The sequence below is a fragment of the Crinia signifera genome, chromosome 5, assembly GCF_055691185.1.
Source record: "Crinia signifera chromosome 5, ASM5569118v1, whole genome shotgun sequence".
Lineage (NCBI taxonomy): Eukaryota > Metazoa > Chordata > Amphibia > Anura > Myobatrachidae > Crinia > Crinia signifera.
This window is the reverse complement of record NC_139221.1, coordinates 298,068,744-298,357,101: the sequence shown is the minus strand read 5'-3', so window position 1 is coordinate 298,357,101 and position 288,358 is coordinate 298,068,744. Positions and strand designations below refer to the sequence as shown.

At 45.7% G+C, this 288,358-nt stretch overlaps 2 protein-coding genes and 2 long non-coding RNA genes across 14 annotated transcripts in view; 1 reads left to right on the top strand and 3 right to left on the bottom strand.

The window, feature by feature from the left end:
- ADAM22 (ADAM metallopeptidase domain 22) overlaps positions 1-49,293 on the bottom strand; it is a 187,295-nt gene extending 138,002 nt beyond the window's left edge. For 2 of the 9 annotated variants that reach the window (XM_083189345.1, XM_083189344.1), the window contains exons 1-3: positions 48,919-49,291; positions 46,364-46,521; positions 5,272-5,348 (exon numbers count right to left, since the gene is read on the bottom strand). In XM_083189345.1, coding sequence (XP_083045471.1) covers positions 5,272-5,348; positions 46,364-46,521; positions 48,919-49,000 — 317 coding nt within the window. In that variant the 5' untranslated portion in view covers positions 49,001-49,291. Of the gene's footprint in view, positions 1-5,271; positions 5,349-46,363; positions 46,522-48,918 lie in introns of all 9 variants that reach the window. The other 7 variants (XM_083189352.1, XM_083189351.1, XM_083189349.1 and 4 more) reach the window with 7 other exon arrangements.
- Positions 49,294-73,255: 23,962 nt separating this feature from the next.
- On the bottom strand, positions 73,256-79,288 carry LOC146081237 (uncharacterized). The gene is made up of 7 exons (XR_014475096.1): positions 79,104-79,288; positions 78,636-78,796; positions 77,861-77,900; positions 76,352-76,390; positions 75,770-75,803; positions 75,410-75,490; positions 73,256-73,417 (listed from the first exon to the last, which is right to left on the bottom strand). It is a non-coding gene; the product is annotated as an uncharacterized LOC146081237 (long non-coding RNA).
- A 4,122-nt stretch (positions 79,289-83,410) lies between these two features.
- On the bottom strand, positions 83,411-282,066 carry CUBN (cubilin). Of its 3 annotated transcripts, none has more exons than XM_083189341.1 (67): positions 279,880-282,066; positions 279,066-279,195; positions 275,884-275,979; positions 274,693-274,731; positions 271,766-271,867; positions 268,535-268,638; positions 267,351-267,477; positions 262,037-262,205; positions 260,233-260,364; positions 260,052-260,147; positions 258,932-259,056; positions 252,105-252,291; positions 248,247-248,365; positions 247,332-247,566; positions 246,351-246,532; positions 244,786-244,948; positions 243,864-244,054; positions 241,243-241,399; positions 239,189-239,367; positions 232,886-233,051; positions 232,127-232,352; positions 227,765-227,895; positions 216,127-216,313; positions 214,788-214,948; positions 212,278-212,459; positions 211,007-211,163; positions 209,230-209,414; positions 197,873-198,032; positions 187,616-187,797; positions 173,365-173,539; positions 171,763-171,944; positions 165,029-165,185; positions 163,820-163,936; positions 163,390-163,500; positions 160,738-160,866; positions 149,286-149,418; positions 146,394-146,599; positions 145,646-145,827; positions 144,031-144,226; positions 142,124-142,321; positions 141,382-141,528; positions 138,893-139,083; positions 137,490-137,673; positions 135,934-136,108; positions 133,453-133,631; positions 131,748-131,957; positions 131,038-131,178; positions 129,551-129,732; positions 128,645-128,816; positions 126,085-126,285; positions 125,635-125,784; positions 123,548-123,669; positions 122,677-122,902; positions 121,609-121,796; positions 119,468-119,624; positions 118,720-118,869; positions 116,001-116,183; positions 113,399-113,528; positions 109,619-109,836; positions 96,198-96,403; positions 95,688-95,850; positions 94,585-94,793; positions 93,024-93,171; positions 91,098-91,279; positions 89,197-89,362; positions 86,091-86,326; positions 83,411-84,330 (listed from the first exon to the last, which is right to left on the bottom strand). In XM_083189341.1, exons 1-67 carry the CDS (start codon positions 279,999-280,001, stop codon positions 84,223-84,225), a joined length of 10,902 nt encoding a protein of 3,633 aa, XP_083045467.1. In that variant the 5' UTR covers positions 280,002-282,066; the 3' UTR covers positions 83,411-84,222. The 3 variants fall into 3 exon arrangements, with proteins under 3 accessions (XP_083045467.1, XP_083045468.1, XP_083045469.1); XM_083189342.1 differs by having other exon boundaries at positions 94,585-94,679; XM_083189343.1 differs by lacking the exons at positions 83,411-84,330; positions 86,091-86,326; positions 89,197-89,362; positions 91,098-91,279; positions 94,585-94,793 and having other exon boundaries at positions 93,044-93,171.
- On the top strand, positions 200,831-212,638 carry LOC146081236 (uncharacterized). The gene is made up of 3 exons (XR_014475095.1): positions 200,831-200,868; positions 210,489-210,606; positions 212,178-212,638. It is a non-coding gene; the product is annotated as an uncharacterized LOC146081236 (long non-coding RNA).
- Positions 282,067-288,358: the final 6,292 nt, after the last annotated feature.

Genomic DNA, 288,358 nt, shown 5'->3' with positions numbered 1-288,358 from the left:
GTAGGACGCGTACCGCCGCCGCTCGCCACGCTTCGGGTTGGCGTTGATCGTGGGGTGGCGTTAACAATTGGGGGGGCCATTTCACACTTGAGGGTGGCTATTTGGCCTCTGTGGGCCATTTAACATTGTTCCCTATGTAAAATCGGGTCAATTGGGCCATTTAACATTGTTCCCTATGTGAAATCGCGGTAATCGCGTCGGTCGCATCGCATGCAATTTTTTTGGTCGCATGCGATGCGACCGACGCGATTTTTTACCTTGCGATGCCCAAGATCAAAATCGTGGGCGCCGTTCTAGGTAAAGAGTACCAAATATTTTTATCTGGCTTTAAACTGGAATGTAGAACAAGGCTGGTGTCGTGGTTAGCGTTACTGCCCGACAGGACTGAGGTCCCACCACGGTCCAAACTGTGCGGAGTTTGTATATTCTCCCCGTACTTGAGTGGGTTTCCTTCGGGTACTCCGGTTCCCTCACGCATTCCAAATAAATACTGTTAGGTTAATTGGATCCTGACAATGATTAATTATATCGTGCAAGAGTGCGTGTGTATCCCCTCGGTACACTACAAGCGGATGTGCATGCTTACACATCCCCTTGCATGCACCCACACCGAGGAAAAATCACGCCCATGAAATGGTCGGCGGATCCCAAGGACCGCTCCCTGTCTGTCCCACAATTTGCTAACGCTAAGGCAAGGGAAAAGCTTGATCCGTGGGGTTTACACATGCGCAAGTATATGCATGCGCACACCTCCACGATCGGAGACGGGGGTCGAATTCTGACCTGTTTGAACAGATCTGAATCGGGCTCCATAGATTGTAAAGACCCCCCATACACTTGTGCGACTCGATCCCCCTTGAACCGCTCGGGAAGGTCCGCAGGTGATATATATGTGCAGGTTATTAGGAGAATGTATTCCTGCTCTCTGCTTACGTAGAGCTACATCCACTCGTGAATTGATCCAGTGCTTAAAGCCACTCAAAAAAGCTGACACTACCCTCATCGTTTCCAAAGGATCATAGGTCTTGCATTAAAGTATCCCCCTACCACTGTCCCTGTATCGCTGTGCAGTGACATGCCTGAAGCCACACTGCATTCATTCAATCTCAACATTTGATTTTCTTATCAAACTATTAAAGAGCTTGTTGTGTGGGTGACAACAGACCAAACCAATCAATATATGACCCACACGGATTACTGAACACGGAATACCGAGCATCGTAAATTTAAGGGCAGATTCAATTATCTGCGGGGTTCAGCCCATAGCTATACCGTTAGGTTTCTCTGCCCTGTGCGGTAAATGCAGAATTTCCTTTGCAGTTTCAGTAGCTGTAAGGAAAAGTCGGAGTGGAATGCACCCTCCTGGGCTTATCGAACGGTGTAAACCATAGATCCCGGGCACGTATCCTAGAATCTATGGTTTAGTGGGTGTTGACCGCACAGTCACCACACAGGGAAATGACAGAATAACTGAATTGCTTTGGATGTTACGTAACCCAGAGCTTTAGCGGAGGCCGACTGAATGGGATACGGTCGCTAGGTCTACAGTATGAAGATCGATATATACATTAGGTTGACCACTAAAGGTCAACACATGAACTGGGTCGTCAGGGTCTGGAGGTCGACAAAAGCCTTAAGTCAACAATGGGAAGGTCGACAGTCAAAAGCTCAACATGAGTTTTCACGTTTAAAAAAAGTAGCTGACTTTTTGGGCCTGTTGACCTGATTAAGCCCTGTCGACCCTTAGTGGTCAACCTAAATATGTCGGCCTTCATACTGTTGACCCCATGACCCATACCCGTTTGAATCTGCCCCTTAACCCTATCAATTCCAACGTCTAGTCAGGCTCAACAGCCCTAGCGCTAGTAGCAGATCCAGCGGGGAGCCACTTTAAAATAAGAACATTAACATCATTCAACATTCAATGTAGACCGTTTTTTTATTAAATAAAAAAAAAAAAGACAATTAATTTAAACATTTAAACCAGACTGTTTGAAATGCAAACAAAAACATTTGGTACTGTTAAAGGTTAAACCTGCATCCAGTATGGAGATTATACTGACAGGTGTCTCAAAGATGGAAGAGCCGGGCGCATAGATACATACAACCCGTGTATAGCGGCATTAGCATTCCGCTCAGAGCGTTTTCCCGGACATGCGTCGACGTAACGGGGGAATCAGGACCATTACCTTTATTACAGATATTATTTAGAAATACAATTATCCATACAAACATGAGAAAATGAGGTATAAACTGAACCTCACCAGCTCCTGTTCAACTAAAAGTTCTAGCACACCTTGCCAATCAAAGGTTGGACAGTGTATGCTGGGACTGGTAGCGCCATAGCTTGCTTGTGCTTATTTCATATCTTTATTTATGACGTAAAACTGATTTAAAAAAAGTTACCAATAGCCTAAAGCTTGAAACGTTACACAACTGCAAATCAATCCCGTCTGGAAGATGCGATGCTCTGCGTAATGGAAATGTCAGACAGACCGTCATCAGATAAGAGACCTTGTATAAATAGATGCTGAGCAAGCCGCTGATTAGTGCAAAGAGAATGGATTTATCCCATCCCGATTTCCCTAATACGACTTATGGTTTTCATGGTAAACACCTGGGATCACAATCAATAACCTATTTCGGGTCAGACGAAATGTCATCTGATCTCACAATCTACCGTTCACTCCTCTGCTTAAAATGCTGAAAATGATATCACGCCAGTGTTTGTAATTCACCAGCTTATGTAAACACCACCAGCTCCTTAATTACCACTGGCATTCAGAACATTAGGACAAACCAAATCTATGTGCTCATATGGCCTGCGGCTGATTCACTGAAAGGCAATGTTCTTCCACTGAAAGCATCACGGTATTCTCTAACTCGGTTTATATGCTAACTATATTTTGCAATGTTTTAAATTGCTCTTGTTTAAACCGTTATTTTGAATTAGCCGACCATATGAATAACTGATTCAAAGGTGGAGATTGGAGGCGGCGTGGGACTTGGACGCATTGCTAGTGACTGGGCACATTTGTGATAGCTACCGGATGTGGCGGAAGGCAACTCAAATGCAGGAGTGTTTGAACCTTTTAGGGGACCCATCTGCGCCTGCATCTCTGTGTAGCTGTATACACATGGTGCGATTTGGGCTATCGATTGAGTTAGACCACACCTCCCATGATTAGACCACGCCCCCTGAAAAGTACTTGGGCCTGGCAGGCTCTCAACTGCCCTGGATTTGCTAAAAATTATCTCTCCAACTTAGATGGGAATGATACTGTATACGGGGCCAGTGGGCACCCCGCTGCTCACCTGCTCACCGGGGGAAGGGGGGGGGGGGTGAGAGGGTGCCGAGTCCGGGGGTGGGGGTGTGGAGGTTTGCTAAAAATTATCTCTCCAACTTAGATCAGAATGATACTGTATACAGGGCCAGTAGGCACCCCACTGCTCACCTGCTCACTGGGGAGGGGTGAGAGGGCGCCAAGTCCGGGGGTGGGGGGTGAGTCGGGGAGGTGGGGGCGGTGGGAGCTTGATGCGTCCGCCACCAAGTCACTGCATCTGGGGGAGGGGGGCATGTGGCCGCCGCCGAGTAGGACCTTGATTGGGGGGGGTTGTTGGTGCGGGGCGCCCCAGGCAAATGTCTAAAGCTGCCTAGTGGTGTGCGAATTTAAAGGGCCTTTTTAAATTTCCTGGGCCCAGCAATCCAGCATTCCGATCCGGTCTAAAAGAAGGGTTGCAGTGTGAACGGATAACCCGGACCCGGGTCAAGTGACCCAAGTCCCGTTCACACTATGGATGAGGCAATGTTTGAAGATAGCCTCAGCTCCAAGGAGCTGCACCACCCCCCCCCCCCCCACCCCCACCCCCTTGATGATGCTCTGCCGCTCCGCCTCGCCCCGCTGGCTTATTGCTGGGTCGCTGTGGAGAGCTAAACACTGCAAATGATGGGACGCCCCTGAGACGCACCCGTGTCAAAATCCCAATTGCGACCCTGTATTTGTGATTTGAAAGGGGTATAAGATACATAATAATGCCAATGCAGATATACAACGATAAATTACATGATTAACAGACTTTTAATTTAAATATTCATTTCTGCTATATTCCGTGCAGCAATATGTTAGGCTGTGCCAGGAGAGGATTTGCAGCAGGAAACCCCGCTCCCCTCAGCCAGTGTAGGCATTAAAGCATCACATGACTTGCTCTGTAGCAGCATTTCCTGCAGCAGCATGTTAATAATAAATGAACACTTATCAGTAATTGCATTTTCTTAGTCTGCAAGTTATCGTGTGATGTTAAGCTGTCATAAACTGCAAACCAGGCTCAAGTGTGGACTGAAGCAACCAAAAGCAGATATACAGTAATCTAATGCAGGGTGAGAATACTGGCACAAGGACTGAGCCGGGAGGGAGGTAGGAATATAAGGCTAGGTACACCAGGATCATGAAGAGACACTCTTTGGTATCTTGGATCTGTGTGCTCCCTTTACAAGAACATTACGGGCAGCTAACATCCGCTAATGCCAGCTGCCGGCCCCCGGCACCCGCGTCACTGCCTAGCTTCCATGGGAATACCCATGAAACGATGGGCGCAGCCCGTCGCCACCTCCCCACTGCCCCCCACACAATCTCCAGTTTTTTTTAAAGCAGCAATCATTTACACTGCAAAATCAAACCCTCTGGGTGGCTATAGCCTATAGAAGCCTATAGGCTTTTTTTCGCCGCCCGCCGCGTCGCCGCAACCCCGCCACCTCGCCAACCCCCCCTTTCCCCCTTCCCTTGGGCTTACCTTCTTGCAGGTCCTCCAGGACCCCGGAAGGTAAGCCCTTCCTCCCCCTATCAACGCAGCCGGACGTCCTTCCGGCTGCAGGGGGGAGGAGGAGGCGCCGGGGACAGCCTACTTAGCTGTCCCCGGCGTGTAGGCATCAGGAGCCGGCAGGGAGGAGATGGAGACCCCCCGCACATCACAGTACAGGTATCGCGGGGGGTCTCTGTTACCGAAACCGCGATGCCAGCCGCATATGTAATTACATATGCGGCAGCATCGCGGCGGACACCCGGCGAAGGGCGGCGATGTATATTAATACATTCCGCCCTTTCTGAACCATTCATCCTATTACATTTCACCCTTATTTACTACTGATATCAGAATATTGGTTTGGCATGTACTGACAAGCACAGAGGTAAGATAATATGGTGCCGTAAACCCTTGTTAGTTTACCATTAAACAATGAAACTCCCCATTTATAACAAAAAAAAAAAAACTTACTGGTTCAGTTCAACATCCAAGATGAAGGAAGAGCCAAATGCATCTACCTGGAAGCTGGCCTGGGCGACATGGGTGGACTGCAAGAGAGGACAGTGCATGGTATTACAATGTTTCATCACACACAACACAATCACATTGAAGTAGTGGTCTGCTGCATAGTAAAATACTATGCAATTTATAATGTTTGCGTAAAACATAGGACAATCCCGCCGGTACCATAAAGTAGTCATATAAAAAGTTATGTATAAAGTAACAAATACATTTTAGCCATCCTGCAATTAAATCCTAGTACTTCTTCTGTACGCACGCTGTATGCAAAGAGATTCACCGGAAGTAGGCGTCTGGTGGTGGAAACCGACCATTTAGTGGGAGAAAAATGCAGGCGTGCCTAGGAAAACGCTGGTGTGCCTGAGCATTTAAGGGGAGGGTCTGAGACATCAGTTTGAGCCTGTACTCATTGCAGTCTTTATTTTGTAGTAGGTAAACAGAGTACCAGGTAATCAGCATAAGCAAGAACGGTTACAGCAATGCAGCATAAAGGTGTCACAGCATAGTACAAATTATTCAGGAAGCTCCAGTGTTACCTACCATAGCCCACACCCTGGCCTATCACTTGGACAGCGATTTCACCATCAGGAGCAATGACCCTCTGCCCTGGAAACCCTTATATCAGAAGAGCACATGTGCTGCTAATCAGCCCACACCTGATCACATCCGTTTCCTTGCTGCTGCTCTAAAACTTGGACCAGATCCTCCACATTATCTTCATGTAGATGTATGCTCTCCCCGCCACAGTCTAAGTGAAAACAGGACACAACGATGTGTAGTCCCCAATTCCTGAACACACACCCTCTGAAGCTAGCCTACGTGAGTACACCATATACTCACCATATATATATATATATTATAACCCAGTTACGTCCTTTAAGTAGCAAGTAGTGAGGTGTTTGCTTTTCCTGTGATTCTTCCTACCCGTATCAAATTCACGCAGGATACGTTCCGTAAATGGAGTTCAACTTTGGATCAGCCCAACATATAGTAGTCCATGTTCTCCATATTAATAAAAGTTTCACATAATTGATCACAGGTAAGGAGGCCCCAGGAGATTACACTAGTCCCTGGTCATTCAGGAACCATTGCTGCAAACTTTGGGGCTTGTTACAAGTCAACTACAATAACAATAATTAATAACGTATAATTCTATCATTATAAATGAGTTATATTCTGATTTTTTGGGGGGGGGGGGGGGGGTTAGAACAATGGTTCTCAACTTCAGCTCTGAAGAATTCCCAAAATGCCATGTTTTCAGGATTTATGTTTTACGAAGCAGGTGGGATAACTACTGACCCAGCAAAATAGACAAAATAGACTACTTGAATGATAAAATATATTCACAAAACAGGACATGTTGATGGTACTTGAGGACTGGAATTGAGAACCCCTTGTTGAACTTGAAGCCCAGAGGACAGATGCAGCTGACTAAAGATAGTGACCAGCAGTATGCACCCCAATGCCCCGCCCACTCGTGGGCAATGCCACTAATCATGGGTCACTCAGGAGGGGGCGGGTCTAGATGGTGTTGTTCAAAGAAATATGTTGTATTAACTCCATCCTCTCCCCATTTTTCCACGATAAGGAGCATTTTTCAGTCCACATTGTTCCCACTTCCGGGATGCGGGTGGTCATAGGGGGGCATTCAATCCGCTGCCGCTATTTTTTTGATGGGGGAAAGAGCGGTGGCCGCCTATTCAATGCTGTCTTTCCCGACAGAATTGAGCAGGCATCTCGGCAAAATGAATTGTCGAGCTCACAGCCGGATCTCGACGATCCACGGCCGTTTCTCACAGCCACGCCCCTTTTCCGGTGCTCGACAGGCGGGATATTGAATCGAGCCTAACGAGATGCAGTCGAGCGGACTGAGGACGGGATAGGGGCATGACTGTCGGACCGGCCCGACAGTCGTGACCCGGGATTGAATGACCCGGGATAATGACCAACTTTTTTATACTGGCTCTGGGAGATCCAGAGGCAGGGCTATTTTTGTGCAGGCTCCAGCAGGAACTGTGGCCCTTATTCTAGTTCACTCTTTCTGACAAAATATTTCTTAGATGGACAAAACCATGTGCACTGCAGGTGTGGCAGGTGCAAAACCCCACCCTAATCTAATTATCTCTGCACAAGTAACACCTGCCTCACCTGCAGTGCACATGGTTTTGTCCATCTGAGGAATATTTTGTCAGAAAGAGTGAACTAGAATAAGGGCCACAGTTCCTGCTGGAGCCTGCACAAAAATAGCCCTGTCCAGAGGGTATATTTCCAGGCAGGGGGAAAGGGGCATGCAAAAAGTGAGGGTGTTATTAAGGGATTGGTAGCGAATCACTGCATAGTGGCTCATTCCAGCCCAATTCTGAGAAGTGACCCAGAAGGTTTATCTATTTAGGACCCTTCTGGAAATGTTGGAGTAGACAAGTATGATTAGAGGGGAACTGGCCTAGGTTACCATCAATATTCATCTACATATTTTACTGTAAGTGACTGACCGCTCAGAGGCCCTTATTCTGGTTCACTCGCAAAGGCAAATTCCTTCTCAAATGGACAAAACCATGTGCACTGCAGGGGGGGGGATGTAACATGTGCAGAGAATTAGATTTGGGTAGGGTTTTACTTCAAAGTGAGATCTATATTGCAGTGAAAAAATAAAGCAGTCAGTATTTTCCCTGCACCGAAACAAAATAACTCACCCAAATCTAACTCTCTCTGCACATGTTACATCTACGGGGCGGGTCTAGATGGTGTTGTTCAAAGAAATATGGCAGTGCACATGGTTTTGTCCATTTGAGAAGGAATTTGGCTTTGCGAGTGAACCAGAATAAGGGACAGACTGTAGGTGCTGACAATTATTTAAGTTTAAATTCTATTTAGACTTTCATTTATTTCTAGTAAGTCACTCACCTTGCTCCACGCCACTGACCAGCTCCCAAGTGCCGCCCTCTAGTGGCCGGCACCCCAGGGAAATGCCTAAAGCTGCCTAGTGGCGGTTCTGGCGCTAACTGTATATCTAGACCAGGGGTGGGGAACCTCAGGCCCGGGGGCCGTATGTGGCCCCTGTAGTAGGTATGAGTGGCCCTCCCACCCGCCCGGCGGCTTTGCCGGGAGTCAAGTACAGGGGAATTCTCACGAGAGGTCGGTAGTTCTCGCGAGATTCCTCTTAACAGCAGCCGGAGTCTGTCAGTCCTATTCAGCGGCAGCCACTGGAGCATGGGACGGCTACAGCAGGACAATTTGTAAGAGAAATATTTACATATGGCCCTCGAATGATTTTTTTCCCCATAAAAACGGCCCTTGGCACAAAAAAGCTTCCCCACCCCTGATCTAGACTGTATTCACAATGTTATTTTGCTGTAAACAGTACAGACTATGCACATTGCACAATTGCTTTTTACAGTTTCATATTTATTTTTAGTTTTGCGTAAGCACCAATAAACTCACATGTTTATATAATACAATACATAACTGATATCTAAACCAGATTATTTTGCATCGCTATTGAAACAATACCCAGTATTTCAGTAGAGCGCAGCATATTTGTTTGTTATAATCTGTTGTTCTGTGTCATCTGCGACCTTTACAGCGTCCAGAAATATATGGGAAGGCTCAATAGCAATCAATGTGGTAAGCCGCAGCTTGGTGGTTAATGGCAACATTACATGTGGCCACTCCTACATAAGATTGGCAGCAACTAGCTCCATATGTAATAATATGAAAACATTGAAGAGACTTCTTAAGCATTATATTGGTCAGGGTGTACAAGTAATTGTATGCATCCTGCCCCTTTTTTTGGCGACATACCGGTATTAATAACCCCGGTATGTAAATATAATGTGATTAAAATCACGAAGGACAGCGCATCCTATAAGACCTGTCCAATGCAATAGAAGGACTTCCGGGTTTAGGACCTGGGAGTCCTGTGAGTTTATAGAAAAATGCCACATGGAGATGGCGTTATCCAATAGGGCCAAGCATTAGTGTATCAAATTCCAGAATTTGGTACATATGGTAATGGGCCCAGTACATCCCGTCCACTGTGTCTAAATGAATACATAAAAAACATTGCAGCAAATTGTAAAAACTGACATTAGACATGGAGTCCCCGTCCCCGGTGATGTGGGCCTACGCATCGGCGTTAGTGCACATGTGCAAACCCCCACAGAAAGCGCCCTCTGCAAAATTTTAATTTGCGCTCCCCACGTTTCGTTGGCGTGACGACAAAACAGTGGGCGCGCCCATAGAGACACTTGGCGAACGACGCATCTCATAGGACCTGATGCCAACAATATGCAATTTGGATGCTTTTTATATGATTTATCACCGTAATCACATAAAAAGTGATGTGAAACGCCCTAATGTATGGCCACCTTAAGCGCCTGATTCGGAGTTGGACAAAATATCAAGATCTCCTGAAGCTGAGTCAGGGGTGGAACTACCGCCGATGAAAATGGTGCAGTGCACCAGGGCCCAAGGAGTGATTGGAGCCCAAGGAGTTAATGGAACCCACTGCGCTGCCATCCACACAGCAATTTATGTTTTTTTTTCTCATATCTATGTGTACATCCGCCAGCCCACCTTCCTCGCTGAGCGTGACTAGGGCCACCCGGCAGTTTAATAGAGCTCTAGCATCCAAGGCAAGAAAGGCGCAGCTTAGCCAGAGGGAAATCTTAGAGAGCACTGACAGTGACAGCATTTGTGGCTCTGACTGATAGCTAATTGGAGCTCGCGGATCGGCAGCCTATCAGGAGCAGCCACAGCGCTGACAGTCACACATATGGGGGAACAGAGCCGGATTAAAGAGGGACACACTGGGTCATTGTTCTCGGGCGCCTCAATCCTCTGCCACTCTATGCCTTTTGATAGGATGCCAGTGAGCTGCTGTGATTGCTACACCTCTGCACCCACCCTTTCCCCCGCACTGCAATAAATCCAGTCTGTGCAGACCGGAGTAGGGATGGCCATCGACCATCGATGATTAGAAATCATCGATGGTTTATGGCCAATGTTGAATAGTTTTACCATCGATGGGGGAGAACCAGATGGTTTCCCACCATCGTTCCCAAGCTTAAACGAATAGTTCCGTATTTGCTTTTTCCCCAAGGTGCCGGGACATGGAGCACAGCTATACACAGACACACCTAGTGTCTGCAGCTATTTAAATCTAAATTCAATTGCTATAAGTTGAAATTTTATATATATTACACAGCGACCCGCTATTTATGGTGTGTAGTATAATGTGTAATGTGTACTGTGGTGTGCGGCATAATGTGTAATGGGCACTGTGTTGAGTCCAAGGGGCTCTTTCCGATCGATATCCCAGGTCGGAACTAGGATATTGAAATGTGAAGTAAACATAAAGACACAATGGTTTTGTATGTGTGTGTGTGTGTGTGTGTGTTTGGGGGGGAACGCATATATTTGCTCCTGGGCCCACAAATTGCTAGTTCTGCCTCTGAGCTGAGTGATTGTTTTTCTACTGCACGAGCTACAAATGCATCAAATTAATTTTAAATACAAAAAGTATAAATCATTTCCAATATTAACATACTGGCTTTTTATATTGTACAATTAAAATCCATTCAGACAGGAGAAATCCTCCGGACACTTCCTATACGTAATTCGATGGATGTTTCCTACTTAGGGCAGATAGTAGATAAAACGGGACTGAGATCCTTCTCGGACCTGCGATCGGAAGCTGGTCTTCCGGCAAACCTGTTCTGGCTTTATCTCCAGATTCGACATTATGTTTCCTCCCTCCCCGCCAGGGTCCAGGGATGGGACCCTACTCCTTTTGAATCATTGATCCTCTCACAAGAGCCCCCAAGGCACTTAATATCTAAACTATATCAGATATGCCTGAGTAACCGGGCAGATGACATGCCTGCATACTCTGTAGCTTGGAATAAGGAGTTGAATTGGGCCTTGTCGGGAGACCAGTGGTCCAAAATTTTTAAATATATTTTTGCCTCCTCATCCTCAATACAGACACTAGAAACCCAATATAAGATTGTCTCGCGTTGGTACAGATGTCCGCTGACACTGCACCAAATGAATAGGGCATTACCCAATCTCTGCTGGCGGTGCAGTCAATCTCAGGGCTCACATATACACATTTGGTGGTCGTGTCCATATATCCAAATGTACTGGCGCCAGATTCACAACCTGACAGAAAAAATAACTGGCACTTCTTTACCTTTTTGTCCGGAGCTCTGGTTTAACCTCATAGACCTACCAACATAGGCGAATCTAGAATTATGGTAATGGGTGGTCCCAGATCTAGACACACCAGCAGGGGGACCTTTGTGCGGCGTAGCTGCACAGTAAAAAGGGGGTGTGGCCTTATGGGAAGGAGGCGTGGTATCACAAAAGGTACATACACAGTAATGCCCATTACTCATTTTAGCAAACTCCGTAATACCCATTACACATGAAGCCACACGGCATATTGCCAATTACACAAAAGGCCATTACAAATTGTGCCACACATCATGATGCCCATTACATACTATATAACAAACCATAATGCACATTACATATTTGCCACATAAGTGCTGCTTACCTACGTGCTCATTGCTAGGGGGTTCTTGGCACCATAGTACCCATTACACATAATGCCGCACACCATAGTACCCATTACACATGATGCAGCACACCATAGTACCCATTACACATGATGCCGCGCACCATAATACCCATTACACATGATGCTGCACACATAATGTCCCTTACACATGATGCTGCACACATAATGTCCCTTACACATGATGCTGCACACCTTAATGCCCCTTACACATTAAGCCACACATTATGCGTAATGCCCCCACATACCGCCACTTGTAGCGTCCCTTAAGCAATGCCCCCAAAAGTGGCACTTGCTGTAAATTTTTATATGAGCCTTCGCTCATGGAGATGGAGAGCGGTGCAGCTGCTTCTATGGGGAGTGGAGCAGAGCGCAGCGCAGAGCACGCTCCCACTCCCCTCCTGGTGTCTCCTCTAGCCGAGTGGACATTTGAAATATTGCTGTTGTTGTGCGTGATGTTAAGGGAGCACGCCGGGCGCCTTTACCACATGATTAAAGGGGGGGTGGGCTGAGGTGAAAGTGGGGAGAAGAATTGGAGCGGAAGCTGCTGGGGTGACAGTCATTGACAGCTGGGCAGAGAGCAGCGGGCTGCCCGGCTGTATTCAGAGCACTGCAGGTCACGGCTGTTTGAAATAATACCCCTTTCACAACAGAAAATGCAGGGATTTACCTGGGAATATGGTCCCAGGATCATGCAGGGTCATTCCCAGGCTGACCCCTTATACACCAGCCTAGTCCCTGTATTTTCTGGTGTGAGGGAGAGAGACAACCACTCCCCTCTCCCTACCCCCCTTTAACCAACCAGCTATATCTTCGGAACCAACTGACCCATTTACATGAAACCAGTATCATATTAAAGATCTTTTGAGTTGCCTTGGAATGATTTTGGTCCCGTGAAACTGGGCTGTTTGGTTCCAGAGAAATCTGCCCTCAAAGAACATAAACAATCATGAAATTACATTTAGGAAATTAAAAAAACCTCAATATCCCTGGAACCAATTAACCCATATGGATCCAGCCTGGTATCAGATTGAAGGCCCAGCGATTTGGGTTTGACTGAGATTAACCTCGAGCTTCAGTGATGCCGAAGGGGGAACTGGCAGCCGTTGAACTGGGTGGGGGTCGGAATTAGCGGGTCCCATGTTATCCTATAGGGAAAACGTTCCAGGTTTGCCTGGCAGTATCTCTGGTTCCCAGGGGGCTAAAGACATGGGGCTGGGCTCGCTGGAAAGCCCCATTCCTCAGCTACAAAATGGGCTAATGGGTGGTCCTGTGCACCCCCGGACCACCCCCTAGATTCGCCTATGCCTACCAATATCCACGTTCAAAAAGTCACTGATTAGGCATCTACTGAATGCAGCAAGGGCGGTTATTCCGTGCTATTGGAGGTCCCCAGATCCCCCCCCGTCTCCCGCTGGCTCCGCAGAGTTGATCTATATATGGCAATGGAGGACCTGACCTCCTTCCTGAGGGATAATGCACAGACCTTTGCCGCCACATGGATGAGCTGGCTTACCTTCAAAGAATCCCCAGAGTACTCCAATATAATTTCAACAGAACAAGCCTCGGCCCCAATGTGAACCTGAGACAGAGCCCACACACCCACCCCAATATCCTCTCACTGTCCCCCTCTCTCATCTTGGTACTCTTTACCTAGAACGGCGCCCACGATGTCCATCGCGGTCATCGGGGGTAAAAAATCGTGGGCATCGCATGCACTAAAAAAACGGGTGCGACGCGATGCCCGCGATTTCCCATAGGGATCAATGTTAAAAGTGTCAATGGACACGATTTTTGTGTTCAATGCCCGCGATTTTTCCATAGGAAACAATGTTAAATGGGCCACAGAGCCCTAATAGTCCCCCTGAAGCCAGAAATGGCCCCCACAATTGTTAACGCCACCCCACGATCAACGTGAACCCGAAGCGTGGCCAGCGCAGCGAGCCCTCGAGGGGCGGCGGTACGCGTCCTCCGACCTTTTCATACCCCCACTATCCACATCGGCATGGAGTTGAGAATAGAATAGTGTGGCGAGCGCAGCGAGCCACCGAGCCCGAAGCGTGGCGAGCGCAGCGAGCCCCGCGAGGGGACGCGGATACCTTCACAGGTACCTTCGCAACAGGGTAGACACACCAGGAGGGGTAAAACAAATGATTGAGCATCTAGGCAGATTAGAGAAATGGTCAAGAGAATGGCAACTACAGTTTAATGCCAAAAAATGCAAAATCATGCACTTGGGTCTCAGAAATCCAAAGACTCAATATAGTATAAATGGCACTATAATGGAAACTACTGAGGAAGAGAGGGATCTAGGTGTCACTATTTCAGGGGACTTAAAAGCAGGTAGGCAATGTAACAAAGCAATGAAGAAGGCAAGTCAGATGCTTGGTTGCATAGGGAGAGGTATCAGCAGTAGAAAGAAAGAAGTAATAATGCCACTGTATAGGTCATTGGTACGACCTCACCTAGAGTATTGTGTTCAGTTCTGGAGGCCATATCTCCAGAAGGATATAAATACATTAGAGACTGTACAAAGAAGAGCAACTAAAATGGTTCATGGCCTACATCACAAAACGTACCAGGAAAGACTAAAAGATCTTAATATGTATACTTTAGAGCAGAGAAGGGAAAGGGGGGACATGATAGAAACTTTCAAATATATCAAGGGCTTTAACAAGGTACAGGTGGGAGACATTCTTCACAGGAAGAGGAGCAACAGAACACGAGGACATGCACTGAAAATAGAGGGAGGAAGATTCAGGGGAAATGCAAGGAAGAATTTTTTCACAGAAAGAGTAGTAGATAAGTGGAATAGCCTCCCAACAGAGGTGGTAGACGCAAATACAGTAGTACAATTTAAACATGCTTGGGATAAGCATATTGATATCCTTACAAAAAAATAAGGATCAAATATGGTTTGAGGTAACATGTTTAAAAAAAGGGGCAGACTAGATGGGCCAAGTGGTTCTTATCTGCCGTCAAATTCTATGTTTCGGGGGCTTCACAGGTATCCGCGTCCCCTCGCGGGGCTCGCTGCGCTCGCCACACTATTCTATTCTCAACTCCACGCCGACGTGGATAGTGGGGGTATGAAAAGGTTCGGAGGACGCGTACCGCCGATTCACGTTGATCGTGGGGTGGCGTTAACAATTGTGGGGGCCATTTCAGACTTCAGGGGGACTATTTGGGCTCTGTGGCCCATTTAACATTGTTTCCTATGGAAAAATTGCGGGCATTGAGGCATTGAACACTAAAATCGCGTCCATTGACACTTTTAACATTGTTCCCTATGGGAAATCGCGGGCATCGCGTCGCACCCGTTTTTTAGTGCATGCGATGGCCGCGATGCCCGCGATGGGCGCCGTGCTAGGTAAAGAGTACCCTCATCTTTACTCTGTCCCTTTCACTTTATAAATATTCTATTTTTTCTTTGTTCCTTGTATGTTATAATATTTACTCAGTCTTTAGTGGCCTGGTTGGCCGTAAGGTCTTTGCTCGGAATGATTTATAGTACGGCATTTTGGGAATGTAAACGATTGTGCACTATAATTGAATTCCACATGGGAACATTCTGCTGTTTCACACTGTACCCGATTGCAAAATTTTGTTACATACTGAAGACTGTTTGTATGACCCTTTGTCTTTTCTTAATAAAAATTGATTGCGCAAAAAAAAAAATCCATTTAGACATTCCATTAAGTAACGCTAGATCTTACTGTAGGAATAGATTGTCTAATTTAGAACATACAGGCAATTATATATCCGGTTGGCCTATAGACAATGGGCCTTAAAGTGGCCATACACTGCTGCGATGTCTTGCAGCAGTGTACAGCCAGACGGTACCCCGCAAGCCTTCCCAGACGGCAGGGATGCATGCGACCCATCGCAATTTGTTGTGATGAATCACATGCTACCATTCTCCCCGCCCAGCCTGCCCCTGAGAGGGAGGTCCCAGATCGGGTGGTCGGACGGCCATCAGGTCTGACCATGACTACGATCTGATACACACATGACCCTGCATCGGACCTGAGGGGGCATCAAACTGACCCGATTTGACGTTCCGATTTTTCGCAATCAGCCCAAATCAGCCTAGTGTATGGGGGCCCTCATTCAGACCTGATCGCATGACTGCTGAACTGCAGAGCCATCCAATCGAGTATACACCACCCTGCCAACATCAGCAAAAGCCGGCGACGGCTATAGCTGGCACATGAAAGGGTTGACATGATTTTTTGGCGATTTTTTTTTTTTGGGGACTTTTTCATCCACGTGGACTCTGATTGAGAGCGGGAAAGTGTGCTGAGCCCGAAGCCACAAGGCATTCGAGGGGACGTTTTCCAGTGTCGACCTTGTGCATGTTGACCTACCTAGACACTGTCGGCCTACCAAACTGTTTTCCTGTGTGAAAGGGGTAGAATAGACCAGAGCTTTATAGGGCAACACTTGGTTCCAAGGTACTGGCCAGCGGTGGGTTTATGGATGGCGATGTTACCCCAAGCAGTATCCTCCAACATGTAAATGCTCTGATTCAGACGTGTTCGCTAGGCTGCATATGTTCTCAGCCTAACAAACAGGTGAACGCCTCCCGCCCCCTACTGCGCAAATCCTCTCTCTAACGTGCAAGGGGATGTGTACCGCATGCCGCACCGTTGGCAAAGCATTCGATGGTCACTCGTCATCAAATGATTTTTCAACTGTTCGCTAATAAAAGTCATTCTTAACTGACTTATTATTGCCGCAGATCACAGAAAAGGGGGCGGATGCTGACATCATGTGAATGTTCATATATTCTCTGTACAGCGCTGCGGAATATGTATGCGCTATATAAGAAACTGTTAATACAAAAAAAAATCATCATGTGACGTCATCCACTCGCCACGAGCAGGCATTGCCGCGCCTGCAGGGGAATGCTGGGCAATCACCTCTGCCCCCCCCCCCTCCCAGAGTGAACGGCCCAGCGAGTGGGAAACTCCCCGAAGCCGTTCGCTCCCGAGTTTTTCGCAAACTCATATTCGAGCATGCACAAACCCCGACCATCGGGAAGGGGCCGAATACAGACCTTAACACACCGGTCTGAATCAGACCCAAAATCCCCTATATAGCTAAGAAAGCCAGTGACTACTGCCCCATATCATACAACATACAAACTGTCAAAATAATTTACCCTGCAATCTATATAATGAACAATATGGGAATATGCAGATGTAGCAGACACCCACCGGTTGTAAATACCGGCTGTACCTCCTGGCACTGTAAGCGTATAGCAGTACGGCTTACTACTGAGCACTGCTAGCTGCTTACATGTCCTCCATGTCTTCAAAAATCATTCCAATTTTTTTATTTAGCATTTTAGAATGATACACAGTTAAAAACAGTTAAGAGTAAAAACAATAAAACGGCAATAAGCCAATTCTAAAGCTAACTTGTGGCTTAGAATATCAAACCTCAATGAGCACATAAATGGCAGATGTCAATAACAGGTTACACCAGTGGTTCCCAAACTGTGTGCCGTGGCTCCCTGGGGTGCCTCGGGACACATGCAGGGGTGCCGCGGCTTGGTGGTCTAGGACCAACTCAAATTATTAATGGTTAATTATTTATGAGCAAAACCAGTGCTGGTAGCTGGCAATCATAGAATGTGTACCAACAGAAGCAAATCCTGCCCTTTACCAAATAACTGCCACTAAGAATCGCATATAAACCCAATCTAAATGAAAAAAAAATTGACCTAGGGGTGCCGTGAAAAAAAGTCTGATTCTCTAGGGTGCCGTGAATCAAAAAAGATTGGGAACCCCTGGGTTACACACACTAAGAGAAAGGGGGGGGGGAGGGGGGAAGAATGTAAAATTAAATACAAATATCAAAATATTCAAGTAAAACAGGGTTGTCAACCCTCCCAGAATGGCCGGGAGGCTCCTGAAAATCGGGTCCCCCTCTGCGGCTTTTCGGCGGAAGGGGTGGGGCTTAATATGCAAATCGCACATACTTAGCCCCGTCTCTCGTCAGAGACCCGCATATTGCGAGATTTGCATTACTGGGGGATGATGTCTCCATCAGGCCCCGCCCCCAGAAGTGATGCTGACAGTCTCCTCTCCGGGGTTCTCTGGAGACTGTAAAAGTCGGCAACCTTGAAGTAAAATTAGGTCCAATCTTGCTTCCTGATCAGCACAGCTAGGTCTCCACTGTCCAGAGTCCCGGCATCTGTACAAATATTACAGGAAGCCAGCTCCTTCTGGGACTGCCTTATTGCAGGTGACTGGCAGGTAGGACTTCCAATAGGAAGTCACTGCCAGTCCCAATGAGGCCAGTGTGGTCCCACGGACTGTATCCGGGTGGGTGGTACATTTACTGGGGGGGGGGGATTTCATAGGTAGTCCAGGACTGTTCCTGATCATATCTTGGGGAAAGATGCACATAAAGGAACCAATCAGGTCGCAGCCTGGACTGGCAGTAGGAACACCTCCCTCTGCGACTGCCTTACTGCAGGTGACTGGCAGGTAGGACTTTGCAAATGCTAGTTTCAGCCTTCCCCTTGTACACTTTTGTGTTCACTTTCAATGACCATGGATGGTATAAAAATACACCTTTGGAGTATCATCACACTACCACTGTTATAGACTAGTTATAGCGCTAGATAAATGACAGTAAAAATGGCCATACACAAGTGCAATTTTGGCCAATTTAATCCGATTTGATGCATAGGGCCGATAAATCGGATCGAAAGTGTCAAATAGCATATGCTTTACCTCCGGATTTGATGCAATGCGCGGGCCCGTGCGCACTGAATCGGAGCTGGAGATCGTATGGCCTGTACTATAGATTTATCGTGTTTCAACACCTTGAAAAAGCTCTGCTACAGAGTGAAATGCGTTGGTGGACCGTGTTAGTGACTGATCACCTACATACTGTGCCAGCACCATCTCCTGTTACCCTGAGAGACGGAACCAGCCTCTGAACAACTACCTGCTCCTGTACCTGAGACTCCTCCCACTAAGGGAACTACATCTCCACTTTCTGGCTCCGAAAACCACAGGAGGTCAGCATCCTCCGTTAAGCCTTTAAAGTGGGAAAAGATGAAATTTACCATCACTGCGACATACGAAAAAGTGAGGCATAATAGGAATTTTTGTATTGTACCTTGTGTTGGGGAGTGACACCCCATATTTTTGTATTGTTCCTTGTGTTGGGGAGTGACACCCCATATTTTTGTACTGTACCTTGTGTTGGGGAGTGACACCCCATATTTTTGTATTGTCCCTTGTGTTGGGGAGTGACTCCCCATATTTTTGTATTGTACCTTGTGTTGGGGAGTGACTCCCCATATTTTTGTATTGTACCTTGTGTTGGGGAGTGACACTCCATATTTTTGTATTGTACCTTGTGTTGGGGAGGGACACCCCATATTTTTGTATTGTACCTTGTGTTGGGGAGTGACACCCCATATTTTTGTATTGTACCTTGTGTTGGGGAGTGACACTCCATATTTTTGTATTGTACCTTGTGTTGGGGAGGGACACCCCATATTTTTGTATTGTACCTTGTGTTGGGGAGTGACTCCCCATATTTTTGTATTGTACCTTGTGTTGGGGAGTGACACCCCATATTTTTGTATTGTACCTTGTGTTGGGGAGTGACACCCCATATTTTTGTATTGTCCCTTGTGTTGGGGAGTGACACCCCATATTTTTGTATTGTCCCTTGTGTTGGGGAGTGACACCCCATATTTTTGTATTGTACCTTGTGTTGGGGAGGGACACCCCATATTTTTGTATTGTACCTTGTGTTGGGGAGTGACACTCCCTATTTTTGTATTGTACCTTGTGTTGGGGAGTGACTCCCCATATTTTTGTATTGTACCTTGTGTTGGGGAGTGACACTCCATATTTTTGTATTGTACCTTGTGTTGGGGAGGTACACCCCATATTTTTGTACTGCAGCTCGGCAATCCAGTCTCATATTCTGCGCCCCTACCTGACAACTTATCAGTTTTTGTTTGTCAGGCACAGATTACTTGGGCCTGATTCTGGTTAACTTTGCTGTTTAGCGAGCCATGTAACGCCACCCACAGGGTGTGCGAATGTGTGTTTCAATCAAATTGGTCAAACAAAATTGTACAGTGTGTATGCACCTTTAGACTTGCGGCGTCTGGGTCCGAGAACAGTGCGGGCAGGTGCCTGCCTGCGTTCGTATGGTCGTATTGGTCCCTGTGTGAATACGCCGGGGACCAAAGTGATCAGAATCAGGCCCTTAATTTGAACCTCAGTCAGCTTGTTTATACCATCTGTGAATAGGCAGGGATAGCCATAAATCCTGGACTATTGGTGTGCTTTGACGACCACGGTTGAGGACTATTGGCGTAAATCATGGACTGTTGGCAAATCTATACATACAAGATATCAGCAGCTGCCGATGACTAATAAAAACTTCAGAAGTCACCAACTTCTACGAATCGCCCACTATAGACAATTAACGTGGATTTAAGAACGCCCCCTGCCTTCTCTTTCTGTACCATTTCCCAAACTTGGCATCGAGCAACCCCAAACAGCTCATTAAATCGGATCTCTCTAGGTTTCTTTGTTCACGTTGCAGTCCTCGAAATCCTAAGGCTTTAAACCAGCAGAAGAATTATACTACGGAATTATGATAATCATTTCTCTGAAACACATTTGGTAATAACTAATTAGAAGAAACACTGGCCGTGATTTACGAAGCGCATTGGTCTGAATCAGTGAGTTATTTACAAAAAGTACAAATGTGTGGTAACCCACGGCAATCTGCTGTTTACGTTGGTCCGTCACGCACAAGCTACAGTACACAATTGTGCTCATTTGGTAAAATTACATTTAGGCTCAACATGTGCACTTTGCACCAGGAATTGCTTTCTCTGGACCCCAACTAGACAGTGTAATTGATTTGCGCACCTAGGTTTGCATGATGATCCCCTCACAGCGCACATACTGTACTCCCTGCTGTTTGGAGACCTCTGCAAACAAGACGTGCACTAAAGGTTATAACTAACTAAACTAAAGGTTGGGAGATTATGCCCAAAGTGTATGGACAGCGATGATCGCTATCATCACTGGGGGGAAAGCCGCTAAGTGCATAGACACTGAGCGGCTTTCCCTCTGCCCGACGCCATCAGCGGGGGTAGGATGGCTTAGCATAGCGCAGCGCTATACAAAGCGGTCCTCAAAGCCGCTCATCTGCTGGTAATACCAGCAGAACGGCTTTCCCAGCGATGATGTGGGAGCGTGCAGCATCGCTCTCCGGTCATCGCCGGGCCATACACACTGGGCCGCTTTGACCTGAAAGCCGCTCAAACCTGCTGTTTTGAGCGACTTTCAGCTCAAAGTCACCCAGTGTGAGATGTGACATCATACCCAACGGTTAATGAAATACCACATTTTCAGGAGTTTTTACAAAAATATTGGAGGGTATATCCCACCACACATTGCAGGGAGCCCTTAGCACATAGAAACCACCCGTAGACTTCCATTGGTAAATGTCACAGGAGTCTGGCTTAGAAGTAGAGTGAACCGTAATACCAAGTCCCAGGTGCTGAACGGTCGGTGCCTGCAATACCCACAGCGCTGTCAATCCCGGGGATATCCAGCCAGCACATATATTACATACAGCATAACATATATGACTGTATGTATGTGATAAACAGTCCTCCTCCTGCATGGCGTGGTCGGTGCTGCAGCCACAGCTAGTATAACCTTATACATGACTTATATGAATTAGAAAGTGAGGGGAATGCTTATATTACACAGCACTTTACAGAGAATAGTAGTTCAGTCATTCACATCAGGCCCTGTCCCAATACCATACAACCTTCCTGGAATAGCCAGGAGGCTCCTAAAAATCAGTCCCACTCCCAGCTCCCTGGAAGGGTGGGCAAGCCTCATGCATGCCCGTTGATCCCCTGCATTCCCCTCTAATATGAAGCAAATTGCATAATTTTAGCCCAGCCCCCTCCACGTACACCCACAAACCCCTGTATTTTCTGTAATGGGGGTGGGGCTTGTTGATGCCGCACTCTGTCCCCACCCCCTGATCGCAGCTGAAAGTCTCCTCTCCAGCCTTCTCCTCTTTGGAGAAATCAAATGCCGGCAAGTGTGCCCAACACTATGTTTCCTATTACATGGAGAAACACACACTAAGCCCTATGAATATTTTTGTCAGATCCCAGTATGTATGTGTTTTTAGAGCTGGAGCACCCAAAGGATACCCACAGGGAGAACATATAAACCCCAAACATATAGCGCACTGGCAGTAACTGAACTCATGAACACAGGATTATGAGGCTGTACTACACTATATTTAAAAGCAACGACCTTCGAACCATTGTCAGTCTGTCAGCAACCAATCAGGTCCTGACTATAATTTATCAGCTACATTCTAGAAAGGATAGGTCATATTTGATTGGTTGCTACGGACAACACCTTCACTAATGTAATCCCGCACTTGAGAACATTTACTCCTGTGTGTTTTTTCTGTCCATTATTACATTTCTCGGGGGAATCTTCCTCTCTTTCCAGCCTGCTCTCCGTCCTTCATCCACCTTCCTGCAGATATGAATAATGCAATCCCAGCTATATCTGAATCCACAACCAACATTCTGTCTCCTTGATTCCTCCCCTGAACACTGACTCAGTATTCAGATCCATGAAAAACACACACTCCTGACTCTCTTCTATGCAGATACAAAGTCTGTCACTACACACATGGAGTAGGGATACTCCCAATTGGAGAATACTGAATTAATGTAAAAGACGACTCACACCATTAGCATCATCAACATCCAAAGCTGACAGGAAATGTATAACCTGCGCCGGCTTACACCAAAGTCATTTGAAGGTGCAAATGTAAAGGAATCCTCTAGTTTAATGTACTGGCTTGTATACTGTATTTCCCATCGCAACTTTTGTTGAATATATAGTTTTATACACCAAACTTGTTATGTGCTTTTTCAGCCATGTATTAAGGTGGTCATACACAGGTCCAACTTGTTCCTCAGACAAGTCGGACCCGATTTCCCTTTAACCTCCCCGGTAGCTCCCCGTGAGGGCTACATGCGACTTCTGCCACTCTCCCAACGGGTGTGACCAGCCCCTATGAGCCCGGATAACTGCGCGTGAAGCCAGCCAGTCTGTGTGCCCCATGTCCTGCTTAGCCGCTATATGCGTGAGGGCAGGCACATGACAGACCGCAGCCGGCGTCCTACCAGCTCTTAATGGAAGATCGAATGCGATATGCCCTTGATGGTCCGATTCCGATTTATCTTAAGGGTACTCTTTACCTAGAAGGGCGCCCATCGCGGCCATGGCGGGCATTGAATGCACTAAAAAATCGGGTGCGATGCGACCGACGCGATGCCCGCGATTTCCCATAGGGAACAATGTTAAATGTCCCATTTGACCCGATTTTCCTGTTCAATGTCTCAATTGACCCGATTTTTCCATAGGAAACAATGTTAAATGGGCCACAGAGGCCAAATAGGCACCCTGAAGTGTGAAATAGCCCCCACAATTGTTAACGCCACCCCACGATCAACGTCAACCCGAAGTGTGGCTAGCGCAGCGAGCCCGCGAGGGGCGGCGGTACGCGTCCTACGACCTTTTCATACCCCCACTATCCACGTCGGCGTGGAGTTGAGAATAGAAAGTGTGGCAAGCGCAGCGAGCCACCGAGCCCGAAGCGTGGCGAGCGGAGCGAGCCCCGCGAGGGGACGCAGATACCCTCACAGGTATCCGCGTCCCCTCGCGGGCTTCACAGCTGTTCGCGTGCGCTCGCCACGCTTCGGGCTCGGTGGCTCGCTGCGCTCGCCACACTTTCTATTCTCAACTCCACACCGACGTGGATAGTGGGGGTATGAAAAGGTCTTAGGAGGCGTACCGCGGCCCCTCGCGGGCTCGCTGCGCTCACCACGCTTCAGGTTCACGTTGATCGTGGGGTGGCGTTAACAATTGTGGGGGCCATTTCACACTTCAGGGTGCCTATTTGGCCTCTGTGGGCCATTTAACATTGTTTCCTATGGAAAAATCGGGTCAATTGAGACATTAAACAGGAAAATCGGGTCAATTGGGACATTTAACATTGTTCCCTATGGGAAATCGCGGGCATCGCGTCGGTCGCATCGCACCCAATTTTTTAGTGCATTCAATGCCCGCGATGGCCCCGATTTTTTACTAACGATGCCCACAATCAAAATCGTGGGTGCCCTTCTAGGTAAAGAGTACCATCTTAAGTGCTGCACATAAGATATTCAAGCTTCGATTCAATGCGCATGGGAACGAGCATCGGATCGGATCTGATCTCCGATTTGGCCAGTTTCCATCCGATATATCAGGCCGATCCATCGGAAATCATTAGGCAGAGCGGGATATTTTTATTAACCTTAGCTACGACACAGCTTTGGTAAGTTTTGCAAAACTTTTTATGCTGAGTGTAGCTTTGTATTGTATCCCCCCAGTATTTACAATAGTCTGCCTGACTGGCATTCGCGGTTGTACATGGAGGGGGAGGGGCTAATATGATGCATAATTTTAGCCCTGCCCCCTCCACATTCACCCACAATCTCCGTATTTTCTGTAATGGGACGGGGCTTCATGTTGGGCTCCGCCCCCTAATTGCAGCTGGCCACCCCAGATATTTTTCATCTGACCGTGATCACTGGGCAAGTATGACTTAATCGGAAAGCAAACATGTGCATTATTCTTAGCAGATATGTCCAAGTTCAGACAACATTACTTGCAGTACGACTGTAAAGGCCTATACACACTAGACGGTATTGTCGGTGAAATATAGTGTCAACGATATCGGCAGAACTCCCAGGCGAAACAATTTAGTGCATACACACTATATCGTTAACGATATCGTTCACTGACGTTACCCGGCCCCCGCTTGAACATGCATTCTTTGACAATATAGTCGACATTGACCTGCATGTACCGACGACAGTAGATATCATTAACAACCCATAGGAGCGCACATGGTTAATACTGAGTGTACACACTGGACGTTATGAACGATATATCATTGATGTTTATATCGTTAACATTATATCGTCTAGTGTGCATGGACTGTCCAAAACATGCTAGTCCACCCCCCCCCCCCCCCCCCCAAAAAAAAATGCTAGCCCACCCCAAAAAATGAGCTTCAGAAGTCTAAGCACGTGCTTATGTAATGCACAATGATATTTATACAGGGACATAATGAAAGTTGCACAATGAGAAAGAAGAGGTGTACACGGACTCTCCTTACATGCCTGGCACAGAACCTGAGGTTCCAGCAAATACTTCTATTCTAGTCATTTAGCACAAGCTAAATACATACACAATACATGCACACAACGCCACTCCCTGTATTGTGTTGCCATTAATCCTAGTTACAATGAGCTGGAGGTAATAAACGGTCACATCTACTGATAATTGTAAAGGAAAATCTGCGACAGAAAAGATGAAGGACTGTAAATTGCGTTTTAACCATATACTGCAGAACAAAATCGCCACCTTTTATTAACAATAAAGATATGGACGCCAAGTCAAATAAAACTAAGCCACAGTCACACAAGGACGAGAGCACCGAGGAAAGGACAGACATCCTTGTGCATTAATATCTGTCTACTCATATGGGGGGAATCGTACAAAGGGCCAAACAGCAGGAGAGGAGAGAACATTATGACCCTTGTGCGTCAACAAACTAAATGTTTGGAACAGTTGTGTAAACTAACTCTCCGGTTACATATCAAAGACAAAGTACATGATATTGTGTTATAAGAAAAGCTAAAGGGGCCTACACACGGGGAGATATTGCTGAGCAATGTAGATCTCTCAGCAAGATCACTCAGCACACAGCGCTGCACAGCGATGTGTCAGCGCTGAGCGATCTGTCAGGGACAGCGTTCGCCGGTAAGAACATTGGCCCTTACCAGCATTTAACTAGATTTATCCAGCATGCTGTTGCTATGGCCTCCATACACATAGGCCCTTATTCAGATCTGATCGCAGTACAAATTTGTTCTCAAAATGGGCAAAACCATGTGCACTGCAGGTGGGGCAGATGTAACATGTGCAGAGAGAGTTAGATTTGTGTGAATTATTTTGTTTCTGTGCAGGGTAAATATTGGCTGCATTATTTTTACACTGCAATTTAGATTTCAGTTTCAACACACCCCACCCAAATTTAACTCTCTCTGCACATGTTACATCTGCCCCACCTGCAGTGGACATGGTCTTACCCATTTTAAGAACAAATTTTTACTGCGATCAGATCTGAATAAGGGCCTATGTGTATGGAGGCCTTAGCAACAGCATGCTGGATAAATATAGTTAAATGCTGGTAAGGGCCAGTGTTCTTACCGGCGAACACTGTCCCTGACAGATCGCTCAGCGCTGACACATCGCTGCGAATGCACGGAGGACCGAAGGAATATGAATAACCCCCAAAATGTATACATTCACCCATATATGCAGAATTGTACGCATCTATGTGACTAATGGTCCCCCTATCCATGCGCGTAGTTTGATATCTGTCCACATTATACGTACACGATTGCATCAGCCCTATCCCTGGCATAAAAGATTCGCCTGAATACAGACTCCACACAGCTCTCACTAAACTTAGTTTGCGTGAGAAAACACCCCGTCTCCATCCAGTTCTGCCCTTATGGTCCTGCACTCCACAGGTTCCGAGCTTTTGGATTGTAGCGCAGAAGTTTATCACATATACCCTACAGCAGTGATTTTCAACCTTTTTACCTTGCGGCACACTAAATATGATTTTTCAAATTGCCATGGCACAGCATGAGATCCCCGCAGGGCAAAACACATTGGCCCCCACAGGAAAAAACAAACCTATTGGCCCCCATATAAAAAAACAATCACACTGGTCCCCACAGGTAACAAAATAAAATACATTGGCCCTTTAAATGAAAAGAAGAGACCAGTAAATAACAGTTGAACTGCTGGTGGCTGTAAACTGGTTTGGGCACCTCTAGATCTGGGGGCACACTTGAGAACTGCTCAAGGCACACTAGTGTGCCACGGCACAGTGGTTGAAAAACACTGCCCTACAGGGCTATTTTTCTCTTGTATTTAGAAACTTGGTCATAGAACTTGTGTTTGATGCTAAATAAAATCACAGCCATGACAAAGAACATTCTCTGTCAGCGGATCTCTAGTACCGCCATCTCTAATATCACCTTAATGTTCCCAAGGGTCTATTTTGGGTTCTCTATAATTTAGACCAGGGGTAGCCAACTCCAGTCCTCGAGAGCTACCAACAGTGAACATATTCCAGGTCTCCTCACTGATCACAAGTTAACTGTGGATCTTTTGTAATTTTCCAGTGAGTAATGAGTGCACCTGTGCACCTGCTAGGTGGTCTGGAAAACATGAACTGTTGATAGCTCTTGAGGACAGGAGTTGGCTGCCCCTGATTTAGAGGGAGACAATGATCAAGAGGGAGGTTGGGCAGAATGGTTCCACATAGACGCACTCTCTCCAAGCATAAGAGACTCTGGGGGAGACTTATCAAGCACTGGATCAACATCTGTCATTTCATAGACTGTGCTAGATAAATCATAGTAAGAAGTTGATTGGTTGCTTTGGGCACCTTCTCTTACTCTTCAAGACTTGATACATATCCCCCTTTGTTTGTTTTGCCTTAATATACTGGTACAATTTAAAGGTCATACAAAACTATGAATAAGTATTTAGATCTCTGTAAGGGATTCTTTGGCAGAGAGGAGGAACTTGGAAGGAGTGCAGGAGAGTAAGGAACAACACAAGGAAAAGGAAGCCAGTGTGGTTTGCGAAAGAAGTAGCAAGTATTGTGAAAGCAAAATAGTTGGCCTTTAAGAAATATAAGCAGACGCAGAATAATGAAGACAAAGAGGTGTATTTTGTTAGACAGAAGGAGGCTAAGAAGGTAATTAGATGTCCAAAAGCACAGACAGGAGATAATGGCCCAGTCCATTTTAAAAGGGGGGGAAACATGCCTTATGGGTAATCCACCACTAGGTCTAGTTTATATCTGAAAGGCACCAACCTAAAACATGTATGTAAAAAATCACTGAACTGGATGAGCATGGCGGAGGGGAGCTGAAGGAGGAGGATACTGTGACGAGCGCCTGGTACATGGTGACACCCGGCCAGAGGAAGAGGGAGGCTGCTGAGGCGAGAGCTGGGCGCCGGACGAATGAAGGGGGGAGACTGCAGAGACGAGCGTCGAGCTGGGCAACAGAGATGCGGCGACACCTGTGACCCGGTAAAGGAAGGAAGGAGGCTGCAGAGACGAGCCAGGAGCCGGCAACACCCGGCCACCTGGAGACAGGGCCAGCCGGAGGAAAGAGAGCACTGCAGCCCCGGGCTGCACCATCAACCTTGGGATCCCCCCGGAGAAGGTAGATCACCTCTGGCACAAGCAGGACCGAGCACACTCAGCGACCCATCTCCCTCGGCTGGGACAGGAGGGGGACAGGAGGCGCATCAGCCACGGAGACACAGCCACAAATGGCTGCCTAAGAACTGTGCACTCAGCCATATGTAACCCTGTGTCTCCTGTGTGGTAACTGTTCTGTCTCTGCTATAGCTTTACTGTCTCTGCTTTAGTATTACCCACCTGGCTGCTGCAACGATCAGTGGCACCGCTTATGGCTGCCTAGGCGCTGTGCAGCTCGGCGGGTATGTGTTCCCTGTGTGATAACTGTACTGTCCCTGCTTGATTGTTGCCTGCCTGGCTTTTGCGACAACCAGTGGCGCCGCTGATAGCTGCGTAGGCGCTGGTGAGATCCCAACTGGTGAAAATAACTTTAGAATTTGAAAAAAGATGAAACTTTCTTATATGTCAGCTGCCAGAATGTAGGTGACTTTAGGACTATGCTCAATTGTTGCACAGTTATGACTGATATCATGCAGCTACTTACACAGTTTGCGCTCACATCTTGTGATATCGCTAGTTTTTTTTTATTTCCTCTGAGAGCCCTATTATTGCCTTTAGGCATAACATGGGACCTGCTAGGTAAAGAAACCAAAGGAAAAAGCATGGAGATATAAAGGAAATAAAATACAAAAGAGAAGGAAAGAGAGCAGGAAATTAAAGAAGGCAGTGAGAGAGGTGAGAAGAAATGCATTGGTTGCAGGTGTACAGAGTTGGGACAGTTTGGGACAGATTGCCAGGATTTATGAAAATGAAAATAGATCTGTTTCTAAAATAATCTAGCAGATGTCCCAGATTACAGTAAGTGGGAAACAGGAGAAACATTGCTAAAGATCCAGGGGAAGGATGCAACCATTGGGCATGCCGGACCAACTTGTCAGAGAAGAAGATGTGTGAAACGAAGTTACACAATGCAGCCATACAGAGATACTAGGATAGATTTGCTGATTTTATTAAAGAGAACAACAACCAATTTATAACAGCAGTTGGCAGAAGACAACTAGACATCCCAAAAGTTCAGCAAATTGCAGTAGAGAGCTTCACTGTCCCCTTAACAGTTAAAACTTTTCCTTTCCACACGCACCCCAAAGATGTGGTTCATAAGGAAAGAGTTGCAGTTAAGATCGTAAAGAAAAGAGCACTAATTGAAAATGCAAAGATGAGAGCATTACTAAGACGTGAGCAGGTTTTGGCTGAATGTCGGGTACTTAATTTGGCATATGAGAGTTCTTTCCCGACTCTTATCCTGATGGATATCCAGCCTTTCATACAAACAGCTACCTATACTATGTAATGGAACTGGCTAGCTAAGGGGACCTGTTACATTTTAGGTTAAAGAACATGCTGGAGCCAACAACAATAACATTTATTGCAGCAGAACTGGTCTGTGGATCCACAGAGACCTAAAACCAGGGAATGTTTTTCTGACCACACGTGGACATGTAACACCAGCCGCCTGCTTAGCATTTTCATGGGGACACCCATAAAAAGCTAGGCGTCCCCCTGGATGAGCCCCATTCCCGGCGGCGCCCGCCCCGATGCTTGCGTACAGCTCGGTGACTAAGCAAGTCACCAAAGCCATTCGCACAGGGGGCTGCACATGTGCAGCGGTGCATACTCATGCGTTATCCCCAAAACATCAGGACGGGGCCAAACTCGCACAATTGCGAGTCAACCAGAATCACCCCCCTGATCTCACGGCTGTGAATTTGCACAGCAGCTGATTCTCGATACACTGCCCATGCGTATGGATCAGCCTATGCATGGGCGATGCCGTCCTGCGAGGAAAGCCTGCTATTTTTATGATCGCTGGCCAAACGCAAGGTGGAAGTAGGTGCCTGGAGCTGGTAACCATTCATTTACTGGGAGGCCTAAGAAAAATGCAGACATGCTGGAACAAATGCTGGCAGTGTCCGGGGAAACAGTAGGCGTGCCTGAGAGTTTTAGGGGAGGGTGTGTGACGTCAGCTCTAGGCCGGATATACCTGTATTCATTGCACCTCTGAGTAAGTCTTTGGCTATTCTGAGCCTGCGATGACTTGTGCCCAGTGTAAAAGTGATTCAAAGTGAGCCTGTTATAAATGGGTTGTGGACATATTTGTACAGCTGCGAATAGATCTGTAGTTATACACATCCATTCATAGAATGAGCACATTCATTCGCAAGGCCACTCTAGAGGGGCGGTGGCATAGCTGAAACCTGGATGTGTGAATTCACAGCCGTGCCATCAGGTCTGAATGACCCCCATTGTCTTCTGATAGCAACTAATTTCGGGTGCCGGATGTTGGCCCGACAGTTGGGATTCTGACGATCACTGTACCGACATCGGAATCCAGACTGTTAGAATCCTGACTTTCGTGCATTTAGACTGACAGGTGCTATTCTCCCTGGTGGGGGTCCATGACCCTCATAGAGGGAGAATAGAACCTGTTGCAAGCGTAGCGAGCCACCGAGCCTGCAGGGGCTTCTTAGTGCTTGCCCCCTGTTGAAGTACAGGCGGTCTACATTCCGATGTTGGTATACTAACTGCCAACTTTTGTGTGATATCTCCGTGCTGGGTAACACGTGGTAATGCTTTCTGAATGTTTTTGTTGCCAGGCATACAAATAAAATATGAATAAAAAACTAACATTGTCCCTACCTTGGACTTCCTCTTTAACAAAATTATGAGCATAAAATTGTTCCAAGTAGACAGTACGAGGGGGATTCAATAGTTTTTTTTGCCGCCTTATCACGGAGAAAATTTAATTGATCTTTTTTAACAAACTGGTTGCAGTAATTAGTGTCTGATTAAGCCAGGTAAAGCAGCTAAAGCCGAGAAAACTAACTGGCACGATAAGAAAAGTGTGTGCGTAGGGGGGCTATGATAAGAGCTAAAATGGCGGTGCCGGCAACTGATCGCGGATCAACTGAGCTACAATGGAATACAGTAGCTCCGCTGGAAACTATCTGTGGCTGCCGCGGGGAAAACAATTAAATTACCCCCTATGTGCGCTATAATTACAGTAACATACAATTTAGATAGACACCAAAAATGACACACCAATTTCTCATCGAGCTACCCACCTCAAGCTTTTTGCAATAACCTTTGTGAACTTTGAACTAACAATAATAATCTAGGGAACGTAACTAGACCGTACACAAAGTTTAATCTATCATTCAAATAACATAAAGCTCCCACTGCAGCTCCAGCATTGTATGCCGAAAAGCTTTTAACACAATTTCCTGTCCGTTCATGTTATCAGCTCTAAGGGGATTTGGTTTTAATGGAGAATTCCTTCAGGCTATCAAGATGTTGTATTCCACCCCCTACTTCTATGACAAATTAAACCACCTCCGATATGTTTAAAGCGTTTCTGTGCCGGTTAAATACTGGCTGCTTTTGCATGTAGCCCAGATGTTAGACAATTTGGGCCTTATTCTGGTTCACTCTTAGGGGAGTATTCAATCAGGCTGATTCGCCATGTTCTATGGTGAATGTGTGCTATTTTCGTGCTCTAAGGTGAATCTTTTTACTGAAAAACTGATTCGCCCTATTCCGACGGTGAACAGTGAATGACGGACAATTTGCCATCTGATACAGTAGTCGCCGTAATTTGCTGTGGTTTTTCAATGTGATTCGCCGTAAGTGTATTCGGTACTCTTTACTTAGCACGGCGCCCATCGCGGCCATCACGGGCATTGAATGCACTAAAAAATCGGGTGCGACGCGACCGACGCGATGCCCGCGATTTCCCAAAGGGAACAATGTTAAATGTCTCAATTGACCCGATTTTCCTGTTCAATGCCTCAATTGACCCGATTTTTCCATAGGAAACAATGTTAAATGGCCCACAGAGGCCAAATAGGCACCCTGAAGTGTGAAATGGCCCCCACAATTGTTAACGCCACCCCACGATCAACGTGAACCTGAAGCGTGGCGAGCGCAGCGAGCCTTCAAGGGGCGGCGGTACGCGTCCTACGACCTTTTCATACCCCAACTATCCACGTCGGCGTGGAGTTGAGAATAGAATAGTGTGGCGAGCGCAGCGAGCCACCGAGCCCGAAGCGTGACGAGCGCAGCGAGCCCCGCAAGGGGACGCGGATACCTGTGAAGCCCGCAAAGGGACGCGTTTACCTGTGAAGGTATCTGCGTCCCCTCGCCACACTATTCTATTCTCAACTCCACGCCGACGGGGGTATGAAAAGGTCGTAGGACGCGTACCGCTGCGCTCGCCACGCTTCGGGTTCTCGTTGATCGTGGGGTGGCGTTTACAATTGTGGGGGCTATTTCACACTTCAGGGTGGCTATTTGGCCTCTGTGGGCCATTTAACATTGTTTCCTATGGAAAAATCGGGTCAATTGAGGCATTGAACAGAAAAATCGGGTCAATTGAGGCATTGAACAGAAAAATCGGGTCAATTGAGACATTTAACATTGTTCCCTATGGGAAATCGCGGGCATCACGTCGGTCGCGTCGCACCCGATTTTTAGTGCATTCAATGCCCACGATTTTTTTACCTGCGATGCCCACGATCAAAATCGTGGGCGCCGTGCTAGGTAAAGAGTACCGTGTATTCAATTGCTTTCTAACTGATTTTCGCCGTGTGTCACCGTCTAGCAATCACCATCTTTTTATGGTGAACTGAACTGTGATCTTTTAAAATAGTTAAAAAAGTTTGGAGGCTTCCGGTTCCGGGTTTGATGGGTGAGGACGCGGCGTGCTGAGCTCCCCAGCCGCCCCAGCCAGCTAGCCACCCGCCAGCGCTCCACTCCCCGCACGGAACCCGGGCACCCGCCGGCAGATGCTCCCAGGAACTCCCTGCAGCCGATGAAGAGATTCCTCTCTCCCTCGCCCGCTGGAAAGCCCAGACGCCAGCCTTCTCTCCCACCGCGAGTTCAGCCCAAGATGGCCGCCGGCTCACATTCACAAGCGCAGCCAGCGCAGTCAGCGTTACAGCTTCAGCCACAATTGCTGCCACAGCCTCAGCGCACACAAGTAAGTGGGGATGAGACACTTATACCCCAAACGCAGCCTGACTTGTTCACCTCCTCTCCTCCCTTATCCCAGGCTGCAGCCCTTACATACACAGACATGGTGCGGGCAATACAAGATACTATTAACCCCATCCTGGACGGATAAGCTGCACCAGTCCGTCCAGGACATTAAATCACAGCTAAAGCAGATTACCAAAAAGGTCAACACAAATGAGGCACATTTGGGAGAAGCCTTCCAGGACATTCACACACTAAAGGCTACCACTGAGTCCCTTCAGAAGTCTGCTTATGCAGTGCAAAACAAGCTCGACGATTTGGAAAATCGCTCAAGAAGGAACAATTTGCGTATCATTGGCCTCCCTGAAACGATCAAAGGTCCAGAATTAAACTCCTTTGTTTCACACACCCTGCCAGAATTGCTACAGGTGGCAGACTCATGTGCGGGCATGATAGTAGAAAGAGCCCACAGGCTGGGGCCGATCCGGGAAGATCATTCCAACAGACCTCGGGCAGTAATATTTAAGTGTCTCAATTGCCAACACAAGGAGGCGCTATGGTCAGCCTTTAAACAAAATAGGACCCTGCAATGGAATGGAAACAAGTTGCCAAGATTTCTCGGCAGAGGTGACAAGAGCGAGAAAAGAGTTTTCACCATTATGCACCAGACTGGTAAAAAGCCATACTAAGTTTGCCCTGCTTTACCCCGCCAAACTGCGAGTCTTTTCTGGCTCCTCTTACAAAGAATTCAGTACTGTGCAGGACGCGGAGGACTTCTTAATGGAACAAGCACAGGCCTCCTTTTCCCCAGCACCCCCAGATGAGTAGTTCAGAAAGCATACCCCAGGTCCCCGACAGGACTTTGTTGAACCTACATTACTACAGCTTAATTATCTCAATTGCCACTTGCGGGGAGAGAACTCGCGCACATCTTTACCTGAACTAACAGGAACTGATCCTCATGCTGTCGGACTTTTCCCCAACCCCCCCCCCCCCCCCACCCCCCCCACCCCCCACCCTGGATACCAGGATATATCATACCCCATTGCGGGGAAAGCAAGGCTCAATATTCCTTCCAGTTGTGTCTCCTATGTGATATGAAAACCTGACCAAGCGAAGTGGTTAACTGGGTTGGAGGCGTGGGACCCCCCAGCGGGACTTAATGACTCCAAAGCTACTGCGGTCTGATTGCCACAATTGTTTCCCCACTCTGGAATATCTGAGATATATTTTGGGGAGGTGAAACTGAGACATTGCAAATTGTGGGGAAAAGCTCACAACCTTCTCTGTCTAAACTGACAGGATCCAGCCCTCGTACTGGATAACTCCTGAACCGGCACCCTGCCCCCCCCCCCCCCCCCCCCCCCTCCCCTGCTATTGAAATTATCCATACCCCTTTGAGGGAAATCGAGATTAATATTGTTTATATTACTGTCGTGTTTCTTTTACGAGAAGCTAAGCCAATGTTGTTGTTAACTATGTTCAACAGAATGTAGGTAGTTTAATAAGTTATTTAACGAGTTGTGGAGCATTGCCACATTAAGAGGTTGCAGACGGCGCTTCATATTTTTTCACAGGCTGGGGCGAGCCTGAAAGCTTTAGCGCGCTTTATGCCCTGATCTTGAAAGCACGGAACCCAGTGGCCAGTTCTGCCCCTGGGCTCCCGGAGGTCCTTGTGTAACTCTGTTGCACAGTACATTTTTGGAGGACCAGAGGGGCCAGGAAAATATACCTATGCAATATCATTTCATACTCTTGATCCACGCGGCTTTAACCGCGGGACTCCTGGCCCACTGGTTCCCCATGTCCACCCCCTCCCTTCCCTTTCTTTCCTTCATGTTTTACCCTTATATGTACTTTACTAATGTAGCCAAAGATTATTTACTGGATATCATAGCGCTAGATCTGTCGATGACCGTATGCTGTGATAATGATCCGCCGGGCTGCTATGCTCGTCTAATTAGAAATGATTGATATAAAAATTGTCACGTTGAATGTCGGTGGCTTCCACATCCCCTCTAAATGTAAATAAATCCTGCTATATCTTCATAAATTAAAAGCAGACATCGCATTCTTGCAAGAGACGCACTTAACCCCCTCTGAAACCCTGAAATTGAACACCCTGGGGTGGTCGCTGATGGCGGCCTCACCATACAACTCAAAATCCAGAGGGGTTGCTATTCTAGTAAAGAAGCAGGCAATCACACAGATTCATTCTACACTTACAGATCCTGATGGGAGATGGGTGTTAGTGGACGCCGCTGTACAGTCAACAAGATATACTCTCTGTAATGTCTACGCCCCCAATGCATTTTCTAGGCCCTTTTTTCGTAATCTAGTTACGGTATTAACCCCCTATATTGATACATCAATTGTGCTAGCTGGTGATTTTAACACTGTGGTATCTAATGTGCTTGACAGAGAATCTTCTGCCCCCTCCAGGAGACCCCCCTCGAAGCAAGGGCTACAATACCTAATGTCTAGCCTCCACCTGACTGATGTGTGGAGGGCTTGCAACCCAATGGAGAGGGAGTTTACCTGTCTGTCAGCCGCACACAACACTTTGTCACGTATTGACTATGTCCTCCTATCTACCAGAGCCTTTCCCTTGGTATGCGGCGCAGAGATTGAGACGATTTCGGTCTCCGACCACGCTGCAAGCTGGATTACCCTACACACTACCCTAGATAGAGGCCCATACATCAACTGGCGATTTCCCAGCCATTTGGCAAACTCCTCTAAATTTCAGTCTCTCCTAGAGTCCACATGGATGGACTATAAGCATAACAACCTCACCACAGAGGAAGACTCACCCCACCTGTTTTGGCAGGCATCTAAACCTGTCCTTAGGGGAGCCATTATATCGTACTATTCACATTTCCGTAAAGACCGAGCCAAATTGTATCTTGATGCCCAAGCCACACTGACAGCCACATACCAGACATACAAGTCTTCCCCCACCTCGATTCACAGAGAGGCTTACAACCAAGCTAAGACTGTCTTTGATACCCTTTTGTCCAAAATAGAAACCAAGATGTCATTCCAATCCCAGAGTAAATACCACAGATTTGGAGGAAAATCCAATAGATTAATGACTAATCTGCTTAATGGCCAGCACCCCTCTGCTATAGTCACCTCTTTGGCGGACGACAGTGGTACTCTCTAACACCGGGGCCAAGAGATAGCATCCACCTTTCATAAATTTTACACAAAACTATACACCTTAGTCCCACCAGACCAACAACGTAAGGACACATTCTGGTCCACACTCTCGCTCCCAGCCTTAGACCCAGAACATACAGATGCATTACTAGCAGATATTACAGAAGAAGACATAACTAGAGCCATTGGCCAACTTAAGCCAGGTAAAGCTCCAGGACCAGATGGACTGACCAGTGAATATTATAAATTATTAGGCCCAAAACTTGCCCCCCCCTTAGTCGCCCTGTTTAACTCTTTACTAAAAGGTGCCCCTCCCCCTCCCTATTTTAACTCAGCTCTCCTAAAAGTTGTCCCAAAATTAGGACGTGACCTCACACAACCCGCTTCTTACCGCCCCATTTCTCTTTTGAATACCGATTATAAACTTTACACTAAGATCATTGCCGAAAGATTGAAACTACTCCTCCCATCCATAATCCACAAAGATCAGATGGGTTTTATCTGGGGCCGCCACTCAGTGTTAAATGTCAGGAAGCTGCTCACGACAATGCAGTGGATACATTCTACAAAATCTCCCAACCCTCACGCCATTCTATCCCTAGATGCTGAAAAGGCCTTCGATATGATCTCTTGGGACCACCTGTTTACCACCTTGCAGAAATTTAATTTTCCAAAGCCATTCATAGACGCTATTAGTAACCTATACACAAATTCCAAAACCCACATACTCACAAACAATTACCTATCCTCACCCTTCCAGATCCAGCGAGGCACTCGCCAAGGTTGCCCTCTCTCTCCCCGCTCCTTTTTGCTCTAGCATTGGAACCCATGGCGGTTCAACTTAGATCCTCTTCCTCATTCACGGGTATTAAAATACGTCATCTAGAAGTCAAATTAAGTATGTTCGCAGACGACATGCTTCTTTTTATCTCGAACCCACCCAAATCTATACCAGCAGCGATGACAATTATAGAGCACTTTGGCTCATTTTCAGGATTTAAAATAAACCAAGATAAATCGCACCTCCTTCCTCTGGCCTCCCCTATATGCCAAAACACAACCCAGCATGCAACAATTTACAATATGCACTACTCCAATGAAATACTTGGGAATTATGATTCCGCTACACTTGGACTCACTGTATGTTGCCAATTTTAAGACAATTTTACAGAGTATCGAGAAACTTTTGGACAGGTGGATAACCCTACCCCTCTCATTATATGGGAGGATAACGATTGTTAAGAGTGTCATTTTCCCAAAGATTTCATATATTGTCCAAATGATCCCCTTGACTCTTTCTAAAACAGACCTCACACGCTATAATAAAATGGTCACAAGGTTTATTTGGGCAGCAAAAAAGCCCAGGATGCCTATGTCCAGACTGGTTCTCCCAAAACAAGACAGAGGATTTGCACTCCCCCATGCCCAAGCTTTCTCCCAAGTAGCCATCTTTCGCTACACGACTGACTGGCTTCTTAATAGATCCATATACACAAATGATAACCTGGAAAGGGCACTCTTCCACCCATTCTCACCAGCCGCACTGCTTCATGTACCAAGTAAGGCCATCCCCAATGACATCAAAAATAACCTATTGTTCAAAGAAACATATAAAATGTGGATATCAATTCATAAAGGTTTTGGTAGAATCCCAGGTAGCACCCCACATATTACCTTCTGGGGTAATCCCAATTTTGCTCCGGGCCTAGAGAACCCGCTGTACCTGGAATGGCACCAGAAGGGAATATCAGCCACTTGCAACGTCTTCGACCCAGGAGGCACAATCATATCGTTTGCGGATCTAGCAACTAAATATCATCTCCCAAATACACAATTTTTCATGTACCTACAGGCACGACATTATGCGCAATCTATTCCCAAGGCTTATGTGACACCAGTTCACCCTGACCCAGTGCTATCACTCATAGCCCAACATAATATTTTGGGATACAGGATTAGAAACTTATACCAAGCCCTGATAGTAATCCCGAAAGATAAACTGCACCAAAACTTGGAAAATAGATGGAAGGTAGACATCCCCACCATCCCACCCCTATCAACGATAATTAAAAAACTCCCCACCTCCCTCAAATACCTACAATCAGCCTCCCTTCAAGAGATGCACCTCAAATTTCTTAACAGGGCCTATATTTCACAACAACAACGAAGCCACTTTATCCCAGGAGATTTAGGATTATGCCCAAAGTGCAAAATGAGGGGAGCAGACTATTTTCACAATTTTTGGGGATGCGGACATATAAGAATATTTTGGAGGAAACTAGTTACCTTCTTAAACATAACGTTCACACTGCAGCTAACATACGACCCACTACCATTGCTCTTTCTTTATTTTAGCAATTGGAACTTGGGACCCAATAAAAAAAAGATTATCTCTCTTATTACCCTAATCCTTGTGTTAGCTAAAAGACTAATCCTGGCTCATTGGATAGGAAGAACTTCCCCTTCTTTAGCGGAGTTGAAGAACTCCATTCTCAAGACTCTATTCTTTGAGCGTCAAGCAACGTTAACCGATATAGAAAAGGGTGTCAAGCGCTTCTATGCCAAATGGGAAATCTATATCCTGACCCTCAGTGCCGAGGTCCAAACGTCCATACAGAAAGTCTTTGAGAACACTACATGGTTTTTGTTACGGCAGATCACCTAGGATCTTGAATGATAGGCTAGTATAGTAAATTTCTGTTGTCTTGTCTCCCCCTGTCTTGTTTACCTACCCTTCCCCCTCCTTCCCACCCACCTTAAATCCTGATAAGATTAGTATTGTAAGTTGTTTTATACCATGAGGCTTGAACAAGTATAAACCTATGCTTTTGCAAAATTTTTGACTGACTTGAAGGTATCTCTGCGCTGGTCGCAGATACCTTCTCCAACTGAACTTTCAATGATGAGTGGCTCGGGAGAATTATATAGAAATCACCCGTCTTGTTGCTAACTCCCAGGACCACACAACCCAACTTTGACGTACTTTAAAGTTTATGCGATAGTATAATGTATAGATTAAAACTGAAAAGAAGGAAAAAAAAAAAAAAAAAAACGGAAAGAAAACACCAAGTCAGCCATATGTGATATTCAATGTTTCTTGCCTTTATTGGATTTGTTGTAACATGCATTGTTTTGAAATACTTTCAAATAAAATGTGTTTTAAATAAAAAAAAAAAAAGTTTTTTGGTACTTATGTAATATCTGGGCTCCCGTTTTTCTTATGAGACCGCGTCCGCTCGCCACGCTTCGGGCACGGTGGCTCGCTGCGCTCGCCACACTATATAAAATCAACTCCATGCTTAGTTGGATAGTAGGGGTATCAAAAAATGGGGTGCATTTAACATGGGAGCCCAGATAATACATAAGTACCAGTTTTTTATTATTTGGTGTCAAAAAATCTGTATTTTTTTTTCTGTGAAGGGGCATGCTATTTTTTTTTATGTGCTTACTGCACGTGCATATATATTTAATTATTTTTTTTTATTTATTTTTTTTACACATAACAGCCAGCAGGGGGATGAGAGCCGCTCATTAAATATTCATATATTCACTTCACACTGCTTCCGCTCATTAAATATGCACGAGCGGGACCAGTGCAGCGGCTCCCTACCCAAGTCCACTGCCAGCTCTCCCGGGGGGCAGCTTCTGCTGCCTGTGTCCCCGGGAGCCCTGCTTCTGCCCCACAGTGTCCGGCGCAGGCAGGGAGGCTTCCATCGCCGCATTGAGTACGGCAACATGGAGGACTGGTAGCGAATGCTCCAGCCCTCCGGAATACGGCGACTGTGCAGTGAATCCTAAACAGGATTCGCTGCACATTGCGATTATTGTCTTATGCTGGGTACACACCTGGACGACAAGGGTCCGATCCATCAATCTAGATTCAATTCCGACGACTGGATGTAGATTGTGTGGTGATTGGACCCTTTTCTGTCCTGGTGTGGACCAATACCGATCCGATGCGCAGTCCCGCGGGTCGGTCGTTATTCAGATCCTACCTGCAACAGGTAGGATCTGGAAACGACCATACTCCCGGGTGTAGGCCTCCATCGGATCGGACCCCGCGTCATCGTGAGCGGGTCGGAAGAAACACTGACGACCCGCTCACATCATGCATCGTGAGCACGTCGTCCTGGTGTGTACCCCACATTAGAGGCAAATTCTTTCTCAAATGGACAAAACCATGTGACCTGCAGGTGGGGCAGATATAACATGTGCAGAGAGAATTAGATTTGGGTGGGGTTTTCTTCAAAGTGAGATCTATATTGCAGTGTAGACATAAAGCAGCCAGTATTTACCGTGCACGGAAACAAAATAACTCACCCAATTCTAATTCTCTCTGCACATGTTACATCTTCCCCCCTGCAGTGCACATGGTTTTGTCCATTTGAGAAGGAATTTGCCTCTGTGAGTGAACCAGAATATGGCCCTTTATACACTGCAATTTAGATTTCAGTTTGAACAAACACCCCACCCAAATCTAACTCTCTCTGCACGTTACATCTGCCCCACCTGCAGTGCAACATGTTTTTGCCCATTTGCATGATTTTTTGCTTTGCTAACAAAGCTGAATCAGGCCCGATAAAAAAAGTGTCTGGTTTTTATCAACGGCCAATCAGCTCCTACCTGTCATTTTTCAAACCAAGCCTGTAACTTCACAGTCTATCTACCCGTCATTCTACTAATGCTCAAACTTCTACGGATGCAAAGTCAATATCCAGACGTTCTCCGGCCAAAACACCTTAATTATAAGACACAAAGGGGGATATTCAATCTGGGATCACGGCTGTCGATCCCCACCGACAGCCGTGATCCGGGCCCGTTTGCGGTCAGACCGCAAAACGACAGACGGGATTCAATGTCCCGCCTGCCGATGGGCGCAAAGGGGGAAAAGGGGGAAAGCGAAAACGGCCATGGATTGTCGATCTGTGGCCTGGATAATGACAATCCACGGCCGTTATCGGCAGAACGGGCCAGACAGCTTCTGAAGTCGGGCCCGTTCTGCCGTGATCACGCATCAATGCTGTCGCTAATGACAGCATTGAATAGGGAGCTGCCGCTATTTCCCATGTCGGAAAAACGGCAGCAGATTGCATACCCCCCAAAAGCTTAAGGATTTGAGAATCTTCATTACACTGAAATAGGACAAGCTTTATGTAGCCAATTACCCCACTCTGATCAGTAATGGGAAGCAATCCCCCCTCAAGAGAGATAAAGTAGGGCAGTTGACCAAAGCAACCAATCAGCTTCTGTTATTTCAAAGATTTTGGGCCTGATTCATAAATAAACAAAATAAATAAAACAGGCAAATTCCGCCGATGCCTGGATAAGTCTACTCCTGCTAATCCTAGTGGCTGCATACAGGACAAAGTTCTGGGAGTGTGGGACCAGCGCCGGGTGACAAGACAGGGGTCGGAGCAATCTCCTGCACTCCTCCCTCCCTCCAGCCGGCAGGAGATTGCTCTGACCCCTGTCTTGTCACCCGGCACCGGTTCCACACTCCCTACCACTCGCGGCATGCCGCCTCACTACCCGCTCAGGCTCCCGGCAGCAGTCCTGCACTTCTCCCCCCTCCAGCCGGCAGGAGATTGCTCTGACCCCTGTCTTGTCACCCAGCGCCGGTCCCACACTCCCTACCACTCGCAGCATGCTGCCTCACTAACCGCTCAGGCTCCCGGCAGCAATCCTGCACTTCTCCCTCCAGCCGGCAGGAGATTGCTCCGACCCCTGTCTTGTCACCCAGCGCCGGTCCCACACTCCCTACCACTCGCAGCATGCCGCCTCACTACCCGCTCAGGCTCCCGGCAGCAATCCTGCACTTCTCCCTCCCTCCAGCCGGCAGGAGATTGCTCCGACCCCTGTCACCCAGCGCCGGTCCCACACTCCCTACCTCTCGCAGCATGCTGCCTCACTACCCGCTCAGGCTCCCGGCAGCAGAGGTCTTGCATCCTGACCTCCTTCCCCTGGTCAGACACCCACATGTCAAAGTAGCTGTCCCTTGGCTCAGGCACCCGGGGGATGTGTTTTCCCCTCCGCACCCCCAACTTACACCCAGGTCCCGCCTCCTCTCCAGACCAATACCGCTAGTCAAACTTGGCGAAACAACAAAGGGCATCACGAATATTAATACATATCACAGGACGACAGCTTACATTCAGACCAATGTAAGTATACTTCGCTGCGGGACCACTGTGAGACTTTATGCGGAAATGTAAAATGTGAAACATTATTGATACATCAGGAAGAAGGACAAAAGCCTTGAAAACGGGATGTCAGCGCAGCGGTAAGCTTTGATACATCCCGGCCTACAGGCTTCTCTCTGCAGTGCTGTGTGAGGAATCCGTCACAGATCCTTCCCAGCATGCCCCACGGCCGGGCCATCACTCTCAGACCCGGAAATCCAGTGATGGAGCCGCATTGCAAATAGAATGCTATGGGCGACATGCCATCTTCAATAGAGCTCCAAATGTAGTGCCACCCTTTATAATGCCTACCAGCCCAGCGCTCTAAAGCACTGGGGACCTTATCTGATTGTCCTAAGAAGGGCAGGAACCTCGTACCCTCCAACAGCATCCGGACTGATCATAGACTGACTCATGATAGACAGTCATATAGTCGACCACTTATGGACGACAGTCAAAAGGTCAACAGGGAAAAAGGTCGACATGCATTATTTTTCAAAATTTTCGAGCCGACATGTGCCGACAGGCGGGATTTCATGCCCTACCATCCACTAGGGCGTGGAGGGAGAATAAAATAGTGTGCTGAGGCACCGAGCCCGAAGCATGGCGAGCGGCACACTTAGACAGTGTCCATGTGTCGACCTAGACACCCTAAAAACATTATAAACGCATGTCGACCTTTTTCCATGTCGACCTTTTACCTGTCGACTTTTGACATATGACTGTCTATCACGAGTCAGTCTATGTTTTATACCATAACCCCCTCCAACATGACCCATTCCATTAGGTACAAAATGCTCTGTTCCTGGACTTCCCTGCCAGTGGCAGTTACAGAGGTGGGGCTCCAGCACAGTCCAAAATTCAAAGAGGGGGGTCACATCAACTGCCAGTGAATCCAGGACAGTGATGTTTGGGGTGGCAGTAGGTGTGGCTCCCCTTTTTGAATATTGGACTGTGCCGCAGCCCAACCTCTGTAAGGGTGGGATGTATTAATATACATCGCCGCCCTTCGCTGCCCGCCCGCCGCAATGCCAACACATATGCAGCTGGCATCACAGTGCGGTAACGGAGACCCTCCGCGATACCTGTACTGTGGTGTGCGGGGGGTCTCCGTTTCCTCCCTGCCGCCTGAGCTGCCTTCACGCCGGGGACAGCTAAGCAGGCTGTCCCTGGCGCCTCCTCCTCCCCCTGCAGCCGAAAGGACGTCCGGCTGCGTTGCTATGGCGAGGAAGGGGTTAGCTTCCGGGGTCCAGGAGGACCTGCAAGAAGGAAAGCCCAAGGGAGGGGGAAAGGGAGGGTTGGCGAGGTGGCGGGGTCGCGGCGAGGCGGCGAAAAGAAGCCCATAGGCTTCTATAGGGTATCGCCACCCAAAGGTGGCAATACCCTGCCCGCCGAAATCTGTGCGGCCAGGTAATAGGAAACTGGGGTTTTACTGCACTTTCCCTTTAGTACATCCCGTCCTAACTGTCACTGGCAGGGAAGTCCAGAAACCGAGCATTTTGTACCTAATGCAATGGGCCATGTTGGAGGGTATGGAACCTTGCAGGGCCAACAGTATGTAAAGTAAAAGAAGGGGGTTTGCTACGCCGCACAAGCTATGACCAATCTATTTAACCAGAATTCAAAAAGGAAAACATACGTGTGATGCTATGGTTACCCCATCCATGCTTATTATATAAATAGGACGTGGGATAATGTGTTCTGGTGGTGCTCCCTTAGAGTTTTAATCATTAATGAAAAACAAAGGACAGAAAGAAACTCTCAGAGTGTGTACACACGGTTCGATGTTCTGTGCGATCCGATGTACGATTCGATGTTTTGTCCGATTGTTACTTTTCCCCTTTTTTTTTTTTTTTTCTCTACTCCTTAAGATATGCCTTAAGATATGCTTAAGATTTTGACTTTTTACCATACAATTTGCTATGCGATTTCCTATTTGATTTACTATGCGATTTCCTATGTGCCTTAAGATTTGCTTAAGATTTTGACTAAGCGATTTTGACTTAACAACAGGATGACTGACAGGGCCCTGGAAATCGTATAGCACATCGCATCTTAAGCATATCGCAAGGCATACGATGCATGCGATATGCTTGCGATTTGTGCTAGATAGAGTGTGCTGCCCACTCTATCTCCCCTCCGATCTCTCCTTAAACGGGAGCGCGCATCGGGCTAGGAAGCCCTTACAATGCATACAATCAGTATGCGATATGTATGCGATATGGCTTCCGATGTTGATGATATCGTCAACATCGGAAGCCATATCGAACCGTGTGTACACACTATCATTGTTGTTGTTGATCATGTCCGTTTTACTAAATTTAATTAAAAGATTTTAATATTTGTTGATATAGATACTTATATCTTGTAAATAACAATCAGTGCCCCAACAAAGAGAGTTTCTTTCTGTCCTTTGTTTTTCAGGGCCAACAGTATCACAGATCTACAAGACCACTATAACCTATACCCTGTTCTCATGCTGTGCAGCACTGGGTGAGGATTCTCGGACATTGAACTCTTTCAGAGCCAACATCTCTGCGAGCAAAGTTCAAAATATCCTCTGAAAATGCCGGCGTCTCTCACATTCGTTATAAACATTCAAATAAAAAATGTTGTGTAGAAAAAAAAAAATTACATTTCCTATATGAGGTAACATTACAGGTCATACAGATGAATACAAATGTTTGTGTGGCAATTTTCACACCTATTTTGACAAATTCACTTGTCACTCAAAGGGTTAAACATGGAGGCAGTTTTCTCACGAATAGTACACGACAAGCCCTGATCTCCTCCAGCTCTGAGCGGGGACAGACCGACACACTGCAAACTGTTTATATGAAGTTGTACAGCTGAAAGCCACAGCAGCTGCACAACTGTACTTGGGTTGCAGAACATCTGCGGGTCTGAATGGCCCCTGTAATACAAAGTTACCCTGCTCTGACACTGCGGAGGGCAAACCTTATGCTTATCCGATGTTTGCTCACTTTTCATACTTTGTTGAAACATTTTTAGAAGCTTTTATGCTTTAGAACTGGGAAAACACTGGTGAGCAGGAAATGAAAAGGACAAGGCCGGGTCCAGCCCAGAATATTTAAACTACACATCCCAGCATGCCTTGCCATAGTTTTAGCATTACATTGGTTCCCCCGGCACACTGAATAGTTTTAGCAAGCAATCTTGAACACTACATAGTTTTAGCATTCCCTAATATCAAAAATGTCGCAAGGCATGATGGGACATGTAGTTTCACCACAGCTGGAGGGCCATAGTTTGGACATGCCTGCCCTTAGGGGTACATTTACTGAAGTGAGAAGAGGCTGACAGCAGTAACTCTGCCCCCCACATAGTGCAATTGGCACTTCCAGAAAAGTTTGGCAGTTCCCTTTCATTAAACCCAAAGACTTCACATTGATGAGGCTGCTGCTGCTGCTGCAGGCCGTACTTCCTAGCAATACGCCGTACAATCCAGTCTATATTGTGTATGTCACACTGGAAGAGAAATCACATGACCAGCAGGAGCGGAATACAGCGCAGCTTTCAGCGCGTGCCAGTGAGGATGTGATGCTCAGAATCCAGGACACATCTTATTAATGCAGCCTACATATTTCTGCTGCGTACTGTAATTCAGCTTATTGACGGTAATCTCCTGGCAACAACACAGGTGTATCAATAGGATGTCCAGCTCATAGGTGCATATAAATATTACCTGATCCTGTTCGCTGTCCACTCTGACCCGAGTGCTGAGCAACCCGGGTACGGTCTGGTTATCCCTCTCGCTGCTGAAGATCAGACGCATGGGGACGATGTCTTGTCGCCCCAAGAAACTGTTTTCTTTCTTCCTATGCATCTCTGTCATCCAGGTGTCTGCAGAGGAGCAAAGATAATATCACATAAAATACAGTTACACAACCAGGTAAGCTTCCATCACAAGTGCTCCGGTGGCCTGCAGTATGGAAACAAGACACGTGGTCATCTAACTAACCACCACAAAGCAACCTGCTCACTTTTGGGAGAGATCTATCACTAATAGGAGAGAAAGGGCCTGATTCAGTTCTGCTTGCTAGGTTGCGTATATTCGCTGCGTAGAGAGCAGGTACACGCCACACCTCCGAACGCACGCCGAGCTAATCCCCCTACTAGCATGCGAGCGCAGATGTGTATGCTTACACATCCACTTGCATGCAGCTGCACGGAGGAAAAATCATTCAATGGTCTGAATTACCCCCAAAGTGCGAGAAATGAAGAGAGAAAAAGTATCAATGTGTGATTCTGCACAGTTACTCATAGTAAATGTTATATGCCCCTAATAATAGAAGTCACCAAAGTCTAACGTGACCTGCAAAATAGTAAAACCGTTTTCGAGTCTACATGACCCCTTCAGCCAAGAAATATACAAGTTTCCACTAAGTTTACACCTGGTTGAACTTATCCACCGATAAGAAAGATGTTTGTAAAGATGAAATAATTCAGCCCAGGTAACCGCAGGAAGAACTAGGTAGTACAGGTGTGGAGCATGACGAAACGCGTCCGGTTTGGAATAGTTGGCAAAACGCACCTCCTATTAATTAGCAAACAGGCGCAGATGTGGCCAGATTAGGACGGGAGGTGTTGGCGGCTTCATGGTGATGGTAAAAAATGCTTCTATAAAGTCGCAGAGAGCATGTCATAGGAAGAGCGAACAAAAAGCAAATACTGTACAAACTTTATAACTTTCGAAGTACAACAATCATAAAGTATCATTCCCTTGTAAGGCCTACTGGGTACCATGTTTTATTAGTGCTGCTCACAGAGTTTGCGGAAATCCGGCAAATAGATTGCAGCAACATTGTTTTGAAAATAATTATGAGGAATCGAGATGCATTTGGCCAATCAGATGTGGCCTCCGGTCATCATCATTGGTTCACACCTTGCAACATAAGTCTATTTCTGTTGCAAGTCTCCCCCCTCCAGACACATGTGCGTCTTCTTACTACTTAATATGGCACGCAGTTTGCGTGAACACGGCTTTGCTGTGCTCAGACCGCATCAACATAACCCGTCCAAACGCTCTCTTGGCCTCCTTCGCACAAGGGGCCATAACTGACAAATGCCACTTTGGGCCAGATGTACTAAGCCATGAAAAGTGACCAAATGGAGAGTAATAAACCACCAGCCAATCAGCTCCTACCTGTCATATTTCAAGCACAGCCTGTGACATGGCAGGTAGGAGCTGATTGGCTGGTGGTTTACCACTCTCCATTTTGTCACTTTTTCAAGCTTAGTACATCTGGCCTTAATATCTGCAAACCGCTGCTGTGCTAAACTCTGTGCATGCACCTCAAATGTTCAGGATGTTTGACACTGCTGTAATTCATCCTGTTATGTGCGTTGGCTACACACAGGAACTGTATATTATATGGCTGTTGTAACCAAATTTCCCAGGCATCAGTCCACATGCGGTGCTGAAACAACACGTCCCACCATAGTCAGCAGCCTAAGGGAATCAAACACATTCTTACTGGGAACGCTGTGTGCATGGTTATCACCACTAAAAACTAACTGGGCCTCACTAGAACCAATTTCCTGGCCCATGTACCCTCTATAAAGCAGGTACAACACGCTGCAGTGACTTAAAGCACAATAAAAGTGTAATTTAGCCACATGCAGACCCACAGATGGGATGATCAGGCCCAGCAAACAGAAGGGTATATGTGTGGTCAGCATGAAGTACTCTGATTGGAGAGTAGTTGAGAGATGCAGATTTGTTATGCTAGAAAGATCATTACGGCCATATCAATATATGCACCCGTATTGGGGAAATAAAAATAAAATGATCTCCATATGTATCAAATACGATGACCCAGCACAAAAGCATATCATGCATAATTCTACTTTGAAAGTGATAGATACAGTGAATCGCCTGCCAGCAGAGGTGGTTGTGGGGGGGCGGGCTAACACCAGTGATACAGGGACAATATTATACATAGGGACCAAATATAGGGGAACCACACAACCAGGTGCTATTTCCCCATCGTGGCAATGCAATGCAGAAAGTGATGGAACCAGGAGCACACATGCACAGTGGTAGGTATAGCACATTGCTGAGGCGTGATGGAGGGGAGATTAGGCCACTGCATCAGAGAAGATACATCACATGCAGGTAGCAGCCACTACAGCCCAGTTACACACATGCACTGATACTGTGTGTGTACAGGAGAGGGATGAGCTGCTATACATGCAGCAAATGCCTGCAATGGGCTTACCCCAGGTGATGGGACTCACCTGCCTGGGAGCTGGCGTGGACCAGATACAGGGATGCGATCATGCAGCATATCCTTGGAGCCCAGCAATCTGCAGTATGCATGGTTGTGTATCAGAGCGATGTCCTCATGGTACCAGGGGCTTGTGCTGGGTCTCCCTGCCTGCTGCTGCTGCTGCTGTCACACGCTCTCCTGGTGGTGCTGCTGCTGCTGCTGCTGCTGCTGCAGCATTATTGTGCTTCCCTGGCTTCCATATAGTGCTGCTCGTCTCTTGTGCTTTTACTGCATTGGGTGGTTTGATGGAGATGCGAGGCACCAAGCACCTCCCAGCTCAGGTTTCCTCATCCACATGCACAGCCACATCCTTAGATCCTGCAGAGACAGCCTCCTTCCAGAGACCTCCTCACAGCACACTGGGAAATGTAGTCTTACTGGTGCTGCATTATTACACACCGAGACCCCTTACCCTGCTGGTCACCTGCCCAGATTACCACCAGTGTTATTATATGTCACTGGCAGGTGGATGATTACACTGGTACTGCCGGGGATAACACATGCAGCAGCAGCAGCAATCACTGACAGGACAATGCAGAGTACAACATCATAGGAGGGGACCAGCATCCAAACACAAAGGCATAATAGCATCAGTATAACGCTCTGGGTCCCATATATACAGTAGGATATATCAATAACGGGCAGAAGGGAGGGCAACACACTGCACATTGGGAGTAATCGGGATCACCACCAGGTGGCTGGAATTCCTACACTATTATTGGGACAAATGTTTTGCTGTTTTATCACTGACAATTCAATTTGCACATTATTATATTATGTCTATCATTTTCTAGAATGCAATAGAGAAATGAGAGATTCTGATTGGTTTCTATGAGCAACACCACAACCTACTTTCACTTTAATACCCCTTTCACATCGGAAATGCTGAGTTGCACCCAGGACTTGGACACAGGTCCGGCCCAGGAGCGACCTAACATTTGCAATGATGATCCCCCACATCGACCTGGAAATAAGCCAGTTCGCTGATGTCATCCGGTGGCGGGGCAGAGCGGCGGAGCATCATCAGGGGAGGAGGCAGTGCTTGGAGCTAATGTTGCTTCCTCTCTATAGTGCAAATGGGGCCCAGGGCCCTCAACCCGGGTTACTCATTCACACTGCACAGCAACCTGGGTCCGACCCGTGATTAACCCTCCTTTTAATTCGGGTTGGAATGCCAGGTTTCTGGACCTGGGTATTTTCAGAAGGCCGTTTCACACCGACTCAAGACCCAGGTTATTTGTGCAATGTGAAAGGGGTATTTAGAATCTTTAGTAAATTTACCACTGAGCATGAGTCACACAGTCAGACAGTTATTAGGTCAATGGTGTCTATGGCGACAGACAAAATAATGACAAAGGAACAGGTCAACCCAAAAATAATCGACATATAAAAAGACCAACTTTTTTTGTTTTGTTTTTTTAGCTGTAACTACACATCCCAGCATGCCCTGCTTCACATCTGTTCTTGAGCTGTGTTCTTAAGCACACAGACTCACCATGTGCACCCATGTAGTGGTCTGCCCTACTCAGAATAAGGTCCAGTGTGCTTAAAACATTCAGATCTACAAATGTGATATACAGTATGGGGGTATATTCAGTGGCGGAACTTGTGCAAAACTATAATTTGGGCTCCCCTCCTCCACCCCAACCCAAGCTAACAATATGAAAAACAGCAGTGGGCATACCTCCCAACAGTCCCGATTTTATCGGGACAGTCCCGATTGTCAGGGCCTGTCCCGCTGTCCCACCCGCGGGCGGCAGTGTCCCGCGGTGTGGGGGGGCTGTTGGGAGTCCCCCCTGTCAGCTGCTAAGCAGCGGGGAATAAACGCTGTGCGCATGCGCACAGCGTCTATTGCCGCAGCCAGGGGGCTGGGGGCATGGCTAGAGGCTCACAGAGCCTCTGGGTCATGCCCCCATAGCGGCAAAATGGGGGCGTGGCCTCGCGGAAGAGCCGCGAGTATAGACCACGCCCCAAATTAGGCCACGCCCCGGCAATTCCGGCGCGCCTCCGGCGCACAGCGGCAGCGTCCCGCTTCCTAAAATGACAAAGTTGGGAGGTATGAGTGGGTGACATGGAGAGGTAGAGGTTGACAGGGAGAGGCAGAGGTTGACAGGGGGAGGCAGAGTGTGACAGGGGGAGGCAGAGTGTGTCAGGGGGAGGCAGAGTGTGACAGGGGGAGGCAGAGTGTGACAGGGGGAGGCAGAGTGTATCAGGGGGAGGCAGAGTGTGACAGGGAAAAACAGTGGGTGACAGGGGGAGTGTGGCAGGGAAAGGCAGGAGGAGGCAGAGTGTGACAGGGAAAAACAGTGGATAACAGTAAGATGGTGACAGGAGCAGCAGTGGGCACCTTAGTGCTCCACCATGGTAATTTCAGTTGTCTCTGATTCTTCTTCTAGGAGTTTCTTGGAAGACATATATGGAAAGAGAAGAAAAGTACAACAGTGCTTGTGTAATAATACTGACACGATATTTCGATCTTATATATGTTATAACTAAAACTCCATATGTGGCGGGGTGTCCCCTTCTGGTCACACTCACAGTATATGAAATATATGTGTGCATGTAGCAAGATATTTAGTAATAAATTTGGGGATTCCCCCCTCGCAGGTTACTCACAACAGTAGAATTAAAGATGGCATATCAGTATATGCTCAAAGATCCCGCTTCCATACAATGTAATTGAACAGGGTTACAGATGTTCGCTAGAATAAACAAATAACTTTATTGGTCAATTATACAATGCAATAAAAAAGGTGAAGTGGGTTACTCCTTTTAGGATTTTCAGAGTTCAGTGGTTGAGATAGAAAAAAATGGGGCCCTGTTTTTTGGTAACTGGTACTGAAGTTACAGTCCGGAAGATGAGGTTCCTCACTTCCTGTAGAACAGTCAGCACCAATGCGTTTCGATCGATTCAGATCTTTCTCAAGGTGGAACTGACTTTAATTGAATTTCCCTCAGGTGTGTTCTAATCCCTCCCAATGTATTAAATAACTTGCTCATAGAATACTATGAAATAATAATTCAATGATGGTAATTTCGCCTCTGGGTATATTCACAAAGCGGAGGCTGTTTCTCGGTAGGTTTGAATTCCAAATTTGAAGCAGCCCTAATAAAAGCGTAAATTCCGCAATCCACTCATAATATTGATATTTAGAAGGTCAACACCCAAGTATCAACATTTAGAATGTCGGCCTTGTATCGAAAAATGTTGGATATGGTCATTGGGTCTACAACAAGTTGGTCGACAAGCGTTGGGTCGACACCGTTAGGTTGACATGGATATATGTCGACATGGTTCTAGGTCGACATGGGTCAAGGTCGCCATGGGTCTAGATCGACATGGGTTTAGGTCGACAGGTCATTAGTTCGACACAAGCACTAGGTCGACAGGGTCTAGGTCGACAGTCAAAAGGTCGACATGTGCCGACAGGTGGTATTTCATGCCCTACCATCCACTAGGGACTGGTGGGAGAATAAAATTGTGTGCCCGAAGCATCGAGAGCGAAGCAAGTGATGCACCGGAAACTGTGTCCGTGTCGACTGTGTCGACATTCGGGTAAAAAAAATGTCAACCTTTTGACTGCCAACCTAGACCCTGTCAACCTATTGTGTGTGTTGACCTGTCGATCTAAACCCATGTTGACCTAGACCCATGTCGACCTAGAACCATGTTGACCTTTTCCCCATGTTGACCTAACGGTGTCAACCTAACGCTTGTCGACCAATTTGCTGTAGACCAAACGATCCCAACCCCAAAAATGTCGGGGTAAATTTACTAAAGCTTCTAAAAATGAATAGAGGTGATGTTGCCCATAGCAACCAATCAGATTATGTCTATCATTTTCTAGGATGCAATAGAGAGATGATAGACCAAATCTGATTGGTTGCTATGGGCAAAATAACCTCTTTTTCATTTTAGAAGCTTTTGTAAATTTACCCTGTCGACTTGTTCATACTGTCAAAAATCAGAAATGTAGACATAGATTTGACTATTTTTTGCTTATTTTTAGGATAAGGTTTAGGGTTAGGATAAAATAATAATAAAACGTGTGTGAAATTTGAGATGCCAACAATTTAAATATTGACATTATTAACAGAATTACATTTTAACTGTGTCGACATGAGTGAATGTCGATATATTGATCGTCGAACTTATTTAGACTGTTGACATCCAGAACCTGCTAGCTTTTTCAATGTCAACTTTTTATACCATACCCCAAAAGCCAGAGGGGGGAATTTACTAAGAATACTAATACGACTGTCAACGGGCGTATTTTTGCTGAAATACGATTTGTAAACAGGGCAGATTTACTAATCTGCTGTATTTACGGATTCGTATTTGGCTGATGGCGTAGCCAGTCATATTCTGGCTGATTCGTATTTGTATTTAGCGGCCAAATATTCGTATTTAGCGGTCTGTTTACATCCTGCAGCGCCTCCCCCAAATAGCGCTATTGGCCGCCTAGCGGCTCCTGATTGGCCTCTAGGCCAATAGCGCTATTCGGGGGAGGAGCTGCAGGATGAAAACAGACTGCAGCTTCTCCTCAGTCAGTGTAGGGATCCCCGTACTGGCATTTTTTGTTTTGCAAAGTATGAGGATGCCTACTTGGACCGAAGAGGACGCGATCTACAACGAAAGACCCTTGTAAGTATGGTTTTCCTCTACAGGTACTCCAATATGGGTTTCTACAGGACAAGGGGACTGATCTACTATCAAGATAGGTAAGTATGTATGAATGTAATTAAGTTTTATTGTTCTGGTATCAGTGGGTATTTATTTAACTATTGGTTCTGCTGTGGAACTAAGCGTCCCAGCAAGACCAGTAATGGGCCAAATGCTGGGACTTGTGGTTCTCCAAGGCCCAGTATGCAGACCAGGTTTGCTGGGACTTGTAGTTCCACAGCAGAACCCAATAGTTTATTTCTAAACTATCAGCCCGGAGGCCACCGCCACTGGGTCACCGGGAACAGCCCCGGGCTTCAGCCCGGACAAGGTTTAACCTGGAGGGGGGGACCCCTTCATTCATTGGGAGGGTCCCCACTTCCCCAGGGATGCCCAAGCCCGGGCTGACCAGTCAGTAGGGTTTAATGCTTTGGCCACGGGACCTTATATAATAAGTGTACCCCTGCTGGCTGGCTTGGCCTGGTGCTGGTTCTTTAAATACGGGGACCCCAACTCTTTTAGCCCCCGTATTTGGTGAACCAGGCCTGGGCCTGGTGCTGGTTTTAAAAAAATATGGGGAACCCTAACAACTTTTGTTCCCTGATTTTTTTAAACCAGGACCAGGTCTTTGAGCCCAGGGCTGATTATGGCCTTCTGGGGGGACCCTACGCCGGTTTTTGTGGCCTATTGGAAAAGGGGGTATGGCCTGTACTCATGACGCTCCTGCGAGTCCATGCCCCATGCTGTGGGGCATGAATATACTATGTGCGAATGCACACAGCATCTATTCACAGGCAACAGGGGGGACTCCAAACTACCCCCCCTGCCACGGGACACTGCCGGCCCGGGGGGGGGGGGACACGGGAACATCCCCTCCAGGAGAGGGCAGCCAGTTCCTTCAGGCGGGGGGGGGGGGGGGGGGGGGGGGGGGGGGGCGCTGAAGCTGGGGAAAAAGGGGCAGGCCACAATGGTACATCATGTTTTGGGGGCGTGGACAGCACGCAAGCGTCATTGTAGCCAGCCCCCTCCCCCCCCCCCTCACGTGCAATGCTGGCAATTTCAGGCATTGTCCGGCAGGGCTATAATGATGCGATATGCGTCATTCGTTCCCATGGACAGGGCTGGAAACAGAATTCTTGGGGCCCCATACACTGATATCTCTGGGGCCCCCACCCCCTATGCTGGAACACATACTGGAAGCCCATTACCGGATTGCTGCGGAGCAGATATGGAGGGTTAGATTGGGATGGAAAACTAGCCTGGGAGAAATTTCTGGAAGCAGCCCTATTTCTGCAGCCTGCTCCCTCACCTTGTAATCCCTCACCTTGCATTCTATCACACTGATGCAATACCTCATCCTGCGGCCTGCGTTCTACCACACTGACGCAATCCCTCCCCCTGTGGCCTGCTTTCTATCACACTGACACAATCCCTCCCCCTGTGGCCTGCGTTCTATCACACTGACGCAATCCCTCCCCCTGTGGCCTGCGTTCTATCACACTGACGCAATCCCTCCCCCTGTGGCCTGCGTTCTATCACACTGACACAATCCCTCCCCCTGTGGCCTGCGTTCTATCACACTGACGCAATCCCTCCCCCTGTGGCCTGCGTTCTATCACACTGACACAATCCCTCCCCCTGTGGCCTGCGTTCTATCACACTGACATGCTTCCTAACCCCCTGCAGTCTAATCCTGACCCTCGTCGCTAGTGCCTAACGCTCGTAACCTGTGGCTTAACCCATCCCCCTCTCCCCTCAGCTCAGGGACAAACTTGGATTTCCGGCGCCTGGCGCAAACAAGTAAATTAATGCACCCCCCCCCCAAAAAAAAATTATAATAATAATAATTATATATATATATATATATATATATATATATATATATATATATACTAAGAGGAGGGCAGTGCACAGCATAGGTAGCACACAGCAGCCAACTTTTACCCTAGTACATTGGGGTTTATTCTAGTTCATTCTTTCTGACAAAATCCTTCTTAGATGGACAAAATCATGTGCACTGCAGGGGGGCAGATGTAACATGTGCAGATAGAATTAGATTTGGGTGAGTTATTTTGTTTCTGTGCAGGGAAAATACTGACTGCTTTATTTTACACTGCAATATAGATCTCACTTTGAAGAAAAACCCCACCCAAATCTAATTCTCTCTGCACAAGTTACATCTGCCCCACCCGCAGTGCACATGGGCCCTTATTCTGATCTAAGCGGTAACGGCCGCTTGCGGCCGTTCCGCCGATGTTTTCGCTCTGCGCATGTGCAGAGGGCACTCTGCGCATGTGCAGGCGAAATCGCCGCACATTTTATTTTACCGCCGCAAAGGGGGTGGATAGGGGCGTGAGGGGCTACCTAGCTTAATTTCCCTATGCATACGCCCCGCGTTTCATGGGCGTTCCCATGCAAACGCGGGGCGTACGCATGGAAATGAGGCTGTGACGCATGTGTTGGGGGCGGGCATCTGACATCGCCGGATGTCAGCTGCCCGCCCCCATACATGCTTTCACACGGACAAGTGTCCGTGAGGTCTATGGGTGCGGGAGCTGGTGGAGCGTGCGGCCCTGCCTTCGATGGTCGGCGACCATCAAATGCAGGGGGCTGCTCCAAGATGGTGGAGGCGTATCCCCCGCCATTTTCATGCGGACCGCCACATGTCCGCGTACGGACGGCCGTGGCGATCCGTATGGAAGGCGGGGATTCGCCTGCACGGTCGGAGCCGCATATGCGGCTCCGGCCGCACCAACCAGAATAAGGGCCATGGTTTTGTCCATCTAAGAAGGATTTTGTCAGAAAGAATGAACTAGAATAACCCCCATAGTGTCATTGCCACTTCCTCCCCCTGCATGCTGCATCCTGCACCCTCTTCTCCTGTCCCTCACACACACCAGAGAGCCATCATAAAATTCAGTTTAAAAAGCTTCAGCATACTGCCAGGCCCGGCGACAGGGGGGGTCAAGGGGGACAGCCGTCTCAGGCCCCGCCGCTCTGAGGGGCCCCAAGCATGCCCAGTACCTCAGCTTGCACATTGATTCCCCTCCCTAGTCCCCAAACCTCTCAGCTGCGGCGCCGCCCGGCCAGAACACCATTCATGACAGATTAGAAAGAAGCTGCACGGGGTTGCATGGGGGCGGGGCTTTGCGGGACGTGGCGGGAGCTACACGGGGCTCGGGAGGCGGAGCACTGGAGCAAAGGGCTGCTGCTGTCCTGTGGTGGAGGATAGGCAGGGGAAGGATATCCATGGCTGAGAGGGGACTCGGGGACTAGGGAGGGGAATCAATGTGCAAGCTAAGGTACTGGGCATGCTTGGGGCCCCTCAGAGCGGCGGGGCCCGAGACGGCTGTCCCCCTTGACCCCCCCTGTTGCCGGGCCTGCATAAGGCGTCTGCACAATTGCACTTTCCAAAAATCAACTCAGAATTAGCCACGATAAGAGTAAGGTATTTCAAATTCGGATGTCATTTCTAAAGCTGGGTACACATTAGCTGATTTTCGTTAACGATATGTTCAATATCGATATAATTAACAATATCGTTAATAATATCACATACCTCCCTACTGTCCTGATTACAATGGGACAGTCACTCTAATTGAAGACTGTCCCGCTGTCCCTCCTTGAGTCACAGTGCTCGGGTGGTCCTGAGCAGGCCCCCGAAAGGATGTACACGCCAGGTCACTTTGGTCGGGAACGCCCCATTTTGCTGAGGCACCACCTCTTTTGTTGTGGACCAGCCCTCTTTTCATCACCTTAGCATACCTCCCAACTTCTGGCAGCTCTAGAGAGGCCAAAAAGGGGTTGTGGTCTATGAAAAGGGGGCGTGGCCTCGCAGGGATGCCGCAGCCTCACGCTCCCCGGTTTGGCCCTCTGCATCGCTGTTGTCTCCTCAGCCAGAAGGGAATAGACGTTGTGCCTTCAGGCTGGGGGGACTCCCAGTCCCAACTGCCCCCGCCGTGGGACCGGCCCCCAAAAAAGGGACGGTCCCGTGAAGAACGGGACAGTTGGGAGGTATGCCTTAGACGCGGCATGTCCCGCTCCCAGACCCAGTAAAGTTGGGAGGTCTGACATCAGCTAGTGTGTACACACTATATTGGTAACGATGTGCGCTCTCTTGGGTCCAACCCCCTCTGCCATCTGTACATGCAGATTCTGCTTGTGTCATCAACACCCAGTGTGTATACACCTTTATGGACAATAGTGACCCAGCTCATTCCAGGTGAGAAGATCTAGTTGCAGAGGTTCCCCTTTGGGGATTTGTAATTACCATTTTATATCTTGTTTTTATGGAATAACTTTGGGTTCTCTTTGGAATATTGTTTTTTTTATCCAGAATAAAATAATTTTTTGGGCAGAATATTCATTTTGATGCTACCATTTGTGATCATGCATCCATATTTGATGACAAGATAATGGGATATATGTTGGCCTTTCTGTAAATAAACCTTTTGAGGAACATCTAAACCTATTCCCAGGCGAGTTATTGCCAAAAGGGGTCTCCATTGGTTTAATATGCAGTCAGGGGTGTAACTAGACATTTGCAGGCCCCATAGCATAAGTTTGTAAGGCCCCTTTATACCACACAATCATGAAAATGTATATACAGTAACGCATGTCACTTTGACAGGGAAGTTGGGCCCCATAGCAGCTGCACCCCCTGCACCTATGGTAGTTCTTGAACATAGTTAGGTCTGAAGGTGCCCATACACGTACCAATTACCCGGTACTTTTTGTGCTAAAATAGCATCGTTGTGCATGCGATGCAATGCTATTTTAGCACAAAAAGTACCGGGTAATTGGTACGTGTATGGGCACCTTGAAGGCACATCCGATTTGCATCCTATCTTGACTATATAGTGCAGATCTGCACTATATAGACAAGGCAGCCAAGACTTTCTGGCTTCCGATACGTGAACGCGCATCGGGATCGGATCGGGATCGCAAGGGTTAAAACCCTTGCGATCTGCATACGATGCCGATCCGATGTTGACTATATCGTCAACATCGGAAAGGAAATCGGACCGTGTGTACACAGCATAACAATTGTAAGATATTACTATAAAAGCACAAATATACCTTTACGTGTATATCTCACGGTTCTTAGGTGAGTGTAGAAAGGACTTTGTGCTTGATCATATCATATATTCCTGATTGTTTGTCATAGAGTTGACAGTAGTTAGGTCCAGTGGCGGCTTCTGCTATTAGGATGCAGGACTGCAGCCCCTCCAGTTAAAATCACAACACCAGAGACACAGGGGGAGATTCTCTATCACAGAAATGTGGTAAAAACGCCGTTATCGGGGTTTTTACCGCATTTCTGTATGCTGTACTGTATCTCCGCAGAGACAGCGCTGCGGAGGAAATTGCCAGCAAAAGCTGGCGATTCCCTGCAGAAGCCTATGGGCTTCTTACCGCAGCGCTGTTTGAGGGATCCGTCACGGATCCCTCCCAGCGTGCCCTGCGGCCGGCGCCGGGGTCTGCGCATGCGCAGATGGACTCCCGGGCACCGCATCGCAAGGGACAGCTCTTATCGCTAGAGCTGTCCCTTGCGTTAATAACAGCATATGTTACAACATATGCCGTTATTAATAATGCGATGTTCGGCGAAGGGGGGCGGCGAGTTTTACAACATCCCGCCCACAGACAGACATCACCAGAGCTCCGGTGCTTCCTTTGCGGCCATTCTGTGCAATTGACCAGAGCTACAATGTTTCTATGATCTGCTGTCCGTGCAGCCCAGAAGCAATTCCTCTGCAGGGAGCATAACCAGACTTCAGTGAGTCACTCAGTGTGATGCAGCTGAAGCAGGGGTAAACGCAGCATTTTCAGAAGGGGGTTTCCAGAGGGGCGGAGCAAAGCACGGAGATGGACACCAGTATATGCCGGGTCAGTTAAAGTATTATAGATAGACCAAATGTATAAAAAATAATAATAATAATAATAAAATATATATATTGGGCTGAATGAAGGGGCCCTAATACATAACTTACAGGGTGGTAGAGGATGTTTAATATGCAGAGGAGGGGTGTATAGTGGAGTGGGCTTATTATTTATAATTTTCTGGTGGGAGGACAGCTTGCTTGACTGCAGATTTCTCCAGTTCCCGGAAATAGATTTCTTAGATTTTAATGGAATTAAAAACTAGAGAATCCCACCTACCAAATAGTATTGGGGACTAGGGGATCAGAGTTCAGTAGGCAGAGCAATCCGCCAACAAGTATATTAAGGCGTCTAATGCATTATTGAGATTAACCTTTTCTTTCAACTTAAACCTTGATTACCCTTAGAAGTAAATCACACAGACACATGACCTGAAATAACTCACACGGACACGTGACCTGAAATAACGACACGGACAACCACTGCATAAGTTTAAAAGGTCAAGGGTATTTATTGTGGTATGACCCTATTGAAAAGGGATGGCCTGGAGAGCGCTTGGAGACCAGCCAGTCATAAAACGTTAACAATGGCGGCGACTAAAACGTCCCAACTTGTAACCAGGGCGATGAACCGCCCCCATTGAATTCAAAGCCAGCCTGCACTGTGACTGTCTTGCCGCCCCTCCTAGGGCATGGTGAGGACAGTTCTAAAAGTGTCCTGCGTCCCCCCTCGGGGGCGGGACTCACCAGCCTTCCTGGCAGAGGGTGGCAATACCTCACAGTGACCTCCTGTACTTCAAACTGGACTGCTGATCAAGAGCGCCCTCCCGCCAATTAAGATAAAATTTATGAGAGCCAAATTTGGGTGAAGGCCGAAAGGCCAGGTGGTAGATTAGCACAAGGGAGGGAGGGTGGGAATCCAGACTCAAGAGGAAGATGGATCACCTGACAACCTCTTATATACCTCCACCTAAGCTACCACCCCTTCTACACCTGATTGGCTACCCCATCTACACTGCACCTCTATGGGTAAGTGACACTCTGATTTCTAGCTTTTGTCATACCATCCCAAACTGCACAGACTCTTATATTCCCTCATGCCTAGGCAGCCCTCGCTCTCTCAAAACTACATACCAGGTGTGTGGAGCTGGAGCAGTAACCAGCTGCTGGAAGGCTGATATCTCTGGTTCTGGGAACAGTAGAGACAAGCTTCTAGTGTCCATCAAAGGGGGAGAGTCCCAGCTTTTGGAATATACCCTCAGAAAAACTCTAAGTCAGACAAAACCTGAAATATCTGACTGGGAAAAGCAATTAACAGGCTTGGATGGGGACCACTGCTTTGAAGTCAGATATCTCCGGTTCCCCAGGGCCGATTCTTTAAATTCTTATACCCATGGAAAGAGGGGACCCTCAGCTTTTAGACTCCTGGTGGGGTTTCTGGGTGCGCAACTGAGCTGACGGAAGGTATGCAATGCTCCAGAGAGGTGCATGGAAGTTTTTTTTTAATTTTAATAATATTTGTGTGTAGATCTTAAGAGTAATATTAAAGTACACAAAATTCTATAGTTATTAAAAGTGTGTATTTTGCTCTTTACCTGTGTTTGTGTGCATATGAAACGAGTACATCATTTATTTACAGTAATTGCATACAAACACATGTACAGCGCAAATCAAACTAAATACCTGCAAATCATTAATGACCGTTTCCAACGAGCAGTACCCAGGAAATTGCAGCCAATCTTAAGTCTAAAATCAGGAGCCGCCATTGGTTAGGTCGACCCCAAAAGGTCAACATGCACAAGGTGAACCTGAAAAAAAAAAGGAGTTTTTCACATATTTGTGACAATTTGCACATTTACTCATGCCAGTTGACGCCATAGTATTATACCATATCCCCATAATCTGGATTCTGGGGTGCAGCTGGGGAGAGGGCTTGGACCATGGATTATAATGAACCAGCCAGGGCCGGTGTAACCGTGTAAGGCTTCTCAGCAGCCTAGTAATACTTCAACCCAACACCCCTCATCCCACGATGCCACCAATATCCATTTTTCAGACCCTTCAGCAAAAGGGTGGAGTTGGCATCCATAGCCGCCACCACCAGCATTAAGTCCATCCTTAATGATGTCATCGGCAGACTTAGTGGCGACCCCCCCAGCATGAATGAATGAATTAACCCTGCACAGTGGCTTGGACCACAGGTTCGTGGCCTGCACTGCCAGATTACTGCTCATTTTATAAATAAATCTAACTATTGTATACTCCTGCTCATAGCAGCAACTTGCAAACAGTGAAAAGAAATAAAAACAAATAGAAAATATGTCAGTCTGAATGAGAATAGGCATTAAGGGAGGAAAATGCCCCTGACTTCCTGCACATTACATTGATTAAGTACCTAATGCAGCTTTCAATCAATGGCAAGGTAAGCTTAGCAATGCATCATTATAACTGAAGTCCCCCTTACTCAGCAACTCCCAGCAAAACTGCCCTGTTTACAGATCATTTTCCACATCTGTAAGTGGCCGCAGCCTGTTCTCTGTACTCCCCAGAGGCTCCGAGCTAAAGGCATTGACTCCAAGGTCCCAGAACGACTCAGGAAGTGTTTACGCAGAAGTTATATGATGCTTCACAGAAGAGCAGCTTATGAGCCAAGACCCCGATTTACTATCATGTAACAACACACGAAATGCTGGTGTGCCTTCTCACACCTATTATTGATCATTACCAGTCACTTATATAGTGCACACCTATTCTGCACTACTTTACACAGAACATTCACATCAGTCCTTCTAAGCCAGGGCTGGGCAATTGCGGCCCTCCAGATGTTGATGAACTATACATACCAGCATGCCTTGCATCAGTTTCAGTATGGCCACATAGCAAAACTAATGCAAAGCATCCTGGGATGCAGGGCCGTCTTAACATTAGGAAGGGCCCCAAATTAGTTTGCCCAGGAGCCCACAGTCACCTCCCCAACCCTCACCTCTCTGGCTCTGTGCGGCAGCCAGTCAGCTTCCGGCGGCCGGGGATCCGATCATCTTCGCTGGGGGATCCAGGCAGCGGGATCAGGGCAGCGGCGGTAGCTAGGAGCCTGCCCTGAAGTGGCAAAGCGCTATTAACTGGCGGGGCGGGAAGCGCTGTTGCATTTGAAAAGACTGGCCAGACGCTGATTGGCTGAATTCAGCCAATCAGCGTTCGGCCAGTCTTTTCAAATGCAGCAGCGCTTCCCGCCCCACCGGCAAATAGCGCTAATGGGAAAGATGGTGGCCGGGTGGCGGGGATCCGACCATCCTCGCTGGGGAAGGGGTTCAGGGCGGCGGTGGCGGTAGCTAGGAGCCCGAAGCGGCGACGCACTATTTGTCGGCGGGGGCGGGAAGCGCTGTTGAATTTGAAAAGACTGGCCGGATGCTGATTGGCTGATTTCAGCCAATCAGCATTCAGCCAGTCATTTTAAATGCAGCAGCGCTTCTCGCCCCCCCTGCCGGCAAATAGCGCTTCGGGCTCCTAGCTACCGCCACCGATGCCCTGATCCCCCTGCCGGATCACCCAGTGAGGGTGATCAGAACCCCGGCACACGGACCCCCGAAATTAAATTCACTGCTAGCTAGGAGGTGAAGCGCTATTTGCCGGCGGGGTGGGAAGCGCTGTTGCCTTTTCAAAGACTGGCCGGATGCTGATTTTCTGAATTCAGCCAATCAGCGTCCGGCCAGTCTATTCAAATGCAACAGCGCTTCCCGCCCCGCCGGCAAAAAGAGCTTCGCCGAATCAGGCTTCTAGCTACCGCCACCTCCCTGATCCCCCTGCCCGGATCCCCCAGCGAGGGTGAGCGGATTCCCGGACCCCGGCCACCATCTTTCCCATTGGGCCGGGGGCCCCTAGGTCCTAGGGCCCCCGGGCAACTGCCCATCGTGCCCAATGGGAAAGACGGCACTGCTGGGATGTGTAGTTCATAAACATCTGGAGGGCCGCAATTGCCCAGTCCTGTTCTAAGCTCTACTGCCCAGCAGAGCTTACAATCTATATTCACTACCATATGTACACACTTACACGCTAGGGTTAATTTTAGTTGGGAGCCAATTAGTCAACCAGAAAATGTTTGGACTGTGAGAGGAAACTGGAGTACCCAGGGAAAACCCATGCAAGCACAAGGAGAACATACAAACTCCAGACAATTTGAAAATCAAACCCATGACCTCCATACTGGTAAGATAACATTACACTATCTGTGCTGCCTATTCTTCATTGCTGCTTCCTTACATTACATGAGATCAAAGGTGAATGGTTTAGGGCCATTTCAATTCTCGGCGTAGTTCGAATAACTGATGCAGGAGAAAAATATGGTGTGCAGTCCAGTCCCCCCTCTTTCCCCAATATTTGTGTATATATTGTACAGGTCATAAGGTAAGGCTCCATCATTCTGGTACTGGCACACCTCCCATACACCCTCAGGTGTTTTAATCACCACAGGTTAATATGGGCTCTATTTGAAGACCTAGATAAATTGATATGATGGTTGAAATGTAATAGGATAAGAGATTCAGAAAGTGAGAGATTTAGTAAGAAATCTCCAGTTGTTTTTTGTAAAAGCGGCAATCATTTACACTTCAAAATCAAACTGGTTTCGCTGTGTATATGATTGCCGCTTTAAATAAACTGGAGATTTCTTGCCAAATCTCTCACTTTCTGAATCTCTCATCCTATAAAATTTCCCCCAATGTGTTAGTATTAGATATATTAGGGACTCATCTAATGAAGTTCACTTTGCGCAAATTTGTGCTAAGAAATTCAATTACACTCAATGTTAATTGTAGGAGTTTATCAAAATAATTGTTACTATCAGTGTGCATCAGTATTTTTCTTTATTCCCGGTTGCATGCAGAAGATATCAGCAAATTTATGCTGCAGACTACAGTCCCCGATTTTGCTCAATATGTAAAGTAGCAGTTCTCCTGCACTCGCGATTGATATAACAGGTGAATGTGTGTCCTGGTCCACAATTCCTGTACTCAGTCCATCCCCTACCTTTCCAATCACAAGCAGGCTCTGGTCTATGGGGCCAATTCAGACCTGATCGTAGAGCTGCAAATTTTTGCACACCAGCGATAAGTTAGCCCCATCCCCGTCAGAGTGAAATCCCGCCCCTGTACACGGCTGCGAATTACATTGCAGGCATGCGAATTGTGGAAATCCATTTACAACACTCACCATCTACTGACTCCCTCATCCCCGCGTGCAGCGCTGCTTAAGTCTAGAATTACTCATTGCGGCAGTGGCTGTGGGGAGGCTTGTTGTGGGTGCCACACAATAGACGATGCGGCTGTACCTACTACTGGAAGCCATGGCAAGAGGGAGCCTGGTCTCTGCATATTTCATGCGGTTGGCATGGACTCTGCAAAAATGGCCGCCTTTTAGGAGACTGACACTAGAGGTCCTACTAGACCTCTAGCATCTGTCAGGGGAAGGCAGCATGCCCAGAGATACCAAGAAGTTAGGATTCTGGGACCGCTGCGCTCAAAGCAGTAACCCACTGGCAATGAGCATGTAACCCAAGGCAATAAGTATGTAACCCCTAGCAATAAGCAAGAAACCCCCTGGCAACGAGTATTTAACCCCAGGCTATGAGCCTGTACCCCCTGGCAAAGAGCATGTAACACCTGGTAATGAGCACGTAGGTAAGAAAACTTGGTACTTATGTAGTATCTGGGCTGCCGATTTTTTGATTGTATGCCTTAAGTTAAGGCATACAATCAGATGCGATGCGATGCGATATCGCATCGCATCGCATACGACCATGCGATGCGATGCGATGCGATGACCCGATTTTTCCATAGGATTCAATGTTAAAATGGACTGAGTCCATTTTAACATGGAATTCAATGGGAAAAGGGGTCCTTTTCATACCCCTACTATCCAAGTGGGCATGGAGTTGGATATAAACCTGTGGCGAGCGTAGCGAGCCACCGAGCCCGAAGCGTGGCGAGCGAAGCGAGCCCCGCGAGGGGACGGTATTCTGTGTCCCCTCGCGGGGCTCGCTACGCTCGCCACGCTTCGGGCTCGGTGGCTCGCTACGCTCGCCACAGGTTTATATCCAACTCCATGCCCACTTGGATAGTAGGGGTATGAAAAGGACCCCTTTTCCCATTGAATTCTATGTTAAAATGGACTCAGTCCATTTTAACATTGAATCCTATGGAAAAATCGGGTCCATCGCATCGCATCGCATGCGATATGGTCGGGTTCGATGCGATGCGATGGACCCGATTTCAAAATCGGCAGCCCAGTTACTACATAAGTACCGAAAACTTTTTAATTGATGTATGGTGAGGGCAGCCATTTCTTTATTACCCTTTGACTACTGGAACCCTTAATCCAGCCCAGTGTCTAGATCGTCAATCACCTGGTTGACCACTAATGGTCAAACGCATCTAGTTACAACACCTAAAAATCGTCAGCATCTAGATCAACATTAACAAAAGGTTGAAGGGAAAGTAGTCGACAGTGAAGGTCGACACAATTTTTTTTTTTTTTAACCGACTTGTTCATACATTCCCGGTGGACATAGAGGGAGAATAAAATAGTGTGCTGAAGCATTGCGAGCATAGTGAGCCATGTGAGGGGACGCGGTACATTTATAACCTAGGCACCAAAAAATGTGAAAAACTCATGTCGACAATTTTGCTTGCGTCGAGCTTCTCTTACTGTCGATCTAGACGCTGCCGACCATTTTTAGGCATCTAACTAGATGCGTTCAATCATTTGTGGCCGTCCACGTGATTGTGGATCTATAAATCGTCAATCCGCTATATCATAACTGAAAGGAGCCGGGTCTCTGGAGATTTCATATGGATGGCCTGTAATTTGTAATTATTGCCTCCAACAAAAATGTCTGCCTTCCAGGAGTCCTCTAGCGACTGTTAAGGGAAGGCAGTGCACCCAGCGCTACCCAAACATGCGGATTCCGGAAGCACTGGTGCGCTCTCTGTGCAGTAGCCCTCTGGCAACAATCAAGAAACCCCCTGGCAATGATCTTGTAATCCCCTGGCAATGAGCATATAACCCCCAGGCAATGAGCAAGAAACCCCTGGCAAAGAGCATATAACCCGAGGCAATGAGCAAGAAACCCACAGGCAACGAGCAACAAACCTCAGGCAATAAGCATGTAACCCCAGGCAACAAGCATGTAGGCGAGACAAAATTGATGTATGGGGAAGGTGGCCACTAGTTTTGGTTATATTTTTTTAACCGACTTGTTCTTATATCACGATCCCAGTGGGCATAAAGAGAGAATATTATATTGTGCCGAATGCAGTGAGGCACCGTGCCCAAAGCCATGGGAGGGGATACGCTTGCAATACCAGCAGTATTATGTATGGGCGATGCCGCGGCAGGGGGGGTAGAAAGAGTTACGCCACTCACCTCCATCCCATCCAGCGGGGTCCCTGCTCCAACTTCCGCCCTCCAGTGGCCGGTGCCCTAGGCAAATGCCTAAAGCTGCCTAGTGGTGGCGCCAGCCCTGCACATAGAATCGCAGGTGAAATCATTAGCTCCACCTGTGATCTTTTAAAATGTTTTAGTGAATAATGAGTGCACCTGTGCAACTGTAAAACATGCACTGTTGGGGGTCCTTGAGGACCGAGGTTGAGAAACACTGTAGTAAAAGATCTCTCAGAAATCCCTCCCTAAGCGGTATCTTACACTATTTATTACCAGTTTCTTATATAGCGCACACATATTCCGCAGCGCTTTACAGAAAAAATTTCGACACTCACATCAGTCCCTGCCCCAGTGGAGCTTACAATCTATATTCCCTACCACATGTACATGCGCACACAGAAATTCTAGGGTTAATTTTGTTAGGAGCCAATTAGCCTACCAGTATATTTTTGGAGTGTGGGAGGAAACCGGAGTACCCGGAAGAAACCCAAGCAAGCACGGGGAGAATATACAAACTGATATCTATATTGCAGTGTAAAAATAAAGCAGCCAGTATTTACCCTGCACAGAAACAATAAAACACCCAAATCTAACGCTCTCTGCACATGTTACATCAGCCCCACATGGTTTTGTCCATTAGAGAGTGATTGTGCCTTTGCGAGTGAACTAGAATAACCCCCTATATCCTCTTATGTGTATGGGGCTTAAGACTGTGTAATGCTTGGACAGCACTGGTCAACCAGATAGTTGGGCATGAAAAATTCACTTATATGTCCAGGAATGCAGAGGCCAAATATCTCAAAGTCTGGGTTAGATGGCTACAATCCCAGCATTACAAGCGTATGGGTAGCTAAGAGTCCTGCCGCATAAAATAAAGGGTCATTGGACCTACTACAGTGGTTCCCAAACTTTTTTGAATTACGGCGCCCATGGAATATCAGAATTTTTTTCGCGGCACCCCCAGACCAAAAGTTTCTTCTTATTGGGAAATTTAGAAAAACAAATGAAATAGACTGCATTTATATGTCATCCTTAGGTTTAATTATATGGGGAGGGACATAATTGACTTCTGTTCATACACATACAGTATGATTGGCAGCTACCAGCACTGGTTTTGCCTAATACAACAGAAATAATTTACATTGATCCTGGACCACAAACCCAGGGCACCCCTGCAAGTATCCCGAGGCACCCTAGGGTGCCACGGCACAGTTTGGGAACCACTGACCTACTACATTTACCGTGCAGCAAGCTTCTTTGAGGAATCTACCTGCTATATATACACATATATATTGTGTACATCATTATATGTTTTGATTGTTCTTCTACTTGACTGTGTAGTTCTTTTCCTGAGTGGTAACTTTTGAATATTGTTCTCGCTCTTGCCCAAGACCTATTATCATTTATATATATTTCTAGTGTCCATGAGTCCCAGAAACACTGCCATCTGCTGGCAGAGAGTGGAATTACCTCTCTCTTTCTCTCTCTCTCTCATGCACAAAACACAGACGGTAGCAGACTAGCTTCGAAGCTTTTGCTTCGAGCGGGCTTAAGTATATTATAATGTATTATGACCAAATAGGTTTTATATTTTCTGTTGAACAAGTAATGCCAAATTGACACACTGTTGGCAGGCTTTGTTTGTACAATGCTCATGTTAAAACCAAATAGCTACTGAATTAAAAAAAACAAACAAAAAAAAACATAATGCTTAATTTTAGGCTGTAACTCCTAAAGTAAGATGAAAACATCTATTGCACCATATTCTATTACCTATAAATCTATTGCACCAACTGAATAAACAAATGCATTATATGGAGGCAGCCATTCTCTTTTCACAGATACAGGAACATTATTTTGCCAGGAGCTCCCTCTGCTGGCAGTTTATGATTACACATGCCAATAGAGTGCAAATTACTCCAGGATCAGTATTATCTTTAGTATATTTGGGGGGATGGGTCATTGGATCGACACATATTGGGTTCACATACATTGGGTCGACCACAGAAGGTTGACATGGCGGAGGTCGACAGGGTTGAAAGGACAACACAAGCAATAGGTCGACAACGCCTAGGTCAACAGGTTGACATGTTTTTCACATTTTCTTGTACCAAATGTCAACATGGTTGACCTGGACAGCATCAACGTGTCCCACTGCGCTCAGAATGATTCAGTCACAGTGCAGCGCTATGCTTGGCACACTATCCTATTCTCCATCCACACTTTAGGGGATGGTAGGGGCAGGAAATACTGTACGTCAGCAAAAATAAAAATTATGACCTGTTGTGGTGACCTTTCAACCTTAGCCATGTCAACCTTTCATTTGTCAACCCAATGTGTTGACCTAAAGACCGTATATCATATTTGGCACCTCAAAGTCTTACAACACAGGGAATGTACAACAGGCAGTATGTACGAACCTTGCGGTGTATATCCGGCCAGACAAGCAATCCGGTAAGAAACAGATAAGCTTCTATAGGGTAACACCAGCCCTCCGCATCAGAGCCCCAATGTCAGGGATTTAGTACATTTGGAAATGCCGTAAAACACCTGAAAACTGAGTTTTTACTGCATTTCTGCTCAATAACAGACAAAACCATACTAAAGTACAAACCAATCATGTACACATGGATAAAATCAGGGGCATTTCTGCACAACTGAATGACAGAACTAAATAATCGCAGTCAGTGAGCCTCAGGAGGGCAGACCGCATAATCGCAGCTGCTAAATAAGTGGGGTGTACTGGGGACTAGGAGAATGCAGGGTAAGAAACAACTAGGTGGAGGGCCCTGCCTGTTAGAGATTATCGTCAAAGCGATCTAGTCAGTGTGCGGGCCCCATAACAGAGGTGATTGGTGGTGTCTAAGTAACCTCGTTACATTACTGTTGGGGAATACTTTAGTCAATACCAGAAGATGAACCATTGTTTCCAGTCTCTGTTATCTCCTATATATTTGGCTACATCTGTCACTCAAAGTGGGTGTCTGTGTCTATAACGCTCTGTTCCTGGACTTTCCTCTTAATGTGTGATTGCCTTCATCTGTGCTGAACACCTTTCTGAGAAATTAACCTGTTTAAAACAGGTGATGGCAATCATTCATTAAGGGGAAGTCTAGAAACAGAGCATTGTGTCCCTCCTGGAGAGGGTCATGTTGGGAGGTATGTGACCGAGAACCAGCCCAGTGAGCCCACAGACAGTGCCAGACACCCACTGCCTTCCCATGTTGCCCAGCACTGCTACTCCACAGCCACCAGGTGAGCGCCCCCCTCCCGCGATTTGCGGCAAAACCTCCCCCCCGCGCGCCCCCCCCTCCCGCGATTCGCGGCAAAAACACCCACGACCCCCCCTACCGTGATTCGCAGCAAAAACACCCCCGCGACCCCCCCTCCCGCGATTCGCTGCAAAAAGAACCCCCCCCACGACCCCTCCCGCAATTCGCGGCATAACCACCACCCCGTGACCCCCCCCTCCCACGAATCGCGGCAAACCCTCCCCCGTGACACACCCCCCCCCCCCCCCGATTCGCGGAAAAAACACCCCCCCCCACGACCTCCCTCCCGCGATTCGCGGCAAAAAGAACCCCCCCTTGCACGATTGGCGGCACCCCCCCTGCGACCCCCCTCCCGCGATTCGCGGCACCCCCGCAATTCGCAGCAGCCCCAGGATTAAATAGCACATGCAAAACACTGACATGGCTATGGTCGACAATGAAAAAGGTTGACATGAGTTTTTGAAGATTTATTTTTAATTTTTTCATATTCATTGTCATGTGTCGACATGGACACCAATGAAGTGGCACACTTATGTCAACATTTACATGTGTTGACCTTTCTGTGTTGATTTTTTCTTGTGGCGATTCGCGTCACACCCCCCCCGCAACCCCCCCCTCCCGCGATTCGCGGCACCCCCCGTGACCCCCCACCTCCCGCAATTTGCGGCAACCCCCCACCGGAACCCCTGTGAACCCCGCCCTCCCGCGATTCGCGGCACCCCCCCCGTCATTCGCGGCAGCTCCAGAATTAAATTGCACATGGAAAACACTGACATGGCTATGGTCGACAATGAAAAAGGTTGACATGAGTTTTTGAAGTTTTTTTTGTAATTTTTTGAATATTTTCATATTCATTCTCATGTGTCGACATGGACACCAATGAAGTGCCACACTTATGTCAACATTTACATGTGTTGACCTTTCTGTGTTGATTGTTTTTCTTGTGGCGATTCGCGTCACACCCCCCGCGACCCCCCCCCTCCCGCAATTCGCGGCAACCCCCCACCGGAACCCCCATGAACCCCGCTCTCCCGCGATTCGCGGCACCCACCCCCCGCAACCCCCCCCTCCCGCAAATCGCGGCACCCCCCCGCGATTCGCTGCAGCCCCAGGATTAAATGGCACATGCAAAACACTGGCACGGCTATGGTCGACAATGAAAAAGGTTGACATGAGTTTTTGAAGATTTATTTCATTTTTTGAATGTTTTCATATTCATTGTCATGTGTCAACATGGACACCAATGAAGTGGCACACTTATGTCAACATTTACATGTGTTGACCCTTTCTGTGTTGATTTTTTCTTGTGGCGATTCACGGCACACACGCACCCCACCCCGTGCCCCCCCCTCCCGTGATTCACGGCACACCCCCCGCGACCCCTTCTACCATGATTCGCCGCAACCCCCGCCCCCGTAACCCCCCTCCCGCGATTTGCGGCAACCCACCCCGCGACCCCCCTCCCGCGATTCTCTGCAATCCCTCCCCTCCCGCGATTCGCAGCATCCACCCCCCCACAACCCCCCCTCCTGCAATTCGCGGCACCCCCCGCAACCCCCCCCCCTCCTGCAATTCGCGGCACCCTCCGCGACCCCCCCTCCTGCGATTCGCGGACACCTAAGTTGCAATACAGGGCATCTTTCATACAATTCTAACCATATTTCTCATATACAAACGTTCACAAATTAAGGGGGCGCAGCCCCTTACGACGGTGTGAAGAGCGCCCGTAGGGCGCGATGAATCACCTAGTAGTATATAAAAAGTTAACCAAAAGCACAGAAATAACATCACAGATTAAATGGAATAAAACAAGTTATATTTTAAGTATTAGTTTGGATTTTTTTTTTTTTTTTTTATAGTTTTATGGCATTAGAGCAAGGACTTGCTCTGGCCCACTAAGGAGACCTGGCGAAGCAGCACTGCTTGCCCACTAGGCCCAGTGCCAGAGGCAAAGGGGGAAACAATTGGACACTGATCTTATTATTGATGATCTACAGTGCCGATAGAGGGATGGTTGTAATGGCCCTCATTCACTGGGTGATGTATCTGCAATTGTAGCAATCAATCACAGGAAAAGAGCCCGAATAGCAGGTGACAGCCGATCTGCTGAATGGCACCGGACCCTCAGAGTCACCCTTGCTGCAGGAGCAATCCAGGATTCAGGCTCGGCTGGGATTGCATGCGATACATCGCATGCAAAAGGACCAAATGCAATCCTGTTGGAGCACTGTGTGGAAGAGAAGTCGCCACAGTGTATGGGGACATTAAGTCTTCACCCTTCTCTTGACATACACATTTCCTCAGACTGGGGCATGAAGGTCTCACAGAGAAACACAAAGGTAGGGTGCCGAGATTAGAAGTTCTGGTCAGCCACCACATTGGATGCAGCCAGCCAATGGAGAGGCTTGCCTAACCAAGCACCCAAGTTCATCTTTTAACCTGCTCCTTCAAGTTACTGTGCCCTAGCGGAGGGGGATGTGCCCAGCGCTACATCTCCTCCTACCAGGTAACCACTGCATCCAGGACATCACCCAGGTTACTCTGCACCTGTGGAACACCCTAAGCCACCTGAGTCGGATCACCTTTATACCTTTCAGTGTCACTGAAAACCTACCTCTTATAATCTATCGCACCCTCCTATCTTGCCCTCCCCTTAGACTAAGATTTCTTGAACAGGGCCTTCTGAATCTCATGCATCTACCCAGCATTTTGCTAGTGTTACCCTATAGAAGCCACATCATTTAGCACCCCCTACTCTTACTGCGCAGAGGGACTCCTGTGTGCCGAGGCAGCCCTGTGGGTGACCAGACACACCGTTTGGGAAAGGCTTTATTTAGATATGTGTGTGTGTGTGTGTGTGTGTGTGTGTGTGTGTGTGTGTGTGTGTGTGTGTGTGTGTGTGTGTGTGTGTGTGTGTGTGTGTGTGTGTGTGTGTGTGTGTGTGTGTGTGTGTGTGTGTGTGTCTATACACACACACACACACACACACACACGATTCTACTGTATATGTAGATATATGTATTGTCACCACAAGACTACACAAGATTTTAAAAACAAAGATCAGTCTTTATTTTCTATAAATTACTAAAGGAATAATCAGAGGATAAAACCGGATTGGTTTAGAAATTTGGACTTCGTTGTCAGGGTGTTCCTTTTGCTGGCCTTTGGGCTGATGTTTGAGGCTTGGTTGCTATCACTGGTATAATTCACAATATTCTGAAACAGAGTCAGAGAAATGAATAGCAGGCATGGAATATAACAGACTACGTTACAGAGAATCTGAAGAGACGGATATGGTTTCATTATGTTTAACAAAAGCCACTATACTAAGGTTATATTGCACAGTATAAATTACATACACACAAATATACACATGTGAAACACTTTAGTGTCCTGTTACTGTCGTTTTTGCTGTGTGTAAGCCTGTAAAACTAAGTGGAGGGGACATATCCCATCAGCGGTGGTAAATTACCGCTGCCAATACAGTAACTTTGCCGGGAGCAATCTATTAGCCCCACAGCTGTGCGATTCTGCCCCTGATGCAGGCACTTACCGGGGGATTATGCTTCCGCTGCCTCCGGGACCCAATCCGCAATAAGCAGCAGGAGCTGCGATAACATGGGATCTGGATCTTATTATGATGAAAAGGCCCCTAATTGGATATCGTGATGACCATCGGACTTAAATAGCGGCATCAGGCCATTATTTAATTGACCGAAAATGGATGACATCTGATTGGATGCCCTTCAAAGTTGTACACAAACTGCAGGACACACATACGCATGTAGCCAGCCAGGTGCGACTTTTGCAGTCCCAATCATTCCAACGGCCGCGGACACACTAGTTACCCCATCCAGGCATTGTGGGATGTATGAGCGTGGCTACACCTGTAGGTGTCTATATGAGACTTATGGTGTGTACACACGGGGGAAATATGGCTTCCTATGTTGCCGATATAGTGCACATCAGAAGCCATATCGCAAGCAGAGTGAGCGCAAATCGGCAGCGACATAATGAGGGCAACCAAGACTATATAGTCTTTGTGCCTTAATACTTACATAGCTCCGGCGGCCAGAGGGGCTTCTCCTGGGGCTGCAGGGCTGATGCGCAGTGACCTGGAAGTCCGCTGTAGAGACTTCCGGGTCACTGCGGAGGTGCTGGTGTGGCCACTGATGTATGGGGCGGGAGGAAGCTGTTCCTGTGCCGCGGCCCCTGCCATCTGTGCCCCTGTCTCAGGTATCGGTACTGCCCTCTTCACTCCTTCATGCCGTGCGATGCGATCAGATCTCATCGGGACTCGCATCGCACGGCATGTCGACCGTGTGTACACACCATTACACAAAGCTGTACTATAGTATATAATAAAGGCCACAAATAGGAATCTCAAGCCATGGAATGGCTTCTTTGTGGAGACCTGCCTTTTTGCTACATTCTCACCCTTCCCATCACCAACTTACCTGATAAGAGTAATTTACTATGGAGAACTTCTATCTATAGGGGCTGCCATACTGTGTAAATGCTCAGGGTGGGGTCTTACAGTGTATTTACAATTCCACATTCCCAGAGTCACCCTGCAGTCACCCCGTCCTGCTTTACACTAACAAAGCTGTGGGATCTCTGGCCCAGCGGCTTAAAACCAGAGCGGTTCAGGCTCCGTTCTATGAGAGAACACAGAACCAGGGAGAATATACAGTGGTGTGTGTTTTCGGGAACGAAAGACATTTGATATGGTGCATGTCACGACAAGGAGCGCATGGTTGCAACATTGTGGGCTGTGTAGTTATGTCTTCCCTGTACTATGGTACCGACCATCCACCCCACTTCATGTGCCCGTTACCAGACATCCACCCTGGGTTATTATTCCATATAGCAGTTCCCTAAGCCAAAGTATCAGTTCTGTAGCCTCAGGTAAATCCTTAGTAAGCATCAACTGGAGAGTGTCTCCTGTCAGCTGTACGATCATCATCACCGGCCACTCCCGATATAGGGCTAGATGCACTTAACTTCAAAAGTGATAAAATGGAGAGTGATAAACCACCAACCAATCAGCTCTTGCCTGACATTTTTCAAACCCAGTCTGTGACATGGCAGGTAGGAGCTGATTGGCTGGCTGTTTATCACTCTCCATTTTATCACTTTTGAAGCTTAGTGCATCTGGCCCTTAATCTGGTGAGAAGGTCCCAGACAGCTTCCATAGTGTGCACTTACCGTTATGTATAAGTACGGGCCGTTTCATAGAGTCAGAGCCCCAACGCTCAGCCACTGCCAGACACCACAGCCCCGGATGTACTGCAAAGACAACAGCAGAGTAATCAGACATCACAGACTGTACACCATGAGGACATGACACAGGCCGCATTGCTGTGTACAGCCTGGTGACACGCAGGCCCACCATGTCCTACAGGGGAGAGCGTTAGATCACCAGGATACGTAGCCTCAGGTAAATCCTTTACATGCATCAGTTACAGAACAGAGTCTCCGTTCAGGTGTACAAATGTCTCATCACTGGCTACATACATATAAGCCCACATAGCTGCATATATCCAGGTGGGATGTAAGGAGACTGACCTTTCCATGCGTAGCACTGACTCCGACAAGTGATCTGTGAAAAAAAAAAAAGAAAAAAAAAAAAAAAAAGAGGTTTTAGCTGTCAGTTATACTGACATACGACAGTTACTGGTAGCCGATGTCTTCAATGAGCCAATCCAAAGTACCAACCAATCAGCTTCAGTTCTCAAACCCAGCCAGTAAAATAACCTAAACTGATTGGTTCATACTTTCTCAGGGCGGAACGCACCAACAAATCTGGTCAATAACACCGGTTTCTGAGGTTATACCGCTTACCACATATGCGCCAAACCTGCAATAGAACCGTGGGTCTGGATGCGGTGGGCAGTGCTATCTGTAGATTGTGATGCCCCTATAGATTGTGATGCCCCTATAGAAGCCTATGGGCTTCTTCCACCTTCTCTTGCGCCAAGCTTTGATCGGTCTCCCCCAAACTTTTTTTTTTCTAAATGCAAAACTACTGTATGTAGCCTCAGATAAATCCTTTGAGTACATCAGCTGTTATACATGAGTACGGGTGTCATCATTGACTACATACAGGTTATATATTCACGGGATATTACACATTTATAAACCATTTACCTTTTCCTCGGCGGTGACCAGCGGCCTTGTCCTATGGACCTTAAATAAAGAACAATGACAAATCATCAGCAATTAAGCAGCCTGTATTTTGCCTAATATATTGGTGCATGTTGCATTTCTATAGCGATTTCATTTTCTTAGCAGTGCATTAAACATTACCCCCCCACATACTGTGAGTAGTAGACACACTGCCCCCCCCCACATACTGTTAGTAGATACATTGCCCCCACACAAACTGTTAGTAGATACTTTGCCCCCCCCCCCCCCACACTGTAAGTAGTAAATACACTGCCCCCCCCCCCCACACACACACACACACACACACACACACAAACTAAGTAGGAGATACACTGCCCCCACACAAGCTGTAAGTAGTAGATACAATGCAGATGCTGTGGGCTAGACCAGAAGGAATTAATGGTGCAGATAGGAGTAGACCAATTGGTGTGTAAAGGCCCCCATACATTAGGCCGACTTGTCCTTAAGACAAGTCGGACCCAATTCTCCTGTGAGCCGCCCGGGAGCTCCCCAGGAGGTTCTCACACAATTTGGCACTTGATGAGCCAAATTTGACATGTGATAAATCGACGGGACGCACAGTGGCGGGTATTAGATTTTAAAATACCTGTCAAATGACTAGCCGTTCTCTGATTGGCTGAGCTCTCAGGGACCCGCTGCCCGCCCCACTGCTCCCCCGGGGTCTGCATGCATATGCTTACAGGGAGGTCGGACGTGATCGTACATGCTGACCGTCCGACCTCCCTGATCCGGTCCGATGCGCACGGGACCGCGCATCGGATCAGATATCACACCTGCGATTTTGGGCCGATTTCACCCGATTAACGGCACAAAGTGCCGAAATCGGATGAAATCTTCCCAAAATCGTATAGTGTATGGGGGCCTTAACAGAACATACATAAATCCCTGGGTAGTAATCCTTCAAAAACTTTACAGAATTATCTTGTCACCCCCTTACAATCAGGGACCCACTAGCGCAGTGATGGCTAACCTTGACACTCAAGCTTTTGTTGAACTACACATCCCAGCATGCCCTGCATAGCAGAACATAGACAAATAGTAAAACTGTAGCAGGGCATGCTTGGATGTGTAGTTCAACAACAGCTGGAGTGTCAAGGTTAGCCATCACTGCGCTAGTGTCTGCTTTGCATTTAAAAAAAAAAAAGTTCCAATAACACCAGAAAGTTGACCTATCAGTAGCCAATTACCCTACCTTGGCTTTGGATGCGGTGGGCCGTGCCATCTGTAGATTGTGATGCCCCTATAGAAGCCTATGTGCTTCTTCCACCTTCCCTCGCGCCAAGCTTTGTTCGGTCTCCCCCATAGTTCTCTATGTCAAACTGTTTTTCTAAATGCAAAACTACCGTATGTAGCCTCAGATAAATCCTTTGAGTACATCAGCTGTTATACATGAGTACGGGTGTCATCATTGACTACATACAGGTTATATATCATGGGATATTACACATTTATAAACCATTGACCATTTACCTTTTCCTCGGCGGTGACCAGCGGCCTTGGTCCTATGGACCTTAAATAAAGAACAATGACAAATCATCAGCAATTACGCAGCCTGTATTTTGCCTAATATATTGGTGCATGTTGCATTTCTATATCGATTTCATTTTCTTAGCAGTGCGTTATTACCCCCCACACATACTGTGAGTAGTAGACACACTGCCCCCCCACATACTGTGAGTAGTAGATGCACTGCCCCCCCCCCACATACTGTGAGTAGTAGATACATTGCCCCCCCACACACACACACAAACTGTAAGTAGTAGATACACTGCCCCCACACAAACTGTAAGTAGTAGATACAATGCAGATGCTGTGGGCTAGACCAGAAGGAATTAATGGTGCAGATATGAGTAGACCATATTGCTTCAATATTTTTTATAAAGTATGCTTTTTTTTTTTACAATACTATGCAAATCTGTGCATCTATTTAAGTTTTTAAAACAAAAATACTTGAGCAGAATAGGAGCTTCCATGCTGCCTGTTCCCCTTGGGAGAGGGGGCAGGCTGTGCTGCAGGAGCTACCAGGAGGGGGGTGGGGGTGTACTGGATGCAGGACTCACTGCACCAGGGGGCCAGGGACTGGGAGGACAAACTAGAATACAGCAGAGGGGGAGGGGGTGTCTGTGTGCTGCAGAAACCCCAGAGCACTTCATACACATGCACAGAACATTATTTTGAAATCAAGACAGATCATTAATAGGGCTTGCTGTTATATATTGCAACAGTTGACACAGAAGGAAAGTACCTCTCATTGTAGGCTTATTACACACGTCATGCAGCACTTGGGGCAACGTCCCACAGCAGTGCACAATGGCATTACATCTGCATCACGTATGATCAGTAGGCAGCTGCAGAACACCAGGCCCTAGAATTCTGATTGCGAGTGGCAAGAGCATCATCACAGTCCTGGAAGTCAAATAAAAGTGAAAATGCTAAAAAATACTTCACTGCAATCTATCATACACAGTATATAATACTATATAGCAGCAGCAGCAAGCACCGATTGCACCTTATGGGCACCGAGCAGGAAGAGGCTGGAAACGCAACACGTGGCTGCTGCTAAGTCATGCAGCACTCACTCACTATAACCCACATGCATGCAGCACTACGCCACAGCCTCTATACATTCCTGGACTCAGCCTGACACATGCATTCAGTTATATATGGCAGGTCAGTGTTCCCATAAGTAACAGGAGAACCACGCATTACCAACCTCTGTGCGCAGCCAGCTCGAGTCCAAAAGGAAGGAAGGACTGAATGAGGGTGGGGTGTCTTCCGTGCCCCTGGGGCCAGCCTCCATGACCTTTAAACCCACCCACCCACTCACAGGCACATGTCGGGAGACCTATATAACACACTCACTTTCCCCACTTCCAGGCCCAGGAATGGATGTCAGTAGGCTGACACCACATTACAGCCCAGCGCCTATTACAATGGGAATAAGTACAGATTTGTACAAGTTTGGACTTTACTGAAAAGTTTTTGGTCACGTGATTCAGATGTTCTCTTTATGCCCAGCAGGTGTCGCTGGTGATCAGGGCACGGTGGAGTACTGGGATTCTTGCTCCTTCATGTTGCGAAGTTCCTACAGTGCACATACAGCTTATGCTGCCTGGACAACATGTTTCCAATCCATTTAACTCTGAATTTTACATGTCCCTAATTTTAACATGAACCCTTGTTACAAGGAGTAATCCAATCCCAGAGTTCCCATCTTATTTATGGTAGCAGTAACTTGTGCTGAAACACCCTTTGCATAATCATGATAATAATAATAATAATAGTATTGTTATTATTAACACCCTTCTTATCAATTATCTAGTACAACAATCATAACTGAGGTGGAAAGTCCAGTGTCAGCAGCTTGCACCATGTGTATGGGGTCATTTATTTATTATTAACAGTTTGTTATATAGTGCAGCATATTCCGTTGCGCTTTACATCTTGGCCATTGTTCATTCGCAGCGGCCGTGAATTCACAAGGGGGACCAATGTTTGGCGTATGCGCAGCAGCATTTCTGCGCATGTCTACGCTGGGTGCTTGCGAACTCAGTGAAAAGTCTGTTCGCCGGGTGCACGAATTCGCATCTGAGCGAGTCAACCAGAATAAGGGCCCTTGTACATTCTGATTTTTTTAAAGGGAAAGTATCATTTTGGAATTTATTTTTAGAAAATACTTCAGCGCGAGGCTCTACCTATCTAGTAGTAGATAGAGTTATACAATGGGTGGGCACGGTGTAGAGAGCCCGAGCTCCAGGAGCCAAGGGGGTTAGAGGACATGCCGCAGGCCCCCTCTACTCCCTCCGGCACAAAGAAAAAGACTGCGTGAGGAGATGAACAGGGGGTTACTGGCTGCGGTGCGGGATAAAATGCTGGAAGGAGGACAGGACCCATGCACTTCAATCTCCTTCCCTCAGTGATGGACAGGCCAGGTCAGCCCTGGGGGTGAGTCCTACTAGGGGCATTATGTTTAATCGACACTAGTCGGAGCATTATGTAATTGCCACTAGTAGGGGCATTATGGGCCAGATGTACTAAGCTGAAAAGTGCTAAAATAGAAAGTGATAATCAGCCAAGCGAAGGTACGCTGCTTAGCAAGTCAACCAGAATCACCCCATAATGTTTTTGGTTTTTTTAAATGCTGCTCAGAAGGGCCCTTCTGAGCGGTATTTTTAAAAACTCATCTAGTTGTGTACGGGGCGTAAAAGTAGCTGCTGCTGCTACATCATCAAACTGTTTCTTTTTTATTGTGGCTGAGATGGGATGTTGCCCATAGCAACCAATTTGATTCTACTTCTTATTTATGTAGCACCTTCTAGAAGATAATGGATATAATCTGAATGGCAATGGGCAGCATTCCATCTTCATTAGTACTCCTATCTTTTTTTTAATTTTCCAGGCTGTCCAATTATAGCCACCCAAAAAAAAAAATATTCCCAAAAACACACAGGTTCAGTGAAACCGGGACTGCTTTCTGGGATTTGGTTTTGCCTGCTTAAGGCAGTTGAGACACAATCCCAGATAAACATGGTTGATCAGCTTATCGAGGCTAATTGGATAGCCCCCAGTGGGACAATTAACCACAGTAATTGTATCATCGGTTTCGTATAGACCTTTTACTTACAGATGGAGCCGGGCATGTCTTTGCAGGGGATGGCGATGGCGATGCCAGCCGCCATCCCCGCCACCTGTATCTGCAAAAGGGGAAGCGCGCTCGTCCCCTTTCTAACGGTTCCCCCGGGTCCCCGCCAGTTTGTCGGCGGTCACCCGGGGTCCCCACCGCCTCCCCGCACCCCCCCCCCCCTAACCCTGTCCGTCTCCCTGAAGCGGAGACGGACAGGGTCCCGTCGCCCCGCCGCACGGAAACTGTCAGATGGAGAGCCGGGCTGCTGGCGGATCGCCAGCGGTGACAGTCTGGTGATTCGCCAGCAAGAGGGAGCCTGGCTCCATCTGTATGTCAACCTTATGCATGTGCACCATTTGGTGTTGACTTATTGGCCACCTGACTGTCGGCCTAGACATTGTTGACCTTTTATACCGAAACCCATGCGCACAAAGTACCTACAGAACCTCACATCAGCAGGAGCGAAACGGGAGTGGGATCCGATCAGATCCCTCTTTTCAAGCTTCACCTTCTTCCCATAGGAAGTTCTGGGGTTGTGGGAACAAAGGTTCCTGTTGAGCTCTGAAAATGTAGGTTTTTCAGAGTTTGATGAATTTAAGACCCTATACTACGTTTAAGATGGACAGCGTGCCAAGTCAGGACTGTTTGCGGGTATTGGGTGGATGTGAGGCTATAGGGGCATTAGGTGTATTTGTGACTATGGGGGAAATGTGTGTGCCTACGGCCAAGGGTGTAACTACCATACGTGCAGGGGGTGCAGCTGCTATGGGGCCCGGAGCTGAAAGGGGCCCACTTTGTCTGTCAAAGTATCATGTGCTGTATACATTATTCAGCATTAGCTGATAAATAGAGGCCCTTACAAACTTTTACTATGGGCCCACATGTATCTTGTTATTCCACTGCCTATGGCTATTGATGCTGTGTGTGTGTGTGTGTGTGTGTGTGTATGTGTGTCTGTGTGTGCATGCCGCTATGGGGGCATTGGGTGTGTGTTCATGTAGCTATGTGGACATTGTGTGTGTGGCTATGGGGGTTAAGAGAGGGGGGCGCCAAACTGACATATTTCTCTGCACATACAGTACATTACTCTGGAGGAATAGTTTTTCATTTTATAGAATACTTACATTTCTAAAACTGAAAGCAAAATACATTACCTTCTTAACCCTTTCAGGTCAACAGCTCCATTTTTACACTTATCCCTATAAATTCTCCAGGCGTAAATAGGTGTGTCCTCCAGACATTGGAACCTCTGATGAAATTGGATTTTCAAGGTAGAGCAGCGAGTTTGATAAGAGGCTGTTCCACCAAACTTGAGGTGTTACACTTATCTAATGCTTGATCCCCCAATCCTTCAGCATGCACTATAATAAGGTTAGTGAATGTTCTGGAGGTGCCCCTTGGCAACCCCCAACTCGCCCATCTCTGCTGAACACAAGCAACCCCGCTGCTTTTTTTAACTTGGTATAGGCTCTCCCCTGTGGAAGTGTAGGGTTTGGCTATGACATTGTAACCAAGACTCACCCTCCCAGCTATTTTCAGACATGGAAGAGCAGCAGCTTTTTGTGCGCAGTATGAAGCTGCAACATCTTCACGCCAGCGGCCATTTTCAGGAAGAATCATTGCTCTGAGGACTATGATGCGCTGCCCCCGCTCACAACACAAAGTCACTTATCTGGTCAATGTCTAAGTTGCTGCAGTGGGTTAAGGCCCATACACACTGGGCAACTTTGAGCTGAAAGCAGCTCAGTGTATTCTTTTGATTGGTTTTCAGCTCGAAAGCAGCCCAGTGTGTACGGGGCAGCGCTGAGCGCTGATGTGTGATCCCTTATCATCGCTGGCCCGGCCGCTCATCTGCTGGTATTACCAGCGTCTTGCTATGGAAAGCCGTCCACCCCTGGGAAAATCGCTAAAACGGGTTAAAATCGCCCCGTGTGTATGGACCTTTAGAGTAGGGAAAGTCTTGCCTCTCTTCTGTGGATGAATCCGCAGCAATACAAAAGACAAGCTAGTACATTCAATCACACTACTTCCATATGTTTTACAATTTTTCTTACAACATACTGTATACATTACTGCTACTTTAATTATATAGGAAAATCATTACCCTCCAACATGACCCATTCCATTAGGAACAAAATGCTCTGCTCCTGGACTTCCTGTTAATGTATGATTGTCGTCACCTGTGTTGAAACACTTTTCTCATCAATTAACCTGTTCAACACAGGTGATGGCAATCATACGTTAAGAGTGAAGTCCAGGAGCAGAGCATTGTGTGCCTAATGGCATGGGACATGTTGGAGGATATGCAATCAGTTGTTTGCCAGCATGATACATTTCTTAGTATACAGTGTTAAATAAAGATAATTGAACGTCATCTTATTATTTAGTGACTTTTATAGTGATATTTGGCAAAGGACAAATAGTACAATACATAATAAGGTATTTCAGCCATGGAAAAGCAGATTTATGTTGTTTATTGTGTCTCTTGTTGTCAATGTGTTTTATACAGACAGCTGTTATATTCTTTTGATCAATAGGTAAAACAACGGTAATATGTACAAAATGCAAGAAGTGACCACATTACATATAACAAGAGAGGGGGATCACTATTACACAGCTACAGTATATGTTTGTGTCATTCTGCAGAACAGACCACTGTCCGTGCTGCAATTAAGCTGATGAATGTTCTTCTCCGACAAGGAATAACAACAATTTGCAAAGCATTTTACTCAGGGTTTACAGCTAGAAATGAAGTGTAATTATATTGAACATAAGGTACTTGTGTAGTTTCACTGCGCCAGCATGGCGCCGTGCGTCTGAGTCCCCTTGCGGGGCTCGCTTCGCTCGCCCACTCTGCGGGCTCGGTGGCTCGCCACGCTATTTAAAATCAACTCCATGCCAACATGGATAGTGGAGGTATGAACTATCCATGTTGGCATGGAGTTAAGTTACTTTTTTTAACATAGTTTGTGGCGAGCGTAGAACCCGGAAGTAGCACGGCGCCATGCTGGCACCATGAAACTACACAAGTACCGAACATAAAAATGTTAAGTTGCGATAATAGTTCTGGTTTAACAGAAGAGAACGAATAGCTGTGCAGTACATATACTTCCACAGACATGCTGAAGTATAGAATGTCCATCCGGGATTTTCATTTAAATGCTGGCAGAAAAGTGTTCTAGATTATTACATATAGTATGTTCCTGTTTCAGGAGCTCCAGGTCACTCTGACATAGGATGGGATTACAGCGTAGTCTGCATGGAGCCGGACAAGCACCCGATGAGAGGGGACAGTGACTGGAGCCAAGTTTTCCTCCTAGAAAACAGAAGTAGAATAGAATGTAAGTCATTCTGCTATTTCTGTAACATTAATGCAGGGTTGCCGACCCTCCCGGAATTTGCGGGAGTCTCCCGAAAATCGGGTCCTTCCTCCCGGCCCCCGGAAGGGTGGGCAACTCTCCCGGAATCAGGCTGACCCCCACTGAGCCCCCGATCGCGGCATTTATATGCCGCAATCTGCGGGTCTCAGGGGAGGGGGCGGAGCTAAAACGGCACAATCGTGACGTTTTAGCCCCGCCCCCTCCATGGATAACTGTTATTTCGGCTATTTGTTGTAATGGGGGCGGGGCTTAATGACGTCACAGTTAGGCCCCACCCCTAAAACGCGTAATGCAAGATTCCTCTCCGGGCTTCTCCCGGAGAGGATTTTTTGAAAGTCGGCAACCCTGCATTAACGATGAGTTAAGCATAAAAGCACATTCAGTCCTACCAGCAACTCTCACCCAATGTTCTGTGGTGACAGGATATGTTTTATACGCAGCGGACCTAGCAGGACGGTTTGGTACAGAGCAGTAGGCAGAGATGGGGGCAGGATGGAGTAAGGAGCCGACAGGTGACCTGCATCCCTTTACTGGTACAATTAATAAAAGCAGACATCTAGGCTAGCTGTGATAACATATCAGAATCCTTCAAATGTTATGGTAAACATATCGATGAATAAAACACAAAGGAGCTGTGGGCGTAAACGGGGCCCAGAAGCTTGGGGGGGGGGGGGGGGGCACACCAATTTCTAGATTCACCTGCTAAAAATTGGGACCATACTTGCCTAATTTTGATAACTAGTTTCAGGGAGATTATAGTTGGTAGTAGAGTTTTGCACAGTGCCCCAAAGGGTGTGTCTAGTTCCATATATAGAGCGATTGTGAAAAGAGATTGTGAACGTGGCACCTAGAAGCGTGGGTGTGTACTGCTACATCTGAGAGGAATCTTGTAAAATGACTTATATCCAAATGTAGATGATCCCCAAAGCAGTTAGTAAGAGCTACTATACTTGGTAAAGTGCTGGGAAATGGTTCTGATGATTCGATGTAAATGTATCTATCTCTCATTCCTTTTTCCCCCAACAATGTAACAGTGTAATGTGGGCTAGGTGACATGAGGGAGATTGCTAGACTAATGAGGGAGATAGGGAGATTACGGTTATTTCAGGGAGTCTCCTGCAGAATGCAATATGAACTGGAGGGCACTGTTATGTGTCATAATCTGATCTGCTCATTGAAATGTGGAGGGCACTGTAATGTTACCTAATGTGGGGAACTATAATGTGGCACAATATGGGCAATATACAGTAGTGTGGCATAATATGAACTAGGGCCCTAAAATGTGACATAATTTGATATGCAAGGCACTGTAGTGTGGCACAGCATGAACAGGGGCACTGTAATGTGGCATAATATGAACTGGGATACTGTATGACATAATGTGTATTGGGATACTGTATGGCATAATGTGTATTGGGATACTGTATGGCATAATGGTTATGGGTTATTGAGGTCGGCTTTAGCAGAAAGTGTATTTTTCCTACAGACTCCTCTTGCTGCATTAGCATATTGGTTGTTTGGTATTGCACAGTTGCTTCGGCTTTATAATACCCTACAACTAGGAATTACGCCCTATATACAGTAAAACTGAAACATTCATTCTATAATACACTTATTGGCCACAAGGGGGCAGTCATGCTTATAGTACAATTTATGGATGCAAATAAGACAGGTGTGAGAGAAAGAGGAATCTTACCAATCCGCAGATCTTTCTAATGACGGGTGAATCTGGGAGAGTCCCATTGTGTATGCTGAGATAGTTACTCTGGCAATCTCCTGGATCATCAATGCTAAAGGCAGTAAGGTGTATTATAACTGCCCTTCCCAGAGGGGCAACTATTGTCCATTCACAGTCTGTGTTGTTGCTGTAGCTGCCGGGATACCCCGGACTGGTAAATGATCCATGGTCTCCAAACAGCGTGCCCCCACACCCTGCAACAGACAGGGGGAGAGATGTGGTAGTGACATAATGAGCTGACCATAAGTATATGAGAGAACACTACATACACTGGCTCTGGTATTCTGCAGACAGAACGACCAGTGCATATTCTGCTATATGCAGTACTGTGCGATAGAAGTTATATGCTGGTTCTAGCTGGTAACTATTCAGCCACTTGGAACTGTTCTGCATGTTGCACTTGACAGGCATACTAACTGCATGTACGGAGAGGCGCTGCCTTGCTGGGATTTGTAGTACCATACACAAAGAGAAAGAATGCGGGTGCACTATTCAAACATTACTAATCATAATACATTTTGCAATTAAATAGAGATTCCTTACATAATTCTTGCCAATTTTGCAAATAAAACTCTTTAATGGCCACATTTATTGCAAAATGTATTATAATTTCTAATGTCTGAATAGTGCACCTGCATTATTTCGCTGTGTGTATTAAAGTCCATATACCCTGGGCGATTTTGCCCAACGCGTATGGTGCCCGGTGATGGGGAAAATCGCTGGGCTGAAAAACGGTCAGTGCATACAGTGAGTGCTTTTCGCCATTCTGAGCGATTTACCCGGTGGTGGGCGGCTTTCATAGCAAGACACTACGGAAAGCCATCCATCCCGTCGCTCATCTGCTGGTAATACCCGCAGATGAGCGGTGGTCGTCGGCAATGATGTGTGAGCGCCCACTGCTGGCCTGTACACACTGGGCGGCTTTCAAGCTGAAAGTCAACCAATGTGTACGGGGCTTAAGACTCCCACATATTCTGACCATCTGCAGGTTCCCTGGGACACCCTGCCCTCTCTATCTGCCTGAATTGCAGAGTCCCATTGTTGTGGCAGTGTGTATGATTGGTCTATCAACCAGTGGCGTAAGTTCGTTCTAGTTGCCCGGAGGCAAGATATATATATTGGTGCCCCCCCCCCCCACACACACACACACATACGTACACACACAACCCTATATAACTTATATAAAATAGATATATTATGTTCATAAGATAGATAGATAGATAGAACATATATATATTTCAGAACTCAGCCACAGAAGCAATATCGTTGGCTTTTAAATAACGGATTTAAACTCCGAGGGAGAGGTGCCCCTTTGGGAGCAGGAGCCCGGTGGCAGATGACTCCATTGCCTCCTAGAGTTCTGCCTCTGCTATCAACAATGAGCAGGCAGTTGCATGAAGCCATATCCTAGGTATCAAATATGAAAGCCCCAAAAATGTATAAGATGATAATTAATAATGACTACAAATATATCAAATATCAAGTAAAAATAAATTGGGTAATGATATAAAGACCAAAATTAGACCACGGAAGGATGGACGTATCAGGAAGGTACAGTAGCAGGTAGGAGTGGATGTGAGACACCTGCAGAGAAATCATTAGTGTATCTTTTTTAGTTCATATTGCACCAGGTTTATTTTGCGATGTGATCCGCGCTCCTGTATAGTCCATATCGCAAGGCAAATAAGTATGTGCAGGCTGGGATATTTTAATCATATCGCATGTTCCCTGTAATTTACTATTTTAGTGTAGTAAAAAATTGGGTGTAGTTCAAAGGGATACGGTCATTGGCCACCAGCATGTTGGCCGACAAGCATAAGGTCAACACCATTAGGTGGACATGACTTAGGTGACATGCAGAAAGGTCGACATGACTTTAGGTCAACATGGGTTAGGTCGACAGGGTCATTAGGACGACACCGTGCCCGAAGCATGGGCGAGCATAGCGAGCCATGTGAGGGAACGCGGTGCTACGTATCGTCCATGTCGACACGACATGTGCCGACAGGTGGTATTTCATGCCCTATTATCCACTAGGGCGTTGTGGGAGAATAACATAGGCCCTTATTCTGGTTGGTGCGTTGTTTGCCGCATGCGGTCGTACCGCCGATGTTTTTCGTCTGCGCATGTGCAGAGGTCACTCTGCGCATGTGCAAGCGGTTTCGCCGTACGTTTTTTTTAGACGCCGCACAGGGGGCGGAGAGGGGCGTGAAGGGCTACTTAGCCTCATTACCCTATGCATACGCCCCGCGTTTCATGGGCGTTCCCATGCAAACGCTGGGCGTATGCATGGTAATAAAGCCGTGACGCATGTGTAGGGGGCGGGCATCTGACATCGCCGGATGTCAGCTGCCCGCCCCCATACATGATTTCATACGGACAAGTGTCCGTGTGGTCTAGGGTGGCGGGCGCTGGTGGAGCGTGCGGCCCTGCATTCGATGGTCGGCGACCATCGAATGCAAGGCTGCTCCCAAGATGGAGGAGGCGTATCCCCATCCACTTTCATGCGGACCGCCACATATCCGCGTACGGACGGAGGTGGCGATCCGTATGGAAGGCGGGGATTCGCCTGCACGGTCCTGGCCGCATATTCTGATCTTGCCGCACAGATCAGAATAAGGGCCATAGTGTGCTCGAAGCCATGCGAGGGGACACATTGCTACGTTTTAGTGTTAAAACACTCTGGTGTCAACCTAACCCATGTCCACCTAATGACCCTGTCGACCTAAAGTCATGTCGACCTAAATGCATGTCGACCACAATGCTGGTGACCTAATGATCCATACCCAGTTCAAATCGCACCCAGTGTACAGTCCGAATTGTATGGCTCAACTCACACCTAGCACACATCTAACCGGGTGTGGGCACCATAAGATCTATTGGCAGACAGGACTGGAATACACTGTATATTTGTCTGTCATCCACTCTTGTCCCTGTCACTTCAATTAGTTTTATATTTATTTTACATTATTATTTTATTTTTATTTCATTGTGCATCTGTCGGACATCCTAGGGCCAGACGTGATGCACTTCTCAGTGTATGTGATGTTCTTCGGTTCCTTACCAGATGAAGATGAAGTCCATGTAATGTCATAGCCCTGTTCATTCGATATGATGTCAGATTTGAAAAACAGCCGGAGTATATTATTCTTTGGAAATACTGGATTTGGAAGATTATTTCCGCAGTGTGTGCCAAGAAGTGGGGAATCCGGGGCGCTACCATTCCTCACCTGCAAATACAAAACATGGCATCACTACTAGACCATTCTTACATCATCTAACTAATATGGCATTTCAGCTTGGATGTATCAGTTTCTTCCAATCATCATTTCTAAAAACACTTTTCCAACTTGGTCGTAGCTATTGCGGGTGCCATTACCATGGAGCCCAGAGGCTAAGGAGTCCCTCTGGGGTCTGACCCAACTGAACCCAGACCAGAGAGGGTCTCCGGCTGTTGGTGCTTCCGAATGACGCAGCCTTATCTAAGATCTCCTCTCTACATCTCAGTCCAGCCAATAATGCAAACGATGGTACCATTTACGCGTTTCTCCGTCTATGTACGTTCAGGGGCTTCCTCAGAAGCCACGCCTTCTAGATAAGGCTGTGTAATTTGGAAGAGACCCTCTCATGGATGCCTAAGTGAGGACTGAGCCTTATGCCTGTATCTGCCCACGGAACTCCATAATGTGGATAGACAATTTTTTTATTTACACAGATCTATTAACTAGAATTAATCCATTCTAACAAAGGGGTTGATTTTCTGCAATAATGAAAATTTAGCTCTGTCCCGATCTTTTGGGGACTGCGCATGTGGGTGGTCTATTATGCGCTTGTGCAGCTCCCCTTTGCAAGAATTGTGGCGGAACGGTGGCGGGGATGGGAATCGCCCATGGGAACACCCAGCTTTTTATGGGTCGTGGGTGGGCCGATGCCTACCGGGGCAGCTGCCCCCCCTTCTTCATCCTGGTGCTCACAAATAAAGGTCAGTTCCTACTGACTTTTTTTTGGCAGCCAGGAGAAATAAGTTGATGGTCGGCGACCAATAAATGATTTCTCCTGCAGAGGAGGCATGCGAGGGGGTGTGTCTTCGGTAGACATGCCCTCGCATGTTAACAAGGGGAATCGGTGGCAGCGGCCGAGCGTTCAGAGGGGTGGCGTAGCTGGCGCTTGGTAAGCTGTGATCTTTGCAGCTTGTCGAGGCAACCTGAATCGGCCCGCAAAGTTACGCGGCAATGAACTATACATCTTTATAGCGATTTGGAGATCCTTGCTGTTTCCGATGCATGTACTGTAGAAAGACTTCGCTAACAATGGCTGAATGTAATATGGCTGACTAATAACGCATAAAGCAACAGTACAATACAAAAGTATAATAATATATGAGAGCTTTGTTGGACAAATATTATTTGAAGACCGGATATACAGTAGCCTTAAAAGGCCGTTGCAGCATAAAGGATTTATTTAATTGTACAGTCCTCTATGATGTGGTGGGATATATTATCTGTATTAATATTAACTACATATTCTGTATATTAAGTAAAGTATATAAAGTGTTTTAATATTTCAAAAGTGCGGTCTCTTTTTGTTTCTGTTTTTTTCTATTGAATAAGGGTTGGGTATTCCCTGAGAAAGAGCAGTATAATGGGATATAGGCAAATAGATCAGAGACTAATCACACTGTAAAGTCTCCTAATAGAATAGAGGGATGCCCGAGTCTGCACCTATCGCAGCCCCTACTCCCAACACAGATCTATGGGCTCAGGGCCACTGGGCATGGGCAAGTGGAGACTATCAGAGCAGGATATGGTGCTGATAGCCTAATAAGCTCCGCAGCGATTAGTAATGCCCAAGTATTACTTATGTCCACAGTTTAAATGGCCCAATATCCACCCAAGTACAGATTCAGGTTGGTGTCCTGGCTATTGCAACAAGGGGATAATGAGTATACAGTATTACAGATCTTACCTCCAGGAAGTCGTGACAGCTTGAGGTCATGGATTCCAGGTGGAATGAATTGAAGAAAAGTGCTAATGAGCTGTTCTCCGGAGCTCGAAGGATTACGGTACATTCCGTATTGTGTGTATATTTCCCGGGCCAGCCTGGACTTTGCAAGTAACCAAATGACTGGTTATATTCCCGGCTGCAGTCTATAGTGGAGGGACAGAGAACCTATTTATATCATACCAGCAAACATTGGTCTGAATATTGTGACTGTGTTGGGGCACATGAGATCTTACCGGGATCACGTTATACATTTCAATGCACATGTTAATTATCTTCCTGATACCACATATACTGCACATTGTATACAGAAACAGTTACAAATGGACCCAAAAGGAATATGTGGGCAGGAGCAGCTGGGAAAAGCCAGGAACCTGAGGAATGGACAGCAGGACGGGTGTAATGGTGGGTGGGAGGTTTGATGGGTAAAGGAGAAAGGAGAATTTATTACTGCCAACTTATAGAGGATATAATAGTATTATTATTTATTATCATCCTTTATTTAAAAAGCATCAACATATTATGCAGTGCTGTATATAATGTAGTGTTCTACGTTATATAGTGCTGTATATTATGCAGTGCTGCACATTATGCAGTGCTGTACATTATGCAGTGCTGTACATTATGCAGTGCTGTACATTATGCAGTGCTGTACATAATGCAGTGCTGTACATAATGTAGTGCTGTACATAATGTAGTGCTGTACATAATGTAGTGCTATTTATTATGCAGTGCTGTGTATTAGGTAGTGCTGCACATTATGCAATGCTGTACATTATGCAATGCTGTACATTATGCAGTGCTGTACATTATGCAGTGCTGTACATTATGCAGTGCTGTACATTATGCAGTGCTGTACATTGGACCTTTTTCTGATTGACTTACGAGTCCATCAGATGCCGCCTCCGCCCGCAAACGCACAGAAGATCAAATGGATCTGAATGAGGGCCATTATGTAGTGCTGTACATTATGTAGTGCTGTACATTATGCAGTGCTGCACATTGGCCCTCATTCTGGTTGGCTCGCAAAGCAGCGTGATTTTGAGATACAAATGATTGACAAACAATGACATGGAGCAGAAATGAAAGATTGTCCAGTCCAGCCCTGATGTAATCAGCACGAGGAACAATTGATAGTGAATGGGAATGGCTAATTTTGAATTGTTAAACACCTTAGTAATTGAGGTGGTGCAATAGTGAGGATGCTGCAACATTTACTATAGGACTCACTATCCTTCCTTAGCCAGAAGACTCCTGGTATCTTTAGCCATGGCAGGATAATGTAACTTATTCTAATGCCACTGGCCGCCTTCTAGAGACCACCCAATCTCTACAGGCTCCACCCACTGCGCATCCAGTCACTAAATAATGTGGAATCTGTGATTTGCATCTGTAAAATAAGGGTTTGGTAACATATAGGCGGTTAGGATCCAGACAGACAGAATCCTAATGATACACATTTCAACGGATTGCATAAGTATTTTAACTATAACCCACCCTTCTCACAGCCTAACCCCTAACCCACAGCCTAACACAGCAGGAGCTAGTACCTAACCCAAATACTTACCTTGGACATCTGCCGGTGTCAGGATTCTATCTCCCAAGGCAACACAAAACAATGGCACTGTGATGAGTAATCTCCGTCACTCGGACACAATACTAACTAGGCTTGGGTTGGCTTATGCAAAGCATAACTTTGGAAGCGGAACAAGTGAAAGTAAGCAGTGAGAGGGAAGGAGAGACTTATATCTAGGATTTAATTACTTCATGAAACAAACAAGGCAGAGTAATACTTTTTTAATCATGGTCATTGTAATTTAAAGCTTTGTTTGCTAATACCAAAGAGGTTCCGTGCGGTAAAATAGTAGAAGAATGTAGACGGATGCTTACTTGTGATTTGATATGTAAAGCTGAGCCCATTGCCGCTCGCGTATTCTTGGGATCTAAAGGTTACGACAGCCGTGCGGCCATGAGAGTAAAACTCTGGTATTTTATAGTTTTCACCACCACAAAATCTATGGACCTGCCCAAGGTCACCCTAAGGACAAACACAAAGAGAAGATGGCACATATTCGAGTCAATGAGCAGCATGGAGTGTAGAGATAATATCTGCATTAATCATTTTCCATGAAGTGCGTTCCTCTGAGTCTGTCAGGAGAACACTACAAATGGGGTTGAGTTGAGGATGCAGGAACGCTGACACATAAAACTAATTTCTTTGGGGGCTGAAACTACTCCCCTCACCAACCCTTCCACGGTTTCATATTACAAAACCCTAAAGGATAAGTGCAATAAAGAAAAGCAGAATATATAAACAATTCAACAGCAAACAATCTCCGCAATGACAGCAAGGGTGAGAATGCAGAGTCCACCAGATTTTTTGGTGAGAACTAAGAAACCGCTTTTCTCCGTCGTCCAATCTAGGGGACACTGCTATCATGGGGACTATCCAATGGATTGGGCGAAAGCAGTGCTGTAAAAGTGCTCTTCCCTTTGCACTGTGTAACATTGCTTGTAAAGTGCTTTCTACAACTGTACACCCAAGTGGGCAGGTTGGCTGCAATGAAGAGACTAAATTTATTGATAATATAAAATTATTTAAATGTATTCAATTAGTAATGTAATATTTTCATTGTGACCACTTTAACTGACGCAAACAATTGTGTCCATAATAAATCATATTCGGAGAGGATGCACGTAGTTTTCAAACACAATTGTGCCGGCTTCATGCACATATCGGCTGAACTATAAATCTAACGTCAGTTTCAAGACAGACTCTCTAGAGGAGGTTAGAACACTATGGGTGAGATTTCATAGGATGAGATATTCAGAAAGTGAGAGATTTGGGAAGAAATCTCCAGTTTTTTTAAAGCGGCAATCATATACACTGCAAAACCAGTTTGATTTTGCAGTGTAAATGATTGCCACTTTAAAAAAACTGGAGATTTCTTCCCAAATCTCTCACTTTCTGAATATCTCATCCTATTAAATCTCACCCCCTGTTTGTTCTTACAGCGCTTACTGTAATACCCCCCCCCTCCCAATATGGAAATGCCTCAATTCGCCCATGACCACTAATGTCCACCCGGTATGTTATACAAAGATAGGCTTTTACCACAATTGCTGTTAATGGATAGTGATCTAAACATTTGTCATTATATACTCAGATAATATAGACATTATTATTAACCTAATTTAGGTTGGTTCGCAAAAGAAAATCTTTCTCTAATGGGCAAAACCATGCACATGTTACATCTGCCCCACCTGCAGTGCACATGGTTTTGTCCATTAAAGAAGGAGTTTGCTTTTGCAAACCAACCTGAATGACCCCGTATATGTATATTATATAATCACATCTACACAGCAGCTAGGATTTGTCATTAGAAGTTGCTATTAGCAGAACATTATTTATTGCTTGGAAGGGATTGATGCAGATATAACGTGTCCTTACCACAGGTGAGTCTTTCAGCTCCAGGTAATTCTCGGAGCAGTCTACGCCAGCCTGGAGGTGGAAGCTCTGAATACTCAACTTAATGTTCTCTTGTTCTGGAGAATCAATAACCCAGATGCATGTTGTGAATGAGGGGTAGGAATCAGGGAAATGTGGGGATGTTGTAGTTGTCAATGTGGATGTTGCATTATAGGTCCCACCGCATAACACTGTTATAAAGACACAGGATCAAATCCTCTGGACCATTACATTATCAATAAAACAAGTAAAAAGAAATGGTTGCAGCTTTGTATAAGTGACAAACAATAAGTATATTACGCATAATAACACTGTATAAATATATAGCAATAAAACAGGATTAACAGGACCGTTAAATCCATTTCTCCAAATCCACAGGGGACACTGGAAAGTAGACTATATAGAGGGGGGGCTAGACTGCATCAGCACTCTCCGCTCATCGCTGGCCGTACAAACTGGGCGGATTTTGAGCTGAAAGCAGCTCAAACGACAAAACTGCGCTGCTTTCAGCTCAAAATTGCCCAGTGTGTACGGGCTTTAATACTGAGTTGGAGAGGAATATAGAGGGGAGGAGCTGACACACTACTCAAATTATTTAAGGTGCCAGTTACTACACTTCTATACCCACTGTAAAGTCTACACTCCAGTGTACCCTGCTGGATGAAGAAAAGTGGATTGTCACATTTGCACAAACATAGTGTTCCCAGCTTGGCTGTTTTAGTGGGGAGCTGCGCCTGCCTGCTTTTTAAAGGGCAAAATGCGCCCTGCCCCTCTGGTAGCACCCCCCTAAAACATCCTGCCTCAGACCCCTCTGGTGTGACCCGGCGCCGCTGTAGATAGCGATGCGCGATGCTTCCCCGGCAGTCTAGAGCCTTCGGGGTGGCCGGGCCTTCAGTTACGCTGGCACCCGTCATTCACTTGGTGTCACTAATGGCCTTACCACACCATACCCCACTCTCAATATAATGGACGTAATGTATGAAAGTATGTATGCATGCATGACAATCATATGAACATGACATCATAGAGGAAGTCAAATACCCCACTCATTTACCCTGGGAAGCAGAAGATAGTATAATACTCACGGTCAGTAGTCACATAAGTAGCATTGAAACCTGATCGCTCTACTGTAGAATCGCTGATAAACCAGACGGTCAGAGCGTTGCTCGTAGAGACAATATTTGCAGGTAAGTTGTTGCCACAATATGCCCCCTGTAAGCTACTATTTGTATTGCTACCATCAAAAATCTGAAATGCAAAATTGATTAAACATTTATCAAAAAGTAGCTCATTAGTAACATCCACATTCAATATCACTGACATGTTGATGGAAATAGGGGTTTTATTCAGCATTTTATTAGCCTATGTTGGTATTTGAAGGCCCTAAAAGACCTGCAGTCATGAACGTAGCTATAATGTTTGAATGGGGGTATTGCCATTGCTATGGGGCCCAGAAGCTTAGGGGGCCCAGCTGTCTACCAAGTTCTAGAAATTGCTTGCTAAGAAATTGGGTCTGTCCTGTTGCCCATCTCTGCAGAGGAATAATTGGCTTCGGCAGCAATATACAGGTAGAATAGACCATTCTGTGTTCTTACTTTGACATAATCATATCTGCATGTTCCCGCAAACTCGTTTTCCAGTAAGAACCCAGTGAACGTCAGGTTTATCTGTTTATTTATAGGGGCAACAATGTTCCAAACACAATCCAGGTTCTTGTCATACTTCCCATCCTGATTTGAATCTGGGGACCTGATATAGCCGGTTGCATTAGTCAGGTAACCACCACAGCCTTGCAGGGGCCCTAGGATAAAACAGAAATAAGTATAGTCCAACCATGCTAAAGGCGGAGAAAGGATACCATTCTGAATATATCTAGAGCAGTGGTCTGATATCTCCTGGGGCTGCCCTACATGGTAAGCCCTCTCTCCCCACCAACATTAGTGTAGGGATCAATGTAAACCACAGATAACCATTAAATGGATCCGACCAGGCCATGAAACTGCAGCAGCTACTTATCTCAAGCAATTTTATTAATAGGATTAAACTTTGAATATTTTATTTTAGCACTGTAGCCGATATAGATAGTAAAATAATGGTGGAAATATACTAAGATGGGAGTTCTATTTGACATGGGATGTTGCTATCGGCAACCAATCAAAATCTACTTCTCATTTAATTTAGCAGCTTCTAGAAGATAATAGATAGTATCTGATTGGTTGCCCACAGCAACATCCCATCTGAAATAGAATGCCCATCATAGTAAATGTATTGCAAAGATTTATGGAACATTATGTACTTAACAAAATGACTAGAAATTTGGAAACATACTCTATTCACCTGCTCTTGAATAGAACACTAGACACTATTTAAAGCTCATCTTGTACGTTGTAAAAAATTATCAAAATTGCAGATGAGCAGATCTATGTAGTGTGTGATGGGAGGGGACTGAATGTCTGACTGCACACTACATAAATCTGCTCATTTGCAATGCTTATTATTTATTTTACAATGTACAAGTAGCTTCATGTAGTTATCTATAGAAATCTATCGGGTTTTGTTATGCAGGATTAAATAAGTTCAATGACTAGGGTGTTTGACTGAAAAGCAACAGGTTATGGGTTTGAATCCTGGATACGGCAGTATATTGAAATGTGTTATTCAAAGGAGCATTTTAGCATGGGCTTTCTCTGGGATCAGTTTTGTCATGAAAAATGATCGGGTATGTGACAATTCTCTTTTTGGCACAAGGCACCAAAACGTCTACTTACAGTTCTGGTTTCTAGGAAGCACCCTTGTAAAGCTAGTTAAAGGAACAAGATTCAGGAAGGGGAGGCAATGAAATATGTGGTAATAAATAAATATGGATGGGGGAAGGAAAATAGGGTAGCAGAATGTGTTAAGAATGATAGGGCGTTGGCAGTGCCGGGGTGGGGGAGAATAAAGGGAGTGTGTTTAGGGAAAACCTTATTCTGTATGTAAAAACAAGCTTATGTGGAAAATTGTTTTGGGGTTAAATGTGTGAATTTTAGTAGCTATTATAACGGGATGCCAGCGGTCGGGATGCCGGCGGTCGGAATGCCGGCGGTCGGAATACCGACTCAGTACAAAATAAGTATTTGTGAAACAATTGTGCCTTCAAATCTTATTAGTTGGGTTCAAAAAGAAAAAAGTTATGAACTGAAAAATTAAATGAACATATTAAAATGTATTTACAGGCGAACCATTGTACGTCTGAATAAAATCTAGTCTGGCAGCCATTAATGTATTTTTTACTAAGGATCAAATAGGGTTGAGGTCACCTAAAGGTTAAAAAAGGGGCAGACTAGATGGGCCAAGTGGTTCTTCTCTGCCATCCAATTTGATGGGCCTGATTCAGACCTGATTGCACAGCCGCATATTTGCACGGTTCAGTTAAGACGCCACCTGCAAATGTGATCAATGTAATCATATAAAACCTTTTATACATTCTGCATGTCGTATATAGTAATACAAATACAATACCACAAGTTGTAAATAAATAACTACATGATAATCATGGTAATTATTCCAGAAGAGGGCACTGTTGTACAGCATTTTAACTATAGAAAAGCAGAATAATGGTTCCTGCAAATATAAAGTGAATATTATTTTAAGCCTAAAAATGTGGAGTCAGGGACAAAAAAGCAACGGGAAAAATAGGATTTATGGTCTTACCTTGATAAATCCCTTTCTTTGAGTCCATAGGGGGCACAGGAGTTCACGCTGGGTATGAGAGGTGAGGTAGCAGAGCGTGCACCAAAGGGTTACAAAAATGTACCCAGCATGCTCCCTGCCTCCCTTCTCCCTCATAACCCGCCCCCTGACCCTGGGTCACCAGTTTCGTTAGCAAGCCCAAGGTAGGAGCAGAGCCAGAGAAGAAGGAAGAGCAAACGCACACCCACATAGCATACAGGCCCTAAAGCCATGGAACTTTCCTACATAGGAAGCCCCGCTACCAGGTGCGTCTGGGAGGGCGTCCTGTGCCCCCTATGGACTCAAAGAAAGGGATTTATCAAGGTAAGACCATAAATCCTATTTTCTTTTTCGTCCACTAGGGGGCACAGGAGTTCACGCTGGGACGTCCTAAAGCTGTCCCCTCACGGGTGGGGGACGCTCCTGGACTGCGGAAAGCACATGTCTACCAAACTGTGCATTAGCCGATGCAAAGGTATCAAATGCATAAAACTTGATAAAGGTCTGGGAAGAGGACCAAGTAGCCGCCTTACAGAGCTGTTCAGCCGAGGCGCCTCGATTAGCGGCCCAGGATGTACCCACAGACCTGGTAGAATGTGCAGTAATCCCCTCCGGGGGAGTAATCAGTGCGGAAAGATACGCTTGGCGAACCACTGATCTGAGCCATCTCGCCAAGGACTGTTTGGAAGCGGGCCAGCCCCTCTTATTGGCCCCATAAAACACAAACAGTGAACCCGACTTACAAGTTGACTTAGTCCTGCGAAGATAAATCTGCAACGCACGGACTACATCAAGAGAAGCTTCAGCTTCAGAAGAACCTGGAAAAGAAGGCACCACTATTTCCTGGTTAAGGTGAAACTCAGACACCACCTTTGGATGAAAATCCAGTTTGGTACAAAGAACCGCCCTGTCCGGGTGAAATACCAGAAAAGACGGTTTCCATGATAATGCACTCATGTCAGACCCCCTCCGTGCTGAGGAAATAGCCAACAAGAAGCCACCTTCCAGGATTTCAGATCCACCTCCTCCAGAGGCTCAAAAGGAGACGATTGAAGTGCCCGGAAAACTTCTAAAGAGGGACACCTCAACAGCCAGCCCGTCAAAGCCAGGCGACTCAAGTCCGGGTGTCGGAATGGCCCCTGTGAAATTAGGTCTGGACGCAGAGGTAGACTCAGAGGAGAGGCTACCAACAGGTTCCATAGATCCGCGTACCAACCTCGACGGGGCCAATCTGGGGCCACTAGGATCATCATTCCTCCCTCCTTCCTGAACTTCCACAGAAGGCGAAGTAGGAGTTGAAACAGGGGGAATGCGTACACTATCTTGCCGACTTAAAAAGTCTGCCTCAAAATTGAGAACCCCTGGGATGAAGACTGCAGAGATTGCAGAAATCTGCTTCTCCGCCCACCTGAATATCTTGGAGACGTCTTTTATCGCTCCTTTGCTGCATGTCCCGCCCTGCCTGTTGATAAAGGCCACAGGCGTGGTGCTGTCGGACCGGATCTTTACAGGGCACCCTCGGATGAGGGACCCCAACCTCTGAAGAGCCAGAAGGATTGCTCTCAATTCCAGGAGATTGATTGGAAGGCGACTCTCCTGAGCCGTCCAGAGACCCTGAAAAGATTGAGAATTGCAAAGCGCTCCCCAGCCCCGTAGGCTGGCATCCGTGGTAAGCAAGACTCAGGTTGGAATCCAAAACGGGCGGCCCTGAGACAAGTTGTCTGTCTTTAACCACCATGTGAGAGACAGGCGAACCTTCGGGGGCAGTGTGATCAATTGACTCCTTAGACGAGTATGATCTCCTGTCCACTGGCTGAGAGTGTAAAGCCGAAGTGGGCGCGAGTGAAACTGTGTATACTCTACCATGTCGAAGACACCACCATACACTTGTGTACTGAGACCCTTCTGTGACTTATAAGGGAATGAATCTTCCTCTGAAGGGAGTGGATCTTATTCTCTGGAAGATATACTCTCTACAACCGAGTGCCCAGCCGAGCTCCCAAGTGAAGTGTCCTTTGGGAAGGAGTAAGAAACGATTTCTTCCAGGTTATCCTCCAACCGTGAGATAACAGAAGTGTAATTACGACCTGCAAATGACTCCGTAGTAGGTCTGGGGACTTTCCAAAATCAGTGGGCCGTCCAGGTATGGAATCATCCGAACCCCCAGCCGGTGCAGGTGTGCAGCCCTGACCGCCATCACCTTGGTGAACACCCTGGGAGCCGTAGATAGACCAAAAGGTAGCGCCCTGAACTGGAAGTGTTCGACCCGAAGGGCGAACCTCAAAGTGCTGATGTTCCTGTCGGATGGGGATGTGAAGTATATCTAGCGAGGCCATGAAGTCCCCTGGCTCCAGTGAGAGAATGATCGAACGCAGGGACTCCATGCAAAACTTCGGCACTCCAGTTTGTGAATCAAGAATAGGGTGGAGAAGAACCCCTGACCCCTCTGCTCCTGAGGAACTGGAACAATGACGTTCGAGTCCAAAAGAGAGCAGATGGAAAGCTGTAGCACTTGTCGTTTCGCTGGGTCCTTTGGAAGACCCGTGCAAAAATAACACTGAGGAGGGGGGAACCGGAATGTCAGGGCATAGCCCCTGGATACCACCTCCCTGACCTGTTTAGCCACTGGACGTCTGGTGGTGCAGGGCTTGGCTCCCTTAGTGGATGAGGAAAATCTAGAGGAAGGACTAGTGCCGTCGGACAAACCTCTCTCCACCTTGCCCGCCCACTCAGACACTGCCTTGGCCACCCATGACGCGGCAAGCGTGGTACACCCAATGGCCCCTGCCTCCTTGGCACCAAAGAAAAAACTGGTGACCCAGGGTCAGGGGGCGGGTTATGAGGGAGAAGGGAGGCAGGGAGCATGCTGGGTACATTTTTGTAACCCTTTGGTACACGCTCTGCTACCTCACCTCTCATACCCAGCGTGAACTCCTGTGCCCCCTAGTGGACGAAAAAGAAATAGTATTGGTTAACTTAGCGCGCTGCACCTCATGACATTGACTGGTGCTAATTTCCGGCTCTTTGCAATTAGTGTTTATTGTCACTGTGCTAGTTCCTAGCTTTGGTAATCAGTGTACTGTATATGGGCACTATGTTAGTTCCTAGCTTTGGGCACTTAGTATTTGTGGGCACTGTACTAGTTTCTGGCTCTGGGCAATTAGTGTTTATGGGCACTGTGTTAGTTCCCAGATATTTGTAATTTGTGTATATGGGCACTGTGCTAGTTCCTGGCTCTGGGTAATTAGTGTATATGGGCACTGTGCTAGTTCCTGGCTCTGGGTAATTAGTGGATATGGGCACTGTGCTAGTTCCTGGCTCTGGGTAATTAGTGGATATGGGCACTGTGCTAGTTCCTAGGTCTGGGTAATTAGTGGATATGGGCACTGTGCTAGTTCCTGGCTTTGGGTAATTAGTAGATATGGGCACTGTGCTAGGCCCTGGGCAATTAGTGGATACAGGCACTGTGCTAGTTCCTAGGTCTGGGTAATTGGTAGATATGGGCACTGTACTAGTTCCTGGCTCAGGGTAATTAGTGTATAAGGGCACTGTGCTAGTTCCTGGCTCTGGGTAATTAATAGATATGGACACTGTGCTAGTTCCTAGGTCTGGGTAATTAGTGGATATGGGCACTGTGCTAGTTCCTGGCTTTGGGTAATTAGTAGATATGGGCACTGTGCTAGGCCCTGGGCAATTAGTGGATACAGGCACTGTGCTAGTTCCTAGGTCTGGGTAATTGGTAGATATGGGCACTGTACTAGTTCCTGGCTCAGGGTAATTAGTGTATAAGGGCACTGTGCTAGTTCCTGGCTCTGGGTAATTAGAGGATATGGGCACTGTGCTAGTTCCTGGGTCTGGGTAATTAGTGGATAAGGGCGCTGTGCTAGTTCCTAGGTCTGAGTAATTAGTAGATATGGGCACTGTGCTAGGCCCTGACTCTGGGTAATTAGTGGACCTGGGCACTGTGCTAGCTCGTGGCTCTGTGTCGGTGATTAGTGGATATGGGCACTTGCTCGTTCCAGCCAGCTTTGTCCAGACTGGGCCAGAAATGTAAGGTATGCCCTAATCACATAGTACTGGGCTGTGGGTGTTGACATGCCATGTTGTAAGCAGCATTTAGGAGTGGAGGAGTGGAAAACAGTCAGGTGTTGCCCAGGGACACCAGCCATTACCCCCCCCCCCCCCCCCTCACACACACACACACAACACACAACACACAATTTACAATTCTCATGCTATACATTTATCTGAATTACCAAATGCCAAATTTTGGGATGTATGGTGCATGCTAGGTGTGGGGTGATCCTTGTGCAGCTTTACAACTCCCCAAACCCTAGGGAAGCCCTGATTTGGAAGAAATAAGCGCCTATGATTTGTGGGTGCAGAGGGTGCAGGATGACAAGATGTGGAGCAAATGAAGGACCTGTAGTCAGTCAATGGGGAGAGGGGAAACATTCTCACATATGTTAATGATATTAAGGTAATTTATATGTTAGTCATCTTGTAGACACAGGTGCATGAATTGATATGAAAGTCTGTAACTATGGAGATTACTAAAGGAAAACTGACCATGTGACCTGGGGAACGCCGCTCACCACAATCTTGTGACTGACTGTAGGGAACTCCATGTATGCCAGTCATTTGACTTATCACATTGTATATGAATTGTGTGTGGTGTTCCGCTACTTGGCCAAGCCTCCTGGCATAGCATCAATATGTGATGTATTGTGATACTGTACACATGACTTTTAGTCACTAGAATTGCTTCATACACTCTGAGTAACATTCATCAAGTGTCACAAGAATAATTCTGAATAAAAAAATTATTGTGTGTAGTTACTGTGTATATGTGCTGTGCACATCATACTCATTAGTTACCGTGTGTATGCGCTGTGCACATCATACTCATTAGTTACTGTGTGTATGCGCTGTGCCCGTCACACTATTTAGTTACTGTGTGTATGCGCTGTGCACATCATACTCATTAGTTACCGCGTGTATGCGCTGTGCACATCATACTCATTGGTTACCGTGTGTGTGCTGTGCACATCATACTCATTAGTTACTGTGTGTATGCGCTGTGCACATCATACTCATTAGTTACCGTGTGTATGCGCTGTGCACATCATACTCATTAGTTACTGTGTGTATGCGCTGTGCACATCATACTCATTGGTTACCGTGTGTGTGCTGTGCCCGTCACACTCTTTAGTTACTGTGTGTATGCGCTGTGCACATCATACTCATTAGTTACCGCGCACGTGTGCTGCACCCGTCACATGCTTTAGTTGCGGGTTGTATGTGCTGCACCCATCACACTCATTAGTTACTGTGTGTATGTGCTGTGCACATCATACTCATTAGTTACCACGTGTGTGTGTGTGTGTGTGTGTGTGCTGCGCCCGTAACACTCTTTAGTTGCTGGGTGCACCTGGGCCCACTAATTAGTTACTGTGTGCATGTCCTGTGTACAGTTACCACATGTATGATGCCTGTTACACTCTTTAGTTTCCAGGTGTATGTGTTGTGTATGTGTTGTGTATGTGTTGCACCCAGGCCAACTCATTACTATGAATATGTACTGCATCCATCGCACTCATTACTTACTGTGTGTATGTGCTACACCCTTCAGTCTTCACACTCATTAGTTACTGTACAATGTGTGTACAGTATGTGCTGTACCCCATCAGTGTACATGTGCTGGGTATGTCATACTCATTAGTTACTGAGTGTATGTGCTGCATCCATCACACTCATTAGTTACTGTGCGTATGTGCTGCACTTCTCACACAGTTACTGTGCACATGCCCTGTTTCTGGCACACTCATAAGTTATTGTGTTTGTGCAGCACCAGTCTCAATCATTAGTTACTGTACATATGTGTAGCATCACTCTTATTAGTTACTGTTTATGTGCTACACTCATTAGTTACCCTGTGTGCGTGTGTGTGTGCTGCACTCGTCACACTCATTAGTCAACCTGTGTATGTGTTGCACTCATCATCACACACATTAGATACTGTATATACTAACAAAGGAAAAATTTGTCACCGGACCAAAAATGGATAAGAGCAAAACAACAGAAGTAGTCTACTTGCGCTGAAAGTACTGTCCCAAACGGATGATCTCCACTTTTTTCTCTCCAATTAGGTAGTCCAAATATACAAAAAAGGAGAACAAAACACTATTGTAATATCAACAATGCATAACAATCTTCCTCCAAACGTGTAGGGTCAATTCTAAGGAAACGGTGCTCCAAAAAGTTCCCAAATGGTCCAAGGGTCGTATAGGGTCACCCCACTCGTGTAGACATAAGCAAGTGCTTACATGTATGCTTACATGTGAGAGTTTGGGCGACTCATATAAAGGTATCTTTTATAATGCGGAGTCTCACCACTTCTTTCCAAAATATAAAAAGGTTTTTATTGAAGATAAAAATGGTGTAGGACTACAATTCTATACAGCAAATGTACCATCCTAGTTGGAACCCGGGTATTGATAATGGTAACACAATACTGCACAAAATGCAATCCAAATCACCAAAATATTAAAATTACACGCTTCTTGATAAAGGCACCGCAGAGTGCTGAAACGCGTTGAATGAATGATTAAACCAAGTGTCTATCAATTTTAATATTTTGGTGATTTGGATTGCATTTTGTGCAGTATTGTGTTACCATTATCAATACCCGGGTTCCAACTAGGATGGTACATTTGCTGTATAGAATTGTAGTCCTACACCATTTTTATCTTCAATAAAAACCTTTTTATATTTTGAAAAGAAGTGGTGAGACTCCGCATTATAAAAGATACCTTTATATGAGTCGCCCAAACTCTCACATGTAAGCATACATGTAAGCACTTGCTTATGTCTACACGAGTGGGGTGACCCTATATGACCCTTGGACCATTTGGGAACTTTTTGGAGCACCGTTTCCTTAGAATTGACCCTACACGTTTAAAGGAAGATTGTTCCAACTGTGCAAAATTCTACTACCAACTGTAAGGCGCTTGATGTTAGATACTTGAATGTATATAAATGCTCACTTAATGTCGTAAATGTATGAAAGTGTACCCCAGAACCCCCGCAGTATATAACAGTGTGTGATATAGGAGGTTATGAGAGGAATTAGCGTGCACTGACCAATAGAAAGGACGGCACGATCTCACTGCACGAGGCAACAGACGCCGAATGCAGTTGAGATAGAGAAAAAAACACAAATTCCTAAATAACGCTTTAGACACCATCGGTCATAGAAGAGAGTGTGTACTATTGTAAAGCGCAACGGAATCTGCTGCGCTATATAAGAAACTGCAAATAAATAAATAAATAAATATTAGCAGTAGCAGCTGTATAAGTGTAACAGGGGATACCACAGGCTTTTCGGAAAAATCCCAGCACTGCTTAAACACAGAAAGAGCAAACGGGTCCCTACGGCACAAGCCGGTGGACGCGCAGCTCATTAAGAAATATCATAATACCAACGAAATCTCTATACTGTGGGTGCATCTGCAAATAAAGTAATATTCCAGTGTTGTGACCTACAGTATAGAAAATCTGATTTTACTTCAGCAATAAGACACCATCGATTATAGAAGGGTGTGCACACACGCAGTAGCAGATGTGCTAATATAGTAGGGGATCCCAAAGGTATAATTGGAGAAATCCCAGCACTGCGCACACACAGAAGCCCTGATCTCTATATCGTGGGTGCATCTCTGAATAAAACAATATCCCAGTGTTGAGATCCATAATATAGAAAAACGAAATTTCACCCCAGCCATAAGAACAGGCAGTACACAACAGTGACATTAATAAATCCTGAATACAGGCTATTCAGCATCAAATATTTACTGTGTCAATCATAGCGCAGTCATTTGTGTATGTGCCGGCTAGGTGGATACGGATATTCCTGACTGTAATAAAACAACCCTTGGTGAACAGTGTGCGGGATACTAAAGATTTAAGTCAATTAGCAAACACACACGCAATTGACCCAGCATACAATAGCCTATGTGCCATTAATACGTTAACAGCACTCTAACAAAAAGTGAAATTGGCACACTTATTGTTCCGGTCCAAGGAAAAGGACGCCAGTGACAGTCAACAAGGGTGTTCTATACACAGTAGGAATACTATGATATTTATTAATTATCCAGACGTGGACCCACATGTAGGGACACGCACATGATCGTTACAAATGCTCAACATTGCTAATAGAGAAATAGAGTATTAAAGTAATTTGAGGTCTCATACACTGTGGAATCAATTACAAAGGAACATGCATATAATTGACATACAATAGATGTTCAGATACCATGAATAAATGCTGAAGTGAACACTATAATAATTCAAAGTCTCACACACTGTGAAATTTAATTGTAAAAAATACCTAAACCACACACTGCATATAAGGGCATAAACAGTTGCTAAAAGAATAACCAACCCCTCTGCAACCGGAAGCAATACACAAGAAAATATAAGTACAGGTCGGGTATCCCGTATCCGGGCATCCCGTATCCGAATTATTCCAAAAACCGTGTTTTTTTGGAATAATTCAAAAATTATTTCCCCCCCCCCCTAACCCTCTTTTAATACTTACCAAGTCCTCCGGCGTCCACGGCAGGCCTTCAGCATCCTCTCCGGCGTCTCCAGCGGTCCCAGGAGTGCTTTGCGCGAGTGCGCGCGCGCGCCGGTGACGTCACCGGCGCGCCTGGAAACTTGCGCAAAGCACTCCTGGGACCGCTGGAGACGCCGGAGAGGATGCTGAAGGCCTGCCGTGGACGCCGGAGGACTCCATGGATGCCGAGGGACCATCGGGGACCCACCAGGGGCAGGTAAGTATGGCAAAAAAAAAATTATTCCAAAAACCGGAATTTTCCCTTATCCGTGGTCCCGAGCATTTCGGATAAGGGATACTCAACCTGTATATATAAAAATAGGAAGACGAACAAGTAAGAGCACTCAGTGCGGAATTGAAAAACCCTTTTTCCCAATTTACCAACTGTAATCTCCCTGAAACTAGTTTTCAAAAGTAGGCAAGTATGCCCTGCCCCAGTGGAGCTTACAATCTATATTCCCTACCACGCACACATACACAGACATTATAGGGTTAATTTTTGTTGGGAGCCAATTAGCCTACCATTATATTTTTGGATTGTGGGAGGAAACCTGAGTACCCGGAGGTACAAACAAAGCAGATATATAGCTTCCACCCCCAACCGCTATTATATATAGACGCATGAAAAGTGTAACAGAGAAGCACACTGGTTAATCCATTGGTCATCCCCTCAGTTCCGGCCTGTGGCTTCGTACAACTTAGAAAGAGTGCATGCATAATATACATTTACATCAGCACCTCTGTCATTTAAACTGTTTATTTTATTATAGGAGTTGGGAACCAAATCCCGACAGTCACTATCCTGACATTCATGATGCCATCAGTGGCATCCTAGTGTCCAAAATCAAGTCAGAACCCATAACCCTAATCTACCCCTCCTACCACCTCCGTGAGTCTAACGCTAATCTCTCCATAGTGCCTGACCCTATCCAGTGGCATAGCGAGGGTGGAGCACGAGCTCCAGGCGCCGGAAGATCAGAGGGCGCCGGAGCCGTGCCTGCCCTGCATCGCCAGCTCGCCCGCCAGCTCCCTGCTCCCCCGCCCGCTCCCGGCTCAACGACGCACCGGGGAACCTGCATGCAGCCGCCCGGGGCACTGCGCCGCTGTCAGGCGGCGTCAGATGTACTACAGGTCGGGAGCTCTGTCTGGCAGGAGGAGGCCGCCCTGTCCCCAGTGCAAGCTATGGCAGCAGCTTTATTATTAACCTTTGCAGCCAGCTGGGGGGAGCCGGGCCTGCCGGGGAATGTCAGCTGAGCTGCATGCAGGTAACGGGGATAGGGGAGATGCCGTGTTATTAGCAGATCAGGGGACCAGGCAGCATACCCGCCCCCCCCCCCCCCCCCACACCTGTGTATGGGGCAGCCCCGGGCTGGGAGTGGACGCCGGTCAGTGTGGGGACAGGTCACAGCTGCCGGGTCCCCTCCTGCTATGTGTATCTGAGCCAGTGACAGGACAGCAGACTGTACTACATGGAGCAGGGACACATTGTGGCAGCAGGTGCCTGGTTTTCTGGCTGCACACATGTTATATACTAACTGCACATATATTAAACTCAGTACTATTTTTCTAGAATTATAGGTTCTGAACCTCTAGATCTGTGGGTGGAGCTAATAAAAAAAAAAAACACATAAAAATTGTGTGTGTATGTATATGGCATAATTATATATAATTTATAGAAAGTACCAACTCTTCCTGCTGAAAAACAGCACTGGTTATACTGACCTCACATATGTTAAACTGAATAAAAGTGCTGCAAGTTATGCTGACAGTGATGGTCTGCTTCTACATTAACTTGGCTGGATCTACGTTATACTGTACACCTTTCCCATTGCACCTAATTACCGGGTTCATGCCGGTTCGACCTGGTAATTGGTGCGATGTGAAAGGGGTTACTGGGTCCAGCTAACTGGGGACACAGGGTAAGGAGCAGGCACAGGGGACACAGAGTAGTCACCAGGCACAGGGGGCATGGGGTAAGGAGTAGGCATGGGGGGGTGCGCAAAACATGCCCTTGCTCTGGACACCTATGGTATCCATCCGGATTCCGTCAGTACTGTAATTGTTGGGATTTACACTGCGCCAGGTAGAGTCCCTTAAACAGGTAGAGTCCCTTAAACACACTGCACCAGGTAGAGTCCCTTAAACACACTGCGCCAGGTAGAGTCCCTTAAACACACTGCACCAGGTAGAGTCCCTTAAACACACTGCACCAGGTAGAGTCCCTTAAACACACTGCACCAGGTAGAGCCCCTTATAAATATTACACTAGATAGAGCCCCCGTTACACACATTATGACAGGCAATACCAATACATTATACCAGGCAAAGCCCCCATTATAAGCTACACTAAACTGAGACCCTGTTACATGATACGCCAGGCAGAGCCTCATGACACAATTCGCCAGACAGAGCACTGTTACTCGTTACACCAGGCAGGGCCACTGGGTCTGGAGGCGTCTTAGTGGCTGTGAACCTAGTGTTACCTAGAACCGATAAGAGATGAACTTTCATGGTGATAAAATCTCTGAGTGTATTTGTAAATCCGCAATTAACACAAGTTGGCGCCAGGGCAGATATAGGTATTAGGGAGAACAAGTGTCCACAGCCACTGTACATCATAGAAATGCCAGTATAGGTGATATATATATACTGTACCATATACTGATCTCTGCAGCCAGTACTCACCCAGTGTCTGTCTGAAGGACGCTCTCCAGCCACCGGCTGTGCCCCAACTATCAGTCCGGAAGACTAGGAATAAGTTATTACTGGAGCTCCTGATAACCGGAGGGGGAACGTTCCCGCAGAACTTGCCGACCAGTGGGCTGTATGTGTCTGACCCATCATAGACGGCAACATAATCAAACGAACAGGAATATGATCCCTCTACATCAAACTGGTTAAATCTGTAAAAAGACATGAACAATAATATAGTAAATAAATTTGGCTGTAATTGATCATTATTATCCAGACTGCGGTTCAACAGACATCATTGCATTTGATAATAGAATACACAGATCTAATTTTTATCATTAAACATGACAAGAATCTGTTTGGTGGTTTGGCTATTTGTTTGTTACCGGTTACTTATATAGCGCACTTATATAGCGCACACATATTCCATAGCGCTTACAGAAAATATTTGGCCATTCTAATATTAAGAGAGGAGGAGGCCTGCGTGCGCCCTCCTCTGTCCGGGCCCCCTCCTCTCTACCGGCAGTCACTGCACAGCACAGCGCTATTGAGTATGAGCACTGCAGCACTGGACTCTAATGCCCAGATCATGCCGCGATTTCCGCAGTATTACCGCATTCATCTTGGGACTCCGGACAGGCAAGTATTGAAAAAAATGGATGAGGCGTGTGCGGAGTGGGCCCTCTGGAACTAAGGGGCCTGTGTGCACTGTACACATTGCAACCATTATACATACACTACTGCATTCACATCAGTCCCTGTCCCAGCAGAGTTTACAATCTATGGGGGTGATTCACGTTGATTTGCATTTAAGGGAATTTGGCTCCGTTCTGATTATGCGCATGTGCAGCCCCCTGTGCAAGCGCCTTGTAGGGGGTTGTAGACATCGGAGTGGGCAGAGGGCGAACGTGGGCTGGCGCATGGGGACACCTAGCGTTTCCTCTGCGTGCCGACAAAAACAGTGGATGTGCTCAGAGAAATGCTGGGCCTCCCCAAGCAAACACAGGCACGGTGAAGCCTTACAGGGCGGCTGACTTCACATGATGTCAGCGCCCGGCCCGTTTTCAGACATTCCGAGCCAAATAAAAGTCAGTATAGACTGACTTTTATTTGCGAACGGGGAAAAATCATTCGATGGGCGGTGACAATGGAATGTTTTTTACCCTGTACACTCGCATGCTAATGGATGTGTCAGCGTACACATCCATTTGCATGCTTCTGAGGGGATTCGCGGGGGGCCAGGTGCTTGTCCACCCACCTTGCGTTAGACCCTGCGTCCACCTACTTAGCGAAGACCACTGCTTAGCGAATTAATCAGAATCAGGGCCTATATTCCCTACAACACACACAGACAATCTAGGGTTAATTTTGCTTGGATCAAATTAACCTACCAGTATATTTTTGGATATCGGGAGGATACCGGAGTACCCGGAGAAAACCCAGGCAAGCAATATCCAAACCAAACTATTAGGGCCATGGTTTATTCTTTTGATAGGTTCAAGAAAGGGTTTGAAATCTTAAAAGAAACACCGGCCAGTTTGAATACTGGACCTAATGGCAAATAATAGCATATTAGCCCACAGAACTGGAAAAAATCCTTCACTGTTGTGTCTCATGATTACGGTTCACCTACAAGACCTAGAGAAAAATACAGCAGGCAAAGGATCAATGGAGATTTTTAAGACCATGACCATGACCATGACCATGATCCTGCAACGATCGTGAAGAGTTTCCTGACATCGTCTGATGGTCACACGAATAGATTGGAGGGCACAATCTGCACACAATCAGTAACGAATCCAATGTACAGATGGAGCCCTCCTCATTTAGCCTGTTAATTGGATTGAGTAATAGGATTACTATGATAATCCCCTATTATATTGTTCTATATATTGTATTGCTGCTGTGAACAATAGGATAGCCATGGCTAGCCATGGTGAGCCACGACCTAAGAAACAAAGTTGACAGGGGCTCCAACTGTAATTGATGGTAAAATCTCTAAAGCGACCCAACAACTACGTATTGGATCGGAAACACATTGAAAACGTGTACAAATCTTTTTATATGCAATCGGCCATTAGGGCCCTTATTCTGATCGGTGCGGATATATCCGCGTGCGTTCGGCCCGCCGATGTTTTGTGTCTGCGCATGTGCAGAGGCGTCTCTGTGCATGTGCGAGCGGGGCGTACGGCCAAATCCCGCATGATATGTGAACACTCCGAACAGGGGGTGGAGAGGGGCGTGAAGGGCTATTTGGGCTCATTACCATATGCATACGCCCCGCGTTTCATGGGCGTTCCCATGAAAACGCTGGGCGTACGTATGGTAATGCGGCCGTGACGCACGTGTAGGGGGCGGATATATGACATCGCCGGATGTCAGCTGCCCGCCCAGATCCCTGCTTTTGCACGGAAAAATGTCCGTGTGGTCCGAGGTTGCGGGTGCTGGTGGAGCACTCGGTCCTGCATTCGATGGTCTGCGACCATCGAATGATGGGGGAGGTTCCCTTAGATGGAGGAGGCGTATTCCGTGAAAAATACACGTGCGGTCCGTTCGGACAGCTTCTTACCGCATACGGACGGAGTTGGCGATCCGTATGGAAGGCGGGGTTTCGCACGCACGATCCTGGCCGCATAATCGGCTCCGGCCGCACCGATCAGAATAAGGGCCTAGATGCACTGAAATTGGGGGAATTGAGCCCAAATTGTTCTGGTGTGTACCCAGCATAAGAGGCCTCTTTATCAATGATTGCATATTCAATTCAATCTGGCAGCGATGTTATCTGCTGAATGTATTACTGAGTGGTAGTGCTAATTAATTGCTTAAAGTAGCATTAATAACAGGTTGGGATGTCGGGTTAGACCTTGCAGTGTCCAGTTCTCAATATCAACATTTTGCCACTACATCAGGAAAAAAATCTCAAGTGAAAAGGACATACGTAAAATGTATCCTTATGGTTAGTGAATAGGATTATCACTTATGTCACATGAGTCATTTTAAAAAGTGTTCTACAGTATAATGCAACACTGAGGGACGATATTGTAAGATCAGGGTTGCCTACCCTCCCGGAATGGCCGGGAAGCTCCCGAAAATTGCATTCCCTGGAAAGGTGGGCACCCCTTCCAGATACCACTGGAACCCCCCTGAATCTGCCTATCACAACCAATCAAAAAAGCAACTACCGCAACCAATCACAAAGCAACTACCGAAACCAATCACAAAGCAACTACTACAATTAATCACAATGCAACTACTACAACCGATCATAAAGCAACCACTGCAACCAATCACAAAGCAACTACCGCAACCAATCACAAAGCAACTACCGCAATTAATCACAAAGCAGCTGCCACAACCAATCATAAAGCAATCACCACAACCAATCACAAAGTAACCACCGAAACCAATCACTACAATCACAGAGCAACCACCACAACAACCAATCACAAAGCAAGTGACACACCCAATCACAAAGCAACTACTGCAACCAATCAGGGAGCGATCACTGCAACCAATCACAAAGCAAGGACTGCCATTGATCACAAAGCAGCTACTGCAACTTATCACATTAACACATTTCTCCTAAACAATTAAGAAAATGAAAGCAATCATTGTGAGACAAGTCTGCTAAATGTGACACAACTAATATATTTCTTATCATATTATTCTAGAAAAGGATTTGCACATTGATTATGAAAAGTAATCTCTACATGCCTTTTAGGGACTATTTTTTCTTAGAAAAGAATAGAAAATATTAGAAAATTCCCAACATACTTCAGTTCAATAATCTTGCTTTCCTGTACGGTGATGTGATATGTGCAGTTCATATTGTTGTGGTAACTGGTAAAGGAATGCGTTGGGCTCCTTAGGATTCCAGAAGAGCGATTATATGTTCCTCCACAAGCTGAAATATAAAAGAAAGTGAATACAGTAATTTGACATACAGAAATAAAACACTAGATGTACGTAAATGACCGCTCAAACAGATACAGTATCTGATGCTTTGCATACACAAAAAGCCTGGAAATGGCATGGATAATAAGTACAACCACCAATAAGGTGGACAATAAGTACAACTACCCAGAGGGTGAACACTACGTACAACCACCCATAGGGCGGACAATAAGTACAACCACCAATAGGGCGGACAATAAGTACAACCACCAAAAGGGTGGACAATAAGTACAACCACCCAGAGGGTGGACACTATGTACAACCACCCATAGGGCGGACAATAAGTACATCCACTGATAGGGCTGACAATAAGTACATCCACAGATAGGGCTGACAATAAGTACAACCACCCATAGGGAAGACAAGAAGTATAACCACCCATAGGGCGGACAATAAGTATAACCACCCATAGGGCGGACAATAAGTATAACCACCCATAGGGCAGACAATAAGTATAACCACCCATAGGGCGGACAATAAGTATAACCACCCAGAGGGCGGACAATAAGTACAACCACCCAGAGGGCGGACAATAAGTACAACCACCCATAGGGTGAACAATAAGTACAACTACCCAGAGGGCGGACACTACGTACAACCACCCATTGGGCAGACATGAAGTATAACCACCCATAGGGCAGACAATAAGTACAACCACCCAGATGGCAGACAATAAGTACAACCGCCCATAGGGTGGACAATAAGTACAACTGCCCATAGGGCGGACAATAAGTACAACCACCCATAGGGCGGACAAGAAGTACAACCACCCATAGGGTGGACAATAAGTACAACCACCCATAGGGTGAACAATAAGTACAACCACCCATAGGGTGGACAATAAGTACAACCACCCATAGGGTGGACAATAAGTACAACCACCCATAGGGTGGACAATAAGTACACCCTTAATGAAGGGGATACCTTACATACTGTAGTATTGAGATGTTGCATGAAAAAGAGCCTAGTGAAGACATCTAAATGAAATAAAAATGTTTTATTAATAAGGTTGATGGTGTAATGAACAAAAGCCTAGCATGGATACATTATGTAGAATAAGGCAATGGGTAGTTAATGGAGAATCACATGGTGTTACCTTTTTATTTTAAACAGTAACCCCTTACAAAGATGTGTCCAAATTTGCGATGCCTTGTATGCGCGCAAAGTCAATGTAATTCACCTCCTTTTGCTCTGGTCCCTTTCTGCTGCACTACTGGTAGCACTACTGGAGGAAAGGCAGCTTGTCACGGACAGTAGCTGTCCAATTAACATGACCAATTTGCTATGCTAGGTGCAATATATTAACATGTTCTATAATATTCGGTACTTGTTTCCTAGCACGGCCACACCGATCATGATCGTGGGCATCGTTAGTAAAAATCGCGATTTCCCATAGGAAACAATGTTAAATGCCTCGATTTACCCGCGATGCCCCCGATTTTCCATAGGAAACAATGTTAAATGCCTCAATTTACCCAAATCATCATAGGGAACAATAGTAAATGGGCCAGAAACCCCCCAAAACACCCCTGAACAGTGAAATGTCCCCCCAAAAGTAGTTAACGCCACCCCACGATCAACGTGAACCCGAAGTGTGGCGAGCGCAGCGAGCCCGCGAGGGGCGGCGGTACGCGTCCTCCGACCTTTTCATACCCCCACTATCCACGTCGGCGTGGAGTTGAGAATAGAATAGTGTGGCGAGCGCAGTGAGCCACCGAGCCCGAAGCGTGGCGAGCGGACGTGGATACCTGTGAAGCACGCGAAGGGACGCGTTTACCTGTGAAGGTATCCGCGTCCGCTCGCCACGCTTCTCAACTCCCCGCCGACGTGGATAGTGGGGGTATGAAAAGGTCGGAGGACGCGTACCGCCGCCGCTCGCCACGCTTCGGGTTCACGTTGATCGTGGGGTGGCGTAAACTACTTTTGGGGGGATATTTCACTGTTCAGGGGTGTTTTGGGGGGTTTCTGGCATATTTACCATTGTTCCCTATGATGATTTGGGTAAATTGAGGCATTTAACATTGTTTCCTATGGGAAATCGGGGGCATCGCGGGTAAATTGAGGCATTTAACATTGTTTCCTGTGGGCATCGCGTCTGGACCATTTAAGCCTTTTTTAGCCGCCTGCGACGCGACCGACGCGATTTTGACTTTTTTCAATGCATTTCAATGGGAAATCGGGGGCATCGCGTCGGTCGCATCGCAGACCACTAAAAATTACACCCGATGCCCGCGATTGTGGCCGTGCTAGGAAACAAGTACCTAATATTCTATCAGAAGTTGCTTGTAGCTCCTTATTAGTTGCTAGACACATCCTAAAACCATGGAGCTACCATAATGCTTGGCGCCTACAGTATTTCGCTTTGCAATCGGCAAATGCTCATAGCTGATGATATGCCCCTATAGTGACTGTGGTTACTCACAGAACACAGTGTAGCTTGCCATAAATCCATGCATGGTTATACTAGAGTCTGTGTAGAACTTTATTGACATTGCTCCTCTACTGCTAACCGGAGCAGGCAATGTGTCACCGCAGAGTGTTGCAACTGGGGCTCTTGAAGTTCCACTGAATATTTCCACTTTATCCTTACTGCAGGCGGAGCTGTCTGTAAGTGCAAGCGAACAACGTTAATTTGCTGACATGAAGCTACGTATACAGATGTGTCCACATACATTTAGCCTCCTTATGAGTTAAACAGCCCTTCTAGAAGTGAGAGATGTGGTAAGAAATCTCCAGTTTTTTTTAAAGCGGCAATCATTTACACTGCAAAACCAGTTTGATTTTGAACCGTAAATGATTGCCGCTTTAAAAAAAAAAAAAAAAAGGAGATTTCTTACCAAATCTGAATCTCTCATCCTATTACATTTCACCCTAGGTGTGTGACCTCAGCTATATCTGCATATATTACATTACAGGGTTTTTCCTGGAAATCACTGTAATGTAGCATGCAGCCACAGTCACATGCTGCATATCATTTTAATCAGCAAGGTCTGTTTGTGCCTCAAACTCACATAATTATTATAATTTTGATAAACAGACGCCCCCAGAGTTAGAATTGCACAGGAACTGCCGGCTCACTCATGCCACACAGCTCGCAGTGCATGGGGTACTGGGGCTAGATGTATGAGGACATCTGTAGTCAGGGCTATTTTTCAGCAGGCTCCAGCAGGAACTGAGGCCCTTATTCTAGTTCACTCTTTCTGACAAAATATTTCTTAGATGGACAAAACCATGTGCACTGCAGGTGAGGCAGGTGTTACTTGTGCAGAGATAATTAGATTTGGGTGGGGTTTTACACCTGCCTCACCTGCAGTGCACATGGTTTTGTCCATCTAAGAAATTTTTTGTCAGAAAGAGTGAACTAGAATAAGGGCCTCAGTTCCTGCTGGAGCCTGCTGAAAAATAGCCCTGTCTGTAGTTATATAACATGTAATATCAATGTATAATATTAACCAAAGTACAATAATAAGGATTTTAAGCAACATACAGTAAATAAATGTTACGCAGTGTGTGTGCATATGGGATCTGGTCTGGGCTGTTAAAGAAGCACTTGTTTCATGGCCTGATGTAATGGACAGGATGCAGGAAACGGTGAGGTAAGTATTTGCCTGCTGAGTATACACGCAGAACACTGCTTTTAACAGACATGATTAAATAGCGCTGCTTATTTGAGAAACAATGTAAGTTATTAATAGAGGATAAAAACCAACAATACATTATATAAATGCTTAGTGTAAGAAGATTCTGATTTGCTTTCTAATTGATCACTTGGTCAGTGTGTTATTTCTCGAGGGCGGAATGTGTCCCCAGATAGAGTCCTGGGTGTGACTCCATGCCCTTCACAGTCCCTGGCCAAAAGGGAGGGGCGGTGGAGGGATATAAGAATGTTCCACAGGCTCACCCCCACTATGCAGTCATCTAACAATGAGACTGATTCAGATGTGGGGCTGTTCTGACTCCTGTGCAGAAGCCACCCGAACCCCACACTGCGCTCCTGACTATGCATTGCCACCAGATCCCTCAACTCCCCAGGTCCCAACTATAATTTACTGCCAGCCTCCCCAACCTCATATGATCACGATTTCTATAGCGCTGCCACCTCCATCAACCCCTGTATGAATTGTGATTTGGTGCAGGCATAAGGTTGGCCCAGAGGCAGTTCAGGCAATGGCACCCCCTTCCTCCTCTGTAGTTACATCATTTCCTCCTGTGACATTGGCATATCTTCTCAGATCCACTGTAACTGAAGATGCAGCACAAAACGATTTGCAGCCTCCTATGAATCAGTCCCAATGTAACACAATAGGGTCATACAGTAGGTTTATCCAGTGTTATATACTTTTATATGCAGGCTGTACTGAATGAAGCCAACAATACAGGGATGGAATTAGGATAGTGGTTCTGGAGGAAAGTGAATGATACAACATCAACAAGAAATGTGCAAGTGCACACTGTGCCGCTAATACTTGCCACTGGATTACATACAGAACAGGGGGCCCGATTCTCTAAGCTTCAAAAGTGATAAAAAGGAGAGTGATAAACAGCCAGCCAATCAGCCCCTGCCTGACATTTTTCAAACACAGTCTGTGACGTGGCAGGTAGGAGCTGATTGGCTGACTGTTTATCACTCTCCATTTTACCACTTTTAAAGCTTAGAGAATCTGGCCCAGGGTCTGATAATTATCAGTGGCACCGGCAAAAGAGGTGATGGACTATGAGCCGTCCCCAGCTAGGCTACCGCTGCCACAGGCAGGACCACATATAAAGTGAGGAGACACAAACATCACAACATCACTGGAGCCAGGTCAAGGGGCCAGATGTACTATGCTTCAAAAGTGATAAAATGGAGAGTGACAAACAAACAACCATTCAGCTCCTGCCTGACATTTTTCAAACCCAGTCTGTGACATGACATATAGGAGCTGATTAGCTGAACGTTTAATCACTCTCCATTTTATCACTTTTGAAGCTTAGTGCATCTGGCCCAAGGTCGGGCAGCACAGCTTACACCAAACTTTCCCTATTTCTCCTAACACACATGTAAATAAAGAACAGGAACGGCCGGGTGTTGCAATCTCCTTGTATGTAGAAATACAAATCACCGCACCATCGGGGTTGAATCAGGTAATTATATCACTCACCTTCCAACTCAAACGCCAGGAAGGTCAGGACAATGAACATGTTGTCATCCGTGTGGATGGTATAGATACAATTCAAGTCGTTATCATATTTATTTGGATAGTTTAACGAAACAATTCGCCCACTTGACTTTATGAAGTTTGCTCCACATCCTGGAAGTATAAAAAAAAAAAAAAAGTATATCATTAATCACATAATCAGGGCCCAGACATCGTTAAGCAGCTGGTATCACTTTGCACTAACGGTCAGAAGGACCAAAACTCTGCATATTTCACATAATGGATTTACTTAGGTATATGTAATGAAGTGGTGCGATGTGCGGGTACAAAGGGGGCCTAATTCGGCATGGTTCGCAAATGAGAAAAAAAAATCCAAAATGACTGAATGAACTTAAATTGCGACTGTATATGCGAACAGTTAGCAGTCGCAGATAACGGACGGGAAGCCGGCGTTTCTGTCCCAGATTAAGTGAATCCTCAGACTTACTAAGATTGGCTCAGATGAAAAGGGATATTCGATGTTCGGGGATTTGTGAATGGATCGGCATATGTACCGCAATTTTTGTTTTACGGGCCGTTTATTGTTATCTTTTCTGGGTGGTGACTTTTTTCTCGTAGTCCATTGCGTTTTCTCTGATTAGCAATCCATGCTGAGTTAGTTCCTGAGTAACCATATCAGGTTTTCCAGTGCAATAAAATGCCATAATGTAAAATATATCTTACAATAATAAAGCTGGATACAGTCACTTACTGCTGCTGAACGTGGCTGAGAAACCTCTCCCAGTGTCAACTTCTGATTGGAATATTAGTTTTACTGTGCTTCCCGGTGAGACCACAGGGCCTGGAGCTGAGTCTCCGCATGCAGAGGACAATAGGAGCTCTTCTGTCTCCTCGATCCCACTCCAGACCTGACCGGCAGAGAAACAGAGAAAAACAGACATTAACAATCACAAAAACGAGAACAAAACTACAGAAAGCAGCGCTGGGAATTAATGATGGGTGAATCAATGCGTTTAAAAAAATACAAATTTAATAAAAAGTGCAAATTGAGTAAAGAACATTTACAATAAAATGATGTGCATAAAACAATGGTAATGTATATGTAAAAGGTGGAGGATTAGTCATCCAGATCTGGATGAGATTGTCATTTTTATTAGGAAAGAAAATAATGTCACTTTGTGTGCACCACAAAGTGACATTCTTTTCTTTCCTAATAAAAATGTCTTCAATTTATGTCCCGTGGTAGCACCCCCTCATCCACATATTATTATAATCACATTTACAGAGTATTGTGACTATCAATAAGAGGGGTCCCTGTGTAAATTACAAGTTATTCTCCTGTGCGACTGGTACTACCTTCTCTCTTTTTTGGTTAAGATTGTCCACAATCAGGGTTGTTGTGACCTGCAATGTCCACACACTCTTTAGTCCCGATTTGTAGAGGAAGTCCCAAGGAAACACAGCAATTGAAGGTTTTATAAATCGGCTGAGGGAGTGGCTGATGTTGGAGCCTACCTTCTACCTCACCGTATTTTGTATCCACATTGGGAGATGCGTGGCTGAGGAACTTCCAAAAAAGTGGGGACCTTGTGGTCAGGTAAATGGGTAGATGATTATCCAATGAAACACCCTGGATCCAGAAAAGTGAAGCAGCACCACCAACGCGTTTCACTGGAATAACGCCAGCTTTATCAAGATTATCAGCTTTACCTTGATAAAGCTGGCGTTAGTCCAGTGAAACGCGTTGGTGGTGCTGCTTCACTTTTCTGGATCCAGGGTGTTTCATAACATACCAATCGCTCTCAGGTCAGAGGTACTTTGTCCCTGACCCTTGTATTCCTTCATTAACAACCACAACTCTATAATCTATTTCCATTCCATGCTTTAGCTGTACAGGGCCGGATTAAGTGCTGGGCCTATTCTGAGTGATGTGGAACAATGGCATGTATACAATGGGTGTGGGTGTGCTGGTCACATAGCCCCGAGTTAATGGGTCCCACACAGCTCGCCCTGTTCCCACTGACTATATTTAAGCTGGGTACACACAGGAGCCGATTCTGGTTAATTTGCAATGAACCGAAATAGTCCCCTGCCCCGATGGTCAGGTTTTGTGCATGCGCATTTGTGTGCAACTATGCGAGGGGATGCGGCGGCAGGGGTAGCAGTTTTTCAGCGGGGCGGGCACTCTGGGACTTAGTAAGCTGCGATCTTTTCAGCTTACCTAGTCAACCAGAATCAGGCCCACTGGCCTATATATCGGCCCTTCAAATATACGGACAATATTGTGTGGGCATGTCGGCGAATGTGTACCAGGGTTATGTCTGTGACTGGCATCGTTCATAGATATCTTGCATTGGCCCTGCAGCACAGCTGATGGCCAATATATCTGCAGAAGTGGCTGCCATCACATATGGGCAGGCACAAGTAAACGCTCGTTGAATTGTGAGGTCAGGCATGGCATATCATGATGACTGGTTAAGTGTGTATGCAGATAGTTCGGTGGATCAGCCGTACGGACGATCTGACATCCTTGCACATACCTTTCACAAGGGTAGAGGGTCTGAATGGAGATGGTACACATACCTCTCCTCTGATGAACCGACCCGGCTGTATTAGTGTGGCCTACACATACTACACTATCAGCCCCAAATGTAACCCTCAATATTCCATCATTTTGTGAGGAAAAAAAACGCAAATTGAATACTTATGGCTGACTATTAGCAGTATTTAGGAGAAAACACATTAAAATGAAAGAGGTGGAGACTCGAATGTGGTAGTACGGCACTGGATAATGTGTTAAGGATAAAGTGCACCTATGTAAAAGTAGATGTGTCATGGTTTATGAAGTTTATATTATATAATTATTAATATTATATAATACGCATCGCTCACTTTCATATAGCTTCTCTGGCATTGCCCACTACTGTCTGGTATGTGAAAGATGTTATCGAACATCAGTTCAAAATGGCTGCTCTCGTGAGTCTGGATCGTCCACGTGCACCTACTGTTGACAGGAAAATTCAGAGGCCATCCCGGAGATTTGATGTTACCGTTATCTGCAGACATGTGACCACCACAACCTAGTCACGAAAGGAAAACAATTTACAGCTAAGAATATAATTCTAACAGAGAAAGGAATGGAGAGAATGTGGGCATTTATGCAGTTGAAAGGTGCTGTAAACATAAGCAACCAATCAAATGATTTTTTTTTCTTTTACAAAGGGAAACATCTGATTGGATGATATGGGAAGTCCCCTAAGTATCATCAGTATTATAAATGTTCTCCTTATGGCATTTATCAGAAAGAAGCATCATAGGATGGCGGTGTAATGAATTCTGCGCCTTAAGTATATATTTTTTTCAATAATTTTATGGGTCAGAAATTTTTTGGGGGGAGACCAACCAAGCTCATATTACAGTATGTCCTAACTATAAATTCATAGTATATTGGGCAGAGTATAAACCCAGAGATGGGACATGGTGAAGATAATGTAAGTACGTTACTGCTTCTAAGTTTGAAGGAGATACTGCTTCTAAGTTTATGGGTTCTGGAAAGAAGAAGGTTTGAAACAGAAAAGTATTATGGGGAGATGTAATCAATGCTAGGAGAGAGATACAGTACCGACCAATCATCTCATGGCATTTTACGGACTGTGTTTGAAAACTGGAAGAAGCTGATTGGTTGAAACCTTACAGATGGAGCCTTCTTCAGCTAGCCTTCTCTGTATAGTCATGATGAGCCATGGTTTACCAAACACTATTGTTCTCAGCTGCAATACAATACATAAAACAATACCGTAGTAGGGGATTAGCATAGGATTAAGTCCGACAGCTCTGGCTCACTTAATCCTATTAAAGGGCAAAATGAGGAGGTTTCTATCTGTATCTCTCTTCAAGCTTTGATAAATCACCCCCATAGACTTTATCGATCTGCATATTATATACGTAAGATTCTCTCACCTGAGGAGTCGGATGTCCAGTTGGCATAAAATCCTCCTCCATGCAGCGTACTGTCAGCATTGAAGATGACTAATAATTTATTAGAGCCAGACTGTACAGTTCCTGGGGAGGTGGTGCCACAATACTGTCCTATGATTGGTGCCCCGGGGGAGACACCATTTATTATTGTGACCGAGTCCCAGCGACACACTGAATGGTATTCCACATCGAAATATGCAAAGGAGAGCTAGCAAGGGAAATCAGAGATTGGACAGATGCAGAATTTATTAATACATAGATTTCTGGAGAACCATGGCACAAATACTGCAGGAGAGATTAGTCCGGCCTCTACCATTACTCTAGGAAAATACTTCCTACAAACTGTTCTGCCAATCTGGTTAATAGGAAATGTTTAACAAATGTTACTAGGGATATAATTGCTTTTAATTCCAAGATTGGTGGCCTGATTCTGGTTTGCCCGAGCATCTGAGATGCCGCCCCGCCAAATAACTGCTTTTGCAAGTAGAAGTCAGTCAACGGGCGAGCCCCAATCCCACCGCCGCCCGCCCCTGGCCAGCCCCGATGGTTGTGTACGGCTCAACGACTATGCAAGTCGCCAAAGCCATTCGCAAAGGGGAGCTGCACATGCGCATAATAGACCATGTGCATGTGCAGTCCCCAAAACACAAGTCCCAATGATCAGTGTACGTCAGCTACCGTATGTAGTTTTGAAGGACACATTAGAACCAAGCGGTTCTTATCTGCCGTCAACTTCTAGGTTTCTATGAGAACAGATGCGGGGCGCCATGCTGACAGCATTTCACTTGATATAGCAGAATAGTAAGTAGGAATCATTTCTATACATAGTCAGAATGTCTCCAGGAAGACTCACAGTGATGATGTGTCCTTCTGGGGCTTCCAGTTGCCATGCACAGTGGCTCAGACCAGGATAGTTCTCTGGATAGTTGGGACTTGCTATAACTCCACTTTCTCCACTTTGAATCCCCCCGCAGCCTGAAAATCAAAAACTCCAATCACCAAAGAGCTGCCACCATATATAAATGCATGGCAACAATAGTGAGGGGGCGTCTGACCTACGGGTAACATACAGAATGATTTCCCTAATTGGTCATATACAATTTAACCAAGAATAAAACAGAAATATATCACATTTATATAATGTTTAATAAAAACAATGATGCTTCTTGTATCCACTTTGATGTAGAATTCTACCATGTGGAATTCAATCCAAAATAGTTAGCAATGTTTATGTACAAAACAATGGAAATGTCAAAACCTGACGCATTTCGTCTCCAAGACACTTCATCAGGGGTTCTGAAATCGGTAAGTGTTTCTCATCCAAGAGATGCATACACAATTATGGGATTTCCATATACTATAGGGGCAAAAAATTAAATATCTATGAAGCTCTAAATCATACAGAGGCCGACGAAATATGTGTCTCTGATGGACTTTATTAGTGCACAATACAGGGTCCTATAATATACTGTAGGTGTGCTCTCTTCCAACCTCCAAGCAGTAATATAAATGCAGAGCAATGACCATTCTCTATATCTGGTATGACATGTCAGTTCTTAAATTAGCCTTTGTATGTCTTGCACCCTATAACAGAACCGTCCACTGCTCTTATAAAAACACAAGCATTTAAACTCTAGAAACCTGCCATATAAATTATAGCTGCAAAAAGAAAAAAAACAGAAGATCAGAACAAAAAAGATCCAAATCATATTCGTTAAGCCAAAACCTATGCCGACATTTGCAGGAGCCACATGAATCCTTATTAATTTACAGAACAGTGCATTAAAAACTTCCTTTCGTTAGGAAATATTTTACTGAACATAGAGATAAAGGTAAAATGACATTTACCGAGTAACACGTATACTTACCCTTAATAGCACCAAGTTATAATTATATGTGCCTAAAATCAACTGTTCCACATAAACAGGATCTTTGTTGATTCCCAGTAGATGTTAAGTCTTTTAAAACATAAATGCCCATTTAACTTCAAAGCTGAATACAGCTATATTTTGTTTGAATTCTGGGTTTACCACCTCTCCCACAAAGTAACAGCAGATAGCCTGATGGCAACTTGTAGGCTGTGCTAAGTTATGCCTTCTAAAACACTTATACCTAGATAGTATAACCCAAAATAACATTTATATCTAAAGTGATAACCTGCGGAACAAGACAGGATGGAAGCTACAATTTCAATAGGATGGTAAAGTATTTATACAAGGGTGGAGCAATAAGTACTTGTGCTTGAAGACAGGTGGCGTTGCTGAGGAAAGTTGGTATTAATATCGTGCACTACCATTTTTCAAACAACGCCATACAAATTTCAGATTGATTCATAGGTTAGTTTTTTTTCCACCACGACAATGCCCCGGCTCCATCATCCGGAATTGTTGCGGCCAAATTGCATGAATTGTGCTATGAATTGTTGCCGCATCCACCGTACTCGCCCAACTTGGCTCCCTGCGACTTCTTTCTGTTCCCTAACCTGAAACCGTGGCTCGTGGGAAAAAAAATTCAGCTGAAACGAGGAGGTCATTATCCATACAGAAGCCTACGTGAGTTTGACAAATTGTATTTTTTAGAGGGTTTAAAAAAATGGCAGGGACGCTGGGAAAAGTGTATTGCTGTGAAAGGAGATTATGTTGAAAATAAATAAAAAAAATTGTGAAAAATTTTCATCTTCATTCTTAACACAGGTACTTATTGATCCACCCTCGTACATATACTGTAGATCAGGGATGGGGAGCCTTCGGCCCTCCCGCTATTGTTGAACTGCACATCCCAGCATGCCCTGCTACAGTTTTTTTGGCCATACTAAAACTGTTGCAGGGCATGCTGGGATGTGTAGTTCAGCAACATCTGGAGGGCTGAAGGTTCCCCATCCCTGCTGTAGAAAGTAAAAGCAGACTCTCCACATATTTAACTGGTGTTGTAGAACGTTACCTGTAAACGAGTACTCAGCGTGAAATCCAAGGTCTTCCACTTGTGCGTTACTTACAAAGCCCACCCAGATCTGAGAGGCTGCAACAGCGAGAGGGACGGACGGCATGTTCCTTCCGCATAGCCTGCTGATTACCTCTCCCTCCGCATCATCTGCAACACAAGGCATGTATTATAGGGAACAGTGGCAGAACTTATGCGTTGTGGGCCCAGGTGCAAAAATATAATTTAGGCCCCCCCTCCTCCAATCCAGGTTCACAATAACTTATTGCTAGTTTGGGCAACATGAGGCCCCCTTAGTTGTCAGGGGCCTGGGTGCTACTGCACCAATGGAAGTTCCGCCTCTGGTAGGGAAATATCTCTTGCTATCTTATTGAAGCCAGTATGTAGAAGCCGTGTCAGTAGGTGGTGCCAGGGCTGCAGGACACAATTACAGACATGGAACCAACTCACCTAAGCGCATTTCTATAAAATCATTCTTGCAGTTTTGGTGCTTCTCCATCTGCAGCTTCTTAAACTCGATGTACGTAGTGGAGGTGTTTGGGTTTTGGATAATCCATTCACAGTACAGGTTCTTTGTGTAATTACTGACCAGATCGTAGCCAGGAGATGTGAAATTACCTCCAGTAGATTCCACCAGGAACCCTCCGCAAACTGCAATATAAAATGTAGAATTTCATTAAAGGTTCCAGACTACTTGAGCTTGTTTATGGGACGTGACCGTAGCTGACCTGGCAGCTTGCAACTAAATCAGCCATTACAATGACTTTATGTTCTTATCACTGGTTATACTGGTAACACACTTTGCTTACAGATTCATACAACATACAGATAAACTACAGTAAATACAGTGTTGTCATAAAGGGAAAGTCTCTCTCCTCAATATGCGATACTCCTAAATTGTACGTCCGATAAGAATCAGATCTAATACAGTGTTTGAGGGCACAACATGGTACTTGCACAGATCGTTATCAATGTAACTTACTACTCCGAGCTGTCCTATAATTGTTGGGGAAAGCGGCGGGGGGGGGGGGGGGGGGGGGGGGGGGGAGGGTGTACATGGGGTAGATTAGGTAGGATACAACTGTTTAGCCCGAGTAACCCAGGATGAGTTTTCCTCTCTTTCTTTTTTTTCCCCTATATATTGTAACCTAACAAGTATATCTCTACTGAATCTATTGTCTGTTTTGTTATGTGATAATACAGAGTAGACGCTATTGTTATTATGTACTGTGTTTATTTGCAGTTTCATTCCAAGGGTACAGTGATCTATGTATTATATTGATATACTAGGTCTTCACACCGTCGTAAGGGGCTGCGCCCCCCTAATTTGTGGACGTTTGTATATGAGAAAGATGGTTAGAATTGTATGAAAGATGCCTGTATTGCAACTTGAGTTATAGGTGAAATGTGTTAAATAGAGAGCATATGATGTGGAAGGGGGTGTGTATTGTTTTGTTTAATTAAAAAGCGGTTACAGAGTAAGATGTACATTGATAGTGTGGATGGTACAGTGACATTTGTGGGTGTGGGGGGGGCTGTGTGTGCATGTTGTTTAGGTGTGTGTGTGTGTGTGCAATAGTATAGTAGGGTGTTTTTGAGTCAGCGGCTCCCCACTGGCAGAGGTCACAATACAGGAAAACAGGAGGCTGGGTAGTGATAGGGGTGTGTGGGCATTTGGGGGACTAAAGAGGAGGGTGGGGGACACTGTGCAGCTTCTGCCAGTGGGTGGGGGTCCAGCGTGGCAGTACAGGAGTACAGGATGGTGGCCCTGAGTCAGTGTCTCCTCCTACTGGGTGGGAGTTAGGGTGCATGAGAGCAGGAGGCTGGGCTATGAGGCATGATAGGGGTATGTGGGCAACACAGCGTCAGCGACTCCCCAGTGGTGAAAGTTACGGTTCAGGAGAACAGGAAGCTAGGTAGTGATAGGGGTGTGTGGTGATACGGGGGACTAAAGAGGGTGGGGGACACTGTGCAGCTTCAGCCAGTGGGTGAGGGTCCAGCGTGGCAGTACAGGACGGTGGCCCTGAGTCAGCATCTCCTCCTACCGGGTGGGAGTTAGGGTGCATGAGAGCAGGAGGCTGGGCTATGAGGCATGATAGGGGTATGTGGGCAACACAGCGTCAGCGACTCCCCAGTGGTGGAAGGTACGGTTCAGGAGAGCAGGAAGCTGGGTAGTGATAGGGGTGTGTGGGTATTTGGGGGACTAAAGAGGTGGGTGGGGGACACTGTGCAGCTTCTGCCAGTGGGTGAGGGTCCAGCGTGGCAGCACAGGAGTACAGGATGGTGGCCCTGAGTCAGTGTCTCCTCCTACTGGGTGGGAGTTAGGGTGCATGAGAGCAGGAGGCTAGGTGGTAAATCATGATAGGGGAATGTGGGCAACACAGGTTAGAGATGTGTGGGCATGAGGGGTAGTAAAGGTTTTTGCCTGTTGCAGAGTAGGGATGGGCGAATCGTGGGGGGGAGGTGGTGGGGTGCCGCGAATCGCGGGAGGGGGGGTCGCACGCGCGGGGGGGGGGGTGCCGCAAATCGCGGGAGGGTGGGGGTCGCAGGGGGGGGGTGCCGCGAATTGCGGGAGGGGGGGTATCGCGAATCGCAGGAGGGATGGGGTCGCGGGGGTGGGGGGTGCCGCTAACCGTGGGGGGGGGGGGGGGGGGGCGCTCACCTGGTGGCTGTGGAGTACCAGTGTCTTTGCCGGGCAGCATGGGGAGGCAGAGGGTGTCTGGCACTGTGGGCTCACTGGGCTGGTTCTCTGTCACTATGTGTGTGTGTGGGCGGAGTCAGAGGCTCCACCCAGCGTTATAGACACACTCACACATTTTGAGTGACAGATGGCTATTCTATTGTTCTCAGCTGCAATACAATACGTATTGCAGCTGAGAACAATAGAATAGCCATGGCTGGCCATGGCTAGCCATGGCCAAAGGAGCAAAGATGAAACTTGCTCCTACTGTACACACATACATACATACATACTTTCATACATACGTACACTATATTATTCAATATTTACCGGCATCCTCCATTGAGGTAAATGTAGCGCGGAATCCGCCACTGGAGACAGATCCGTCAGTGACAAATACCACTTTCAGTGTCCTGCCAGAAGACCTGACCACAGTATCTGGTTCCAAGCTGCCGCATAGTTTATCTAGAAGCGGCGACTGGCTGTGATAACCGTTGTACACCTGGAATTAGCAGATTAAGGAACAAACTGTTACCACAATATTAACTTGAAACTAAATTTAGCTGAAACTAAAGACTGTATATTCTTGTTCATGATATGGTGCCAGTAGTTCTACTTCCATCAGAATTAGTTATTATTTATATTAGGCTATAAACGCAAAAAAATAAATAGAAAAATAAAATGTGTTCTATAGCAATGGGGCATACATACGGGGCGATTTAAGCCCCCTTTCTAAGCAATGTGTCTAGATCGCTTAGAAATATAGCACGGATCGCTCTATGTGTACACCGTATAGTGATGCCCAGTCCCCTATAGTATATTATAGTCAGTATAATCTGATTAGTTTCTATTGGCAGCATCTCTCATTTCTAAAAACTTCAGTACCTCCAATTGTATCAAAACCCTACAGTACAGTATATGAGGTGCAGTTCACAAGTTTGCAGATTTAATGGGTAAGCTGTGTACACATGGTGCAATATCGCTGAGCGACCATATTGCCAGTGATTTGTTTGTGCTGCAGCGATAAATCGCCGGGTGCACGCTCCCGTGTTCGGCCTACTAATGGTCGCTGATCAGCTGTTTTCCTCTGCGGCTCCCCCAGCAGAGGTTCCTGTTCATCAGCGACCATCTCTGGTCGCTGATGAACAGGAGACACTGAGCGATATAATGCACCGTGTGTACACAGCTTTAGAATCCAGCCCCCTGATTACACAGCTTAGAATTTGCGTTACTTACAGCCATATAGTCGTAGTCACAGTTCTGGTGGTCTTGTAGTTGTAGGTCATTAATAGTCAGTGTCACGCGTCTCCCCTGTGGCACAGTTATTCTCCATTCACAGACACGACTGTGAGGGTACAAGTTGGGATAATTTGGAGAACTGAGAGTCCCGGTATCACCACTAATGTCTCCGCCGCATTCTGTAATATAAATCGCCAATGTTATTCCTGCATCTCTGGCCTTATTGACTGCTTAAGGATGTTATTTGTGGCCCTAGAGTAATATCATTTTCTGCATCGACATTTTATAAAATGAGTTTTTAGCACCAGACACAGAAAACAACATACTGTACACATAATATATGGTCCTTGAACTGGAATTATGGTGTATGTACAATATATGTTTTATATGTTTTCATACTAGGTTATCAATGTTGCATCATCGTTATAACAGATGTACTGTAGATGATCTCGATTCCCAGGTCCCTCTTCCTGTTTTGTTGTCCTTTGCATTCAGATACAGAAGAGACGGCTCCATCTTTGCAGTGGCTGTCAGGGGCATCGCCAGCCCCCACCAGCGGCCAGCTCCCGCCAGGGGCCCCTCAACGCCTCCCCCCCCAAACTGGGAAGTGTCTCACTGAAGCGGAGACGGGCAGGGAAACGCTGCCCAGCCGCCGTGATACTGGGACGCTTGTGAGACTCATGCGCGCCCCAATCCCTATCACCGGGGCTCGACAGAGAAGGGGATCTGGCAGGCGCCGGCAAAAGGATGAGGCCAGCTACTTCTGTATACAATTATTCAAGCACAGAGTGTTAATAAATGCTGTTATGTGATAAGTGTTGAGATCAGTGCCTGATTAACCAATAGGCTGATTAGGCTGCAGCCTAGGGTGGCAGGGAGTGGGGGGGATTCTTGCAGGTGGCAGCCGATGAATAAAATGAAGGCCTAATTTGTTCCATGCGTGTGGGCTATTACCCGTTCCGATGTACTCTGGTGGGTAAAGTTCATTAGGTGACTGCCAGATGGCTGTGCCAATGTAACTTACTGATGGAACCAGTACTTTATGTACATTGTGCTACAGTGCCAGCCGGGCACCCTAAAGCCAAAGTCTCCTTCCCATGCCACAAGCATTAGATCCTACATGCCAGTTGTATAACTAGGGTGACCAACTCATCCCTTTAATCCAGGACACATATTAATTACACAGGTTCTGTGGCCGTTTAAAACCAGGTGAAATGGAATCTTGAGGTGTGGCAGTTTAAAACCAGGTGAAAGCCAGCCACAGAACCTGTGTACTTAATATGTGTCCCGAATTAAAGGGATGAGTTGGTAACCCTATGTATAATCCTCATTACCTGCACATAGGCAGTATGACTGGCGAGTCCCTGAGCGCTACATGTGTATTAGCCTGGGGCACCTAGAACCTGTAATCAGACCCCGAGTGGGATGTATCTCCTGCAATATGTCCACTCTATGTTTAATCAGCATCTCCATCTATTTCTCACCTTCAACACTTGCGTTATAGCTCAGTCGGAATCCCTTGGCGTTCATAGAGTTGTCACTCACAAATTTCACATAAGCAAAACTGTCAGAGGTCCTCAATCCATCAGGCACAGTGTTGTTACAAAAGATACCCAGTAATTTCCCTAGAACAGCATAAGAGCAACAAATCTATTGTATTACATTTACAAGTAACAGCAATTTTTGGCAGTTTATTTCTTTTTACAAACAGTTTGAAGCGGCGGCTCCCAATGTTTGATGAATCACGGAACCCTCTAGTGTCAGCAGTGTTTTCATGGCAACCACAAGCACTGGCTTTACCCATTATTTTTATTAGTATCTTTTATTTATATGGCGCCGTAAGGGTTCTAGCGCCTAACAATAGATAAATTAGCAAAAAACAAGAAAATAAAGAATTGCAATACAAGACAATTTATGACAAGTACATGGTAAATAAGGATAGTTGCGGCAGGAGACAGGACACAGACTCAATTATTAGGGTGGCAGCTATATATATACAATATATATATTCTAAGAAAAGCGCATGAGGAGAAATGGCCCTGGCTCGTGAGACACAAGAGGGATAGCTGTGAGCATAAACAGAAGGCGTATTACATTGACTATAAATCATTTGATGCGGTTCTGGACAACCGACCCGTGGCACCACTACTAGTACCTGATGAAGCATTATTGAGAGGTAAAATAATAAACTAACCGGATGCATTATATTCCCGGATTTCCACATAGTCGCTTAAACAGTTTGATGAATTCTGAAGATCCAGAGACTGAAACGTAATGGTGAGGTAGTGCCCTGTTGGGCCATTAAAGAACCATTCACACGAAGAGGAGTCTGGGTAATTGTGTGTAGGGTAACCAGGGCTCTGGATTATGCCACTTTGTCCAAAATGTGTTCCTCCACAAAGAGCTGCAATGAGATAAACCTTTACTTTACATGTAAATTCCACAATATGCTATGTTATCTGAATGTACTACCAAAGAATATAACTACGTGAGGTACATTTACCCAATGGCTGTAAATGAGTAATTAATATATATATAAACTCTATGCAACATGCTCTCCTGATTTGATTTGTCTTTAATAGACAATCTTAGTACATTTTACCCTATTTTTCGGCACAAATAAGTTAATAAATTGTTTACAGCCAGACAAATTGTTATAAATACAATACACATTATTTATTGACAATCTTTTTTTTTATTATCAATTTAAGACATAGGGCCAGATGTATCAAGCTTCAAAAAGTGAGAGTGACAAACAGCCAGCCAATCAGCTCCTAACTACCTGAAAAATGACAGGTAAGAGCTGATGCGATCCAGCCCATAACGGGTGCGATAATCGCACCATGTATGGGCACCTTTTTCACTAACTGTCCCCTCCATCAGCCTCACTCCCCCAAGTGTCTAACCCTAACTGTCTCCTCCATCATCCTCACTCCCCCCAAGTGTCTAACCCTAACTGTCCCCTCTATCAGCTTCGCCCTAACACTCCCCCAAGTGTCTAACCCTAACTGTCCCCTCCATCAGCTTCGCCCTAACACTCCCCCAAGTGTCTAACCCTAACTGTCCTCTCCATCAGCCTCGCCCTAATACTCACCCAAGTGTCTAACCCTAAACCATGAAAAATCATGTGTCAGCCTATTGTGTCGACAACTTGCATGCCGACGGTTTTCTTTTTCAACTGTCAATATTTAATCCCGTAGACCATCTGGCACTGGCCTACTGTCTATATTCCACACGGATTACGCCACACCCCTTCCACCCCCCCTAAAAAAAAAAAATTGGAAAAACCCTTGAACTTTCTCCTATCCTAAAATTTGGAAGTGAAAGATAAATGATAATATGGCAGTTGGTTATACAGCGCCTGATTCAGAGGTGGTATGAATTAAACTGTAATCCTGCGCATTTGGCAGATTACACCGCTGGTCACCACCAGAGGACACGAAGATCCAAGCACCCTCTCATAGGCCCACAGTGAGAGGTGCACAGTATCGCCATGGTAAAGTGTCACAGACAAGTGCCCGCTCATGTTCCAATAGGCACGGATCAAACGGATGAGTGTCTAGGTCCATAGTCAATAGGTTGACACCAAAAGGTCGACAAAAAGACAACATGCAAAAGGTCGACCCCCAATTATTGTAGCATATACACTGGGCACAGTTTGCTTTTCCCGATTGCAATCCGAGTGATCTTCTGTGAATGTGACCTAGTGCATGTCGGAATCTGCTGCGCTGTATAAGGAACTGTAAATAAATAAATACTATGGGGTATCTGGATAGCGTTCCAATGTAGACAGAGTTCCTGCTTATACACATGACTCTTATAGAGGAAACACTTATCGGGAAGCAGGTACTGTATAACTGACACGGTTACAGAACTGGGGGTCACGCTTGCACACATACCAATGGAATACTGCACATTGAATCCTACTCGGGGGGAACTGCTGCCGGTCCTAAACCGCAGGTACATAGCAGTGCCCAGTGATTTGTAGGTGACTGGCAATGTGCTTCCGCAGAGCTTTGCAATGAGCCTTGCACTGGAATCTGCCCCATCTCTTAATTCCAGGTAACTGGTGCTGCAGCTGATAGAAAAGAAAGTTATTACATCCTCATAAAACATATTGGGGCAGATGTAGTACATCTTCCCCATAAGCAGTTATAGTGTTGACTTGGAGGCTCACTTATGTTCTACAGATTAACATGTTGTGGTGGCTGCATAATAAGTGCATCCTGATTGTGGCATCCTGCTCTTACTACTACAGAAGAGGTGGAATGGAGAAGGACAGGGATGGGGAACCTTGAACTACACATCCCAGCATGCCCTGCTACAGTTTTGCTATTTGGCGATGTTAAAACTGTTGCAGGGCATGCTGGGATGTGTAGTTCAACAACAGCTGGAGGGCCGAAGGATCCCAATCCCTGGGGAAGAAGAAAAATGGCAGAGTGATGGAGGGAAGGCCAAGAACAGCAACGGCTTGTCAAGGTAACTATGGGGATATGTACGTGTGATCGGTGTTTGGAATACTGGAAGACAGATAATGAAAATCCTGACAGGGATGGGGTAAGTATACTTACCCTCTTCCCCTACCCCTCCTACTTAATGCCCGACCCTAACCCTCCCCTTCCCCGCTTTCCCCTTCAGACCTAAGCCCCAATTTTTAGTGTCTAACCTCCCCCAGCTAAGTGCCAAGGGATATGGCCATTAGGTTGACCCTAATAAGATTGACATGCATTGTGTCGACACCTGAAATAGGTCGACATTGCTAAGGTCAACACAAGTAATAGGTCAACAATGGCAAGGCCGAAGTTGCTACAAGTGGTATTTATTAGAATAGTGTGAGAGGCACTGTGCCCAAAGCATGGCGAGCACAGAGAGCCATGCAAGGGGATGAGGTACACTTTGACGATGTCCATGTCAACTATGTCAACATTCTGGCAAAAACAGAGAAAAACTCATGTAGACCTTTTTACTGTCAACCTTGCCATTGTCAACCTAATGCTTGTGTCAACCTTCCAACCCTGTCGACCAAAGCCATATTGATCTATTTCGGGTGTCGTCCTAAGGCCTGTTGACCTTCAGTGGTCAACCCAATGCATATCGACAGTTGCTTGCATTTTGACCGCCACACTATTATGTACATGCTTGTGGGGGTCTGTCTCCTGTGGGTATTGGAGGGCTGCTGCAAATATACTTCATTGTAATAAAGGCCCTTATTCAGATCTGATCACAGTACAAATTTGTTCTCAAAATGGTCAAAACTATGTGCACTGCAGGTGGGTCAGATGTAACATGTGCAGAGAGAGTTAAATTTGGGTGGGGTGTGTTGAAACTGAAATCTAAATTGCAATGTAAAAATAATGCAGCCAGTATTTACCCTGCACAAAAGCCATATAATTCACACAAATCTAACTCTCTCTCTGCATCTGCCCCACCTGCAGTGTACATGGTTTTGCCCATTTTGAGAACAAATGTGTACTGTGATCAGATCTGAATAAGGGCCAATGTGTACAGAAATGGAGTGAGGGAAACCATTATTTTTGTACACGTTTTCCTATGAGTAGGAGCCGGTGCTTCTGGGTGGACACTGGGAGAGACGAGCTGCTGATTAGCGCTAGGTGGAATAATTGCTGTTTGTATATCCAGTTGATTGTAATGATGACTATCTATCCCCTTCTTATCAGACAAGTCCATATTGAGTCTCAAATGATCATTCCATTTGGACTACTGCAGGAAAGGAAATTTCCATTATACGAGAAAAGAACAGATTTTTATTTTCAATAAAATTGAATTTGCATTTGTAAGTATATTTGATATTGAAAACATTTTACCATAAATAATAATATATCGTACTTAGGTCTGTCCTGCAACCAGCAGTATTACCCAGGGAACATGGCAGCCTTCCAGGGATTCCCACTGCAGCCAGCAATAGACTAGACCAAGACAGAGGACCGCTTTACACCCACAAGGGGTAATAATATACAGCAGGGGTGGAGCGGGAAGGTGGCAGGATGGAGTGGAGTGGGAGGGTGGCAGGTCAGCGCAGTGGGCACACCGAGGTCATAAACTAATTTGTTAATAACTGACCAGACATTATTATTTCTTCATAACAATATTACAGTACATTGCTTACAAATAGGGTAATATCACATTAGCATTTTCACCTAACACTAACATCACATCTCTATGCTGTCATAAGGTATAATCACCACCCAGATCTTGACTTTGTTACATGGCTTCTGCATGCTTGGGAAGCTATTACTAGAGGTTGGGATAAAGGGCTTTCTCCCTTTGATAAATAGAGAACTTGGAGAGATCTACATCATTTCATAACTTGATTCTGAATTTTTTTTTGTTAATAAAAAGTCATTAACAAACCTAAGTACCTGTCAGAGGGTTCAATGTAAAACTGATCTTGGAAGTCCAGCTGTACCGCTTCACCATCCGGCACTATGATAATCCATTCACAGTCCGTATTTTGTGGATAATTATTAGGATAATTTGGGGATGTGATATTTCCATTAGGATTGGAGTCACTGACATACACGGTCCCTCCACATGCTAAACACAAGCACATAAAGCATTAATAACTGATCTGCATGGACATGTATGCATTAAACACAGTATTACTATTATTATCCAGTAGTAACAACATTATTTATTTTCTCAGTGAATAGCTAACACTAGATCTTTCAGCTTGTCTCCAATGCATCTCATTACACAAGATGCATTACAGATGACTACAGATGCCGGAATCTAGCACAGTTTAATTAGTTATGTCTAATTGCTTGATTTGAAAACCGTAATTCATTTGCTGACCAAAAGTTTTATTTAAACATTTGTTTTGAGAAAACAGATATGCTGTATAGTTATATGTGTATGTATAGTTTTATCATATATTACATATCTTTTAGTACAAAAACCAAACATGGCAAAGATCCCTGTGTACCATTTTGGGATGCAAGGGAAAAAATTAAACAATGTTACCGTTTTGCAATGTGCCTTCACCCATGCGTTGCGGAGGCACTAAACAGGCATTGTTCCGAACTGAAACCTTCCCACCCGACAGGATTTTACTCAGAACTTCAATGGGGCAATTCAATTGGTTATCACCCCCAATCTTCTGTCTAAAGTAGCGGGAGATCAGGAGATATTCAATTGTTTTTATCGCACTAATTGTTTTAATGCAGTAATTATGTTCATCTCTCACCCCTCCAGCTAAACCTTACCGCACTAACGGGCGCAATATAAAAAGTCCCGCTCAAACTGGTACCTTTCTGCTCATTTCAGCTCACCAACACCCAGGGAGTGCGAGCTGAAATATAAGCACTGATCGCTCTCCAATGGAGCAACAACTGAATAGCTCCATTGAGCGCCATCTGCTGGCTGCCAGCGTACTGACATTTGAATTCTCCCTAATGTATGAAATAATCCTTATTGAGTAAAATCCCTGTGATTCAACCCAGGATCCCCAACTAGTCATCATAAACATTCCTAGTGGTACTGCAGCAATATACAGATATAGCCACGCTCATCGTTGCTACAGTGGCACCATCCAAGTCTCCTATTTGCGCCATAACAATTGCACGTTAAAGCACACTAAGGTGCAAGAGGATCCAAAGCAGGTGCATCACAGCTGGGTCGCAATTGATATATATATATATATATATATATATATATATAATATATATATATATATACATACATACAATGAGTCCATTCTCATACAATGGAGCCGGACAGCTGGAACTCAATGCATTGCAATAATAAAAGGAAGCCTCAGTTACCCAAAATGTGGCCATCAATATGACATAATATCAGAGTGTTCAGGGATCATCATCTTTATTAGTACTTTAAAAGGCTGGATGGACGTTCCTGGCCCTTGTGGTAAATGAGTTTCATCTTACAATGAGCAATGAAGGAGAGAGCTATTAACACATACCTAAACTTTTTGCCTCGTATTTGAGCTTGAATCCTTTGCCCTCATTACTGGCGTCGGAGATGAATCGGACAAGAAGCTCATTGTCTGTGCTGTGCAAGCTGGACGGAGCGTTCCTGCCACAGAACTTTCCATTGCTGGCCGTGTTCCCGAGAGGGGGTGACGACTCATCGGGACCGTTTCTCAGCTGGAGAAATAATATCCCGCAAATAAATAATATATTACTTGTCTACAATACATTGTATCAGATACAATCAATCTCTAAATCGAACTCCTGCACATTAGTTCATCATACCAAACACAATTAAAAATGTAATTTCCCAGAAGGCATCATTTGCATTTCAGTGTAAGGGGGTTATTTTGGTTCACTCTTTCTGACAAATTCCTTCTTATGGACAAAACCATGTGCACTGCAGGGGGGAGGCAGAGAGTTAGATTTGGGTGGGGTTTTACTTCAAAGTGAGATCTATATTGCAGTGTAAAATAAAGCAGCCAGTATTTTCCCTGCAGATAAACAAAATAACTCACCCAAATCGAATTATCTCTGCACATTTTACATCTACCCCCCTGCAGTGCACTTGTTTTTGTCCATCTAAGAAGGATTTTGTCAGAAAGAGTGAACCAAAATAACCCCCAATGTGTTTTGGAAGTGATTGGATTATGGTCTGAAAATAACAACTGGGCCAGCGTTTAAATTTGCATGCCCAGTCGTGATGTGATTGTCGGACGTTCCTGCCCAGTTGATCAGCGGATCACCTGCATGCTATATCGGCATCGGCTGTGATGTATCCGGTACTCATGTCCTGAATCCTTACCTCTCCAGAGACCCAGTATTGTCAGAGGCAGAAACACTGCACTCGCAAGTCTACTAGTGAACTGCAGGCTAGAGAGAAGGGGGCCCAGATAGACACTGCGTACAGGCCCCCTCCTCTCTTAATACAAACCTAGATGCAAGGTTGCCTACATTTATAGTCTCCTGTCCGGGAGAAGCGCGGAGAGGAGACTGTATGCAGCACTTCGGGGGCGGGGCCTGATGTAAACATCATTAAGCCCCACCCCCAGTACTGCAAATACTGCAATTAGCGAGGAGCGGGCGGGGCTAAAGGGGAAGCAGTCAGGATAAAAGTCAGTTTACACTGACTTTGATCTGCGAAGGGGGAACAAAATAATTTGATGGTGAGCGACCACGGAATGATTTTTTGACCGTGCAGCCGCATGCGAGGATGCAGGGATTTGCTCGTCTGGGGGGGGGGGGGAGCTTCCATTCGGCAGGGCTGCATTTACCTACTCGGTGCGCAGCAAATATACGCTGACTAGCATGCGGTCTGAATCAGGACCTTAATTCCCTTCTGAGAACCACTGATAAAATGACTTCTGATTCCAACAAGAGTTACGCTCACGCTCACCTCTATGTAGTCCCCGCTGTGACAAGCGGCGTCACTGTTCTGGATTTCAAACGTCTGCTCAAAGTGCACGGCGACCGTGAAGCCGGCGGTGACCAGCACGTGCCAGGTACAGTTCTGGCCGGGCGCGTAGTTCTCTGGGTAATTTGGTGACGTTATTAGCCCCCTATTCGCATGTAAGTATCCACCGCAGCCTAAATAAAGTGATGGATTGTGTTAATATTATAACTGCACTGACAGGGGAGAAGATTACAGATAATAAAAGTGTTGTACAAATGATGGGAAGTAAAATAAAATGTTTCATATAATTATAATTAGAGATGTGCAGGTTCTGATTTACTTTTGATTTACTCTGATTTCAAAGCAGGATCTTATTGGCTATCCCAAATCACATGACAGTTGTTGACAGTTGATAGCCAATAAGATCCTGCTTTGAAATCAGAGTAAATCAGAGCCTGCACATCTCTACTTATAATAATAACCACCCCCCCCCCCCCACACAAACTATAGAATCACGGTATGATTACCAGGTGGCCCGACACAAGCTGTTGCACTATTTAGAGTGCAAACCACACTACTAGTGCATTGCACATGTACTGTATAAATAACAATCCATCAGTACGGGACTGATTCTGATTCAGAAGAGGAAGGGTGGTGTCTTTTTGCTGTTACATCCTATGGACATCCACCAACATCCACACTCCCTATGTCCAAATCAGTCCTGGGTCTCCGAGCGCTAACAATTAGGACACATGTGCTGTGTGACACATGTGCAGAAGAAAAAAGATTCTCAATTGCGTGAATATTTAGACAAGATCCATCCGATCGCTGGTACCTGTACACAATACTCTCCATAGTGAGCAGTTCCGTCTACATGCAACACTCTGTAGGCACCCAGTTACTCCTGCTCAGCTGCCAGTGCTGTGACCGAGCTGTGCACTGCTTGGATTGCTCATTGGCTTATGCGCACATGCATTGCCAACATAACACAAGATCTGGTCACAACACAAGCTTGTGTATAGTTCTGCAGCAGCATCACTGTGTATAGTGTAGGTCTGAAGCAGCATCACTGAGAGTAGCCATTTGTTGGCAGAAGCAATCTTGGTACTTGTTTCCTAGCACGGCCACAATCGCATTAATCTTGTGCCCTTAATAGTGGTATGCGATGGCCCCCGACGCGATGGACCCGATTTCCCATTGAAATGCATTGAAAAGTTAAAAAATGGCGTCAGTCGCGTCGCATGCGGCTAAATGCGGCTAAATAAGCATTAAATGGTCCCGACGCGATGCCCCCGATTTCCCATAGGGAACAATGTTAAATGGCTCAATTTACCCAAATCAACAGGGAACAATGTTAAATGGTCCAGAAACCCCCAAAAACACCCCTGAACAGTGAAATGGCCCCCCAAAATTAGTTAACGCCACCCCACGATCAACGTGAACCCGAAGCGTGGCGAGCGCAGCGAGCCCGCGAGGGGCGGCGGTACGCGTCCTCCGACCTTTTCATACCCCCACTATCCACGTCGGCGTGGAGTTGAGAATAGAATAGTGTGGCGAGCGCAGCGAGCCACCGCGCCCGAAGCGTGGCGAGCGCAGTGAGCCCCGCGAGGGGACGCGGATACCTTCACAGGTAAACGCGTCCCCTCGCGGGCTTCACAGGTGTCCGCGTCGCCATGGACACCTGTGAAGCCCGCGAGGGGACGCGTATAACTGTGAAGGTATCCGCGTCCCCTCGCGGGGCTCGCTGCGCTCGCCTCGCTGCGCTCGCCACACTATTCTATTCTCAACTCCACGCCGACGTGGATAGTGGGGGTATGAAAAGGTCGGAGGACGCGTACCGCTGCCCCTCGCGGGCTCGCTGCGCTCACCACGCTTCGGGTTCACGTTGATCGTGGGGTGGCGTTAACTAATTTTGGGGGGCCATTTCACTGTTCTGGGGTGTTTTTGGGGGTTTCTGGACCATTTAACATTGTTCCCTGTTCATTTGGGTAAATTGAGGCATTTAACATTGTTCCCTATGGGAAATCAGGGGCATCGCGTCGGGACCATCGCATGCGATTTTTTAGCACGCATGCGATGCGACCGATCAGATTTTTTACCTGCGATGCACAAGATTAGAATCGGTGTGGCCGTGCTAGGAAACAAGTACCGCAATCTTCATACACAGCCAGCCAGAAGCAACAAATAGAGCGTGCTGGAGCCCAGTGATGGCAGATGGAGCCCTTTCTGAGCAAGATTGTGTGCAGGGGAAGGTGACTGCACGGACCACTGGCTTCCTGTTGGGTCACATGGTCACACTGCATGTGCTTTATCAGCTTCTGCAAAGGCACAATCTAAGGGGGAGGCCCTATTGTACAAAGAAGCTTTCTGCAGCCTATGCACTCACTAAACACATCTATGGCACATACCACTCTATGGTTTAATGGCTGCCTTCACTAATAGATCTGTGCATTATTGTAAAGGTTTTAGTGAATAATACAAGACAACTGTACTTTTATGATAAGATGCATTAAAGCCTCCCCCAGAAGCACTTGTATCAGAAGAAAAGACCAGGAACATGCTATCTCCAGATGATCGGATCGGTCCCGGAGACTCTCTGCCGCACACAACAGCAAGTTCTGGTGCAAGGTTGTGTTCTCCTAAAAATGACACAAATAGTAATAGTAGTAATAATAATAATAATAATAATAATAATAATAATACTGCAATAAATAATAATAATGAATTCTCTATTGTAAATGATAGCAATATTACAAGTCACTGAATGTCTTAATAAAATATTTCTATATAAAATAATAAAATATTTCGAAACACAATGCTGTCACTTTCCTTTGCACTATTCTGCTCAGCGTTGTATCTATAATGTGTACAAGGTGACCCCCACCACGCACCCCATAACATACACAGTGTGACGGCAGATGCCCTGCCCCCCCCTCCCCATTCAGTCTGTCAGTGGTGGAACCTTCTGTATAATATACCTGGAAAGGTGGTGCCTGCTGGCATAGCTGATAATAAAGACTCTGGGATTATGCCAAAATATACACAGAAGGTGCCATGTACAGAAAGTACACCCATGCCTCATGGCATATAAGCCCCCTGATGATCTTACTACTCAATTTCTTAATTCCTTCATGATATAATAGGGCTGATGATGTAATAGGGCTGATGATGTAATAGGGCTGATGATATAATAGGGCTGATGATATACAGTAATAGGGCTGAATCACTTCATACCGTCTCTGATGACGAGCTTGTCATAGTTACATGTGTCATGGGCCTCTATATCCACGTACAGGAGATTCAGTTCCACCGTGGAGTCTGGAGACCTGATAACCCAGGTGCACATGAGGTTTGGGGCGTACTGATTGGGCCATCCAGGTGAGAAGACAAATAAAGGCGTTTCTCCGGTTCTCAACACTCCTCCACATGCACCTGAAGAAGAATGAGTGCAGCACTGTCATATTATATAACACGTAGGGAGATGTCATGAATGCCATATATCCATATGTGATGGCAGATGTAGACAAGCGTATAAGTAACCGATAGCAACCAATCAGCTTCTAGTTAGCATTCCTGAAACACATTCTATAACACTTTTCTATTTGTCCTTATTTACAAGCCTTGATACATCACTCCCATGATATGGCCGCTTCAGAGTTCTTTCCAGAATAAGATAACATTAGCATGACGTGTTGCAACTCATCATCACCTACTGTAATACTCCTTTTACACCAGACTAAATAGACTGGGTTTTTGCAGGGGAGTGGGCAAAAACCTGGGTTTGCAGGCAGTGTGAACGTTCCCATTTGAAATGACCCGGGTCATGAAACCCGGCATATTATCCCGGGTAATAACCAAACACGGGCTCAACCCAGCTCACTGTTCAGTGTAAACCGGTAACCCAGGTCGATGCAACCCGGAACCCATTCACTGCAATGCCATAGCGGCCCAGGACCCATCTCCGGTGACTTCGCCCGTCTGGCATTATGCTGGGTGGGGAGGGTGGTGTAAAAGGGGTCACAAGCTGGGTTGCACCAGGGTTGGAGCCGGTTACAAAATCCCGGGTGTGACCCGGCTTGTAGGTGTAAAAGGGGTAGTGACTGTGAGCCTACTAACCAAGGCATGGTGTAAAAGACATTATTTATGCAAGAAATGAGAAACAATTAGTTTCTCATTAAATAAAATGTTTGTTTTCCTGACAGAGATGTTCATATACTGTATGTTATTCTGCAGCACATTTTCCACATGATGGTGAGGAAGGACAGAGCTAACTGTAGGATTGGGCAGCCGGCTATAGATCTACAGAAGCTGAAGACCTGCAGGCCTGGAGTTCAAGGCAGGTATTGCAGGATAACTATTCAAGACAAAAATCCTGATTATTGATGTTAAGGAAGCAGCTGTGCAATTGCATGTTATTAAAATGTAAATGCAGCAGGAGGCGGCGTCTGACAACACTGACCCATGACCCATCACGCTGGGTGCTGCCCCCCAAGCAGTGCAGAAGAAGTAACAGGAGTTGCATCTGATATCACAAGACCTGTTCTACACATGCGCAGAAGGGGTCTTGCACCCGCAAAGTCCCCCAATCATTGTATTTGTAGCAAAACCAGTGGGTTTGTGTAGAAATATGACATAGGCCCAAAGACTGATTAGGTGCAGACAATATAATGCAGTGATGTACAGAGGGTCCACAACAAGCACGTGTTACTGATACAACAAAACAACTGCTGAGCAAAGCAGTTCTTTTAATCCGTTCCTAAAGGTGCCCATACACGTTGCGATTTTAACATGCGTTTTGAACTTTTAAAGTTCAAAACGCATCGCATCGGTTAACATCGCACCGTGTACCTGCGGGGATGCGATGCGCGTCCCCGCGGGTATAATATTGTATAGCACAAAAAGTATCTGCAGGCAGTACTTTTTGTGCTACATTGCATCGCATCAGTTTTGTAGTACATGCCATCTCCATTAGGTAACTAAAAAAAAAAAAAAAAAAGCCAGAAATCACATCGCAACCGCACAGTAAAGTGGATCGCATCCCATCGCATCCCCCAACAAGTGCCAAAATCACACGGCACAAATGAAGTTCAAAACGCAGAGCACACATATCGCAAAGTGTATGGGCACCTTCAGTCTTATACCTTGAGTAATATTAGGCGCTGGTCCAGGCGATATATCGATTGCCGTCCATTCTAGCAGGAAACCCTTTTTGCGTATTGTGCCATCACTTGTAAACTGTACTGTTACAGAGCTGCCGGAGGAGAAGAGGGAAGGAGGCTCCGTAACGCCACAGTATGTGCCCATTATGTGATAGTGGGTGTCAGGCCCATCGTATATCTGCACACAAACAAAGCCAACAATGATGACAACACATGCAATTAGACTGTACAATAAAATGTGCCCCCATAACCATTATGTAGATCCGGCAATTCTCAATAGAACATGCAAATTATGGGCCTGGTTCTGAGTCAGACATACGTAGCGGATTTACCACATTTGCAAAAGAAAGAAATCGGTGACTGAACACGGGCTGGATCACTTATACCATGGGTCTTCAAACTGTGGCCCTCCAGATGTTGTGAAACTACATGTCCCAACATGCATTGCCACATTTTTTCCTATAAGAACATGCCAAAATTGTCAGGGCATGCTGGGACATGTAGTTCCACAACATTTGGAGGGCCACAGTTTGAAGACCCATGACTTATACTAACTGAGCGAGTTTGCTTATATGAATGGATTGATCTGTCTTTTGACTGACCACACTTTCCATGAAATGGGCATTTCTGGGTGGTAACTGGGCGGTGACCATGGAATTGCAAGCAACAGTGGGAGTGTCATGGGTGTGTCATGTTATGGGCGTGTCATGGGCAGGCAATACAACAAGCATTGCTCAATAGCACCATTAAATTGCAGCTAAACACTGCAAAATGAATTATTTATTATTAGGGAGAAACGTCACTAAATAATGAATAGGCTCCTACAGTATGTACTGTAAAATTGAAGATTGATATTTGCAATGTATTTCATTAGAAATTCTGTTATCTTATTTGTTCTTTTCTCCACTCGGTACCTGATTAAAGGTTCTAAGATAACACATGTAGCTCCCCTTGTAATGCTGTTAAACACACGTATGGGTGCTCAGGGACTCGCCAGTCATACTGCCCATGTTTATGTAAGGTCATATAACTGGCATGTAGGATATAATGCTTGTGGCATGTGATGGAGACTAAGGGCCAGATGCACTAAGCTTCAAAAGTGATAAAATAGAGAGTGGACAGCCAGCCAATCAGCTCCTACCTGACGTATCACAGTCTGTGTTTGAAAAATGTCAGGCAGGAGGTGATTGGTTGGTTGTTTATCACTCTCAATTGAATCACTTTTGAAGCTTAGTGCATCTTGCCCTTTGGCTTTAGGCTGACCAGCTAAGTAAGCATCAGTAAGTTACATTGGCACAGCCATCTGGAAGTCACCTTAAGAGCCCTCCTAAGGAAACTCCTGACTGGTACCGCTCAGCCTGCGCTGCAGCAAGTACCGGTGCGCCTGCTGCTGGACAGTGAGATTGGACACTCCAATTAAAGCTTTGTGCAGCAGATGGCTGAATCTTGTGAGTCTGACCCACAAGCTGTTGTTACACCTTTTGTTTTAGGGGGGGGGTTACCAAATTCCAACTTTGCTTTGGGTGACTGGGATGAAGTTACACCTCTGCTCCCTACTGTATATGAAAATAGCTATAGTCTGACGTAAGGAACACACCCGTAACTTGTCAGCACTGCAAGCTGAGTTGCGTTCGATGTCCATCTCCAAAATTCTAATCTCAATGATCCGACCGGACGGCACATTAATTTTCCAAATGTAGTTAGAATTATGTGGATATTGCCTGGGCCACAAGGGAGACGCAATTTGCCCATAGGTTCCTTCTATATTGTTTCCAAACACTGTTGGGGAGAAAACACAAATGTCACGGCAGCAGTTGGAAAAAGGCTTTTCCCCAAGTCACGGGTCAGATACTAAGAGGGGCATTCAATGTGTGTCCATATTACCAACAGTTGGAACTATTGGCTCATACCTACTCAATGCAGCTGTTTTCAGCAGTAAAAAGGTCGACAGTCATTAGGTCAATCCCTATTGGTCAACCGGACAGAGTTCGCCACCCAAAAAAAGGCCGATATACTGTATATTAGGTTGACATAAACAAAAAAGTCGACATGAGGAAAGGTCCACATGAGTTTATTTTTTATTTTTTGGGGGTGTATATGTTATCCAATGTCACCATGGACACCGCTTAAGTGTACAGCGTCCGACATGGTGCCTCGCTGTGCTCGGCACAGCGCCAATACTGTATTTCCACTGGGATGGTAAAGTATGAGCAAGACATTTGTTGGCAAGCTGCTCAATCAGAGGTGTGTCACTCAGGTGCCAAAAGGGAGGGGTAATTCTGGCTAGGAAAAAAAAATCATTTTGTATCCCAATTGCACAGATATTCATTAAAAAACATACTTACAATGAGAGAAGGTGGCTCTGAATCCAGGACCACTGATAGAGTCATCGGACACAAACTTAATCCAAAGAATATGACCAATAATGGACGAAACGTTACTTGGCAATGTATTTCCACAGAAGCGTCCCAGAAATACGCCCGTTTCATTCGCTTCCCTGATTTCCACGTAATCTAATGAACAGTTTACACTCATTTGCAGAGAGAATGATCTGTAGGTGTGAAAACAAAAAATGGGGGGAGATTTATCAAGCTTGGGGTGAGCACACGTTGGACAGATCGCATTCTTCCTAGTGAACCATCCAGTTACACCCCACCTCCCGCAGTCCATCAGCTCTAACGGGATCGTCTTCCCTGTTGTTCCTGCCCATCAGGATCCATACCTCAGGTGCGCTCCCACTAACAGTCGGTGTCAATGATCTGTTCTGTCTGCCCAGCCCAGGACACAGGGGGATTGAATGATACTGTTTTATTGTCACTCACTAAGTAGTCTTATGTTACGGTTTGGTCTATTTGCTTGTATGATTGTTTATGTACTTTTTTAGATTTCATTGGTTGTTTTCAATTAACTGTTCGGCACTACGGTCACTTGGCAGCACTAAATAAATTAATTATAGCACCTTTTAGAAGATAATAAATAGAATCTGATTGGTTGCCCATGGCAACTCTCCATGCGATATAGAACTCCCATCTTAGTACATTTCCCCTGTAGAGTGGTGGGTTGTTATGATCATATAGGAGACTAGGAGGCCAATCCTATTGTCCGTGTGGATCTTGCAGGTGAGGGTTATCACAGCAATGGAGGCATTGTACAGTGGCCCAGCTTGCTGCTCCATACGGCTTCACACACTTTTGTGTGGATTTGGGGTGATTTCACCAAGTTTGGGGGCCATTGTGATGTAAAAATGCTGCAGAAATGGCACATTGCACCCTTCATGTACAATAGGATTGTCCCCTATATGTTCATCTTGGCATCCTTTAGGCATCTATGTGATCTGAGAACCAAGATGCATGTTGTGGAAGAACCCCCCCCCCCCCCATTACTTTACATGATCAAGACTCATTGTTCAACAGCCACCTTTGTGTTCTAACCGGTATGGATCATTAGGTCGACAAGCACTGGGTCGACACCATTGGGTCGACATGGGTCTAGGTTTACATAGGTCTAGGTCGACATTAAAAATCTGAAATATATATTAAAAGTTACTTTTCATACTAATAACTAGAGACAGGATTATATGCAACATAAAAAGCTTGAAATATGCATGCAAATATGCATGAAAAATACATAAAATATGCATAAAAAGTGTTAAAATATGCTACATTAAATAATAAAAAAAAGTAATTTTTAACTTATTTATTTAAAAATCAGGATACAATTAGTTGCAAATAAACCTCAAAAATAGGCCCACAGCATCTGCAGATGTCTAGTGCTGTACACAGGATTTTTTTTCTTCCTGGCTGCTACAGCATAGTGCAGCGTCCAAAGCTCTTCTTGCATCAACTACATGGACCCTCATCTCCAGCACCGATGGACCAAATATGAGCATAGTGTGTGAGGGCGGCGCATTGGAAGGCTTCCTCTTTGCGCTGCATATTCACTGTGACACGGCATTTCCTCTGCGCCGCATGATGTCAAAACCCTTCCGCCCACCTCCTCTGCTGCAGAAGTCTGTCTCTTGGTGTAAAGTCCCAGGCCAGGGGCAGGCAAAGGTTCAGGAGCTCCGTAATGGCATCCGCCCGACTGACTTTTATCAACACGGATTGGCAGCCTAGAGCAGTGTCCGACATAGCGTACATCCAAGGTTCCCCACACTGTGCACATATTGCACACTCTACCACTACCTGGCCAGCAGCAGCAGGGCAAAGCAGTGCTGTAACTCGCTGGTGGGAAGAGGATGGGGCCTAAAATATGCACTATCACTAGATTTTAGGTAAAATATGCAATAACCAGTGAGAATGGGCAAAATATGCAAATGCATATGCAAATATGCAAATGCATATAATCCTGTCTCTACTAATAACCTTATAACCTGTGCTGACTTCTGGAACTGATCTGTATAAGTTCATGTCTGAGCACAATCCTATGTCAAGCTCTAGAAGCGGTACACGGTCGATAGGTTGACACATTTTAGGTTGACGTGCATTGCTATTTTGAGCCGGCAGGCGGTATTTCATGCCCTACCATACACCTAGGCATGGAGGGAGAATAGAATAGTGTGCTGAGCGTAGAGAGGTTCCGTGCCCAAAGCACGGAGAGCGTAGCTAGCCATGCGTGGGGACGCGCCACACTTTGACAGTGTCCATGTCAACCATGTCGACATTCGGGAAAAACTCATGTCAAAATAGCCATTGTTGACCTAATGCTTGTGTTGACCTTCCAATCATGTCGACTTTAGCCATCTTGACCTATATTAGGTGTCGACCTAAGCAATGTTGACCTTCTGTGTTCGACCCAATGCATGTCAAACTAATATGTGTCGACCTAATGACCCATACCTCTAGAAACACAGGGACAACAGCAATGATTAAAAATGCATTACCCAGAAGTCTTTATTTCTTAATTTGCATATAGCCCTTCATCGCTCAAACTTGGGAGTCTCCCTAACTTGTTTGGTATGTGCTATCACAAACCACTAACTGTCACTATTATAAGCTTTTGGGAAATCACAGCAACTGTGGTCAAAACAAGAGAAACTGAATTAGTATCACTGCCTTTTTTTTTTATAAGTATATAAGAAGAGATCAAAGCCAACAAAGTGTCACTCTCGCACTTGCTATCTTTCTAGGATATGTTTTACACTGAAAGATTTGTTAAACAGTCTTCCTGCCAGACACAGCACATCCTTCCTGTAAGGCCGTTAGAACGATAACAATATGCAGAAAGATGGGGATTACTTGAAAGACAGCATGAGCCGGTTGCCAGGAGAACTGAGAATGTTCCAGACACACTCCGTATTTGCTGGGTAATTGTCTGGATAGCTGGGGCTGTTGAATTCTCCAGTGTCCATGTGTAAAACGCCTCCACATGCTGAAATAGGGACAATGGTGTAAAAATGCATAGTCAGAATATAAAGTTCTGCAGAATGCAATGAGTAGTCAACAAGCGTCATGGCACCAATTTACTCCCAAGGTGCATAAATGCCAATGAGCACTAAGTGATTTACACCAAAGTTGCAATCACTAACTGATTTACTCCCAAGGTGCAAAATGCCAATGTGCACTGACTGATTTACTCCCAAGGTGCAAAAAATACCAATGTGCACTCACTGATTTACTCCCATGGTGCATAAATACCAATGTGCACTAACTGATTTACACCAAAGGTGCAATCACTAACTGATTTACTCCCATAGTGCATAAATACTAATGTACACTAACTGATTTACTCCCAAGTTGCAAAAAATGCCAATGTGCACTAACTGATTTACTCCCAAGATGCAAAAAAGTATAATGTGCACTAACTGATTTACTCCCAATGTGCAAAATGCTAATGTGCACTAACTGATTTACTCCCATGGTGCATAAATACCAATGTGCACTGACTGATTTACTCCCAAGGTGTTAAAATACCAATGTGCACTAAATGATTTACACCAAAGGTGCAATCACTAACTGATTTACTCCCAATGTGCACTACCTGATTTACTCCCAATGTGCAAAATGCCAATGTGCACTACCTGATTTACTCCTAAGATGCAAAAAAGTATAATGTGCACTAACTGATTTACTCCCAAGGTGCAAAAAATGCCAATGTGCACTAACTGATTTACTCCCAAGATGCAAAAAAGTATAATGTGCACTAACTGATTTACTCCCAAGGTGCAAAATGCCAATGTGCACTAACTGATTTACTCCCAAGATGCAAAAAATTATACTGTGCACTAACTGATTTACTCCCAAGTTGCAAAATGCTAACATGCACTAACTGATTTACTCCCATGGTGCATAAATACCAATGTGCGCTGACTGATTTACTCCCAATGTGCAAAAATGCCAATGTGCACTAACTGATTTACTCCCAAGGTGCATAATGCCAATGTGCACTAACTGATTTACTCCCACGGTGCATGAATACCAGTGTGCACTAACTGATTTACTCCCAAGGTGCATGAATACCAATGTGCACTAAATGATTTACTCCCAAGGTGCATGAATACCAATGTGCAGTAACTGATTATTCCCAAGGTGCATGAATACCAATGTGCACTAAATGATATACTCCCAAGGTGCATGAATATCAATGTGCACTAACTGATTTACTCCCAAGGTGCATGAATACCAATATGCACTAACTGATTTACTCCCAAGGTGCATGAATACAAATGTGCACTAACTGATTTACTCCCAAGGTGCATAAATACCAATGTGCACTAACTGATTATTCCCAAGGTGCATGAATACCAATGTGCACTAAATGATTTACTCCCAAGGTGCATGAATACCAATGTGCACTGACTGATTTACTCCCAAGGTGTTAAAATACCAATGTGCACTAAATGATTTACACCAAAGGTGCAATCACTAACTGATTTACTCCCAATGTGCACTACCTGATTTACTCCCAATGTGCAAAATGCCAATGTGCACTACCTGATTTACTCCTAAGATGCAAAAAAGTATAATGTGCACTAAGTGATTTACTCCCAAGGTGCAAAAAATGCCAATGTGCACTAACTGATTTACTCCCAAGATGCAAAAAAGTATAATGTGCACTAACTGATTTACTCCCAAGGTGCAAAATGCCAATGTGCACTAACTGATTTACTCCCAAGATGCAAAAAATTATACTGTGCACTAACTGATTTACTCCCAAGTTGCAAAATGCTAACATGCACTAACTGATTTACTCCCATGGTGCATAAATACCAATGTGCGCTGACTGATTTACTCCCAATGTGCAAAAATGCCAATGTGCACTAACTGATTTACTCCCAAGGTGCATAATGCCAATGTGCACTAACTGATTTACTCCCACGGTGCATGAATACCAATGTGCACTAACTGATTTACTCCCAAGGTGCATGAATACCAATGTGCACTAAATGATTTACTCCCAAGGTGCATGAATACCAATGTGCAGTAACTGATTATTCCCAAGGTGCATGAATACCAATGTGCACTAAATGATATACTCCCAAGGTGCATGAATATCAATGTGCACTAACTGATTTACTCCCAAGGTGCATGAATACCAATATGCACTAACTGATTTACTCCCAAGGTGCATGAATACCAATGTGCACTAACTGATTTACTCCAAAGGTGCATGAATACCAATGTGCACTAACTGATTATTCCCAAGGTGCATGAATACCAATGTGCACTAAATGATTTACTCCCAAGGTGCATGAATACCAATGTGCACTAACTGATTTACTCCCAAGGTGCATGAATACCAATGTGCACTAACTGATTTACTCCCAAGGTGCATGAATACCAATGTGCACTGACTGATTTACTCCCAAAGTGCATGAATACCAATGTGCACTAAATGATTTACTCCCAAGCTGTGAGATGCCAATGTGCACTAACTGATTTACTCCCAAGGTGCATAATGCCAATGTGCACTAAATGATTTACACCAAAGGTGCAAGCACTAACTGATTTACTCCCATGGTGCATAAATACCAATGTGCACTAACTGATTTACTCCCATGGTGCATAAATACCAATGTGCACTGACTGATTTACTCCCAAGGTGTTAAAATACCAATGTGCACTAAATGATTTACACCAAAGGTGCAATCACTAACTGATTTACTCCTAAGATGCAAAAAAGTATAATGTGCACTAACTGATTTACTCCCAAGGTGCAAAAATGCCAATGTGCACTAACTGATTTACTCCCAAGATGCAAAAAAGTATAATGTGCACTAACTGATTTACTCCCAAGGTGCAAAATGCCAATGTGCACTAACTGATTTACTCCCAAGATGCAAAAAATTATACTGTGCACTAACTGATTTACTCCCAAGTTGCAAAATGCTAACATGCACTAACTGATTTACTCCCATGGTGCATAAATACCAATGTGCGCTGACTGATTTACTCCCAATGTGCAAAAATGCCAATGTGCACTAACTGATTTACTCCCAAGGTGCATAATGCCAATGTGCACTAACTGATTTACTCCCACGGTGCATGAATACCAATGTGCACTAACTGATTTACTCCCAAGGTGCATGAATACCAATGTGCACTAAATGATTTACTCCCAAGGTGCATGAATACCAATGTGCAGTAACTGATTATTCCCAAGGTGCATGAATACCAATGTGCACTAAATGATATACTCCCAAGGTGCATGAATATCAATGTGCACTAACTGATTTACTCCCAAGGTGCATGAATACCAATATGCACTAACTGATTTACTCCCAAGGTGCATGAATACCAATGTGCACTAACTGATTTACTCCCAAGGTGCATAAATACCAATGTGCACTAACTGATTATTCCCAAGGTGCATGAATACCAATGTGCACTAAATGATTTACTCCCAAGGTGCATGAATACCAATGTGCACTGACTGATTTACTCCCAAGGTGTTAAAATACCAATGTGCACTAAATGATTTACACCAAAGGTGCAATCACTAACTGATTTACTCCCAATGTGCACTACCTGATTTACTCCCAATGTGCAAAATGCCAATGTGCACTACCTGATTTACTCCTAAGATGCAAAAAAGTATAATGTGCACTAACTGATTTACTCCCAAGGTGCAAAAAATGCCAATGTGCACTAACTGATTTACTCCCAAGATGCAAAAAAGTATAATGTGCACTAACTGATTTACTCCCAAGGTGCAAAATGCCAATGTGCACTAACTGATTTACTCCCAAGATGCAAAAAATTATACTGTGCACTAACTGATTTACTCCCAAGTTGCAAAATGCTAACATGCACTAACCGATTTACTCCCATGGTGCATAAATACCAATGTGCGCTGACTGATTTACTCCCAATGTGCAAAAATGCCAATGTGCACTAACTGATTTACTCCCAAGGTGCATAATGCCAATGTGCACTAACTGATTTACTCCCACGGTGCATGAATACCAATGTGCACTAACTGATTTACTCCCAAGGTGCATGAATACCAATGTGCACTAAATGATTTACTCCCAAGGTGCATGAATACCAATGTGCAGTAACTGATTATTCCCAAGGTGCATGAATACCAATGTGCACTAAATGATATACTCCCAAGGTGCATGAATATCAATGTGCACTAACTGATTTACTCCCAAGGTGCATGAATACCAATATGCACTAACTGATTTACTCCCAAGGTGCATGAATACCAATGTGCACTAACTGATTTACTCCCAAGGTGCATGAATACCAATGTGCACTAACTGATTATTCCCAAGGTGCATGAATACCAATGTGCACTAAATGATTTACTCCCAAGGTGCATGAATACCAATGTGCACTAACTGATTTACTCCCAAGGTGCATGAATACCAATGTGCACTAACTGATTTACTCCCAAGGTGCATGAATACCAATGTGCACTGACTGATTTACTCCCAAAGTGCATGAATACCAATGTGCACTACATGATTTACTCCCAAGCTGTGAGATGCCAATGTGCACTAACTGATTTACTCCCAAGGTGCATAATGCCAATGTGCACTAAATGATTTACACCAAAGGTGCAAGCACTAACTGATTTACTCCCATGGTGCATAAATACCAATGTGCACTAACTGATTTACTCCCATGGTGCATAAATACCAATGTGCACTGACTGATTTACTCCCAAGGTGTTAAAATACCAATGTGCACTAAATGATTTACACCAAAGGTGCAATCACTAACTGATTTACTCCTAAGATGCAAAAAAGTATAATGTGCACTAACTGATTTACTCCCAAGGTGCAAAAAATGCCAATGTGCACTAACTGATTTACTCCCAAGATGCAAAAAAGTATAATGTGCACTAACTGATTTACTCCCAAGGTGCAAAATGCCAATGTGCACTAACTGATTTACTCCCAAGATGCAAAAAATTATACTGTGCACTAACTGATTTACTCCCAAGTTGCAAAATGCTAACATGCACTAACTGATTTACTCCCATGGTGCATAAATACCAATGTGCGCTGACTGATTTACTCCCAATGTGCAAAAATGCCAATGTGCACTAACTGATTTACTCCCAAGGTGCATAATGCCAATGTGCACTAACTGATTTACTCCCACGGTGCATGAATACCAATGTGCACTAACTGATTTACTCCCAAGGTGCATGAATACCAATGTGCACTAAATGATTTACTCCCAAGGTGCATGAATACCAATGTGCAGTAACTGATTATTCCCAAGGTGCATGAATACCAATGTGCACTAAATGATATACTCCCAAGGTGCATGAATATCAATGTGCACTAACTGATTTACTCCCAAGGTGCATGAATACCAATATGCACTAACTGATTTACTCCCAAGGTGCATGAATACCAATGTGCACTAACTGATTTACTCCCAAGGTGCATAAATACCAATGTGCACTAACTGATTATTCCCAAGGTGCATGAATACCAATGTGCACTAAATGATTTACTCCCAAGGTGCATGAATACCAATGTGCACTGACTGATTTACTCCCAAGGTGTTAAAATACCAATGTGCACTAAATGATTTACACCAAAGGTGCAATCACTAACTGATTTACTCCCAATGTGCACTACCTGATTTACTCCCAATGTGCAAAATGCCAATGTGCACTACCTGATTTACTCCTAAGATGCAAAAAAGTATAATGTGCACTAACTGATTTACTCCCAAGGTGCAAAAAATGCCAATGTGCACTAACTGATTTACTCCCAAGATGCAAAAAAGTATAATGTGCACTAACTGATTTACTCCCAAGGTGCAAAATGCCAATGTGCACTAACTGATTTACTCCCAAGATGCAAAAAATTATACTGTGCACTAACTGATTTACTCCCAAGTTGCAAAATGCTAACATGCACTAACCGATTTACTCCCATGGTGCATAAATACCAATGTGCGCTGACTGATTTACTCCCAATGTGCAAAAATGCCAATGTGCACTAACTGATTTACTCCCAAGGTGCATAATGCCAATGTGCACTAACTGATTTACTCCCACGGTGCATGAATACCAATGTGCACTAACTGATTTACTCCCAAGGTGCATGAATACCAATGTGCACTAAATGATTTACTCCCAAGGTGCATGAATACCAATGTGCAGTAACTGATTATTCCCAAGGTGCATGAATACCAATGTGCACTAAATGATATACTCCCAAGGTGCATGAATATCAATGTGCACTAACTGATTTACTCCCAAGGTGCATAAATACCAATATGCACTAACTGATTTACTCCCAAGGTGCATGAATACCAATGTGCACTAACTGATTTACTCCCAAGGTGCATGAATACCAATGTGCACTAACTGATTATTCCCAAGGTGCATGAATACCAATGTGCACTAAATGATTTACTCCCAAGGTGCATGAATACCAATGTGCACTAACTGATTTACTCCCAAGGTGCATGAATACCAATGTGCACTAACTGATTTACTCCCAAGGTGCATGAATACCAATGTGCACTGACTGATTTACTCCCAAAGTGCATGAATACCAATGTGCACTAAATGATTTACTCCCAAGCTGTGAGATGCCAATGTGCACTAACTGATTTACTCCCAAGGTGCATAATGCCAATGTGCACTAAATGATTTACACCAAAGGTGCAAGCACTAACTGATTTACTCCCATGGTGCATAAATACCAATGTGCACTAACTGATTTACTCCCATGGTGCATAAATACCAATGTGCACTGACTGATTTACTCCCAAGGTGTTAAAATACCAATGTACACTAAATGATTTACACCAAAGGTGCAATCACTAACTGATTTACTCCTAAGATGCAAAAAAGTATAATGTGCACTAACTGATTTACTCCCAAGGTGCAAAAAATGCCAATGTGCACTAACTGATTTACTCCCAAGATGCAAAAAAGTATAATGTGCACTAACTGATTTACTCCCAAGGTGCAAAATGCCAATGTGCACTAACTGATTTACTCCCAAGATGCAAAAAATTATACTGTGCACTAACTGATTTACTCCCAAGTTGCAAAATGCTAACATGCACTAACTGATTTACTCCCATGGTGCATAAATACCAATGTGCGCTGACTGATTTACTCCCAATGTGCAAAAATGCCAATGTGCACTAACTGATTTACTCCCAAGGTGCATAATGCCAATGTGCACTAACTGATTTACTCCCACGGTGCATGAATACCAATGTGCACTAACTGATTTACTCCCAAGGTGCATGAATACCAATGTGCACTAAATGATTTACTCCCAAGGTGCATGAATACCAATGTGCAGTAACTGATTATTCCCAAGGTGCATGAATACCAATGTGCACTAAATGATATACTCCCAAGGTGCATGAATATCAATGTGCACTAACTGATTTACTCCCAAGGTGCATGAATACCAATATGCACTAACTGATTTACTCCCAAGGTGCATGAATACCAATGTGCACTAACTGATTTACTCCCAAGGTGCATAAATACCAATGTGCACTAACTGATTATTCCCAAGGTGCATGAATACCAATGTGCACTAAATGATTTACTCCCAAGGTGCATGAATACCAATGTGCACTGACTGATTTACTCCCAAGGTGTTAAAATACCAATGTGCACTAAATGATTTACACCAAAGGTGCAATCACTAACTGATTTACTCCCAATGTGCACTACCTGATTTACTCCCAATGTGCAAAATGCCAATGTGCACTACCTGATTTACTCCTAAGATGCAAAAAAGTATAATGTGCACTAACTGATTTACTCCCAAGGTGCAAAAAATGCCAATGTGCACTAACTGATTTACTCCCAAGATGCAAAAAAGTATAATGTGCACTAACTGATTTACTCCCAAGGTGCAAAATGCCAATGTGCACTAACTGATTTACTCCCAAGATGCAAAAAATTATACTGTGCACTAACTGATTTACTCCCAAGTTGCAAAATGCTAACATGCACTAACTGATTTACTCCCATGGTGCATAAATACCAATGTGCGCTGACTGATTTACTCCCAATGTGCAAAAATGCCAATGTGCACTAACTGATTTACTCCCAAGGTGCATAATGCCAATGTGCACTAACTGATTTACTCCCACGGTGCATGAATACCAATGTGCACTAACTGATTTACTCCCAAGGTGCATGAATACCAATGTGCACTAAATGATTTACTCCCAAGGTGCATGAATACCAATGTGCAGTAACTGATTATTCCCAAGGTGCATGAATACCAATGTGCACTAAATGATATACTCCCAAGGTGCATGAATATCAATGTGCACTAACTGATTTACTCCCAAGGTGCATGAATACCAATATGCACTAACTGATTTACTCCCAAGGTGCATGAATACCAATGTGCACTAACTGATTTACTCCCAAGGTGCATGAATACCAATGTGCACTAACTGATTAATCCCAAGGTGCATGAATACCAATGTGCACTAAATGATTTACTCCCAAGGTGCATGAATACCAATGTGCACTAACTGATTTACTCCCAAGGTGCATGAATACCAATGTGCACTAACTGATTTACTCCCAAGGTGCATGAATACCAATGTGCACTGACTGATTTACTCCCAAAGTGCATGAATACCAATGTGCACTAAATGATTTACTCCCAAGCTGTGAGATGCCAATGTGCACTAACTGATTTACTCCCAAGGTGCATAATGCCAATGTGCACTAAATGATTTACACCAAAGGTGCAAGCACTAACTGATTTACTCCCATGGTGCATAAATACCAATGTGCACTAACTGATTTACTCCCATGGTGCATAAATACCAATGTGCACTGACTGATTTACTCCCAAGGTGTTAAAATACCAATGTGCACTAAATGATTTACACCAAAGGTGCAATCACTAACTGATTTACTCCCAATGTGCAAAATGCCAATGTGCACTAACTGATTTACTCCCAAGATGCAAAAAAGTATAATTTACTCCCAAGGTGCAAAATGCTAATGTTCACTAACTGATTTACTTCCAATGTGCAAAAATACCAATGTGCACTAACTGATTTACTCCCAATGTGCAAAATGCTAATGTGCACTAACTGATTTACTCCCATGGTGCATAAATACCAATGTGCACTGACTGATTTACTCCAAAGGTACAAAAATACCAATATGCACTAAATGATTTACACCAAAGGTGCAATCACTAACTGATTTACTCCCAAGGTGCAAAATGCCAATGTGCACTAACTGATTTACTCCCAAGATGCAAAAAAGTATAATGTGCACTAACTGATTTACTCCCAAGATGCAAAATGCCAATGTGCACTAACTGATTTACTCCCAAGATACAAAAAATTATATTGTGCACTAACTGATTTACTCCCAAATTGCAAAATGCTAATTTGCACTAACTGATTTACTCCCATGGTGCATAAATACCAATGTGCGCTGACTGATTTACTCCCAATGTGCATAATGCCAATGTGCACTAACTGATTTACTCCCAAGGTGCATGAATACCAATGTGCACGAACTGATTATTCCCAAGGTGCATGAATACCAATGTGCACTGAATGATTTACTCCCAAGGTGCATGAATACCAATGTGCAGTAACTGATTATTCCCAAGGTGCATGAATACCAATGTGCACTAAATGATATACTCCCAAGGTGCATGAATATCAATGTGCACTAACTGATTTACTCCCAAGGTGCATGAATACCAATATGCACTAACTGATTTACTCCCAAGGTGCATGAATACCAATGTGTACTGACTGATTTACTCCCAAAGTGCATGAATACCAATGTGCACTAACTGATTTACTCCCAAGCTGCAAGATGTCAATGTGCACTAACTGATTTACTACCAATGTGCAAAATGCTAATGTGCACTAACTGATTTACTCCCATGGTGCAAAAATACCAATGTGCACTGACTGATTTACTCCCAAGGTACAAAAATACCAATATGCACTAAATGATTTACACCAAAGGTGCAATCACTAACTGATTTACTCCCAAGGTGCAAAATGCCAATTTGCACTAACTGATTTACTCCCAAAATGCAAAAAATTATATTGTGCACTAACTCATTTACTCCCAAGGTGCAAAAAATGTCAATGTGCACTAACTGATTTACTCCCAAGTTACAAAATGCTAATGTGCACTAACTGATTTACTCCCATGGTGCATAAATACCAATGTGCACTAACTGATTTACTCCCAAGCTGCAAGATGCCAATGTGCACTAACTGATTTACTCCCAAGGTGCATAATGCCAATGTGCACTAAATGATTTACTCCCAAGGTGCATGAATACCAATGTGCACTAACTGATTTACTCCCAAGGTGCATGAATACCAATGTGCACTAACTGATTTACTCCCAAGGTGCATGAATACCAATGTGCACTAACTGATTTACTCCCAAGGTGCAAACTGCAAATATGTGGAAAAACCAATGAAGATTTTTTTTTCTTCCCTCACGTAAATTTGTATACGCAAAGTTTGTTTACAAGGTTTACAGTACATCTGCATAATGTTAGTTAATCATCCTTTATATACTGTACATGCTATATTGTCTAACAAAACACTAGGGGCCTGATTATAAGTCACACGCTGTGCTGATGCCGCATGCAGCTGGCAGATGTTTTAAGTCTAACCATGCGTCTGAGTTGCAGTGCACATGCTTCCCAACTGTTAGCACTCAAGGCATGCAGAACAGAACCAGGCATAATCTGTGCAATTTAGCGGGCATTCCTGGGAGGTAAAAAGGGCCTAAGCAAGTGCTTACACAGGAGTCCATGATCAGGCAGAGAAACTGGACCTTCCATAGGCCTGGTGTAAATTTTGACGGTGCGTCTGATGGTGCACTGATGTCTGGTGTGTCTAAAGCTGGTACACCCTGCCCAAGATTCATAATGACTTTGACGATTACGATGGGTCGGAACGACAAAATTAAAATACAGTATCATCCAGTGTGTATACACAATGTCGCTGACGATGAGTGCTCCCGCTTATTGTCAGCAACATTCTCCATTGTCTGTACATGTGGGATGATGGAGGACATTGCTGACGAGAGCCATGCTGCATTCCAGCTTCCCCCACATTCATTGTGAATTTTCAAACTTCAGAACTGATTCAAGTATCTCTTCGGTACAATTTCAAGCAACTCTAGACCGAAGAAGCCATATGTTTGGCCATATTTACACTTTTTTTTCGAAACGTATCTCACTGGACAGCCCACAGGCAAACCAAATTATATTATCCATCCCACCTGATGTTGATGCAGAGTAGGTGGCGTGGAACCCTTTGCCACTTGTGTAGCCATCCGAAACAAAGTTTAGTACAAGTGCATTGCTGAAAGATGTCACAGGATGTGGAATTAAATTACCACAATAACGACCTAAGGAACAGGAATAAAAATATTTTCAGAATTTCATTTTAATGCCTCCAAGTTAGGTTGCAGTTAGGGTTAGGTTTTGGTTTACATGAAAATGGACTGGAAATCTGGCAAATTCTACATTGTATCTGGGGGAGATGGGGGAGGTGGCCTGTGGGGGTGGCACAGATGAATGGAACTTTCCAGGCCTCATTACCACAGGAACTGTGGCGCCATCTCATAGAAATTTACTATACTTCTCAAATGAGCTTCGTAGGCATGGGAATCAGACAGGCTATGTATGCTGTTTTTCTGGCCTATTTCCCAATAAAACCGGCACATCTTCACATTTGGTCGTGTTTATTAAATTCACCCTTGTATATATGAGCATTTGGTACTCTTTACCTAGAAGGGCGCCCGTCGCGGGCATCGCGGGTACATTTATGTGTGCCCGCGACGCGACCGACGCGATGACCGCGATTTTCCATTGAAACCCATGTTAAACATGGAAATCGTGTCGGTCGCGTCGCGGCCGGCCATAAATGTACCCGCGATGCCCGCGACGCGATGCTCCCGATTTCCCATAGGAATCAATGTTAAAAGGCGCGATGGACCCGATTTTACTGTTAAATGGCTCAATGGACCCGATTTGGCCATAGGAATCAATGTTAAATGGGCCACAGAGCCCATTAACCCTTAAATGTCCCCCCCAATTTTTAACGCCACCCCACGATCCACGTGAACCCGAAGCGTGGCGAGCGCAGCGAGCCCCGCGAGGGGACGCGGATACCTTCACAGTTATACGCGTCCCCTCGCGGGCTTCACAGGTGTCCGTGGCGACGCCGACACCTGTGAAGCCCGCGAGGGGACGCGTCTACCTGTGAAGGTATCCGCGTGCGCTCGCCACGCTTCGGGCTCGGTGGCTCGCTGCGCTCGCCACACTATTCTATTCTCACTCCACGCCCTAGTGGATAGTAGGGCATGAAAAGGTCGGAGGACGCGTACCGCCGCCCCTCGCGGGCTCGCTGCGCTCGCCACGCTTCGGGTTGGCGTGGATCGTGGGGTGGCGTTAAAAATTGGGGGGGACATTTAAGGGTTAATGGGCTCTGTGGCCCATTTAACATTGATTCCTATGGCCAAATCGGGTCCATTGAGCCATTTAACAGTAAAATCGCGGTCAATCAGCCTTTTTAACATTGTTCCCTATGGAAAAATCGCGGGCATCGCGGCCATCCCGATTTACCCGCGATGACCGCGATTTTTACCCCCGACGACCGCGATTTCAATCGCTGGCGCCCTTCTAGGTAAAGAGTACCGAGCATTTTAACATTATTACCCTATTACCCAAGGTTGCTATAATAACAGCATTGTAAGACCTGGGCAAAACAATGCACTAAGGCGCACACACACATTGATCGGAACAATAATAAAAAAAAATCATAAAATGCTCTCCTGCGCCATCTTTTCACATGCTTCCATTCATCCACCAATCAGCATGGCGACATCCATTCACTGTCTGGCTGCCGGCTGGGAGGCAGGTAAAGAATGCTGCCTTGCTGCTCTAGTTAGAGTCAATCCTTTTACTCGTGAATGGTGCTAGATGCCATTGCCGTGGCAACGGAATCCCATTTTGCACCCTTCGCAGGTTGTTTCAGCACAAATTTGTTGAAAATTTCTCGCTACCCTACGTGGCAGTGAGCACTTTTGTGTGAATCCTGACCCCGTAAAGTGCGCCCGCTGCTGCAATGATTTGCATTGGCATATACATCTGAAGTAATGGGATCAACCACACTGTATTACCACCCCCACCCCTAAAATTGTGGGCCCAGTCTGCCTATACATTAAGATGGCCCTGCTTTTAAGACCTGTTTTAAGTTTATATAAAAAAGAATGAAAATACCATGGTGTTGGGTTTTTTTTTTATGACTTGAAGGTAAATCTTCTAAGGAAAAAGAAAATCCTATTGGATAGAGAGTATATTCCATTTTTATCCAAACAAAGTGCCATTGTACCCAATTTCCTTTTTGCATATACATATTCCTTCAAATTCGTTCTTTAGCCAATACTTGACATTAAGATCCCAAACTGTTTTTTCCTAATTTCTTCATACAACACTGCATAAATGTACTAAAATGGTAACTCTATCCAAAAGAAGACAAGTCAGCCATTATTTTATGAGGATTCTGGCAAAGAAGAGACTAGAAAAGGAGTAAGCTCGCAATAAGCCAGACTCGGTTTATTAAACTTTCCAGAGAGCGGCATCACATACATAAATAATTTGTTTAAAAGCTCATAATAATGACGCTGGGATTATTCCCTGGTTTTACTGGAAAAATTAAAAGACACTTTACATCTCGCGGCTCAACTCCCAAATCCTCGCCAATTGTCGCAACTTGGGCCCAGATTATTAGTTACCGCTCCCACCCCCCTGATAAAATCCATTGGCCTCCCAACTCCCCTATATATATATAAATAGAATCTACAGTACATAACCACATCAATTACAATATTCAGATCCCTCTCACATTTTAGAACAAGTGTCAGTACCTTTCGAAGGAGATTCATAATTATTGCCATCTAAAATCTCTACAAAATCTTTCGAACAATTATTTGTATCTTCAGTTTCAAAGTCCGTAAAAGAAATGGTGACGTGGTTAACTGTGGAGAGAGAATAAGACTAATTACACAGCTGATACATGAATGATTACAAGGGATGGGAATGTGTGCGCTCCATTCTTTACCGTGGGAGAGGAGAATTCTACAAACCCTTCCCCTTCCTTAAGTAAGTGAATTGGCACCTTCCCTAATTATTTATATAAGGATATAAACCAGACATCATCTTGAAGACTTTTATTGAAATTCCCCCAATACTGCAAAATATAAAACAATCAACACCAATAAAAAATATAGTGTTAGTGGTATTGTATGTAAGACCAATGATATACATACACAGCAGATGGACGAGTGAGTCACTTACAGGGTTCCTGGGCTTGGATAAACCATGTACAGTTCTGATTGTTTGGGTACTTGGCTGGATATAATGGAGAGGAAATGACTCCGCCGATGGACTCAGTTGTAATAGTGCTTCCACATGCTATCAAAGACAGGGAGGAAATAAACCGAGGTCAGACCATCAGTGGTATTGTTACCTATTATGGTATAAAGCATCATTGCAAACGCTGAGATAATGCATCTTATTTATCCTATTCACATAAAAGAGATGTGCACTTACTATTTATTGCTTATATCAGCAATTTGTAGCACCATGATTTATAAATGCTGATATCCCTGTTTACAAGTGAAACAAAATTGTAACTAAAGCTGGAAATAAGTATCAAGTCGGATATCAGAAGTTACTGCATTCTAGTTTCAAATGTTTATCGCACCCGATATCCAGTCTCAAAAGTGACAGGAGATTGGCGGGGTGATATTCAATTGTGTTCTCTTTTGCGCTGATTGGACCCAGCCAGACCATGCGTGAGACCGGAATGCTGGCCATGATGTGAAAAGTGTAGTTTGAGCGCTCAAACGGGTCACGTCAGTCATTTTGCCCTTGCCACCTTTGGTGGGTGCGAGCTGAAATGCAGCTGTACCCGCCTGAACGGAGCAACAATTGAATAGCTCCAGTGGGCACATGGCAGTGACTGCTACTGGCAAACCAATTGAATCTCTCTCTGGGGGGGGGGGTCAAGTGTTGAATATTACTTGCAACATCTCTGTAGCATTAAAAACTCTAGAATGCAGCAAGATTGTTTCAATAAAGTTATATGTAATCAGTTCTTAAACATGTGCAACGTTATGGCAAAAACTGTGAAGTTGGTCTAGAACTTTACAACTACTGTACATCTTTCCTAAGTTTGTTATTTTGTGATATAATGCCGAGAGCATGTACAGTACAGATGAATATGAAGAAAATGGCCTTCCTGATTACTTAGGGCCAGATGCACTAAGCTTCAAAAGACATAAAATGGAGAGTGATAAACCACCAGCCAATGAATCAGCTCATACCTGTCATTTTTCAAACACAGCCATGTGACATGGCAGGTAGGAGCTGATTGGCTGGCTGGTTATCACTTTCCATTTTATCACTTTTGAAGCTTAGTGCATCTGGCCCTTAGTCTGGTCCAATATTATTAATAAGAGGCTATAAAAAAGTGACTATTAGAAGAAAGGGGGAGAATCTTGCCTTCACTAAAGCTGGCACTAAAGCCTTTATGCTGCCAACTATGATCCGAGCGCAGGCGGACAAACATGGTGCTCTGAGTAGATGTAATTGCACTGGGAAGTTGGTTTCCACAGAGAGTTGCAAGAAGCTGGGCATCCCTGGTTTCACCGTCATAAACCTATTGGGCGAAATGGTAGAAAGAATCAACAGCAAAGCAGAAGAAAAAAAACAATGATCCAAGAGAGAGTACATCAAATCACAGCAGACAACTGACAAAATGGCTGACTACTTGTACTGAGGTAACAGAAAAGACTAACCTGTGGTTTGTCCAAGCCACCGATGATGGGTGTTTTTGGCCGATGGATTTAAAGCAGCGACAGAGATAACTACTGGACCGGCCTGGATTACCATTTATTTCTGTTTGTTATTACTGATTATCAATGGCTTTACTAAACAGGGTTTAGTAAATTTACCCCATGGTTATATCTTTTCGAACAGCCGGTTTGTCTTCAATACAAGCATGAATGTTTTTACATATATAAGACACAGATAAAAACATGATTTGCCTTTTACAATAGATCAGAACACAAGATGGCCAAAACCCCACATTTGTGCTGGGAAAAAGCATTTAAAAGCAAAAAACTTAATGCATACTCTGTATCAGGAGTGACAACTAGCCCGAGATAAACATAAAAGGACCTCAGTATATACAGTCTTTCAAACAGTTTTAGCCTTTAGAGAGCTGTACATATACGGTACATAGAGACTTAATTATGTTTATTTGTCTCCATATTGGGGGGGGGGATTCTGGTTGACTTGCTCGGATGCAAATTTGCATCATTGTAAGTGAACAAGATCCCGCCTCGAGAATGGTGGTATGCCGGCCCAACATTCGCAATGAGCGTACATTCACACTGGCTGCGAATGAATGTTTTACATAAACCACCATTCGCCGCCTGCGGGGTAACACCCACGTCTGTGACCATCGAATGACGTGGAACATACATGCATAGCTTAGAGCAACCTTAGATATGCATGCACATTCGGAGGGAAGTAGGGGGGCAGCTGACATTCGCTGATGTCAGCTGCCCACCCCCCGCACCCACGTCATCGGTTCATTAGCATGAGAGCACCCAGCGTTCTCATGGGAACGCCCATGTGCTAATGGGCCGCCCCCGCCACCTCCGCCCTCCCTTCGCAAGGCTGGTTGTGTGCACGAAGCGAACAGTTTGTTCGCCGTGGTCGCACAGATGCGCAAAGCGAAAACATCAGCTCCTGTGCAAATGCACATGGACTTGCGCATAGACCAGAATAAGGTCCATAATCTGTTAGTCATAAAGGCATTAGGGAGGCGAAACCCCTCACAGGAAATCACAGAACCGTCAAAGAAACACAGATAAGCAAATGGTTGGAAGCAAGTTTCCCACAATAAAGGAAGTGAACCATTCACACATATTTCCCCTGCTAATCCTATCTATCTGTTCCATCTGTATTACATTGTAGCAATATCATACACATATTGTCAGTGACATACACATGTAGATTCAGTGTAGGCGCTTTAGGTGCGTACACACGGATAGAATTGACAAAAGATCTGGTCTCAAATCGTTCCGTGTGTATGAACGATATATCGGACGATGCGCATACCCGACGGTCATTGGTAGAGGTCGCTGATCTTTCCTGCCTGCAGAAAGATCAGCGACCAATCGTTAACGATGTGTACCAATTGTTTCATGTGTATGCACGATGAAGGATTTGGTAGGGCTAATTGACTGGCTCCCTCTCCCTCCACCATCGTTAAAGATCAATCCTTCATGTGTAATCTGTTGCTCAATCGTTCATCATTTGTCACCAAATCGTTTGTGCAGGAGGTTCAGAGGAAATCGTTAACGAGATTGAATCGTTGTCCAAAGCTATCCGTGTGTATGCACCTTTATAGTAGGGGACAGGCCAGCTGCTATTTATGTATTCACTGTAAATGCATCTACATCTATCTGAAAACAATTGGAAGACCTGTTTTTTCCTTATGTTTCTGTGTTTTTAGGGATTGTCCTAGTGATGTCACTGATGATGTCACAGATCTGAACATCTGTTAAAAGAATCACCATAGCGGCTATGTTATGCCGGAAACACTGCCAGCAGCACATATATTACATACAGCTACACCAGTATGCTTATATGTGCTGCAGCCGCCACTGTCCAGGAGTATTTGTAATGTCGGTGCAAGACGACTGAGTCACTCCGACATGTGTAGCACATCATAATTCTCTTTAGATTTTTGTCTTAGTTGTATCAAATATGGGCCCTTATTCAGACCTGATCGCAGTACAAATTTGTTCTCAAAATGGACAAAACCATGTGCGCTGCAGGTGGGGCAGATGTAACATGTATAGAGAGTTAGATTTGTGTGAGTTATTTTGTTTCTGTGCAGGGTAAATACTGGCTGCATTATTTTTTCACTGCAATTTAGTTTTCAGTTTCAACACACCCCACCCAAATGTAGCTCTCTCTGCACCTGTTATATCTGCCCCACCTGCAGTGCACACGGTTTTGCCCGTTTTGAGAACAAATTTGTACTGCGATCAGATCTCAAAAAGGGCCATGGAGTGGAAAGCCACATCTGTAGTAACTGTGAGCAATGCCAAGTAGTACTCATTAATGAGCCTCTCTACCTGTGACAGAGGAGGGTAACTGGAACATAATGGAGCGTCTTAGCCCGTGTGCGCAGCCAGGGGCTACCTTTAGAATGCGAGTGTTTCGCTGTATTGTGAGGAGCTCCCATAATAGCAATGCGATTGCGATTACATTGCGGGGTGGGATTCGACATGTGGGGCGGCCTTGCCCTGTCCCCCCCACATGCTACCACCGGCAGTTGTAGTTTCGCAGTTTTTTGCATAACTACAACTCAATCTGAATTAGGCCCAATGTATGGAGGAAAAAAAAACAGGCAAATTAAAGAAAGCATCAACCATTAAATAGAATCCATAGTTAATAATCCTATCATAGCAACTAAGCACAGTAATGCAAAGATTATTATGCTACCATATCAAGCACTGATGATATTGCAAAGGTTAAAAAGTGATTATAGCAACCAGTAAAAGGACTGGAAGATAGCTGGTGCTTCACACAGCACCCAAAGGGTGAGTAATTGCCTGGTCCTCAGCCACTATAGCGCGCACCAGTTTAGTGTAATAAATGCCGTCAGTTTCTGGAATGGGCACAGTTTGCTGATCTGTGCTTTTGGCATTCTGCGTTCCAGCCTTCAGATATTGGTCCAGGCTGTATAACTTCTATCTGCCACGCCCACATGACCGAATCAGGGTTTTGTCTGATAAATGTCATTAGTAATGATTTGCTAGGATCTAAGGTTATTTCTTGCACGGTGATGTTTGTTTACAATCAGTATATATGTCATTCCTATGCCTCCCCCTTTCTGCTCTGACTGTGACAATGGTAAGAGGCAGGTAAGTTTCACTCCCAGTTTAAAGAAAGACAGTATCTATCCCAGGGCCGCCGACAGGGGGGTGCTGTGGGTACAGCTGTCCCAGGCCCCGGCCTCTGGAAGGGCCCGAGCAGGTCATTTTACTCACAGCAACCCTCCGCTGTGTGCTGCCTGCGCTGCGCTTGGTCCTCAGCAGGTCCCGAAGCACAGCCTGGCTTCTTCAATACAGGAAGGCAGTGGCCAAATTGCTGACTCGGCTTTTGAGCTTGTGTACCATTAGCCAATCAGAGCAGCTGCCGGTACACGAGCTCTGATTGGCTCACCCGCCGGTGCTGCATTTTAATTGTCCTGCTGGCGTCCTGTATATAGAAGCCATGCTGTGCTTCGGGACGTGTTGAGTCGGGCAGCAAGCAAAGGATTATGGGGGTCTGTGGCGGGAGGCCCATGGGGCGTGGACTGAAAATCAGTCCTGGGCTCCAAAATTCCTGGTGGCAGCCCTGATCTATCCTATTATGACTGGAATGCTGAAGGGGTCTTTTTGCTGAGGAAAAAAGAGGCCAGGTAAGAGCCCTCAGCTATCTACAGTGGGGCAGTGTCTAATTTGTAATGCAGCTTAGCTGCCCATGTAATAGAGAGGGCTGTAGAAGTAAGTCAGTGCCATAACAGGGGCTAGATTGTGTGTAAATATTTCTGGCATGTGAAGTGGATGACCCTGATTATGTCATTACACTGGCACCTGTCATGGGCTGGAATATATTAGGCAGTCAGTGAACAGCTAGTTCTTAAGCAGCCCATACACGTCCCGATGCCGGCGTGCGTTGTGGGCTGCAATAGCAGGGATCACATTGCATTGCATTGCATGTGCATGCGTTGTGCATGCAATGCGATGCAATTTGATGAAACCTAAAGTACAAAAAGTATGTGCAAGCACATACTTTTTGTACTGTGCGATAAGGTGCGCGGGAGCGCGCACCTCAAAGCACACATCGGCTCAGCACACTTAGCAGCGTGTATGGGCAGCTTTAAGCTGATATGCTGGTAGCAGAAAACATGGGGAAGCGGAAGGATCTCAGCAACTCCAACCACTGATAAATGGTGATGGGTAGATGCTGGTGTGCTCTTGTGGGGTGCTCAAAACGCATCGATGAGCGTAGGGATTCCCACAGAATTGCTGCTGTAGCACAAATACCTGATAAAGCAGACGTGTACACATAGAAAGCACCTGTAATGGGCCCATAAGAGTAAGAACTGGACCATGGAATAACAGATAAGGTGGCCTGGTCTGATCGCGGTTACTTTTACATCATGTGTATGGCCAGGTGCTTCGTTTACTTGGGGAAGATGTAGCACCAGGATGCGTGGTGGAAAGAAGGAAAGTCAGCAGAGGCAGTGTGAAGATCTGCTGGGAAACGTTGTGACCTGGTATTAATGTTGATGTTATTTGACATGTACCACCCACCTAAACACTGGTACAGATCAAGTATTCCTCCCCATTGCAATAGCAGCAGTATTCCCTTGCATATATGACCTCACTTGCATATATGACCTGATGAAAAGACCATACAGGTCTTGAAACGTTGTCATGGAGACTGTAATTATGCCTTGAAAATGCACCGCTTAATACAGATTCACTTTTGAAAATCCATTTGAGTTCCGCCTGCTATCTCATACTCGGTAGTGTAGCTAAAGTGTGGGTGTCTGTAACCGAAAAACACTGCCATCTGCTGGCAGTGAGTGAAACTAGCTCTTTCACATATACAGAAACACAGAGGAAATCACATATACAGAAACACAGAGGCAATCACAAGGTAGCAGACTCGTTTTCGAAGCTTTTGCTTGATTGGGCAAAAAAAAGAATTTACTTCTTCTTTATATATATTCAGTAGACCTATATCTGAGTGGGCCCCAACAATCCAGCCCTGTATATCTGGTAGGATAATTGGTGTATACATAGCAACTACAGTACTGCAACATTTATTATATGCGCTGCAAATTACACTCTTTCACAATTGTCCTTGTAACCGACACGTGATAATATAACATTTCTCCTGTAATACAATAGGTTACAGAGTTCTGGAAGGCCACAGCACATAGTATCTTCTCCTTGCATTTATCCCAGATTCTAAATGACTGTGCAATTTCAAAGGAACCATTGTCAGGGACTCTGAATGGACGTTTATATCAAAGATGTGGTGGTTAATGAAGATTAATAGATGAGGTTCACCGATTTCAGCCTGGCATGTCTATATTAGGCATGCTCCGTAATTGGGACACACGCAGAGAACACAAACTCAACCCTGTTTAGAGATTTTGTATTTCACAGAGAAGGTCAGAGGGTGTCAGTTCCATCGCTTGGTCGGAATGTGTCAGTTCTACAGCCAGGGTGGCATTTAATTCCAGTCCCTGCTCATAAGAACTCCTTGGGGCCGACATGCAGAGGAAGCACTGCAGCAGGAAGACACCGTTCCCAAGCCTTCCACACTAGGGAATGTTCATAAGCGAAGGGTCATAATAGGAGAGGGGGAGGTAGTTGCAGGTGGTGGTGGTCAGTGTCAGACTGGGCCATGATGGACCCAACAGGGAATGCAGTGATAGGAGTCTATATTAAGGGGTGTGGCAAGTCATAGGAAATATGGCCAGAGGCTTGGTTAACTATTAATGAGCCCCCTTTATAAATATATACATTTTTATTGCAAAAACAGGTCCCTACCACTCGCACACAATAAAAAAATGGGCGTGGCCACACATCAGGGGTGTGGCATTACAGTAAATCACATGCCCCTTTCCACAGAATAGATGCTGAGTGCATGCACAACATCTATTCACTCTTGCTACGGTGTCCCAACTATCCCCACCATGGGATACTGTGGCACAGTGCCCGAAAAAGGGTCCTTAAGAGGTATGCATGTTGGTGATCCTGTCTATCTATATATACTACCTTAATGCACTGTACACGTGATATGTGACACCCATCACTGACCGAACAGTGTCTATAGCACGAAGGGAACTGCACCAGATTTATGAATGTGACATTTATCAAAATGTCTATTGGATCCAGTTGCAATAAATAATTACAATGCTACATCCATTTTCTTACAGCTTATATTCAACTTTCTTTATGTAGGTTCCCTATAGCGAGCTGCGCAGAACATATTGTTCAAGGGAGTAGACAGAAATATATTATGAATGTTAAATATGTTTCTAGGAAGTAACACTTTAGTTACTGAAGTCATTCCCATATAACTAAAATAACAGAAGTTAAATAACAAAATGACTAGTTGCAGTGAAATCACTAATGCAGAACAGTACTTACAGAGACGCTGTCATAGTTACAGTTCCTGTGATATTCAATGTCAAAGTCTGTAAAGTTGAGGGAAACTCTGTGTCCTGGGTCCACTTTAATCACCCAGGAACACTCAGTGTTGTCATTGTAGGGTCTTGGATAATTTGGAGAATGGATATCTCCATTAGTGGCTTGGAAAACCCCACCACAGCCTGAAAACAAATGCAAAGTAATGCCTGGATTATCTGTGCTGGGCCCACAAATCTCATTTACAAATTGGTGACAGCATTTTTCTTTTTTCTATTTTGCACTTCACAAGGAAACAACTAGATGTGCAACTACTGTATACAAGGCCGGATTAAGCCTTTGGGGGGCCTGGGGTCACATTAGACAGGGGGGCCCCCTCCCACTTGTCATTACTGGCCGCAAACTGCATGGGAGAATATTACACTATTAAAACACACAGTAAAGGCAGTATAAACTTGGTTAATGGGTATATATAAAATACCACATGAAAATCCTGTGTTTGTCCCTCTGTACCTTACTCTGTAGGAACCCTGACAGTCTCAGTGCTGCCTCTAATTAAAAACCCCTCCCATGACGAGGCCGCTGCTGCTGCTGTCCTCCATGGGCCTGAGAAGCATGTGATGAGCTCTATAAAGCAGAGCTTAGCACAAGCCTCTCAGCCTCTGACCTCTTGTGCAAGTCTCATGGGACTTAGTCAACTCCCAGTAATGCACTGCACACTTGTGCAGTTGGTCTGTCTTGGCTCCCGATGCTAAGCACTATTAATCATTGTCACATTGGCATATAGGTGAAGCTGCAGCACTACCCCACTCCCACGCACCAAACCTTTAGCTAAAAAAATAAATATTTTTTTTAATACATGCCAACCACAGGGGGCCCCTAGATAGAGGGGGCCCAGGGGTACTAGCCCCCTGTGCCCCCCTTAATCCGGCCCTGATTGTATATACAGACAGTGATCCTGTTCTCTGATCCTTCCAGGTGCCATTACCAATTGCATGATGTAAGTAGAGTATATTGCCTGGATCCATATTACAGATACAGTGGATCCATATTACAGATACAGTGGATCCATATTACAGATACAGTGGATCCATATTACAGATACAGTGGATCCATATTACAGACACAGTGAAGCCATATTACAGACATCGTGTATCCATATTACAGACACCGTGGATCCATATTACAGACACCGTGGATCCATATTACAGATGCAGTAAATCCATATGTTCGAATTTAAATTATATGGCAAACTGTAGTGCGGCACAGCATAAATTCCCTTCTCTATCCTCGCTGTGCCTTACCCATACCTTCCAACATTGCCACACAAAATTAATGCAACATAAAAGTCATGTCTCTGATAGACCAATCTGTATCTAGGAAAGCCCACATTTATGTCATATTTGCCACTGCCCACTTTCAAAAGAGGAAAATTGGGAGGGTCTAGGCAGAATTGGGGCAGATGGGAGATGTGATAAAACCTATAACCAGATTTAAAAAATCTGGCTCGTCCTCATTTACTGAGCTCGTGGCTTATTTAACAACATTATGATATGTCTGAAAGATATATAGGTGGAACTTATAGAACAAATGGAAATGACCTACCTCCAGGGACTTCACGCCAAGAAGCATTGAACCCTTTGCCATTACTAGAACTGTCCGTCTTGAACCGCACTGTAACAGTATTTCCGGTGCTGGAGACCTGCAGAGGATTCCCGGGTGCTCTCGATGTGCACAGCTGAGCCAGACGGGGGGAAGATAATTCAGGACCCCCATAAATCTAAAAGAAAAAAGCAGCGTTACCCAAATGAGGCAGCGAGCAGAGCAATAAATGGAAGACAGCTCGTGTAATGAATAACCCGATCCTGGAGTAGAGGCAATGGCCACTAACGCGTTTCACTACCTGCTGTAGCTTTTTCAAATGTCCTCTGTTATAGTCTTAACATCTTTTAAATTATATTTTCCTATATAGCAAAGGTACTGTAGGCAATACCTTGAGTAGGCAATTACATTTGCTGGAAATTTATTTTATTAGAAGCTTAGAAAATATAGCTAAAACTGGCATAATGCAACAAACTTTAAAACTACAAGTACTGTATATATATATAAAAATGAATAAAGAATATAGGGACAGACATAGCATCATATACAAATCAACATCAGCACAATAATATTGAAAAAAAGGGGTAACACATACTGGAAAAAAAGGGAACGGGGTAGGGAAAAAAACCCAAAACATGCTGTAGGCGCATATGATTAAAACAAAAATAAACATATGGTAGGTACCCAACAAAGGGTATCAATACATTAACTATAGACCACATAACATTGTCAGGGCATAGAACAAACAACTGGATTCTGTATTGGTTTTTGAATCATGTGTTTTTATTGAATTTTCAAATTTACACATACATTTTATACATTAAATCTACTAACAATAAGAAAAAGAAAAAGAAAACAAAGAGAAATAAAAATGAAAATTAAAGTAAATAATTAACAATAAAGAAAATTAATCATTAGATGTGTGCTGCATCATTCAAGAAATGTTGTATCATATTATAACCGATTTTTATACATTTACGTTCTAGTATTAATTATCAGGTTCATAGACATTTGTGGTTTCAAGGTATAGATAGATTGGGGAGTACGTTCTTGGGGACACGTGAGCGGATCCTGGTCATAGATTTTAGGCTATCTTAATTACACAAATTAATTACGTGTTGGGGTCTTGTAAATACAATGCAGAGGTCTGCCATTGGCCCCAAACCTTACCAAATTTCCCCAGGCAGTTCCGTTTAGTGTACATAAATCGCTCATGCGATATAGTGGTATTCACAAGTGCAACCCACATATTGGATGATGGGGATGTGGGGCTCATCCAGGCTCTAGCAATGCATACACGGGCCAGGGTAAGAAGGTTATTTACATAAATCCTCTGGTGCCTAGAAAGTAACTCCTCCAACTCCAGGCCAAAAATACAAATACGGGGGTCATTGAGTGGGGTCTGCATACCCGTATCCCGAATGTTAGCCAGGACAGTTTCCCAAAAGGAGTATACCTGCGGGCAACGCCACAGTAGATGCCAGAAGTCTGCGCCAGGTTCTTGACATTTAGGACAGGTGTCCGAGCCAGTGCCACCCATCTGCATTAGCCGACGGGGGGTCCAGTAGACTCGGTGCAGGATATACAGCTGGATCTGTTGGAACCTGGCCGACGCTGTGGCTTCCTTAGGGGAGCTCAGTATATGGGACCAATCCTCGTCCTCAATAGGCCCTATGTCCACCACCCACCTAGCTCTTAGGGCGTTCAGCTGATCCGTGCCGGAGAAGGTGAGGAGAGGAGAGTACAGAGCTGAGACCCTACCCCGATCCGGGAGTTTACGAATCATTCCACGGACTGGGCTTTCCACCAGTTCAGGTACATTTCCCCTCCATTGTGCACTTATTGCGTGTCTGAGTTGGAGATATTTATAGAAGTGTTGGCGTGGTATTTCATACTTAGACATCATTTGTTCAAAAGAATACAATATCCCATCCTGAAAAAGGTGTCCGATCTCAGAAACCCCGAAAGGCACCCACTCCGCCCCAGCCTTTAGTTTATAGAGTTCAGGGAAGTCCTTATTCCTCCATATAGGGGAGCAGGAGTCTACCACTGGGTTGCCTCTGATGGCCCCCACTGCCAGCCACACTCTACGAGCCTGTTGCAGGAGGGGGGGGAGCGCCGCCAAGGGGATCTTTGCCAATAAGAATTGCAAGGGTGAGAGAGTTAATCCCGCCCTACTCAGCAGGGCAGTAGGTAAGCCCCCGTAATGCGCAGGTGTAACCCACTCTACCAATTGAGCCAGCTGAGCTGCCAGGTAGTACAATCTCAGGTCTGGAAGTGCCAGGCCTCCGTCATAGCGAGACCTACACAGAGTTTTGGCTGCTATCCTTGAACGTTTGCCACCCCAAATAAAGGCGACAATATGTTGCAGGATAAGTTTGAACTGAGAGATTGGGATATATACTGGAGAGTTTTGAAGGATATATAGGAATTTGGGTTGAACAGTCATTTTTATGAGGTTCACTCTGCCAGTGACCGATAGGGGAAGCGTTTGCCAGACACGAGCTCTCTGGCGCAATGAAGCAATCTGTGGGGATAAATTCAGAGCTATAAAATCAGAGGAGGAATGGGAGACCTGTATTCCCAAATATTTAAACTGTGTACACCAACGAAGGGGATAGTTATATGACTCAGGTTGCTGTGTGGTAGGGAGCAAAGGAAATACTACTGATTTTTCCCAATTTATCCCCACCCCGGAGAACCGGGCGAATTCCTTCATTAAAGCAAGGAGTGCTGGGAGGGAGGAGGACATGTTAGTTAGGTACAGAATCATATCATCAGCATATAGCCCAATTTTTTCCTCACTGTTCCCGATCCCAAAGCCCCTGATCAGTGGGGAGGTTCTTATATAGCAGGCCAATGGTTCCACCGCAAGAGCAAATAATAGGGGGGACAGAGGGCACCCCTGTCTGGTCCCCCTTCCCAAGTCAAAGGAGGCTGTGGTGAAACCATTAACCACTATCCGGGCGGCCGGGCCAGAATACAACAGCTTAATCCATGCTAAGTAGTTCGGTCCCATCCCAAATTTAACCAGGACATCCCATAAATAGGCCCACTCCACGGAGTCAAATGCACGGGCCGCGTCCAGTGAGACTATGACCGCATCATCCATGCCCTCTCCAGCCCACTGTATGTAGGTGAAGAGACGTCGTAGATTGAGGGTCGTTGATCTACCAGGCATAAAGCCAGTTTGGTCGGGATGTACCAATTCTAGTATAACCGCGTTTAGACGTACAGCCAATAGTTTAGCCAGTATTTTAATATCGGTGGATAACAAGGATATGGGTCGGTACGCGTCGAGGGATAGTGGATCCTTACCGGGCTTCGGGATAAGGACTATCAGTGCCTCCGCCATAGAGGGAGGCAGTGAGCCCTGTTCCAGCAAGCCATTGTAAAGGGACAGTAGTCTAGGGGCAAAGAAGGCTATATGGGTTTTGTAAACTTCAATAGGGAGTCCATCCACTCCTGGGGCCTTAGAGTTGGGGAAGGCTTTAATTGCCCCCTCCACCTCCTCTAGCGTAAAGGGAGCATCCAGGAAACTTCTAGAGTCAGTGCTTAAACTAGGGGTAGTGATATTATTCAAATATTCGGTCAACTCTACAGCGGTGTAGGTTACCCGGGATCTATACACTTCCTTAAAATGATTATAAAAGGAGTTTGCAACTGGTAGGGTCCCAGTGCTCAACACGCCATCCTCTTGCCGCACGCTGTGCACAATGGTAGGGGGAAGGCTCTCCCTAGCCAAATAAGCCAGGAATTTACCAGATCTATCACCCTGAGTATAGTAATCGTGAGACTGAAACAGTAGGCGCCTTTTTGATTTGTCTAGTAACAGCTCATTCCATTGTTTGTGGACTACAAGCCACTCCACACGGTCCACCTCAAGCCCAGAGGCCAGGTATCTCTGTTCCAGCTCTGCACTCTGCCTCTCCAATTCCACCTCAGCCCTGCGGCTGAAGACTTTTAGCTGTGCAACACGGGTAATCAGCGATCCTCGAAGGAACGCTTTAAATGTATCCCACACTAGTGAGGTGTTTTCTTCTATAGGATTATTAGCAAAAAATTCCTCCCACATTGCCAGTAATTCGGAAGCTGCCCCCATCTGCGTCAGCCAAAAGGGATTAAAGCGCCAAAATTTCGCTCCCCTAGGGCATTCCAGCTCTACCGACAGATATACAGGGGAGTGGTCCGAGACGCCCCGGGGTAAATACTCAGTGGCGGTCACAGACGGGACCAGCCGTCTAGAGATCAGGGCCATATCAATGCGAGAGAAAACTCTATGGGTGCTCGAGAAGCAGGAATAGCAGTTGGCCGATGGGAACCTAAGCCTCCAAACATCCACCAGACCCACCTCAGCAATAAGACGAGCGAAGGGCGTAGCCCCGCTCCGTCCACCGCCAGGGGCAGGCCTCCATCTGTCCAGGGACTCATCCATAACAGCGTTGAAGTCCCCAACACAAATAACTGGGTGTGAGGGAAAGTCCTGCATAAAAGTACACGCTGTATTAATTATTGTGGGTTGATAGGGAGGAGGGTTATATATAGCTAACAATACGATAGGGGAGTCATGCAGGGTACCCGCCAGGAAAACATAACAGCCCCTGGGGTCTATTTGGACCCTTTGGCATCTGAAACCCATATTCTTATGTATTAAAACTGAGACACCTCTAGAGTTAGGGTGAAAGACGGAGTGAAAGGTCCATCCCACCCAGGGTTTTTTAAGAGCTAATACCCGACTGCCCACAAGGTGAGTTTCAAAAAGACATACAATACCAGGGGAATGAGTCTTAAGCTGATTCAATACCAATGTACGTTTAACTCGGTCATTAAGACCCCTGACGTTCCATCCTATGACATTTACCATTTTATATCAGGGGGGGAAGGAAAAGACAGGAGTAAATAGCACATTATTGGTCTGTAATGAGCAGTTCCTCCCAGCCCACATGCCACCCAAAAGAACATATATAGGAGTAGTGCACACATTTCAATAAAAATAAAAAAACCTAACATAACATAAAGAAAATAACAACACCCCGCCCCCTCCCGGCATACCCACCCGAACATAGGTATACTTTTCCCCTAACAATAAACCCTATGTGACCCCTCTAAGGAGTCGTTCTACTAAAAGGAACAATAAACCCCTAAGGGGCAACTATTACTATGGCCTATAGAACATGGTGATCCTGACCACAAGATGTTTGGTCAGGGGGGGGAGTAAACCTCTCATAAAGGAAACATGTCCGTGAGAGTATGTCCCCCACATAGCATTAAAGGTAAAGGCTTTTTTTAGCATAACGGATTATCCCACACAGGTTAGTTACTTCCCCGTATAGCGAGAAACTCAAGTAGTTTAGGGAGGGAGATCCCGGGGAGCCGGCTGTGTGTCCATCCACGTCGAGGCTGCCTGTGGAGAGTCAAAGAAATGGGTTCGAGTGCCAGCAACCACTCGCAGTTGTGCAGGGTAGAGCATGGAGTACTTCAACTGCAGGGAACGTAGCCGCTGCTTAACACCTGTAAACTGTGACCTGGATTTCTGGACCTCAACTGAAAAGTCCTGGAAAGCTGCCACACGTTGGCCCTCATATTCGAGGGGACCCTTCACCCTTGCCAATCTGAGAACAGTGTCCCGGTCTTTATAATGAAGGAACTTCGCAATAAACGTGCGCGGTGGTGCGCCAGGGGGTAGTGGGCGTGTGGGGACCCTATGCGCTCTTTCCACCGCAAATTGGGGGGTGAATGCATCCTTCCCAAACAGGGACACCATCCAGGATTCGAGAAAGGATTCCGGGTTTGCGCCCTCCGCCTTCTCAGGGAGCCCCACAAAGCGCACATTATTCCTCCTGAGCCTCCCCTCCATATCAGTCAACTTTTGCTGACATGTAGACATTTGTGATTCCAGTGCGGAGAGGCGGTTAGGGATAGGTGCAGTGGTATCTTCTAACGTAGAGATCCGGGTCTCAGTCTCCTCTACCCGGTCCCTCAATTTCTGCATGTCCTGACGTATAAAGGATATGTCGATTTTAACCTCCGCTACCATACCAGTCAGGCGTTTCTCCGAGTCAGTAATGGCTTGCAGGAGTTGTGCCAGAGTCACTTCAGTGGGTTCCGCCATCCTGGTTTCAGGGGAGGAGGGCCCAGGGGAGTCCGGTACACTAGGCGGAGGGGGCGCTACAGAGGGAGGGGGGGATGGTGCTCGTTCCTCTCTAGCGAACTTGGCCAGCCGTGCCGCAGCAGTAGAGCCGGTCTTTCGGCCCATAGAACAACAGGAGGACTCCCAAGTGGGGATAGCTACAGCTGTTTCTTGTCACTACCAGAGAGGTTGTCAGCAGCAGGGGTTCTATTTATCAGGTGCCCAAAGTAGCCGGGCTTAGGATCACACCACAGTCAAAGTCACAGCAATGGGTACACGATTATAGGCCCTCTTTAAAGGAGTATAGGATAATGCGTGCTTTTCCTCAGTGGCAGTTACGGCAGGCCGTCACACAAGCAGAGCACAGTAGTAGAATGTGTGTTAGGCTCAATCAGTTCTGTGAAGCAAGGCAGTCCACCCCACCTGCAGCCCCAAGCTGGCAGCTAGTTATATGATGGAGTTATCAGCGTTATTCTGTGCACCAGCAGGTAGCACAGGCTCAATCAGTTCTGTGAAGCAAGGCAGTCCACCCCACCTGCAGCCCCAAGCTGGCAGCTAGTTATATGATGGAGTTATCAGCGTTATTCTGTGCACCAGCAGGTAGCACAGGCTCAATCAGTTCTGTGAAGCAAGGCAGTCCACCCCACCTGCAGCCCCAAGCTGGCAGCTAGTTATATGAGGGAGTTATCAGCGTTTTTCTGTGCACCAGCAGGTAGCACAGGCTCAATCAGTTCTGTGAAGCAAGGCAGTCCACCCCACCTGCAGCCCCAAGCTGGCAGCTAGTTATATGAGGGAGTTATCAGCGTTGTTCTGTGCACCAGCAGGTAGCACAGGCAGAGCAGGGGTATTGCAGTGTCTTTTTTCCCCAAGATGGTGGGGGCAGCTCACTATTTAGCAGGAGCTTTTCACTTGCAGATGGCAGCAATTAGGCAAGGGACTCCAGGACACCAGGACAGTGGGGTCAATCACTACACCCTCCACCCTTCCCCTACTCAAAGGTCGACCTCAGAGGGGTCTCAGGTCCCCAGGTATCACAGTATCTGCAGGGGGGGGATGCCTCCAGAATGGCAGCAGGTACTCACTTTTTGGCAAGCCCTTCAGTCCGTGGAAGCCTGCCAGGAGATCGCAGGCAGTGGGCACAGCAGTCGGCGCTTCCCCTCCGGTCCGTCCCACAGGTGTAGATGTTTTGCAGGAGGGAGGTTTGGACCGTGTGGGAGCCTGTCAGCGTTGGTTTCTCGCCGTCGGCGGCTGTCTGTCCGGGCGCACGCGGAGGCTGCAGGCTTCTGTCAGCTCGCCGCAGGGGGGTCGTCCGTTCCCCGCTCTCTCGCCAGCGAGGGGGGGCCTGATGATAGCGGACACAGCGGGGTCACTGGGCTTCCCCCTCCGGGCGGTGCCGCACAATAAGCAGCGGTCTTGCGCTCTCCTTCCTCCGCTTCCAAAATGGCGCCGGCAGCGTGGTGTAAGCAGGGGGATCTCTCCGGCGCTCGATACAAGGTAACTCCGGGGGCACAGGGGTCTCTCCTTGAGTTCAGTGCATGCAGGGGAAAGGGTGCCAGCTATGCCCACCTCTGAGAGGCTCTTCCCCGCCGACACAGGATTTTTTCAGGATGTTTGGTCAGGAGCAGTGCAGGCACACGTCCTACTCCATTCCCCGCTAGGCCACGCCCCGGATTCTGTATTGGTTAAGAGGTAGAGAAATAATCAAACCACAGCCTCCGCTTAGTCAAAGAAGCAGTGGAAGTGGAGTATTTAAATCCCGTGGTTTCCTACGTGGTCCATGATTTATCCAGTGTTGGGCAATGGGTGATCTAGTGGCAATAAAGATATGACCAGTCAGATATCTGCAGTGTGGTTGTAGAGAGCGCAGGTAATAATGGAGTAGGGCGACTCAGGGCGTACTGGGAGCATAATCCCTAAAACATTTGAAATGAGAATAAATACTTCAAGCCAGAGCTCCTAAAGTTTAGGACAGGACCAGAAATTATGTAGTCGTGTGCCAACCTCCCCAACATTTCTCCAAGTTGAGAGGTGTTGGGCCAGATATAGAGTTAAGAGGTGTTGTGGGTAAAATATAGTCGCTGAGCCAATTCAAAAAGAAGACCCGCACTAGGCGAGTCAAGCAGTGCTTAAATCAATGAATAATACCAAATGGTAAGAAAAATAGCAAATTTTACTGTTAAAAATGCATACAGATAATACAATACATAATTTACATAAAAAAAAACAGTATAATAGATCAGGTGGGGAAATAAACGTAAATTGGAATGAATGAAATTATATTAATGATTAATCAAGTCCCCGCCTCAAATGGACACGTCTGTGTGAATAGTGGTGGTCACTTTTTGGGGAACAGGTAAGTGCACATTACCAGTTGAGGATTTGAATATCCTTTGGAGGTAGCAGAACTGGGAGTCCTCGCGATGGATTGCCACTGGAGGAGATTGGCTCGCTTAGTGTTGTTCAATCCTCTATTTGGAGGTGAGAGAAGGTTTTTCTTGTCTCAATCACCGGAGGGATAGCTAAGATGATGCGCCCAGTTGATCTTACTGCAATGATGTGGAGTGTGGCTTCCGTGCCCAGGAGTGGCTCTCACTGGTGTAGATCTTATTTACCAGGAGTTCCTCAGCACGGTGTCCGCCAATTGGAAAATATCCACAGTGGGAAATAGTGATGAAATAGTGTCCACAGGGAATAAAGGTATTCACAGCGATGTCCAGAGGCTGGGGTGGATCACCTAACGCGTTTCACTGCGTCCTGCAGCTTTATCAAGAGCCAATTCAACAAGCACTAAAGGACGGGAAATTGTAACTATTTTACCTTTTGTAGGTAGTAATATGATTTAGAGGGAGAACGCTTCAGCACCTGAACAGATACTACTGTATCTGTTTAGTGTACAGAAGAGGGGGTGCTTAAGGAATCATGGTACCAGAAATGAATTAAATGGTCATCCCTTCTGTATGGAGGTGATATATAAACAAGTTTTTGTTTGCAAAACACATACGAATCTCAGTGACGGCACATGATACCCCGCTAACTGCCCGTCGGGCAGAAGGATATATTATATGTGTCCCTTTTGCATACGATGTAACATATGCGATCCTAGCAAGGGCTGCGGGACCCGACAAATCCTACGTGCAGCCCATATGATCTCCAGCTCCTATCTGATGCGCACATCAGTACCCCAGTATATCGCATGGCATGGCATTGCATGTCCCGCAATGGCCATTGTACCCCAGTATATCGCATGGCATGGCATCGCATGTCCCGCAATGGCCATTGTACCCCAGTATATCGCATGGCATGGCATCGCATGTCCCGCAATGGCCATTATTATTATTATAATTTTATTTATAAGGCGCCACAAGTGTTTCGCAGCGCCGTACAAAGGAACAATACAGGGAGACAAAGATTGGCATAACATTGAATAAATAACAAAAATACAGTACAAATAAAGAGCACCACAGTTCAATACACATTACAGCTTGGATATAATTAGTGATGAATCAATCAACATACAACTAGAGGCTTGAGGCCAATGATGGAGATGAGTATGCGGACAAAGATGGTCACTGAGTGTTGGAGTATAGGAGAGCTGTGAGTGAAATGTGAAGAGAAGAGGGCTTTGACAACAGGAGGGAAGAGGGCCCTGCTCGGAGGAGCTTACAATCTAGTAGGAAGGGGAGACAGACAGATTACAAGAGGTGCAAGCAAGTGGGTGGTGGTTAGATAGCAGGATGTAAACAGGCAAGGGGTCGGAGAACCATCTGGTTTATGCAGTGGAAGGGTACGCTTTGATGAATAGGTGAGTTTTCAGTGCCCGTTTGAAGCTTTGCAAGGTCGGGGAGAGTCTAATGGAGCGAGGGAGTGCGTTCCACTGAAGGGGTGCAGCACGGGCAAAGTCCTGTACTCTAGCATGGGAAGCAGTGATCAGGGTGGAGGAGAGACGACAGTCGTCGGCCGACCGTAGAGGGCGGGAGGGTGTATGAATGGAGATGAGGTTAGAGATATATGGAGCAATGGAATTAGAGATGGCCCTGTATGTGATTGTGAGGTGTTTGAAGAGGATTCTGTAGGGGAATGGAAGCCAGTGCAGATTTTGTTGAAGGGGAGTGGCAGAATTAGAGCGGCGGGAAAGGAAGATAAGCCTGGCTGCAGCATTGAGGACAGATTGGAGAGGAGCCAGTTGGGATTGAGCGAGGCCGGTGTACCCCAGTATATCGCATGGCATGGCATCGCATGTCCCGCAAAATTGCATGCGATCGCATGCGATTTTCTAGGGTGTGCGATGCCATGACATTAGGTATACAATAATGATATTGTATGTTACAAAAATAGGTTAAATGCACCCCCCACTATCCACACCACCCCGAAGCGTGGCGAGCGCAGCGAGCCCTGCAAGGGGTGGCAAAACGCGTCCTCCGACTTTTTCATTACCCCACTATCCACATCAGCGTGGAGTTGCTCCTATATAGTGTGGTGAGCGCAGCAAGCCACCGAGCCCGAAGCGTGGCGAGCGCACGCGGATTACTTTACATGTATTCTGCGTCCGCTCGCCACACTTCGGGCTCGGTGGCTCGCTGCGCTTGCCACACTATATAAAATCAACTCCATGCCGACGTGGATAGTGGGGTAATGAAAAAGTCGGAGGACGCGTTCTGCCGCCGCTCGCCACGCTTTGAGTTGGCGTGGATAGTGGGGGGGAGCGTTAAACCTATTTTTGGGACATACAATCATATTATTGTATAACTAATGTCATGGCATAGCACCCCAGAAAATCGCATGCGAGAGGTGAGATGCCATGCGATGAGATGGCCCTGGGGACATAACAGCAGTGAATAAATTAACTTTAAAAATCGCAGAATAGCCCTCTACGCAATGAACGTAGTGGCCGCCATGCTAGGAAACAAGTACCATATTTTTTTTTTTTAAACAGATTTAAAAATTTGCCAATACACCATAAAATTGTTCATCTAAGAACACGGTGCAACAGGGACACGACGTAAACACGGAGGATGTATGATTAACTGTGTTTGTGTTTTCTGCTAGATTGCACACTGAAGCTGATGGGTTAAGCTGTTTTTAGTATTTCTTTCTGCCCGGTTAGCTCCATTTATTCGTGGATTTCAGTCAGCATTCCAAAGTTCTGAGCAATGGAATTTGCTTAGCATGATAGAGAATTTTGTGAGCTCAGTCATTGCTATCGAGCATTGTCAGACAGCAGATACAGTAAGAGGGGATTGCTGTCAGGCCATGCTACTCCCCACTGACGGGGAAATCAAAGTATCTATGGGCAGTATTCAATGAGAAAAATTCTCCGTGTTTTATGGCGAGTTTGTGCTTTTCTCGCGTTGGACGGAGACTTTTGCTCTCAAAAAGCGAGCAACCCTATTAAACGTGCACTTCTCGTCGTCTTTCTAAGTGATTTTTGCCGTGTCTCTCCGTGTAGCAATTCTCCATCTTTTCATGGAGAAGTGGAATATTAACTTTTACAATAAAAGGTTTTTTGTTTTAATTTTGGTGTAAAAAAATCAGGAATTGTATTCTGTGAAGGGGCATGCTATTTTTATTCATGTGCTTGAATATATATTTAATAAAAAAAAATAATATATATATATATATATATATATTTTTTTTTTTTACACAGAGCAGCCAGCAGGGGGCCGGGAGCCGAGCCGCTCATTAGATATTCATTAGATATTCATATATTCACTGCACCCGATCATTACATATGCATGATCGGGAGCAGTGAATACCCGGCCCCCTGTTGGCTCTCCCGGGGGGGGCAGCCTGTGCTGCCTGGCTCACGGGGAGCCCACCTCCCCCCCACATACGTTCTTCTGGGGCAGGCAGGGAGACTTCCATCCAGCGTCACCTCATACGCCGGATTGGCTGATACTCGCCGCGAGGGGCGGCGAGTATCAGTCACATTGAATAGTGTATAAAGTGCCGTGGCGGAGAATCTCCAAACATGGAGAATCTCTGTAAAAACACGGAGAGTGCATGGAGAGCGAAACAAAACGCTCGCCATGCACGGAGAATAATCACATTGAATACTGCCCTATGACTGATCACTATCAGAATACAACAGCAAGCTGCACATTATAGAAAACTGACTGTAGTCTTATATTTTAATACTAAACTATACATAGGGAAGCTAGCCTATTATACTACCAGTCTTGCCTACTCTAGCTGAATATCAGAGGGGATACAGTCAGCCAGGGGCGGATTGGGAACTAATAGTGGCCCTGGAAAATATTCCTAGAAGTGACCTCATGTGGGTGTCACCTAATGAAATGTAGGCTTCACCTACACCAAAATAGGCGAGAATAATATATTACTACACCTGTGTGCAAGCCATTGCTTTCAATACACTTGGCAGTCTGGTGGCCCCCAGACCTTTCAGCTGCTGTGAGAAACCGCAAACCTCCACATATATAATATAATAATACCGCCCTCCCCTCACTGATATGGAACACAGACCCCAAAACCTCCATCAGGCAGACAAACAACTCATTACCATATCCCCCAAAATATCATGAATATCCCCACCCCTCCACCAGTGCAGCCAAGAAGCACCCTAGAAATTGTTACACCCCTAGATAGAACCCTGTCTGGTCCCTTTAACAGATCTCACAATAGATGTAGATTGGCGCCAGGCATAAATGAGTATTTGCAGTGTTGGGTAGTTGGCTCTGCGAAAAGGCAAAGGTTGCTTGTCTGGGAAGCAGGAGGGGGCGGGGCTAAAAGTCTGGACAGGTGGCCTCCTAGGTGCGCTGGCCTCCCAGGAATCTTCCCTGTAAGGTATATGGACAATCCGCCCCTGCAGTCAGCACCCCGACAGCATCTCGATGGGTAATTAACTGGGGCTGACTAATTATGCAGCTGAAATGGCATTCTTAGGAGGATATGCAATCTCCCACTGCTATTCTCAACGGGGGAAATAGCGGCAGGGCCCTATTCAATTATGTCTGTATCATTGCAATGAAGAGGGATCACGGCAGAAGGAGCCTGACTTTAGAAGCTGTCGGGGTCGTTCTGACGGTAACGGCCGCGGATTGTAGCGATCCCGGGTGCAGATCGAAAACCCACGGGCATTTATCCGGGCACGCCCACTTTTCGCCGATCTGCAGCCGGGACCTTGAATCCCGCCTGCCGATTTGCTGTTGGGCATAACGCAAATGGCCCTGGATCACGGCTGTTGGAAGGGATGGACAGCCTGATCCGGGACTGCCCCCCTTAGTACCTACACTTTGATATCACTAGAAATCTAAGAAGAGAGGTGACCCATGGTAAAGAACTAAAAGTTTTATAAATGGGCAGACTAGATGCGTCAGCTGGTTCTTATCTTGTCAAATGCCCACACGTAGAGGGACCTCTCAGGCATGAAACCTGGAAATGCGTCCATACAAAAAACTGCTCTTATTGCACCAGATGTACTAAGCTTCAAAATGTGATCAACTGGCGTGTGGTAAACAACCAGCCAATCAGCTCTTGCCGGCATGTTACAGGGTTTGAAAAAGGATAGTTTGATAAACAACCAGCTTCTGTCATTTTTCACACCCAGCCTGTAACATGGCAGCTGATTGGCTGGTTGTTTACCATTCTCCACTTTATCATTTTTGGAAGCTGACTGCTTCTGGCCCATTGGGAGAACTGTCCTTTGCACCTGTATTTCAGCTATTGCTGCTTTATGAAGCAAGCTAAAATTGACCTCTTTGGGCTCGATAAGTGCAAATAAAAACCCCAAGCAAATGAATAATGTAATTTAACTTTGGAGCTAAGACTGCAATTGAGCCCTACAAATTGAATGAACACAGCTCCTGTCCAATGGGGAGCTGTGTTACAAACAACCCACCCCCGCAGTTAGGATGAGATAGAACCATTAGAGGTTACAGCTCTCTCGTCTCCCTGCTACCTGAGCTGTCAGACTTGTAGGGTGCTCCTGCAAAAGTGTACATGTAAGAATCCCAAAACAGATACAGTATGTTATCTAAACATTTTCAATGTCTTTAATTGAAGTAAACTATAACAAAACCAGATTCTTATTGAAAAATTAAACTGACATTTTCATGGTGCACTTATTCATTAAAACCGAACAAATCATTCTTGTATGTATCATCTTACCTCCAGCACATCGTAGTCACATGTCGCGTGGTACTCTATACTGAACTCCATAATGCTGATCTGGATGCTGCTCCCCGGTGACGTGGTCAGGTACCAGACACATTCTTTGTTGTGTGGATAATTCTCAGGATAACCAGGGCTGCTAAAGGAACCATCGGGACCAGACAGATCTCCCCCACATCCTGCAGAAACATATTAGTAGCACAGTAAGGTGTTTGTGCTAGATCATGCACATGACATAGACCCAGGGGTGGATTGGGAACTAAAGGGTCCTGGAAAAAGTTCTAGAAGTGGCCTCACGTGAGCAGCACCAAATCAAATGTAGGCGGAGCCAACACCAAAATAGGCGGGGTTAATACATTATCACACATGTGTGGAAGCCATTGGTTTCAATATGCTTGGCAGTATACTGACCCCTACACCAACTGAAAAAAACACTACACTATGCATACCTAACTACCCTACCACTGCGCCGATGCAACTACATCTGAATCAGGCCCACTGTGCAATGAGCAGTACATCAGAGGGCTGCTTTACCAAGACATCTGTGTTATTGGCAGAGGCGTTTTTAAATCATTTTTAAGAGAGGAGGAGGCCCATGTGCTGCCTCCTCCATCTGGGCCCCCTCCTACTGACATGAGTAGTGCAGCGCTACAGAGTCTGAGCACTAGAACCCTCAGACCCTACTGCGCATGTGCAAATCTTCAGAAAAATGATGTGGCGGAAGCCATTTTTCCTGTGATTTCCACAGCATTGCTGCTGACATCCTAGGACTGCAGAGGAGTTTAAAAAAAAATGGATGCAGTGTGTGCGGTATGGGCACCTTTTGGACTAAAGGGCCCTTGTGCACGGCACACACTGCACCCGTTACGCCACGGGGTATAGGCTGAGACTCCCATACCCAACATTATGAAATACAGATTTTTTCAGCGTGACTGAGATGATGACACTTCTGCTTTCTGAGGGTTCAATAATAATGATGATTAATAAATATTGCACAATATTGGTATAAGGCATATAAAACATAAATGCATTCTGCATTTTCACAACTTTATAACCATAATAATAGTCCACCTGTTCAGAATAGTATAACTGAGAAATTAAGAGACTGAAGAAATACAGAAATATAGGAAGGTTAGACTTACTGAAAATGCTACTGTAAAAAAAGATGTTCCCAGTGGCGGTTCTTACCTATGGGCTGCAGCCCCCTAGGTAAAATCTGCTGCTGTCCTCAGCCTAAAGGCCCATACACACTGGGCGATTTTGCTCTTAAAGGAGCTCAGTTTTGTAATTGAAGTTGCTTTCAGCTCCAAAGCAGCCCAGTGTGTACGGGGCAGTGATGAGCAATGTACGGGGCAGTGATGAGCAATGAGCGCTGATGAGCATCTTTGCTAGTTGTCGGTTTACAACTATCTAACGGATAACCATCTATTCTTTGACTAACTGGCCCATGGTCCAATCAGAACCTGGGGGCGGGACTTTGTGGGTGTCGGTGGGGAGCTATGCTCCGAGTCCTGGCACCTTCTGAAAACAACAACAACAAAATTACATTATGATGTGCCTACGATGGAGGGAAAACATCTGGTTCTCCCCATCGATGGCAAAAGTATTAGTTGGTCATAAACCATTGATGATTATGACTCATCGATGGACAATGGACACTCCTACTACGACTCAGGGAGATCAGCGCTATTTCGGGGAGTTTCCCTGGCATTCAGAGACTCGGCAATGATGATTCACCCTTTTATACATTAGTTAGAAACCAACAGAAAATAGAAACCTAAAAATCAATTGAATGCGATTGCTATATTCTCCACTTCTAATGTGATGGTTACTACTGGTGATAAGGGACTCATCTAAGATCTGTGTAGGACAAATCCTGTCCGGTGTGAGTCACTGAATTCCTGCAGTGCCCACTGTGACTTAGCGATGGCTGTACAGGACAATTACAGCTGATTGGCTGCGCTGATGACTAAGCTGCTCTCTCTGGAACAGGACTGTGGATAATTGAGCCACATTAGCTGCTGCTGCTGTTACCTTCATAAAACCTCTATAGTCACACTGTAAATGTCAGCGCTTTCCCACATTCTGCATTTATAGCCCTGATTCCACTATTCCTGTGCATGAGCTCAGCTGTATATTCCGGCACTTAGTACATGGCTAAGCTCTGCTGCTAAGGCCGCTTTTGTTTTGCTAGATGTATACAAAATTGGTTATTCTTTTAGTGGTCATTAAATGTACTGGTTATGCTGAGGATCAGTGTATACCAGGCCCAGCAGGAACATTTATATTGGATCCCCACAGTCTCACGCCCACAAGTACTGCTCCAATGAGATGCTCTCATTTGTACCGCCACTAATTGCACACCCTGCCAGCAGTGACCTACGCAGTGCACCCCAGACGGTTGCTTCAGATGTACATCACATGGATCCTTCTGTACAGGATATATCATCACCAGTGTCAGTTATACCATATATGCAATGGACCCTTGTATGGGCAACCTCCCACAGTGTAACCTTTGTATTGCACCCAACATGGCTGCCTCATCTGGTATGCTTGCGGATGGGATGACAAATACATGGAGCTAACGGTTTTGTTGGGACCCTACTCTAAATATGCTACACCAACCATTTTGTGTCATCTCTTCTAGCAGTACTCCTATGCAGTGTGCCCAAAATGGCTGCCACCCTTGGTACTGTTCTTGTGAGGGAGGAATACACAACCTGTGGAAGTTATTACCCAAAATGCTGACAGCAATCCTGCACTACGCCTATTTTGTGCTCTAGGGTTTCTATGTCTGTACTTAAGTCTTCTACATTATGAGCCCGATTCAGACCTGCTTGCAAGGCTGCATAAATGCAAGCGCCCCCCCCTCCATGGCAACCCCCACACATGCTTACACATTACCTTGCATGCAGCTCCATGAATTAAAAAATCATTTGATGGTCACTGACCATCGAATGTTTTTTTTCCCCATTCGCAAATAAAAGACAGTCTAGACTGCCTTTTATTTCTGACGGAGATGGTTGAATTTGGGGTGTCCAGTGATGTCATGTGACATCAGCCGCCGGCCACAAAGACACGCCTGCATTGCCAGGGGAACGCCAAGTATTTTTATGGTGACATCCATAATACACTGGGCATTCCCCTGCTGCCGCACTGATACTTTGGAGGGTGGCGAATGCTAATGTGGGCCTACAATCCTGCAGTCCATAGGTAAAACCTGCCACTGGTAACCCAGGAACTACAACTGAACGCGCGTGGAAATTGGTACGTAACTGCACAGCTCCAGGCGTCACACAGGTATTAAACTCAGGCGCCACAGCCACACAATAAATCCTGCGGCCAATTGCATTTGTCCCACACTTGGGTTTTTGGTACCCAATAATTGTCTCTCTGCTGCAGTTCTAGCCAAGACCAATCACATCCTCGTATGAAATCTGCCTCTTGGAACTAGTTCAATGTTGCCTCTTCTGAATCCCAAATACTGTTTTATATACATGTATAATAGCCAACATTTATAGCAAAGAAAAGCCTCTGTCAGAAAACTTATTTCTGGAAACTTCAGATTTCTGCATAAAAAGATCTGTGCAGAATTTAGGAGATCTCTGGGGATAGGACAGGGAACGTCTAGCCCAGAGCCTGTTGCTTGGACACCAGTCAATAAATAGATTGTTTCCAGTTCTGCAATTCTACGCTGCCAGCAATCAGAGCCGATTGTACAATGTATGAGTCATGCTTAGCTCCTATTGCACGAGGTTCTGCAGCAAATTTACTAAGTATATTTCTTAGTGGCCCAGTATAATATGTACGTTACAGGGCACAGATAGGCAGCAGTGTTTAGTTGCTCATCATAGACTCTCACAGAGGAAATGATTGGCGCGTGTTTTCCGTTAACTCTTGCTAGCTGCAAACAGCAACCGCTGCTGATTACTCTGCATGTGACCACACAGAGAGACGAGTGATGGCAAGAAGGACCTGATGGGTTTTATTTTTTTTTTAAATGTATTTAATCCCCATAGAAATGTAATTTACAGCATACTTGCATTTGATTTGGGTGACCCACCCAGCTCGCAGGAAGGGTAGGCAAGTCTCTCGACACCTCTACAAACCCGAACCCAGCCACCCACTTTGAGAGTAAAGTGGACTATACGGGTGGCCGATGATGCAATATTTGCTGAATTGTGTCATCCTAGCCATCTTCTGGCTGTATAATGTCAGTAATTTCACGATTATATATCGGGACGTGGCTACGATGATGCGTCTTGGCTATCGCACCCCTGAACCGTCTCCTGCTCACCATCACCCTTTCTCACGGGTGGAGACAGCGTGAACCACTCAACTGCCAATTGTCAACTAGTAGTGGCTAGCGATAGTAGTCAGGACTGTCATTAGGGGGTGCTGTGGGTACAGCTGTCCCAGGCACCCCCCCCCCGCCCCCCTCCCCGACTGCCTCCGCTGTGCTCAGTGCACTGAAGGAAGCAGGTCCAGGAGCGCAGGCGGCTTCAACTCAGGACTCTGGCGGCCAATTAAAATGCTGCACTGACTTTTGAACCAATCAGAGCTTGCGTACCGTTAGCCAATCAGAGTGTGCACCGTTAGCTCACCAGCCAGTGCTGCATTTTAATTGGTCGCCGGCATCCTGAGCTGAAGTCCTGCTTCGTTCAGAGCACTGAGCGCAGACAGCACAGCAGAAAAGAGGATGGGGGAGCAGGAGCTGGGTGGTAAGTGAAATAGGGGGGGGGACTTGGTATGGAAATCAGTCCCGGGCCCCAAATTCCTAGTGGCAGCCCTGATTGTAGTCATAGTGGCTGATCACCTATATACGAAAAAGGGAATATTCTAGAACAGTGGTAGGCAAGATGGTCCTCGAGATCTGTACAGTGTGTCAGTTGCAGAACATGTTTGAAAGTGTGACAGTTAGTAATGACTGCACCCGTGGACCAGCTACTGTACATCAACTGGAAAATTATGTAATAAGTTTGGAATGCACCAAGAATAATTGTATTTCTCAACTTCTAGAATATGCTGGTAGATTCCTATATGTGTATCATGGATAACTTCCCTATTTATTGAGGGGATCCATTCTCTCAAAACTACAGCCAGTTTGAAACAAAAAACTTTAAGTTTCAAATTCAAAATAACAATGCTGGGAAATAATGTCATCATAAACGAAGCACGCTGGTACGTTTTACAGTACTGACACAGAATGAAATACAAATACGACTCAATAATAATATTAAAGGAAATGGCATCACTACGGGGGTGCAGGCCAGTGCCACACCTTGGTGTCACACCCTGTCACAATGTAGGAGCTGACACTGCAGGAAGAAAGCCTACCACAGGCCCCCGGAGTGATAAAAATAGGGCATACTTGCCTACTTTTGAAAATTAGTTTCAGGGAGATTATAGTTGGCAGTCAAATTTTGCACAGCGCCCCACTGAGGGGGCGTGTCATGCTCCACCCAATGGGCGTGTCTAGTTCCATATATGGAGAGATTGTGAAAAGAGATTGTGAACGTGGCACCTAGAAGCGTGGGTGTGTACTGCTGCATCTGGGAGGAATCTTGTAAAATGACTTATATTCAAATGTAGATGCAGTTGTAGATGCAAATGTCCAAATCAGTTAGTAAGAGCTACTATACTTGGTAAAGTGCTGGGAAATGGTGCTGATGATTCAGTGTAAATGTATCTATCTCGCATTACTTTTTTAAATGTCTTTTCCCCAAAAATGTAACAGTGTAATGTTGGCTAGGTGAAATGAGGGAGATTGCTAGACTAATGAGGGAGAGAGGGAGATTCAGAGCCGAATTTCCCATTAGGCACGTGAGGCACGTGCCTAGGGGCGGCACATGTTTGGGGGCGGCACTTGGATGCCTGTGATAGTCATAGGTGTGCGCACATTGAGCGTTAGGGGTGCACAGGCACCCCCTAATGCTGTGCCCACCCAACCTTATGAACACCTCCCTTCCGCTAGCAATACCTTTTACAAAAGACTTTTGCTTTTTAGAACTGTATTCCATTAAAAGAAGCGCCCATCAATCAATTATGTGTGTTTTGCATTGTTAATTGTACTAGACCAGGGGTAGGGAACCTTTTTTGTGCCAAGGGCCGTTTGTATGGTGGAAAAATCCTTCGAGGGTCATATGTAAAAATTTCTCTTACAAATTTTAAATTAAAAGGAATCTCACGAGAACTACCGACCTCTCGAGAGAATTCCCCTGTACTTGACTCCCAGTAAAACCGCCGGGCGGGTGGGAGGGCAATTCAGACAGGCTACAGGGGCCGCATACGGCCCCCGGGCCTGAGGTTCCCCACCCCTGTACTAGACCATTGTCATATCACTACATTCCTGCATCATCCATATATGTTTTTGAGTCTTTTTGCATCTACTGTTACACAGCGTAGAAGATGAAAACTGAAATAGGCAGGAGATTATGGTGTGGCTGAGAGACGTTTTTAATTGTAGAGCATACCAACAGATGATGGTACACATGCTTGATTGGCGGTGTTAGACACACCTAATGGGCCCAATAGGTTATACTACACACACCCCTTTGATGGTGCACCCCCTAATAAAATGTGCTGCGCACGCCTATGGTGATAGTACGGTCAGCCCGAAATGTACCATTAACTGCAAAATATCCACTGTACTGTACTATATTCCATCTTAAATAGAGTGTAAATGGATAGGACATGCAGATACTGCCCCTATAAACTGTCCTACTTAGTAAACATTATTGTTGTGCCTAGGGGCGCCCTCATCCCTAAATCCGCCCCTGGGGAGATTGCTGCTATTTCAGGGAGTCTCCTGCAGAATGCAGGAGGGTAGGCAACTATGAAATGGGGGCCGACTTGCAAGGCTATTTTAACTTTCCCAATATTCACATCCGTGGTTTGTGTGTGAACTGAAATCAGCTGGGATGGAATCCCCAGACTTGACAGTCCCGGAAACTGTACACTGAGGGAATTCTGTCATACAACAGCCGCACAGAACATGATGACCGGAAGAGGCACATGGCTGGGAAGCAGCGTTCTCACCAGGGCCTCTACTCATGGGGGAAATGCTTATAAATGAAGTATCGCATCTGCATATTCTCCACTAAGCTGCTGGCAGATGGAGATGGTATAAAAGTATTAACTAGAAAATAAACAGACAATTAAAGGAACGCTAAATGAGTTTTCAATTTCCAGGCTTAGTACATATGGGAAATGCTTCATCTTAAACAAATATTTCATATTAACTCCAGAACTTAAAGGAATAGGATTGCATAAATGTGAAGAAATAAACAGTATCATGTCCCAAAATACAAAACAATGGCTTACAGAAAATTCATTACAAACATAAAAGGATAAAAAATAAATTCAAACATTACTTTGATCCGAGTTTATTACACAGGGCACCCGCTCAATCTGACTCATACTGTAACTGAATGGAATGCAGGAAATGTGCAATGAATCCATCTGTGACCGCACAAGAAACGGGTCCTGCGCTTGTATACGGATGAGAAGCCAGTACATTGCAATGTCATAAATAGTCTTTATAATTTAATTTGTCATTGTGGACTAGGCGGTACCAAATGGCTAGGCAGCTATGTGGAACTACAAGTACCAGCAGGTACTGACAAACTGGAAGGGCCTGCTGAGACCTGTAGTTCCACAGCAGCTGGGGAGCCACTGACTTTCTAACCCGACTTCCTGCAGAATTAGATATGTTGTGGGTGTTTCATAGACAGAGACAGGACGTAACATCTCATGGCAAAGGTATTTAGTAATGACATCAGTTCCTAACTTACTGCACTGCTGCGCACAGCTGCATCTCCTACCAGAGGATTACCAAAGTGCTCCACGCACTGTACAAAGCTAAATCCCCCAGACTAGTACAAGCTCCTGCTAAGTGCTCTTCCCCGCACCCATCTACATACTATTCCTCTGTGCTGCTGATAGGATATCCGCCCTCCACATCTCTCTCTACTGATTTTTCAAGACATTATCATGTTTCTCTCATCCTCTGTTACTATAGAGTCTGCTTTTCCACTTATACCAGTTTTACACCAAAATGCTGGTTTGCACCCAGGTTTTTGATCCCGGCTCCAACCCGGATGCGACTCGACGTTTGACCCCTTTAATACCGCATTACCATGCCGGCGTAATGCCGGGCGGGTGACGCGGGTCCTGAGCTGGCACTTGAAGATGACAATCTCCAAGTGTCTGAAAATCCGCCAGCTAAGTCCCCAGCGACGCCAACCAACGCACTGGGGGCAAGCCCAGCACCTGGGAAAGCTACTGGGATGCCCCCAGCCTCCTTCCGTAAGGTGAATGGATGCCGCACACTGGCATCCATTCACTTCCTCCCCAGCTCCGCTTCTATCTGCATAGTACAGGAAACAGCAGCGGAGGCTGTGTGCGCCCCCTGCCCAACCTCCGGACAGACCACAGAATGCTGTGACTGGGAGGAATGGGCTCCCCCATTGTGGAAACTGGTCCCAGGTTTTCCCTTTTACACTGCCCCTGAACCTGGGTCTCACCCCCTGTGTTCAATACGGAAAACTGCCCAGGTTGAATTGACAGGTAACAGGACCCAGGATTTTTTTTACCCCTTTTACACCAAGCGGTGACCCAGTTTGACCCCGCAACAACCCAGGTTATTGCTTTGGTGTAAAAGGGGTATCACAAAGCTTCCCTTTATTACAACGGAGAAATCTTTGCTGCTGCCACTGGCTGGTGGGGACCAGGCCAAGGAGAGACCGCTGCCGGGTGCTGCAGGATGGAGGAGATGCTGCGGGTGGCCGCTGTGCTGCCGGCGGGAGGCACAGGGGAGTTGCTATGGGGCTACACCCCCAAACAGTACTGCCCGCTGCTGGGGAGACCCCTGATCAGCTGCAGCCTGGAGACCTTCCCGGGAGGTACATGCAGTGTGCGCTGTGCTGTGCATAGGGCTGCCTGGGAATGTACACTCTAATCGACCATGTACTTTACAGCAGCACATGGGGGCTGGATGTGTGGGAGGTGCTCACCCTCACTCTATACGGGTGTGGATCGTATTGTCGACCAGATTTAGGTCGACATTGTTATGTCGACAGGCAGCAAGGTCGACAGGGTTCTAGGTCAACATGAGTGAAGGTCGACAGGTGTCTAGGTCGACATGGGACAAGGTCGACAAATGCGTTCGGTCGTATCCGACCGTATCCCCTCTACACATCCACATACTGTACTCACTCTATACACCCACATAATGTGCCCAGGCACACTCTATACCAGGGTTAGGATGTGAGTCCTGGGACATCTCACGGTTTCCTGGAAGAGGACCCCTTTCTCCCACAGCTGCCGCTTCGCTTCCGCAATGTGTACTACGCATGCGCTAGATAACGGCGATGACACCATCAACACCCCCTGCCGATGCAAGGCCCACCCCCTGGCGATGCGCGGTCCACCACCTGGTGATACAAGGCCCGCCCTCCCTGGCTTTTACTTTTCTCTCTGAAATGATTTTTCAAAAGTAGGGTAGGGTTGGGTAAAAAATTCATGTAGACAGAAGAATGGCATTGGAATCTCAATTGCCAAATCCTAGCCCACCCCTCCTGCATCCTAAACCTAACCCATCCCTCCCACATCCTAACCCTATCCCCAACCCTTGTACTTGAATACTTATGTAAATGTGATTTTTTATTTTTTAATATATAATCAAAAATCTCCCCCAAATTTTTTTTTTCACGTTGTCATTATGGGGTACTTTGTGTAGAATTTTGAGGGGAAAAATTAATTTATTCCATTTTGGTATAAGGCTGTAACATACAGATGGAGCGTGTCCCATCTTTGGCCGGCGCTCGCCAAATCCCTTGCACTGGCGAGCGCCAGCGATAGAGACTGGGACGCGCGTGCATCTCACATGCTCGTGCGTCCCAGTTTCCCGTCGCGGGGGGCGGGAACCCTGTCCGTCTCCGCTTCAGGGAGACAGACAGGGTTAGGGGGGTGGGGGGTGCGGCAAGGCGGCTGGGACCCGGGGCGACCGTCGGCGAGGCGGCGGGGACCCGGGGGGAGCCCCGTTGTAAGGGGACGCGCGCGCATCTCATGCATATGCGTCCCCTTACGGCGGCTGGTGGGGAATGGCGGCTGGCAAATCTTCCGCCATCCCCTGCAAAGATGGGCCTCGCTCCATCTGTAACAAAATGTGGAAAAAGTGAAGTGCTGTGAATACTTTCCAGATGCACTGTAAACGAATACTGATATTTATTAGAAGATCACAAATTGCCTTACCAATAACATTCCACATCAGCTGGAATCCTTGACGTGAGCCGGTACCATCTGACTGGAAGACAACGTGAAGGCTTGTGCCATTTGTGCTTCCCCCTGGAGGCACTTGTTCCCCACAGTAAGTCCCGATGAGTCTGGCCTGATCATTAGGCCCATCGTACAGCTGACAAGATATATATATAGTTGTTTAGAAAAATATTTTTACTAATCATTATAAAACAGGACAAGAATTTTCGGGTTAAAAGACCAACTTGAAACTTTACTTTAATTGGACTTAACTATAAGCAAACACAAAGTTGAACCAATATTTGTGAGAATACACCGGTTCTGTGGCTAATTGACTTCAAATCTGCAATTCACCTGGTTTTAATTAGCTAAAGAACTTGTGTAATTCATAAGCATCCTGGTTTACAGGGATAGTATGGTAAGTCTACTCATGTTTTAATTAAGTACTAGTTAAAAGAAGTGTTGCTTACTCTTAAAGTCTCCTCTCCGGGAGAACACCGGAGAGGAGACTGTCAGTAGCACTTCTGGGGGCGGGGCCTGATGTATACATCATCAAGCCCCGCCCCAGTAATGCAAATCCCGCAACTCGCAGGTCTACGAGGATGGGGCGGGGCTAAAAGGCACAATTTGCATACCCCAGCCGCAAATCGCGATAATTTTAACTCTGCCACCGAGTTGATGAGGAGGGGGGTGTCCCGGCGGTATCCAGGATGGTTGCCCACTTTTTGGGGAAGCCAGAAGGAGGACCAGATTTTCGGGAGCCTCCTGGCCATCCTGGGAGGGTAGGCAACCATGGTAAAAATCACATCAAAGCTCCCTCTGTCTGTAACCAGGAAGTTTGAAACATATAATTTTGGTTTCACTTTCTGTGAAAGAGTAATTTGATCCATTGAATGGCCTCTAGTGGTCACTGGTGGTACTTCACCTCAAAATAGTGAGGGGCTTTTAGATACATAGATGACTAGTAAGCCCGCTCTAAGCAAATCTTTCAAAAGCTATTCCATACCTGGCATCTTTCAGTGTATCCGAAGAGGGACAATTGCCCGAAATGAGGGGCGTGGCTTGCCGCAGGAGGGGGCGTAGCCTATAATCGCATCATCCCGTGAGGCCACGCCCCCGTTTTACGCTGTAGGGGGCATGGCCCTGAGGCTCTGTGAGCCTCTAGCCAAGCCCCCAGCCCCTCTGGATGCGGGGGGACAGACTCTGTGCGCATGCACACAGCGTATATTTTCCGCTCGCTTGAAACTAACGGGGGACTCCCAACTGCCCCCCGCCGCGGGACACTGCCGGTGGCGGGAGGGACGGTTATTGGGACGGTTGGGACGTATGATACCTTGGGCCTTATTCTAGTTCACTCTTAGAGGCAAATTCCTTCTCAAATGGACAAAACCATGTGCACTGCAGGTGGGGCAGATGTAACATGTGCAGAGAGAATTAGATTTGGGTGGGGTTTTTCTTCAAAGTGAGATCTATATTGCAGTGTAAAGATAAAGCAGTCAGTATTTTCCCTGCACAGAAACAAAATAACTCACCCAAATCTAATTCTATCTGCACCTGTTACATCTGCCCCCCTGTAGTGCACATAGTTTTGTCCATCTGAGAAGGAATTTGCCTCTAAGAGTGAACTAGAATAAGGCCCCTTGTGAGCATTCACAGCCAACAGATGGCAGTGTTTCAGAGACACACAAACAAACCCTAGACATTAATAGATGATATTTGATTAAAATGAGTTTCTTCATTTCCTGCTTTAAACTAAAAAAGCTTGACTTGTAGCACTGAGGCTCTTAACAATTTTGTTGTCAAGTTTTTTCCAACATTTTAATGAAGTTATACTGTATGCTTCCAATTATTTGCTTTTCAGTTTACGGATCACTATGAAAAAAGCAACGGTAAAAATGTAATATACAGGAAACATAAAAATACAGGAAATCGGGGTCTTGTAAAAAGATTTAGATTAAAAAATGATGAATAATTCTGTTATTAATAAGCAACATAATATCGTCTTGCAAAGGAAAGATCTGAGGTGCACATCCCAAATGGCATAGTCCCGAAATGAAGAGGCCTTGAAATGGGGGAACCATATTACTACAATGACAAAAATCACCATGAGTCAGACAGAGAAATTACACAAAAAACCCGGTGTTTACACTATTGTGTTTCCTAGCAACATACATCAGAAATAGTATTTTTACTCAGGCCTGAATGTATAACATTTACACCATTTCCTCCTGAGCACTTATGTGCTGGTACACAGACCTCTGGTTTCCATGGAAACCTCTTCCTACCCTCACACTCCATCACTGAGGGGAAAGACTCTGTACACATGTGTTATTATGTAGGACTCAGTTCTTGAATCACAAGTTGTAATGACTCATCTGTGCCGGTATCACAGATAGCAAACTTCAGAATGTCCTCAATGAAGTTAGTTTTAAGAAGAAACACAAATTAAACTTATTTAGCCATAACTGCATGTTAACTTTTTATTGTCACATGTATTTTATTAAAATGACTGGCAGAAGACATCTCTTTAATTGTAAATTAGGACACTTACAATTGTTTGCAGAACAACATTTGTTAAAAACTGTTTACTGAAGCCTTCATGCAACAAGATATATAACTTTGTACAGTACTCCTGGTTTACTACTATGGAGTAGATTCAAATAATGGGGAGTTCTGTAGTTTGCAAGTTACATTAAAGCAGGGTGGCCGGGAGGGTCCCTGAAATTGGGTCCCCCTCCCGGAAAGCCGCCCGGCTGCCACGATGGGGGGGGGTTTCCGTGGGTCAAATTATATGAATCACGCCGTTTTAGCCCCACCCACCACAGTGCATGCCTTAAAAAACAGCATTGCACATCAGGGGCTTGGCTAGAACGGCGCTATCGCTCTGGCCACGCCCCCAAACAAGTAGACACTCGTGTGGCTCCGCCCCCACCCCTTTTCACTCTCGACGGCCCCGCCCCCCTGAGCTGGCTGCCCATTCCAGGAGAAAGTATGTAAGTGTGCATTGAAGCTTAATTCTCAGAATAATTTCATGAAGGGCGCTTCTGATTCCCATGTAATTCAATGTTAATGCTGGGTGTCGCACGTTAATTCTGCAGTGTATAGTTTGTGAAGATCATGAAAAGGTGGGGAAACCTTCCTTAAAACCCTGAAAAAAATGGCAAATTAGATAACAGGGCAGTGCAGAAGCTTCTCTGGTAGAGGGCAGCTTGGTAGGTGCATAGCGAGTGGCAAGGACTAGGCCGCCCACACACTATATGGTGCTAAAAAAAAAGCGGGCGTTGTATAGAGGGGGCAGAGCTAAAAGAGGGCAATTTAGTGTGAACTGCAACATTGCAGCCTCCTTGGACCATCCACTTATACTCCATTGTGGGTGGTGCAGGGGGGGTGGGGGGTTGTGCAGGTTGCTGGCGGGGAAAGCCAGATATTGGGGCTGTTCTATGACATCAATTGGCTGATCTTTGCAACTTTTATAAAATTTGGGAAAAATTATAGCTAGCAACTGTATTTCAGCAGATAAACGTGTCTACAGTATTTAGGGGGGACATTAAAGTATCTACAGTATATGTTGATTTTTAATTATTTACTTACACATTTGTAAAAAGGTGGCCATGCATCTACAAATTTATTGTCAGATCTGGCTGGTTGGAACAAAAACCTGGTAATGGATGAGAGCAAATTACAGTTGACCATTTGCTTTGAAATGCTGGAAAAATGCCAGACTGTCATTCAGATATTACCAGGGTTTACATCCCAACCAGCCCAATCTGACAATCAATCTGTAGATGTATGGCCAGCTATACTCCTGCAAATTCCTTTCCCCACAGTACAAAACCTCAACATACTTGTCCCACACGGTGTAATGGTTAGCATTACTGCCTCACAGCGCTGAGGTCATGAGTTTGAATCCCACCATGGCCCTAACTGTGCGGAGTTTATATATTCTCCCTGTGCTTGCGTGGGTTTCCTCCGGGTACTCCGGTTTCCTCCCACAATCCAAAAACATTGGTAGGTTAACAAAATTAACCCTAGAATGTCTGTGTGTGAGCGTACATTTTGTAGGGAATATAAAATTGTAAGCTCCACTGGGGCAGGGACTGATGTGAATGTTCAACTCTTCTCTGTAAAGTGCTGCGGAATATGTGTTCTCTATATAAATAACAGGTAAAAAAAAAAAATCCCAAGGTTTATAATGCCGGATATCACAAGAATGGCACTAGAATCCAATCCCCTCCCACACAACCTTTTTTTACCATCACAATTGCATTCAAAAGTGCATACGATTGTGTATAATTGTATACACATCCCTGGACTTGTCTCTGTGTTCCATTTCACCAATCTGCACAGAGCACAGAGCATTTCTGTTACCTAGTAATCTGCAAGCCAATTACGGAATTCTAAAAACTGTCCTTTTGGTTCTCCACTGCCACATTCCATATGCATGCCTAACAACAATCGGAGTTTAATATTTGGAGTAGTGAGATTGCCTTGTATCACCATAGGACAGCTCCAAAGTTGGGTACGGCAACATCCCCCTATCCCCAGCCCCCATCCCCATAACCCTGCATTGCTGCATTCATCAGTGACAGCAGTAAGTGGAAGCAGAATGCTCCTCCCTCCAAAGGTCCCCACTCTTACAACAAAAGTCCTGATAGGACAGTCTAGCCCAAATCGGTCCAGTTGGGAGGTACAGAGATGATACAGAACAGAGACTGCACTCATATCCTTCTTTTCTCTTGCCACATTAATTACATCCGTTTTATTTGTTACAAAATAATACTGTAAATATCCTATTTAATACAATGCTAATGCTGCTCCTCACCTCTATGGAGTGAGTTCAAGTGTTCTGCATATCGGTGACCACTAGGTGGCGCCCACTGGTGCAATGCAAGTGCTCTGTTCAGGCACACATTACTGTAATGTGGTTCCATGATTTGAATGGGCTGGGAAATAGATTTTAATAAATAAAGTGATTTAGGGAAGGTTCCCACTTTCTATATTTTAATGATGGATTTTGAAGCATACTGTTCTGATTTCATTCATGTACAAGCACAAAACAGGCTTTTATCTTAAGTTGCTAACAGCAGAAAGTCACATTGCTCTGAGCTGGCAGGGCGTGGAAGCTGACAGATCACTTTCCAAAGAAGTGACTCATTCATGTCAAGGGTCCCATGTCTGAATGAGAACCGTCCCAAATTAGAATATTCTTCTGTTTTATTCAGAAAGCGTATCTGCTCTGTTCTCTTAAGGTTCCGGGTCTAGGGCATGTCAAGCTCTGGCTGAGCACAGGATGAGAACAATGTTGTCTATGCAGTATCACACAATAGCAGATTCACAACTGCGTGATTGCATGGAAGCTGCTAATTAAACATGGTCACTATTACCTGTCATGTGAAATGGGCTTTTTATTGGAAGTTGCTGGCTTTCTACCAGGGTCGTAGCTAGACCTTGGTGGGCCCCATAGCAAAATTCTGAAAGGGCCCCCTGTGCAACAGGGAGTAGCAGAGGTGGTGGTGGGGGGTGGGGAATGGAGGTGATGAGTGTCAGAACAGCATATAGGGGCGAAGCCTGACAGTGGAGGGTGAACATGGAGGTGTCAGTTATACTAGATAGATAGATGGATAGAGGAGGTTTTTTGCATGCAGGTGGGATTCAATGTCCCGCCTGCAGCAGGACGAGAAGGGGGTGTGGCCACGAGTTGCGGCCGGGAAGAGGCAAGCTGCAGACGGCAGCTCGTCCCTTTCTGGCCATTCTCGGCAGAACGAGATCAACAGCTTGTGATGTCGGGCTTCTTCTGCCGAGATACCCTGCTCAATGCTGTCGGGGAAGACAGCATTGAATAGGGCCTGGCGGGCATCTCCCCAACGGGAGATGCTCGCCAGTGATTGAATATCCCCCTATGTCTTTTTGTTTATAATAGTGTATCTAACTTGTTACTATGGGCCTTATTCTAGTTCACTCTTTCTGACAAAATCCTTCTTAGATGGACAAAACCATGTGCACTGCAGGGGGGGGGGGGGAAGCAAATGTAAAATGTGCAGAGAGAATTAGATTTGGGTGAGTCATTTTGTTTCTGTGCAGGGTAAATACTGGCTGCTTTATTTTTACACTGCAATATAGATCTCACTTTGAAGTAAAACCCCACCCAAATCTAATTCTCTCTGCACATGTTATATCTGCCCCACCTGCAGTGCACATGGTTTTGTCCATTTGAGAAGGAATTTGCCTCTAAGAGTGAACTAGAATAAGGCCCTATGTCCTTTTGTTTATAATAGTATATATATCTCTCCTCTAATATTTGTTATTGAATTATTTGGTCCCTTTCATTTTGAATAAGGAGCAATTCACTATGGACCCATACGAATATGGTAAAAAATTATAAACTTTGTACACTAAACCAACATCCTAATATTATTTATTTAATTTTAATTCTATTAACTCCTTTAGATTGTGGCTAATTAGAACAAATACTACTTTACTAGCTATGTCAAGCTCTCTACCGAGTCTAACGGTGCAGAGGATTCCTGATCCATCCATTTTATACATAAAGAACTCATTCATTGCTATTTACTTGATATGTAGAATCTCTTTTAATTTTTTAAATCCGCCTTATGATGGCACTTTAATTTAGAAGAATTGTCTTTCACTCAATCCCGTTATTCGTTTTTTAGGACCATACTGTTTAAGACTTCCCAACTCAGCTAGTTGGACCTTACTTATTCAATTTCACAAATAACTCTTTGCTTTTGACTTCTAATTGGTGTAATATCTTACATCAATTGTTTTCATTTGATCTTTATGTATCCTTTCTCCCAGCCTCTCCCTATTTTAGTTTTTTTACATATAAAATAGTTTTTTTATGCTTTTTCTGTGTCTTATCTGTTTATCATTTTGTATAAATTAGTTAATCTCTTGTATTATATTAGTATCTATATTAGATACGTCTTTTGATGTATTTTATATTATTGCAGTTGCCTTCCAATCAAATGGTTCTGTATTAATACCCCTGATGAAGTCATGATTGACAAAACGCGTTGGTTTCTACCATACTATTGATATACTTACCACTGCTCTCTCACATGAGTTTTGGACAACTGTATACATGCAAGGACTTTGAAATTGTCTCATGTTATTTTTTAACAATACGTTTTTTTTTTTTAATTGCTATTTTGAATTTTTTTATCATTTGTTAACTGTATTTGTCATTAGCGCCCTCAAAAAAACCCCTCCTATTTCTATCTCTGAGTCCTACCTAACAGAGGATCTTTATTTGAGGTGCTGCTCCACTATCTCTCTCTCTCTCTCTCTAGACAGTTCCGGTTATCAGCCCGAGAGGGCACTCAGCACCAATAGCAGGTAAAAAGGCTTTTTATTGTATTGGGATAGCATACTTTATGTCGACGTTTCAACCCGGAGGGCTGTTTTCAAGACAAGCACAGGGTATTCAGTGGATCAGCAAGCAAACAAGGAGTGCTTGCTTATTGATCCACTTAATACCCTGTGCTTGTCTTGAAAACGGCCTTCCAGGGTTGAGACGTGGACATAATAACCCCACAAGTGCTGTAGTAACATTGCATCATCGACTGCACATGCTGACTGTGCAAGATCTTTATTGTTAATGGTGTATGGGATAGTGGGGGAATTAGGGCTTTTGGAGAGGACCCACTGCAGCAGCCTCTCTGCCCGGCCCAGTACACAGGCTGCTGTATGCCGTGCTAAAGAGAGAGACAGCTGCAGTGCAGAAGCGGTGTCCCCTCTCTCTATGCGGGATGCATTAAAGTATGCCGATGCAACCCATAGCACATCGCTGCATACCGCATTCTTAATAATCACATACGCACGAACATATGAGATTATTAGCGCAAAGGACAGCTCTTCCGATAAGAGCTGTCCTCTGCGATGTGGTTCCGTCACTGGCCTTTACGGTTTGCGACCTGGGAGCATACGCAGAGTGACGGTGCTTGCCACCGGGCATGCTGGGAGGGATCTGTGATGGATCTCCCTGACAGTGATGCAGAGAGGAGCCCATAGGCTTCTATAGGGTAACGCCAGCTTTATCTGGAGTAGATACCCCCCTCCTGCACATTCTACATCTCATGGTCCCCTATACTATACTACTTTTTCCCCTCTTCCGTGGGACCCAATTCAGTGCAAATCGCATCAACGGGTTCCTCTCAGTCCACTCACTTGTGCTCTGCTAGTGGGTGGCTGAGGGGAACGTGGGAGATTTGCCCACCTTAGGGGGGGCAGACAATATTTGAGAGCCTTCTGGCTCCCCAATCCCTGAACACCAAGGTTCAGGAATTGGGAATACTCAACAAGTTTAAAAATCTTGATTCCTCGATCTAGACCGAAAACTGTCGGGATTGGTAAATCAGGATATCTAACGTGAAGAATATCACAGATTCCCAGAAGGATTGCCGATCATAGATGGTATGAAACATGAAATGAATATATACATTCTACATCCCTGTTACAGCATCTCTTCCACATCAACAAACGGGAAATACTGTACATTTTATTTACACTTCAGGAACAAATCTGCATCGTTCAATGTGAATGTGTTTTGTGTTTGCTCATATACTGTAAGTGTAAGTATCCTTCTCACTCTCTGTAAAACCCGAAGGTTAATCGTAACTGGCAGAGTGCATGGAACATAGAGTGTGTTGCCTGTATTTGGCATGAGACATTCAGAACAGTTTGTAATGCCCATGGCCCAGATGTGCCAACTGAATCCCACCATTCATGCCCTCAACACTTCATCCATCAGTCACGGCAGAGCCGCGGAACCAGTGTTGTGCTATGTGTTATGTGCTACTGGAAATGCCAGATGACACAGGCCCAGGAAATAAGCTTCAGAGGTTCTATAAAAGAAACAATGCTGCTTATTATAATGTTTGCTATTGATTTCCCATCCTGCTTTTCCATGGGTCTCCAGGTTTGGGCATTTGGGCACTAGAGCAGGTTGGCATACACTGAGAGCCAAGCAGTTATGGGGCGGCCTGTGTTCGTGGTTAGGGTACTCCTGATTTGCAGATGCTGGGAGTATCTGATTGGCTCAGTGACATGGACATAGAACACTGCAGTCTTGGAGCATGTCAGTCATCAACAACTAGCTGTTGTCCTCGGTAATCATGGTAAATGTTATTTACCTTTCCTGTGCACAGCAAGTCGGAGCATTTCTATATTTCTGTGCTCTTAGCTGTACACAGGCATCCTGTGTATGTGACCACTGACCGCAGTGATTCAGCTTCCTCCTCCCGGCATCATTTCACTAAACCAGCAAATGTAGCAGCACTGATTACTGATAACCTCTGTGCCCATAGAAAACAGGCAATGTCAAATGTCTTCTGGAAAAACTGCAATGTGTAACTTATTCAGAACAGGTATGGGTCATACAACACAATGAAGGTCGACATACATCGTGTGCACACAATCATGCAATGCGCGGTCCCGCGGATTGGAGGATTGGTCCAGTTGATCATTTGGGATTGGGAACTGATTGCATGTGCTTTTAAGCACATGCAATCGATCATTTGACTGGTCATACAACCAGCGTCATTTGAGTGGCAGTTTTCAGGCAGTTTAGGTGCATGCAATCGATTGTGAGGAGGCATAGCTACAGAGGTTCTGTGCTACCCCAGACAGTGCACACTGAGCAGCCACACAGGAAGTAGGCAGGTGCAAGATGCCTTCACGCCCAGCAGATGTGCAGGAAATGAGCTGGCAAAGACCCAGCTTTGGTGCCAGTCTGCATCCTAAGTACAAGGCCTCCCTGCAGATGATATCATTCTATAGCTACGGAGAGAGTTATTCGCAACCCTACACCCAAGAAATTATCTGATGATCTATAAAGCTTATAAATAATGCTTATTTCCTAATCACCACTGTATTAACCCTGTGAGTGCCAATATCTCTGTATGAGATGCTCAAAATATCCACTAAAATTGCTCGCATTTGTTATATAAATTCAACTAAAAAATGTTGTGCAAAAAAGATTATATTTCCTATATAAGGTAACATTACATGTCATTATGATGAATAAAAAATGTTTTTTTTGGCAATTTTTACACCTATTTTGACAAATTCACTTGGCACTCAGAGGGTTAAACATCTAAATGAATAGCCTCATAGACAAATGTTACCAACCCCTCACTCTAAAATATAAGTTGATCCAGAATGTAAAGGCGTTTCAATTGTGTACACTTTGCATATTGTTATACCTCCCAACATAATGTCCATAGCTAAAGAGGGACCCATCCCAAAAATGTTGGGGTGTGGCCTAGTGATTCAGGGCGTGGCCTATTTCAGTGAGGCCACGGCTAACGGGTCTCTAGGCTGCAGGTCTCTAGGGGCTAGATTCTCTAAGCTTCAAAAAGGCTGGAGAGTGATAAACAGCCAGCCAAGCAGCTCCTACCTGCCATGTCAAAGACTGTGTTTGAAAAATGTCAGGCAGGAGCTTATTGGCTGGTTGTTTATCACTCTCCATTTTATCACTTTTAAAGCTTAGAAAATCAGGCCCAGAGTCTCTAGGCTGCAGAATAGACACTGCATGCACACAGTGTCTATTCTGCAGCCTGTGGGGCTGGGGAGATAGAGACAGGGGGTGACAAGGGGACTCCTAGCTGCCCCCCCCTTCCCCCCCCCCGCAAGACACTGCCGGCCCTGGGTGGGACACGGGAATATCCCGCGAAAAGTGAAACAGTTGGGAGGTATGTATTGTTATTCTGGTCTCTTTCTTATCTGTCTGCAAACTTTTGTCAGGGTGTCTGATATTCTTACTGTAGCTCTAAAAGAGACAGGAGTTGGATGTATTTGGAGGTACGTGCCCCCACATTAGCAAGCATGGAATAAAATGGTTATAGCCCCCTGTATTTAAGACTGTGTGTAAGACTATGGGGGGGTATGCAATCCTACGCTGCTATTTCCGACAAGGAAAATAGCGGCGGGGCCCTATTCAATGCTGTCTTTACCAACAGCTTTGAAGAGGGATCACGGCAGAATGAGCCCGCCTTTAGAAGCTGTCGGGCCCGTTCTGCCGATAACGGCCGTGTATTGTCGAGATTCCGGCTATAGATCGACAATCCACATCCGTTTTCGTGGACATGCCACCTTTTCGCCGATTTGCTGTAGCGCAAACCACAAACGGGCCAGGATCACGGCTGATGGGAGGGATCGACAGCTGTGATCCAGGACTGCATGCCCCCCTATCTGCGCTCTTCAATTCATACTATCCATCATCAGCACTCTAAAGTGATATGCTACCAGAAATCATACTAAATCACTGCACAGTATGTACAACACATAACAAATGACCATTACCGGGAAATGTCATGTAGGAATGGTAATCATACCTTAACATAATCATACATGCAGTTGATGCCTTCTAGTTGGAAGGTTCGGAATGCGTATCTGATGGTGTTCCCAGTGGTTGTCTGTATTGTCCAGTTGCAGTGTTGGTTAGAAGGATAGGAATTTGGGTAATTTAAACTCTCCAAGATGCCATGGCTACGGCTGCTGATCAAGACTCCTTCACAAACTAAACATTAATTAGAAAAAGGAAGTCAATTTCCATAACTAAAAATCAGAATCTTGGTTAATAGTTACCGGTCTATATACCCATTGTACATTCCCCTATTCTTACCATTCCTCGCAGAACCATAATGCATAATGCTGATGCAAAGCTGACAGTAAGGTGTCCTTAATTTTGGCCATCGGTGGTGGATTACCGGTTGCCGCAGAGTTGCTAAATTGGTGCTCAAGGTCATGGAACCAATGACACCTTTTACGAAGGCCACCGAGACATGCAGCTGTCCCAGGAGATGCCCGGGGGCATTGCCAAATCTCAGCATTCACAATTGGTAAATGAATGAGAAATACTATGCTTGCCACTCGTAGGACCCTCACCGGACCCCACAGACAGCGCCTGGCTCCGGTAATTAGTACCCGCTATCTACCTGAGAACACCCCATTAAAGCCCATTTATGTCTTCTCCATCATGTGGCAATGCTACTCAAATACGTGCAACTCCCCTCTGTCGTTACTTGAATGGGTATTTGATAGAGAGCATGCGCAGTACATGTCATAGGCTGACAATGTTCAACTCATACTTACAGTATATGGTAGGTGTTGTTTCACTATTTCATATTTACTGACTACTTACTACTTAAATAACCTGTAATGTAGCATGTAATGTACAGTAGGTCTTATCGCCATTACGATATTAGTAGGGAGTGTGCGTGTAGTGCAGAGCTCTGTTGGCAGCACCGTCGCTCACCCATAGCTCTACATTTGGCTAGCAGAGTGCTTAGAATGGCACCCTCCAGCCAAAATCACCTTTGAACCCTCCAATGCCCATGATATTGCAATATCAGGCTCTGGCAGCTTCGGACCACTTCTCGTGATGCCATGCACTTACTCACTTCCTAGCACCAACACTGGGCTTTTCCTAAGGTTTCTACACCACGGTGACTAAAATTGGGCAGAATGGGTAACAGGGGTCATTTGGCTGCTTATTACGCTGGTAAGAATAATTTGTACTATTTATAAGAGCATTGTAGCAAACCAAATGCCTGCTGACGATGGGCTGTGTAACAAACATTTACATATACAGGTAATCCAGTAACATGAAGACGTGATCCGGAGATACTATAAGACCAGTGGTTCTCAGCTGTAATCCTCAAATGCCCCCCAACAGGTCTTGGTTTCTGGATTTCGTTAATCATGAGCAGGTGAGTTGATCTTTTTTGTTGGCTCAGTAATTATCGCACCTGTTCCCACAGACAGCTAGTGCCCATTTGTTGCAGCAAGTCATACCTACGGCGGGCAATCGCAATGCCCCGCCTAATGCCCTTCTATGAGCTGTGTGGGTGAACTAGATGCACGAGTGTGGCGAAGGGTGAGGGCATTTCACCACGACATGCACATGAGCACCGATGGGCACGGCTATATCTGTACAATAATGATCTCACTATCTTACATATCAGGGGTTCCTTTTGGGTTGTAAGTTCTGTTGGCCAGGATCCTCTTCACCTCCTGTTTCATGCCATTAGTTTGTGTCCCGATGCCATGATCACAGCGCTGCTTAGAACTTTCTTAATAAATAATTCTAACAATAATGATGGCACTTACCCTGCCTGTACGTGGCCAGGAATCCGCTCAGTGACATGGAGCTATCCGTCCTCAGTTTCACATACAGAGCACTTGCGGTAGAGCGGACTGGAGCTGGAAGCGACTTTCCGCAGAGTTTCCTTAGCGGAGCTGAATTTGTACTGTTACCATTGTAGACCTTCAAAACAAGACAATAATACTCAAGCACTTAAGTGTATTATTATTTATTTACAGTTTCTTATATAGCGCAGCATATTCCGGTGCGCTGTACAATTGGAAACAACAGTGATTAAACTAACCGACATGGAGGTAGGAGGGCCCTGCTCGCAAGCTTACAATCTATAGGGATAATAGGAGGGATACATAAGGATAGAATTCCATAGCATGGCAGTCCCATCAGATTAGAGGACAGTCCTGATGGGATGCAATTAGATATAAATGCTACTGGAGGTTGTGTGGGGTCCTGAATATGATAAGCTAGCCTGTAGGGGTGAGTTTTCAGGGAACGCTTGAAATTTTGGAGGCTAGAGGAGAGTCTTAGTATGCCTGGAAGGGCATTCCATAAGGTGAATGCTGCCCGACAAAAATCCTGCAAGTGTAAGTGGGAGCAAGTAATGAGTGTGGATGAGAGACGCAGATCTTGCGCAGAGCGGAGAGGTCGGTTGGGGATATATTTTGAGATAAGCGAAGAGATAGAAGTCGGTGTAGTCAGAGTAATGGCTTTGTATATAAGTGTAACAACACCATCACCAGGTGCAGCCAATCATGTCCATGGGGGTCAGATTTGCACGCGAGACATGGGAACCCCTATGGAGTGGACATGCCCTTTGAAATACCACGGCACACAACTTTTTCATGGCGTCCCTGGCCATTGTCTCTATGCTGATATACAGGTTACTGAATGCCTAGGCCAGGCATGTCCAAACTGTGGCCCTCCAGCTGTTGTGAAACTACACATCCCAGCATGCCTGGCCATAGTTTTAGCATTCCCTACTAGCAATATTGTGGCATGGCATGATGGGACTTGTAGTTTCACAACAGCTAGAGGGCCATAGTTTGGACATGCCTGACCTAGGGGTATTATATTATTAGATTTAAAAAAAACCTGTAATTTATGAATGCTAATTGGTTGCTATGGGAAACTTCTCCGCCCATTACAAGGTTTGATACATTTCTGTCTTTAAATATTTAGCCAAACACAACAGTATCCAGCACAAGTCAGGCGCTGTGACTTCACAGATATGATTCTGCACGTTTAGAAATGTCACTGATTTGGGGGATGAGACACTTACAGCGAGATAATCGGAATCACAATTGCTGTGAGTTTCCAAATTGAAATCTTCAAAGCGAATCTCGAGCTGGCTCCCGCTAGATGCTGTCAGCAGCCAGTAACACTCAGCGTTGTGGTAGTACGGCATGGGGTAGTTTGGAGAAGTGAAACCCCCGGACAACGCTGTTAGTGTTGAACCACAACCTGCAAAAGAACCAACCACACAGTCACCAAAGGTCTGTATACTGTAAGACAGCCAAGGGTATTTTAAACAAAAATAAATGTGTCTTGTCAAAGAGTGACCAGGGGAAATGTCCAGGAGCCAAGACAAAGGACAAATGTAATAGCCAGTGGTGTGCGGGACCCAGCGGGACTCAGGCGAGATGGTCACTAGATTTAGTGGGGCAATTAGTTCAAAGGAAAAAACAGCTGTGTGATTTAACATTCTATTAGAAAGCTGGATGCCAATCACTTTGGTTTTCCACCAATCCAACTAAATGGTCCTCCTAGATCCAATATAAAACACAAAAAGAACAGGAGTATAATGTGCTGGATATGTGACCATTGTCACCATATTAGATCTATTTGTGAACATTTACTTAAATAGAATACATCATCAATCATTGAATCCAGAGGTTTCCAAGCTGGGTGACATGGCATATTGGGGTGACTAGGGCAACTCGCTGGGTTTGGTGATCCATGACCAAATCAAATGATTTATGGTCAAAACCAGTGCTCGTGGCTTCCAATCATAAAATCTCTGGACAAATAGTGCATCCTGCCCCCACCACATGATCACATCTAAGAATGACATACTGTATAATTCATTTAATATCTGGCCTAGGGGTGCTGTGAAAGAAAAATCTGATACTCTAGGACGCCTTGATTAAAAAAAATGTATGAACCGCTGCCTTTAATCTGAGATTTCTTTTTAAGAGTTCTGTAGGACACAACAACGTCAATGTGACATACTGATGCCAAGTCCATATTTATATCGTCCAAATACCAATTCAATTTAATAAATGTAGAAATAATGTAGATTAATAGACACAGAGGGCGGAATGCAATGCTGCCCGAGTTCGGCGGCAGTGCGGGATGCCAGCTAAACTCGGATGTTTTTTTTTAAAGGGGCAATCACTTACAAGGCATGGTTTTGCTTTGTAAGTGATTGCCCCTTTAAAAAAAACCTCTGAGTTCAGCTGCCATCCCGCACTGCCGCCAAACTCGGGCGGGATTACATTGCACCCAGAAGGGTTTGATAACTGTGTTTCCCAGCAAGTTCCCAAATGCGCATGAAATACCTTAATTTCAGTCTGCAATTATTTCGATGCTCTGAAGTAGCTCGTGTATTAGAATTTATTAATCATCTTTCAGCAAAGAGAGATACAGGTTTATGAAAGCAGGTGGCAAAGTGGACTAATAGGGCCCAGTTAAATGCCGTTCGAAATTATACTTAATTATGCTGCCAGACTGACCCAATGGGCCAGACGTCTGGTCCGGCACTGTATGTGGATGATATCAATTTACTACATACAGACAAATGGGATTACTTTTTGTAGCATCATATCAACAAGGGGTGCTTCCCTTTGTTCACTTTGAGTATTACACTATTTCACATTACACTATTCTTATAAGTGAAGAGGGGAGTGAAGTTGCTGACGGTGTAGTAGGCACTAGCTACTGTATACCCATCTCAATGCTAGCCACACACAACAATCGCTGTGCAGTAGTGGTCATGCCCTCAAATAAAAAGTCACACCAGAAACACCACCCGATATTGGTCACACACACACACCGTGTGCTGGCACACAGTAGCCCTTTTTATAGAATTCAGCTCCAGGCCCTTCTGAATCTTAATCCGGCACTGAGTATGAACCATTTGTGATTGACATAACCTCCAACTGATTTCTAAAAACACATGGACTTTAAAAGGAAGGGTAGTGGTCTGGTTGATTTTGGGGCTTGACCTTAATATGGTGAAAGAGTCTCCAGTGACCTGAGGACTTGCCCAATTCACCACATTTCTAGTTCTTCGTACTATGCAGCTAATAAATGAGGACATTTGTAGCCACAGCCCTGAGTTACACGGAATGCAAGCCGTAAAACCTGTTTGATTTATTAAGCTAATGCGAGAATCCTCCTATGTATACCAAAAATAACAGCACACTCCTGGTTGGGGCCATTAATGGTATATTCTGGTAAATCGTTCAGTGTGTGTATGCTCTATATTGTATTGCTTGCATGCAGCTTTACACCAACACTATGCAGGGTGCGAAAGATCCTCAGTTACATCTGCCAGTGGGGGGAGCTGTCAATCACTGCACTTGGAGTCAACACAAAGGCACCTAATTCAAGTTCCTGTTACAGAAGCGCAGCCTGTCTACCAGCCACCAGCCCCACTGAACTTTCGGCCACCTGTGGCTGTACAAACACTGTGCACATTTCAGTGTGCAATATGCTCAAATCCGCGCACGTGCATTTATTGCTACCGTATAAACACATTTGCTTTATAAATAAAACATAAACATTTACCTGTAGTGGCGCTTTCCCAGTGAGCTGCAAACCCAGTAGACGTGTAACCGCCGGAATCACTTCTGAATTTTATCCAAAGTCTATTACTATGGGAAATAACTACCGGGGGCTGTCCTCTGCAAAACCGGCCAAGTAGCGGGGATATGTGGTAGCCGCCATCTCTGAAACAAAATAAACAATACATTTAGCCTACTGTACAGACTGACGACGGGGATGCTGAAAAATTAACGTTCCAAACCCGCTGGAATAGAGAACAATGATGCTTATCTGAGCTCTGTGCCTTTAAATATAGGATGGTAAAAGCCATGTCTAAAAGTGCCAGTTGTGTTTCGTGATGGGCTGCATCGGTTTCTATGTATTGATAGGCCAGGAATGCGCCATTAAACCCGATTTCAACCGTAATTCATATTCATAGCAAATATAGGGGCGCCTTTTAAAAAAACATCTGAGTTTTGCCGGCGTCCCGCACCGCCAATAAACTCGGGCGGCATTACATCGCGCCCCTGATGTTTATTTTAGACCACATGAATCTAAAAGGATAAATCTACCTGGAGAAATACATTTGTGAATCGGTCATTTTGCTCCAATAATAAGAACATAAATATGTAAAACATTCTAACACATTATAGCAGAAAACATGTACATAGCGTTAAACATGGCCGTAACGAGGGGTTTGCGGGCGGCGCCGCCGTACAGAGGGCAGGGCCCTGTCGGCACCGTCACTGTCCTTCTTGCTAGTGGCTAGGAGGGTTCCAGCATTATTGCTACAGTGCCAGCCGGACCTTCCTTTGTCTGTATGAGTAAGGGTTGTGAAGTTGACAGTGTCCAGGTCAACAGTCTAAAGCTTGACCACTACTGGTCAACAGTCAAAAGGTCGACACGTTAAAAAGATCAACATGCATTAGGTCAACATGGTCAACACAAGAAAAAGGTCAACATGGATAAAGGTCGACATGGGCTTCCCCCTTTTTGTTGGTGTCTATGTCGACACAGGTAGACATGGCCACCGTTTGCGTGTAATGCTGCACTCACCATGCTTCGGGCTTGGGGACTAGCTACCTCCTTATATGCCCACTGGGATGGTAAGTTATGAACAAGTCGGGTTTAAAAAAAAAAAATCACGAAAAACATATCGACCTAATTGTCTATCTTTTGACTGTCGGCCGAGACACTGTTGACCTAACGACCAGATCCCATCTGTACAGCCGCTCGGAATGCCCTCTGGATGTGATGATGTCATGCACATAGGTGGCCGGGCCAGCACTGCCGCCATTCTTTTGAAATATTCCCAATTGTCTTTCCCAGTGATGTTCACACTGACAGCATGACCGGTACTTGCCTTAGTTCCACATAGTCCTTTGTGCAATCAGACGACTGTTCCAGGCTGAAGTGGGTGAAGTTCAGCATAATCTGTTTGTTGGCGGGCACAGTCAGCGTGTACACACATTCCCTGTTATTGGGATAGTTGTTGGGATAGTTTGGAGAGGTGACCACACCGGTCTCTTCTGTGTAAGCTACATCACAAGCTGTCATAGGAAGGATATAACAAACACAATGCTGCATTATACAGAGGTTTGTGTGTTCATTTTGCTTATATAACATAATTACTGCAGGAACACACAGGACCCCACAGCAGCACTGGACATTCATGTAATGCATTTAACGCACAAACGTATCTTCAGACTACAACAAACGACCAAAAAAGAGAATCCTCCATTCCATTCTAAGGATTACTGTATATAAACCAGCTATTTTCAGACACAAGTTACAGACATTAATTAATTTCACATTTTGCTTTCTGGATGAGAACACACTATAGTAGTAAACAAGATGTGTTTAATTCTGTTACGGCACAATGCTTAATGCTAGCAAACATATTTCACCAGCAGCCAGAGTCAGAGTGGCCACTTCACCTGTGCTGTGCAGCCAGCCTCAGGTTATGCTGTTACACTTCCCTAGTCTGGCATGGGATCAGTCTGCTTTCCATAGACCAGACACAACAAGCCTGGAGACCATGGTGCAATGTTCCCTCTAATTTTACGAAGGCTGTGTGCAGCAAAAGATTTTGGCTGTGCAACTTTGGAAGGAAATTTAAATTTTTGTGCGACACTTATATATAACTGGAAAATGACGTTCAGCATTTGTGTTAACTTTACTTCAAAATGATATTAAACGTTTAAACATTAAAAACACAGCACACAATGTAGTTAATGGGTGAAACACACATTAATTGAGTCCACAACTGCAAAAAGGGGACTACTGCTGCTTTGTGCGCTCTGTTGTAATGTCTGTTCGCACGCCCGACGAGTTGTGTGCGCGCACACAGCTTAGAGGGAACACTGCATGGGGGTTATTCTAGTTCACTCTTTCTGACAAATTCCTTCTTAGATGGACAAAACCATGTGCACTGCAGGTGGGGTAGATGTTACTTGTGCAGAGAGAATTAGATTTGGTTGGGTGTTTACTTCAAAGTGAGATCTATATTGCAGAGTAAAAAAAAAAGCAGCCAGTATTTACCCTGCACAGAAACAAAATGACTCACCCAAATCTAATTCTCTCTGCCCATTTTACATTTGCTCCCCCCCCCCCCCCTGCAGTGCATTGGCTTTCAGTGGAGCCAGGCAGCGGTAAGCAGGCATCATCCGGGCAGTACGGATGGTGTAATGGTTAGCATTACTGCCTCACAGCACTGAGGTCATGGGTTCAATTCCCGCCATGGCTCTAACTGTGCGGAGTTTGTATATTCTCCCTGTGCTTGCGTGGGTTTCTTCCGGGTACTCCGGTTTCCTCCCACAATCCAAAAATATACTGGTAGGCTAATTGGCTCCCTTTAAATTAACCCTAGAATGTCTGTGTGTGCATGTACATGTGGAAGGGAATATAGGTTGTAAACGCCACTGGGGCAGGGACTGATGTGATTGTTCAAATATTCTCTGTAAAGGTGCCCACAGACGCTACAATTGTACTGTGCTATGCGTTTTTGACTGTACAATGGTTCTATACAATTTTTCTTCCAGCTTGCTATGAGATGTGCACTTGGATGCATGTGATGAACCCATGTTTATAATGTTAAATTTCAGATGTAGTCTAAAAAGTACGTGCAGCACGTACTTTTTTAGACATACAATATCGGGCTTATCGCATCGCACAAGCCCATAAACACCATCCAATAATTGTACATAAGATGCAATTTGTGCTTAAAAAGTACAAAACGCATTCGATAATTGATGTGTCTGTGGGCACCTTAAAATGCTGCGGAATATGTATGCGCTATAAAAGAAACTGTAAATAAATAAAAATATGCACCCGAGGATATGGGAGTCAGTGGTGACCTTGCACTTAAGAAGAACTAAGCGCATCCCATAATAAGATATGGTTCTGCCTCACTCTGACATGATCAAGGCATCAGGGCCAATTGCCCCTCTAGGACCCAATTATGTGACCAGCTCCTAATAAAGGATCCGCATTGTTCACAGAATATGTGGAGTGAGAGCCCATATCTTGATTGACAGTCCTAATGCACGACTGGTTATTTTTGGACATATATTAGGTACAGTATAAACAAGAGTGGAACATGCAGTCACAGTAAAGTACACAAAGCAGCTACCGAATGTATTCCGGCACAGCGGTTATTCCCAGATAGTAATAATTAGTTATAATTTGTGCTTGTATGCAATCCCCATCACTCTCGCGTTGCATAAGACCATGGTGTTCTTTTACTGATGGATCCTCCATGCCCTCCTAAGCTCTGGGATAAGCACACGTTCCGGCATATATAAAAAAGTGTTGTATTCACTGCACATTGAGAAGTACTGTACAGTAAATGTACTGGTTAATGTCTGGAAGGACATTGGTTGTAATTTTTTGGCCTGCCAGATATTGTTAATTCCTTGTGACCTTTAAGCCTGTCTGAGATTGTGAGATTGTGCGTGTTTACTGGCTGCCAGGACGCCCTTTGTGTGGGTATAACACAATGATTGTGCATTCAGCTGGCGTCCGTGGCAAGCATGACATTTCATCTCTGCACAATAACTGCAATAAACAAAGTGGATTTCATGCAATTCCTGCCACGTCCAAATTAATTTTGTTACATGAAGGCGCAAAGCTCAGCAGTCAGTGTCAGACTCAGACATAAGGGCCCATCGGGGGAATGCAGTGGTAGGGGCCCATATTTATGGGTGTGACCAGTCTCCAAAGGAGGTATCACCAGCTACCACAAAGAGACCATTAGAGAATGCATGGTCTGGGCCCCTTGATAAATGTTAAACACTGCTAGTGCATGCATGATAATGTACATGGTTAATAACCCTGCGGAAACTACAACATAGTTACTGTATAATTCAAGTGCACAGTCTGGAACCTGATCCCTCGTAGAGTAAGTGAGCTTCTAGGAGCCCGGCCATTCTGGGAGGGTAGGCAAGCCTGGTGAGTATTGACATTGTCAATGTCCAAATACTGCACGTCTGAAAGTATAGAATCTTACTGAGAGTAGAGAACGTCTATTTTTCGATTTTACAGGCAACACTTGTTAATGGGATTGGGTAAAACCTGGAACAGTCCAGACCCCAAAATGCCAGATTGGCTCCCTCAAGCAACCTCTGCTATGCTGGAGCTTGTAGTGCTCCTCCACATCTGGCCGGTGCCCTGCCCAGGTGCGTGTCTGTCACTCTGCTATGCTGGAGCTTGTAGTGCTCCTCCACATCTGGCCGGTGCCCTGCCCAGGTGCGTGTCTGTCACTCTGCTATGCTGGAGCTTGTAGTGCTCCTCCACATCTGGCCGGTGCCCTGCCCAGGTGCGTGTCTGTCACTCTGCTATGCTGGAGCTTGTAGTGCTCTTCCACATCTGGCCGGTGCCCTGCCCAGGTGCGTGTCTGTCACTCTGCTATGCTGGAGCTTGTAGTGCTCCTCCACATCTGGCCGGTGCCCATTCCCAGGTGCGTGTCTGTCACTCTGCTATGCTGGAGCTTGTAGTGCTCCTCCACATCTGGCCGGTGCCCTGCCCAGGTGCGTGTCTGTCACTCTGCTATGCTGGAGCTTGTAGTGCTCCTCCACATCTGGCCGGTGCCCTGCCCAGGTGCGTGTCTGTCACTCTGCTATGCTGGAGCTTGTAGTGCTCCTCCACATCTGGCCGGTGCCCTGCCCAGGTGCGTGTCTGTCACCAGGTAGACGGGGAGGGAGAGATTAGAGCCTACCTGTATGGTCCAGGGATGGAACAATACACGGAACAATCTGGACAATACAAAGGGGTGCCGGACGGGACAGTCATTTACCCGACGTCGGGATCCCAACAGTCAAAACCCCGACACAAGGGGGACTGACGGCCACCAGCTACTCCACGACCCCCATAGAGGGAGAATAGAATAGGTGCCTGCAGCGTGGCGAGTGCAGCGAGCCCGCAAGAGGCTTTGTTGCGCTCACCATGCTGTCTCGGTCCGGCCAGTCAGGATCCCGATGTCATGATAATGACTGTCGGGATCTCGACTGTCGGAACCCTATACCACACCCATACAAAGAGGATGTAATCTCTCCCTCCCCACCTTTTATAGCACATGGAAAAATGACGAAGCAATAACTCTGCTGGACACTGACCATGGGCCAGATGCACTAAGCTTCAAAAGTGATAAAATGAAGAGTGATAAACAGACAGCCAATCAGCTCCTACCTGCCATGTCACAGACTGTGTTTGAAAAATGTCAGGCAGGAGCTGATTGGCTGGCTGTTTATCACTCTCCATTTTATCCCTTTTGAAGCTTAGTACATCTGGCCCATATCTGTAGCCTGCAGGGTAACAATGCATCAATGTTAACAACGCCACCCCCCACCCACACACACGACATTAAGAACACACACTAAAGATATCGCACAGGGTCCTTCTGAGCAATATCCCTTTAAAAACCTGTCTAGTGTGTATGGGGCCTTAGAGGCTTGGGATATGTTTAGGACCCAGGGGCGTAACTACAGTACATATTCATAGGCCCCATAGCAAAAGTTTGTAAGGGCCCCCTATTTAGCAACTGATGGTGATAAATATGTCTGTAAAACATTTTTACTTAAACAGCAAAGATGGGCTCCCTGCAGCTCTGGGCCCCATAGCAGCTGCACCCCTTGCACCTATGGTAGTTACGCCCCCTTGTTAGGACCTTGTCTAATGTAAGGTCCATGAAAGGCTATGATATAGATGAAGTTTGTATTCTAGGTCTCTATAGATAGCTTAGACTCGCATGACAACACCACAGCAGTAATGTGGATGGTTCCCATAGCCCAGGCTGCTGATACATGACTGGCCAGACATTGCATGAGAGGACATCACCGTTCTGTCATTGATCTCCCCGCAGGGGCGGTCAGATGTATATACATAGAATATTAATGTCTTCATGAATGGCAAATGTATGAGAATACTGTACGTGCCCCTAAGGGTGAATGTGAGGAACCAGCACAATGCTGGAAATCAGGTGAAAGGATGACTAGTGCTTGGCGTCAGCTAGCTGTGAACCACCCAGTACACAAACGTTATGTACCAACAGTCCGTGGTGCACCAGTTCTCATGATTTCAGGACCAATTTCATACTGGAAATGACTGGAGATTCATATACTGTAATTGATGATAATACCAGAGGAACAATAACAAGATCTAGAGCCAGTAGATCTAGAGCCAAAACCAAAATGCTTGAGGGTGGTTTTGGCAGACTGATGTGACCCAGTGGAATTACTAGTACTGTACATTATAGAATGATCAATAGCAGCTCTCTGTCCATCTCAGGGGTACATGTACTGAGCTAGGAGTTCTATAGAAGATGGGATGTTGCCCATTAAAACAAATCAGGATCTACTTCTTATTTATTTACATCCTTCTAGAAGATAAGGGCTAGAATATGATCCATAGCCATATCCCCTCTTCTATAGAACTTCCATCTTCGTAAATAACCCCGTCGCTGTTCTTGGCTGTGTCTGTTTCCTGGCAACAAAGGCTCAGTATGCTTATCCCACCAACACCCTCCAGGTGCCCTCTTAGGACACTCTAATGCATACCTCCCAGGGAGGTGGGAAGTGTGCGCTGATTTTTCTGCGGGGCGTGCCCAGTGAAGATAGGGCCTAATTCAGGATTGTTAGCAAAGCAAAAAAACAAATGGGCAAAACCATGTTGCACTGGGTGTGGATCATTTTGTTGACCCGACTTAGGTCGACAGTCATTAGGTAGACACGGTTGGGTCGACAGGCAACTAGGTTGACAGGGTTCTAGGTCGACATGGGTGAAGGTCGACAGGTGTCTAGGTCGACATGGGACAGGGCCGACATGGGTTTAGGTCGACAAATGCGTTAGGTCGATATGGGCTAGGTCGACAGGTCGACCTGGGTTTTTTCACTGTTTTTTTACCCGAATGTCGACACAGTCGATATGGACACAGTTGGAAGTCAACCGCAGCCCCTCGCATCACTCACAATGCTTTGGGCACGGTGCCTCGATGCACTCGGCACACTATTTTATTCTCCCACCACGCCCTAGTGGATGGTAGCGCATGAAATACCGCTTGTCGGCGCATGTCGGCTCAAAAAACAGTGAAAAAAACCATGTCGACCTTGCGATCTGTCGACCTCGTGACCTGTCGACCTAACCCATGTCGATCGAACGCATTTGTCGACCTAAAACCATGTATACCTAGACACCTGTCGACCTTCATCCATGTCGACCTAGAACCCTGTCGACCTTCTGGCCTGTTGACCCAACGGTGTCGACCTAAGTCGAGTCGACAACACGACCGTATCCCATTGCATTGCAGGTGGGGCAGATGTGACTTGTGCAGAAGGAGTGAAATCTATTTTGCAGTGTAAAAAAAGGAGACAGCATTTCATACCTGCCGACTTTTGAAAATTCCTCTCCGGGAGAAGCCCGGAGAGGAGTGAAGGGGGGCTGGACGAGGCTTCGTTTTGGGGGCGTGGCGAGGCTGATGTCACTAAGCCCCGCCCCCAAGACAGACAGCCTCATTAATTTGCAGGTCCGTGGGTGGGAGGAGGGGCTAAAATTACGCAAAGTGACGCGATTTGCGTCATTTAGCCCCACCCCCTCCCCGCGGACCCGCGAAATTCGGAAATTTATACCGTGTGGCTGTGGCTAGAATGCAGGAGACTTGCCCACCTTCCCGGGGGGGGGCCGGGAGGGGGACCCGATTTGCGGGACCCTCCCGGCCATTCCGGGAGGGTAGGCAAGTATGCAGTATTTACCCTGCACAGAAACAATATGCATGTATGCTCCCCCAGGTCCAAATTAAGCCTTGGGGGGGAGGGGCCCTGAGCACTTAAGACAGTGGACCCCGGTGGAAGGTGGTGGTGGGAGGGTTATATAAGATTGTGCATATCTCTCAACAGGACCCATTCCAGGAGAGACAAAGGGGGACATTTACTAAGATGGGAGTTCTATTTCAAATGGGCTGTTGCTATGGGCAACCACTTAGATACTACAGTATCTATTAACTTCTAGAAGGTGCTAAATAAATAGATTCTGATTGGTTGCATAGCAACATCCCATGTAAAATAAAAAACTCCCATCTTAGTAAATTTTCCCCAAAGACTCTCTACTTGGACTTTACTCTTAAAATAGGATTGCACTTACCTGTGTTACCCTATTTATGCAATCATAACTTGAGAAAGAAGCCCAGGTAGATAACATGTTATCCAACCTAGAATAGGGCATGCTGGGATGTATGGATTGTGTATTTTAAATTTAAACCAATGGTGTATATCAGATTTCAAATAATAGTTTAATAATGCCTGGACACCGAGCTATAAGTTACAGGACAAGTATGGAATACATACTTGCCTACATTTGAAAACTAGTTTTAGGGAGATTATAGTTGGTAATATAATTTTGCAAAGTGCCCCATTGAGGGGGCGTGTCATGCTCCACCCAAAGGGTGTGTCTAGTTCCATATATGGAGGGATTGTGAAAAGAGCTGGTGAACGTGGCACCTAGAAGCGTGGGTGTGTAATTTAAATGACTTAGATCCAAATATAGATGAGCCCCAGAGCAGTTAGTAAGAGCTACTATACTTGGTAAAGTGCTGGGGAATGGTGCTGATGGTTCAATGTAAATGTTTCTCTCATTCCTTTTCCCCCCAAAAAATGTAACAGTGTAATGTGGGCTAGGTGACATGAGGGAGATTGTTAGACTAATGAGGGAGAGAGGGAGATTGCTGCATTTTCAGGGTGTATGGGTTCATGATGTAATACAAAACACATCTACAATTAAACATATCTGACTCCCTCTTTATATATTTTTACTCTTTTCTAGAGTTCTTCTTAATGCGCAACATATACTTGTTTTTTTTTATTATTTGGGGCTGGGTAGGTTTGCAAAAACTAACATAATCCACATCCAAAGCATCCTGGACGCCCGCAGGCAGCAGAAACTCTCATTCCTGGCAGCCAGCATCTGCGTCCAATAAATACTGAGATCTGAGGCCCAGAGCCTGCAAAAATGAGAATCAAGTACAATGGTGCTTTATAGGGAGTGTACTGTAGAGGCCAAAATGAAACATCCACACCAGCTTAAGTGGCACCACTGCGGCATTTCCCAGGCATGTTTACTCACTGTAACTTCTTTTTGTTTGTCCCCAGGGTATCCGATCCCTGGGTTGACAACTAACGGTCTACAGTGACTAGGTCGACACCTGTAAATGGTTGACATACCCTAGGTTGACATTGACATGGTCGATACTGCAAAGGTCTTTATGAGTTTTGTAGTTTAGACCGAATTGGTTCATTCTTTACCATCCCAGTGGGCACACAGTTAGATTATAATAGTGCCTGCAGCATGACGGTGCAGTGAGCCATGCGAGGGGACGCAGTTAACCCCTGACCGGGGAGCAGTAGGGCGGGCAGCGGGTGCTGAGCACAGCACTAGCGGGTGGTGAGGAGCAGTGGGGCGGGTGGTGGGTGCTGAGCGCTGCGCTACCGGGCAGTGCTCATATCTTCAGCGGGACGCCAGGACGGGCAGCGGCAGGTATTAGAATTTTAAAATGACCTATCAGATGACTGGCCATGCTCTGATTGGCGGAGAGCTCTCTCAGCCAATCAGCGGCCACCCTGAAAGGAGGCAGCTGATTGACTGAGAGTGCTCTCTCTCAGCCAATCAGAGAACGGCCAGTCACTCACAGGAGAACTGGGTCTGACTTGTCCTTAGGACAAGTTGGCCTAATGTATGGGGGCCTTTACTAGCCAATTTCTTAGGAGCGCACATGTCTAGCATCCAAATTCTTATTCCGTCATATAACGTTGGATGGAAACATAATGTGTATAACAGGGTATGTAATAAATAAAGGCGGAACAGTAACTAAACGCCGGTAATAGGGTAATGTAAAATTACATATTGTGGGGAAAAATCCATGAAAACTGGTTGGAGAGGACAAGATGTGCTGAACCAATCCAAACTTTCAGCACTACCTTGTTCCTGTGCACCCTATGTGTGGCAATATTCTTCTTTTGTTTTCTCTGTATTTATGATAACCTGCACCGAGTTTATGTTAAAAGTACATTTAAAACAAAAGAAATGTAATGTCCACCGGATACAGCAAACAAGCAAACTAACACTGGGATCCTGTCCATGGGACCTTACCCTGAGATCACACCACTATTAGGATGGAGGGTACTTCAGCTAGTACAAAACAAAGTTGTACATAAATCTGAAGCTGGGTACAAACGGGCGTATCAAGCCAGGCTCTCATGCAAGTGAGCATGCTGTGCCCTCCCCACCTCCTAGGTACTTGCCTCACATGCCTAATGGCAAATCCACCACTGATGCCAACACCAGTGCTACTGGTGAGGAGGGATAGTCAGCGTGCAGAGGGCATTGCCATTGAGACCGAATTAAATACATAAGTGGCCCTTATTCAGATCTGATCGCAGTACAAATTTGTTTTCAAAATGGGCAAAACTATGTGCACTGCAGGTGGGGCAGATGTAACATGTGTAGAGAGAGTTAAATTTGGGTGGTGTGTGTTGAAACTGAAATCGAAATTACAGCGTAAATATAATGCAGCCAGTATTTACCCTGCACAGAAACAAAATAACTCACACAAATGTAACTCTCTCTGCACATGTTATACAGTATCTGCCCCACCTGCAGCGTACATTGTTTTGCCCATTTTGAGTACAAATTTGTACTGCGATCAGATCTGAATGAGGGCCAGTGTATGAATCAACCATTCCTTGTGGCAAACAAAAAAAGTGCCAAATGAAGTCCACAGTGTGTCCCATGATGATGCTGAAGCCACAGAACCCTACTTCATACACTTGTATATTATCCATGGAGGCACATAGCATTCTATAATACAGTATACAATACAAATAATCAGGGCAACAGCAAGCCATATACATTCTTTTTGCCACCACCCATCCTTTATTATTATTTTTATACTTGTTTCCTAGCACAGAGCCCACGATTTTGATTGTATTGATCGGGTCGGAAAAATCACGTCGATCGCATCGCATGCCATGCGATCGACGCAATTTTTACATTGGAATCAATATAAAATGTTCCCTGAGACCCAATTTTACATTGATTTCAATGTAAAAAGCCCCAACCCCCCCCCCCCCCATTTTAATAGCAAACCCCCCTGATGGGTGAATGGCCCTCCATTGTTAACGCCACCCCACTATTGACGCCAACTCGAAGCGTAGCGAGCGGCGGAGGTACGCGTCCTCCGACCTTGTCATACCCCCACTATCCACGCTGGCGTGGAGTTGTATTTATATAGTGTGGCGAACGCAGCGAGCTACCGAGCCCGAAGCGTGGCACGCGCACAACTTCACAGGTATACGCGTGTGCTCGCCGCGCTTCGGGCTCGCTGCGCTCGCCACACTATATAAAATCAACTCCACGCCAATGTGGATAGTGGGGGTATCAAAAGGTCGGACGACACGTACCGCCGCCCCACGCGGGCTCGCTGCGCTCGCCATGCTTCGGGTTGTCGTCAATAGTGGGGTGGTGTTAACAATGGGGCATTAACCATACTTTATAACCATATACAATGAGAAATTGGCCATATTGGCCCATTTCCCATTGTTCCCAATGTAAAATCGTGTTGATCGCGTCGATCGCATCGCGGGCCATTATAATGGGCTGCGACCAACGCGATCAATGCTATTTTAACTTTAAAAATCATTTAACATTATTCTCTATGGGAAAATCGTGTTGATCGAGTCGGTCCGCGATGGACTCGATCAACACGATTTTCTCTTTTACCGGCAAATACACTGGTGATTGACAGAAAATCCGGTCGATCGCATGCCTTAAGTACCTTAAACTTAAGGCATGCGATCAACCCGACGGGCGCCGTGCTAGGAAACAAGTACCCATACTACTTTAGAGTTTAGGGTTTTATTGGAATGTTTACAAGGCATGAATACACTATGGCCCAGTTCTTCCTAAACTGTGTGTCTAGGCACCCAGGTGTGCCACAAGACTATTGCAGGGGTGCCTGCGGTTGGTGGCAAAGGACCAAATAAAATGATTTATAGTCAAGGTGACAGGGAAAACCAGGGCTAGTGGCTGCCAACCATAATACACAGGGGCAACTGACCCTAAGGATGACAGGTAGGCACAATTGGTTACCGCAGTGGTTCCCAAACTGTGTGCCGTGGCAGTCTGGGGTGCCTCGGCGCACTTGCAGGGGTACATATGTCGACATGGAAATTGTATACGTGTAACACATTCCCGCTTATGGTTTGCTGCATTTGCCACACTATTATATTACCACTCTATACACACCTGGATAGTAAAGTATGAAAACCCACCTTTTTGGGTGTTATCACCTCCACGTTATCACCACTTTATTACTTCCCCGGGCTTACTACATCTGCCCTGCTGGGGTATTTAATAAGTTGGAACCTAGATCTTCCTCGAGTATGAAACACACCCACTACATGACTTGATAGCAGAGCTCTGGGCCCCCAGCTCTCAGGGAAGGTGATGTAGGGACTTACCAGTGGATGCATTGATGGATACATAGCTGGCAGAGAAGCCCTCCAGAGCTGTGGATGAATCAGTAACAAACAATACAGCCATCCGGTTGTCACTGCTGGTTATTGATGGGGGGATGGACCTTCCACAGTATCTATAAGATATATGTCAGAAGCTGAAATACTTCATATTGCATGTGTGTAATATTAACAGAACATTTCAGTAAACAGAGGACACCCCCACATCTAATGCAATCATAGGCAATTCTATTAATAGAATGAATCAATACCTTTATACCTGGCTGTTATCATAACTTAAAACATTCTTGATTCATGAGTTGTTGCTGAGCAGTAAGTCCCACTATGCATACCTCCCAACTTTGGCACTTCAGCAGTCGGGACGCTGTTGCTGCGCGCTGGAGGCGTGCCGAAATTTTCGGGAGGCGTGGCCTAATTTGGGGGAGTGGCCTATATTTGCGGCTCTTCCGCGAGGCCACGCCCCCATTTTGCCCTATGGGGGTGACCCAGAGGCTCTGTGATCCTCTAGCCATGCCCCCAGCCCCCTGGCTGCGTTTATTCCCCGCTGCTTAGCAGCTGACAGGGGGGACTCCCAACAGCCCCCCCCCACACCGCGGGACACTGCCGCCCGTGGGTGGGACAGCGGGACAGGCCCTGACAATCGGGACTGTCCCGATAAAATCGGGACTGTTGGGAGGTATGCACTATGTTCTGCCAGTCACAGGGACCACAGTATCCTGCCATTCACAGCCAGCTATGGGGATTACCATGTCCTGCCAGTCACAGGGACCACCATGTTCTGTCAACTACAGCCAGCCATGGGAATCACCATGTCCTACAAGGCACTGCCAGCCATGGAGATCACCATGTCCTGCCAGTCACAGGGACCCCAATATCCTGCCATCCACAGGGACATAGTGACTACCAGGTTCAGAATGTTGAGATATTACAACAGACAGAGGCCCGACAGCCTTCACCCTGTCCTGTTCTCGGCCGGCTTGACTGGTAATCAATCCGCAGGCAGGACATTGAATCCCGCTTGCCGAACCCCGAAAAGGGGGCGTGGCCAAGAGAAATGGCCGGAAGCACGACAATCCATGGACGTTCTCGGCAGAACGGGCCCGAATGCTTCTAAAGTCGGGTCCGTTCTGCCAAGATCCCTGTTCAATGCTGTCGGGAAAGACAGCATTGAATAGGGCCCGCCCCTATTTCCCCCCTCACGAATAGTGGGGGGGGGGGGGGATTGAATACCCCCCTGAGACTTGATATGCAATAACACTGGAGGGACAGCAGGTGGAGCTGTCATGTATGTGTTTTAGTGTCTCTGATGTTATATTGCACTTGTTTGTTCCTGTGTGTGTGAAGGTGACATGAAGGAGAGATGGAGCATGCAGTCATTGCAGTAGTTGCTGCTCATATACAGTTATCCTGTTCTGATTCACATTTTATATTATGATTGACTCTATTTTCATAATTTAAACAAGGTATACCACAGATTTCCAGTGTGTGCCTAGTGATTGAAGCATAAATCCAGAGGTGATCCTGACTGCGTGGTTAAAGAACTCTGGGGTAAATGTATAAAGCAGTGATAAGGGAGGAGAAGTGATAAAGTGCCTGGTCTTTATCGCAAGCCAATCAGCTCCTAACTGTTCCTTTTTAAACCCAGAAAGGTGTATTCTGTTACCTTGGTAGCAGAAAAATGGGCGCTGGTGTGGGATGTTTAAGCCAAAGCAGCTACCGTAAGGAGAGAGCCACTCCTTAAAAAGTTGGCAAGATAAGAAAAAGAAAAAGCTAGCGCTACTATACCAATGAGCCTTCAAACAAAAACATTTATTGATAAGACATACGTGAAATGTGCATATTGCAAAAAATTGTTAAAAACAACGGGGGGCCACTGACATCGGCAAGTGATTCACTAAATGATCATACGTTCCTAGTGGTATCGCCTATAGGGCTATAGGGGAAGTTCCTAGTATGTAACAGTCTTTGTGGATTTCTTTGATAAAGGCATAATTACCAAACAATGGGGTCGATTTATTAACATTGATCAGGGGAATATGCGCTATCCCCTTTATGGCAGGGGATACCGCTTCCCCTGATCTATGACACCTGCTGAGTGGCGGTGTGGGGCAGGAGGCATAGTGCAGGGATGATATTTTGGTACTTGTTTCCTAGCACGGCGCCACAGATTTTGATTGTAAGCATCGGGTTGGAAAAATCGCGTCGATCGCATCGCATGCTAACCAAAATCGCATGCGATGCGATCGACCCGATTTTTACATTGGAATCAATGTGAAATGGTCCCTGAGACCATATTTTGCATTGATTTTAATGTAAAATGCCCCAAAACACCCCATTTTCATAGAAAACCCCCCTGATGTTTCAAATGCCCCCCATTGTTAACGCCACCCCGGTATTGACGCCAACCCGAAGCGTGGTGAGTGCAGCGAGCCCGCGAGGGGCGGCGGTACGCATCCTCCGACCTTTTCATACCCCTACTATCCACGTTGGCGTGGAGTTAAGAATAGAAAGTGTGGCGAGCGCAGCGAGGGGACGCGGATACCTTCACACGCTTCGGGCTTGGTGGTTCGCCACACTTTCTATTCTCAACTCCGCGCCAACGTGGATAGTAGGGGTATAAAAAGGTTGGAGGACGCGTACCGCCGCCCCTCGCGGGCTCGCTGCGCTTCGGGTTGGCGTCAATACCGAGGTGGCGTTAAAATTGGGGGGGCATTAACCATACTTTTTACACATATTCAATGTGAAATGGGCCATATTGGCCCATTTCACATTGTCACCTATGTAAAATCGGGTTGATCGCATCGCGGGCCATTATAATGGCCCGTGACCGATTTTCACTTTAAAATTAATTTAACATTGTTCCCTATGGGAAAATCGCATTGATTGCGTCGTCGCATCGCGGCACCTTATTAGGGGCCGCGATGGACGCGATCAACGTGATTTTCACTTTTACCGGCAATTGAGCCAGTTAAAGTCAGAAAATCGGGTCCATCGCGTCCATCGCATGCCTTAAGTACCTTAACTTAAGGCATGCGATCAACCCCGACGGGCGCCGTGCTAGGAAACAAGTACCGATATTTTTTACTGCGCGTCTGCCTCCTGCCTAATTTATGAATGGTCAGCATCGCAGGTGGCGATGCCCTATGCCCACAGCAGGGACAGCGCTGTCCCTGCTGCTGGCTATGTGCTGCGCTGGGGATTTCGCGCGAGTAGCGAGATCCCGCACATGCGCAGTGAGCCGGCCGGGGGAAAGGAGACAGTGCATCAGTATTGACTGATGCGCTGTCTCCAGGAGGGGACATCTCCGGAGGGGGGGGGGGGGGGGTAGCGCTCCCCCGCTTCGGCGGGCAAGATGTTAATACACCTTGTCGGTCTCCCCTCCTGCTTCGCCTCGCTAATGAGGCGAAGCAGGAAGTGTTATAGCAGCAGTTTAGCGCCGCTATAATAAATCTACCCCAATGTCCTACAGGAGAATTGATCCACTTTTAGGAAAGCATAGCAGCTGTATCCTCCTGGGCGATGTTGCGAAAGAACAGAGTTCCACTTGATGGAGAAAAGCTGTGGCTGGATCCCACAAGCCGACTGGTCCGGATGATAAAAGGCAAAGTGCTGTGCAGATGAGGCAGTGGCAAAGTGGCTGGCCTGCAGAACTAACGCGTTTCCCTGTCTGCAGGACAGCTTTTTCAAAGGTCATTTTTTTAAACCCAGCTTATAACTTAACAGTCAGGAGCTGAATGGCCGGTGATAAAGTACCAGGCACTTTATCACTTCTCCTACCTTATCACTGCTTCATACATCTACCCCTCTATACCAACACTGTCAGCCACAGGGACCACCATATCCTGCCAGCACAGGGATTGCCGTATTTGCAGAGCCAAAGGAACCACCATGTCCTGCCAGTCTCAGGGACCATCATATTCTGCCAACCTCAGAGACCACCATGTCCCACCAGTCACAGAAGCCACCATATCCTTCCATCCACAGTGACTAACCTGTCCTGCCAGCAATGGGGACCAATATATGCAGCATAAGATCCACATTTTCTGAAAGCCACAGTGATTACCATGAACTAGCAGCCAAAGGGACCACCATCTCCTACCAATCACAGCCAGCCATGGGGACCACCAAGTCCTGGCAGTCACAAGGGCCCCAATATCCTGGCAACCACAGCCACTAATATGTCTTGCCAGCCACAGTGGCCACCATATTCTGCCAGCACAGGGACCACATGTGCTTAAAGGCAACGAGGGATGACCATGTTTCCACATTTCCATTGACTCAATATGGCCAAGTAAACAAACGTCATGCTCCTTAATATTTATACAGGGAAGAAACACACAAGATTACCTTCCAATTGTGTTTCCTGTTGTATCTGTTGCATTATCGTATATTTCCAAATAATCATATCGGCACACAAAGGTTTCCTCCAGATTAAATGCTGTGAAGGTGAGGCGTATTAGATTCCCTGGCTGGACAGAGATAAACCACGTACAGCGGATGCCATGAGGGTATATGCTGGGGTAACCTGGGCTTGTAATGGTGCCCTCAGGGCTGGTAAGTGTTCCTCCACAGCCTAGCAAACGACACAGAAAATATCCCGAATCACATTTTTAAATATGAATCGCTCAAGTACACAGTACTTAAGTTAGGTGAAGTGATAAAGTGTCTGGTCTTTATCACCAGCCAATCAGCTCCTACAGTACCTGTCATTTTTCAAACCAAGCCTGTAACTTCACAGTTGGGATCTGATTGGCCGGTGATAAAGTACAAAACACATTATCACTTCACCAAGCTTAATAAATCTGCCCCTTACTCTCTTGCATACTCTTCATACATAACACCCCATTCATAACACCCCATATATTCCAGATTTAAAACATAGGAAATAATTATGCCACATTTAGATCCACGCTGATGCTTATTTACAGGGAGACCAAACCCCTTTTACCACAGGCCACAACAACCTAATTTTAAACAGTCTGGTAATTCAAGAGTATTAGTAGGTATGCTTTTACTGAAATATAATATATGGAATAAAACATCAAGTTTTCAACACTAAGAACAGCAATCTACAATAGAAAGTATACTATTCCAATAAAAAGTCACCTTCAATCAGAGATCTATATGTAGCTGAGAAACCACGATTCGTGGCGGAGGCATCAGTAACAAACTTGACATAGAGACTTTTCTGTGTGGAATAAGCAGGTGGCGGCACCTCTGGACCACAGTATTTTCCAATGAGAGGAGATTCTCTGGAAGGGCCATCTCTCAACTGCAAAAAGAAAATATATGAATTAAGTGCCGAATTGGCCACTGAACATTGTAGGCAGAGCGGAGGGTAAAATCCTGGATCATACATTGCTGACATCGCTGTTTCTAAGCTGCCTTCAAAACCTGAAGACTTTGTTTATGAGCTTCTAAACTTGGCCATGCATCCACAATGGCGCAATGGAACTGTTCAAAAACAGAATGGAAAAGCAATGCACATAAACCATTCAATCTGCCAAAACAATTCAGTTGATGAGCAATCTCAGGGGACTGTGTCTGCCCCCTCTCCCATGTCTTTCCCATTTTGTGGGTCTATTCTGAAAGCCATTGTTCAGCAACAAAATACTCTTAACCAATCAGGTAAGCATAACATAAAATTGTATGACATTCATTTTGTTTACCATGTTTTCATAAATGCCCCTTTCATTTCAGCTATAAGCACCAGTCATATTTATGCACATATATATGAGGTTAATGATGTACACAGCCGGTGGTGGTGGGGAGTCCGCACAGTGGTGATGCAGGGTCTCTGCATATTCCATGCGGTCTGGCTGCCCACATGAAATCTGCTGAAAATGACTGACCAAAAATGTCCGCCACCTGAAGGAAAAGATGCAAAAGGTCTGGACTGGACCTCTAGCATCTGTCAGGGGAACACTGTACGTACAGTGCTACAAGAAATTCCTGGATTCCGGGAGCACTGTGGCGATTTTAATACTAAATACCTGGCAACGATCATGTAACCCATAGTAATGAGCAAGAGACCCCTGGCAACTAGCATTTAGGCACGGTGATCTCTGTGGTGGGCCCTCTGTGCTGCGATATTTGCCGTTGAGGGTGCTGTGCTGTGTGGATGTATCCCCTCGCTGACTGGTAGGCGTAGTCGTTGTGCCCTCCTCGGTGCCTGGCTCTGCCGCTTGCTGACCTACATGGATCCCTCCCAGCTGTTTCTTGTTATTTGGCACGCGTGTTCCAGCATCTGTGGTGTGTCAGCGGCCATCTTGGACTCTCCTGTCTAAGTGTCCCTGCACAGCGTGCAAGGTGTGTCTGGAGCTGTGGATTAAACTGTTCCTTTCTGGTCTCTTGTAGCCTCCAGCCTGATACTTGGTCGTCTGCGTCCCTCCTGCCGCTTGATTCCTCTGGGTACTCAGCGGGTTCCTGCCTTCATTATGGAAGTTTCACAACTCCTTAAAGTTTTTCAGGCCTAGACTCAGAGACTCCTTCATGCACTTGAGGTGGTTCATCTGGATGTCATGAGGATGGTGTTGTCATGTCTGCCTGCTGTGGTCAGGCCGATCCTCTACATCCTGGAGTTGAACAGTTGGATACACCTTCCATTCTCTGCACCGTTGTGGACAGTGATGCCAGAGAGGATATTGTGCTATTATTATTCCCGCAATTCCCACAGGCTTATATAAGGATAGCTTTTTTCCTACATGCACCCCTTTGACATCCAAAGTTGATGCTGAGGATACTATATCTCCCTGTGAAAACCTTACAATCCTGTGCCTATATATAACATGAGCCTGTATCTCTATATACTGTCCAGACTGCAGGTATCTTGTCATTATACAGTATGTCTAAATACCATGGTACTACCTCACCCTTTCCAATGTCTCTACTCCTACTCACGCTGGATACTCTGGACTTTCTCCATTCTGCTAGTGCCGAATATTTTGGTATCCATTTTGGAGTTCTTCGGGATGGGAATAGTACTGTATTTATACTAGAGATGTGCAGGTTCGGATTTACCCGGATTTTCTTATTGGCTATCGGCTGTCACATGTTTTGACTCCAAATTATGTGACAACCGATAGACAATAAGATCCCGTTTTGACTTCTGGGTAAATCCGAACCTGCACATCTCTAATGTATACCCTTTCAATTTATTTAAAGCTGGCCAGACTGATGCTCCAATTTACTTTGCTGCTGGTGACGCCTTTCAAACGCATTTCTACATTCTCCATTTTATTTCACTGTTGCTGGAAGTTAATATATCCCGTTGTTTTTTTTTTTTTAATGACGCTGAATATACTATAGACCTGCTCTACATATTTCTAGTGGGAGAGCCAGTTACACCCTAGTTAGTGGTCATTAGTTATTTGTTTCTCTAGGTGGGTGGGGGATGGGGCGCTTAAGTTAGTTAGTCTGATCTCAGTGGCCCCCTGCCCGCCATGCACAGGATTTTTTTTAAGTAAAAGAAAATGCTGCCGAGGAAGGCAGTGTAATGGAGTCCCCTTGGGTGCCGCCTACCCGATTTCCATTGGCTGCAGGCAGGGCAGAGGAGTGGATCCAGCGCGGCTGAGGGAGGACGAGGCACGTCTGGTCACGAGCTGGGGAGTTGGGACCCGGCAAAGCTGCGGGAGGAGGAGACGCAGCTGGCGGGAGCAGGGGACCCGGCACTGGAACTGCAGGAGGAGGAGGCACAGCTGGCGGAGGGGACCGGCGAAACTGCAGGAGGAGGCATGGATGGTGGAAGCAGGTGACCCGTCAAAGCTGCAGGATGAGGAGGTACATCTGGCGGGAGCAGGGGACTTGGCAAAGCTGCAGGCATTACTGGGGGGCATTGTGTGTGGGGCATTACTGGGGGCATTGTGTGTGAGGGGCACTGCTGGGGCATTGTGAGTGAGGGGCACTGCTGGGGCATTGTGTGTGAGGGGCACTGCTGGGGCATTGTGTGAGGGGCACTGCTGGGGCATTGTGTGAGGGGCACTGCTGAAGCATTGTGTGAGGGGCACTGCTGGGGCATTGTGTGTGAGGGGCACTGCTGGGGAATTGTGTGTGAGGGGCACTGCTGGGGCATTGTGTGAGGGGCACTGCTGGGGCATTGTGTGAGGGGCACTGCTGGGGCATCATATGTATAAGCAGGAGTACTGCTGGCATTATGGTCTGTGGCATAATGGGCATCAGTGTGGGGCATAATGTGCAATGGGCATAATTTTGTGTGGATTAATGTGTAATGGGCATCACGGTGTGGCATAATGTGTAATGGGCATTATGTTGTATGACATAATGTACAACAGGTATTACGGTGTGTGGCATAATGTCTAATGGACATTATGGTGTGATGCACAATGTGTAATGGGCATTACGGATAAACAGTGTAACAGTGTATATTGATTTAAGTAGCCTTTCATTGTTTGGGTTTGATCTGTGAGGCATACTATTTCACTGTGTGGGCCTTCATGTTTATATGTCATTGTGCAGCCTTCAGTCAACTTAAGCGTGTGAGGACAACGACCATTCCTGCGGTAACCAATGTCTGGTCATGCAGGTTGCAAAAGAGGTGTCAGGTAATTGTTTTCCTGCTAGTTCACACTCAGTGGCGTAGATACTGTAAGGCAGCCCCCGCTGCTGCTTGGAGGAGCAGGGGCTGCGTGGGCGCCGGGTGCTGGCACACTGAGTGAGTGTGACAGTGTGTGTATGTCAGTCTAAAAAAACCCTTCCCCCCCACTCACGATCGTGGCTGCTGGCAGAAGCTGTTCCGACTGCTACTGCTCCTGTAGCTGCTGTAGCCGGAGCTAACAAAAATGGCTGCCCCCATAGGGCTACAAAAAGATGGCCGCCGTCCTCCAATCAGCAGCCATTTCATAGAAACACTAGAGCCGGGTAGAGAGAGGAAAAGGGGGCGGGGCCTAACGGAGGAGTGCTGCTCTGTGCTGGCCAGAGGAGCTGAAGGATGAAGTTTTGATGAACCCCAGGAGCCTGAGGCTGGGATGAGAGGCACAAAGGTCAGGGGTGAAGATACTCCAGAGAGCAGAAGACCCTGCTGCATGCCTACTACTTTAATCAGGTAAGTGTCTTGGGGGAGGGGAGAGCTTATCTATCTATCTATACATCTATCTATCTATCTATCTATCTATCTATCTATCTATCTATATCACAATATATGTGTCAGTGTGACATATAAAAGCTTTGCTGGTGTGGGGTGTCATTTTGCTTAGAATATGTTTAGACTATGGGCGGAATTCAGGATACATACAGATGGTCGGCAGTTGGGATGCCGGCGGTCAGAATACTGACACCAGCATCCCAAAGGAGGGAATCCTGTCCCCACAGCCTAATTCTTCCCCTAACCCCTGTACATGCTACCTAAACCTAACCCCCCACCCCTGCCTGGGCATCCTAAATTTAAGTGCCCCCTTCTATGTGTCTAGTCCTAACCCTCCCAAATACGGCCTAACCCCTGTACCTCACCACCTAAACCTAACTCTCCCTGCCCAGCATCTGTCCCCCTCTCACTGCCCATTATCTGTCCCCCATCCCTCTCTGCCCAGGATCTGTCCTCCTCTTCTTGCCGGTTATCTGTCTCCAATCCCCCTCTGTCCAGCACCTGTCCCCGCCTTCCCAGCATCTGTCTCCTCCCCACCCTCTGCCCATATCTGCACCACTCTCTCTCCACACATACTGTATGTACCACCCTCTCCCTGCCCAGCATCTATCATCCTCTCCCTGCCCAGCATCTATCCCCCTCTCCCTGCCCACCATCTCTCCCCCCTCTCTCACCATATTTCCCCCCTCTCTCTGTCAGGGGAGCTCAGTTGGCACAGTGCCTGTAACCCATGGCAATGAGCATGGAAGCCCCCGCCAACGAGCATATAGGTAAAAAAATGTAATTAATATATTGCAGGGGGGGGGGGGGGGGCACTAGAAACTTTTTTGGCAGGGGGGCGCAAAATTTCTAGTTACGCCACTGTTCACACTCGTTATAATTAGACCACTCCCCTTATAATTAGGTCACACCTGTTTTTGGGAGCGTGCAATTTATTCAATATCAAATTATATATGGGGGGGGGGCATATATTTTACTGTTTGCACTGGAACCCAAATTGGCTGCTGATAACTATTAGGGTGTGTGTGTGTGTGTGTGTGTGTGTGGGGGGGGGGGGGTTATGTGCTGAATATGGGTGGCTGTGCCAACTATCTATGAAGGACTGTGCTGACGTTATACGATGTGATTCTATGGGGCTGTCCGAAATTCCGTAGGCGATTTTAGTGGCCTTCGGGCTTCACTGGATTTTTTTAGGTGGCCCACGCTGTCTTAAAGGTTGAAGACCCCTGGTCTAGATAGTGGGGTAGGGGTAAGATGCAGGGGAGCCGAGAGAGGGGGGGAGAGGGTACTAATTACCCGGGCCCAGGCTTGCTGAAGGGGCCCCGCAGGGGCCCTGGTCTGACCCCTCCCTTTCCCCTCCATCCCTCCCGGGTAGCAACAGTAGCACACACTTCTACAGCATGTGCTGTGCTGAAGGCAGGCTCAGCATGAGTGTCTCACTGACAGCGTGAGAGGTCATGCTGAGCCTGCAGTCAGCACAGCACATGCTGTAGGTGTGTGCTGCTTCTGAGATTACAGTTTTTAGAGTTTTCTTTCACCCTCCTCTAAACATTTTGGGGGTGTGGCCTAAGTGTGGGAGGTTCCCACAACACACACACTTAGGCCACGCCCCCAACATTTTACCGGGGCCCGGCATTCCTCTCGGCTGCCCTGGTAAGATGTTCTGGGATCAAGGTATGCCTGAGTTGGGGTGGGGGTTATGGGAAGGTTTGTTTTTGGTAGTCTAGTTTAGGTTTATTTTATTTTTATCTATATTTTTTAATATCCTTTATTTTTTACTGATAGCCAGGTGGATAATAGTACTCTCCAATGTTAGTGACCCTTAATTGGGCAAGTAGATTTCCTGTGCTAAATTAGATGTTATTAGATATGTGGTATGTGATATGTCATTATCTGCGTCTGTTCACCTCTCCTTGGATATACCCAAATGATGCCTTCGGGTAGTTGATTAGTTATTCCAAGAAGCAGGGGGTAGTATATACATATCCGGTGCCCCCCTATACTTTATTTATATTTATACTTACATGCTTTTACAAATATTGGATTGAACATATCCTGTACTCCTTCAACCTGTCTACTATACACTGAAGAACTTTTTCTTTTGTTTTCATTTTGTTTCTATTGTCTTTGTATGTATGGCCAAATATCTATAAAACTATTGAATAAAACAAATAAAAAACACACAAATGAAATGGAATCTCTGGAGTTCTGGAGATCTAACGTTTGTGGTCTGCTGATTGCTATGGGGAATCCAGTGATTGAGTAAGATCTACTGCTCAGCTGTTCCCGCAGGAATCCACTTTCCTTACCTCTACATAATTAGAGCCACAGGCTGTACCTATCAGGATGTTAAATGCGTCAAAATTAAACAGAACCACGTTTCCTTCTGGCTGAGTAATAGTCCACTCACAGGCCCTCTCCCGATAGTATGCATTGGGGTAATGAGGGGTATGGATGATTCCGTTTCCAGACAGTGTACCCCCACATGCTGTAGAAAAACAGACCATACATATATAAATAAGTAATTAAGTATACATGACAATACAATAGGGTTGATTTCATTAGAAGCGACTCACTTGCGGCTATATGACGCACTTGTGGTACTGCCACACACAGAGATTTTTGGGGCAGATGTATTAAGCCTGGAGAAGAGATAAAATTGAAGGTGATAACGCACCAGCCAACAAGCTCACAACTGTCATTTTTTAAACCCAGTCTGTAACTTGACAGTTAGGTGCTGATTGGCTGCTGCATTATCACCTTCAATTTTATCTCTTGAGTAAATCTGAGAAACGGTTTATAATGACAGACCAGTTTTCTTACAGTCGGCACATTCTACATGGAGAATGCCCAATTTCCAATTATGGCTGTTTTCTTTACAGAATCCTATTACAGTTAAAAAAAAATATGTGCCAGAACAATGAGCTTTTTCTCTTTCTTCATGAATACAATGACAGCTGCTATTTGTAAAATATTAGGTCACATGTTCTGCATTTTACATAAAAGCGCGCAAAGTAAGCTACATTTTTATTATGTGAACATTGGGGGTTATTCAGACGTGATCTCACGGCTGCCAATTCTCAAGCCGTGTGATGATCGATAGACTGCGCATGTGTACAACCCATGGTGCAAATGCGCGAGGCTGTTCTGCTAATTTGTTTCTCTCTGACCGTACACAAGTTTATTGACAGGAAGCTGGCCGGCATTTGGGGGTGGCAACCGGACATTTTCTAGGAGTGTCAGGGAAAATGCAGGCGGGCCTAGACGCTTGAGGGGAAATCGTGTGACGTCATCTCCGCCCCGATCCGATTGTTTCTAACTCAGCCACTGAGTATATCCAGGCTATAGAGAGACTGCACACACTGGAAAAACCATTCAATGGGGAGCCGCTTGCAAATCACCGATCCAGGTAATTTTCTGGCAAGCCCTGCTTAGCAATTTTCAGGCTTCTACGGGGTGGGATTACACTGTGGCGGGGCAGCGATCAGGTGTGAATAACCCCCATTTTCCTGTTTTGTACTTGAACCGTCTGGAGCATGTATTTTTCCTTTTTAAATGCGGTCTCAGTCGGGCCTTCCTACCTCCATGTCTGTCTGTCATGTCCAGTTATGGTCTATCACTGTAGTTTATGATTGTAAAACTCAACGGAATATACTGCACCATATAGGAAACTATTAATAAAGAAATACAGGTTGAGTATCCCTTATCCAAAATGCTCGGGACCAGGAGAATTTTGGATAACGGATTATTCCGTATTTCGGAATATTTTAATATTTCAATGATGTATTTTGAAGTATCTTGCATTTATGCTGTATAAACACATAATATACACACAAATATATTTTATTACCACATAAAATACACACAAATATATTTTAATTGTTCAAAAAACAAGGTTTCAAAACGTGAAACAAAATGTGTGTACTATCTCAGCACTGAATTTGAATGCCAAGCAATCATTGTCTTTCACATATATAGTGCCAGTTACATATCATGTCCCCAGTGATGCTGTTACAAATGTCCCCAGTGAGTTTTTAGCAAAAAAAATATTTTTTTTTCACTTTCTGGAATGTCCGTATTTCGGAATAATTCGGATAACGGATATTCGGATACGGGATACTCGACCTGTAATAGCATAACGTTTTGTGGTATATTTATGATGATGCAGCCTTTTTGTTTATTCAGTGTGATGTCATCACTTGGTGATGTCACTACCTGCTAGTAAGTATATAGAACGCATTTCAATGGATATAAGCCCACACTATTATTTGTATTTATATAACAAATGTGAGCGACGCTGGCATATTTAGCTATTTTGCACATCTTTCACAAAACACCAACTATAAAGAAATTGGATTCTTACCAACTTGGTAGAAGGCCCGGAAACTGGCTTCTGTAGCGGAAGCATCAGACTTGAATTTTATCCATAGTGTGTTGGAACTTGATGTGAATGGGGCTGGTATTGTGCTATTACAGTATCTTCCAATCAAAGGCGCAGTCTCTGTAGCTCCATCTCTAATCTACTTACGATAACAATGTCATTAATGCCACATTATAGACAGGTATAAACATGTAATATTTCATTGTCATTTGTGATTTTATTCTGATTATTTTTTAGAGAGTACACAATTTTCCCTAAATGGTATTTAGAGACCATTCCTTCTCCTGCCAGAAGAGTCCAGCAGTTTACTTAATTTTCCCTATTGTTGTACAGTTTGTCCATAGTAGAGGGAGAGATACTAACAGGATGAAGAGGAGGATTAGGGTGAAAGGAAGGAGAATAGAGGAAGAAAAGGATCGAAAGAATAGGAAAAGGAGTAGGAGTAGAAAAGAGGAGTAAGTGGATGGAAAGCAAAGGAGGATTAGCAGAGGACCAGAGACGTAAAAGGATGGAAAGAAGAGGAGGAGTTGGAGAGGACCAGATGAGTTAGAGGATAGAAAGAAGAGCAGGAGTTGGAAAGGCACAGAGGAGTAAGATGATAGAAAGAAGAGGAGGAGTTGGAGAGGACCAGAGGAGTAAAAGGATAGAAAGAAGAGGAGTTGGAGAGGACCAGAGGAGTAAGAGGATAGATAGAAAGAAGAGGAGGAGTTGGAGAGGACCAGAGGAGTAAGGATAGATAGAAAGAAGAGGAGGAGTTGGAGTGGACCAGAGGAGTAAGAGGATAGAAAGAAGAGGAGGAGTTGGAGAGGACCAGAGGAGTAAGGATAGATAGAAAGAAGAGGAGGAGTTGGAGAGGACCAGAGGAGTAAGAGGATAGAAAGAAGAGGAGGAGCTGGAGAGGACCAGAGGAGTAAGAGGATAGAAAGAAGAGGAGTGGTTGGAGAGGACCAGAGGAGTAAGAGGATAGAAAGAAGAGGAGGAGTTGAAGAGGACCAGAGGAGTAAGAGGATAGAAAGAAGATAAGTGGTTGGAGAGGACCAGAGGAGTAAGAGGATAGAAAGAAGAGGAGGAGTTGGAGAGGACCAGAGGAGTAAGAGGATAGATAGAAAGAAGAGGAGGAGTTGGAGTGGACCAGAGGAGTAAGATGATAGAAAGAAGAGGAGGAGTTGGAGTGGACCAGAGGAGTAAGATGATAGAAAGAAGAGCAGGAGTTGGAAAGGACCAGAGGAGTAAAAGGATAGAAAGAAGAGGAGTTGGAGAGGACCAGAGGAGTGAGAGGATAGAAAGAAGAGGAGTGGTTGGAGAGGACCAGAGGAGTAAGAGGATAGATAGAAAGAAGAGGAGGAGTTGGAGTGGACCAGAGGAGTAAGATGATAGATAGAAAGAAGAGGAGGAGTTGGAGAGGACCAGAGGAGTAAAAGGATAGAAAGAAGAGGAGTTGGAGAGGACCAGAGGAGTAAGAGGATAGAAAGAAGAGGAGTGGTTGGAGAGGACCAGAGGAGTAAGAGGATAGAAAGAAGAGGAGGAGTTGGAGAGGAACAGAGGAGTAATAGGATAGATAGAAGAGGAGTGGTTGGAGAGGACCAGAGGAGTAAGAGGATAGATAGAAAGAAGAGGAGGAGTTGGAGAGGACCAGAGGAGTAAGAGGATAGATAGAAGAGGAGGAGTTGGAGAGGACCAGAGGAGTAAGAGGATAGATAGAAGAGGAGGAGTTGGAGAGGACCAGAGGAGTAAAAGGATAGATAGAAAGAAGAGGAGGAGTTGGAGATGACCAGAGGAGTAAGAGGATAGAAAGAAGAGGAGGAGTTGGAGAGGACCAGAGGAGTAAGGATAGATAGAAAGAAGTGGAGGAGTTGGAGTGGACCAGAGGAGTAAGAGGATAGAAAGAAGAGGAGTGGTTGGAGAGGACCAGATGGGTAAGGATAGATAGAATGAAGAGGAGCAGTTGGAGAGGACCAGAGGAGTAAGAGGATAGAAAGAAGAGGAGTGGTTGGAGAGGACCAGAGGAGTAAGAGGATAGAAAGAAGAGGAGGAGTGTGAAAGGAATGGAGGAGGAAGAGAATAGAAAGTAGAGGAAGAGGAGTAGGAGAGGACCAGATAATGAGAAGAAGAGGAAGGAAAGAAAAGGAGAAAGAAGAAGATGCAAAGGAGGAAGAGGAAAGTGAGGAGGAGGAGTCATCCATCAAAGGTTCTTCTATCAAAAGGCAATGGTTCAGAAACTCCATGGGGAAACAACTGATGGTTCACAGTCTTGCATGTGCACTTCAGACTGTGGCCTCACTTACACAAACCACCACAACTGATTCTCCACCACCGGTGTACACCAACTTCCCCATCCATAGTAAGAGTCAACAACAAACCTTTGATAGTTGATGGCCAACCTTACAGAGGAGAGGAGAGGGAGGAAAGAACATAGGAATGGTCCTACCAATGTTTAATGAGATCTCACTGTTTGACCCAATGTGCTGGGAGAACATTCTGTCCGATTAGTTGGAATCTATTCAATTTGGTCACATAATGTATGGGCACCTTTGGAATCTTGTTATCTTATGTTATGGCTCCTACACTGTAAGATATTTTTACCTAAGACATTCACACATTACCTCTATAAGACTAAGAGAACATCCGGTGGCACTCTGTAAATCCAGGTGAGTAAATCTCAGATTGATCAGATCATCGGGTGCTTGTGTGACAACGTATATACACTGCTTCTTGCCGGTATAAGCATTAGGCCATGATGGAGACACAATGTAGCCTTCGGTATCTGTGAAGTTCCCTCCGCAGGAAGGGCCAGCTGGAATATATAGTAAGATACGGACAATCTCATATAAAAGTGTATGTTATGTAAATGTGTTTTTATCCCTTTACTCTAAACAATTATGGCCAAATTCCTATCTGTAGCAAATTGAAATCACATGATAACGGAGACATTCATGAAAGCTGGTACAAAGACGTCTTATAACGTTACCCACAGCAACCAATGGGGATATCCTATATAACTAGCTGGTGATAAATAATAAATATATGGAGGAGGGATTGGAAGTTTTGTCTTTAGGGCTGTAATTATTTCTACTCCACACTATTCTGCAGTGGTATATTACTCTCTGTTAGAGAATATACAGTACAGGTTGAATATCCCTTATCTGAAATCCTCCGGACCACGAGCATTTCGGATTTGGATTTTTGGATTTTTTTTCTGCATAATTCCCTGGTCCCCCCGATGGTCACACGGCGTCCCCCGGCATCCCCCAGCGTCCACTGCGGTCTTCAGGATCTTGTTCAGCGGTCCCAGGGGTGCCGCGAGATTGCAGGTGCCGGTGACGCGCAATGCACTCCTGGGACCGCTGAAGAAGATCCTGAAGGCCGCTGTGGACATTGGGGGACTTGGTCTTTATTCTTCCCATCCCAGAGCCTTACCTATGCAACATTGCTGCTTATAAATGTGAAGCATATTCCATTAGGTCTACGACAGAGGCTTACTTACAAGCTTCCCAACACATGCACATGATAAGGTCTTCTACTCACATGGTGATGCGACATAGGTGATATGAAATCCTCTGTCTGTGAGTGTGCTGTCAGAATGAAAATGCACCCAAGCGTAGGGGCCAGAGGTCTGGAGCGGAGCAGGTGACTGGGTGCTGCAGTATTTACCAAGGACGGGGTCTTGGGGCAGAAGCCCATCTCGGATCTAATGGGAAGAAAACCTGTTATATTGTAACCCAGCATCAACAGACAGGATGAATCATAGGAGGAAGAATACTGGAACTGCACTCCTAGGGTAACATTAACTTTTGTCTAAACGGTGACTTTAATGACCTGTGTTCTGGACATGAGACATAAGAGATGTCCAGTCTGTCAGCAGTGAGGTTAGGAGGTCATAAGATGCTCATAATGCATACAGGAATTGCACATGTAACCCTGAGGGGGTAGCCATCCAGCGCCCGCCACACATAGCTACGTACTCGAACTGCGGGGCACTGTGGCATAATGTGAACTGGGGACACTACAGTGTGTTTAAGTTGTGGAGCTGGAAGCAGGGCAAGATTAAGGTATGTGGGGGCCCTGGACAACAAACTCGTGGGGGCCTCTATCAATAAAAGTGAGATATTGGTGATTATAAAAATAAAGTATAATTTATCAATCAACATAATGATTGTGTTCAATTCCTTAAGATAGAAGATATAGGGGGAAATTTACTAAGATGCAAATTCTACTTCACATGTGATGTTGCTATGGGCAACCAATCAGAATCTACTTATTTATTTAGCACCCTCTAGAACAGGGGTTCTCAAACTATTGTGCTCTGGGACCCCATCAGACAATAAAAATAATGATGGGACCCCATCAGACAATAAAAATTAATTACGGGACCCCAGCAAGTTACTGCAGAAGGTCATCACATCCCATGTGTAGTCAGCAGACAGCACAAACATGGCAGCATTGTGGGGGCACAGAGCGATGGGAGGAGTCTAATATATCAAACTCCTTGAATCACTGACTGAGATGAAAAAAGTCATTAACCTGATGGTCAGCAAAATGGATTCGCGACCCCACAATGAGAAGGTCGGGACCCACTTTGGGGTCAGGACCCACAGTTTGAGAACCACTGCTCTAGAAGATAGTAGACAGGATCTGATTGATTGCCCATAGCGACATCACATGTGACGTAGAATTCACATCTTAGTAAATTCCCCCATAGTATTTTCTTTTTTTTTTAAACCGAAATGCAAATAACACTTTAAAATATGTACCCTAATATATGCCACAGAAACCCAATGGTCACGGCAGTGACTGTGCAATCCCATGAGAGGCTGACAGTGACTTCAGCAGCACCTCGGCGGGCGGCGCTGGCAGTGGCTGTGTGGTGTAGTGGGGTGCGCGATTCAAGGGAAGAGCATGGGGGCCCCTATTGTGTGCTGGCCATGGGACAACCGTCCCTGTCGTCCCTCTTGGATCCGGCCATGTCTGGGAGCATTTACACATTATACCATTTATTAACATCGACAGAACGTTAGGTTTGACCATCTTATTGGTACGGCCCCAACAAATTAGCTGCACAAAATAAATAAAGCGATTGATATGTTTTGTACCTCCAGGTAATCATTCGTACAGGTGGGATGTGTTTCCAGGCTTAATGTACCAAAGGCGAAGGTGATGTAGAGATCGGGTGCAGTGGAGATTGTCCAGTAACAGTCTCGGCTAGGAGGATAGTTGCCAGGGTAACCGGGGGAGGAGATGGATCCATGAGGATCTGATAGTTGTCCCCCACACTCTAAAGAGAAAAGCTCTCTTATATTAGAACACCGTGACAGACAATGCAGCATGTAATCATACCCTCCAACATGACCCATTCCATTAGATACAAAATGCTCTGTTCCTGGACTTCCCTGCCAGTGGTTACAGAGGTGAGGCTCCAGCACAGTCCAAAATTCAAAGAGGGGTGGTCATCAACAGCCAGTGAGTCCAGGACAGTGATGTTTGGAGTGGCATTAGGTGTGGTTTGCCTATTTGAATATTGGACTGAGCTGTAGCCCCACCTCCGCAACTGCCACTGGCAGGGAAGTCCAGGAACAGAGCATTTTGAACCTAATGGAATAGATCATGTTGGAGGGTATGGTAATAGACATTCTATGAATGTACAGGAGATATCTGCTGGTTGTAATACTTTATATAGTAACATCTTTTGTGTGATAGAGACAAACACTCACCGATAGTGATGTTATCAGTCATAAACACACAGCTGACAATCTATACACCAAAATAGCGATATACTGGTTGGGATGACCCTAATATTCAGACTCCAAAATCACCAGAAGTTAATGACAACATTGAAGTATTATTATCAAGTTCTTTGGGAAACAGATGCTGAGATCACCAATGGCATTCATAATAATTAGACCAAATATGTTTTATTCACTTTTGGTTGGAAATGGTTGGAAATCAGATGTAAGCCCAGGATGAGGGAAACACACACACACACACACACACACACACACACACACACATACACACACACACACACATATAAAGATAGATAGATAGATAAAAGTAGAAATGAATTGAGTTTGCACCTGGCTCACGAGATTCCCAAGCAATCCGGAATCCCCCAGCGTTGAACTGGGCATCTGAGCTAAACCAGAGATATAAGGCATTGTGGGAGCTGAAGAGTTCTTCGGGGACATTGCTGCCACAATACTTCCCCAGCATGAAGCCAGACATCGATTCCCCATCATGAATTTGAAGAAAATCAAAGCTGCATCTGTTACTGTTCTCCAGACTGAAATACGGAAACGTGATCCTCAAAATCTACCGAACAAAAGAATAATAATAATAAATTAAATAGACTGAAAGCCTATGGAGCTTTATTACTGTCATATCTCTCCAGCCAGCAGACCAAAGGCAGGCAACTCATGGCTCTCTAGCTGTTACAAGGCTGTAGGCCCCAATCCCAGCATGTCTACATAAGGAGGGCTACAGGAACAGCTTTGAGAGCTAGACCTGGCTATGTTTGTGCTAGGCTATTGTAATGGCATGTTTATATGAGGCTATTCAAATCACATAGATATAGACCTTTGGAAGGTATTATAACTTAGCATCTGCCTGTTTGAATTCAAGGGGTGGATGTCATCCCTGGATTGGTTTGAAAAGGAGATTGCCAAGTGGACAACTGATCAACAAGATGTTTGGAGGCAATAGTAGGTGTCTCCTTTATATGTCGGGCTATCATGATACTGGGCTGTTCCTCTGCTCCCATTGGTATCATACTGTGTTCATGTCTGATCTTCCGATTGACTTGAAATTGTTAACAAATTTCTATAAGCCTAGCGAGACCTTGCTTACAAAGCCTATTCCGTACTGCACATCCTTGTGTCACACAGGCTAAGTGGAAGCCCTTGCTTTGATTATACTGTATAAGTCCCATCTACCATGTCGTCTGTGACTCATCTGCATCTATTAATGTGTATATTCTCCTTCTTTGTCTGTACCTTGTTTGCTTCTGTCCTTATGACCCAGGAGCAGCTCATCATGTGACCATACGACTCATTGCCTGGATTGTTGGGGTAACTCAAAATCCCGGTTAAACCACTCAAAACACCTCCACAAGCTTAAACAGAACAAAGCATATTTAAATGAATTACTGACAATAACATCACTTTACATTCTGTATAATAAACCACCTAAACCCAGAAAACCTGTGTCACACAGTATGTGCCGCACCATAACTGGAAACCTCTCACTAAGCTTCAGAAAGTGATAAAAAACCAGCTCCTACCTACCATACACCACGGCGGGGGGGGGGGGCAATAGCTGTGCTGCCACTGTCCCTCAGTGGTATATAAAAAAAAACACTTCTTGCGCAGTGTCCTGCATGTCTAGGCCTGCCCAATCACATCTACCCCAGTGACAGGAGCCTGCTTTCATATACTGTAGTCAGAAAGCATGTCCCTGTTGCTGAGGCACTTCGATAGGTGCCTCATATACAAGCCTCCTATACAAGCTTTAATTTGCTTTTACAGCCTGCAGCTTGGCCCTGTCCCCAGCCCACCCTGTTTCTGCACATTTTACATTGACAGACTAGGCATTGCTCTAGGTGCCTCCAAAAGTAATAAAAATAAGTGGGGGAGCTAAAATGATTAGAATAATACAAAGCATATACATATTACACATATGTGTCCTAAGTATTTTCTCTGTATTATCTTATTTTGTTGATCATTATTGACAAGGGAAGCACTGCCTCCCCTGCACTATACTTGTGTTGCTGACTGCAGCCAGCAGATACAGAGCACCTTGGCACATGAACAGTCTACCACACTTCCGGGTGCATTACTGATTCGAGCTGCGTCCCAGTACACAGCATCTAATAACATGTGACACCATCAGCCGGCTGCGTTAACAACAGTTCTAGGCGTTCCTTCCTCCGGTGGGTGGCATTTATCTGTTTGCTAAGTTGCAAATGACAGCTGCCTAGCGAGCTGACCTGAATCAGGCCCACAGTTCCATCCAATCTACATGGCTCCATCAGCCAGATCACAGATCCTGTTCCCCTTCTCTGTCCCCTGAGGAACACGCACCTCCAGTGTGTGTGGGTGTGTCTCCACCCCGCATTGTGATGTCACACCTAGTAATGTGGGAGGAGTATAGCGAGATATGGGGGAGCTGTCTGTTCCCTGTGGAGGAGAGAGATAGACTGTGGGCCTGGATCAGACCTGATTACTCATATGCACAGTTGCAGATGACTGCGTGTAGACAGCCGCCGCCCTGCAAGTGACTGAATGTCCAACAAATCCGTACGCAATTCCCAAACCACTGAAAGGACTTTGCAGTCTGTGCAAATGTGAGTAGGTCTGACCCTTCCGCTAATGTGCGACTGAGACCGTCTGATCGAGGCCGGCACTGACGTCACAGACCTCCCTTAAAACGCTGCGGCACACCTGCATTTTTAGGACACTCCCAGAAAACTGCCGGTTACCACCCACAGATGTCACTTCCTGTCAGTCAATCTCTGGCTGCTTTACGTTTACGATCCATGCGCATTTCCTGTCACTATTTGGGCTCGCGCATACACATGTGCAGTCATTCCATAATCGAAAGGAATGCAAATTCGCACAACAGCGACCTACTCTGAATCAGGCCCTTAGTTGTTATTGTTTAGCGTTATGTAATGTATCTCTGTAATCACACAGGACTCGCACCATTAGTTTTATGCCGGCCTCTATTGGCAAAAGGAGTGTGGATCATTAGGTCGACAAGCGTACGGTCAACAGTCAATAGGTCCACCGCTATTGGCCATCAGGCAGAAGGTCAATACATGAAAAGGGTCGACGTGCATTAGGTCAACACAAGCAAAAAGTCGAAATGGACAAAAGTTGTCCTGAGCTTTCCAGTATTTATGGACACCATATAAGTGTACGGTGCTGTGCTCGCCATGCTTCCGGCACGGTGCCGCATTGTGGTCAGCGCAGTATTATATCCTCCCTCTATGCCCACTGGGATGGTAACGTATGAACAAGATGGTTAAAAAAATAAAATCATGTCGACCTTTTTCCATGTAATCCTTTTTCATGTTGACTTTTTGCGTGTTGACCTTTTGACCACATCATCCTAATGCATGTTGATCTTTCTCATGTGTGGACCTTCTAACTGTCAACCAATAGTGGTCAAACTGTTGACTGACGACCTAGTCCTAGACACTGTGGAACTAATGAGCGCATATCTACAGATGGAGCCGGCCTTAACTTTGCAGGGCTGGCGTTTCTATCGCCAGCCCCGCCAGCGGCCGGCTCCCGCCAGGGGCGCACGCAAGAGACACTTGCGCGCCCCGTGGCAACGGACCTTGTCCCGGATCCCCGCCGCCTCCCCCGGTTCCCCTCATTGCTCGGTCATCCGTCCTAACCCTGCACGTCTCCCGAAAGCGGAGACGGGCAGGGACCCGCATCGCCATCGTCGAGAGACTGGGACGTGCATGCGCGTCCCAGTCTCTCTCGCCGGCACTCACCAGCGCAAGGGGTCTGGCGAGTGCCGACCAAAGATGAAACATGCTCCATCTGTACAAGCGGTGTGAGACCTTTCATTTGCAGGCTTTATATCCACGCTGCTCCAAAACCTTCCTGAAGATACAGAAGGTGTTCTGTGCGCCTATGAGCTTTTTCCAGAACCATTTTGGCGGATGGGAAGGCCATACAATTTTTGAGAGCATCCCAACCTCACACCATATTCCTGCAAGTTTAACCCCTGTGGTCTCACAAGGAAGGGGTATGGCCATACAATAGTACCCCACTTCAAATAATATGACACAGTAGCACATTCTTATTCACATTACACAGCACCAGCACTGTAACTATTTTGGTGTCCCTGTGCCAGAAAGGGAATCGGTGTACAATTGGTGTATTCATCCCACACTGTAAACTACTTCCATTGTTTCCCACCCGCTCTGTATCCCACACTGTGGTCCATCCCCATTTGTATCCAGCCTGCACTCTATCCAACCCACACTATATGCCATACTGTATCTGACGCTTCCTATATGTGACCTACACTATTTCCAGCACTGTATCCAACACAGACTGTAACACAATGCAGGGTATTCAATCTTGGGTCACGGCTGTCGGGCTGGCCCGACAGCTGTGATCCTATCCCGTTCTCAGTCTGCTCGACCAAGAATTTGCAGGCGGATACAATGTCCCACCTGTAGCGGGACAAGAAAGTGGCGTGGCTGTGAGCTGAGGCCAGGAAGAGGCAGCTCCTAAGTTCCCGGCCGAACGAGCCCGACTGCTTGTGAATACTAGGCAGGTTTGTCCTGCCCCAGCAAAACCCACCACAGAACGTAGGAGCCCCCCAATAACTCCGCTCCGGCGTTTGTACACCGGAGCTCCCCTGCCGCCGCTGTCCCAGCCGTCAATCACAGCAGTGATGAAGGCAGCAGGCTCAGGGATGTTCGGGGCGGCACGGGGGGGGGGGGGGCCTCGGGAGCGCTCAGGAGTTCAGGCGCCCGAGTCCTCCCGCTAGTGGTCACTGCTGTGACTGGCGGCTGGGGCAGCGGCGGAAGAGGCGCTCCGGCGTACAAACGCCGGAGCGGAGGTATGGGGTTAAAAAATAAATAATAGGTTGTTGGTCAGGTAGGCTATATGGAGCAGCAGGTTGTGGTGACTGGGTGCACAATGGGCAGTTGTTGGTTTTGTTATGAGGCATAGAAATTTAGGGGTGCCAAACTGAGATTATATCTTGCCCCCCCCAACCTAAAAATGTTCTGGCGCCCTGCGTATACACATTACTAGCACAGTTCCTCATCATCCCATACAGCAGATTGGGAGACTGCATTCAGTTGATTTCTAGCAGTGACTTACCTTGTGTTTGAATTTCACAATGGAACCCAGTCCATCCGCTGGTGCAGTTACACGTGTAACTATTGATCCCACCCAGGCAGCTACCGCCATTCTGACATGGGTTGCTGGAACACTCATTTATGATCTCTGTGCAGTTGGGGCCGGTCCACCCTGGATTACACTCACATATGTAGTTTGAGACGCCGGGCTGGACATGAAGAACAAACAGAAACAAATCACATTAATGCACAGTGACAGGTACTTGTGTAGTTTCACGGTGGCTAAGCTGCATTGTCACCGTAGCCCAATGGCTGCCTAGCGTGCCTAGTGCCTCCACAGCAGCCCAGCGTAGTCCGCGTAGTGTCCCCATCAGGCAGCTAGTCATCGTACTGTCCCCAGGAGCTGCAGCTCTGTCCCCGGTGTCTCTGTCCCCGGTGTCCCTGGCAAACCTAGTGAGCACCTCTCACAAAGCGCCGGTAACCGCCAGAACCCCTGCGCTGGCGGATGCCGGCAGAGAGGGGATCATGCGGGCGCCGGCTGAGAGGCGCTCCATCTGTCTGAGACGCACAAGTGTCTCAGACGCTTGTGCGTCTCAGTAATTATTGCGGCAGGGTACGGCAACCCTGCCTGTGTCCGCTTCAGGGAGACAGATAGGGTTAGGGGTTCGGTAGCGCGTGCGTCTCCAGCACAAAGGGGGGGTCAATGGTTCCCACACAATGTAATAAGCGCTGACTGACTACGCTAACTGCGTAACCCTGACTGGGTACGCTAACTACGTAAGCTCCGGCTAGCCACAAACAGACGTGAACACAATGCTGATACTGACAGGGACGCCTGACTAACTACGCTAACTACGTAAGCTCCGGCTAGTCGCGAACGGGTGGAAACACTACGCTGATACGGACAGGGACGCTGACTACGCTGGCTGCGGGAACACTACGCTGGGCAAGTACCCAGTGGCAAAATACAGGCTACTCATTGAAGGTTTGTCAAGGAGACCCTCTCCCCGATAAATGCGAGGCTGTACACTATTTAAAAATAGCATAAAGCAATAATATGACATATGAGTAATGTGTAAATAAATGATTACAATTGAGGATGTCCTTAAGGGCTAGCAATATAGTAAAGGTCGTAAACAACAAAAGTACAGGTTGAGTATCCCTTATCCAAAATGCTCCGGACCAGAAGAATTTTGGATAACGGATTATTCCGTATTTCAGAATATTTTTATATTTCAATGATGTATCTTGAGGTATCTTGCATTTATTTTGTACAAACACATCAACCACATGAAATACACACAAATATATATTATTTGTGCATGAAACAAGGTTTCAAAACATGAAACAAAGTTTGTGTCCTATCTCAGATACTGAATTTGAATGCCAAGCAATCATGTCCTTGCACATACAGTATTTAGTGCCAGTTACATTTCATGTCCTCAGTAGCGCTTTTACAGATGTCTAGCAAATGTGCATGTACAGGACCCCCCTTCTCTTTATTAGCTTGCTGAACAAATTACTCAAACACTCCTGTAAAAGTGCATCGTCTTGCTCTGTAATCTTCAAGCCAGCAGTTTAAGCAAGTCAGATAAAGCATTGAGCTGTAATTGGAGTTTGCAAACCATCTCTAGTCTCTTCAGAGCTGACCCTCCATCTTCTACAAAAGTGTATTATCTTAAAGCCCTGCTCACATAGGCTTTTCAGATAAAGTATGTCGTCATAGCAGGAGTTTGAACTGGATTTTGGGTTACTCTGCAACCTCAAATTCCTCAATTTCTAAAGCCCAGTATTTCAGGAATACCCCAACTGCGCCCACCAGCTACTTCACCTGGTAATTCTAGCCATAATTACATAACATTGTGGAGGAGATGTAATAACATGGAGAGAGATAAAGAAACCGGCAATCAGCTCTTAACTATTATCTTACAGACTGTGTTTGAAAAATGACAGGTAAGGCTACACTAGATCGACTTCTCATAGCGGAGAAGTTGCCTGCAATCCCCCGTTAAGCCGCCAGGGACCATCCCAGGCTGCAGGAGAGCACGCAATATACTGTTTGTGGTCCTTTTGCATAAAACATATCACACACAATCCCAGCCAAGCCTGTCTGCAATTCAACAGATCTCTTCTGCAGCCGATGCGACTCACAGGCTCCAGTGCTCTGGAACAATATACCCCAGGAACAAGTAACATAACTTCATTATACACAAGATTTAGAAATTGAGAGAGCTGCAACCACACCAGACACTACCTCACTCAATCATCCATACCCAATCAATCAGATACTTCTGGAATAACGGCATATTTTACCACCAAATGTGTGGCATGGCCATGGGCACCTTAATTGCCCCATCTTACGCCAATCTTTTTTGGGGAAAGTGGGAAGATAACTGCATTTGGACTAACAATTCATTCTTAAAAAACTTAAAAATACGGGTTTGCTTTATAGATGATGTCCTTTATCTGGACATGGACAGAAGACCTAGAGAAAACCTAAGAAAAGACCACCTCAACTCAAGTAACTGCAATCTACGTCTTACGACAATTACAAGTGAACTATGGGTTGTCTTTCTTGACCTTGTGATACAGATCAAATCAAAGAAGATTGTTACGAAAGCACACATTAAACCAGTCAACAGCAATAACACCTTTCCCATATTAAGCAATCACCACAGAAACTGGGGAAGAAAAATCCCCCAAGCCCAATTTAGAAGACTACATTGCAGTTGTACAGAAATAGACACCTTTATAGACAGAAAAAAAGAGAAGGGTGGTGAGCAGAGCTAAATTAATGATGGTGAATCATTTCTGTTAAAAAATAATACATTTATTGCAATACAAATGAATAAAATAGTGATAAAGGGTATACATTAAAAACAGTAAAATAAGGGGTTGATCCAGATCTCACGTGGTAGGGAATGTCCACACTCAAAAACGTGTATGACATGTATTGTCCTCACTGTCAATGGTCCCTGTGAAGGGCAAGGTCCAGAAAGGGGATGAAAACCCTTGTGGGGTAAATGGGGTGGTTTTCCTCCAATTGGAAGAAAACGCCTTGATAAAGCTCGCGGCAGCCCAGTGAAACGCGTTGGTGGTGCTACTCCTGTTCCAGATCCGTGTTGTTTTAGTGGACCTCATTGGTGTACCTGTCCACATAAGTGACCCTCCCGTCCTGGACCTCCATAAACTGGATCGTTTTCCTCCAATTGGATACAAATGATGGTGAGGTAGCAGTTGGGCTCCAAACATCAGCCACTCCCTCAACCACCCCATTTACCCCACAAGGGTTTTCATCCCCTTTCTGGACCTTGCCCTTCACAGGGACCATTGACGGTGAGGACAATACAGGTCATACACGTTTTTGAATGTGGACATTCCCTACCACGTGAGATCTGGATCAACCCCTTATTTTACTGTTTTTAATGTATACACTTTATCACTATTTTATTCATTTGTATTGCAATAAATGTATTCTTTTTTAACAGAATTGATTCACCATCATTAATTTAGCGCTGCTCACCACCCTTCTCTTTTTTCTGATTTCTTTGGGGACCGACCCACCTCATTTGAGCAGCTGCTATAAGGAAGCAACACAGATTAAAGCGCTCTTAGTCGGAGGCAACTTTGTCTCCGACTCTTTGCATTCCACCTTTATAGACAGAGCACAGACATGATATCAACAACAAATTCTGCAACAACAACTCAAAAAAGTGAGAAATCTGAACAAAGAACTAATTCAATACAAAACAAAACAAAAAAACAAGAAACAACATTTACAGAAGAGCCAAGAATATGCAGCATAAATTGGTCTCAAGCTACATCAAAACTACACAGAGAAGAATTGGCGAAATATTTTTTTTTTCCACGCCTCAATTGCAAAGCATGCACTCAGGGCCGGTGCAAGGCACCAGAGCGCCCCAGGTAAGTCGGGGTGGGGGCTCCCCGGTATCTGCCGCCCGGGTACCTGTCCTGCGGCGCTGTAAAGCTGGCGGCGGCAGCGGGGGATCCCTGCAGTCAATAAGAAATAACGAGCGCTATCCACCGGGCTATGCGGAAGTGCTTCTGTTTTGGAAACACTGGCCGCACGGCCAGTGTTTCTGTGTTTCCAAATCAGAAGCGCTTCCGCATAGCCCGGCGGATAGCGCTCGTTATTTCTTATTGACTGCAGGGACCCCCCGCTGCCGCCAGCTTTTACGCACATATACGCCGCAGGACAGGTACCCGGGCGGCAGGGGGGGGGGGGGGGGGATTACCGCTCTCCAGTGGCCTAGATTTGCCTAGTGATGGCGCCGGCCCTGCATGCACTACCGAAAAGAGAACTTCAACAAGAACTGTAACCAATTTCTCATCAACCCAAACAAATAAAGAATACATTATAAAATAACATATTTTCTGCAACTTGGAAGGCATCATATATCGAATCCAATGTCCTTGTAAAAATCAATACATAGGCCAAACAAAAAGAAAAGTCAAAATGCACTTCGCTGAACATATATACAACATTAAAAGTGGGCAAAAACACACAGGCTCTTAAACCACTCTTTAGAAGTGACCCAACAGGTATCAAATTCATCATAATAAAAAAAGGTGGAACATTGCAGAGGAGACTTCATTAAGAATCTATGGAAAGCCGAATCAAAATGGATTTATGAACTACAAACACTTCAACACACATCTTTCAATAAACAACACATCTCCATTTTTTCTCTATACATTTATATATTTTTTAGATTCATTTTTAATTTAATTCTATTTCTTTTTATTTATCTTTATTTCTATTTCTTTCTATTTTTTTTCTACCTTTTCTTCTTTTTTCTAGCTATTCTGGAACCAGTAATAAATAAAAAAACAGTTTTAGCCATTATATTGGCAAATGTTCTTAACATATGGTTCCCTCGAAAACAGGTATGACCATTTCCTCTGGTCCAGAGACAACTTTAGGTGTCTATTTAAAGTTTTAAATAAATAGGACAAAAAAAAGTCCTTTTTTTATTTTGAAAAAGTGTGTTTAACGCACAAAATGCGTTGATCAGCCCAAATTGGAGTCCCCATAAAAGCCAAGAAGCTGATACGCCACCCCCACTTTTCACAAGTAGCCCAGCAGAAACACGGGAGCACCAACCACAACCTGAAGGGTAAAAAAAGGGGCAGACTAGATGGGCCAAATGGTTCTTATCTGCCGTCAAATTCTATGTTTCTATGTTTCTAACCGCACTATTCATCATCAGCGAGTACCGGAAGCCGCACTTCCAACTATACATTTTTTTTACACGTGCCTATTTCTTCTTTTTATTATTTTGTATTCTTTTCTTCTACTTTTTTGTTTACATTCCTTTTATCTTCCACATATTTTTTCCCACATTTGACCCATATTTATTTTACACATTTGTTTACATCCCCATTATTTCCCACATATAGAAAGTGCTCATTAATATATTCCAAACCTGTTAATAAGTACAAGTGAGCTGCTTACCCACAAATAGAGCAGTTTTACATACATTATAATTGGTTGGTAGTTTATCTCTCTTCAAGTAACCACTCTCCAATATGATATAACTATGCCCCAATAGGTTAACACATTCTTTACAATTTTTCCTTTTTTCATATAAATATCCACGATACTGTATGTTATACTTTTTATTGCTTTTCCCCCCAACTGTTACCTATTGTATGTAGTTCAATCCAGACAGCTGGTAATTTCATGGGCAGAATGATCAACCAGTGGAAGTTATCATTTACAGATAATGTATATGCTTTAGTTCTACTTGACACATGGTAAGCTATGTAATGCGCCCAAACTGGCCGCCTCACATGGCACTTTTGTGGGTAGGGAGAACAATGCATGGATCAATTTTTTTTTTCAATGATCCTGCATCTCTATTTAGTATTCTGTAGTTTTCCCTTTATAGGCCTGATTCTGATTGGCTCGCTATGAAGCGTACATACACTGCTTAGCGAGCCCATAGACGGCGCCTGCTGGGGAGCGAGTGCCCCCCCCCGCCACAGGAAGGTCCCTGCCACAATGTGAATGAATGTGTTCAGAAACACATCCATCCGCATGCGGGTGTATGGGGGAGAAATCATTAAAGTCACCGGCCATTGAATTATTTCTCCCCCCCGTTTGCAAGTAAAAGTCAGTCGAGGCCGTGTTTTTTTATTGTGACCGCTTGGATGAAGATCTGGGGGGCGGCTGACGTCCTGTGATGTCAGCCGCCCGTCCGCATACCCAGGGGAACGGCCAGCGTTTTCATGGGGACTCCGATGAAATGCTGAGCGTTCTCATGGTCGAGCGCCGTCACTGCCTCCAGCCCCTCCTCCCCGCTGCCAACAGCCCGGCGAGTTGTGTAACTGTCAGCTGTCAGGGTTCGCACATGCGCAGAAATGTGCATGCGCAAACTCCAACCATCGCGGCTGGGGACGAGTTCGGATCACTAGGAACAATTCAGAATCGGCCCCTATGTGTCATATCATCCAAGCATTGCATATGTTGCCCAGTGTAACCTATGTAGTTCACCCGAGATGCCTCGCCTGGTACTTCCTGGGTAGCATAAACAAGTCTTGGAATTTATGATACAAAATGGCTGCATCAACTCTGTATTGTGTCCAAGAACACAGCTAGTCAATACCCTTGTGATTCCTAGAGATTGGTCAGGCTGAAGGCTCATGTTACTGGCTGCCTGGACTGTATGATGGTGATGGCAAAGTCTTAAATTACAGAATGTAAACATGTTCCTAACAATATTAGGCTGGTAACCATGAGTGCTTGTACCTCTTTAACGATAGAATATTAAGATGTCTCCATTATGCATAAGAATGACCATATTGACATTTGGTGTAATCACTCACCTTGCACACCCCGTTCACACAAGGATTCTGTTTCTGGCAGATGTCACTGACAGACAGGCAACCGCTCGCCCCGTACCCGGTTCCAGCGTAACCAGGAGGACAGACGCAAACTGGCAGGGGACCCTCTGAGAGAAGATAAAAGCCACCAAAGTTGTTTTATTAAACACATTTACCTGAACGTGCCAACTTTAACCATGTGAGTGCCAGCGTCGCTCACATTTGTTATATAAATTCAAATAAAAAATGTTGTGTAAATAAAAAGCTTATATTTCCTATATGAGGTAAACATTACAGGCCATTGTTCTGAAAAAAAAAATGCTTGTTTGTCAGTTTTGAGTGACAAGTATAGATTTAACCCTTGTCATGCAGTGTCTCATCTCATCTGCAGTGTTAAGTTCCGTATATACTGGGTGATTGCGGCTAACACCTATATTGCTGGCCGTTGGCATCCGGCGGGCTACAAGCGATGGGGGGGGGGCATATCAAACAGTCAACATGCACTAGATAACCAGTGACAAAATGTTGCCAAAAGCAACCGGTTGATATGGAAACGGTAGGCACAAGGTCGTCAAACTTTTTTTGTCAACCTATTGGCTGTCTAGCTAGCAATGGTCTGCGAGTCATCTGGATGCCACGGGTATGGAGTGATCTGCAATAACTAACTACAACCAGAGCATGGGGTGGAAGAGTCTTCCTACTATCATTCCTGCAATAATGAAATGCAATGACTAATGGCCTATGAGTAGTTTGAAGTGATAGAGGAATTGTTCTCCATCTCATGGGCCTACTCCGCTCGCCAGCCAGTAACCACGCCCACTTCTCTAGTGATTGGTTGGTGAACAGAGCATTGGGGATCAGCAAGTGTCATCTAGGGTGGCAGTAGGGGGAACACCTCTGTTCAAACCCCTTCTCCACAGAATATTCCCAGATGCCCCATCCAGGAGCGGAGCGGACTCTTCTGCCCTCACCACTGGCATGTCTAACTGTATGTTACTTTTACAAATAGGTAATATGATGTGATATTATATTTATGAGCGATGCGTGTGTTCCTTGGGTAAAATACATTTCATAACCAATACTGTAACATTTGAAGGAATTGTAAGATTAATACAAACATTACCATCCATCGGAGCACAGGAAGCCAGAGGGTGACAGCCTCCATTATTCAATGAGCAGGCATCTACCTGACTGCACGTATGTCCGTCCCCTTCATAACCTGGTGGTGTTACAATGGCATGCTTTCAGCTATATACTATGTAGCTAGGACAATGACTCTGTGTGTTTAGGGAATAATGAATTACCTGGTGGGCAGGGGCCACAGTGATAGGAACCCATTGTGTTCATACATCTCACCAGTGGGGCCACGGAACAGCCACCATTGTCCGTCTCACACTCGTTAATATCTTGACAGCTGTATCCATTTCCAATCCAACCTTTACAGATCCAGAGGAAGAATTCAGTGTGCAAGTACAAGCTGAGTATACATGATCACAATAGATCAGGGGGAGCGGGTTCCAGCTCCGCAGACAGAATTCCTCCCTGATCACCCACTGAAACGCATCATTTAGTAGGCACAATCGAGCTTGAATTTCAGTGGGACATTTGTTAAATGATAATACTAGTAAATGGCAATCCCAGCTTTGCCCTGTCCCTAATCCCAGTCAGTCGCTCAGTACTATACAGGGGAGGGGCTTGGCTGTATACAGTAAGGGCAGGCTAAAGCAACCATCCGCATACAACTGATGACCTCATTTCTTTCAGCAGTCACCTTTATAGTATAGATCAGGCATGTCCAAACTGTAGCTCTCCAGCTGTTGTGAAATTACACATCCCAGCATGCCTTGCAATAGTTTTAGTATTCCATAATAGCAAAACTGTGGCAAGGCATGGTGGGACTTGTAGTTTCTCAACAGCTGGAGGGCCATAGTTTGGACATGCCTGGTATAGATGATAACTATATTCTGGTGCTGAGTGAAATACACAATTACAAGTATTGTTTCTGACATGTGAGCCACATGTGTGGTCAGCAACTTGCAATTGTAAGCAATATTCCATCCTCTATCGTGTGACTCTGGGAGAAGAAAAGCCAATGGCTCTCAAGACTAAAGACCTGATTATTTAACAATAAAAATGACAAATACTAAAGCCAATGAAAATAAAACATTAGCAATAACTAAAAACATAACAGAATCAGGGGCGGATTAAACTTTCGGGTGGGCCCAGGTCACTTTAGACAGAAGGCCCCCATCCCACTTGTCATTACTGGCCACAAACTGCAAAGGAGAATATTACACTGTCAAAACACAGAGTAAAGGCATTATAAACTTGGTCAATAGGTAACTGCAGGGTGGGGGATTAATATATATACCACATGAAAAGTCTGTGTTTTTCCCTCTGTACATTACTCTGTAGGAGACCTCACAGGCTCAGTACTGTCTGTTAAAAACCCTCCCATGACGAGGCTGCTGCTGTCTTCCATGGGCCTGAGAAGCATGTTATGAGCTCCATCAATAAGAGCTCAGCACAAGCTTCCCAGCCTCTGACCTCTTGTGCAAAGTCTTATGGGTCAACTCCCAGTAATGCACTGCACACTTGTGCAGTCAGTGTGTATTGGCTCCTGATGCTCGGCACCATTAATCATCATTAATCATCATTGGCAGATAGGTGAAGCAATTTTTTTTTTAATACAGGTTCCCTATCAGTCAATGGCTGCTACAGTGCTGTGCAATCATTATGGTGACATTCAGAATGTGGATAAGGACAAAATGTGAACTGTAAATGATAATAACAACATTGTGAATTTGACAGAACCTTGACAGTCTGTTTTATGTTAGGGTTAGGCCGCTGTTAGGGCACCTGGAAATGGTATCTTGACTGTTGACATTCACAAAGTCGCTAGTCTCGCCATGTAGACATGAATATCGACATTTGACATGATGACGTGACACCCTTGCCAACATTCTGAATGTCGACTTTTCATACAGAGCCCTCTTTGCAGAGCCCTGAATCCGACTGAATAATTAAAGGCATACTTGGGATAAGAGAAGTATCGCTGTTTTGGGGGCTCATGTACTCAGTGTTAAGAGCGGAGAGACTTATGGATACCTGCCGGGCAAGAGCCACATGTGAAAGATCCCGGCCTGTCAATGCACTGCACTGGAGGATTCTGGGAGCAGGGAGGACTGGGCTGGGCGCATTCATCAATGTTCTCAGTACATGCGGGAGATCCGTCAGGTGACATCCATCCCGTCTCACAGACACAGCTGTACCTGGGCTGCCAATACACAGGATCATTATTAGAACACACCTACTACATAATGCAAATATTAACACATATTTTATATGTTATACACTTGGAAGTATATTTTAAATTGCCTTTATATGGTAAATTTCCCAAATGGAGATATTTGTCTGTGAGTTTCCTTAATACGCAGTAAGACATCCTGATACTTTACATTGTTCCATGTTTCTTTTTTTTCTTTTTAGTAAAACCTGGCACAAGGGTGTAACAGGGGTATTCGAATAAAGTGTAAACTGGGAATAGACATACTTCCCAACCATGCAGATTTGGAAGGGCAGTCCATATTACCGGATAGGTCCCTGGCACGATGCTTGACCGGGGTGTGCCTGTCCCGGTGGGGCTGCTGTAACTGGCACTAGTAATGTTGGGGCCCGGGAATAATCTTCAGCCCGGGCCCCCAGCGCCCGCCCCCCCCCCTCGCGCGCGCCGGCACCCCGCCCCCTCTATTACTATTACTTACCAGCTTACCAGCGGTGGCGGCGCAGCATCTTCTCCCTCTGGGACTCGGAGCACTCACTGCACAGTGCAGCCTGCAGAGCGCCGAGCCCCTCTGTATCCTAGGCTCGAACGCTCTGCAGGCTGCACTGTGTATTGTGCGCACCTGGCCGCCGGGTGGGGGATACTGTGCGGAGGGTGCCATGCTACTGTGGGCTGCTGCCCGGGCCCCGGCCACTGCTGGGGCCCGGGACAGCTGTACCCCTGGCACCCCCCTGTCGGCGGCCCTGGCCGTCACCAGGGAGAGGAGGAGGGGAAGAATAAAGCCTCCCTGTATCGTCTGCGGATGTGATAAAAACCATAACGGTTCAGACCATACATTGAGGCTGTAATCGCCCCTTCCCCATGTCCCTGGTGAAAGCTATCACAGGCACCCCCTCGTACCTAGTAGGAAGGTGCATCTTATACCCCTTTCACCTATAACAGGCTATTGCAAAAAAAAAAAAAACTTAATCTTAGTAATTGATCCAGTAAATCCAAATTGTTAAAGAGAGTTTTTTGTTTTAATGAGGCGAGTTTTTCTAAACTTGAGATCTTCTAGATCAGTGGTTCTCAATTATTTTTCCACCTGGATACCCCTTGGAATTATTTGTACCCCAACATTTGCAAAGCAGTAGATTTGCAATGAATATTATTGATATCATTTGTAGGGGCTTCTATTATAAAGGCAATTAATGTTCTATAAGTAAGATAAAAAAATTCAAATAAATGACACCAGAAAATAATAATGCATTGTATAGATATATTCTTCACATTGCAATTTCTGAAAAAATAATAATAATTTTATAGGGGTACACGCAGAGCCATAGGTGGACTCATGCCCACAATGTGTCGTCCCTGAGCCTGTGACATCATGTGAGGGGGCGGGGCTGCTGGTAAGAGAAAGTGTAGTGCTGCCCAGACAGATTTACGGCACCCAGACACTACAGGGTGCCAGATGACTGCCCGACAGTTGGGATTCTGATGGTCAGTACTCCGACATCGGATTCCCGATTGTTTAATTGCCTTGTGGGAGTCCACGACCCCCATAGAGGGAGAATAGAGCCTGTACAGTGTGAAGCAAGCCACCGAGCCCGCAAGGGGCTTCTTTTCGCTTGTCCCCCTGTTGGAGCACAGGCAGACGGGATTCCGATGTCGGGATATTGACAGTAGGGATCCCGATTGTCAGACCGCCATACTACACCCGCAGAGAACAGTGGACATACGGCATTCCATATATAGACGCACATAATGTATGTTACACATAAGCAGGCAGATTCTGGCATTAGCATAAGTAGGGAAATGGCTGGAGAGTCAGAATGGGACCCATAATGTGGGAAATCATTATAAGTATGAGGGAGACAAAAAAATATATAATAATTCTATTATGGAGGAATGTTTTATTAATATAATGGACAAAAAAACCCAGTTAAATGTATTAAGTGCAATACTGTATTTATTATTAGTAATAATATTATTAATGGGGCAATGTTATTAAGGGAAAATACACCCTGTTTCAATATTAATAAACTTATAATTGGGGTGGCGAAGGATTTGTTACTCACCTCTACAATTGCCTCCTAATGCTGCTGCATTCTCTCTAATCCCCATGGGTACACAGTATGTAATTGGTGCAATGTCCCTGACAGGGCGTGATCTCTGTGTAAAAGGTCTGTTTTGTGTTTTAAATCTACAGACTTAATCATAGTGATTGTGCTGACTCGTCAAAATCGCACTCCATGACATGTAACATTTCCACATTTTGACTCCGTCGACCTTTTGAACCTGTCGATCTACTGCATGTCGACATTTTGGGATTGACCCTATCCATCTAGACCAATGGTGGCCAAACCTGACCTCAAGATCTACCACCAGTTCATGTTTATCAAACCTGTGGATCTATAGTAGGAATGAATGCAGCAGGTTTGATAATGTGACAGTTAGTAATGACTACACCTGTGCACCAGCTAGGTGACCTGGGAAATGTGACAGTTAGTAATGACTACACCTGTGCAACAGCTAGGTGACTTGGGAAATGTGACAGTTAGTAATGACTACACCTGTGCACTAGCTAGGTGACCTCCTGGGAAATGTGACAGTTAGTAATGACTACACCTGTGCACTAGCTAGGTGACCTCCTGGGAAATGTGACAGTTAGTAATGACTATACCTGTGCACCAGCTAGGTGACCTGGGAAATGTGACAGTTAGTAATGACTACACCTGTGCAACAGCTAGGTAACTTGGGAAATGTGACAGTTAGTAATGACTACACCTGTGCACTAGCTAGGTGACCTCCTGGGAAATGTGACAGATAGTAATGACTACACCTGTGCACTAGCTAGGTGACCTCCTGGGAAATGTGAGTTAGTAATGACTATACCTGTGCACCAGCTAGGTGATGTGGAAAACGAGAACCGTTGGCAGATCTTGAGGACACCCCTGATCTAGACACTATCTAATAATCCGCACCCAATTAAAGGTATGTATTTTTCTAATTACTTATGTTGTCTTGCGTCAGTATGCAGTTACATAATAATACATACCGCATTCCCTTCCCCAGCATACCACAATTTATGTACGGTTTCTACATTCTGATTTCTCACAGGCTGGAAAGAAACAACTGACTGTGCATGAAGAACGCAAGCCCTGATTGATTCACCGCAGATCTTGTGAATCACTTGAATTCTTTAAGTTGGACAATAAAGCGACTGTATAACACACACGGTCTGATGCTGGCTTTGATTCTAGGAGCAAATGAGCATATAAATAGCCTAGTGACTGTATTTTCATACAGTGTGCTGCATCCAGTTCTGTGCCAGATGCAGTAAAACTAAAAAGAAGGATATAAAAGCGACTGAGATCCACATAAATTATATAGTGGATGAGATTCAAATAAGTGTATATTTGTACATAAAATTGTAAATACTTTGTTTGATTATTGATGCAAATCACATATAATTTTGACCAATGATTAAAACCCTAATCACTATACAATTGAGTGAAACACCCCAAAACATCGATGGTGATGTGGTGATAGGGTGATATGATGGTCATTCATTTATTTGTAATCAATTTTTCATTGATATAACATCAATAGCGAACAATTGTTATTTAATACCAGTTCCTGAATAAATTTACCATATATATTCGCAGGATGTTTGTATAAAATCTATTCACACAGCTACAATCTAAGGTGTAAACCCTATATATTAGAGTGTGCACCCTAGTTTCTTTTATAACATAAAAAATTAAAGTAAACAAATAATATAAATTTAAAAAATTTAAATAAAAATATTGTTGTTAAACACTATAAATTATTAAGCGGGCACAGCAGCTAAAAATATAAAAAAATAAAAAATAATCCAAAAATGCTCCAATAAAAAATACAAAAAATATTAACTGAATAGCTTTATTTGGAGGACCTAGAGTGCACCCCACCCGAGTTTCTTTTTTCTCTTTTTTTGTGTAATATGACATGTTTTGACTCGGGGGTGCACCACTGAACATCATGATTGTGACATTTGCCTGAGGGACAAGCCACAGAGTGATGTGCATCATAAAATTGTTTAATCAATTATAATCAGTTATGTCCTCCAATTTGTAATTTTAGTGAAATAAATTCCCTACGTATAGTGCAGCTCCCCTAAAAAAACTCTCTCTATTATCCAGATGCACAACTGTCAGGTGTGCCTACACCCCAATACACTTATACACCCAAGCACTCCTTTTATTTCTCTAGCCCCATGCCCCCCATTTCTCTCTATTCTCATAATCCTGTGTTTCTCCAGCCTCATGCGCTCCCCCCCAGCATCTCTCCAGCCTCATGCTCTCCCTCCCAGTGTCTCTCCAGCCTCATGCTCTCCCTCCCAGTGTCTCTCCAGCCTCATGCCCTCCCAGTGTATCTCCAGCCTCATGCACTCCCAGCGTCTCTCCAGCATCATGCCCTCCCCTCAGCGTCTCTCCAGCCTCATGCGCTCCCCCACCCAGCATCTCTCCAGCCTCATGCTCTCCTTTCCAGTGTCTCTCCAGCCTCATGCACTCCCAGTGTCTCTCCAGCCTCATGCACTCCCAGTGTCTCTCCAGCCTCATGCACTCCCAGTGTCTCTCCAGCCTCATGCACTCCCAGTGTCTCTCCAGCCCTTGCACTCCCAGTGTCTCATGCACTCCCAGTGTCTCTCCAGCCTCATGCACTCCCAGTGTCTCTCCAGCATCGTGCACCCGCTGTGCCTCCCTGTGGAATAAGGTTTGAGAGACACTGGGAACTTGTGAGATAAGGGGAACAGAGGTACATTGGGTATCTTTAGCATAGAGGTGATATTGGAGGCCAAAGGAGGGATAAGCTCACAGAGGAATCAGGTACAAAGAGAGAGGAGAAAGGGGCAATGCACATAGCCGATGGAGACACCAACTGGTAGGAGAAGAGGATGGCAAGGGGAGCGGGGAGACACAGAAGAAGCAGTTGGACAATTAGTAGAAGAACCAAGAGAGAGCAGGGTTTGGTATTCTATGAAGTGAATGGTTGAACCATCATGGTTGTATCCATCCAATATATAATTAAATTAAATACTGAGCTTAGATTCTTGGCACAACAAGAGTTTTTTTGTTGACATTGGAAACTATTTCTCTCTGGTGCATTGCTTACCTGATCTTTTTCAGTTCTCTCTAAATCTATACATACTCCATGTCCGCACAGCGTTGCAGAGCCTGCTTTGCAGTCGTCATACCATGAGGTGCACTGTGGTCCGTACCACTCTGGAGTACAGGAGCAGCTGCAACAGATAACACTTAGCATGTAACCATTTCATCATTCACGGGCCTGTCAGACGTTCCTAGCAACGCCTTACACAACTATTATAAACAACTATTTCTGTTCCCAGCAGCCCCTGCTGCATTATGGATATGCATAGATTTGGCTGCACAGATTGATGAAGGAGGAAGACTACGATGGATCACAGAACAAATGGGCTGCATCATGTTTATGCCTGGTTACTAGAGGTGGAAATTACCATTTTCAATAGTAATTGTGGCGACCATTCCATGGGGCAAACAAAATGGCTGACTTGCAGTTGTGTGTATTTGAAGCAATGTGATTCATAGATTCTAGCTGAGAAAGGGACTCAACTACAACTTTATTTGGATACTATTTACAGGGATATTTATTAAACCTTCTAAAGAGGATGAGTGCATTGCCATAGCAACTATCAGATTTTAGCATTTATCATTTTATAGAATTTATTAGATAAATGTTTAATATAATCTGATTGGTTCATATGAGCTAAACCTCATATCATATTAGGCGCATGGGTGCAGAGATTACTGACGCGTTTCGCCATATCGGAACAGCTTTATCAAATGATCCTTTGGAATTGATCCGGACCAGCGCATCGGACCCGAGCCGGAGGTCATACCTGCTGCTCTCCGGCCTCCAATTGGACCCCCACCTGGCGGTGGGGAGCGGTGATGCATGCAATACATTGCATGTAATCCTGCCACCCTGACGGAGGGTGGAATGGCCATGCACTGCTGTGATACATAGGGTTCAACTGAGTAAGGGCGAGATGTACTAAGCATGAAAAGTGACAATATGGACAGTGATAAACCACCAGCCAATCAGCTCAAACACAGCCTGTGACATGGCAGGTCGGAGCTGATTGGCTGGTGGTTTATTACTCTCTGTGTCTGGTGATGAGTTTGCCTGTCGCATAGACCTGTAGTGAGTTTGTGTAAAGCTAATATACAAGCAAGATATACAAGCACAATATACTACTCAAGGTCACATACTAATTACACTGCAACAGTAACCAATTATGTTATAGCAGCATTTACCTGTAGCTTCCAGGTGTGTTCACACATGTAGCTCCATTGTGACAGCCCAGAGCAGTCCCAGCATAAAGCTGACATTCATTGACATCCTCCGCGCATGTAGGGCCCTAATAATAAAGACAAGGTGCTTACATAGGACATATACAGTATATAGGAATATGCCGTATAAATGGTGACACCAAAGCTGTCAGAGAACCAGAGGGTACAACATATCATTCAGGTTTCTTACTGTACAAACACTAGGATTGGGTCTTTTTCAAATGGATTTATGTGGACAATGCAGCCTTGTTCTAGTCTCTCTGTGATTTATTTATATATTAGCAGTTTCTTATATAGCGCATACATATTCCGCAGCTCTTTAGAGAATAGTTGAACATTCACATCAGTCCCTGCCCCAGTGGAGCTTACACTCTATTTTTTATCTACAACAACTACACGCACACACAGACATTCTAGTGTTCATTTAGTTGGGAGCCAATTAGCCTAACAGTATATTTTTGGATTGTGGGAGGAAACCGGAGTACCAGGAGGAAACCCACGCAAGTACGGGGAGAATATACAAACTCCGCACAGTTAGAGCCATGGTGGGAATGGAACCCATGACCTCAGCGCTGTGAGGCAGTAATGATAACCATTACACCATCCGTGATTAGAATTAACTGCTGGCCCCAGTGGCGTAACTATAGAGGGTGCAGGGGATGCAGCTGCTATGGGGCCCGAGAGCTTGTGGGGGCGCAGCAAGCAATTGATTGCATCTTCTATAGTCACAGCACTGCCTGCTACTGTCTTTTGAATATTTTTTCCTAGCTGTTTGGTCTTTTTTTAATGGAGTGCGGCGCGGCGCTGAGTTAAGTAATAGGCACTTCCTGGTTGTGAATGAGCCGAGGCAGGTGCTGTGCGGAGGTTCTGATAGAGCAGGCTACATCAAGCACCAAATTAGAGGGCACTGCGACTGCCCCATCCATTTGCCGTGTGCTCTATGAGACAAGCGAAGTCCGGTGGCTCTTGAAGTGAAGGCGGAGTGAGAGCGGTACAAGCTCCTCAGCAGTCATCACTACCCAACCACAAGAAGGCAGCGCAGCAGAGTTGGATGGCAGCTGTCAGTCATCCGTGCTCACATCCTGGCCGGCGTAGACCCCACAGTATGGCCACCTCAGCTTACAGCAGGTAACAAGAGGGGGGAGATTACATGTTCTGCCTTCAATTTAAAAAACTTTTGTGCCTTCTTCCTCCATCTCACATGTGCGTGCCTATTGACCCCTCCCCCAAGCAAGTGACAGCCTGCTTCCTCCCTCTCACCTGAATGTGCCTGCCACCCAGGGTCATCTTAACAGCATTATGGGCCCCCGGGCAAAGAGGTGCAGTGGGACCCCTACCGACACACAGCGGTACAGGTGTCACGGTACCGGAAGCAAGGGCGTGTTTCGTGCCCTCCCCTCCCCCCCAGTTTGTGCCGTGCGGCATAGGGCAGAGGGAGACAAACGCTGCACAGTGATAGGAGGGAGATGGGAGTCTCGCACGGTGATTGCTCCTGGCGGGAGCGTAGTAATGCCACAGGGCCCCCTAGCCATTTGCCTAGTTTTGACACTCTTGTATCATAAACTACATAGAGGTTAGTTGGAGACTGTACAACTCCCAAGGTGCACAGAGAGAGAGCGTGTATGGAAACACTTGAGGTTTTCTGGAATACAACTTGACCCTTCAGACAGTGGAAAAATACCACATCCACCTATAACTGGCCCATTATTCCACACATGCAGTTTATTTCATTTTGTTCATTATTTGTATAGTTATATCACACACACACACACATACACACAGAGACACAACACAAACATGAAACATTGTCTTGTCAACATATTAAAATGATAGACACTAGCACATGCACACTGTATCTGGTGTGACACCCAATGTGAGGGAAAAACCTGCCTCAAGCTTGACGTTCATGAGAACATCGGTCAGGCCTCTCAGCATGTGACCCTTCCTGCCATCACAGTAATGTAAGTAATATGTATGTAACCACTTGAAAGTGGTTGTATAGATTTCTCACTGCACATTTGACCTGCCAAACACTGCGGGGCTTCATCATTGACCAAATACTGGATCTTGCATGTGAAGAGCCGTGTGGCCTCTCATAGGGCGGTATTCAATGAGCTTGATTCGCCATGTTTTTATGGCGATGTTGTGCTGTTAGGCGAATTTTTGACTGAAACGGTGAATCACCCTATTCAATGACCAGATGGCGAAAACATTTCAAGGTTTTTTTCACCATGATTCACCGAGTAGCAATCGCTATCTTTTTATGGTGAAGTGGAAGGTGAACTTTTAAAATAAAGTGTTTTGTTTTTTACAATTGGTGTCAAAAAATCTGGAATTTTATTCTGGGGAGGGGCATGCTATTTTTATTCATGTGCTGTAAGCACATGAATATATATTTAATTAAAAAAAATGTATTATTATTTTTTTTTTTTTTACACAGACCAGCCAGCAGGGGGCCGGAGCCGAGCCTCTCATTATATATTCATATATTCACTTCACCCGATCATTACATATTCATGATCGGGTGTAGTAAATATATACGCGGTCCCCTGCTGGCACCCCCGGGGGGCAGCCTGTGCTGCCTGGCACCCGGGGAGCCCACCTCCCCCCCACAAACGTTCTGGGGCAGGCAGGGAGACTTCCATCTCCCTGCCTGCCACCGTCCTCAGGCTCCCTGCGGCGTTCGCCGCAGGAGCTCAAATTCGCCGGTCAGGGGCAGCGAGCCCCTGACTCGTTGAATACCGGAGCCGGCGAGGCTCCGGAACGCGGCGACCAGTGGCGAATGTGCAGCGAATCCTAAACAGGATTCGCTGCACATCGCCAAAATCCACATTGAATACCGTCTATAGACTGCAATGCTGGGGTATAAAGGATGACTTTGTGATGTTCCATTATTTGTCGCTCACTGTCAAATGAGTGATCACAATGGGGGCCAGTCTAGCGAGCAGGTAACAGTGTGCGTTACCATACAGTGTTGCATTACCATACAATGCTCATTACCATACAGTGCTCATTACCATACAGTGCTAGCACTCATGCTTCCAGGGAAGCAGCTGTGGTACCAACTCTGACCGTACCTGTATGAGCCACAACAAAAAGCAAATATTGCAATGCTTCATTCTGTATGACCAAAGTGAATGTATAGACAGGCCAGGCACTGTGTAACTGAGAAGTGTCAATGGGACAATTCCTTACCTGCCATTTACTGTTGCACAAACAGAAGAAGGAATCCAGTAGATTGAGACACGTTCCTGAATTCTGACACGGGTTACTGCTGCACGTCTTCCGGCTGATGACCTGTCATAGATACAGAGGCAAATACAAGATATTACTAAAAATACCTCCTTAGATTTTGCTTCCAGGAAATAATTGGATGACATGTCAACTCACTGACTTGATGGTATTTATTCTCAACACTGAATGATCTGCACAGTGCACGGTGCAAGATCAGATTTGAAGGGTGAGATTTAATAGGATGAGAGATTCAGAAAGTGAGAGATTTGGGACGAAATCTCGGTACTTGTTTCCTAGCACAGCGCCCGTCGGGTCCCATCGCATACCATAACTTAAGGTATGCGATGGGACCCGATCTGACCTGATATAAGGGTTTTTAATGTTCCTATACAATTTTAAAATCGCATTGCATGCCATTACAATGCAACGCATGCGATGCAACGCGATTTCCCATTCATTCCTATGGAAAATGCACCCCCAGACCCGATTTTTAATTGTACTCCCACCCTGATGGGTACTTACTATGTGAAATGCCCCCCCATAGTTAACGCCACCCCAGTATCAACGCCAAACCGAAGCTGGCGAGCGCAGCGAGCCCACGTGGGGCGGCGGAACGCGTCCTCCGACCTTTTCAGACCCCCACTATCCACGTCGGCGTGGAATTGATTTTATATAGTGTGGCGAGAGCAGCGAGCCACCGAGCCCGAATCGTGGCGAGCGCAGCGAACCCAACGAGGGGGCGCAGAATACATGTGAAGTAATCTGCTTCCGCTCGCCACGCTTCAGGCTCAGTGGTTTGCTGCGCTCGCCACGCTATATAACATCAATTCCACGGCGCCGTGGATAGTGGGGATATGAAAAGATCGGAGGACACGTACCGCCACTCCTCGCGGGCTCGCTGCGCTTGCCACGCTTCGGGTTGACGTTGATTGTGGCGTGGCGTTAACAATGGGGGGCATTTTACATACTAATTACCCATGAAGGTGGGTGTACAATTAAAAATAGGGTCTGGGAGGGCATTTAACATAGGAATCAGCCATCAGGGTGGCTGTACAATTAAAGATCGGGTGTAATTGCATCGCATCGCATGTGATTTGGTCTAATGCGATACGACCGATCTGATAGACCCGATGCCATACAATTGACATCGGTGGCGCCGTGCTAGGAAACAAGTACCGAAATCTCCCATTTTTTTTAAAGCGGCAATCATTTACACTGCAAAATCACACTGGTTTTGCAGTGTAAATGATTGCTGCTTTTAAAACAACTGGAGATTTCTTCCCAAATCTCTCACTTTCGGAATCTCTCATCCTATTAAATCTCACCCAAAATGTTTTTGAAGGATTTTTAATCTTTTAGGGGTTTTGGCATTTCCAAGAAAACGATGGCCGTATATCACAGCATTGAGTTGCCTAAGGTAGATGGCATCTCTGATATCTCATGTCGCCCCAATACCTTGCTTAAACCAAACAAATTTAACATATGGATTTAGGCTGTACAGAGAGACCCCTGAAATAAAAGTACTGTATATACGTGCCCATGCCACACGTCTTATTTTTATTTTTTTTGCAGCAGCCAAGACGTGTTGTTATGCACAGCCAATAAGGTGCGGGTGCGTTAGTAACTACATACCCTTCAACATCTGAAGAGCAAAAACTGGTACAAATTTGTAAAGGGGGCGTGGTCACGGGTAAAGAAGGTGTGACCACACCCCCTTTCCTATACATAAAAGGTACTGTACCTGCCAAAAAGGTACAGTTGAAGGCTATGGCTATGGGGTAATCTTAGTTTTGGAGCCAGGTCAAGGATCAGCAACAACCAAGTAATTCACTCCCGATTCATGATACCTGGACATACAGTAACACCATGATGCCGACAAGTTTAAAAGTCTCCTTACAGCATTTTAATGGTGTCGGCAGTCTAACTTGAAACAAGCATTTCAGCGCCAGTAGTGGCTTCCTAAGCCCTGACAATGGAATACTGCCCTGCAACGCTTTCACAGCTCATACAGCCTAAACATAAATCAAATATTGGGATCACTGATCCCTATTTGTAGTGCCTTGTGACACATTAGGCAGATGACGGAACATGATTTATGCTCACACCTTATTGGTTCATCATCTGTTTGGTCACTGCCTTGAGGCTCCTGTGACAGCTGAAGCCAAAGACAACTGAAATCTTCCTAGTAGCTGAGTAGAAAGACTAGTGTTCATTCTAGCACCCGCCATCTTTGAAAACCCATGCACTTCCTCTTCCCTGCCTGGGGTGTCGCTGTCTGCTGTGGTGTTTCTAGCACAGGTCTGGTTTGCAGACCAGTGCCGATATGCAGACCACGCTGTGCTAGAAGCACTACAGCAAACAGCGACACCCCAGGCAGGGAAGAGGTACTGCATGGGTTTTCAAAGATGGCGGGAGCTAGAATGAACACTAAAGACATCTTATCAATATATGTCATTAGGTTATCCACTCAGGAGCATCTTAATGTATAGGCACACCGGGCAGTTGCCCAGGGCCCCACAATTCTAGGGGCCTCCTAGCAGGGACAGATGGTAGTCACACAATCAGAGCCAGGAGGTAGAATTCTCTACCAGCCTCCCAGCTACAAAGTAAATGGGTGTTAGCAAAACCGATTGGAGGATAGCTGCAGCTATTCACCAATCAGAGTGCTGAAAGCCATTCATTATATGGAAGGATATGGAGAGACGCCGTGGGGGCGGCAGGAGAGGTGCACTGAACTTTTATTCTAAAAATGTTTAGGTCCCTGCGAAAGGTTTTGAAGGGGCCCCGGTGCATTGCTTTGTCCAGAGCCTGCGATGCTGCTAAGCCGGCCCTGTATCCAGTATGACATTATACTTACAGGAGAACGTTCTCTGTCATTATTTTCTTACCTGTTGCAAGGTGTCAATTCTGTTTTCAATACTGGTTAACTGGAGAAGAAAAGATCATATAAATAAGGGAAGGATTGTCAGTGAATTGCTGAAACTAATAATAAGAATAGTAATAATTATAGTAATAGTCAATTCATTTCAGGTTAATAAATATACAAGTACAATTGGAGGACTGAGCTCCATACTGATGCACTGAAAGTCAAAGCAGGGATCACTGATCCCTAACTCATACCGGACAACAGGCTGACATAGGGCAGCTCTGCGTCATGGTTTAACTTCAGCCAAAGCTGTGAAAGTAGTGATTTACTGAGTTCGCAGTGACAGCCAAACATTCTAGTTTGTCCCCCATCAGTGCTATGGATCCATGTCTACTTCCACCAGCCGATAATGGAGGCAGTGAATCCTGGAGGGATCATTAATATTAAATAGAATTGGACCTGCCCGTTCACTAGGAGCAGTGCCACCATGGAGGCATGCAGTATGACTACTGCGTAGGCCGCATGCAAGTTCCGCGCCTCTGCTGCTGCAAATGACGGGCGCCCCTAGCATATAGGGCCTGATTCAGACCTGTTCACTAAGCTGGGTATGTACGCAGCCTAGCGAACAGGTAAATGTCTTGCCAAGAGAAGGGGGGTTTCTGGGCAACCAGAACCCCCCCCCCCCCCCTGCGTTTGCCTATGCCCCCACCCCCACACACATTCAAGGGGATTTGGATGCTTACACATCCCTTTGCATGCGGCATTCGATGGTCACCAACCATCGAAATTATTTTTTTCCCCGTTGGCAAATCAAAGTCAGTCTAGGCTGACTTCTATTTAAGACAGAGATGGACGAATAGGGGGCGGGCGCTGACGTCATGTGACGTCATCCGCCCATCCTGAGCAGGCCTCGATCCACTTGCATTCCCAAGGGAACGCCCAGCTTTCTCTTGGGGACGCCCATAAACCGCTGGTTATTCCTCTGCTACCGCCCCCTACCCGCCCCCTTCCCTGCCCTGACCGTGAGAACGCCTCGGCTAGTGAGATACTCACCGAAGGCGTTCACACAGGGGGTCTGCACATGCGCTTATTCGTGAATGCGCATGTGCAGACCCCCACCATCAGAAATGGGCCTGATTTCGGCCCTGTCCGAGCCAACCTGAATCAGGCCCATAATGCTGTCAGCCAATCACAAATACCTCAGTACATGTACCTTTGTGTCCAGCTGAGCGATCTGCTGGGTAACAGTCTGGTTGTTTCCAGTGACGCTGGCTCTCAGTACAGCAATCTCCTCCTTATTTTTACTTATCTGAAAATGTAAATAATACAAGAGGTTCTCCTTTGTTTTGCCAGGACAGATCTTCTGTGATAAAGGCCATTTTACATTTTAGCTAAAAGTTAAAGTGTTACATGATAAACGTGAGTTTTACGACAAAGCGAATGCAGTGACATTCCTGCAGGGCACATAAGGGCACAGTAGCCGGCATATACCTGTGCCCATGCTCCAGATCTCCGAGAGGCCATCTATAAAGCATGGAGGTATGACTTGGCACCAATCTTATTATGTTTGAGAACATTAAATGCTCATTACCTCCACTATACACAGGAACATGCAGGCCATATAAAGTGTTCATAAGCGATTGAGCCTCAGTGGAAATGGCCCTACAAAAATAATCTGGGATTCAAGCACGGTTGGACATGAATAGGAGCCGTGTCGAGGAGCAGTGTAAACAGATGGGTGCCCGATGACTCAATGACAGTAGGGATTCCGCCGATCATTTCTCCGACAATGGAATCAGGAGCCCAACAGTAAGGTTTCAATATGTTCGCCAGGGCTGAATCGAGGCCCACTAGCACCCTGAGCGATATTTTTTGAAGTGCCACTCCCAAATGCAGCGACCATGCTCCATTATACATATGCCACACTGTGATGCCCATTATACAAATGACACACACCATGATGCCCATTAGACATTATGCCACAAACCATGATGCCCATTATACATATACCACACCGTGATGCCCATTACACATTATGACACACACTATGATGCCCATTACATATTATGCAACACACTGTGATGATGGCCATTATACATATGCCACACACCGTGATGCCCACATTATGCATATGCCACACACTGTGATGCCCATTATACATATGCCACACACTGTGATGATGCTGATTATACATATGCCACACACTGTGATGCCCATTACACATTATGCCACATAAGTGCCGCTTACCTACATGCTCATTGTTCTTTCTCAATGCCAGGGGTTACATGCTCTATTCCAGGGGTTACGTGCTTGATGCCAGGGGCTTCATGCTCAATGCTAAGGGAGAATACATGCTCGTTGCCAAGGGGGAGTTAAATGCTCATTGTCAAGGGGGAGTGAATTGCTGCCTCTCACTCTAAGGAAGACAGCCGCACATAATTTAAAGCCATGACAGCCGGGCAGAGAGCTGTGCGCTGCCCGGCTGCACACTCAAAGCAGGTATTGTACATGGCTATTTTGAACTCTCCTGCTGGACCGCAACCCAATTGGAGCTTGCAGTCCAGCAGCCAATCAGGAGCCACCACTGCTGCTCTTCATTGGCTGCTGGACTGCGAGCTCCGATTGGCTCACGGTCCAGCAGGGGAGTTCAAAATAGCCGCGGACCTGCTTTGAGTATACAGCCGGGCAGCGCACAGCTCTCTGCCTGGCTTTCACGGCTTTAAATTGTGTGTGCCTTATGTGTCGGGGACTTATACCATACCCAAACAGGTAAGCCGGGTATTCGGAATCTGAACCAATATACAGCAATGGGAGAGCCCATACCTTCCAACTGCAGCATTCTGAAGGCAGTCGGGAGATTGGGGGACAGGGCACATGCCCTTCTATGCAGGCAGCAGCTGTGCCGGGGTGAATATGAACGGATGCCAAACGCATGCGCACTGCGTCCATATGCAGCACAAAGATGGAGGCTCATCCCCATTATGGGGTAGGAAGATTTCTTGATGTTTAGAGATCTCCAAGCAGCCATCTTAAAGACAGTGCACCCATGTGCAGTGTGAATGGTGCTAACCCTAGAATATCCTGGGTCGGTACTTCAGTGGAAACAGGGTATATCCTGGGTCTGACCTGGGCTGGAACTGTTTTCAAACTTCTGGGTCGTTATCAGTGAGGGCACTGTGGGAACATTGGCAGACTCTGGGATATATCATATGGTGCATTTTTAAAAACAGCTCTTAGATGCAAAATGTATACATTATTGCGGGTGCCGGACGGGGTCCCGACTGTCTAAACACCGACAGCCGGGTTCCCGACGGCCACCTGCTATTTTCCCTCGTGGGGGTCCACGACCCCCATAGAGGGAGAATAGAATAGTCGGACCCCGATACCATACCCATTATTGCATAGGTTCATCCTGCTCCAGTATATGGAAATATTGGTATTTATGTGACATAGAGCAATTTTGGGCGGTAAGTGGATTAGGAAAATGTGAGCCAAATATCCGCCCTGTCTTATAAGAGTCTAATACTCTCATAACGCCGTTTGGCCAAGCCTGGTCTAACGAAAGCATAGCAGTTGTGTATGTAAAGCTCTGTGCAATTCTGGGCCAGGCCAGCATTAGCCCTATGGATTCTCGGATTAGAATCAGGCTTCCATGGCTGCTCACAGCTACAGCCCCTCAAGGCCCCCATACACTGGCCAATTAAGCTGCAATTTAGTCTCTTTTCCTGCAATTGCAGCAATCAATCGCAGGAAAAGAGTCCAAATTGCAGGTGACTGACAGCGGGTCCGATGCAATGCGCGGGACGCGGCAGCAGATCACTTTGAAACACTGGACGGCCCTCTGATTGGCTGGGGCCGCTGAGAGAGAGCACTCTCCCAGCCAATCAACGGCCTCACATTCAGGCAGCCACTGATCGGCTGAGAGAGCTCTCACTCAGCGGCTTCAGCCAATAAGTGTGCCGTCTAGTATTTCAAAGTCATCTGCTGCCGCTACCGAGTCCCGCTGCCTGAAAGCTACACCGCTACGGTCCCCGCTACACAGCCACAATGCCACCCCTGCCACTGCTGAGTCCTGCCAGACCCCAGCGCTCCGGTCTCCAGCTCCACAGCCGCCACCGCTCCGGTCCCGCTCCTCCTCCGCCAGCTCCAGTGAGACCCCTGGCCCTGACTGGCAATGTCACTAGATTTATCTTGCATGCGCATCGCTATCGCTATGGCCCCTACACACGGAGCGATCTAGTCAGATAACTTAGAAAATGCCCTGAAATCCCCCTGCGTGTAGGCCCCATCAGGCCCTGAATCTGATAAATGACAATATAGCCGAGGCCAGACTCAATAACAGTAATTACCATGAGCCCCTTTAACGTATTTATTATTAATTAGATATCTAGTTACCTGATTCAGAAGTTCAGAGAGATCAGCATCATTCATTTTAATTTTCCCATAGGAACCGGTCTTAAACTCAATATTTTTGACTTGGTTCACCGAAAATATTAAATTTCCGTTTTCAGAAGACATCCGAGGTCTATGAGGGAATAAAGACGTTATTATCTCCCATTAAGCTAATGTTTCTCTTATATAGCCATAATTCTAAACATCAACTGATATATAATAGAAACAAAACCCAGGTATGTAACTTATGCTACTCCAGCAGCTGTTGGACTACAAGTCCCAGCAAGCCCCATCAGCTGGAGGATCAAGCTTCATTTAAGTGGGTATGGATCATTGGATCGATCCATATTAGGTTAAAATGCATTGCTTGACCACTGGAGGTCGACATACCTAAGGTCGAAAGGGTTGCAACGTCAACACAAGTATTAGGTCGACAATGGCTAGGTCAACAGTGAAAAAGTTGACAAGTGTTTTCCACGTTTTGTAACCCGAATGTTGACATAGTCGACATGGACACCGTCAAATTTTAACACTGTGCTAGCCATAAAACATAAAAACGTCATGTCGACATTCCCATTGTCGTCATGATTGTGTCGACCTTAGCCATGTCAAGCAGTGTTCCATCTGTATAGTACAGTAATGGCTATCCTTGACACGCCAGCTGTTGTTGAACTACACATCCCAGCATGCCCTGCATCAGTTTTGGTTTGGCCAAATAGCAAAACTGTATCAGGGCATGCTGGGATGTGTAGTTCAACAACAGCTGGAGTGCCAAGGTTAGTCATCACTCACTGGTATAGTATAACATCATACTTACTGGTCATTGGACGCATCTCTTTTCTGCCTTGATGTCACTGGCTCCCCAAGATGACATATCAGTCCTGAAAGTATTATGAACACTGCTAAGAAATGCCTAGGAACCTGGCCTGGAGACAGCATGGTGCTGTCCGCTCTCCCCAGGCAGAGAGACTGGTGCACTCACTGCACTGGGACACCTTGGAATATACGGACACGTACTTTGTCCTCAGAGATCCGTCTGTTCCCACAAGTCCTGTTGGAGATAGTCAAGGCGAACTCTTCATTCATAGTAATTATTCATCCTGAGCAATGGAAGAGGACAAAGGGCTGACTAGTCACCCTTCAAGCACATTGGAACGCTCACTAGTAGATACCAGGCAACCTTTGCAACATGCAGAGACTGCACAGGGCTAATAAGGTACACAGCTGCCTCAAATTAACCCACCGGCAGTGCACTGTATACAGTATACTGTATATACTGTATGTGATGCAGTGTGTTTAGTCAGCAGGAATAACTATTGTCTGGCCCGGGGATTGCTTAATAACGGGTGGCATCGACAGCTATATAGTATATAGGAGATAACAGCACATGCACACCTATGAGATCATATCTCAGAGCTGTCAGGTGCCAAGTACACTGGAGGAAACATGCAGCCGATCACCTGGAACATCCTTCTAGGAATCCTAATGCATGCAATAAATCAATAAACATGAGTGGAAACGTAGATACTAGAAGAGATCGGGAACCTTTGGCCCTCCAGCTGTTATTGAACTACATATCCCAGCATGCCCTATGTATGTATAGTTCAACAACAGCCGGAGGGCCGAAAGGTTCCTCATTCCTGCACTAGACTAACTTTCATCCAAACATCCAACTGGTTGGTTGGTTGGACGGAAAATCTGGTACTGTATTGGAGCAAAATGACACTCGGCAATTTGCTCACAATCGCAGGAGCATGGACAAAAACATTCAGTCAAATTGTTTAAATCAAATAGAATCAGCTACAGCACTTTGTCTGAGCGCCAGTCTTTTTCCGTTTCCAGAACAAATTACTGAATTATGAGTTACATTTGCTCCCATCCAGTACCAGATTTTTACTCCATCCAACCAACTAGTTGGATGATAGGATGAAAGTTAGTCAGGTGTATGCCAAGCACAGCCAATGAAAGAAAGCAAAACGACAAAAAATATCTGGGGGGATTGGGTAAAAAAATGGAACATTCCGGACCCCGAAACACAGAGCCAGCTCCATACAGCATCCTCTGCCACTGTGGAGCTTGTAGTGTGCGTCCCCGTCAGTGGGGTGTCCCGTCTGGGGGAGTGTCTGTGTCGGCTGTCACCTGGGAAAAGGGTAAGGGAGAGATTGCAGCCTCCCTGTATGGTCAGAAAATAAAGGAGCGTAAATTACTGCGCCTAATTGGATACCGGCCACAGTGTTAACTACTCAGCTTCTAACTCCCATATCATAGGCTGTGTTCAAAAAATGACAGGAGCTGATTGGTTGGTACAGTACTAAATTGTGCGATTGATAATTGTATACTTATTTCTCATTTTAACATTATTTATTATAAAAAGTGATGTAAAAGTGCCACTAATGGGTATAAAGTGTATTCATAAGCTGGACTTGGCTGCTACTATGTGTTTAGAAGTTTTTTAGTTTGTCGTTCCTGCAATTTAACGAATATCCAACATTGTGATGGAAATACAATTTATGGGTATTCAGTAGAAATGAAATTGCCGGTTACCGCAAGGAGAGGTTATTGGTGATTATCTGCCAGGTGACGGGTGTACAATGATTTAATAGAGTTGAGCAGAATAAATGAACAAGTCAGGTGGGTGGACAGTGTAATTTATGAGGACACGTGATACAGATGACTTGCATTTGCATTACAATGGACACAATAAACATTTTATTCAGGGTCAGTGAAGGCGCCTTTACATCCCACGTTACACGTACTCGGGGCTCAAAGAAGTGACAGTTATACAAAACTGCTTGTAAGGGGACTAAAGTGATGTTTTTAGTGACATCGAAGTAGATTAGCTCTATTACGAATATGAAGTAAATACGCAGAATTCAGCTTCAGCTGGGAACAACTCACCTTCTGCTATACAATGGGGCAGATGTATTAATCTGCCCCTAACATTTATAAAATAAAGGGTCCCGCTTCTCCGGTATAACGTGGAGAAGCGGGCACCCGTAGTGGCCGAATGTATTAACCCCCCCCCCCCCCCGCATTGATAAGGAGAGCCGTTATGCCCAGCGTTAACGGCTCTCCTTATCAGCGTCCCTGTGTATGCGCAATCGTACTTTCCCCCTGGCCGGCTGTAATGGGCATGTGCGAGATCTCGCTATTATCGTGAGATCTCGTGCGCAGCTGAGCCAGCAGCAGGGCTAGCATTGTCCCCGCAGTGGGGATAGGACAACGCTAGCCCTGGGCTGGTGTTGCTAATTACTGGGGGGGATTGCAGGATACAGCCCCGCCGTGCGTTACTTGGCGGGCTGTCCCAAGCACATGTAAGGTGCGCTGTTCATACACTGAAAAAAAACGTAATCCCCCCCAGTTAACTAATGTTAAGTGCAGAAAGGCACTTAATTCTGGTTAATGCATCTGCCCCATTGTAACTAAATGTTACTTACATGGACCATGGCCAAAACTGACGGATCAGTGACCATATGGAATGTTATTCACTTTCAGGAGTTACGTGTGTGTGAATCTTGGTCAATAAGTCTGTGGAGAACAATTATACAAGCTGTAGTTCAGTTTTTGTAGCTTTTAAACCCAAATAAATAAATAAATGATCACCCTTCATAATAAATCAGATCTGATTAAGCTATTGTCTATTCATACTGAAACCGTGAAGGATTTGTGGTAATCATTTCTACTCTTTGATCATAGATTAACAAAACAAAACCACTTATCTCTCAAAACGTTCCCCTGTAATGTTTACTGTATGAGCTTGCATACCTCCCAACTGTTCAGATTTATTGCGGGGCCGTCCCGTTTTGTTGGGACGGTCCTGCCCAGGGTCCTGCATGGGGAAGGGGGGGGGGAGAGTTGGGAATCCCCCCTGCCCGGTGCAGATCTGCCCCCGGAGACAGTGGGGACTGGGGCATGGCCAGCAGCTCAGAGCTGTCTCGAGTATAGGCCATGCCCCCTTCCTGGCCCACACATGTTAGGAGGTAAGGGCTTGTAGTGTGCTGCACTGCTCGCCAGTTTCCTTTACAAATGCACTTTTGTAGGATGGATATAAACCACATTGTATTGGGCTACAGTATGGTATGGATGGCTTTTGCAATTTAATCTTAGGATTCCAACAGTTGTAATCATCTCGTGCTTATTAGGGAGAATACATGGCATAATCATACCAGCACTGCCAGCTATGTATGTTCACCATCATACCAGCACTGCCATCTATGTATGTGCACCATCACTCCAGTACTGCCAGCTATGTATGTTCACCATCACACCAGCACTGCCATCTATGTATGTGCATCATAACTCCAGCACTGCCAGATATGTATGTTCACCATCACGCCAGCACGGCCATCTATGTATGTGCGCCATCACTCCAGTACTGCCAGCTATGTATGTTCACCATCACACCAGCACTGCCAGCTATGTATGTTCACCATCACGGCCATCTATGTATGTGCGCCATCACTCCAGTACTGCCAGCTATGTATGTTAACCATCACTGCCAGCTATGTATGTTCACCATCACACCAGCATTGCCATCTATGTATGTGCACCATCACTCCAGTACTGCCAGCTATGTATGTTCACCATCACACCAGCACTGCCATCTATGTATGTGCACCATCACTCCAGTACTGCCAGCTATGTATGTTCACCATCACTCCAGCACTGCCATCTATGTATGTTCACCATCACACCAGCACGGCCATCTATGTATGTGCAACATCACTCCAGTACTGCCAGCTATGTATGTTCACCATCACACCAGCACTGCCAGCTATGTATGTTCACCATTACACCAGCACTGCCAGCTATGTATGTTCACCATCACACCAGCACTGCCATCTATGTATGTGCGCCATCACTCCAGTACTGCCAGCTATGTATGTTCACCATCACACCAGCACTGCCATCTATGTATGTGCACCATCACACCAGCACTGCCAGCTATGTATGTGCACCATCACACCAGCACTGCCAGCTATGTATGTTCACCATCACACCAGCACTGCCAGCTATGTATGTTCACCATCACACCAGCACTGCCAGCTATGTATGTTCACCATCACTCCAGCACTGCCATCTATGTATGTTCACCATCACACCAGCACGGCCATCTATGTATGTGCAACATCACTCCAGTACTGCCAGCTATGTATGTTCACCATCACTGCCAGCTATGTATGTTCACCATTACACCAGCACTGCCAGCTATGTATGTTCACCATCACACCAGCACTGCCATCTATGTATGTGCGCCATCACTCCAGTACTGCCAGCTATGTATGTTCACCATCACACCAGCACTGCCATCTATGTATGTGCACCATCACACCAGCACTGCCAGCTATGTATGTGCACCATCACACCAGCACTGCCAGCTATGTATGTTCACCATCACACCAGCACTGCCAGCTATGTATGTTCACCATCACACCAGCACTGCCATCTATGTATGTGCACCATCACACCAGCACTGCCAGCTATGTATGTTCACCATCACTCCAGTACTGCCAGCTATGTATGTTCACCATCACACCAGCACTGCCAGCTATGTATGTTCACCATCACACCAGCACTGCCATCTATGTATGTTCACCATCACACCAGCACTGCCATCTATGTATGTTTACCATCACACCAGCACTGCCAGCTATGTATGTTCACCATCACACCAGCACTGCCATCTATGTATGTTTACCATCACACCAGCACTGCCATCTATGTATGTTCACCATCACACCAGCACTGCCATCTATGTATGTGCACCATCACTCCAGTACTGCCAGCTATGTATGTTCACCATCACACCAGCACTGCCATCTATGTATGTGCACCATCACTCCAGTACTGCAAGCTATGTATGTTCACCATCACACCAGCACTGCCAGCTATGTATGTTCACCATCACACCAGCACTGCCATCTATGTATGTGCACCATCACTCCAGTACTGCCAGCTATGTATGTTCACCATCACACCAGCACTGCCTATGTCTATGTATGTGCACCATCACACCAGCACTGCCATCTATGTATGTGCACCATCACTCCAGTACTGCCAGCTATGTATGTTCACCATCACAGCAGCACTGCCAGCTATGTATGTTCACCATCACACCAGCACTGCCATCTATGTATGTGCACCATCACTCCAGTACTGCCAGCTATGTATGTTCATCATCACACCAGCACTGCCAGCTATGTATGTTCACCATCACACCAGCACGGCCATCTATGTATGTGCACCATCACTCCAGTACTGCCAGCTATGTATGTTCACCATCACACCAGCACGGCCATCTATGTATGTGCACCATCACTCCAGTACTGCCAGCTATGTATGTTCACCATCACACCAGCACTGCCAGCTATGTATGTTCACCATCACACCAGCACTGCCATCGATGTATGTGCACCATCACTCCAATACTGCCAGCTATGTATGTTCACCATCACACCAGCACTGCCTATGTCTATGTATGTTCACCATCACACCAGTACTGCCAGCTATGTATGTTTACCATCACACCAGCACTGCCATCTATGTATGTGCACCATCACTCCAGAACTGCCATCTATGTATGTGCACCATCACTCCAGTACTGCCAGCTATGTATGTTCACCATCACACCAGCACTGCCTATGTCTATGTATGTGCACCATCACACCAGCACTGCCTATGTATGTGCACCTTCAAATGGATTAGTAACAATGGGGTCTATTCATGAAGCAGTGAGAAGAGTGGAGGAGTGAGCCAGTGGAGAAGTCGCCCATGGCAACCAATCAGCTGCTCTGTATAATACAATAAACTCTTCCTGTCACCTTCCTTAAAACACCTACTTCTTCTGGGAACTCTGTCCATTCTCATGTAAGCCCCACCCCTCTCTAAGTCCATGGTTCAGGACAGACATAACTATAGTTTCCAGCGTCCCAAGGAACTTAGAGGCGGCACTCCATAGATTTTTCAAATGGTATAAATGTAAAAATTCAATGAGGTCACAGAAACATGCAGGTTTCAAGGCCGCGGGCCTTTTCGTCGGGACAGCAGCCCCTGTGTGCAAGAAAGAGCAGTGCCGTTTTTTGGACTGCGGCACTCCCGAGACTTATTGCGCTGTGAAAACAGATGGAAAATTTAATCCATCAAAGTATCTACGTTTTGGGGTTTGCAGACCTCGTCATCAGGGTTTTCACCACACAATAACTCTCAGAGGGCCAGATGTATCAAGCTGTAAAAGTGATAAAATGGAGAGTGATCAACAGCCAGTAAATCAGCTCCTACCTGCCATGTTACAGGTTGGGTTTGAAAAATGACAGGTAGAAGCTGATTGGCTGTTTGTTTATCACTCTGCATTTTATCACTTTTTCGAAGCCTGGATATATCTGCCTCACAGTGCTGCTTTTCTTCATACTGGCTATTTGTTGGAGGTTGCTTACCTTCTTAAAGAGAGCACCTGAGCGAGCCATAGAGCGGGAAGTCCTCAGTGACGGGTCCACAGAATGATATAGAGATAGATATAGATCTCTCTCTCTCTCTCTCTCTCTCACACACACGCACAGACTTTATGGACAAAAGTATTTAGACCTGGTAATTATTGAATTTAGGTGTTTCAATCAGACCCATTGCAACAGGTGTATAAAATCAGGCTACTAGCCATGTCGTGTTCATTTGCAAACATTTGTGGTATAAAATAGTTTATGTGATGCCCCTTGGTGTGGTACTGTGATAGGATGCCCCCTTTGTGTGGTACTGTGATAGGATGCCCCCTTTGTATGGTACTGTGATAGGATGCCACTTTTGTGTGGTACTGTGATAGGATGCCACCTTTGTGTGGTACTGTGACAGGATGCCCCCTTTGTGTGGTACTGTGATACGATGCCCCCTTTGTGTGGTACTGTGATACGATGCCCCCTTTGTGTGGTATTCACAGTAATAAGATGCCAATTTTGTATGGTACTGTGATAGGATGCCCCCTTTGTGTGGTACTGTGATAGGATGCCCCCTTTGTGTGGTACTGACAGTAATAAGATGCCACCTTTGTATGATACTGGGATAGGAAGCCCCCTTTGTATGGTACTGTGATAGGATGCCACCTTTGTATGATACTGGGATAGGATGCCCCCTTTGTATGGTACTGTGATAGGATGCCTCCTTTGTGTGGTACTTGGATAGGATGCCCCCTTTGTATGGTACTGGGATAGGATGCCCCCTTTGTATGGTACTGTGATAGGATGCCCCCTCTGTATGGTACTGTGATAGGATGCCTCCTTTGTGTGGTACTGTGATAGGATGCCCCCTCTGTATGGTACTGTGATAGGATGCCTCCTTTGTGTGGTACTTGGATAGGATGCCCCCTTTGTATGGTACTGGGATAGGATGCCCCCTTTGTATGGTACTGTGATAGGATGCCCCCTCTGTATGGTACTGTGATAGGATGCCCCCTTTGTGTGGTACTGTGATAGGATGCCTCCTTTGTGTGGTACTGTGATAGGATGCCCCCTTTGTGTGGTACTGGGATAGGATGCCCCCTTTGTATGGTAGTGGGATAGGATGCCCCCTTTGTATGGTAGTGGGATAGGATGCCCCCTTTGTATGGTACTGGGATAGGATGCCACCTTTGTATGGTACTGTGATAAGATGCCCCCTTTGTGTGGTACTGTGATAGGATGCCTCCTTTGTGTGGTACTGTGATAGGATGCCCCCTTTGTATGGTAGTGTGATAAGATGCCCCCTTTGTATGGTACTGTGATAGGATGCCCCCTTTGTATGGTACTGTGATAGGATGCCCCCTTTGTATGGTACTGTGATAGGATGCCCCCTTTGTGTGGTACTGTGATAGGATGCCCCCTTTGTGTGGTACTGTGATAGGATGCCCCCTTTGTATGGTACTGTGATAGGATGCCCCCTTTGTGTGGTACTGTGATAGGATGCCCCCTTTGTGTGGTACTGTGATAGGAAGCCCCCTTTGTATGGTACTGGGATAGGATGCCCCCTTTGTGTGGTACTGTGATAGGATGCCCCCTTTGTGTGGTACTGTGATAGGATGCCCCCTTTGTATGGTACTGTGATAGGATGCCCCCTTTGTATGGTACTGGGATAGAATGCCACCTTTGTGTGGTACTGGGATAGGATGCCCCCTTTGTGTGGTACTGTGATAGGATGCCCCCTTTGTATGGTACTGTGATAGGATGCCCCCTTTGTGTGGTACTGTGATAGGATGCCACCTTTGTATGGTACTGTGATAGGATGCCCCCTTTGTATGGTACTGGGATAGGATGCCCCCTTTGTGTGGTACTGTG

Coding starts and splice junctions, on each gene's coding strand:
- CUBN (XM_083189341.1), bottom strand. CDS start 280,001: ATGCTGTCTCCAGGCCAGGTTCCTAGGCATTTCTTAGCAGTGTTCATA. Junction 274,732..275,883: donor TCGCTCAGCTGGACACAAAG/GTACATGTACTG, acceptor TTTCTTCTCCAG/TTAACCAGTATTGAAAACAG. Junction 248,366..252,104: donor TTGTGAAATTCAAACACAAG/GTAAGTCACTGC, acceptor GTTCTGTTTAAG/CTTGTGGAGGTGTTTTGAGT.